The sequence below is a fragment of the Channa argus genome, chromosome 1, assembly GCF_033026475.1.
Source record: "Channa argus isolate prfri chromosome 1, Channa argus male v1.0, whole genome shotgun sequence".
In the NCBI taxonomy this organism is placed as follows: Eukaryota; Metazoa; Chordata; class Actinopteri; order Anabantiformes; family Channidae; genus Channa; species Channa argus.
This window is the reverse complement of record NC_090197.1, coordinates 39,431,155-39,673,123: the sequence shown is the minus strand read 5'-3', so window position 1 is coordinate 39,673,123 and position 241,969 is coordinate 39,431,155. Positions and strand designations below refer to the sequence as shown.

General features: G+C 39.1%; 15 protein-coding genes across 29 annotated transcripts; 7 read left to right on the top strand and 8 right to left on the bottom strand.

Annotated features, from left to right (window-relative positions):
* The first annotated feature begins 13,233 nt into the window (after nt 1-13,233).
* Nucleotides 13,234-32,178, top strand: efemp1 (EGF containing fibulin extracellular matrix protein 1). Of its 4 annotated transcripts, none has more exons than XM_067519676.1 (11): nt 13,234-13,410; nt 13,995-14,098; nt 14,245-14,290; nt 14,419-14,700; nt 25,926-26,048; nt 26,189-26,308; nt 28,074-28,193; nt 28,355-28,474; nt 29,235-29,361; nt 29,447-29,639; nt 30,319-32,178. In XM_067519676.1, the coding sequence occupies exons 2-11, from the start codon at nt 14,018-14,020 to the stop codon at nt 30,478-30,480; spliced, it is 1,374 nt and encodes a 457-aa protein (XP_067375777.1). In that variant the 5' UTR covers nt 13,234-13,410; nt 13,995-14,017; the 3' UTR covers nt 30,481-32,178. The 4 variants fall into 4 exon arrangements, with proteins under 4 accessions (XP_067375777.1, XP_067375778.1, XP_067375779.1 ...); XM_067519677.1 differs by having other exon boundaries at nt 13,234-13,420; XM_067519678.1 differs by lacking the exon at nt 26,189-26,308.
* Nucleotides 32,179-38,946: 6,768 nt separating this feature from the next.
* On the top strand, nt 38,947-64,176 carry mark1 (MAP/microtubule affinity-regulating kinase 1). 2 transcript variants are annotated; one of them, XM_067519673.1, is made up of 18 exons: nt 38,947-39,305; nt 41,795-41,995; nt 46,518-46,571; nt 54,687-54,735; nt 54,970-55,035; nt 55,281-55,351; nt 56,391-56,447; nt 56,598-56,834; nt 57,409-57,528; nt 58,268-58,367; nt 58,514-58,626; nt 58,716-58,923; nt 59,631-59,812; nt 59,951-60,042; nt 60,177-60,317; nt 60,445-60,696; nt 62,279-62,323; nt 62,451-64,176. In XM_067519673.1, the coding sequence occupies exons 1-18, from the start codon at nt 39,255-39,257 to the stop codon at nt 62,794-62,796; spliced, it is 2,385 nt and encodes a 794-aa protein (XP_067375774.1). In that variant the 5' UTR covers nt 38,947-39,254; the 3' UTR covers nt 62,797-64,176. The 2 variants fall into 2 exon arrangements, with proteins under 2 accessions (XP_067375774.1, XP_067375775.1); XM_067519674.1 differs by having other exon boundaries at nt 38,948-39,305; nt 58,716-58,869.
* A 165-nt stretch (nt 64,177-64,341) lies between these two features.
* Nucleotides 64,342-69,863, bottom strand: LOC137135039 (leucine-rich glioma-inactivated protein 1-like). Its single transcript, XM_067519675.1, has 8 exons — nt 69,284-69,863; nt 68,983-69,054; nt 68,400-68,471; nt 68,222-68,293; nt 67,083-67,154; nt 66,540-66,709; nt 66,254-66,418; nt 64,342-66,107 (listed from the first exon to the last, which is right to left on the bottom strand). The coding sequence occupies exons 1-8, from the start codon at nt 69,478-69,480 to the stop codon at nt 65,290-65,292; spliced, it is 1,638 nt and encodes a 545-aa protein (XP_067375776.1). The 5' UTR covers nt 69,481-69,863; the 3' UTR covers nt 64,342-65,289.
* Nucleotides 69,864-72,879: 3,016 nt separating this feature from the next.
* Nucleotides 72,880-75,129, bottom strand: LOC137130248 (free fatty acid receptor 4-like). The gene is given in 5 exon segments (XM_067510555.1): nt 72,880-73,070; nt 73,073-73,211; nt 74,267-74,349; nt 74,352-74,705; nt 75,084-75,129. Coding segments are annotated over 5 exon segments (813 nt in total).
* Nucleotides 75,005-82,222, bottom strand: LOC137134966 (centrosomal protein of 55 kDa-like). Of its 4 annotated transcripts, none has more exons than XM_067519670.1 (9): nt 82,095-82,222; nt 80,569-80,730; nt 80,120-80,359; nt 77,372-77,522; nt 76,980-77,100; nt 76,712-76,889; nt 76,538-76,612; nt 76,173-76,295; nt 75,005-75,613 (listed from the first exon to the last, which is right to left on the bottom strand). In XM_067519670.1, exons 2-9 carry the CDS (start codon nt 80,719-80,721, stop codon nt 75,422-75,424), a joined length of 1,233 nt encoding a protein of 410 aa, XP_067375771.1. In that variant the 5' UTR covers nt 80,722-80,730; nt 82,095-82,222; the 3' UTR covers nt 75,005-75,421. The 4 variants fall into 4 exon arrangements, with proteins under 4 accessions (XP_067375771.1, XP_067375770.1, XP_067375772.1 ...); XM_067519669.1 differs by lacking the exon at nt 82,095-82,222 and adding an exon at nt 81,980-82,076; XM_067519671.1 differs by lacking the exons at nt 76,173-76,295; nt 82,095-82,222 and adding an exon at nt 81,980-82,076.
* myofl (myoferlin like) lies at nt 82,208-103,171 on the top strand. The gene is made up of 53 exons (XM_067519661.1): nt 82,208-82,448; nt 82,961-83,016; nt 83,206-83,297; nt 86,456-86,564; nt 86,730-86,826; nt 86,975-87,144; nt 87,376-87,504; nt 87,910-87,972; nt 88,083-88,133; nt 88,226-88,256; nt 88,365-88,480; nt 88,692-88,818; nt 88,919-89,022; nt 89,098-89,166; nt 89,286-89,329; nt 89,416-89,498; nt 90,643-90,767; nt 90,871-90,984; nt 91,269-91,446; nt 91,921-92,045; nt 92,142-92,251; nt 92,670-92,862; nt 92,962-93,117; nt 93,203-93,334; nt 93,439-93,602; nt 94,030-94,144; nt 94,656-94,758; nt 94,857-94,996; nt 95,081-95,245; nt 95,497-95,581; nt 95,791-95,868; nt 96,025-96,206; nt 96,337-96,495; nt 96,583-96,684; nt 96,902-97,063; nt 97,165-97,330; nt 97,421-97,491; nt 97,584-97,598; nt 97,680-97,778; nt 98,027-98,155; nt 98,633-98,788; nt 98,891-98,982; nt 99,120-99,290; nt 99,490-99,638; nt 99,858-99,997; nt 100,135-100,223; nt 100,298-100,393; nt 100,520-100,661; nt 100,794-100,893; nt 101,029-101,222; nt 101,319-101,428; nt 101,516-101,663; nt 101,795-103,171. Exons 1-53 carry the CDS (start codon nt 82,361-82,363, stop codon nt 101,831-101,833), a joined length of 6,123 nt encoding a protein of 2,040 aa, XP_067375762.1. The 5' UTR covers nt 82,208-82,360; the 3' UTR covers nt 101,834-103,171.
* A 270-nt stretch (nt 103,172-103,441) lies between these two features.
* On the top strand, nt 103,442-127,881 carry parga (poly (ADP-ribose) glycohydrolase a). 6 transcript variants are annotated; one of them, XM_067519668.1, is made up of 18 exons: nt 103,442-103,595; nt 104,081-104,140; nt 104,300-104,971; nt 105,084-105,192; nt 106,376-106,498; nt 106,630-106,710; nt 107,373-107,447; nt 110,640-110,732; nt 111,785-111,939; nt 115,300-115,379; nt 115,486-115,546; nt 116,886-116,961; nt 119,021-119,168; nt 122,782-122,860; nt 122,959-123,067; nt 123,631-123,736; nt 125,025-125,153; nt 125,800-127,881. In XM_067519668.1, the coding sequence occupies exons 2-18, from the start codon at nt 104,124-104,126 to the stop codon at nt 125,979-125,981; spliced, it is 2,295 nt and encodes a 764-aa protein (XP_067375769.1). In that variant the 5' UTR covers nt 103,442-103,595; nt 104,081-104,123; the 3' UTR covers nt 125,982-127,881. The 6 variants fall into 6 exon arrangements, with proteins under 6 accessions (XP_067375769.1, XP_067375768.1, XP_067375763.1 ...); XM_067519667.1 differs by having other exon boundaries at nt 105,081-105,192; XM_067519662.1 differs by having other exon boundaries at nt 105,066-105,192.
* A 14,200-nt stretch (nt 127,882-142,081) lies between these two features.
* On the bottom strand, nt 142,082-143,148 carry c1h10orf53 (chromosome 1 C10orf53 homolog). The gene is made up of 3 exons (XM_067482521.1): nt 142,823-143,148; nt 142,616-142,735; nt 142,082-142,376 (listed from the first exon to the last, which is right to left on the bottom strand). Exons 1-3 carry the CDS (start codon nt 142,914-142,916, stop codon nt 142,312-142,314), a joined length of 279 nt encoding a protein of 92 aa, XP_067338622.1. The 5' UTR covers nt 142,917-143,148; the 3' UTR covers nt 142,082-142,311.
* Nucleotides 143,149-143,588: 440 nt separating this feature from the next.
* On the bottom strand, nt 143,589-150,386 carry chata (choline O-acetyltransferase a). Its single transcript, XM_067519659.1, has 15 exons — nt 150,154-150,386; nt 149,734-149,830; nt 149,162-149,353; nt 148,933-149,051; nt 148,418-148,471; nt 148,160-148,340; nt 147,653-147,830; nt 147,399-147,568; nt 147,132-147,232; nt 146,893-147,021; nt 146,656-146,778; nt 146,431-146,572; nt 146,165-146,227; nt 145,932-146,069; nt 143,589-144,888 (listed from the first exon to the last, which is right to left on the bottom strand). The coding sequence occupies exons 2-15, from the start codon at nt 149,779-149,781 to the stop codon at nt 144,457-144,459; spliced, it is 2,070 nt and encodes a 689-aa protein (XP_067375760.1). The 5' UTR covers nt 149,782-149,830; nt 150,154-150,386; the 3' UTR covers nt 143,589-144,456.
* A 604-nt stretch (nt 150,387-150,990) lies between these two features.
* Nucleotides 150,991-153,674, bottom strand: slc18a3a (solute carrier family 18 member 3a). The gene has a single exon (XM_067519660.1). It carries the CDS (start codon nt 153,152-153,154, stop codon nt 151,595-151,597), a length of 1,560 nt encoding a protein of 519 aa, XP_067375761.1. The 5' UTR covers nt 153,155-153,674; the 3' UTR covers nt 150,991-151,594.
* Nucleotides 153,675-162,025: 8,351 nt separating this feature from the next.
* On the bottom strand, nt 162,026-166,777 carry rgra (retinal G protein coupled receptor a). The gene is made up of 7 exons (XM_067519658.1): nt 166,397-166,777; nt 165,928-166,084; nt 164,737-164,858; nt 163,764-163,917; nt 163,484-163,601; nt 162,294-162,407; nt 162,026-162,190 (listed from the first exon to the last, which is right to left on the bottom strand). The coding sequence occupies exons 1-7, from the start codon at nt 166,494-166,496 to the stop codon at nt 162,047-162,049; spliced, it is 909 nt and encodes a 302-aa protein (XP_067375759.1). The 5' UTR covers nt 166,497-166,777; the 3' UTR covers nt 162,026-162,046.
* Nucleotides 166,778-169,003: 2,226 nt separating this feature from the next.
* Nucleotides 169,004-173,763, top strand: lrit1a (leucine-rich repeat, immunoglobulin-like and transmembrane domains 1a). The gene is made up of 4 exons (XM_067519657.1): nt 169,004-169,466; nt 169,953-170,413; nt 171,119-171,424; nt 171,749-173,763. Exons 1-4 carry the CDS (start codon nt 169,345-169,347, stop codon nt 172,807-172,809), a joined length of 1,950 nt encoding a protein of 649 aa, XP_067375758.1. The 5' UTR covers nt 169,004-169,344; the 3' UTR covers nt 172,810-173,763.
* Nucleotides 173,764-174,227: 464 nt separating this feature from the next.
* lrit2 (leucine-rich repeat, immunoglobulin-like and transmembrane domains 2) lies at nt 174,228-177,939 on the top strand. The gene is made up of 3 exons (XM_067482508.1): nt 174,228-174,350; nt 174,598-175,388; nt 176,333-177,939. The coding sequence occupies exons 1-3, from the start codon at nt 174,241-174,243 to the stop codon at nt 177,148-177,150; spliced, it is 1,719 nt and encodes a 572-aa protein (XP_067338609.1). The 5' UTR covers nt 174,228-174,240; the 3' UTR covers nt 177,151-177,939.
* Nucleotides 177,940-180,931: 2,992 nt separating this feature from the next.
* On the bottom strand, nt 180,932-192,637 carry cdhr1a (cadherin-related family member 1a). Its single transcript, XM_067482495.1, has 17 exons — nt 192,559-192,637; nt 191,799-191,894; nt 191,208-191,353; nt 191,012-191,062; nt 190,809-190,898; nt 190,587-190,673; nt 189,869-189,985; nt 189,202-189,345; nt 188,394-188,472; nt 188,207-188,307; nt 187,783-187,986; nt 186,988-187,140; nt 186,689-186,853; nt 185,623-185,690; nt 183,750-183,978; nt 183,395-183,652; nt 180,932-181,927 (listed from the first exon to the last, which is right to left on the bottom strand). Exons 1-17 carry the CDS (start codon nt 192,635-192,637, stop codon nt 181,373-181,375), a joined length of 2,622 nt encoding a protein of 873 aa, XP_067338596.1. The 3' UTR covers nt 180,932-181,372.
* Nucleotides 192,638-197,599: 4,962 nt separating this feature from the next.
* chst3a (carbohydrate (chondroitin 6) sulfotransferase 3a) lies at nt 197,600-209,412 on the top strand. 3 transcript variants are annotated; one of them, XM_067519654.1, is made up of 4 exons: nt 197,600-198,223; nt 203,641-203,788; nt 204,399-204,905; nt 205,265-209,412. In XM_067519654.1, the coding sequence occupies exons 2-4, from the start codon at nt 203,688-203,690 to the stop codon at nt 205,959-205,961; spliced, it is 1,305 nt and encodes a 434-aa protein (XP_067375755.1). In that variant the 5' UTR covers nt 197,600-198,223; nt 203,641-203,687; the 3' UTR covers nt 205,962-209,412. The 3 variants fall into 3 exon arrangements, with proteins under 3 accessions (XP_067375755.1, XP_067375754.1, XP_067375756.1); XM_067519653.1 differs by lacking the exon at nt 197,600-198,223 and adding an exon at nt 201,875-201,972 and having other exon boundaries at nt 205,265-209,410; XM_067519655.1 differs by lacking the exon at nt 197,600-198,223 and adding an exon at nt 201,876-201,975.
* The last annotated feature ends 32,557 nt before the right edge of the window (nt 209,413-241,969 follow it).

Below are 241,969 nucleotides of genomic sequence, written 5' to 3'. Positions count from 1 at the left end.
TCAAAAGGTATAGTACATGGAATGATGTAGGCCAATTGATGTATCACATTTTCTTCCATTGGAATACTTAGTTGATTAATTGTAAATGCGCACACCAGACGTCACTGCACTTGAAGTATACAATACAATAAAATTCACAATTTTTAATGCCTTATCTTGGATTGGTTTAGGACTTTTTACCTCGTTTTTTTTATACTAATCCAAACTTTGTTTAATGTTTATTATCACACAGACCTTCACCTTTATATTAATGCAGAGGGCAGCACCACTTTGTACTCACAGAAGGTATAGTGCTCTGATCAGGATGGATGATGCTTTAGTGTCACTTTGGGGAGGTTGATACGATGTGGTTGCATAACCAGAGAGGGGTCATTACTATTTGACCCCTGCTGACCTTCATTTTGATTGACCCTTGGCTTTGGTCACTGCTTCAGAGCACAGGCAGGAGTGTAAGGTCAGAGTTCAAAGTATCCTCAGCTGTGCTGTCATGGAAACAGCAGTGTTTGCCTCTTTTATGGTCACTTTTAAGCTAAGGACAGTGGTTTACTGGATACTGTAGAATTTGATATATGTTTTTTTGCTCACCTTTTGAAAAGTTTGGTGTTTACATTTTTAAAACTCAGACTGACACATGCATTCTTTATGCAGGTGTAGACAGATTCACCTTTGAGGACTGCTTTCACATTGGAAATACTAAAATGCAAACTGTGCATGTGACCACTCCTGCAGGATGTCGCTTCAAATGTACCCTGTTGAAGCATCATGTTGAACCGCTTATTATATTTTCATGACTAGCTTTTTTTGTTTTACATAAGGTCTTGGGATATCCATTTCATGTACTATTTGGAGTAAATAATTTTTTCCCTTTGTCAGTGCTGTGACCAAGGCGCTTTGGTGTACGCCATTGTGGTCAACTGAAACACACCCACGATTTGTTTTTCCACTTCCTGTTTGTGGCTGTTGTGAAGGGTTTCCTTGCAATCAGTGCTGTGGCGGGATAGTGGGGAGAAAAATCAATAATTTCAATGCAACGTGTGGCCTGTGAAATAAGGGAATGATTTATGTAGGGATAGCTTCTCCCCAAATCAGCTGGGATTTGTTTGGTGGCCGGATAAGTGCAGGTTAGGAGGCACAGCAGCCCAGAGTAAGAAGTAGTATAAAAAGGTTTTAAAAAGTGTGCTTTACTGCTGTGGATCATGGCGGCATCCTTCTCTTCCTGTTGTTTCTCTTCTCTGTTTTCATCTCTCAAACACACCATGCTTTCTGAGTGTCCCGCTTAATCTTAGCACTGTAGTGTTATCAGACCAGTGGGGACACACACCAGGAGTTTAGCAGGTTGTGGAGCACCAGCCAGAAACAGCATATGTCCCTCTTCTCGTCAGATTAATGAGAGCATGTTGATATTACTATACAGTCAGAGATAACGGGATAGGGGCAAGAGGTAGGGACGGGTGGTAGATGAAATGTAGAGGGGGAGTGTAAGGACCTTGCTGAGATACAGGGGGAAGCACGAGGCAAGAAGAATGACTGCAAGTCTGTTAGTGAAGGAGGGAACGAACAAGTCTTGGAAAGAGAAAGATGGAAGTGTGGAGGCGGGAAAGAAAAGCGAGGACATAACAACCATAGAAAAATGTGTATGTGTGTGTCCGTGTGTGTATGTGCATGTGTTTGCTTTATTGCAGTGGCCCCACCTACCCCTCCATCCTGTTAAGGAGGCACAGCACTAAGGAGGAGGGGTAGGATCCCCTCCCTCGGCCACTGACACACACATATTCCCTCTCAGTCTCACACACACACTTCTCCATGAGGGATCAGGCGCTGAGGAGCTCTGGATAGACCATGTAAGGTTCTGCAGGTGTCCCACCCTTCTCTCATCACATGGATGTTTAAAAGGTACTATTTTAATTTGTTACATCCTTCTTTCTGCTATTTGTCTTAATTAATCCAAGATTTGCTTTGGTTTGCACTCTCTTCTCTTTTGCTCGAAGATTTCCTCTCTATGTGTTGGAGTAATCCGTGAGTCTCTGCTGCTAATGTGTTTGTGTGAGACTGCATGTGCGTAAGTGTGACACTGAGTGCATGTATGGCTGTTTACAAGCTCTACTGTAGCCGAAGGACTGACAACTTTAGTATAGTGAATTTTATTAGCCAAATGTGTGTCAGTTTCATTGTTTTTTATTACCCTGTGATGCCTTTCTAAAAACTAATTTTATAGGGGGTCACGGCTTTGGCTGCTTGTTGCATTATTTTGTCTTACATTTTAATATTTTTATTGGTGTTCAACTCATAAGGGTGGAGGAAGACAAAGCACATTATGTATGCCCCGTGTACACCCTGTATGTGTGTATTCATGATGTTTGGGTAGAGGCTTTCAGTCAAATCAAGTCTAGTGGAAATGCATGGTAGCATTTTTGTAGTTTTAGTACTGTGGGGTTTTTCTGTGTGTGTGTATGATAATGGAAAAGAGTTAGCGATGAGCAGAAGAAATTTCAAGAGTTTTGTTTTTAGTCAATTGTTTTTGATTCGAACAATATTCTTTGAATATTAACACATTTAAACAAGCTATTGATTAGTTGTGTTGTGTGCGTGCTGCATATATTTTTGTCTTTTAATCTCAAAATATTGCTTTGTTTCACAGTACAACTTTAGTTGGTCAAAGGCCAAGCCCCAATTTTTTATTAATTTTTTTAAAGAAAAGTAGGGGAAATGGCAGCAAATTTATAATGCATGTGTGGTGTGTGTGTGCGTGTGTGTGTGTGTGTGTGTGTGTGTGTGTGTGTGTCTGTGTGTGTAAGAGCAAGACAGAGCACATGTCATGTATGTAATGTGCCATATTGGCAAATACCCACTACACCCCTTTTCTCATTCTAAAGATGGAGGTACAGTATAAATGAACACTCTTTTTAAAAATAATGCTAAAATTCTAAAAAGAATATCAGTGGACATTATTCCGATGAGCTGCAGGATTTAAAGAACAAAGGTTGTTATAATTCTACATTTTACAGTACTTCAGTGTAATTTGACACATGGAGTTTTAGCATAATTTAACTGGGATGACTAAGCTGAAAGGGGACTTTCTTTAGTCTTTTTACATTTTCTATTATCTAATGGAATAAGAAATTTGAGTCACTTTTGTTTGCTCATGATTCTGGGCTGTCAGTGGACAAATTGTTCACAATACTGAAGTGATCAGGACGGACCTACTCATTTTGTGAGTTGTATTTACAATTGTCGAGGTAATTATGTTCCTGTTTGGAAATCAAATTGGTGGCCATTTGCACAAACAGACTTGACAAATACCCACCCAAATCTGTTCTTCCACAATATCTCCCTCTCATCTCTTTCTTCTGCACATCCACCAGGTTAAAGCACTGTCCCCCCACCCACCTCCACCCACCCAACCGCTTTTTTTTTTATTTGGCTTGCATTGACCTGGTAATAGTATTATCCATAGAGCGTGTGGCAGGGCCAGGGTCACATCCCTCTAGGGTTTGGATGGTCAGCCCTCTGGCCACCATTTGGTCAGAGAGTGACCAATGGGACCAAAGCTGTGGTCATCCTTCAATCTAGCTCCTTTCACAGCATAGGTCACACAAGTCAAAGGGTAATAAGTTTAACCCCTTGGGGGACGAAGAGTCAAAGGTCACAAATTAGAGTATAGGAAGAAGGTTTGCATCATCAATCAGTAGCACTCCTGTTTATATCTGTACATATTAATGACACACACTTATTTCTGTAAGTCTCATTTGCATTCCTTGCTAGGCACAGAAGTCAAGTATGTAAATGAAAATAAAATCTATATTAAGGAAGGGTGGAGTCAGTTACTATCTCAACTAATTATATGAGTGAATTAGATATGTCATAGTTTTTGTGTAATTTTAAACCACTTCATTTAAATAAGATCACAATTAATTTCTGCAAATCTGCTATTTATGGAAATACATTTGTGATAACCATTACAAATAGTTGCTGTTTAAGTTGTTTGCTAAAATTTGTCTTAGGTACTAATTTTAGGTGTTTCCTCTTATTGCTGCCTCACATGTGTATTAACATCACAGTGAGACAAAAATGCATGTTTTAATAAAATTTATTGTCATATCGTTATCTTTATGTGTTTTTGTCTTTTTTTCTTAACCTATTAGTGCTTTACATTTTTTTTTAATACTATGATGCACTTAAGGTAATAATATTATTGTTGGACATTTTCTTTAATTCTGCTGCACATAAGCAACTGTATCCCTCCTTGTAAACCTGAAATGGTGCTGTGCTGATGTTTCAGCATCTCGGGGAGGTCTCCTCTCCCCAGCTGATGTGTCAGCATTAAGCTAGGCCTGCTTGCTAGGGTGCTTGGGCCGTGGTGGCGACCAGCCCAGTCTGGCCAAAAGCCAGACCAGACATGTCTTGGCTGCAGACAACAGATGTGACAGGATCAGGGATTGGGGAAATATGCTCATACAGTATGCAATATTGCTGATCAGTGCTATCAACAAAGTTTATCAATCTCTGTGTTATGCACATTTTTAAGGATGGAAAGATTAAATGTTAATTAAAAGTAATAGGAGAACGAAATAATAGGAGAGAGATGATGAAAGCGACATATGACAAACATCCCAGGTCGCTTCCCAAACCAAGAGGTCACAGTAAACATGGTATGTTCCTTCAACAAATCAGCCACCATGACCACCCTGATGTGTGTTACAGTATTTTGAGGGATGCTCCACATGAATATTACATGTAGGGGCTGTGTTGCCTATATTTTACATTGAGCACACTGTAGGACGTGTGCATGCCATTAAGTATGTGAATAAGAGAGATATACATGTTGCTCACTCAGCTATTGCACAGACAGAGACCATCAATCACAAATGCACGGTGCGCCGCATTGCTCTTTTGCTAGTCCCTCAACTCCTTTCGCTGGAGTGGAATTACACAGCATTTTACCTGCAACACTGCATTTTTCTGGACCTTGTCTTCACCCTGCACCATAACTGATGCAACACATTTGTGCAGTGCCATGTCTTTTTTTTTTAACTATGGTGAGGTAAAATTTTATGGCCTAACTGAGCCTCATATATGGAATGAATTTCCCTTGTCCAATCAAGTTTTGAATTCTTATATGCAGTAATATCTGCACAAACTTATGTCTGTAACCTATATTGTTTCACTTACTAAAAAGGAGACTGATGTTTTATATCTACTGTAAGAACTATTAGCACAAAATGTATTATTGAAGCTTCTTCCCTCAACAACTCAACATATTTATTAGTTTCCCGAAGATGCTTCTCTATACCTGATTGGCTTATTGTTATTGTTACTTATTTTCCTTCATGTGCTCTGCATGTACCCTTCCGCCATGTCAACTCCCCCTTTTTTTGTCCCTATGTTTGACCACTACCATTAATATGTATATACTTCCTATGTCATGTGTGTGTCTGTGTGTTTAATATCTTTTAACAAAAGTTTTTTATTACATGTTCTGAAAATGTTACATTTTATTAAACTGAGCAATGAAGTCATCAAGTTATCAACGGCTCTATGGTATGGGCAAAAGCCAGGTGTATTTGATAGATGAGTGTAAAGACCTTGGGTTTTGGATAAGAGATGAAGTGGAGTATGCTGAAGGCTCTATGCATTTTGCAATACTGGTGAGGGCTTTGCAGAGCCTGTGTGATAAGCAGCAGGTGGACTGGTTGTTGTTGTGATAAGAGCAGGTAATCGATCATGTGGTCAAGGTCTTGTCTTTCAGACATAGTTTGATCAGCTGAGAGGTTCACTTCACATTTATCTTTTGAACTACACCAGGAGTTACTTTACCACTTCAATACTTTCCTTATTAAAACATGTCATTGTCTGTTAAGTTGATAAGTTTGGAAACTGTTTTTGATTTGAATTTGGACACCTAAAATGTTCACAATAAGAGAGCAGAAATAGAAGTTTATCAAATTAACCATCTTTTTTTCTCAGGTATATGTAGAAAGAAACATACCCTCTTATAGGGTCTTAAATTCTGCTGTGTTCACGTTGTCAAGAAATGCTCTTTGTAAAGGTCACATTACTACTGGTCATGTTGTGATATGGCCAATAAAGCAGCCAATAACTGATCCTGTGAAACATGCACTAATTAGAATGTTTGCCAGGAGATTTATCCTCAGGATTGAAAATATCTTATTTAAAGAAATGTAAAATAATCAGCGAAACTGTGCAGCTATTAACTTAAAAAATGCTTCACAACCCACATTGCTGTACAGTGTGCATTACCAAGCTATTAAAACAATGACTATTTAGATTCATCTCAGAAAGGAGCAGAAACAATTGTTTGATAGAGAAACATCCTTAGTTTTTTTGTCTTCAGCTGTACATTCTTAAATATGACTCAGCAGTTTGAGAAGCAGTACCCTTTAACATTCAAATATGAGCAATTTGAGCAAAAGTGCTCCAATTTATGAGGCAAGTTGTTTACAAAAATACCTGAAAATTTATTCCTATACGAATCACAAATTATATCACAAGAAGCGATTACATTTAAGTGTAATTTAAGGAACCTCTCATTTAATTGGGCCTATCAAGGTGCAGGTATTTTGAGAAGATGCTTTGAGGTGCAGGAGTTTCCCCGCTGCAATTTTTGTAAGAATAGCAAAAAATGTCATGTTACTTTAAATAAGATTGTGTGATGCTTTATCTAGTGTTTATCTGGGCAAGGAGAGATGTTGGTAAGATAACAAGCCTCATTCAATGACGGTCCCCTCTGTTAAATCAAGGTGATAAACTGGGACCTTGAAATGACCAGAGGCCTATAACAAAATGCTCCCTGGGAAAAGGCCAGTCCTTCAGTGGGCCTAAATTGAGTCGCCACTCATTTACATGAGACATAAATCCACATGTAAATGGATGGTAAATGGACACTGAGGCCTGTGAAATTATAATTGTAGTTCACCATGTGTACATGAGCATGTCTGGGTGATGGGAGAAGATATGTGTGAATTATAAATCTAATAACTAAGATTGGTTGTAAATATGGTTGGGACAGTCTGATGTGCCACCAGTTCAGTTAATCTGAGACTGCAGTGCAGGGGCTAAATGGCAGCCAGTCTTATACTGGTCGATTGGCAAATTAAAATCAGTTCCTACAGAACTATTTCCTTTTTTTTTTTTTTTATATGAAATGATCCTGTCAAAATCACCGTTTACCTGCCACTAGATCGTTTTTGTTTAGGTACAAGGCTGCAATTATTATACTGATCAATCTGCTAATTATTGTTTAAGAAAAATATTGACGATGTGATTGGGTTTTCCAAGAGTCCATGGTGATGTCTTCAAATATCTTGTCATATAACAATGGCCAGTGGCATAAGTGGCTGTACTCAAGATGAAACCATCCCCAGTTCAGCTTGTACCGTTTTACTCTGCCAAATACCAGGGTAAACCCACTCCTCATCCCAATATCATTCTTTTCTATTCTTTTCTTTATGCATTTTTATTCACCTCTCCAGTAGGGCTCCTCTAACGGAATTGCTGTGACACATACACATGTCACATCAGTTCACAGCGATCCCAATTGTTTTTAGCCAGTGTGCTCCTCTAAGAGGTCTTGGGGTTGACTGTGTTTCTCAGCATGGCCTCATAAACACAAATGCAATCACACATCGTTTCACACAGCTCTGGCACACCATGCTGCACACGCAGTCACATTTACACACATTATACGAGTATGCCTGCATTTCTCTGTATGCACACACCACACTGTTTTCTATCTGAATGTCACCACATGTCATTCAGTCCACACTGGACTATCAACAAACACTACAATATGTCTCACCAGGAGGCCCCTTACAGACCTGTTCCATAATTTGGCCTGCTTTATCCATTGTATTGGCCTCCTTTGATAAATTTACCTCCAGCTGATACAATGCGTCAGTCTTTTTGTCAGAGGAAGACAATTGCTTGTACAGTGAAGGTCCAGGGCCCTAATGAAGAGCTGAAGCACACACATTGGCTAAGGGGCACAAAGGTCATTTTTTACTCTTTAACATTAGATGACAGCTAACGGAGCAGACAACCCTGTGAAAATAGGAATATTTAAGTTCATATGATGATATAATTATTTTAATGTTCATCCTATATGTCTAGGTCAGTAAACCATAAAACTAGTTGGTTAAAAACTGAATTCAAAATAGCCATTTCCAAGTCACAGTTACTAACTGAAGAAAACAATCCATGGTTTGAATAGGTCAAGTGTAAACCAGTGCAGCAGGACAGTCAACTTTGCAACATAAGGCTGAAACCTTAATATAAACTACAAAATATTTCTATTACTATAATTTTATAGTGAATCAATTCAGTGGTCTCAAGTATCAGCTTACATTGACCATTTCTTCTTCTCAATCTTTACTTGCTCCCCTCCCAGTGCTCTTTTTATTTTTAAGTTAAGTTATAAAGCAGGGCTAGTAGACACAGAGGTCCCAAAGATGAATGCTGAAATGGAGATAAATCAAACGATTTAAGTTTACAAAGTTATAAAGTACATACACTAAAGTACACCACTGTACAACACTGCCCTTTTTGCTGATCTTCCAGATTTTGTTTTGAATAACAATAGATGTGGATTACAAGCTTAGCTATTGTTTACAAAGCATTTGTAAAATTGATTTACCTGACAAGTCAGCCTGTACAGGAGATGAGATTTTTTTGTTTGTTTGTTTTTTTAGAAACTTGAAATCATGTGTCAAATTACTGTGTTTCGTTCTTTAATAGCAGTATTGAATAATTTTTATTCTAAATTGTTGGGGAACGGGCTGGAGGGGGGGCTGATGATGTTGGGACAGATGGCATTTAGCTCTAGCTGTGCCGAGCTCAGTGGGACCCGAAGCTTAAGAGGTTAGGCCTGTCAAAACCACTCTGTTCATTCACTGCCTAACAAAGTGTGGACTGTCAGCCTGTTCCGTTTAATAAACTTAAGATTTTTCTTTTGTCAATGCCCGAGCAACACTTTGCAACTTGATGACCTGAATATCCCAACATGCATCCAGGCTGAATGGAAAAGATGGCATCTCTGGCTTCCATCTTCTAGCTTCCCAAAATATGTGAACTTATGTCTGATTTGAGCGATAATATACAGCTGTTAGTATTGTTAAATACACTTGAGGGTCACTGTGCTTTTTCAGCAAAATGCGTGAATGTGTAAAGATTTAAAATTTTGTTAGATAATAGAATAACCTCAGTGATAAATGACCTTTCATTGCCACGTTTACATTTTTTGATATACTAGTTAAATGTATTTGAATGTTTAAAGTGCAGCATTATAAGAAACTCTGGGGAAAAAAGGGGAATAACATGGCGTAAAAATATTGAAAGTAAATCAAACTGGGGTCATTTAGCATATGGTATGAGTCTTAGCCATTAGGCCACAAGAACACCCCATACTCTGCATTTTTGGGCCACATTTTCAAATCCACTAAAAAAAAACCCTGACGTTTTTCAAGGAGTCATACTTGACCACAAGAGGGAGACATATTGTAACATGCAGAGTGGTTCTCCGCCACGCGGTACTGTACAATGCCCGCACAGAACCACTCTGCTAATCTGCAATTAAAACGTATGAAGCACAAAATATGTATATGTTTGTCAGTTTATCCCAAACTGTCATGTGACCATTCAGCATCGTTGAGTAAATGTCTTCTCGTTTTCTCTCCTCTATCTCTCAATTTGTTTCAGTGTTTGCTTAGGTCAAAGGGTGTTGAGTGACGACCTGAGTGAGAGGGCTGGGTGACATCTGACCTCTAACTGGGTGTGCAGCTGACCCTGGAGGATGCAGTTCAACAATAGGAGGCACGTGCCGTGGCCTTGTCACCATGGCGACGCAAGACCTTTTGGAATGGGCAGGGGGTGGGGTCAAAGCTGGTCTTTATCCCGATCGGTGTTAACCGTCTGCTGCCAATTGGCTCTGATAGATATAACCAGAGCCCACCACAAACAGAACGTGTGTGTGTGCAGGTAAGTGAGACAGGGCACAAGTGAGGAATCTTTGGGCTGACTGGGTAATCTCTGCAGGCAACTGTGATGGTGCTTTATATTCTCACAATCACCTGGAGAGATTCTGCAGTTAGTCTGATATGCTTGTCTTTATTCACAAACCATACAAACTGTCATTATTATCTGCATTTTCTGCACCCTGTTAGTTGGAGACTAAATTGTTTACCAAAGGGTTGCTCAAAAGCATCAGAGAGGATTTCACAGTCTAGCTTAAGGTAATGATCATTGCACAATAGAAGTAAAATGTGCCACGTGACAGTTTTGTTCTTTATGTGCCTGGCTGTTACATGTCAAAGCAGTTAGTGATTGGTCAAAAGAAGAAAAATGGAGGATTATCAAATTACAGACCTGAATAAGGACCAACAGGTGCAGTCCACCTGCAAGCAAACACGTTCCACACTTCACACTTTGCCTCTTTGATGCTACAAACTCACCACTGATAACCACAATCACCACCATGACCCTGCAAGCATCCTCCCACACCTCAGCCAAAGACATGCACACAAAATATTACTCTTTTCATGTAATATTTGGTGTGTATACTTTTTTTTTCATGAGCACTACCAAATCTGCTGCCCTTTGGTAGAGTCTTTACCCTACTCTTACCCTCCTCCACCTCAGATTTTTCCTGTCTCATCCCTTTCTCCTTGTGTTCTGCTGTGTTTTGGTGAAATCTCAGCTGGCAACTGTGAGTCGTTCACTAGCTGCTCTCACAATGGCCTCTGGGATTATGCTAAACATAGCGCCTTGGCTGCTCTCCCCATCGACCGGCGTCAGCGACGCCCTTTGGAGCACACGGGAAAGAGATGGAGGTCTCTCAATGAAGATGTCACTGCAATTACACAAGTGCGTTTCACAGACACCCTCTCTGTCTGCTCTTCCTCCTTTCGCATCCCCCTTCCCCAATTTTAAAAAATTTCTTTTCGACAGTCTTTTGAAGTGCAGCCTCATCTCTTGCAGCTCTTTCATAATGCATGCCCTTTTTGAATTTGCATGAATTCACTTTCCAGATGCTTCTGCTGCCACCTTGACTTACAGTGATGTGTGTTGTACAGTTTTGGCTATTGTACTATATTGGGGTGAAAAGAATAGTAATTGCTTGTTTTTATGAGTTTGGGTTATGTTCATTTCACCTTTCTCACCATAAGGAAGAATTGCAGAAGGACCGAAATATGTTGTATTTATGTTGTAAACTTCTCAGCCGTTGGTACTCCCGCACAAAGGGTGAAGGAAGAGCTTTCTGATGTGGATGATACTGCATCAGGAACTGATTGGCTGATGCTCAATAGCCAGCAGTACCTGATGCATTGCCTTCAGCATTGAAAGAAACGTCACACAGCACAAGCTCCTTTTTATAAAAACTGCCCTGCGCTATTAGTCTTCAGTTTGTCAGATCTATATTAGGACTATCAAACAATAAAAATAAACAATTCCCAGCTTGCAATTCGCTCTCTCTCTTTCTGTGTGTGTGTGTGTGTATGTGTGTGTGTTTGGGTGTGAGACTTACTATTGAGGGCTAAGGGATTAGGTATAATGATCATAGAGCTGTTGGGAAACTCAAAGTGGTACTTATGTTAAGCTAAGACCCAATCTATCACTCTGACATTTAAATGTATGCTTGCCCTATCGCTAGTGTTTTATGCTTCCGTCTTGTCGAAACGGACGCCTTGGTTATTTGAGGACACGTGTCAGAATGTTTTTTTTTTTGTAGGCTACAAATATTCAATTTGAATGTATTTTGCACAGATGGTAAATTGTACTGTATCTGTTATACTAATGCATTTGTAACATCAGTATAAGAAGGATTATTTGCTTTGATTTGAGACTTCCTCACACCGAGATTTGCACTGAGGGGATGCGCTCACTTCAGCCTTGCCTTGATTTGCAACCATGACTGTGTCATTTGGTTCCAGTGCAGAAGAGTACTAAGAGGAATGTTCTCTCACCCTCCTTCATCATTCCTCGATAAAAACTTCTATTAATCTCTTTATGAACTGTTTCAAAATGGCTTTGATTAATCAAGCTATTTATCTCAGTTTCCCTGCCTTTTTGTGCCTCTGTTGAACAGCTTGCCAAGTAAAATAAACATTTAGTAAAGGGTCAAACGTTTTGCTCAGTTGTTTGGTGTGTAATCCCTGTTTTACATTCATGCTGGTACTTCTTTTTTTTAAGCTTTGATTATTCTTAAAATTCTGTAATTATGAGAAGAAGTGAAAAAGTGCAGACAAAAATCAGCTCTTATATTCCCCGTTTTAATGTGTTTAACCTGGTAAGCTATTACTGATTACATGTTAAATGCTCATATTAAAGATTAAACTCGGGATTTATGTATTACAAGAGAAACCTTTTGCCAAGAGAAGTTTTACAGCACCCACAGGATATCGCACCATTCAGAATCTGTCTGCGCTCTTGTCATCCACACCCTCTGAGGAAAGGTTAGAAGGTCAGCATTAAAGGAGTTTGTGCCAAGTCCATCTCTATCCACTCATATCAGCAAGCTGTTGGCACATGTACACGAGTACACACACAATCACTTACTGTCTCTTCACCCATGGGAAATCTAGGAAGACATGCCAATTCCAACAGATGTTCCTGAAGCGCAGGCATCTTGTAAACACCATGAAATGTATTAGAGGCTAATGTAGTGGTTGCTGACAGAGGTCCTCAACACATGATTTCATTTTACCACCTGCTGCACACATACTGTACATATAGATACACAGGCACTGAGGTCTCTCAGGATTTGCATGTTAGAAATCCAGAAGCTTGAGGTGCGTTTTTAAAATACCAAAAAATATTGTGGGTCATATCAAAACTAAAGTGGCTGTTCACGCAGATTTATCAGAAATGCAACTGCATTCAAACAAAAAGAACAATGTCATTTCAAACAAAATACAAGCTCGTAGATTTTAGAGCTTAGTAAGATCAAAGCAGGGATGCAGCCAGCCCTTTTTCCCCTTGCTTATAATAATAATGTTTAAAATGAAAAGTGTGCAGCTGTAGAATCAGTTGTAGAGTGATAGCTAATATAATAATTTTATTACCAGATACATTGATGTATTTTGTCTTTGGTGATTGCCTTTTTAATCAGCAGTCATTGGTCTATAGAGGGAGCCACTCTGCAATCTGCTGATCGCTTACTGATCTACGGTGAGAGAAAATCCCGGAGTTCAACCTGCCCGGTACACCGCCCCCAGCATGTCATACTGTACCAACCGCATGTTCATCACAAGCGCAGCTTGCACTCGTACAACCATCTAACATCCACTGCGCCGTTTGCAGGAGAAGTGCCAGTCAGCTTTGCTCACACACTCGGATTGGCAACCAAACACTAAGTGGGGACGTTTTCATCAGCGCACTAGGAGAGTTGGAGATCCGCAGGTAAGTGCAGGTACGTCGTCAAAGCGCCACGGGATGATAAAGCTGCTGCACACGGCGCTGCTGACCATACAATGAAAACAAACACAGAGTTGTGTGGGGAGTGTGGCTGCTGAAACAAGTAGGAATAAATCTGCAGTAGCACTTGTTTCTGATGTAGTTCGCTTGTTTCAGTGAATCGTCCAACAACAAGTGCCAGTATCTTGAAACAATGTTGTGATGAATAAAGTAGAATCGAGAGAAGCTCCTTAGGTTGGACGTGTAAATGCGGAATCAACACGAGCTCTGCACGGCTAATTAACGCGTTAATTTCCCTGACACTTGAGGGCATGTTTACGCATGATTTTCTTTTTTTTTTTCTTTACGCACGTTACGCACTAATCCGTATGGAGAAAAACATCAGAAAAACACTTCACTCAGTTGAAGTCGCAGATTTACCTGGAGCGACGCCAACATAAACATCACGCCAGCCCCGGGAGGTGTTGAGACTCGTTTAGCAATGCCATCAGTGATGTAATAACGGCTTTTATAACTTGTAGTCTTGTCAAGCGAAAATTATCTCGCACGCTCTGTCCATTTGGTTACAGTATTGCTGCGACGTTTGATCAACATGCTGGGGATCTGCGTGTTTCTTTGTGCGGTTTTCACGCACGTCCTCTCTCAGGAGGCTGAGGAGCCCGTCTCCTACACAGTAAGCGAGGAATTTCTACCTATTAGTGTTTGACCTGTGTATGCTTAACATACCCTGTGATTTTTGACAATTGTGCGCACATTATTTTGCTGATGACGATTTCAGGGAAAAAGATTTGTATCGTGTGATGCTTCTGTCTTTCACAGTGTACAGAAGGATACGAGTATGACAGAGTCAGAGAGCAGTGCAGAGGTGAGATTTTATAAATGACCTCAAATGTTAAGAATGGCTTGTTTCAAATTTGTAAAGCATCCAAATAAAATTATTGTCATATCTAATGTATTATATATTTTTTTGTCATTCTCCTTTCCCTGTGTCAGACATCGATGAGTGTACTTTGCTGGATGATGCCTGCAAAGGTGGGATGCAGTGTATCAATCACTTTGGTGGATATCTCTGTCTCCCCAAAAGTGCTGTCATCTATATCAGTAAAGAGGGAGAGCAGGTGGCACAGCCGGACCCTGGCCATGCTCCCCTTCCTGTCCCACCTAGTCAGCCTCAGCTCCCACGGGTGTCTTCAGGGACCCAAAGGGTTCCTCAGCCAGGCCGGACAGTCCGCTGCACCCCTGGATTCACTGCAGATGATCAGAACCTGTGCAGAGGTAAGATCAACTGCCCAGGCAGTGTTAATTTTCAGTATAACATGATATGGTACCATCAAAGCACCTTTGGAGATGGTTCCTCTTATCTCAGCAAGCACTGTTCTGAGAGAAATTGGACTCTGTGAGCAGGAGCAGAGGTGTGATCACAGAATATGCTGTAAGGGATGGCTACCACAATGTCATCCTTAGTGCTTTATAAATCTTTCACAATATTTATGGTTTGATTTTTGGACTTCATGAAATTGATAACATCCTATTTGTGATTGTAAAATTGGAATCCCATTGTACTGCAAAGTTGATATTGAGTTTGTCAAAGATCAACGGCTTTCGGCTTGTCCCTTCACAGGTAACCACAGCGGAACATGTTCTGCACGTTGCTTTAGCATGTGATTTTACCCCGGATGCTTTTCCTGCTGCAACCCCCCCCTCCGCCCAATTTTACAGGGCTTAAGGTGGCCCTTGGTGGCTGGGTGGGGGCCACACGTGGTTTGGTAGGATTTGAACCTGCAGCCTTCTGTATCCCAACCCAATGCTATACCACTGAGCAATGCTATACCCCAGTTACAGTTTGTAATCTCCTATAAATCAGGTTCAGTGCCTTTACTTGGTTAATTAATTAATAATGAAATTAGAGCCTCGTTAAGGTGAGTTATAAAGGTGAACTGTTCATCCATCTATCTGACACCCATTAAAATCTAAACCATCTGCAGCTGCCAGATGTGCTGCATGCTTTGTGTTTTTTCTCACTGTGATGTCATGTTGTCAAAACTCTGTACGGTACTGTACTGTACTGTAGTTCGGAGCATGATGTTCTTGGCTAGAGTTCAGTTTCTCCTTTTGGGTGTTGAGATCCTCTGCTTCAGGGGAAAATCAAGAAGATTTTATAATATTGTGGCAAGACTGATGCTCACAGCCTTTCTTCACAGAAGTGATTCCCTGGGCTGTGACTAGCTTGTAATTTTGGTAGCTGTGCAAGACTGTGTGGGTTTGATCCCGTGTTTGAGCTAGACTCTTTGATCTTCTCAAATGGGGAGTGGTTTAAAGATTCATTCTTTTGTCTTACCAACACCCAGGCGTGCGCACACACACATATTGGTTCCCCTCACAGCTGCTTTGTGCCAGATGTTCATAGCTGTGCTGCACCTGAGAGAGAGAAAGATGATTAGTCGTACCCTCTTGAAGCTTTTAAGTTGTCATCTGTCTTGGTTTGTGAGACAGTAGTGGTTGTTTTTGATTTGTAGTTGTGCAAATATATTTTACGGTATTCATTAGCATACAGTACATATGTGCAGTGGTTAGAAACTCCTCTTCCCAGTAGGCAGAGACATGTGGTGAGTGGTTGTGTGGTGAGGCTTGCGGTCACAGAGCTGCAATGAAAGTAACAAATTTGATTTTACACCCGGGGCAACGATATGTGTGAGGTGCTTTATGTGTTTCTTCGAATTGGAACCCAATTACGTTTTATTAGAGTGTAAAACATGGCAGCATATCAGGTAAAGTAGCCACATAAGTGTCCTGGCATAGGTGTTATACTTATTCATTCACTGGCTAAACAAAGATAGGCTGTTGTTGTCAGTGGTAATGCTAAGAACTGACTGGAGCTTTAACTGGAAGGCGTCTCATGCTGTTATATGGGTGTATATTTCTGCTGGTAGAGTGATATAATCTTTGTTTACATCAGTCTCTGGTTTCTCTGTTATTACCTTTAACTTGCTACAATGAGCCAGTTGTTCTTGGACACAGAATTGTCGTTTTTTTTTTTTTTTTTTTTTTGTTCCACAGTGGCTGTTTTGCGCAGCTACATGTACAGTGTTGCTAGAGAAGGAACTCCCATTAATTTGAATGGGGGAAAACCTCAATGTATCGAATAGCGCTTACATCAGCCTCCTTTCCTGCTAACTCACCACTCTGTGGAGGAAACCTTGAGTGCCCAGTCCGGTAGGGCAAAGGGGAAGATAAAAGGCTGACACTGGCTAAATAACCGCAGAAATGCTGCAGCACTGACTAAGTCAGGTAGTACCAACGCCATGGGCCGTGCTGCTGCTGAGCTGTTTTGGAGATTTACTGCTGAGTGTGTGGCAAATGGCAAAGGCAGCAGGTGAAAGCTCTGCTCAAAATCAAACCACATTTCCAAAACACAAGTTAAGTTACTAAAAAGTGTTTATAAAATTGTTATTATTATTATATCATATACATCACACTGATGTTTCATTTTAAATGTAGCTTTAATATTTGTTGGATGTGGATAATTATTAGAAAATGTGAATAAAGCCCTTTAGCCCTGAGTGTGAACCCAAAGTGTTGTTGTAGTGACACATAGGGGAACTTCGACTTCCTTGTGCCCTATTCAATCCTAGCCACACAGAGAAACTATGAAGCTCTACTGTATGTGTGACAGCTTAATGATGGCTGAAATTTCCATGACTTCCCTAATTTCCCAAACATACACACACATACTGCTGGGAAATGTCTGTAAGCAGCATGTTGTATGTCTTGTCTTTGCACACAAACGTCTATTTTCTTTAGAGTTGAGATCACTTTATCCTATACAAATGGAGGCTGACCACCAAAAGTACTCATGAAAGGTGGAAAATTTTCGATAATTTCCCGTTCAATTGAACTAAAGGGGACATCTTGTTTATGTTTTACACTTTGTAGTTTCCATTATGCTGAGTTTACATACTTCAGCTGCGGCTCATTTATTTTTACCTCTAAATTAGTTACTCATGCTGCAACATGGGGCATGAAAGGACACGCCGCTCCTGTTTACCTGTCTGGTTTTTGAGGTCATATAGGCCACCACATGCCTTTCAACTGCATCTGGACACTCCTCACCTGCAATGGTTTGAAATATTTCCTAAATATGTTCTATTAAGTCTGTTAAGCCGTGTGTGACAAGGCTGAGTGCATGCAATAACATTTTTCCACACAGATGCAATGCACTTGGGAGGAATATCTCTGGAATGTCAGTGTTGGTTGTTTTTTTCCATTTGCTCCCATCTTTTGTGATGGTTGGAATTACTCAGCACCTTGACAGATAAGCATCAGATCAATCTGCGAAAAGCAGGAATGCAGCAAGCAGAACAAGCACAGAGAGAGAGCCAAGTGGCTGCAAAGCACATGATGCCACCAGTGGGCTTCATGATTTGACATTTACAGTTTAAACATGCATCTCCACTTTTTGTCATCTCAACCTGAGGTTGTATTTGAAGAAACTAGCCCAAGCGATCAGTCTTTACCACTTCACAGACAATGAAATGTGCGGATACACCGAGAGCAATAACAGTTTTTCAGGAAATTCCTTCAGATGTTATCGTCGATGATGTTTGTTGCTCTCACACATCCAGCAAATCTTCATCGCTGAAGTGAACTTGATACAGGATATGCAGGATGTTATATTCAAACATTCTGCATTAATTTTATTGCTCAATGGCAGCATGTAAGATCAAATATGGGTGGGTTGGATCATGAAAATGTATTTACTTTGTTTAGGGTAACCAAGAAAAAGACACCAGGTACAGCTTTGTGCCTGTTGAAACCCTCCTATTACAAGCTAAGCTCTTGTCTTCCACCTGTTCTCTGATGATTTGCACTGTCCTGCAACTGTGGGTCTTCACTATGAGACTTTCCCAGTGCCCTGTGATTTGACTGTCCGGCTTATGGCACCTGTTACAGCACAGCTTCCGTTGTAACAACTGCTCTTGCATCTTTGAGCCTTTGAGTTGTACAGGCTTTCCTGGGTTGGCAGTGTTGGGCCTGTTAACGTACCACTTTGGTTCAGATTAAAGTATCTCTGACTTTCCAACAACAATCTTTACTATTCCGCTCAAAATATGTTGTAATAACGTTGGCACTTCTCTAATTAAGCCTTTGTCGCCTTTGTATATACTTCAGAACTATATTAACATTTCCAACAGCTTCAGATATTCTCTGTGTTCAGTGTATATTAACAAATGCTAGTGTTCACATGATGAACGGAGATGGTGAACATGTTAAACACTACCTGCTTTACACCAGCAATGTCATTGTGAGCATGTTACCATGTTGTTAGCATGGCTGTAAATCATGTTATTAAATGCCATATTATTTTGTTATTTTTACATATTTAATACCTTTCTTGGTTCATATTATTACAGAAATGCCAAAAAAGTATTGTCATTACTTACTTTTTCCACCAGAGAGCACTGACAATTGCAATTTCTTAACTGTAAAATAGCCCACCTAGTATCATGGTCAAAATTCTTTAAACTAAATAATAATTGAATTGTTTAATTTACTGATTCAATTATTTAAGCTAATGATTTGAAAATTGAATAATATCGGGCGATATATTATTACCATTACAGGTTTTTAAACTAATTACTAATATAGGAAATCTGCCTCAAATGTCCGGTATTGGTCATGTTATAAAGTCAGTGTTTCAGACATTTGTAGCTTTCAAATATCAATTATCACTTATAAAACAGTGCCAGAAATCTGTTCTTCTGTGCTTTTAATTAGGCTTCTGGATGTAGTGTTGACTTCAAGTGCCTTGAATCTGTTGATCTTTGGAACCAATAAATCAACTACAGTCGAAGTAAATCGCCGTATTACACAACCACTCATAAATATAAATACATTTCAGACAAGGTCTTCCAGCCTTTCTGACTTTTAATAGGCATACTATGGTGAGAGTATTTCATCAGCTCCCTAACGCTGCTAGAGAGTGCTAGAGTGTCTTTCAAAGTCCGTGACAATATCCAACCATGCTGCAGGCAGCCTCTCTTTTTGGGCTGTGCAGTGTTGCTGTTGTTGCTTGTTTGCTGCTGGCTCCTCCCTGCCATCACATCCATGATGGCAAAGAGAAGCAAAGGGGAAGCAGCTTTGCCGTGCCTCCTCAGTGTAAGTGCTTAATGTTGTTGTTATTATTCTCCCTGAGGTCGGTGCCTGTGCAACGGCCAGCTGCTTCCTTCTCTGATGTGCTTACATGTGTTGATCTTTCCGTTTACCTCATGATGGAAAGGGACACAGGGCTGCTATAAATCACCAATGCACTCAGCTGGTTGATACTCACATGCGATTGCATGCGAGTCCTTGTTTCTCACACTGTTTCTCCTTTCCTAGATTCTTTTTATCTCAGTCACATTTTGACCATATTTTCATTGCCTGTGTTTACAGGTTTTATTCCTTCCCGTGCCACAAATTTTCTTTGAAGGCCATAAATGGCCACAGCCTGAATATTGACACATCAGCTGGGCAGATTGATTGATCTTTTCCACATTTAAAAGCTGGAGAGTTGCTCTGCATTTCTTTTTTGTAGACATTTTCAGAGTGACAGGAAGGATCATTATCAGTTGGGAATGTAGCTGACACACTGGATGGATTTTCAAGAACGTCAAGACTCTGCCCGACCTTTAGAGGAGTGTGGAACAAACTCACAAATCAGTTAGTAAGTGTCAGCATGACTAAAACACTTGTTCCTCCTAAACAATGAGAGCGATGAGAGGGGAATCTTGGGAGTGGTATGAATAGCCGGAGCATGGAAATATTTCATGCCCTAATACGGATGGAAACACAGGGACTATAAGGTGCGAGTGTCTTAAATTCTTTAATTTCTTATCTGCTTTGTGTTTGGACTTGCTTTGAAAGGGAATCACTACCACTCCCATTTGTCCCGAGGTTGTGTTTAAGCCAGTGATAGCTGTGTTTCACACTGCAATGCAGAGAGAAATTACACACAAACAACATGCTGTGTAGCGTTTGCCTGGATGGGTGATATTAAGGTGTTTGAGGTTAAGCAAAAGCAAACGCTCGGGGGCTAGTGTACGACATGCTGATAAATTTGACGTTGTGAAATTTTATGGGCCATTAACATTGCACATCTTGCCCCCTGCTTTCCCAAAGATTGAATTATCCAATAATCAGAGGCAAACATTGATGCTGTCCAACAGCAGGATGGCTCCAACTTTTCTTTGGAACAGCTCCTGCTTTCCATTGCGGGGGTTCTGTGAAAACCAGACTAAATGTTCTCAAATGATAATTACAGCAAGCCCTATCATGTCAGTAAAATCTGGAGCAAATAACACATTGTTCTGAATTCAGGCCAAACAATTTTAAGTCCCTATTTTGGACACATATGCTTTTTCTTTCACACATATGCATGTACTAACACATATGGTGAGTGGTCTGTTGGATAGCAGTGTTATTCAAAGTGCTTTACATAGTTACTTAACATTCATACACACCAATGACATTGGGTGCTATATGTACCGGGAGCAACTCAGGGTTCAGTGTGTTGCCCAAGGACACTTTGACATGTGTCCAGGAGGGCCCAGGAAAGGACCCACTGACCCCGTGGTTTGTTGATGACTGCTCTTACCAACTGAGCTATAGCCACATTATTTCTTCATAATGTAAAAAAAAAAGTAAGTTCTGGAATAAAGACTTCTTAATGTTTTGTTTGAACACCTTAAACAGGACCGCTGGTGCACACACACCCCCATTCATCCATACACACACACATAATCACATTCTTTGAGCTCCCGCCATCCCATTACTCCCACAAGTCCCGCAAGGCATTTCATCTCCCTGAAAAGCAAGGAGTTTTTAACTCTGACATCACATACACACACACTACCATAAATCTAACTTCAAATCTTAAAAAGCCCTTTTTTGTTTAAAAGAAAACCTCCACCCTTTCTCCTCATTCTTTCCTTTCACATCTTCCACTCTTCTGCTGGACAGCCGTATCTTTCCTTGTGATGTTACAGCAGGCGCACTCTCAGAGCAAACTTCTAAGCTGTGTCAAATAAATTTTGAAACCTCTGACCTCAGAAAGCAGAGTCACTTATCCCCACACGCAACACATCATCACATCTGATGACTTGTTGCAGTAAAATCTGTTTTCTTGTGTAAACTCTATGCACTGGCATGCATGTGGTAAGCTGTGGAGACATTATGGGACTTAAAAGCCAGCCAGCATGGGATGCCCTCCCATCCCACCCACACACAAACACACCAGCACACACACACACACACACACACACACGCAAACACACACATACTGGCACACATGCACACACTATTTCTGTGGATCTTTGTACTGGCAGATTCTTAAAGGTTTAGTGACAAAGTAGCAGTTACCACAAGATATTCCCGTGAATGAACATTTGGATTACATTCAGCACATATGCTTTTCTTTAAAGCTCTCCAAGCTTTCTTTCAGAGAATGACGATGACTCAGACCTTTCTGCACACACAACTTCTTAAGAGGCATCACTGCATTGTTTACATTTAAACAATTTAGTTTACTTAATGAGCTGTTGCTTCATTCTCTAACAGTTCGTGGTTTATACACCTTATACTGTAAGAAAGTGTTGGAACATGAGTCAGCCACAGTCGGCCCCTTCACCAACAGCACCTTGTTTAATGGTGCACGTACTTTCCCAGGTAGCCAATAGCACTCTGCCCAAAAGTGCTATAAATTTTGCAGAACTCATTCCAGAACTCATGCCAAGCTCATTCCAAGTGCACCTGATTTAATTCTGTTTGGCAACTATGGCACAAATCTAGAGCAAATGCTGCTGTTGGGACCTGATTTGTAGCCTCAATCTTTAAGCCATTTGGCTCAGAATCTGTCCTGAATTCAATCAAATGTGCCAACTGCAGTCAGTCAAACTGCTGCCTATCCAAGGTGGCACTAATCCTGCCCAAGAACATAGCAGGTTATACTAATTAAACGTCCATTTCGATGTTCTTTGTTGATCCCCAGATTTCTTTTCACAAGGAATTTGTTGTATCATCAAATACCTGCAAAAACAATGACTTCCCTGATGATAAACTAGTGATTGGGGCAAATTAGTAACCATTGGTACCAGTGCACTTAAACATGTTGTGTGTATCAATTTGTCACTTTTAACATTTAAGAATTACAAATAGGTTTCTTACCAGGTAGATTTTCACATGCATTTATGTTGGTGAGCTGGTGCAAAAGGGAGTTATACAAAGAGAAACATGGGCCTTGCTGAGGAGGAAGATGTTGTTTTGGCATGAGGTTTTGGTCCTGATGGATTTTTTTCTTTGGGTGGGAGGGGTCAACCATAATCACATGTCAGTCTCCTCAGGTCCTGAAGGTCCTGGAGTGATGGCAGGTTGTGGCTAATCACCCTCTTAGTAGAGGTAATAAAATAGTGCAGTCTGCTCTTATCCTTAGCAGTAGAGGCAGCGTACCAAACGGTGATGGAGCAGGTCAGGATCCTGGACTCTGCAATGCCAGTGCAGAAGCGGACAATTATTGACTTTGGCAGGTTGAAGTTCTTCGGTTGCCCCAGGAAGGATGACCTCTAATTCTGTTATTAGCTGACAACTCTTGATGGTTTATCAGATTGGAGTTGTTTAAACTCTCAGACTGCCATGCTATGCCTGTATGTCAGTCAGTTAAGCTTACTTGAGCTAAGCTTTGAGCCAGGTTTTGTTATAGTTGTTGCTCTGGTTAGTGTTGGAATACAGTTGGAATATTCAAATAAGCAGGTCATAGTGACCCAGTGTGCCATTGGGGGAAAGTATGATGTACATTGCTGGCTGTAGTGCAGCCGTGGTCTAACTGTCTCGCTGCTGAACTTTTTATAAAAATCTATTTAAAAAAAGCTATATTCAGCTATGACAACACATTTATAGATTGGTCTGCTCCCCACTCTGTGGTCACCAGATTTGTGCTACTTGAACGTTGCCCGTGGTGGAATGTAAACACTGACCAGAATAAGGGATGCAAACTCATAGGTTAAACGTAAATGTTCAAGATGAGTGCAGTTCATGAACAAAGATTCCAGATCAGCTTGCCAACATGAACATTTAGCTGTACAGTAGTACAGTCTCATGTTGTACACGCTTGGTTCTTGTTGTGCAGTGACATATCTGAGGAACTTGCATTGTTGCCAAATTAAACCATAATATTTCACTGGAACCTTAATTTGTTGTTTGCTTTGTGGCATTATGACAGTATATAATATTTCTACTGCCAGGAGGCAGGTTACTTCCAGTCTGAATGAATCACCAAATACCTCCAGTAAGTATGGTTTTGATTTACAGGGACTTTATCCCAGCTTCTGGCTGTTCCTGTCACACCATTCATTGACAACATTTGTTGGTACATGATTTTTACATCCAGTTTTCTCTGACAAGCACACTTCATGTTGTTGAGCTAATGACTTTCCTTGTTACGGCTAGACAGTAGTATAGCACTGTTTTTATGCCATGAGTGCAACTTTTGACTTTGTTCAGACTACTGTGAAACAGATGTTATTTTTGTAAACTTAAGTATAGAAATGTCATTACCCTGAATATACTGGTGGGTGTTACCTGACACATCTTCTAAAATCTCTGCAAGTAATGCAAAAATAAACAGTGTGGATGCAATTCAGTATATCTGTGCCCAGGAAAATATATCGACTAGAGGCGTTAATCTGGAGCTTGCAGGTCTACTCTCAACAGTGGCACAGATCCTCTAATGTACCAGGGCTTTTCAAACAGCATTGTGATGAAGCCTTTAGGCTGGCGCACACGGGTTAGTATCGTATCAAGTGATACTGCAGGAATCCAGGCATTTGGTTTCTCACTGACTCGTGGTTCTGGTTAAGGATGCCCTTTCCCAGATGCCTTTCAAGCCACTTCAGAGTGTAGATTTTCAAGACTGCTTTTATCTTTGTCTTTTATAAAGCGGGTCAGTGAGCAACAAGCATTGCCTGTGCATTCCTCCCATTATGCAGTTGGCACCTGTTGTCTCTTAGGTGCACTTTGGATAACCCCAGTTTGGTCTCTAATGTACTGAGTTCATCTTATCACTGTGCCCCCAAAGAGTTGAGCCCATTGTAACCCTCTCCCATTTCGTTTCTTTAAGGAGTAAAGACAACTTAGCTTCTGTTTGCTTTTTTGTTTCATGGGCTCTTCTGCAGAAAATCAAGCCAATTTCTCACCAGCACCAGTCCCACTGGATGGTGGAGGCTCTTTAAGACACTCATGAAAGGACACGGTCCTTTCCAGCTTAGGCACGCCAAGTTTTATCCACTCATTTAAGGGGTGTGATCTATCAGTTTTACATGCTTCATCTTAGTGTGAACTAAGTAGTAGCTCCATATGTATGAAATGTTTGTCTCTGGTGCATGTTTAATCAAATCTGTGAAGGTAACACAGTCAGCAAAGAAGGGCAGAGTGCGACCTTTTGGCTTTTCAGTCACCATCCCGTCTGGATGTTCTCACTGTTGGTAGGCTGCTCATGTGTCAAATCTGCTTCCCTCTGTGTGTGTGTGTGTGTGTGTGTGTGTGTGTGTGGTATTGAGGATAACTGTCTGTCATGCTTTCAAACTGATGCCCACTGGCTGTCTGTGTTCAGTTTGATGAGTTGTATCAGACCACCCAGGAGTACTGCTGGTGGACCCCTAGGGATAAGCGTACACTGTACGGGCGTGTTTGTAGAAGTGAGAGATAAAGATAGACATCTGGAAAAAAGAGGGTGAGGAGGTTATAGTGAGAGAAGCCTTTTTAAGACAGTCCAAATAAACCAAAATTAAGAACTTTTTTGTAGGCTCAACATAATAAGAGAGTCTTTCCACTGCTGTTCTTAGCTAGAAAACTTGAATTACTGCTTAATTCTTACTGTAACTAATATCTTAAGAAAAACTACTTCATACAGGTTTAATCCATAAGTAAAACATTTAAGACTGCTTATACAGTGTTCAGTGTTTGCAGTATTATTGGTTTGAGATATTTTGGTCATAACTTTAAAATCCGTAAATCAATGATAAATTAGCAGATTTGTTGACAGTATAGAAGTGGACTACAAATTATTTATAATTATTTTGGAAGGACTTGGCAAAGATTTTCAACAAGCTGCTGCTTCTCATATTATATACTATACAATAAATGATGGGACACCGGCACACACACAAACTTCACCCTTTAAAAAGCTGGCCTGTTAATAAAAGATATGATCTGTGTTTTCCCCCCTTCACAAGGATCTGCTGAATAAGAGCCCTCTTAATTTAATGCTGTGTGAACGTGTGTGTTTATGTACGCGTCTGTGATGTGATGCATCAGCGATCACAGATTTTACTGTCATATAGATCACAGATCAGAGACTACATTGAATCCAGACACGTTGCTTTGCTTTGTCTGTTGTATAGTCCATAGACAGTTTGCATGAACATTGTGCAGCTTTCCTTTCAGTGACTGTTTCTTTGTGTTTCTTGCAGACATAGATGAATGTGCAACAGGTAGACACACATGTGGCCCTGAACAGATGTGCTATAACACCAGAGGCTCTTACACCTGCCAGTGTCCTCCAGGCTACCAGAAGAATGGAGAGCACTGTGTGGGTCAGTCATTGCCATTTACTGATGCAAAACATACTCTCAGTTTTTCATCTGATTAAAACTGTCTTTTATCAATTAATGCAAAGAAGTGCCCACATCTTCATGCTTGCTCTGTATGTGTGTATGTGTGTGTGTTCCTGCAGACAGGGACGAATGTGTCCCGACGCACTACTGCACGCAGAGATGTGTGAATACCCAGGGCTCGTACTACTGTGAATGCAATGCAGGTCACAAACTAGCCAGTAACAACCACAGTTGTGTTGGTAGGTCATTCAGAAGTCATGTGTGAGTGTGTGATTGTGTGCACATTTTGACAACTTTTGTAACTGGCATACTCAATGCAAATAACAAGAGTTCGGAATGATAATAATATTTATTTAGATTTATATTTAGCCCCACTTATGCACTAGGGGCAACCCTGGTGCCGGCCCTGAGCCCGGATTAAATGGGAGGGTTGGGGAATACATTCTGCTGTGGCGACCAATGTAGGCTAAAGCCGTTGATCTATTTCACCTCCCCCCACCTGGTAGGGTGGGATTTGAAACCACGGCCTTCTGCATGCCAACCCATTGCTCTACCACTGAGACAGCAAGTGAAATTAATAAAAACCCATTAAAAAAGTTTCTTATCAAAGAAGATACAAAAGGGACTGTTGAAATACACAACAGAGGATTTGCTTTTAACTTACCAGTCTAGTCTTAACATTGCCTGTGCTTCTTTCATCCCACTGTTTTCAGGGAACAGATATCTTAAGGTTTAACCAGTAGAAATGTTGCACATGCTGTTGCTTTAACTGCCTGGAGGATCAGATCCATTATGGGATTGGCCATGTAAACTTGAACCCACACAGAAAAGTCGAAAGAAAGTTATCGAAAATGTTGTGCTGTGACAGATGTTTATTTTTTAAAACATCTAGAAAGGAGCTATGCTGTGAACGCATGTGTGTGCGTGTGTGTGTTTCTGACTCCTTTTGAGTTTTGAGAAGCCAAAGTCCATTGCTCTATGGGAAACACATAAAACAATTGCATAGTGTTTATAGTTAATATTTTTCTTCCATCTATTATCTGTAACCACTTATCCTGTTCAGGGACACTGACACACTTGAGCCTATCCCAGCTGTCATCGGGTACACCCTGGACAGATCACCAGTCTATCTCAGGGCCAAAACAGAGACAACTATTTACAGTCACACCTACAGTACAGGGAATTTACTGTACCTAAAATGCATATCTTGGGACTGTGGGAGGAAACCCATGTAAACTCCACACAGAAAAGCCACAGCTTGCAGGTGGATTTATGTACATAGGTAACAAAATGTTGGGGACCTTCTTGCTGTGAAGTAGCACCAATGTGCTGCCATTATTATTTTTCAAAGGATATGTTAGTTTTTTAATTTTTCTTTGAAACTATGAAAAAAAAAACTGTTAAGCACATAATTACTACTAAATATGATTTGTCTGACAAGTATTCACAAGTAAATCTATGTATATCAAATAAAATTTATTAAAAATGTAAAAACAATTTAACAAGAAAGTTTTAAAAGTTTAACATGGCTTCATGGGAGAGAATGAGAACACGTTGCTCTTGCCCAAAATGGGTTCAACAGGGATCAATCCTCATAGCATCACAAAAGGATAAGTTAATCAATTCAAAGGACAGAACGACAAGATTTGAAACGGAAATGTCACATTTGCCGACCAGGACAGACGTCAAAAAATATATTACGATTCCTCCAATAACCGGTGTCAAATATGATGGTTATTTACAATAGATCATGGATTCAAATGTTCTCCTTTGGTTTCTCTCCCAAACACTGTGAAGAAGTAGGAGATTGGTGTTTTTTTTTTAAACTTGCACAATCATCTCACAACGTGTGATTTTGATCACTTGTTTTTTTGTCTCAAAATTCCCAGGTCTTTGCTGTTGATGTGACGATAGCAGTGTCACTGTAACAGACTGACTGTCACAACAGACGTGTTTCATAGGCCAGAATTATTTTTCTTATTATATCACCTGCTTTTGTTCCAGATGTAAATGAATGTGAGGGGCAGAGTCCTTGTCAACACCACTGCTATAACCTGATTGGCTCCTTCCTCTGCCAGTGTGACCAGGGCTACGAGCTGGCACAGGACATGGTCTCCTGCCAAGGTGAACGCTGATGCCCACACACAAACACACACACACACACACACACACACACACACACACACACACACACACACACACACACACACACAAAGAACAGTAGCAGACAAATCAAAGATCTGCCTCCCCCCCTAGTTACCTGTATGTTTGTATTTTGTGTACAGATATTGATGAATGCAGCTTTTCCAACTACATGTGTCAGTATCAGTGTATTAACAGCCCAGGAAGCTACTCCTGTGAGTGTCCAGAAGGATATCAGCTCCAGGGAAACAGGTTGTGTCAAGGTACAAAAGCTCTACTTTTTACTCTCCTTTTAACTCTGCTTTTCATCAGTCTATTTTTATCCCTTCTTAGTTCATTTTTTTCATCTATCTACCCCCAAGGCCTGAACTAATAGAAATGTCTGCCATCATGTACCGTGTGCTCCCAAGCTGGAATGAAAGCTAATCTCAAACATTCCTGTCATGGAAAGAAATAAAGAGGGCAGGGAACCCATACACAGCAACCTTGTGCTGCCCTGCTGAGCCACCTCTGTGAATTTATATGCATGATGTTGGTTTCTTGAAGTGGATTTATTTGAAGCTTTAGCACGCTTTCAAGAGGTTAGCTGTTATTTTTTCCTCTCCCGCTCAGTCAGGTGCAGGGTTTATAGGGGGAGCATTGAATTCAGCCTGTTGTGTCAGAGGGTGATGAATGCAGGTTGCTGTGCCAGAAATGGCCTTGTGGTTTGGGGTGCATTTGATTGAGCTATTTTCATGGAGGGAAAGAGCTGCAGCTAGGCCTGTGTGAGGTTGCATCTGGGGGCTTCCCTCTTGTGATTCCTTGTATCTCCACAGCTGCTTGAAACACAGCTACAACCCTAAAACATCATTCCCAAATTGTACATGTGCTGAACTTTGACTGTGCTTTCACAGTTCAGTTTCATGAAGCGTGTAGAGTTTGTGTGTATGTTGGAAAGGGGGAATAGTTCTGTCATCCAGCTATTTTTGACTATTCAATATTTTTTTCCTCTCTCTCTCTGTTTGTCACTCTGCCAATCACCAGACATAAATGAGTGTGAGACCGGGACCCATACTTGCAGAGATGATGAAATGTGTTGGAACTATTATGGAGGCTTCCGCTGCTATCCCAGAGACCCCTGCGAGGCGCCATACACCAAAACCTCGGAAAAGTAAGTAAACATCTTGTAGTCCTTTTGTTTCCCTATCATGAGTGCAGCCAGTTTCACAGAGATTGTCATAATTGCTTGTTTGCAGTCGCTGTATTTGCCGATCTCAGGCTGAGTGCCAGGGTCTCCCATCATCGATTGTCTACAAATACATGAGCATTCAGTCAGACCGGACTGTGCCTGCAGACATCTTCCAGATTCAGGCCACTAACATCTATGCCAACACACACAACACCTTCAGGATCAAAGCTGGGAATGAGGCGGGAGAATTTTTCCTGCGGGTAAGACTCAATGGCAAAAATTTCTTTGGCGCGTATGAAAAGCTAGGGGAGGTGATAATGGACCAAGATTACCACGAAGCTCTCATAATCTGCAGTTTCAAGTTAAATGCATATAGTTAACAAGATATGTGACATTTATACAATTAAACTGTGTCCCTTCATTTTTCCAAATATTATATGGGGCTCTGCTGGTGGCATACAGGTAGTGATCAAAATGAGAATACTGTCATGCAGATGTTAAGCAGCTATAATGTTTACCGTGTTCACAGTCTTAGTGGACAAATTATTATTTTGACCCAATGATGGTGCTAGTTGAGATTATGTGAAAACCCACATTAATGGCAATCAAACTAATAGTTGTTCAGACACTATACTAAAAGCCAAAATAAAGTCAATCTGCACATGGCACTAGATGCAAAGTAAAAGGGTGGCCAAAGTCAGTAGGCTTCTTCCTCTGGGCACCATAAATGTCTACAGAACTTGTGGTAATCCATGTCATAGTTAAAGAGGTGTTGTAGTTTGGACAAAAGGAATGGACTGCAGCAGAATAGCATTGCCATCCATAGAGTATCGCTGCACATATGGACACAAACAACAAAAACAATAAATTCCAGTGTACTATATCCTGCCAATGTTGAACAATGGCATGCTTACATAAGGACTTATCATGTCTCTGCAGCGTTTCAGCAATGTGAGTGCCATGCTGGTGCTGACCAAACCTCTGTCCGGCCCCAGGGAGCATGTTGTGGACCTGGAGATGATCACTCACCATCTGACCATGAACTACCGCTCCAGCTCACTGCTGCGGCTCACAATCATAGCTGGGCCCTATGCTTTCTGAGCACCGGAGTTCACATCAGCTCACATTTGGTTCAGCAGTGTAGCATAGCAGATGCCTGTATCAGCATGACATACTGTACACTTTCATACAATACATGAATATGACATATAACTCAATGTACGCTGTCCCAGACTCAAACAGCAGCACTTTCAATAAACCTGCTCAAGATAGACCAGCCCATGCTGTACTGTGACCACTGGGCATCTTTTTCTATCAAGGTGCTGTTAAGCATAGTGATGTGCTGTTAAAATGAAACTTTACAGCTTTAACATTCACATTAAGTACCAGTAAAAAAGTGCTTACCTAGGTTAAAAAGCTGCTGAATGCAGTTTGCCACTTCCAAACTAAAAACAACTGACAACAGAGCAGTGGCACTCAGGAAAAGAGGCCTAGTGGACACACACACATTGCAATTGTGATGATTTTATGATGCAGCTAAATCTACATTTATGACATTATTTAGACCAGAACCAATTACTATGTACGTGCATCGGTGACGCACTGTAGTATGAAAGTGAGAAAAAAATCTTCTTCTTTTTATAAATATACATGACAGATAAAAAATCATTTGCAGATGTTGTAAATTGCAGCTTTTAGTTGTTAAGTGTTGTGGATGTTACTGTAATATTGCTGCACCATGCCATCCCTGCAAGTTTCTCTAGTTAGTTTTACTCATGAGCAATAATTTCCAGTCCAGATTAGTTCAGAAGTGTAAAGGGAGGGAGTTTGCCTGTGAGTTGAGCGAGTACTAAACTTAGTATGACAGCAGCCTTCATACAGTAGTTGGAGACTTTGCTCACAGGAGTTAGGTCATGTACATAGGTAACAAATCTGTGTGTATATGTATTTTTGTGTGTGAGACAGAGAGAGAGAGAGAGAGAGAGAGTGCCAGGCTTTGTGCATGCAAGCTAGTAAACGTGTGAAACACAGAGGGAGAGGTAGGAAAAGAGGGAGAAAGATCTTGTTCTCTACTCCCCGTTCAGTGGATGTTGTTGAGCTGTTTATGTTTCTGTGATGCGATCCTAACAGCCCTCGATCACAGAGGCAGTAACAGAGACGTTTGAACTCGAGTTGCGCACGGGAAAAGGCGGCTTTCATAACACACCTTGGCCAAGTGACCACTCACTGGTGCCACGGTGATTCTCCAGGGGAACAGCTGGGTTTTCTAATGTCGGTCCCAGTCAAGAAGTCACAATGGCACCAATCTGGCTTGCGTGATAAAGATAATTACAGTGCTTTGCCCTGTAGCTGGTTCATGTGTGACACAGGGGATTATTAAAGTGTTAATACAATGCCACCACACTTTTGGCTGAATAAGAAATGTTTCACTACCTGCTTTGCCTTTATGACTCTGCGTGTCTGCTCTGGCTTATTGCTGAAACACTTTACACACACTGTGCAGAAAACCACATTAAAAAGCAACTTGTAACTGTAGAAAGTAATCCATCTTTGCTTTAAAGTGTTTAATGTGGTTGCAGCACTGATCATGTATAGTGCCTTACAGTTATAAACACAAAACGTATAACACCAATCATACATGCTGTCAAAGACTGTTAACTTTCTTCATTGAAATGCCTTAAAGTTTTGTCTCTTCTATTTAAAATATATTTTGTCATATGTATCTTGATTGTATTCCCAAGAGCAAAAGTTATATTGTTGAATAATAAATGATGGATAATTAAAGTGTGTGAAAATTGATCATAAGAAATGCACTGTGCTTGTCTCAGAATTAACAAGATCTGCCTTCACAGCACAATGGAAAGTACAGCAGTTCTGCGAAATGCTCCACTGCTCTTCCAATGCTGTTGGGAAAACGTGAGGATGATTTCATCTGAATGTAACAGTGAACATAATGCCCTTGCCATTATATCTATCTCATTTAAAGGGATCCAGAGGGGATACAGTTGTGTAGTATGTTGTGTCAATGTGCACTGAGGGACAAATGTGACGCCTGCATACACACACAGACACACTCACACAAAACATGTTTATAAATTGGTTGGGAGTGGTTTTATGGTAAGTTGTTACTCAATCATTCTGCTTTAGTCAGAGCAGCACTGGGACATGTAACATGATACATGATGTGTCATTGTTCCCCTAACCCCATCTTCAGCTCACTGCTCACTGGAACGGTGCTTTTGCTGTCAATGCGTGATTCAACCCCCAGGAGAAAACATTGCTCACCCATTTTTTCTGTGACTCACCCATGCTACAAACATATTAAGAAGACCAATGTTTTCAGGTTCTCATTCTTGATTAATATTCCACTCAGGGTAACGGTGAACATAATTAACTTAATCTCTCTGCAAATAGCTGGACATTTCATTAATCACAGTAAGATTTATTGGGTAGATCAAAGCCCAAGTCATTGGCTGAAGATCAGAGCAAAGAAATATGGTCATGAAAGTTCAAAATGTTGGATAGTGTGTTACCCTCTGTCATCTCCTTACTACAATATACCAGTGATGCAATAACGTTCTTACTGTTTTTATACTCTGAACTCATCTGGGGTCATGTTTTCAAGTACTAGTTCCTTAAACACTCTGACTGTCATATATTCCTAAAAGTGGATGTATCGTTACCAAGGGATGTATTGCTACATCATCAGTCAGTGGAAATTAAAGTCTGGTGAAGATAAGCCGATCTTGAAATGCCATTCATCCTCACAGGACATGTACAGTTTTTTACAAAACAAAACTTGGAAGGCATGTAGTGATCAATGTGCAGAAACGTAAACAGAATTGTAATTACTAAAATGCACACTATGTTTATAAAGGTGGAGCTTCCTTGTAAAGAACATTTGTTGTTGATCATCAGAAAAACTTGAGACTGGGAGTAGGAATGTGTAAAACATCACACACATCTTACACATGAATGCGTGTCAATGATGCAAACAAAACTGGGTCCCACTAGTGAAAACATTGCTCCACAGCACCGTCAGCAGTGAAATTCCTGGGAGAAGCATTAATAGTGTACTAAAAGTAAAGCTGGGAGATTTAAAAGTGACTGAAGAGAATGACCAAAAACCAAAGCAACAGAGGCTGAGACAAACTCAGTTTACTATCTAATGCCTGACATAATGAGGGTAAATTAATCCTTCAAACAACAAACAGTAAATAATGGTTTGTTAATTAATTTTAATATCACTAACCACTGTAAGTTCCATACAGGGAACCTGAAATCCTGTTGGACTCTGAGGGCTTTATCCAGCTACCCATTTATCCTGATAGGTATTTCGGTGCTTATCCCAAGAAAAGTTTTGCCGTATTTGGGAGGCTTATCATTTGTTTCAAACAGAAACAAACTCACAAAAAAATGTTGAAACTCCAATGAGTAACTACTTGTCAATGATAAATAACTTGCAACCATTACACTTATTTTATGTTCTCCCTTGGCTTTTTGAGGTCTGTAGAGTGGCCATGAGGTACTGTAATAGGTGTTTTAATGGTGAGAGAGAGTGCACAAAGAGGTGAGAAATGAGTACTTTATTGGATGGCATTTGAGATCTGAATGAGCTCACTTATTAGCTCTGGCAAAAAGGGACACCTTAGGGTGGCGAAATCACACAGGGACATTCACAGGGAGACTCAAACATGCATGCCATTCAAGAAATAACTAAGCTAACAAGAACATACATACATCAAACAAATTAGATGAACCACCCATCCATGTGTGTGTGTTTGTGTATGTAAATTGTGAACTCTGCTGGTATGGTATGCTGTCTGCTGCCAGTGCATGTGGCTGCTGAACATGTGCCAGGTCGTAAACACTCCCTGCCTGGTGCTCAACCACAGATGTCGTTTCAGTCAGCTTTCTGTCAGGCTGAAAAATAAATCCTGGAGGTCCATACCTGTGCGATTACCTTCTCTAATTATAGTTTGGTGCAGTAAGTCTAACGAGACAGGCCCTCAGGGTGTTGTGAATGTAATTATATCCTAACAATTAATAGGCCCATACCTCAGAGAAGAGTTTGTTGTATGATGATGTACCTGACCATTTTTAGCTCGCTGGGGAAGCCTTTGAATTATGAGATAATTACAAGGGAACACATGATATACAAGGATGATAATTATCCCCAAGTACACCAACAGTAAAAGGCATTGCCTTTTATGATATCTGGGAAAAAGTTTACATTTCTACTCAGCGGGTCACCTACACAGCGTGGTGTTTATCTGTAGCTGCTAGGTCCAAAGAGGAAACATCTTGGACATGGAGTGTATACCATTGAGTATGCACACTTGCAAATGTACACAAAACAATCGTGTGTCTAGGCCCTTTCTTTTTGTAGCTCTCTCACGGTTACGGTTAACTTGCAGTTTTTGGTGGGTTCCAGTTTGGTAACTGGTTTCCGTTAGACGTAAAAGTGAGTGTGAATAGTTGTCTGTTTCTATGTTTGAACCTGTGGTAGATTGGTGAACTGTATAGTGTGTACTCTGCAGTGACAGCTGGGACCCTGTACTGGATAACCAATAAAGATAATGGATGGATGGAAACCTCAGCAACATGGAATAAATGAGTCATATTTCTGTGACATTATGACTATATCCAATTTAGACAATACAGTCAAAATTTGAAATCTGCTGATTTACAGCTGCCCCAGCATATGTTGTCATCATTTTCAGGTAAAAGCAAAGCAGACATTCCTGCTTCAGAACCCTGTTAACTCCACACTTTAAAAGGCAGAGCATCAGTGTCAGAAAACAATCCAAAACAAATTTGCAGTTAAATCTTGTGATTCTCACACACACACCAACGCTCGCAGTCCACTTTCATCTCTCCCACCCTGTCAACTCACATCTGCCCTGCATTTTCAAGCCTTTTCATATTTTCCATTTCCCTGCCATCCCTCCCAATGCAACATGGGGGAAATCAGGACAGAATGAGTACATGATGTGTGTGTGTGTGTGTGTGCTGTATGTAGAGTGTGTTTGGGTGTGAAGGCATGCATGTGGGACAGCAAAAAAGACGAGCAGGTGAGCAGAGGCCAGTGTGGACGCAGGCTCTTGACATGCCAGTCAGTAATAGTTTTCCTCAGGTTGAGGTGTGCTCACCAAGAAGGTGTGTTGTTGCTGGAAAGCTCTGTAATGAACAGGAGGCTGGCTCTCTGCCTGATCAAATTCCAGCGCAGCCTCATATCTATCTTGCCTTCCAAAAATGTTCAGCATACCAGTGGGTTTTATTGACTTGTCAGAGCAGACAGCAGAGTGCAAGCTCTACCTTGTAAGGTGTGTAGTTAACAGGTTCCTGAAGCAGGAATGTCTACTTTGTGTTTTTACCTGAAATTGATGACAACATAAGCTGGGGCAGTGGTAATTCAGCAGACCCCAGATTTTAACTGTATTATGTTCTTTCAAAGTCAATTTGACCCAATCACTGTTCACTTGATTCACACAGCTATGCACCTGCTTCTCTCAAAAATATATAGCCAACAACATTTAAACTTCCAAAATTTAAAGTTCCAGAAGGTCATATTTAAAAGTACTTTCTGCAGTCCTAAAGGTATTTCCAGAATCCACAGACTTCAGACTATGTAGATGAGAGAAATCAATCTGTTGCACACAAATTAGTTTTTAATTAAACTGTTTTATGTAAATTTGACAATGTTATAGAACTGTTAAATGCACCAGTACATCGATAGAGTGAACTTAAATTTGACATTAACCAATTTGAAAAATATATACATAATTGTAACTTAGGGTGTATTTTTCTATACTGATGTACTACCATGCTATTTTCTCTTCATTTTTATCTTCTGTTCTTCTGAAAACTGTAACAGATCTCATGAAAATCATGCATGGTATATTGTTTCATTCAGATATTTTGAAGAATCATTGAATTATTTGAGGCAAACAGCCTGCTACGTTTCCCAAATTTCATGAAGCATTTATATTTAGAGAAATTATTGATATTCTGTGAATTCACTTGCAGTATATGAGAGGCTTAATGGGGCTAAATGTAGTCATGCAAAAGGTTACAAAACATCTTCCTTCCTCAAGAGGCTGCGCATGGTATTTTCCACACTTCTGCAGGATGTGTGCAGACACTGACTGGGAAGTGTGGTTTGACTTTCACTGGTGAAACTGAGTCAGGCAAAAACAGCTATGGTAAAGTGCCAATGCTGACAGATGCTACTCCCCTATTTGTGTCATAATAAGTTTACCCCCCCCCCCCCCCAGCCACATACACATACTCTCTGTTTCTGTACTCTTTTCTCTGACCCTCTTTCCTGCAAATACTGTTAACTGCATGACCATCCGTAATGATTGGCTGTTAACAGCTGCCTGTTTTTTGATGGGTGCTTGTGAGAGCATGTAATTGCATTTGGCCCTGGGTGTACATGCACTCATTAAACTAATGTCAGTGCCTATTACATTCCACAGCAGTGCAACTCAGGTACAGAATGCAAATCCCAGACACGAACAAAATGTGTCCTATGGATGTTCAGGCACTGAAACGGAAAATACGGAAAGGCCTCAGCTCAGCTCCTTACAAGAGCACTGTTGCATTGATTATTTTCAGGGTATATACAAGTGAGCAAGTCAGTGATTCACTTTGCTGTGGAGCAATGTTTTCTCTCACCCTAACGCTAACCCTAACGTAAATGCAACCTCACCTCCAAAACCAAGTTTTAACCCTGAAACAACCTTTTGAAGGGCTGTGACAAAAGCTTCATTTACCTGTAAAAGTGATTTTATTGTCAGTTCTCTCAGTCAGACCTTGATCGTTTTTACATCAATGTTCCTCACATTGCATGTTAAATGTTCTCACTCACTCAACGGTATAGAATTCAATCCAGTCGTCACTGGTGGCTATACAACAACACACCTGCCCACACATACAAAATGTAAATGTTATCAAATCTACAAATCTAAAATAGATATTGGCAGAGCAATAGTAGTAGTAGTAGTGAGAGGATGTGCCTTGCCGGAATAATGTAGCTAGTCCCAGTTGTTAAGGCTCAGAGAGGATAAGATCTGCTATGTTGGGACCTGATCCATGCTGGGATCAGATGCAGAATTCCAAAAATGCCCATCCACATGCCAAGATTCAGTGCTGCACCCCTTTTATTTTGTTGAGCCATCTTATCTCTGTGCGTATTGTTCTGACATCTCTCCCTAAAAACATTAGCAAGACAAAACATTTTTCAATGAATTTTATCTGCGTACCCTGACCTGACTCTGCTCACGGGGAAGGGGGAGGTCCTCTTTAAACCAATGTTATGGAACCAAGTTTGAAAGTTGGTGAAATAAGCTGCAGATTCCTCACAAACACACAAAAGAAACAGACCTAATGTTGCCAATGGCTTGCAGGTTCCATATCCATCACTCATTGCGATACATTATGTCTCACTGCATCCATTGTTCTGGTTTGCACCTCTGCTATTAAGAGACATACCATCAGTCATACAATACCCAGGAAGGTGCACTGTCTGCCAGAATTTCACCAGAATTCTGCATAAACAAAGAACCCATGACATCTCAAAGAAAAGGCTAGTTAATGAACATTAACTCCTGTCTCACCGTTTGCTCCTGATCAAAATGTGACATGTCAGTGCATTTATGCCTCTTGTGACAGAGCATAAAAGCTCGTGGTAATTAATGCATCACAATGGCATTTTTTGTGGGCCCTTACACGTCAAACGTTGCAGGTGTGCAAGATACTGCAGGTGCAGCCTGACACCTAGTGGACAATCTGTGCATGCACACCAGCGTGTCCACGAGGTTGTCTTCGCCACACACATTGAAACTTAGGTGATCCTATATCAGTGAGAGACAACGGTTTTTGTCTCTTGCGAGCGGGGAAGTTGCTCGTAGTTTATTTCCCGCAAAGTCAAAAGTATATAGCTGAGACACCAGTAATAATCGAAAGTGTGAAAAGTGAGAGTTGTGATGCTGTAATGGTCCAACAGATGGCAAAGTGTGTCCAGTTTACAGAGACAGGCTTTACCCTTGAACTAGGCCTCTCTCTGGACAGCGTTTACCACATTGTCGTATTCAAAAACCACATGAGGTGGTAAATCACTCACTCACTCAACATATTTTGACTCAAATAATTATACTAACAAAATCATATAAATAAAAGGAACAATGTGATTTTTTTTAGATTAATCCAACCTGTGCTGCTTGTGTAGACATACCGCGAATGTCGTTGGTAAAACGACAAACGTGGTTAAACGTGTCTGTATGTTGAGGCTCTCTACAAGCAGTATTACTGAGCAGATGGCAGGCTGTACACTCCCTGTGTTTAAGAGGAAATCTGGTTTATTTCTGACCGGCACTGTGTGTTTAACTCTGGTGACTTTAATAATGAGCTATAAGAGACAAAGAGAGAGTGTATGAAATAAAGGGACACAGAAAGAAAGAAAGAAAAAAAAGAGAGAGATCTATCGATCCATCCATCCATCCATCCATCCTTCGTTCGTTCTTTCCTTCCTTCCTGGTGGGAGGTTTAAGATACGCTACGCAGATCCATCCGCTACCGACGCATCTTCCTGGCCTGCCCCCCTCTCTCTTCCTCTCCCTCTCTTTCAGTCTCTCTGTCCTCCGTTTCTGGCCGCTACTAGCCTACGACAAGGGAAGTGCACAAAGCCGAGAAAATCTGGCGTTGTCGGCTGGGCCCTGTGTGCGATATGCTGCGGTAAAAGGCCGCCGTTTGCGGTGTTTACAGGGGATGTAGAGAGGGACGGAGGCACCGCTCTGCCCGAAGGACCGCGCCGTGTCTGCTCTGCTCTGCCGAGCCCGCTGCATCGCGGAGCGGCCTGCGAAGCTCACAAGATGTCGACCAGAACGCCATTGCCCACGGTGAACGAACGTGACACCGAGAATGTAAGTGCTGTTACCCAGAGACACCGGTGCGATACCGGACGTGGGAGCGGGATAATTAGGACCGGGGATGTGGATATTTTGCGCACTGGTCTGTGCAGGGTTATGACAGCGCTTAATGTGGGGGGGGGGGCGGTAAAATGTTGCATTGTGATTTGACAAATGAGCGCCCTGGCTTTTTCTCTTCTTTTACTCTGGACGAGAGGAAAAGCATGGGTAACCTAGAACGAAGATGCAGTTTGTCTGTCCCAGTTTCAGCACACAATACGGCCAGACCCGAACAACGCACTGCGTCAGTGGGATGGTTCGAATGGTTCATCCAAAGCTTGAATGATGCCGCTGAGAATGAAAACGCTACTTATGGGGCCTGTAGGAAATAGTGTTGCTCCACCGGTGCAACTGAGGGCATTTGTCAGCCCACAGCGTCAATGTTTAGGGGGTGGGTGTGGGTGTGGGTAGGGGTGGGGGGGTGGGGTGATGTTGCCCTACTTTTCAGCGGCAACGCTCGGTAGCATCGCAATGTGACACCCATCACCTATTGGGCCTTGTTGTAGGAGCACGCTCCGTGCTGATGGAGGGAGGAGGGAGTGTTGTTATTCACCATTCTACTGCCACGACTCTGATGAGCTGAAGCGGCATGCAGACGTATTTATTAACAAGGCAACATCAATGGTTTAAACCGCCGGAGGATTCTCATCCGCCGTGTGAAGGAATGCTTCCCACCACCCGCTACTCGCGCGTGCGCGCTCACACAATACAGCCGAATAATACAAATATTTCTTTTGAGATCAGTCCAAATGAGCACTGCCGTATGTTTGCTGACAAGCTCTGACACATCTAGGTTCATCTGATTTTCCTGGAAACAAGACGAGGAACGGACTAATATTGTATAACAATGTGTTGTAAGCAGTGGAAAAATGCTTGGAGCAGTATTTATTAATTTTCTTTTTTATATTGTTCCTAGATTTAAAAATAGTCCTTTAAGTGTTGCGGTACATGTATCTGGACTTTTCATCTTCGGGTAAAATAAAATACAAGACAGGAAATGTCTTTCCTTTCCAGCCAAATTGTTTAACTTAACAGACCTTAATGTGAACTTCATGATCTAAACTCTCAGATCATTGCTGAGTAATGCCCCAGCTTAGGGGACAGCGAATATAACTGTCTAACAGTCTAATGCTGCTTTAGGTCTCACAGACATACTAGACAACTATTAAAGCACTGTCTCAGCAGCATTAGCAGAAGCCATCCAGCCCAGCCTGCCTCTGTTTGACTACAGCACACAGCCCCAGGGTCCACTAGGAGCTGAACTGCATTGCATAACAGCTTATTACTCAGTGAGACAAGTGGCTTTTAGTGCAGCAAAATAGGAAAACCTCTCCTGGCTTTCTTGTTTTCACACGTGTGTGTCTGTGCAGGTGTTTTATTATTATTTTTTTTAATGTCTGGTCTCCCTGAGGAATGACATCAGTGCTTGCAAGTTAAAGGATGGATGAGTGCAAGAAAACACTGTGCAGTAATAATCGAGCACTGGTCCAAAATCACCTGCCTGTCCAGTTGCTGCTCAGTTAAATTAGAGAAGTTGGAGCCAAGCCATTCAGTACTGGCGAAGCTGATCTCTCTCGCTCACAAACAAACATAGTGAATCCTGCAGTATAGCTGTCTCTCTGTCAGGATGTAGGCTAGCTGAGGTGATGCGCACCCTGCAGGGTGTAATGTTTCCCTTGTGAAATGGGAGCAGGGGAGCCCGGGTAACCAGACCAAGGCTTTATTCTCTAAATGGGTGTGGCACTCAGGAGCAGAGGATCATGAGCTTTCTGACCTGGACTGACATCAACAGCTGTTGCAGAGAAGACAAAACAGACCAGCAGAGACTGTACATAGCCTGTGCCAGTGTTGTGCTTATACCAAGTTGTTCTTAATTCACCTTTATATGCCATATCAGAGGGACGCGTCTCTGTGGACTTGTATAATTCCTGACATTGCCCTGCACATTTTGTAGGCGTTTTTAAAGATACAAGGTGAATGGCGTTCACATTCTTTTATTATTAAATCTGATCTTGAGGCAAATGAATAGGTTAAGGTGTCACAGAGGGAGCGGAAGGCACTTTATCATACGTTTGCTTGTAGGGTACTCCTGTGTGTACCTGCAGGTATATGTAGTTATATTTGGTCAGACTCACACAAGCACATTTACAACATTGTGGATCTTGATCTTGGATGTGAAGCTTAGTTAATTGGCACATCTCTGTTTGCACAGTCAATAGCTTTGACCCCCCCCCCACCCCCACTGCAGCACTCTGCTGCATTGCTCTTATGTGGGCAACTGGTGTGGTAAGGGGAAGGGTCCTAATGAAATTACACAGTGTGCCAAAAAGCTAGAGAGGATCAAGGACTTGATGTTTAGGAGTCTAAATTTAAATTTTAGGTATATAACTTCCAGGCAGGTAAAGAGGATGTTGCTGATCTCTACTCATGTGGCATTCCTGCAGCACTCGTCAGTGGATGGCTTTGCTGAACCCCCACTTCCTCCGACTAAGTCTGCAAGTCGCCACAGCCTGCCGCGATGTCGCAACTCTTTCACGTCCACGGAGGAGCATCCCCATATTGGCAATTACCGCCTCCTCAAGACCATTGGGAAGGGGAATTTTGCCAAGGTGAAGTTGGCACGACATGTCCTTACTGGACGAGAGGTGAGACAAGTTATTCATGCTTTTTAAATCATTTAGTTACTAATGTTTTGTCTCGATTCAGTCCTTCATCCTTCATCCTAATCCTTTCCTGCGCCACCCTTATATTTTACTGTATTTACTGTAAACAATCAGGGTTGCAATTTTCCTAATTATCCGTGAGTCTGAAAAGTCAAAAATCCCATGAATTAACTGGTTTTTGGCCTGTTTTTACTGTCAGAAGAATGAACGATCTCCTGTCATGGCAGTATAGTACTGGACTATTTTAGCTCCCTCAGATAGGTGAGGTCAGGCTCTCTCTTTATATCTCTACAACACACACACTCATATACTGCTGACCTGTCAGAGTGATAGACGTCCTGCTTTGGTGTGTTGGTAATTAAAGCTCCTGTTTCCCTTAGTAGAAAACAATAACCTGGGATCTGCTCACTGTCTTTCACTCAGCAGGACCCACAACACTTACTGTCAGCCCTGATGCACTGCAGACGGCCTCTCATGACTGTGTCTTAGCCTTTGCATCCTTTAATCCTCTGAGATTCATTTTGTACCTGCTCATATCAAAGTATTGGGGGCATAAATATTCTCCAAGGTAACAGTTTGATCTGTTCGGTGTCCTTTAATGCAAATGTTAAACAGACATCCTGGGGTATGCTACCCACTGTTTGCTGAGAAGGTCAGGCGTGCTTTGTGTGCCTGAGTGCCTTTGCTGGCTCATCACAATGCAGAGACATAGATCAGCGTAAGAGAGAGAGAGAAACAGAACAGGTGGAAAGAGCATAACCCCATAAAACTAATGCTATCCTAGCTTGAGATATAGTAAGTGAGCAACCAGCAAAGATTTGTGCAAAAACAAATAAAAGTTGTGTTTTAGTGCGAAAGCATCAAAAGGAGCTCTTTGGAGTGACAGGGAACTGAGAGAGCACACTAGTCCCCCGTAGGCACCAGTGTGTCCTCTGTCAGCTGAAGAGGGTCACTACAGGATACACACACACATACTTAGCTGCACTCTCAAAGAAACAATAGCTTCTACCATATGCCCCAGTGACCTGCAGGGAGGGGCACTGATACAGTAAAATTGTACAACCCCAATTTAAAATGAGTTGGGAAGATGTGTAAAATGGAAATAAAAACAGAATGCAATGATTTGCGAATCCCATCAGCCCATATTTGATTCACAATAGAAAATGAACAACATATCAGATGTTGAAACTAAGACATTTTACCATTTCATGGTAAAATATGAGCTCATTTTAAATGTGATGGCAGCAACACCTCTTAAAGTTGGAACAGTGTGATGTTTCTCATTGTGTAGCATCCCCTCATCTTTTAAGAACTGTCTGTAAACGTCTGGGAAGTGAAGAGACCAGTTGCTGGAGTTTGGAAGAGGAATGTTGGCCCATTCTTGTCTGATGCAGGATTCTAGCTGCCCAACAGTTCTGTGCTTTTGTTGCCAGATTTTTCATTTTACGATGTGCCAAATGTTTTCTATTGGTGGAAGGTCTGGACTGCAGGCAGGTTAGTTCAGGACCCGGACTCTTCTCCACGGTTTTCCATTTTGCCTCAGACCTTTTTCAATTATCTTTGACCCAGAGAACACGGGGGTGTTTCTGGATCTGGTTTCTGGGTGTTCACGTGTGGCTTCTTCTTTGCATGATGCAGCTTCAACTCACATTTGTGGATTGCACAGTGAACTGTGTTCACAGACAGTGATTTCTGAAAGTGTTAATCAGGCCATGCAGTGATGTCCAGTAGAGACTCATGCCTGATTTTAATGCAGTGCTTCCTGAGGACCTGAAGGTCACGTGCATCCAGTTTTGACCTTCTGTCTTTTCCCTTGCACACAGATATTCCTCCCGATTCTGGCCCTGCCTCTCTGAAATGCTCCTCTTATACACAGTTGTTACCGACCTGTTGCCAATTAACCTAATTAGTTGTTAACAGCTCCTCTATTTGTTTTTGATTTGTGGCAATTAATTTTCCAGCCTTTTGAGGCTCAACTTTTTTTGAGATGTGTTGCTTCCATCAAATTTAAAATGAGCTAATATTTTCCATCAAATGTCTTAGTTTCAACTAAGTAAGTAATATGTTAACGTTCTATTGTAAATAGAAATTTGGTTGATGAGATTTGCATTCTGTTTTTATTTGTGTTTTACATATCGTCCTAACTTTTTTTGAATTTGGGTTGTTCGTCTTATATTTTGTTAACTTATAAATTAATATATAAGATTTTTCAGTGGCACTGCATTATGAAATGACCATGTCATTATTTTAAAATATTGTGTTATTCCACATATGTGCTGTTTGTCATAATATGACTGTAAAAGAATTAGAAACTATTATTACTATACTATTACTATAGAGATAATTCTACCAATTAAATAAATTGTTTGCTCTGTAAAATGTCAGTTTCACTGTGAGCAATGCAAGAATTTTCTCAGACTTAGAATGACTGAATTGCCTAATTTGTTTACGCACACCTCAAAAACAAATTATTGTCATTAGACTGTCACAGTTGAAGTGAATGTTGGGTATTTTGCTTGAAAAAATTACTTTAAAAGATGAATCAATTATTACCCCCTGATATGTGTACTGTAATGTATGTATGTAGAGGTAGTTTATGTGCATCAGTTGATTTGTTATATACAGTCTGCTGTGACGTAATTTTGATAGTAAAAGGATTTTTTTATTTGTGTACATTTTATTTTTACTCATTAATATTTTTATTTTGAAGAGGGAAATAAATGTAGCTCAGATCATGTAAAGCACTTTAGCATATAGATGACACTATGACTGCCTATGCCTCCATGTCTGAATATTCACATGTAGGTGTTTTATATTCATGTATGACTGCAACACCTGCATACGATGAGGAGCATATGGCCTGTGTGTTACAAATGCACTGAATAATTAAGTGATCCATGTTGCCGTTCACTATAGAACTAAATTATTCACCTTCAGATCCATTAGAGACAGAACACAAACACACACTCACATATGGCGATGCCATCCACACATTCATCCAATCTCTCAATATGAGAACAAAAATGGAAATGCTGGTACAGTAGCATAATGAACATGTTTGACTCATGCATGGGGAATTGCAGAAGTTGGAACAATAGAGTTACACATGTGGCCCAACACACACGGCATACTGTACATGCTTATGAGTTATGTCCATGACAGGAGGACAGAAGAAAGGTCGCGGTCTGTACACCTGCCCACCTAGGACGGGCTACAAATAGACACCACCTGCCTACAGTGTGTGTCTGCACACAGTGAGCCTCTCTGCAGTCTTTCACTCTGTTCTCGTCTCCCTACTTGACGCTGCCTCTTTTACAGCCACGACATTGGTGTCGTCATGTAGTACAACTTCTGAGGTGGATGAAATTAAATGTCCCAGCAACTTGTAGTTTATCAGGGAAACCCTGCTTGATATGAATAACCTACATTCTCCCTCTGCCATGATTCTGTTTGCTTTGTGGTTTTCCCCTTAACAGGCTGTTTGGGTTGCAGCCAGAGTCTGCATCCACTGAAGCATGATTATTAAGCTCTCATAAGGCCAGACTCAGCAATGCTCCGATTATACATTTAATTGATTTTACTGGAGACCTTCTCTCATTTCTACCTGTTAAAAGGAGGTCAGGGGTCAGGATTTCAGTCTGTGTGGAACATTTAAACTGTTTACAGTCAAGATGACGTATACAAAACAAGCTAAATATATAAGAGTCTGTACTCTGCAGTACCCCAGCATGGGTGTTTGTTTCTTCTTTTGAGGCATCTGTCTATGACAGGCTCAAATTAAATGAGTAGCTCTTCACTCATACTATTCTGTATGCTTGCAGTATTCTGTACACTACAATGCTTAAAACACAGTGAAATTTTATTACTAAAAAACAAACTTTTAATCTGTCTTGTTTTTTTTTGCATTTGACGATCACAAATCAAATGAAGTGCTATACTGTTAGCACAGTAGAGAATAATAATATTTATAAACACATAAAAAATGTGAATTACTGTGAAATGGTTTGGAGAGTCTAAAATCCCATTTGAACCATACAACTCCAGAACTCATCCATTTTTTAGCTTGCATAATAAAACTGTGTATTTATTCTTATCATTTTGTGCAGCAACAGTGCAGCAACAATTATTATTATATTGTAAAACTGCTCTGTCAATCACTTTCAGCATATTGTTTTGGCTTAATGGTGAGGCTGCAATATGGCTCAGCCGGTGTCTTTGTGAAGCTGCTGAGCTTTGAGAAAGTGAGGATTGCAGGTCTGTTTCAGCGGGCACTTTGGGGTGATTAGTAAGCTAGATTGATCAGACTGCTGCCCAACAAGATCTGCCGAGCCAACAGTAGATTACCGTCTTGCAGAGTTGTATATGCGGATTGTTCATTCCAAGACATCCTCTTTTTGTACAACCTAAAGACTTTGCTCATCTTTTATTTATCTACATTTCTTTTATTTGTTTACATTTCATTCTCTCAACTTTCTCTGTCTCCTTGTCTTTTTTCTGTATCTAGGTGGCGGTGAAGATTATTGACAAAACCCAGCTGAATCCGACCAGTCTACAGAAGGTCAGTGTGGTTTGTTTTTTATGACCACATAGTAACATGTCTTAGTTATAATGCTGATGGCTTTTCCATGAGTCATTCTTGAGTTCTTGCCGGTCTTTTTCTTTGCTCTTTGAACTCAGGATGTGCTATTTTACATAATGTAATCAGATGTAGTCAGGAGAGACCACAAACACACACACACACACACACACACACACACACACACACACACACAATACAAACTCTTGGGTCTGTGTTGGCTTGTGGTTGGAAGCAGCTAAAAATACTCCTGCCTGTCTGTTGGTCACTTACCCCGTCTACCAGTCGTAACCAATTAGAACAGAGGAGTTTGGGGTCGTTTCCTGATTACTGAGTCCAAATCCAGCTCTTTCTGTCAATTAAACACACATCCATACACATACAGTCTACAAATACAGATTAAAAAACCTGGAAGGAAAACAACATATTCTACTATGAATGTAAAAATAATGGCTGGCAGAAATAGTTTTCATGGTCATGACATTATTGTAGTATGTCTCACCACTGCTGCTCTTTTAATGTTATTGTTTTGTAAAGGATGAACACGACACTAAGCAACTGCTGTGGTGATTCATTATAATAATGGACCATTACAAGAACACCTACGTAAATGGCAGTTGATGCCTTGATGGCATCTGTCTCACTGTAACCCATCAGGGTGAGAATATATTGTTGCTGCAAGCATCTTAATGACAAAATAATAACAACAATTAGCTTCCCAAAATGTCTGCCACACATTGACCTGAATGAGGATGAGAGGAGGGAACTCAGTGAGGGGAGGAAATGAATGCTGTGCTAATCGGAGTTTAATTGTAAACACCTGATGTGAGACAAATTTAGTTTTTGACTGAAATCCAACTCTTGACACTGTAAAACGAGCATTTTTTTTAAGGCATTTCTAAAATGATTGTGTTCCCAGCATTATTCTCCACGAGCAAAGCACATCTGTAATTGACTTGGGCCTTAATGGGATCTGACTGCAGTTTTTCAGCTAATCAGTGCAAAGACGATGTGTGAATTTGAAGCTCTCAGTTCCATACTCATCTAATCTGACTGAGATAAATTTCATTGTGCAAGCTCTTTTGTGAAAGAGCTTATTGTGTGGTTTCTAATCGCCACACACATAGTGGAGTAATGAACGTTTAGAGGCCTGTGTGTGGCACTTGATTTGGTTCTTGTCTAGGTCATGAGTGGTTACACACCCCATGGGCTTGGGTTGTCCGCTGCCTGGTGATGAACGTACCTTTGCAGACGTATCATCTGAGACTACAGACCAATCAGGATCTCTCTGATCAATTATTAAAGGGGCTTTTCAGATGTCAGCTGCAGTAGACCTGAGGGTCAGTATGTAGCTGTCTTACAGCTTTTATTGGGACAAGCTGTTATTGGTGTAAAAGCATTGTGTGCACATGCATTTGTCTGTGTATCTATTGTGTTTGTGTACTGTATCTGCATTCAACCTTAAAGGTGCTTCGGTGCATGGAGCCTGTATGTATATTTTAACGTCCTCTGCTCTGTACTATAGATTGCTGTAATAGTATACACAACGGCCATCTGCAATGCAGAAGCTTGTCTTGTAATGCAGCAGTCGTCTCCAGATTGAATCGATTGTCTCATTGAGTCAGTGTCCTATTCTAGCTTTGTGAAAGCTCTGCTATCGATGCATTAACCAGAACATCTAACAAAAAAATACAGTTTTTGCTTGGTTACCCTTGTGACAATGGACTGGCCAAATAATATCTGGGGAACAATTAAATTCTATACCACACCACAATCAATCCATCAGTCGTTCTCATTGCTGATGTTTGAGTGCTGCTGGTTAAACAGTTAGAGGAATTATTTTTCAGATTGAATAGCTAGAAGAAAAAAAACACTTGTTGTGGGTGCACAGGATAATTTTACCACCCAACAATTCTCACTTAAGCAAACTTAAAGTTATGAACAAATGCTACTTCCTTCTATCTACAACTTTCGTCTAGAGTGCTTCAAACATCAGTTGTTCAGGCATCAGTCATTTCAGCCTTTTTGCTTTGGATGCTTGTTTTGTTGGAGGCATTTTTCATATTTAAGTTATCTACACTGAATTTCACTACAGTCCCTAAGGGTGTCTGGGCTGCTTTGCTCTTTCTGTTGCTATTGTGATCCTCATGCTTGGAAACGGCTAGAAAATTTAACTGTAAATGGGTGGAAAATGTAAAAAGAGCCACAAACAAATTCAGTTCTGGAAATTCAGAATTTTCTTTCTTTTCTTTCTTTTTCCTGTCTAACATCCGTGACAAAGTAGTAATGGTATCTCATCAACACAGCTTCTTGAACAGAATATACAGTAGTTTATAGTTTACATTTTATGGTTAAAAATTGCATACACATTGCTGAGCTGGCTGTTTCTAGAAGCAGCTATAAACAACAGATGGGTATAATTATTGATTCAGTGACTCTGGCCTTTTACATGCATGAAGAGCAGAGGTTGAAGGATTCTCTGGTGTATCTGAAATCGAACTTTCATGTTCTGCTTTAGAGGCGATTGATCATTTCTTTGTGAGGGTAAACCTTTGGAGGGATTTAACCATGTGTTGTCACAACTGTGACCCTATTTGTTGTCAGGGTGGGTGAGCAATGTTTGGGGGATCTGGTCTGGCCACATCACTCCTCCACTCACTGTTAACGGTGGCTCTTTCATGTTAGTCCGTCAAAATGCCACTGATCTCTCTTTCTATGCTCTCAGAGGAGCCAGGCTGTGGGCACACCATCTGGCACTGTAGGCGCAGCCAGAGCACTGGCAGATCCTATACAAAGACAAACACACACACATCCTGCATGACACACAGAGCCATACACAGGAGAGCCTTTGGTTTGGCTGTAGCTGTCAGGGCGTTTTGAGCGCTTCAGTCACAGTTGTGGCAACATTTCTCACACATGCATTCTTGTGTGCAGCCATTAATTTAGTCATACAGTATATACACGTAAACACGCTCTTAGTAGGATTAATGGGGTTTGCATTGCATGGTACAACGATCACTCTATAGTAAATCATAAGGTTAGAAATGAAGTTCTGCTCTTTGCCTTTTACTGTATGGAGTATTGCCTGGTGTGACTTTCTGGTGGTTTCATTGTAACAGGAAATGAGGTCATCCTAGCTTCTAAAGCACCCCATTAGATCCACCACAGGAAATGCATCACATGTCATCTGTGGTCAGGGATGTTGACGTTGTCATGGTTTTTAGGCATTTTAGGCCTAAAATAGGCCTTACCATTAATCCCTGCTTTCACTGAGCAAACAGCTTTCATCCGACCATCCCGTTGCTCTGTCTCTTTCTAATCTGTAATTAAGAGCCGTTTCATTTCAGTGCTTCAAAAAATGTCCAAAATCAATGGGATAATAAAGGTTATGTGAATGCACATGCTGTTAAAATGCAAGACACATTCACATTTGAAAAAGGTGGAACCATTTGGTTTGTCACGCAAAGCAGGCTGCAGAGATGGGAGAGAGAGTAAATGAAGCGACAGAAACATTGGCGGCATCTCCAAAATCTAAAATCTCTTTTCTCACTGTGGCTGAGCCACAACGCTGAACTTCAGTCTTGCTATCTTATATCTAAGTTTGAAAGGGCAGTGTTTTCTGTTTTTTGGCGGCCAGGAAGCATTTAAAAAACATGCCCTGGCTCTGTTTGTGTATTTTCTGCCAGTTGCAAAAGTGGAAAAAACACTAAGGGTTCATACTCCCTAAATGGTTGTTGTTTGTGTCTGTCTTGCGCCTGCCACTCTTCATTAGCCAATGAAATACTGTCACACCCGTGAGCTAGAGGAGCTTTAGTCTTGTTCAGATGAGTGGAATGTGATTAGACAGACAGCACGACGTGAATCACAATACAACTCAAATACTGCGGCTGCTAAGATATTTGTGGTTTTCATGTTCATGGATTAAATCATTTGTTTTCAGTACTGCCATGGCTTTGATTGTGAGTTAAACTGGGTTTTTAGTTAAAGTGAAGTCTGATGGTAATTTGTGTGTTGGTGTGGGTAATGAATAACAAGTGCCCATCTTTGCAGAAGCAGGAATAGTCTTTCTCATAGGGGTTATTTTGGGCCCCTCAGGAGTCAAAGACGGGCCCAGGCTGTGTGTCTGAATGTCAATGACACTTTTGATCCTTTTGTCCGCCTGTCTGCCTGTTTTTTTTGTCTCGTCTTTCCTTGTCAAGCAGCAAGCATAAGTTATTTACTGATACCGTATGTGGCTTTGAAGCACTATTTGTGTATATGAAACCACACATACACACTTGTTAAAGGGATGTGAGCTTCAGGCCTCCATTCTACTCATCCTATCAATAATCTCCATGTTGAATGAGCAGCTGTGCTGCTGTGACTAAAATAGTCCGGCCAGTTCCTATAAGTGTTCCCAGTGTGATATCTGCAGTCCTGTTCTTTCTGCATGGGGACTCTGTTGTAATTAAGGCTACTTTGGGAGTCTGGGTGCCCCTAGGTGGCTGGAAGTAGGTCACTGGCACAAACTACACAAATTCGGGCGCATTGGAAACGTGTGTGTGTGTGTGTGTCTGTGTTTTTATGTGTGTTGCACTTTATTTTATTTTTTTTGATGCTATCTTGTAGTAATTTTATTTAAACACGCTTTCAACTGTTTTGATTAATTAAAAAGGTCATGTCATCCCAAAGGAATATTTGCTAAAATATTCAGTACTTTCTCACCTTTTTTCCAAAACCACCTGTAAATGTGCTTTATGCTGCCATACCTTTCCCTTTGTGCCTATAGATATTATTGATATTAAAACTATTGTGGATCTGACATTACAAGCTCATTATTTCCTGTCAGCTTCCATAGTGGCTACATCTCTATTGAGCTTGTATTGACAGGCACTGTGTTGTTTGTTGTTGTTGTTTTCCACTGACTGTCTCAGATTTGATCTAATTTTTTGTTTCCAAGTGGCTGCACGGGTGCTTCCCATGTGAGGGGCTTTAGGGCAATGACGCAAACGAGAGACAAAGAATGAGATAAGATACTAAGATAAAACACTGACTCTTCAGTCCATCACTCATTCAAAATGATAAAGAAATTCTGTCGTGGCCGATGCATCACATGCTAAAGCATTGTGTGTATAGATGTGCATGCAAAGCTGTGCCCTATGTGTATATTTTTGCATACTGCAGGGCATCTTCTGGTTATTGTGTCAGACTGTTTCCACTCTAATTGACTTTGTTACCATGGGGGAACCTCTCAGGCCAGCATCAGAGCTGATGAATATGGAGCAGCTTTGCCACACAGGAGAAGCTCACTATTCTGAGCCACTGAGAAACTGAAGCTTTTTGTACACTAAAACACGGCCTTTTAACAAACTCTTAAATGTGCATGCATACGTCATCATCATCCCAACTTTTTGGGGGTTGGGGTTGTACAGTACATAGAATATTGGATTTAATTTACATATATAGATGTTTTTTGTTTGTTTTTTCGACTGATTTTAAATACAAAGAAATAGAACAATGTCTCGTACTCTCTCTTAAACCGTTTACTTCGTCATCTGTGGCTCTCAGTGGCAAGTGTATTAGTTCAGACATTTTTAAAGCAATAGTAAATAGCCATGTGTAAGGGCAACGCTGTGGTTTACTGGAGATGTGGTGCTCTGAGTGTTTCAGCAGCAAGATTGTTAAAACAACACTGAACGAAGATGTCACTTGTTGCAACAATTTTTTTTTTTTTTTTACAATAATTAAGCTGTATGGCATAGTTGTATAATCTATGTAGCAGATACTTAGTGGGTAAAATCATCATTGCTTTTCTTATGTGTCATTTTATGAGGGTTTTTTGGAAATAAATCTATAACTCTTTGCACCAACTCTGTATGCTGCATGTGTGCTGGGTCTATTGAGTTTAGAGGCGTCACAAAGAAAGCAAAAAGAGAGGCAGACAAGCAAGTAGACACAAAGAAAAGAAGAAAGTTTGAGAGTGACAGAGAGTACATTCATGTTGATAAACTAGACTGTAGCTGAGAGGTCGCAAAGAGTTGGGCCCGTTCGCAATGGCATTGTGTGGTATAATGATTTAAAAACAGACTATCCCAGCACTTCTTGTCCTGTATCTGTCCATAGTTTGGGCATGCCTTCACATTTCATTTTGGTACTTTTTACATCCCAAACATAGAAAAACCATTAGGTAATTGGGAAAAAGTTGTTCCAAAGCAAAGCACGGAGTGTCTTTGACGTAGCCACCTTTTGATTTGCACACTCTTGGTGTTCTCTCAGCCAACATCATGAAGTCATCTGAAATCCTTTTCCAAAAGGCTCAAAGGAGTTCCTGCATTTGCTGAGAACTCGCACTACCTCAGTTGGGTTTAGGTCAGGTGAATTTAGAGGCCAGCTCATCTGATCCAGCACTTCATCACTCTCCTTCTTGATCAGATAAGCCTCGCAAAGCCTGGAGGTATTTTTGGGTCACTGTGCTGTTAAAAACAAAAGATGGTCCTACTGAGCTCAAACCAGATGGGATGATGTGTCACTGCAGAATGTCATGGTAGCTACACTGGTTAAGTGTGTATTGAATTCTGTATAATTTGACAACAATGTCTCAAGCAGAGTACGGACACGCCTCCTCCTCCATGCTTCACAGAGGGAACCACACATTTAGATACCATGTGTTCACTTCCTTTGCACCGGGGTAGTTGAAACCAGAAATTTGGATCCATTAGAACAAAGTTTTCAGTGGTTTGTGTGTCTTGTATAAAGCTGGTCCCTTACTCGTTGCCCTCGCTGGTGGTTTCATTGGAGCAGCTCGACCCTTAAGGTCAGGTAATGATCAAATGTGTCTACTAGTTGATGTCTGGTAAGCGGTGATGTGGGCCTTAATCTGAGGTGCTGTTATTTGTTGCTTTCAATTGGAAACCCTTGCAGGTGACTAAGCATCTCATATTACCAACGGCACACTAAACTTTAATTTAGATAAATGTGGCTACTTCTAAAATACAAAACATAACATTTTTCTTTGTTTGACACTTTTTGTGTACTATGTTATTCCATGTTTTTTTTTTTTTTGTATTTTATTGGGTTTGTAATAGAAATAATGATGTTTTTAAAAATCAGTTTTCTTGTTTTAGAATAGACAGGAGCACAACTCATTACCTTTTTTGCTTCATCAAATTGGACTGCAAATGGAAAAATCTGTGTGCAATAGAAGCTAAATCCCAGTCAAGTGAGTGTTGAAATGTAATACTCAAACACAGCCTCAGCCGTGCACGACTGGGAATTGGCAGAATGTAAATGAATCAACAGCACCTCTAAGCGGCTGGTGGAGCTCATGTGACATATACAGTCATCCTTAGACTGAGGAAACAGTTCCAAATGATTAGAACTCTGAATGCTCTTTTTGACTCACTCTGCTCTCAGCTGTTATACAGTACTAGGGTGCTCATAGAAAATACACTGTTTTTTTTTTTTTGTTTTATTATATTTTTAACTTTCTAATGTTTTCTTCCAAAACTAGATAAAAGCAGAGGGATTCTTAAAATGTACATCTTGTAGCTCGAATTCCGCTGTTTTTGTTTTCTAGAACTGCAGGAATAAGGCATTTAATATGATTTTTTGCTGATCTTTTTGCAATTTTTATGCCAAGATGATTATATTAGATGGCAGATGCCTAACTGGCTGTAAGCCTGTGTCCTGCTACTCTGCAGTGGCTGGTTATGTGCGATGCTGCTGACTGGCTGACTCGATGTTTGGATGGCCAACTGTCCAGCTGACTAGTCTGGAGCGTGTCAGTGAAGTTGAAATTCTTCTCTTTATCGGTGTGGGGCAGGGTTTAGTGCAACATTGTCACTGCACGGGTCATATTGTTTTACACAGTACAATAGTCCAAAGATCATTAGGTCTTCTCATGCTCCTGCAGAGTGTAATCCAGTTACAGATGTATACACACTTTGGAGTTTACTGAGGCTCAGTTTCCTTCATTTAGCTCTCTAATCAGTGCTTAATAACATTTTCTAACTTTGCTTTCCTAGCAGAGACATAGTGGACACTTAGGGGTCACTACTTGCGATGTCATTCAGCATGTTTGTGGATGCGTCTCACTGTGTCTGCTCTGTGTCTCGACAGCTCTTCAGGGAAGTCCGAATAATGAAGATACTGAATCATCCCAACATAGGCAAGTTTAAATTAATTGGAACGCATTACAACTAATTTTGTGGGATTAGTATTAGGGATTAAACCAACTAGAACCAAGCTACCTTTCCATAACTTTTTAAACAATCATAGATAACTTTGAACTAAATTCTTGAGTTTCTGTTGCTTCATTTTGGCTAATTCTTATCTACTTTTCTACTGTAATTAGCTAATTTATTCCATGCTTGCCTCCCTTTCTTCCCAATCTCTATCTCAGTGAAATTATTTGAGGTGATTGAGACAGAAAAGACACTTTATTTGGTGATGGAGTACGCCAGTGGAGGTGAGTAAAGCATTAATCCATGCACAGTTAATGTGTGTTGTTTCAGACATCCATACAAAAACACTGTCAGTAATGTGTGTGCATGAGGTCATGTCAGTTTACTCTACCTCCAGCTATTCATTGTCTCAAATTGTAAAATGTCAAATGCCTTTTAGTGGATCCTTACCTCATAGTCAGTACATAATACTTAATGGAGATAAAGATAATATAAAAGGATGAAAATTATTGTACAATTTACCTTGCAGGAGAGGTATTTGACTATTTAGTGGCTCATGGCAGAATGAAGGAGAAGGAAGCCAGGGCCAAATTCAGACAGGTAAGTCACTGCTATCACAGCACTCACACCTCTGTCGCTGTTCATTTTTTTTTGTTTTCAGAGGGAAGACTGCATGCACCATGATTAAGCTTCGTCACTGACTGCAGAGGAGAGATGGAGCACAGATAGCTTGGTCTGAGAGAATGGGGGTTGAGAGCAACTTCCTTTTATAGATGCTGCTCTGACACCTAGTGGTGCTCCAGGTGCAATACAACATCCTCAGTACAGTGAATTTATTAGCCTCTTTTATGTTTAAATGTCCCCAAAAATGAGCAAACTTTGTCTTTTTCCATTTTATTTAATCAAGTGTAAGCATAATCCCTGCAAAATGCGTCTAAGTCTTAGACAGCTCAGAGGACTTGGATGTGACAAATTGTGGTTAGTGTGTGATTTGTCACAGTAGAGAAAACTCAACAGTCAGGAGTTTAAAAGTGTCCATTTGTTTGCCTGCTACAGGCAGGTGGGTGGCACGTGTTTTCTTTTGGACTGATACTGGAGCTATTTTGGCATGTTTTTGTATAATATCTCAACTGCCATAGCAACTGCTGACTATTCATTTGCATGAGATGCAGCGCCATTCAAAAACTCAGATGTTACATTTTCTTTTACGTTCTTCTTGTGGAAACAGAAAACTGTCTACTTTAACGATCAATCATTAACGATAGTGAGGACATCACTCACATTAAAGGTGTTTTAATGATGCAAAACAAATTTTTAGAAGTAGTTTTTAGACATAATTCAAATGTGATGCCTCGCTAATATGAAAGCTAACTAGTTAACTACTTTAGTTTTTACATGAATTCTAGTAGTGTTATAACCCCAACACCGTGACTGTGGATCCTTATTAAATTAAAAAGAAGATTTGCATTTCTTTACTTATTTATAACATTATATAAATGTTATACATCCAGTCTCTTTATTTCCTGTCACAATGTAAAGAACTTGTTCTTGCTTTTAAAGGTGCTATGTTAATAGTTTTTACCTTTTAATATTTTTTGTGTCTGTCATGTCCTTATAACATGATGTGTTTATATTTTAGATTGTGTCTGCAGTGCAGTATTGTCACCAGAGGAGGATAGTGCACAGGGACCTTAAGGTGCAGATCGAACCTCTTATTGCTCCAGAATAGTATCCATAATAAAGTCTATCTTCAGAAAATCTCTATACTTTATAATTAATTGAGTTCTGTCAGTGCAGATAACTTGACAGTCTACATGGTGATCTGCCCTGTCTCTTACCACCTCAGGCGGAGAACCTGTTGTTGGATGCAGACATGAACATCAAGATAGCAGACTTTGGCTTCAGCAACGAGTTCACTTTGGGCAGCAAGCTAGACACTTTCTGTGGCTCCCCACCATACGCTGCCCCAGAACTCTTCCAGGGAAAGAAGTACGATGGGCCAGAAGTGGATGTGTGGAGCCTCGGGGTCATCCTCTACACACTGGTCAGCGGATCACTGCCCTTCGATGGACAGAACTTAAAGGTGGGCACTCGTTCTCATTCTCATCTGGCACTGGCAGATACACACCTTTTTTAATCAGCTTTATTCACGTGTGCTTTGTATGACCATCTTCAGTAAAACACAGCTTTGCACAGCAAATGGACATATGTGCAGTGGTAGAAACTGACTTTACACAAATCTCTTTGGGGCATTTTCCCACCAGATGTGGGCCCACCCAGCCACCAAGGGTCACCTTGGTGCCAGGCCCAAGCCCAGACAAAAAGTGGAAGGTTGTGGCACAAAGGGCATCCGGTGTCAAATCAATGTCAAATCAATGTGCTCATCTTGTTCCACTGATCTTATGACTGCCAAGGCGAAAGCCATTGATCTTTTGATTCGACAGCTCGCCTGCAACATGACTATCATTGAATGCTAACATTGCAAGATAAATGAATAGGCAACAGTTTTCTAATATGTTCTTTATACAGTCATAATATTATGTTTACAGCTTGGTACATGTCCTTCAAATGGCCACGTAAACATAAAAATGCAAAAGTAATCTTGTTTTGCTGATTTCCTTGTTTTGGTTCATCTCTGTTGGTGGCTTGGTGTGTAGGAACTGAGGGAGAGGGTCCTGCGGGGAAAGTACCGTATTCCTTTCTACATGTCCACAGACTGTGAAAACCTGCTTAAGAAACTACTCGTGCTCAATCCTGTCAAACGAGGCAGTCTGGAGGTATTACTAGTGTTTACTTAGCATTTCATCTGTGCTTTTATTTGCTCTTTATTTTAAAAAGGCAAGCAGGACGCATTCAGAAAGACAGTCTTAATAATTCATTGCTCAATTTTGTGCGTCATCTTAAAGCACATAATTGCTGCTGTTGTTAATTATAAACCAGCAGAACACTTCAATTTATAGCCTGTCACATAGAGTTTTGGAAACATTCATCTTAAATGAAAAAGTGGTCTTAATTCTCAGTTAATGATTTTTTGATGAAAGCTTAAGAACTAAATAGAATTTTTTGAATTGTTCTAATAAATAAAATATCATTATTTTTACAAACTCCTTACACACACTTCACCCACATAAATGTTTTTGGGGGTGGTTTGAGTTCATTTCTAATTTGCAAACAATACATTTGTAGCTGTCAGTTCACTTTATGCTCACACTGTCCCGAGTCAATACCGCCCCTGCAGTCCGACCCAAGCTGAAGCTCCACCGATAATAACTGATCACGCTGTTGTACGGCCTCAGCTGAACTTATTATTCAAAAGATTGTACTGGACAAAGTCGTTAATTTCTCTTCTCTTTTCTCAGTTGTGTCAATTTCCTTTCACTTAACTGTAGTGTTGTGTAGTTAACAGTCTTGTGTTATGATGAAATTCCATTTAAAGATTAATCCTTGAAATAGTGGTTGCACCGATTGTACTGGATATTTAATCTTTTTTTTTCTTCTTTTTTTTAACTTTATTAGCAAATCATGAAAGACCACTGGATGAATGTGGGTCACGACGAGGAGGAGCTAAAACCTTACATAGAACCTGAGGCAGACTTCAGTGATTCAGTCAGAATAGGTGTGTATTACTCTCTTTGTCTCTCGCACACATTGTGTGTATGTAGACTGTCTCCTCTCTACGGTATAAAAACTGTATAACTGTATAAGACTGCTATAAAAACTACAGTTAAACTGTGGTTTATGTTAACATCTACCCACCATCAGACCTCATGGTGACGATGGGTTTCCCTAAAGATGAGATCACAGAGTCTCTACATGGGCAAAAGTACGATGATGTCATGGCCACCTACCTGCTGCTGGGCAGAAAAGCTCCAGAGGTCGGTTTGTTTGATTTACATAATCTCAACATTATCAACAGCAGCTACTGCACCAACTAGATTTCTCATCCTGTGTCTTTATGTTTTAGTTTGAGGGTAGTGAGCCCCTCACTAACAGCATCCTGAGTCAGCGACAGCGACCCACCAGTGACATCAACAACAGCTCGAGCATTTCTCCTGCCCATCCCAAGGTCACACGCAGCATCTCGGCCAATCAGAAGCAACGTCGCTACAGTGATCATGGTGGGGATGATGATGGTGGTGGTGGTGGTGGTGGTGGTGTCGTAGAGAAGCCAAGTAAAGTAACCTCGTCCTTCCCAGCCCTTAGCGTGCTGCTGGCTGTGTGTTGAGTAGGGGGACGTTGCTTTTGGTCACTGAGGATTAGCAGGTTATCATATATCCCTATCCAGTGTCAATCCTGCTGATGTGCCTGTCAGTAAGGCACTAACAGCTTTATCGGGGATTTCATACAACCGAGTAAATCTAAATAGGCTTCAAATGTTTTCCTCCTGGTACAGATAAACAAAGCACCTTTTCTTACTTGTGCTTGTAGATTTAATCAGAGTGTTTACCGTTGCTGGGGTTTCAATGGGGCTTTATTTTAATGTTAAAATCAGTGACCAAGGCCACTGTACTGGTTTAGCAGCTTCCTCCTATGTTGTGTGGGGCCTTTGTGTCTGGCGCCATCTTCTGGCTTGCTGCTTTCCTGCAGCTCCCTCAGGAAATTCACCTCAAAGCATGAGGAGGGAATAACTTTGCCTTGTACATGCTCACCTTGGCTTCTGTAGCTATCACACATTTGAATCACAATGCTGTTGCAGAGTACAGTATTTGACAGACTTGATGATGTGTCAATCCTGGCTTTGCTTGATGCTATTGTAACAAAAACATTGTCCTTGTCTGAACTTCTTCACCTAAAAATGCCTGACAGTAGAGCTATAGAAAGAATGATTGTGCTTGGTGGAAAGTATGTAAATATTTTCCCATATGTGTGTCTCTGCTAGTGGGTCCATCTGTGCCCCCGGCGGTATCGTATACGAAGCGTGGCCAAGCCCTGAGCGTGGAAAGTGACCACAGGGAAGAGTGGGATGGAGCGCGCCGACTGGAGCTCAGCACTTCAAAAGGAGATGTTCCTGCTTCACCTCTAGGGGCACAGGACAGGAAGAAAACTACAAGTGTTGTGGGGGTGAGGAGCGGAAGTAGAGGACACGTGTGTTTAGATGTATCGCTCTTCTCTTCTAAACTTCTCAACCGTTTAAATGACCATCTGCCTCTTATGCTCAGTTTGAAATCTAAAAACATGTTTCGGTTTCCACAAAAACAGACCAACGGATCAATGACTCGCAGGAACACATACGTGTGTGAACGATCCTCTACTGACCGCTACTCAGCTATTCCCAACGGCAAAGACAGCAGGTAAATACAAATGCATATACTGTACAGTCATATATCATTTTATAGCACAAACAAACTTTATTTTACAGACAAGCAGCTTTTTGTAAAATATCATAAGCCTTCCTTTGCTAATATTCTCTGCCCTTGACCTGCAGTTTAACTGAAGTGTCAGGCAGCACCCCATCAACTGCAATTAGTTCTACACGACCTCGTCACACCAAGTCCATGTCATCATCAGGGCATCCTTCGAAGAGCACACTGCCTCCCATTGACGACAACACAGAGCTTAAAGCCAGGTGAGCTTGACCCTGCCATTGTTGTCTGCAGTAGTATTATAGTATGTATATGTAGTATTTATACATATACATACATTTGTGGTGAAAATCTCTGCATGCTAATATGTGCATTCACTCTCTGTTGCAGCTCCTCTCCCCGAGGTCCCTCCACTTCTCCATCTGCACACAGTATTAGCACCCCAGAGAAAAACAGGTTCCCTCGCGGTACCACCAGCCGCAGCACCTTCCACGGAGCTCAGCTCAGAGAACGACGCAGTGCTACCTACAACGGACCCCCGGCCTCACCTACACTGTCCCATGATACAGGGGCTCTCACTCAACAACGCAGGGGCACCTCCACTGGGATCATCAGCAAGATCACCTCCAAGTTTGTCCGCAGGTCAGTGAAGACAGTGACTTCACAAATGACACTAGGTCTTAGTTAACACTTCCTGCACATTGTTAAAAAAAAAAAAAAACACAGGAATAAAAAGACAAAGTTAGTACTATATCTGCTTGTGGGACTAAGGACTAGTAGCATATTTTTTAGATTTAAAAAGGGACAGAAGGAAGAAGGATTCTTTTTCTACGTAGGCAAACTAACAAATGCCATTTTATGTCACTGAAAGATTTGTCTGAAGGCACCATTTGATAGATGGTGATATTAATTACTAATCAAAGTGAATGTCAGTTGAATCAAGTACTAGTTCAGTTGAATCAAGTACTGCAAATGCCAATTTATACCTTTTCAAAAATAAATTACCAGTCCAAATAAATTACATTTTATTGTTAGAAGAAATTATTTTATGGTGACCATCATATCCACATTGTCTTAACATGCCCCCACTTCTTAATGAGTCTATATATCTTTACCATCGAAGGATTTTTAATATATTACATACACATTAACACTTTTTACAGAACATGAAGTACAGCTGATGGTTATAGTTTTGCAGGTATTCATTCAAATTAAAATATTGGCATAAATTTGGCTCTTGCTTTGAGTATTATGCTCTCCGTTCAGCAGCTGTCATTCTCATCCACATCCAGCAACTGAGATAAGCTCATATTGTTTACTGTCATGTGAGTGTTCAGACGAACTCTGTGTAAAGTTTTCCAGTGGTGAACACAGAGAATGACACAGTCTTGCTGCCCCTTTAAAACAGACATGCTTTCATCTATTCCCGGTCCCTAGAGCTTATTATAAGTCCACACTGTTGCCCTGTCATGTCACAATGACAAGCAAATGACCGAGGCTCATCATCCATTCAGCAGTCAGCTCCTTAGGTCACTTTCACTTTCGCCAAGCTCATAGAAGCTCACAGCTTTCTCTCCTTTTCTCCCTGCATAGAGCTCTGTCTTTCAGGTCGACCAGGAGGTAGGAGAACACAACGCTTGCTGCACCTGTCTTTCCGTCCAAAAAACAAACCTCTCTGTGCCCACGACCTTGGCCCATGTTTTCCTAATTTTTTATGTACTTGCCCAATACACCACATCCTTGCCTACTGACACCCTTGTTATGCCGTGTTTTCCTTCCCAATGCCCACTTCCTCAACTACAAACGGCTCACCAGCATTATCTAAGCTACGATATCTGCTTAAGTTCCTGGCTTTCCTCTCCTTACTCTCCCCCGTTTTCACGCTAAGCATAAGCCAAATACTAGGCGAACTATGGCTGCTTCAAGATTAGGAAACATGTGTCTACTCCTTACAGATCAGTGGGGATTAAGGAAAGGTAGCGGACAGTAGCCGTAGGATGCATTTGGCCATTGTGAAAGAGCAACAGCAGTGTTTGCCTCAAAAAAATCAGTCACCTCATTGTGTGCTGAACCCTGATACCCAAGAGTGTGGATTCTTTCCTGGCATGATGCCTGACACCCCTCTCTGTGTCCAGTGATGATGGGGGTCGTTTTTGTAATTGGTGGGGGACCACATGTTAACAACAGCTTGTGGGAGTAATATTGTATTTCTGGTTTATTTCAGGGTGCCTAGTGAGGGGGAGGCCAGTGGCAGGACAGAAACACCAAGGTGAGAGTTTGACTACATCGCAGAGCATAGAGCCTGTAATCCACCTTTGCCTCCTTCAACTTTTCTTTATCTCTCCCTCTCTCTGCTCCTGCTCTTTTCCGGTCTTCCTCTTGATCTGTTTTTGTAGGAATGTGACCGGTGATACTAAGGAGGATGGTGCTAGGGACTCTAAGCCCCGCTCGCTGCGCTTCACCTGGAGCATGAAAACCACCTCCTCCATGGAGCCTGCTGAGATGATGAGGGAGATCCGAAAGGTTCTCGATGCCAACAGCTGTGATTATGAGCAGCGTGAACGCTTCCTGCTGTTCTGTGTGCATGGCGACGCTCGCCAGGACAACCTGGTCCAGTGGGAAATGGAGGTGTGCAAGCTGCCCCGCCTTTCACTCAACGGAGTACGCTTCAAGAGGATATCGGGCACGTCCATCGCCTTTAAGAATATCGCCTGCAAAATTGCCAATGAGCTCAAACTGTGACAGCAGATGGAATCTCAGTTAGTCTTTGGTGAGCTCTGGTTACAGTCTCATCTCATCACTGGATAAGTGTTGACTTACAGGACAAAATTCAGCACTGATAGTCCTCACCACGCAGAATCAGAGTGGAATCGGCTGGTAACATGCACTACTGGCCACGAATGTACTGTACAGGGTAGTGGATCATAAAGATTTCACAAAGTTTACCCTCTGTGACGGAGAGATAGCAAAAACAGCTAACCCCCTCCCCCCCCTTTTTTTTCTTCCATCCGTCCCTCTGTCTGTCTCGCTCATCAGTCCGCTGCTCCTTGTCAAAAGACATGTTCATGTAACATATGCAGTATGCAACTGAAGATGACCATCCTGCAATAATGTTTTCAATCTCTTTTTTCTAAACACCTACTACAAGATTTACTCTTCTTGCTAAAAAACCATTCAAATTACTGAAGCTAAAATGGCTGCTTTTCCACCTGTGTTAAGTCAGTATATAGATCAGGCTGGAGCCCATACTAAAACTATGTAAAAAGAGAATTGTACTGTATGCATAACATCTGCAGGTACTGTATTGTATATTGATTTTGAGTTCTGTACAGAATTTAATTGTCAATATTGTCTTTTTTTTTTTTTTTTTTTTTGAATTTGAGTTATTTCCTAATATAATTGATGTTTATTAGAGCATTATCCTTTTGGTCTGTGAGGTTTTTCTTTAAGAGCCACCATAAGAAAATAGTGTTTTTAATTTTATTTAACGAGCACTAAATTATTTTGTGGAATACTAAGGGATGTGTTCCCTGGCCTTTTATGTAACATTTTATTTGCCTACATTAAAAAAACAAACAAAAAAAAAACACCAAGTTGCACCACATAGACTTGAGTAGTGACTTCAGTTAAAACTGAAAATGTGTTCACTTTATTTTCTCAGCAGTAAGGTAGGTGATTTGGAGATCCTGCTGCAATTGCACAAGTTTTCTGGGGTGATGTGTATGAACATGAGAGTATGCAGCTGTATTTCTTTCATGTTAGTTTGGTAGTCTTTAATTACAAATACAACAGGGTTTAAATTGGTTTACTTCAGAAAGGATGGATTTCTTTGTTTGAAAGACTGCAGATCCATGGAAAGTCTGTCACCATGAAATAAGTTTTTTTTTTTATCTTTTTTTTTTTTTTGTATTTTGACTCATGGAGCCTATCTGAAGAGTCTGATTTATTCCTGCCACCAGTGTGATTGTGCAGGTACTTGTGTATCTCCTTGCTTGTGTTTTTTATTTTTTTTTAATTCAGCAGATTTTATTGTATTTATTCCATTACATTGTAATGTGCTGCTTTGTAGAATTGAGGCGTGCACTTTGTTGGAGAAAATAAAAAGGATTTTATTTGTTTGTATTTATTTCATTTAATTTCTCATGGCTTTATTGTTATTACACAGCTACTGTACCTTTTTTTAAGATGACCTCAAACAATGAAAGGATGAAGTGCAAATAGTGTTGTTTCATGGCATTTTTCGACTCAAGCTACATCATATGACACAGTGCCAGCATAATCCTCAGATGAGAAGAGTTATTGATGTAAACTTTTATTGACCCTAAATTGCATGATATTAGTCGGTAACTTGACCCTATCAATGACACAATTAACGTATTTTGCATACATGTTATTCAAAGGTAAAGCTTTATGAACAGTATCTTCATTTTAGTTTCTGCATGTGTGAAAATATTTCCACGTTTGCCCAAAATTTTTCACATACTGATTATGAAAAGTTGTATTTTCAATACTTTAAATGTTATCCAAATCGTTAACAATAGAAAATGTTAGTTCCAACGGTATACAGGTGGGTTCTCACAACATTTCTGTTGATATTCCCAAATCATAAACAAGTTTCAGTCATCCTTAACAAATATGTATCTAAATGACATGGTCCCTCTTAAACATACAAAAGCTTAATTTACAATTTTTTTAGAATCCAAGTGAAAAGAGAAAAAATGTAAACATTTCATTTTGGCAGATTTGTTCAGTTAAATATGTTAATAGATTAAAAAGTACAATTTCCTTAGTATTTTCTGTAGATAAATATATGAGACTACAAATGTATAAACATTGTTAAGCCACGTGAATGGTTAAACACAAAAAACCTACTGGCCAATGGTAGATTTAATGAGTAATGAGCTGTGTCAGCCTGTGTGAGGCCCTGGTCATGCATTATTGTCTTGACAACGTTTTGGGTCTAATCCTAACTTGAGATGCATGCCCTTAACTCTGCATGTATCTCAGTCACTTATGGTTGATTGAGGTACATGCATTTATCTCTAGATTTATCATGCACTGATTTAATGGATGACTTTAAAAATAAACAAGCAATGCCTGCCTTTCTCAAGTTAGGATCAAATAATGATTGCGTCCAGTATTGCTCAGCACTGTATGTGCAGCAACAGCCTTCTTATAACACAAGAAACACTAAATAACCACACAACTAATTAATCAGTCAAACAAAGCTGTGGCTCAATTGCTCAGATCAATGACCAGGTGCTCATAGATCTGAGTTTTCCCTTTGAAACTGGATGCCAGCAGGAACTGGCGGTTGTCTATGGAAACTGGAGAGAAGGCCCTCGGCGCCTGGATGTTCAGCTCTTGGAAATGGACAAACTCGCCTTTCTTGGCATCCCAGCGATACACCTGGGTGAAAGAGTAATCGCTGCCCAGGATGGCATACTGCCAGCTGCCCACAGTGAAGGGCTGAAACACCATGGAGCCACGAGAGGGCATGGTCTGCATTTCTCTAAAGAGGGCTCCATCCCAACGCATGACTTTGGAGTCACCAATGAAGCGTGTCAGGCAGATGAAGAGGTCGGATTTGACCTGGAAGTGCTTCACAGAGTAGACGTCTTCCATCTCTGGGATGTCAGTGCGTCTTTCGAATAGCTTGGTGCTTTTGTTCCACTGATATATGACTGGCCTCTGGGAGCTGCTGGACAGGATCAGGTGGGGTTTGGAGGAGATCTCCATATATTCCACATCGGTGTCTCGATACCAAGGGTGGAGTGACTGGTGAGAGTAGAAACCGTTACCGTTCCACTTGTAGATGGTGGTTGAACCAGCTTTGGAGCTGTCTGCTATTACAAAGAAGGACTCTCCATCTATGCGGAAAGTCTCAACATCGTTTGGTTTGCGGATTTTGAGGATGTCAATGCCTTGAAGCTTGATGAACTTGTTGGCTGACGTGTCACGCTTGTAGATGTGTGAGCCACCAAAGAGCTGAGCCACAATGATAAAGAGCTGGTTATCAATGACCAGGGGTTTGCAAATCACTGTGGATGTGCCTGGAGTAGAGAAAGACAGGATGAAAACAATACAGCTTTGCTTTGCCTTAAGATTCTTGCCTCTATCAAGTGGCTCCATTTCTAAAGAGACAACTTATACTCTTCACAGTCACAACCACATTACATCTGAAGTGACTTTCACTTACTGTCAATGTCATCAAAGTTTCTGAAGACCATCTCCACATGATCCCAATCTAGAAAGCTGCATTTGCCAATGAAGGGCTGAGCAAACACCACATACTGGTCATTCCCAAAGGAAAATGCCTCCACCGATATGGATTCAAACTTCAGGGACTGGTAGGAGGCAAACTCTTTGAGTAAAAAAAAAAAAAAGACAAAACACCATGTAAAAAAACATAAGATTAAAAAGTCAAGGGAAGCTAAGTGAAGAAATAACATTAAACGAAAACACAAAAATGTTGTATGCTTTACCTGTGGTGATACAGTCAAAGGACTGTGGCACCAGATTGTTGATCTTCTTGTCCAGTTGTGCAGCTGGGCCCTTACAATAAATCTGATCCACTGTAGCATTAGTGCTGTATATCCACTCCACCAGCCACTTCAGTTTACAATCACAGGTGAACTGGTTCCCCCGCAAGTCCCTAAAGCGAGAAAACCACCAAATTATCTTCAAACAGAAAAGCTTTTGGTTCAATCAATGGATCCGGTTTTTAAGCTGCAGTAACTGAATGGTGACTGGTGGTTTGCATCTTATTTCTGTGCTCTCATTTTTATCAAGACGGACTTCAAAGATGAACAGTAGGTGATAGATTGAAAACTATCTCTCTTCTTTGCTGGCACATGTAATTTTAATGGCGTTAAAAGCACCAGCTGCCCACCCATTTTTCAATCCTTGGCTGAAGTAGAATAATGATTCTGTGTTCTATTTATAGGACATTGTACAGAAAGCTCATTGTCCATGATTGCATTTGCTATGCTTTATGTAACTATGCAGTTTTCATCAGTTGTACTTACACTTTTGTTAAGGCTTCAAGGCCGTTGAATAAATCTTTCGGCAGAGTCTCCAGATTATTGTAGGCCAGACTCCTGTAAAAAAGAGGAAAACATGGCAGCTGTTCTGGGACAATTTCTCAGATATTTACTTCTTCCCTCTGCATACTATTACTAGATGATGGCAGCAAACTTATTCTGCTGTTTGTATGTTTATTTATAGGAGGAACTTAACAAAATCCAAATGTGGATGAGGTTTCTGCAGTTTTTCCTTGCAGTGGAATATATTGGCATTTGTTAAGACCTTGGGCACATATTGCCACCCTAGAGACACTGCTTATTGTGAGTTTGGTTATTTTTAGTTAGGCGCCCTCAGACATTTTATGGCTTTCTTAGCTACAGAAGGAGGGAAAAGCAAAGATTCTGCTGTTAAAAGGGTGTTAGTAGCTGTTTTTTCAGAGTTTTTAGGGGGCTTTTTTAGGTACAGAAACATGACATTGTGTACATACCAATCACGTTGTTTCTCATATTTTGGGGCTAGCTATACTTATTGTGTCTGTCTAAAAGGGAAACTGGGTTAATGTGTTGCTGAAATAAGAAAAAGATTTAATAAATCTTAATTACTGTAGTCTGTACTAAAGCTTATGTATGTAAGTTTTACTAAGATAGGCACTGACTATGACAGGATTTGCTTTGCAATCACAATAAGAGCTGCACAGTTTTGGAGAATTTTCTACAGTATGAGGTAATGAATATTGTGTAATACATGTGGACCTGTGCTTGCCTGCTCCTGCACACAGATTACAAAATACAAAGACACACACACAGAGTTTTATTAATGTCTCTTGTACAAGGCGATTCAAAGATCATCGCCTTTCGTCTTGTCGGATGCCGCTTCCTGCTGCAACCCTCCCATTTTATCCAGGCTTGGGACCAGCACCAGGGTGGCCCTTGGTGGCTGGGCAGGGCCACGCCCGGTGGGTGGTGATTTGAACCCGCAGCCTTCTGCATGCCAACCCAATGCTCTACCACTGAGCCACCAGGCATTTTAAAATTAAAATACTTCGTAATCAATCAAAGTACATGTTTTGTGCTATATATTTGATATTTATATATATATGGCTTTTTTTGTTTTGCATAGTAAGTTATAAATGCATACTTACAGATGCACTAAGGTTTTCAGTCCACGGAAAGCATATGGTGATATCGACTTTATTTGGTTGTTTTCAATAAATCTGAAAAAAAAAAAAAAAAAAAACTGAACTGAGTAAATGCATGAGGAAGAAAACAAATGTATCTTTTAGGAAAAGCTTCCAAGATAAATTTGTGGCTTATACTTACAGATATTCCAAGTGAGGAAGACCAAGGAAAGCATCCTCATTTATTGAGTCCAAATTATTGGCTGTGAAGAGGCTATAAAAAGAGATAATTAGTAAATATTTTTTAATATGTGGCCACAAATTAGACTTTAATGGGATTCCTGTGTTAGTGGCTTTATAATCTTAAAAATAGACCTACAACATCTGACAGAAACCCACTGCTGTTCTTAATCCAAAGAGAAGGATCAATACTCTGTTACGGTTCCTGGAGTCTTACATGTTTGTTTTGAAGGACACGGTGACTCCACCCCATGAGACAAGAGTGGAGGGGATTCCCTCCAAAAGGAGGGATTCCCTGAAACCAGACCTGATTCACAATACAGATAAATTTAAGGCAATACTTGGATGGTTTCCCACAGAGAGAATAGTCTATAAAAGGAATGTTGGAAAATATCCATTCTTTCCTAATTCATTTAACATTCAGCATGCATTCTGTTATAATGTGTGGCATCAGTGTGGGGGAGATGCCTTGAACATTAAACATGGCGTTCAACAAAACGTGCAACAAAGACTGAAGAAGAAAAAGCTCCAGGGAGATTTCTCACAGGAGATGCAGAGCAGGCGTGTGGATGAAGCTCTCTTTCGGGATTTCGGTGAAATCAGATTTGACGAATGATCTGAGGGGGGAAAACACGAGAAACACACGGTGTACCCTTCAAGCACAGACTGTCATACAAACAGTTGATCCAGCCTGTTCCTTGGATATGCATTGCTGTGCTGCAAAGGCAGTAGGCTACAGAAATCCACGTCTTAAGCAGTAGATTGAGCAGAGCATGCTTTGTAAATCGTCTTCATGGAAAACACTGGTTTGGCATTTAGAATAAAACAATGATAAATATGACTTACAGAGATATGACATCGTAGGGAAAGCTGCGAGGGATCAGTCCTGCGCCTTCGCACAACGCGTTATCTTTGGTACATGTACACAATGAGGGACAGCGGGGCTGCTTGGCTTTCTTACCGTCCACTACAAGTAAAACAGACGCCACCACAAACATGCCAAGCCATTGCAATCTTTTAGGCATCTTGCGTGTAGTTTCCATTCTTGCGAACCACTGCGGGCACGTCCTGCGCTTCGAACAGCCCTGCACATGAACCAGGGTCCGCGATATGCTCCTGTTCCCACTGCTGCTCCTGGCGGAGGCCAAGCGACGCGCTGTCCGCTTACGTTTGTCGCTACCAAGAGCAGCGCGCCGTCCCGGTGGAGGTGACAAAACCAGACGCCCCGTAAACGTCCGCAGCACTGTAATTACGCTGCAATCCCCTGGCGAAAATGTGCACTGTTCGAGTCCAAATGAAATCTGGGAAAAGCTGCGGCAATGGCTTAAGTTCAGGAAAATATCAGCTGGCGCGATGACAAACGCGGTGTGAGGACAGGTGGGGATCCCAGCGTGAGCGGAGGGAGCATCTCCATACAAAAACCACGCCTATGATTTCAGATAACGCCACACTCTCTGTGTCAAACTCCCGAAGGATTCATCCCAGTAGGCAACGAAATCTAGTAATTGTTCGTGAATCAGCTGGAGAAAATGAAACCCTGACATGAGCCAGCGGATTGCTGACTGTGGCGCAGACGCACACGGACTCTCAATGCGGGAAGCGGGTGGGAAACCCAGTGAAAAATAATTGACATGATGGAAATATACCTGCAATTATGACTCAGTATGCCGCACTAGATTGTCTATGTCCGGATAATACAAAGCCTATGTGGACGATAATTATTATAAATTAAACCTTCAAGTTTTTCCCAGAATTTCCCACATTCGGGTTTTTTTTTTCCCTGGTTTCCACGCGGTCTCCATGGTCACTGCTGGATGCAAAATTTGGCTGCCCTGTGATTGAGGGGTGTGGGGAAACCCTCCTGTCATTTTGACATCTGCTCTGCCTCCGTCAAATGAATCCCCCTTATGACAAAGGACAGGTTACCAGGGACTCTTTCCTCCCATTCTGTTTTCCTCCCACATCAGAGAAGGCCTAACTCTTTATTGCTCTAAAGCAATAAACTGGCACTTTTACTGCAGTGTTTTCTTACACGGTGCCAGATTTGACTGTCCATCAGGACACTCAGCCCTATAAGGTCTGGTTCTTCAATCTAATTTCTCAGAGCTCTCCAGAGTTGTAAGATTAATATGTTTACTCACTGGGCCTGGCAGACCGCATGCGTCAGTCCCTTCTGGGAAGAAACATGTGTAGAGGTTTTAAAAGGTCTCTAAATAAATACAAACTGCTTTGAAACTCCAGCCTCTGTCCCTGAAGTAATTACAAAATTTTATATCCAGTCTATGTATTACTATGATAATACAATTTTACTCGCTAAAATATGAGATATGAAATTAAGCTAGATGAATATAAAGATTGAACACTTAAAGAATGTTAAGTAGTGTACTATGAAGACACTTGAAGGGGCAAGTGCTTTTCTTTTTTCCAAAGAAGTTTTTTGGACTCAGTTGAGGACACTGGATAGTATTGTTGTGCTGCAAGATGATGAGTAATGTCTTTGCTTCATAAATACCATCATTCATCGCCTGAATAGAGCACACACTGTCCAGCAACTATCTGACCACAGCTGAATCGGCTGTTTCTGACTTTTAATAGACATGTAAGATCTGTGGTATTTGTTAATCACTGACTTCACTAATATTATAAGTATTGCCCTGACAATGGCAATGGGCCCCACGGTAAGAACCATAAAACAAACCTTCTTTGGTTTATTTGTCTTTTGTGAAAAAAACGTTTAATATTAACCTGTTATGACAAAATGCACTAATGATAGACAATTATGTCTGACTCTGAAGAACACGGTTTGTGCAACACAAAGCTGTACCTCCTGCCAACAGTTCATATCTGTGTCAGGATCAATGTGACCAAATTGATAAGACTAGGAAAACGATAGTGATTTTTAATAAATCTCTGCACTGTCTGTGAACCCAGCACACAAGTGACATTATTTGACATTTAGGGGTACCATGTCTTGTCACTCTAGAAGGCCGCATTTGTACCTTGACATGGGTACTTATTTGTATCCTTGGGGTAAAAACTGTACTCATTAGTCAGCATCTTGCCACTTGAGTGCATATATGTTGCCGGCTGTCGCCCATGGACCACAGCGTCAGTGGCTCGATTCCTGGTCCCTCCTGGCTAAGTGTCGAAGTGTCTTTAGGCAAACCAGTGAATCTCAAGTTGCTCCTGGTGGGTCCGGCGAGCGCCTTGCATGGCAGCCACCGCCATTAGTGTGTGGGTGAATGAGAAGCAACATTGTAAAGCGCTTTGGATAAAAGCGCAATATAAGAAGCCACTTACGTCATCGCTTTTTATTTAACTTAGTCAATTATAGTTGCATTATATACTTCATAATTGTAATAGCAAATTTTTATATGCACAAATCTACTTAAAAACAGACCCTCGCCTGATTGTTGCTTAAATGAATAAATAGCACATATGTGTACTGCACCTTTTACTGCTTGGGAACATACAGTATCAAAAGCTACACAGTTACTCTGAGGGGAAAAATTGACTCATACCCCTATTGCACCCCTATTTCTGAGAATGTAAATACCAATGACGTTAGACTTCCAGTAAAGAACATAATCTCTCCCTACTTTCACAATCACAAAACAATTCCGTGTGTGTGTGTGTGTGTGTGTGTGTGTGTGTGTGTAACACAGTCTCACAGTTCTTTGTGAACTTTTCTGCTGTTGTCAAAAGAATTTTCTGCAGTTTGTTCAAATTTGGATGAATGATCCTTTTTGTAGCCGCACAAAGATGCTCCTGTCAGATGGGTGCGACTGGATGGAGGAGAAGCAAATCAAAGCAGTACGAATAATCCTGACATTTTAGTAATTTCCCAAACTCAGGACAAAGCTGTGGCCCCAACTTCCAGAACATAGTGAGTGGCCCACTGGGTAACCATCTTACAGCCCCTGCACCTTCTTTAGTTGTAAACTCCAACCACTTGTCAGTACAGCTATCCCCATCACAGATAATGATAGCTAAGTTATAACCTGCAGGGAGAAAGAAGTCAAGACTGGAATGCTTCCTGAATGTATCTGATAACGCACTTGAACTCACAGGGTCAACACTTCTGTAAATATGCTGTGTATAGTGCTTTTGCAAAGTAGTATTTAGAATACTGCTAATTTGTTTAAAAAAATATAAAGATATGCTCTATATTTTAAAGGACATGACAATAATAACATAAGAATAAGACGATACAAACAAGATTAGAGGCCAGTGCCTTTAACAAAATCTGTGCTTATGCTATGTCTACTGTAATTATAGAATTTATATCCAGACTCTCCTTCACAGTGTGCTTATTTCACAAATTTTAATATGAAAGATTTTATTGGCAGGTAATAATTCTTGGAAAAATCTTGAAAGAAGTTGCGGTTTGAATCCATTAATTGACGAAAACCATCATGGCGGTCGTGGATGAATCCTCAGTTTCACGTTTCAGAAGCACTACAGCAGATCTTATGTAAACCGTGCTTAGACTGTGAGACAGAGTAAAGGATGGGGTTGAGAGCTGAGTTGGCCAGAGTGAAAGTAACCACCCAGAAAAACACGAAAAAGGAGACATACAGGTAACCCAGAGGGTTTCTGGCCAATATAAGGAAGACGATGATCAATATAGGCACATTATTAAGAAAGAGAGTAGCAGGACCAGGAGAGTGCGGAAGAGCTTCGAATGCTCTCGAATGTTACTGTACTCAACAGAGTCTCCAAATGTGAGCTGACTGGCTCGTTGGCGGAGGCTTCGCCTACAGCTTTTAGCAATCTGTCATACAAATAAAACATAACTACATTATATTGGCATTGTCTACTTACATTATACAACGTGGACACGATAAGGGCATCTACTATGTAACCTTTTTTCAAAATTTATTAAATTCATTATTTTCTTTAAAGTTCCCCCAAATACCCCATACTGACATGAAAAATGTTTGTTTGAAAAAAACAGATAAACTCACATGTAAATAAGTATTCACCGCTTTTGCTTAATACTTTGTTGAAGCACCTTTAGCATCAAATCTTTTTGAGTATAAGGCTACAAGGTTGTCACACCTATTTCTGGGCAGTTTCTCCTATTTTATCGTATTCTTCTGTGCAGTTCCTCTCATCAGGTTGGATGAAGCAAGACTGGGCTCTGGCTGTGCCTCTCAAGGACATTAACAGAATTTTCTTGGCTGTGTGCTTAGGGTCCTTGTCCTGTTGAAAGATGAACCCTTGCCAGAGTCTGAGGTCCAGAGCGCTCTGGAACAGGTCTTCATCAAGGAGGACTCTGTACATTGCTGCATTCATCTTCCCCTCAATCCTTACCAATCTCCCAGTTCCTGCCACTGAAAAACATCCCCACAGCACGGTGTTGCCAGCACCGTGCTTTACTGAAGGGATGGTTTCCTCCAGACATGACACTTAGCATTCAGGCCAAAGAATTCAATCTTTTTTTCATCAGACCAGAGATTTTTGTTTCTCATCTTCTGAGAGTCCTTCAGGTGGGCTGTCATGGCCTTTTACTGAGGAGTGGTTTCCATCTGGCCACTCTACCATATAGTCCATATTGGTGGATTGCTTCAGAGATGGTTGTTCTCCTGGAAGGTTCTCCTCTCTCCAAAGAGAAATGCTGAAGCTCTTTCAGAGTGACCATCAGGTTCTTTGGGTGTATGTGTTTGTGTGTGTGTGTGTATAGATTATAATGCACTCCACACATTCTCTCCAGGTGTGTCAGGCCACATGATTGTAAAAACAAAAAAGCATAGAAAAACAATTCTCAGGACAGAGCAATGGGCTTTTCATTGGTTCGTTAATTATTCCATACCTTCCCAGGATAACTTTGATAACTGTGAAAAACAGAACAAGGCATACAGAGGCAAGTCCAGAGGCCCAGATAAAGAGAATAGCAGTCACCATTTTGGGTTCAGAGTGGGCACATTTTGCAGGCGGGGGATAGCCTGGACCCTCTCCAGTGCCAGAGTAGTGATGGTACCACAACTTCTCATGCAGATGACATACAGCACAGTGTGACAGGCTGTATACCTCAGGGGCCAAGACGCAGTCCAGGACACGGCTACAATCATGCTGACAAACAGCAGGTCAGCCACAAACAAGTAGAGGGTCAAACTGTTCTTGTTGGCCAGCAGTTTCCGTTCTCAGGTTACCAGGGCTGCGGCTCCTGGATTTGTCACCACGGAAATGAGAAAGACAGTGGAGATAGCCAGGGTCTCGACAACAGTGGTGGTAACATGACCGAGTGAATAAAGTTTGTGTGTGGCTAAATATCCATATAGAATGAAAAGGTATTTAAATTTAAAGTACTACCGGATTTCACTGCGGTGACTCCCAGTAGATAAACGGAGAACAGAAGCTGACAAGGAAATGAGTAATAATGAAAGAATGGGATGAGGAATGAAGGTGGTTACCTGAACTGAAGTCTAATGCAAGATGGTCTTTCTACTTACACTATGCAAAAACAAATGTATTCTGTAATACAGCCTCAAAATGTGGATGACCTTTTATAGAATACAGTAGTTTTACATTTAATAACTACACATTCATATATAGTCATTTGGCAGCACATTTTATTGTTGACTAGCATACCTGTGTCGATCCTGAGATGAAATAATTTCAGTATTGGTGTCAGATCTTGTACTGTACGTAATGAACACAAACATGGGAGAGCCCACAGCCTCTTGCATCAAAGTCTGCCACTCAGACAGGCTCAAACTACGTTGAGTTCAATTATAACCCATACACAGTGCAGTAATCACCACCAACCTTGGAGATACAACACTACTGTGGCTAAAGATTTGCTATCTTTAGATAGAGTGAGGAAAGATTTAAAGTTAAACAAAGTTGTATGGGTCTATTTGAAACAACCAAGAATCACAACTAAACACAGTAGTTTATTATGTTAACTTGTACCTCTGACAAACAGTATGGATCAAAACCAATCCATCAAACAGAACATAACAGAACTTGAAGCTTTGCTCAGTTGAGACAAATTTCTAGGTGGTTCATCAGTTCTCTGTAGTGACTGGCAGGATACTCAGCCTGGCAACCAGGGCACTCCAGAAAACTTTTGTCCAGCAAGCTGCTGTGAGTAGAGAATGTGGGGCTCTGTCTGGACAGCTGGGAGGGTGGGTGTGTCAAGGCACAGGAGACGCGATCCTGCTGTTCTTTCTGAATAAAGTATAAATGGAGTTTTCCATCAGTCATAGTTAATAAAGCTCTGGTTTATTAAATTGAAATTTCATGATTACTTTCATCAACAAGACTTAAAGCTACACTAAAGAACTTTTTAGAAGAAGAGAGGATCAAAGGACACAAATGCAATAAGCCACAGGGCTCAGAAAATTACAGTCTGATTCTACACTCTTCTCTTGCATATGGAGGTGCTATTTACTCTCTTTACCTACTGGAACCAAAGAGCAGACAGAGAAAGCTGGCAAGTGAGCAATCTGCGTTCATTGCATCTATCGGGGTCGCAGCTCTTGTATTTGTGTCACAGAGATGAGAAACAGTATAGACAGCCAGGGTCTAAAGAATAGTAACGAAGTGTAAACTTGCACCAATCAGCAGGAAAAGTTAGCAAGTACACACAGTGAGCCATTTATTGCTTGAGAGACAGATAATTAGACAAATAACCAAAAATTGCAAACAACAAAATCTATTAATGCAGCTTAAAGTTCTATCACTGGTACTAATCATGAATCTAGCCTTTTGCTTTATTAATGCAAACCTCAGACTCTTTTGTCACTTGGTCTTTAGGTTTTCGCAGCATCTTCAGGATTTTGATGGTTTGCTTGGTTAAATATGAGCAATTCTGCTTCTCATCCTCAAGATCTTGTAAAGAAATCTTGATCTACAATTTAAAAAAAAAAATGCAGTGAAAAAAAAACAAAAAGATTGGCCTCATTTGCTCATGTGAGAACTGATTTCTTTCTTTTACAAAAAAAGCCCAGAGTTAAGAAGTGTTTATTCCTCCTCCACCCTATTCCCTCAATAAGACTTGCCCTACGTTCCTAGTTAGGACTAAAGATTTATTCAACTAGCTTACAGACCTATACTGGGATGAATGATATATTGTGTGTTTTCAAATCACACCTGTCGTTCGAGTTCTGCGATTTTGTCCTGGTCTGCAAGGTGAAGATTTACCAAAAACTCCTGTACAAGATGTGTCTGAGAAGGGAGATTTTTTTTTTATTTTTAATTTTGGTCCTCCTTTCCCCTTGCAGTATATGACATTATGGCATGTTAATCTGCTGATTAAGGGCATACCTGCAGCTCAAAGCTAGCTGACCTGAGTTTCTCTTCATCCAGCCTGCACTGGAGGTCCTTTGGCTGCTGCTCTTCATTCTCAGAGTAATGATGACCTTTTGTTCCACTTTGTTTACAAGCTTTTTCAATATTCAGCTGAAGTTTGAGTTCTTCCACCTCCCTCTCCCTTTCTTTGCACCTACACATACATTGTTCCGTCATGTAGCTGTCTGCCAAGTTTATGCAACTTTATGAACAGTTCCACATATTTCTTAAACAGCAGACATACCAGTTTTGGGATTTTAGCAGGTTCTGGTGGCTCATGTCAACTTTTTCTCTTAGTAGCTCTAGTTCATCTTTGGCTTTCTGCAAAAGTCTTTCATAGTGCTCCTGCATCTGACGCATCTTCTCTGTAATGAGAGAAATGGACATTGAGGTTAACTACAATTTTAAAAAGGGGACGAGAAACACATTCACATAAATCAATGTTAAATGTGGCCTTACACGTGCACAATGTAGTAATAAAATACAGATTTGAAGTTGAAAATGTAAGGCCAAATATTTTGTCATACTGGGCTGGACCAGAGCAATCTCAACATCTTAAAAACCATGTTGTGACAGTCGGTTGCCCCTTACTGCCCCAGTGTTGAGTGCCCACTGCCCACTGTCCCTCTGGCTCACCATCTGAATGGTCTTCATTGTGTTGTTGTGAACTGGCCTGATTGGCTTCATTCAGTCGCTTCTCCAGCCATAACAATCTGGACAGAATTTCCCTCACATAGGCCTCTCGTTGCTGGTCATATTCCAGCCACTGCTTGGTCTTCTCCAAGGCCTCAGAGCATTGAATAGCAGAATGAATAGCACATAACAGAAAAAGAAAAACAGAGAATTGTGCCAGAGGAACAACTTCAAAACAAAGACACTCAGCAAGACATGTATAGTGTATACAGACACATGCCCTCGCAGAAAAGTAGTAAAACGTAAGTAGGAGTAAAAAGTAACTGAAAAAACAGAAAAGTACATTCTGCATTAATAATAACTTCTTTCATTATCTAAATTAGTCGTACTGTTCACAATCCCAATGCACTAAAGTAAACACTGAATCTTCTCTACTCACATTTGCGTAGCCTGGATGTGCTTGTTCATTAATGCCATATGGATCCGTTGTCCAAAAACTATTAAAAACACATCATCCAGACAGACTGCTCCAGTGGATGACATATTTCTTCATTCATCTCTGATTTTAACAAACACCACACCATATACTGAACTGGGCATGTGTGACAGCTAAGGTGGAATTACAGAGATTCATTATTTACAGGGGTAATGGTTTTTGGAATGAAGAAATATGTCATTGGAATGTTGAGTCTGGCTGATTTGCTTTTGGACAACAACAGCAACAAGAGAAGCATATACTATAGCATTGATCATACTTTGTTTATATGAATGAACTTAATGATTTCCCCCAAATGCTGTATTGAGACTCTACTGACTGGTTGAGTGGTAGAATAGGATATGGAACCTATAATACTATAATATACAACCCCAAATCCAAAAGTTGGGAAGATGTGTAAAACGTAAATAAGAACAGAATGCAACCATTTGCAAATCTCATCAACCCATATTTTATAACAGAATAAAACAACATATCAGACGTTGAACGTGAGACATTTTTACATTTCATGGAAATGTTAGCTCATTTTGAATTTGATGGCAGCAACACATCCCAAAAAAGTTGGAACAGGGCAACGTCTGCCGTTGTGTAGCATCCCCTCTTCTTTAATAAACTGTCTGTAAACACCTGGGAAGTGAGGAGTTGCTTTGGAGAGCAGTTTTAGGAGAGGAATGTTCTTGTCTGATGCAGGATTCTAGCTGCTCAACAGTCCTGGGCTGTTGTTGCTGGAGTTTTTGTTTTACGATGTGCCAAATGTTTTCTGTTGTTGAAAGGTCTGGACTGCAGGCAGGTCAGTTGAGCACTCGGACTCTTCTCCTGTGAAGCCATGCTGTTGTGATGGATGCAGTATGTAGTTTAACAATGTCTTGGTGAAACATGCAAGGCCTTCGCTGAAAGAGACGTTTTCTGGATCGAGCATATGTTGCTCTAAAACCTCTATGTACTTTTAAGCATTGATGGAGCCTTTCCAGATTTGTAAGCTGCCCACACCATAGGCACTGATGCAGCCCCATACCATCAGAGATGCAGGCTTTTGAACTTTCTGCTGATAACAAGCTAGGTGGTCCCTCTACTCTTTAGTCTGCAGGACACAGCATCCATGGTTTCAAAGAAGAATTTCAAATTTTGATTCATCTAACCACAGAACAGTTTTCCATTTTGCCTGAGACTATTTAAAATGAGCTTTGACCCAGAGAACACAACGGTGTTTCTGAATTGTCTTCACATATGGCTTCCTCTTTGCATGATACAGCTTTAACTTACATTTGTTGATTGAACGGCAAACTGTGTCAACAGACAGTGATTTCTGGAAGTGTTCCTGAGCCATGCAGTGATGTGTAGTAGAGAATAATGCCTGATTTTAATGCAGTGCTGCCCGAGGGTCCCAAAGATCATGATCATCTAGTTTTGACCTTTGGCCTTGTCCCTTGGGCACAGAGATTTTTTTAAACAGCATTTTTTCTGAAATTGTCAACAATTTTCTGGTGCAGTTTGTGGCAGATTGATGAACCTTTGCCCACCTTTACATTTGAGAGGCTCTGCCTCTCTGAAATGCTCCTTTTATTCCCAAACATGTTACTGACCTGCTGCAGCCTAATTAGTTGTCAAATGCTCCTCCATTGGTTTTTGATTTGCACCAATTCCTCTCCAGCCTTTTGTTGCCCCTCCTCCAACTTTCTTTGAGATGCCATTAAATTCAAAATTAGCTAAAATTTTCCATGAAATGTAAACATTTCTCAGTTTCAACATCAGATATGTTGTTTATGTTCTATTGTGAATAAAATATGGGTGGCTTTGCAAATTATTGTATTTTGTTTTTATTTACGTTTTTACATCTTACCAACTTTTTAATAATTGGGTTTTTATATATATAAATAAAGTAGCAAAATGTGCACTTATATTATGGCTTTGACATGCTCTGTTTAAGAAAGGGCATGTTTCTGGAGACAAAATTCTTCTTCTTAACAGGTGGGTGTGTTCATGTTCAAATTACCATGCAACTAAAAAAAGCAACTGCTGCTATCTAGTGGTGCACAACTTGTAAGGCGTGATGGCCTTGGTATAGCCTATTATGTGCAATATTTTTATCACTGTATATTATCGTTAAGACTCTGACATGTGCCAACACTTTTAAAATTAATCTGTTGTGATTCCTATAACTAAACCCATATTGTGTATTTTCCTTCCTCCTTATAAAGAAACATAGATTCACGCAGTCTAGAAGTCCTGTACATAAAAAAAAAAAGCTGCCATACCTTCTTCCGTGCAACTTTCTTCTTAATGTGCTGACATTTAGTTGATACATTCACAAGCTTGTTTTTGATTTCTTCAATTTCTTTGGCACAAGTGGATATGATTCTCTGTCTCTGCATATTCACTACATCTGTTAGGCTGCTGGCTCCCTCGCTGAGCTGTTCTGATGGCAAAGCCATCTTGTCTTTACTTGTCTTAAGTTTAAAATTCTCCAGCCTTACAGTTTCAATGCAGAGAAACATCTGCAAAAAAAAGGAAAAAGGATTTCACAAAATCTCAATGAAAACAAATATTGCACATAGCTCTTATCCACATGAGCATTAACCTAGGTGCCATTTACGCTAGAGTCTAATTGACAAATCGACTTTATTAGTAATTGCGTCATGATGAGTTAATACAAAAAAACACCAGAATGATTACTTGAATAAGTAGCTAGTTTGTCTCTGTTTACCTCTACCAGCTTGTAATGTTCTGAATGCTGACGAGACAAGTCAACCAAGGTCTTCTTCAGATAGGCATTCTCCTTCCTCAGATTGCTGACAACCATACCAAGCTCAGTGTTGAGCTTTTTCCTGAGGAAGCCCTTATATTTGGAGGATGCCATCTATATCACCTGTTTAAAGATTTTAAGTGAGTGACACAAAAATAATTAGTTTTGTGGACATGTCAGAATAAGCAGTTATAAAATAAAATAAACATTTTGCTCAGTCCAAGTTTATTGCTTTTATATTGCTGACATTATTAACAACAGGAAAAACTGAACGAAACAGAAACTAAAATCTGAGGAGGAGGAAAAAGATAAACAAATGTGCAATCTAATAAAGTCGACCATTAAAAGTGAAACAAATTGCATCTATGATGTAAAAAAATGTGAAATGTAAAAATAAATAGCACATGAACATAAGTATTAAGTATTCGCCTTTCCGTAATACTTTGTTAAAGCACCAGTAGCATCGGTGCACAGCCATTTTCATATCTCTCCAGAGATGTTAAATAGGCTTCAAGTCAGGGCTCTGGCTGCAAAGCTCAAGGACATTAACAGAATTGTCCCATAGCCACTCCTTTGTTATCTGGTTGGTTTTTATTTGGTTTGTGCTCTTGACATGCACTGTTAACTGACCTTATGTACAGGTGTATGCTTTTCCAAATCATGTTCAATCATATGACAGTCACAATAATTTCCCACAGATGAACTCTCAGTCCTACAATTCAAAATTGTAGAAACATCTCAAGGACGACCATTGGAAACGATGCACCAGAGCTTAATTCTGTGTCATGGCAAAGGCCATGAGTACTTGATATACATTTATTTTTTCGTTTTTTGCTAACGATGCTAACATCGTTTCTAGATGTATTGGTACTGGTGGCTGTTGGGTTTGTAGTTTTTTGGAGGTGAACTAAACTAAACACAATAACTGATAATAAAAATCAATCTGATCAAGCTGGACTTTGCTCATTTGCAAAAACGAAAATTCAGTAACTAACGTTAGCTCAACCTTGAACCCAACATGCTCGTTCACTGATAGAGACCATGCATATGATCACACTATAGAGCAGCTAATAAAATGATTTACACTTGCTCAATGATGATTTATACTAAGCTATTCATACACTGCAATTTAGTAAACAGCTGAGTAAAATTACACTAACGCAACCCGCATAACCCTAACTTAAAGCTAACATTAGCGTTAATCGGCTAACGCTAGTCTGACTTTATCCTATAAGTGTTTCAACATCTTAAAAAATCTTTAAAAATAACGAATTCATGTCCGTTGAGCAACTGTTTATGACTAACAAATCTGCATGCTTTAGTTATATTTATAACAGTCTGTATATACAATACATGTAAAAAAATAACGTACCCTGCATTTCCGAGTGCTATATAAATTAAGTTGGAATTCGGTGTTATAATTAAGACCACTGGGGGGCGCTGTTGTACAGTGGGAGAGTGAACCTACTGTCTCCACTTCTATTTACCTTCTCTTGGTTGATTGAGCGAGGTCAAGCACATTTTCGTTTATAGCATGAAGCAGTGTGACAAAGGGAGGATAAAGACAGGTAGCCCTGCATACTCATTGTGGTACTTTGTTTCTCCGCCCGGTAAGCCACCTCAGCCAGTTGGATGTTCTATCTCTGACTCATGACGCTGCCCACAGCTGCGCGTCTCACTTCCCTCTGAGACGATTCTGCCTCTCTCAGCGGAGTATGATTAGTTTCACTGCAAACTTTTGGACTCTATCAAAATGCTGCGGGTTGTTGTTGAATCAGCTAGTGGGATCCCCAAGAAGAAAATTGGAAACCCTGATCCAATAACTACGATTGTCTTTAGAGGTGAGGGAGACCATTGACTGCTTAATGTTTTTTTTTTTTTTTCGAGCGCGCTGCTAGGGCATTGTTAAGTTGTTAATCTGTAAAATTGATCATGCATACAGTAGACAATCTGCTTCCCCTCCCCAGACTACATTTTCTATGACATTTGTAAGGTTTTGGACATAACATTTAAAATGTGGCAGCAGTTTCTACATCTGTTCCCAAAAGATGAATTTTAAAAACTGGCAGCTAGCCATATAAGGCCAGAATAACCCTCTAGGAAGAACAATGTCTTTGGTCTCAAGTTTTATTCATTATTATTGTGTTTTAATTAGGTATCTGATTGCATTAGTGAGTGAGTGAGTGAGTGTCCCTTTGTTTCTAGCAGATGTTGATGAAGTATTGATTGATTCCTTTCTTACTCCTTTTCATTTCTTTTTCTTCTTTTTTTGGAAGAAGCTTAAAGTGCATGTGCATGCGAAAGGTTCCTCTTTTTTAATGTGAAATAATAGCTAATAAATATATGGTTACAGGTGAAAAGAAGAAAACCAAAACCATTGACAATGAATTGAATCCTGTTTGGAACGAAGTAAGTGGGGATTTAAAGTTAACTGTATTGTGTGAGAGTTACAATATATAGATTTGTTTTGTGGGAAATCATTAGGCACATGCAGGCTGCTATTATCAGAGTTAAAAGTAATGTACAGTGACTTTTACACTTCATAGTACCAGTTATATGTTACTGATTGACTAAAGCTTCCCTTCCTTGTAATTACAGGTGATTGAATTTGATCTGAAAGGCTCTTCCTTGGATGCATCCTCATTCATTGACGTGATTGTAAAAGATTATGAAACAATCGGCAAACACAAGTATGTTAAAGCAAAGCATCACACAGAGAAAATAGAACACGGGTCATATTGTAATCGTCATCCTTATTAAAATGCGTTGTGCTGAAAAGCAATACAAACCTTTGTAAGGCACGTACCAACAATGAATACATGGCAGCCTTCATTTCAGTGTGACCATACAGGATACATACAAGTTCTTAATCATTTAAATGCACTCCTATTGACATAAGGTGCAAAACCCATACCTCAAAGGAAGTGTTATCATGACCTTTTAAAATGCTTGTTTTTTGCTTCTGTACTTAAATTAGGAGGGGCAGAGTATCAGCTTATACAGCGTGTAAAATTAGTATTTAACACGTCATCATTTTTCCTCAAAAAATATATTTCTAAAGGTGCTATTGACATTAAATGTTCACCAGATATTTGTAACAGCCCATGCAATCCATACATGCAAAGGAATCAAACCATAGATGTCTATTAATTAAGTTATGTGTAATAACGTGAAATGACACAGGGAAAAAGTATTGAACACATGTAGAAAGGTAGGTGCTAAAAGGCATGGAAAGCCTGGACACCTGCTGAAATCATTGTCATTACAAATTAATATCAGCTTTTTCAGTCCCAACTGATACAAAAAGGTGCCTCATTACAAAGGTGTCAATGAAGAAACTCATGATGGGTAAAACGAAAAAAAGAACTTTGCAACTTTATTGTTGCAAAACATACTGCTGGCATTGGTTAAAGAAGTATTTCCAAACTTCTGAAAGTTCCAGTGAGCACTGTTGGAGCTATAATTGGGAAGTGGAAAGAACATCATTTCATCATAAACTGTGCACAACCATGTGCTCCTTGCAAGATTTCTGACAGACGAGTGAAATAATTATCACAAGAGCTGTGCAAGAGCCAAAGACCATTTGTGGACAGCTTCAGAAAGACCTGTAATTAGCAAGTACTATTGTTTCAAAGAAAACAATAAGTAATGCACTCAACTGTCATGGACCCCACAAGACTCCATTGTTTAAGGAAAAAGCATGTTGAAGGTTGTTTAAAGTTTGCTGCATTACTTTTGGACAAGCCTTTGAAAGAATGGCCCAGTGACTTGAATCCTTATCATAAATCTATGGAAAGAACTGAAGGTCAGAGTTCACAGAAGAGGTCCACAAAACCTTCAAGATTTTTTTGTGCAGAAGAATGGGCCAAAATTGCACCTGAGTAATGAATGCGAGTAGTTTCTCCATACAGGAGTCCTCTTGAAGCGGTCATTACCAACAAATGCTTTTATACGAAGTATTTAATCATTTCACATTATTACACATAAATAAACGTATGGACGTCAATAGTTTAATTTCCTTGCATGTGTGGATTGCATGGGCTGTTACAAATAAATGGTGAACATTTAATGTCAATAGCACCTTTAGAAATATATTTACTGAGGAACATTTTTTTTTATTCCTGTACTTTGAATGTGCTGTGCTAAACCAGTGCTCACTGGGTTCATGTTAAGACTTGAAATGTCAGTAAAGAAGGTTGTTTGTCTCTTTTACAATAACCCTGCAGCTCTTAAGAGAGGAATGTTGCCTTAAAAGGAAAAAAGGCTCTTCTTTTTAGCTGTCCATACAGTGTATACCAGTCTCTTCGTTACCAGTATGTTGATACATGCATTGTGTAACATGGTGAGTCTTGTGCTGTGCAGCTCAAGTACTAGTCACTATGATCATGACTAATGTAAACAGCAGCTTCTTTTCCATGATCAAATGTGGGAGGGAGGGGGTAATGAGGGCTTGTGCTGGCTTGTCATGTGCATATCTATGATGACTGGTTGTAGTCCACCCTGTAATGGATATCTTCATACAATTTCAAGGCAGCTCAGAAGGGAATATGTTAGGATGCAAATGACAAGCTTTCACAAGTGTACATTTGATAGGAATGATTTTAAAGACGAACATGATTCACACAGCAGAGTTCTTTAAAAAAAAAAAAAAATTCTATTAGCTGGACTAGTAGTAATAGCTACTTTTTTTAGCAAGCTTTTTTGTACTCCTGGAGTATATGCTCTTTTGCTGTGGCCAGAAAATGTAATTTCTTTTTCTTTATAAAGCTGTTGAAACTACTTGAAATTTAGTTAAAACGTTGTGTTTTGCAGTTGCATAGGAGAGTTATGAACACAAAAGCTAATTTGTTTAAACTAGTCCTTGCATGTGGCCTTTGCAGTCGTAGGAACAAATATTTCCCATACCAGGATTACGCTCCTCTTATCCTCCACAGTTTATCCTTTTTCCAAGGACAAAGTCAAGGTTTTTTAAACTTGTGTTTATTAATAATATCACAAGAAGGGAGATAGAAGAGAACCTGAGAATAATCATGAAAGACAGTCTCATGTTGCTTACTACAACTGTCTTTCCCCCGCTTCCTGGATATTTTGGGCACAGTGCACCAGGCACATTCCAGTGGTACATGTTAATTGCTTCCATCTTCCTAGTTTTTCTAGAGCACTTTTTAATGCCTGTGTAATGGCGACTGTGGGGCAGGAAGGTAGAGCAGTTGTCCACCAATCTCACAGTTGTTGGTTCAATCCCCGGCTCCTCTGGTCACATGTCGAAGTGTCCTTGAGCAAGACACTGAACCCCAACTTAGTTGCTCCTGGTGAGTGTTGGCCAGCTGCATAGCAGCTCCCCCACCTGTGTATGAGTGTGTGTGATTGTGAGTGTGAATGGGTTAATGAGAAGCAGTGTAAAGCGCGTTGAGTGCCAATACGTAGAAAAGCGCTATATAAGTGCAGACCATTTACCATTTAACCTGCTGATCCTTGTCATAGAGCAAAGTATACCATTTGTTCTGTTACTGCAACAAAAAAAGGCTGTACGAATATCTGAGGTGGATTATATCATCAGGAAATTACTAAAAAAACAAAAAAAAGTTACTAAAAAAAGTCGTTGAAATTGTGTTTATTAATGACTGTTGTCACATGCTTCTATTTGGTAGTAACAAGTGGGTGTTGTTGCCTTCCCATGTAAAGAAGTAAAACTGGGAAGTGAAAACTGCCAACAGTTGGCAGCAATCACAGTGTTTATAATTCATTGACCAATTGGTTGTCATAGATTGTAGAGGCAAAGCTTCCTCCTATTTTTTCTTATAGCCATTCATCAAATTTCTGATATATTTGTGTAATTGTGTTTCAGGTTCATTGGCTCAGCAAAAGTCTTTCTGAGGGACTTAGCCAGCGGTCAAGTAAAGTCCCTCCCATCCAAGAATCTGCCTTTGGTCAATGAAAAACAACAAGCTATCGGGGTAAAAGCATTTCATTATCACAATGATTAATGATTGTAATGACATGGTGTCAGTTGATGATGATGGTATCTGTATAAGCCTGCAATATGGATTTATTGAATTCTATAAAATGGAATTTATATAGTCGAAGTGGTGATAGTAATTAAGAGAACATACTTTTTCCAGGCAACCATTAATTTACTTATTGGGTATGAACCACCTGTCGGCACTACTCCAAACCTAAATGAGCAACCTGGTGGAGATATGTCTCATGTGGATGCTGGTACGTAGACACCATTAAAAATTACATTAATAGTGCCTCTTTAATTTGTAGGAGCATGTTTGCTGGTAGTTCACAATGCATACACATCACACTAAAACAAAGCATTTAAAATATTGTTTTTAAAGAAAGTTTGGGATTATTCTGACAGAAGCCAGTGAGGTGGGTGACGAGGAGGAGAGAGACACGGAGGCAGGAGTTCAAGGTGAAAGTCCAGCAGCTCTCACCTCAGCAAACCAGCCAGGGAAACCCAGCCACAAGCCAGTCCGCCTCAACCGTAAGAGGCACAGAGCTTTGGCCAATAAACTTCAGGATTTCCAGGTATTGTCTGAGTTTTGAATACTGTTGTTCTGGATAACAGCAAATGTCAATTGAAGTAGGAATTCTCGTTCTTAATCATGACATGACAGCATGCCTCACCAGTGTAAATATACATTAACAGCTGAGCCATAAATTGTATAATTAATCAAATAGAATATATTTTTCAAGTCCAATAGACCAGAGGTACCTTTTTCAAAAATGATTGTCTCACTGTTGCTTGCTTTTGTCCAGATTCGTGTTAGAGTTATTGAGGGTCGACAGCTGCCTGGCAACAACATCAAGCCAGTGGTTAAAGTGAATGTATGTGGACAGACTCATAGGACAAGAATAAGAAGAGGAAATAACCCATTCTTTAATGAGGTAAAGAGTCCATCACCAAGCAAAAATACTTGTTGAATACTCACTTTTCTCTCTAGAAGTGCATTAATCATGTCTAGCATTTACTTTTTACTTTGCTTTTCTGTTTTGAATGTCCTCTTGTCTGCTCGTTTGCCACCTATTTCCCACCATATTGCCTGAGGTCTCTCTCTGTTTTTCTGCAGTGATGAACTCATGGAGCTTCATCTCAGTGTGCTCAGCTTTCTTCTGTATCCAAATCCTCTCATATTCTTTTTTTTTCTTCTCTCAGTTTTTTCCAAAGTATACAAATCTCAGCTTAATAACTTGTAAGTCCTGTCACATTCACTGACAGCAAAATGTGCCTGACATTAACATGTATTGTTAATACAGTAACAAGAGAAACTCATACACATTTCTGCTCCTCAGATGTTTTTCTACAATGTTAACATGCTCCCCTCACAACTGTTTGACGAGAGTGTTTGTTTTCGGGTAAGAAGTTATCTATTCTTTTAACAGTTTCCTTTTTGGAAACTGCCATTTATTATGAGCAGGAAATGTCTGCATGTTTTAAAATTGTAATGTTGTCTTTTTCTTGACAGGTTTATGACTCATTCTCCCTCAGAGCTGACAGTCTAATGGGAGAGTTTAAGGTATGTTATTTTATATGCTTTTAGTTACTTAGCCCTGCCTTATTTATCTCCAGCAGGTTGATGGATTTCAAGTTTTCCCCATATTTTTTCAGGTGGATGTTGGCTACATCTACGATGAACCGGGTCAGTCTTTCCACATGAAATGCAAACTATGTGACAAATCAAGATTTACTTTAGTATACTGTATTATATGTACGTATTTGAATGTTTTAAATATGATACAATGCTCAGGTCATGCCGTAATGAGGAAATGGCTCCTTCTGAGTGACCCTGATGACTCCAGCTCAGTGGCCAGAGGTTACCTGAAAATAAGCATAATTATTGTGGGCACAGGAGATGAGCCACCGGTGAGAACACATTACTCGACCATCATTGACCTCATCACTAGAGGCATAGAACAAAACAGTATTGAAAAAAAAAACACTCTCTTCTCTTCTCTTCTCCTCTCCTCTCCTCTCCTCTCCTCTCCTCTCCTCTCCTCTCCTCTCCTCTCCTCTCCTCTCCTCTCCTCTCCTCTTCTCTATTTTCCTTTGCTCTTCTCTCATCTCCTGGTTCTAGACAGAAAAAAAAGAGAGAAATGAGGAGCTGGATGACATAGAAAGCAATCTCTTGGTGCCAGCAGGTGTCACAATGCGTTGGGCTACACTTAGCCTTAAAGTCTACCGTGCTGAGGACATGCCACAGAGTATGTGACCCACAAATCATTAAATATGTACACCTCTTGCACTCTAATGCTGTTAAATCCTTTCAAGAAACATCTGTTTAGAAACCATTTTGTGTTACAGTGGATGACGCCTTTGTTCAGACAGTGAAACAAGTGTTTGGAGGAGATGGAGACAGGAAAAACTTAGTGGATCCATATTTGGAAGTCAGCTTTGCTGGGAAGAAGGTATTATATGTGAAAGTAAAAATGTTTTTGTTGTGTTAGTATTGTTAGTTTTAATCACATTTTTCTTTGTTTTAGCTGCGCACCAAAATCATTGAGAAAAATGCAAACCCAGAGTGGAATCAGATCATCAACCTCCAAGTCAAGGTATAAAAGACTCATATTTACAAGTATCTTAGCTTGATGCAAGAAAAATAAAAACATTTTAACCTTTAACACAAATAAACATAATAATATCTATAAATAATCTGTCTCTCTCTCTGTAGTTCCCATCCATGTGTGAATGCATAAAGCTGACCATGTTTGACTGGTAAGAGCTGATATTGATCAAGAAAATCTGCACAATTGCCTGTAATGTAACAATAAATATTTAATATACCATTGCACATTTTATAGGGATCGTCTAAGCAAGGATGATGCCATAGGGACAACATATTTGAATCTGAGCAAAATGTCCTCCTCTGGTGGAGAGATTGAAGGTACTAACGGAATCTACAAAGTCGCCTTCAGTTGATATTTAACTTGGTTCTTCTGCTACTAGTTTTTGTAGAACATATAAATAAATGTAATTAAAAGTAACTCTGACTTCTCTATATTAATATATCCCTACTTCTAGCTAAAAAACAAAAATGCCTCCAGATGACATCACTTGGAGGAACATTCAGTTCAGATTATGTCATCTTGTTGCTCACGCTATGGAATTTGCAATCATGGTCAACGTGCTTTTCCAGAGCTCCTCTATTTGACATAATCAGAACACCTAATGATAATGTGGGCAAATAGAGTAAATTGAGTCATATGGTTAGATAATTAACAGTCCACCAGATGGGCTTATTGAAGAGGTCACAAAGAGGACAAGAGATCACATGGGTCGCGTTTGAAGGAATGCTTAAGATCACAGCAGGCACTTTGTTGTTACAAGGCCCAAAGCAATGTAGCAGATAGTGAGTCCTGGGGTCACGAAATCTCAAAGAGGGTGCAAGGATTTTATTTACTTCACTACTGATATCTTCAGATAACCTATAAAGGGACAAGAGTGATGTAAACTGCGTGCACCTGGTTTCGTAATTCATGTTTTGTTAGGGTGGTTCCTTTCTTGGGTTTAAGTATAAATAGAAGGGGTTTGAGAGATACAAATCAGAAACGACACCCAACATCCATGTGTTCTTCTCTATGCCGGCATGCATTAAACTGAGATGGTTCATCACGCTGAGTTCTGTCTACAATTCTTCCAAGAGGGAAAATTTCTATTACAATAAACTCCTCCAAGTGATGTCATCTGGAGGAGTTTTTCACCTAGATGCAGAGAAATATTTAAATATAGGGAAGTCAGAGGAAAGCATTAATGTACATTTATGCCCTAAAACAAAGCCAAAGAACTGAAAACTGATGAAGTTGCCCTTTAATACATACATACGGACATATATTCTTTCATTGGAAACAGACAGTCAAACAGTCTGAATATTGCAAATCAGTGTCTGGACATATGCAAGACATAATCTATAAAATTGAGCATAATATTCATTAAAGACAAGCTACATAGTAAATTCTTGTCTTTATTTTATTGTTTATAATATAATTGGGTTTAATCTTATTGAGTGGCAAAATAACTCTGTGTTACAGTGAGCACCAAAGCATCAGAGGTTGGTTTTCTCCCAGCTTTTGGCCCTTGCTATGTCAACCTGTATGGTAGCCCACGAGAATTCACTGGTCTGCCAGACCCATATGAGGAACTCAATTTTGGCAAGGTAAAATTCCCATTTCTGCCATATAGACAAATGATATTTGACCTTCATAAGTATGTATACATGAGCATTATGAAAATGATAAAAATTGACTTCATTTTTGTAGGGTGAAGGAGTTGCATACAGGGGTAGAGTCCTTGTTGAGCTGTCTACTCAGCTGGATGGAAAAATTGATAAAAATGTTGACAGTATCTCCAGTGATGACATCCTGGTGGCACAGGTATTCTATGCTACATACTGTAATACCTGTCATTAGGTATTTATTCCTGTCTCTTTCATTTTTTATGATGTCCCACAAGTTTTAATCTAATTATTGGTTACTTTTTTCCTGACATTGTTTTTATTGTGGCAACTATTGTATAGAGTCAGAAAATATTGTTACAGAAAATATCTGTAGTTCAGTTTCTAACAAAAAATCTATCTGGTCAAATCATAGTCATGAAAAAGAAAAAGAAAATAGATTTTTGCCCTAACCTCTGCTTCATCAAATTCAAACGAATGCAGAAATACCAACGGAGAAGAAATTACTCTCTGTGCGCCGTGTTCCACAGTGCGTGCATGCTCCAAGAGCCTGGTGAGCCCATTCAGTTCGAGGTCAGCATTGGTAACTATGGTAACAAGCTGGATTCTACCTGCAAGCCCCTAGCATCCACCACCCAGTACAGCTTCGCAGTATTTGATGGTATGAAAAGACCTTTGCTACAATTCAAGGAAAATTACTTTAAAGTTTAACTTTATTGTGTAATCTAGGGTTTTGTTTTGTTGTTGACCCTTTTTTTAAGATTTAAATATTTTCATGACACAAGCGATTTGTAATGTTACAGTTGGGTTTACTTTTATTATTATTTGCCAATTTATTATGCTATTTGAGGATTTGAGGAAACTAGAAAACTCCAAAAGGATAATAAGTGAATCCGACCAATTACACATTTGTCTAATTTCTGTCTAATTGTGTAAATGTAATGTTTTTCCTGGAGCATGAAGGAGCTCCAAATACTAGTATTTAACTTGTTCAATGTATTTTAAATATTTTAAATTAAACAATTTACTATCTGCTTTAGTGTTTAATGGGTTATGGAGCCAAAGACTTTACTATGAGATAAACTCCACAACTCGTGTTTGAAATAACTGGGTATATTTATTTTGTATCTTGCAGGTAACCACTACTATTACCTGCCTTGGGCCAACACTAAGCCTGTAGTTATTGTCACGTCATACTGGGAAGACATCAGCCACCGTCTGGACGCTGTTAATGTTCTCCTCTTTGTAGCTGAGAGACTGGTGAGCAAGGTTTAAAACTGTGTCAGTATAGCACATCTTGACACAGGCAACACTGCTCAATTCACTTTTATTTGTCTTTGTGAATGTCTGCTTTAGGAGTCCCACCTCACCTCTTTAAAAACGGCCATATTAGCCAAGGTGTCTGAGCCACGTCTGGTTGAGATGTGGCTCAAACTCATTGAGAACTTGATTGAAAACCTGAATAGGTGAGAGAGGACAAGACACAATCTTTCACTAACTCTGTGTGTTGTATAAAGTAGTAAGGCTAACTACTTTCTGGTTATTCATATTTGGTCAAATGTAGAATATTTGTAGAATGAACACCAGCTGTTTGTGTTGAATATTACTTAAGATTCAAGACACTCTATTTCACAAAAATATAAGCACATACATTTACAAACACACACTAAAGATTACTTAATCTTAAAAGATAATAAGATAGAGTGCAACTAATTTAGGCTAATGGTAAAATGTAATATGAATGTTCAAAATAGAAGTACAGTGCAGACATTTGGAAGTAATTGGAAGTCTGAGTGAAAAAAGAGAAAAAATAGAAGTGAATGCTACAGATTACGCTGTGACAATTTTGCAAGTGAAATTTGAAAAATTGTTTCCGTTTGACAGTTTAACGCTTCCAGCGCTGGAAGGCCATTCCAATGTGACTGCCCTGGATCTCCAACTGAAAAACCTGCGTGATGCTGCCATTGACAGCATCAAGCAGATGGCTGTTCACTTGAGAGAGGAGGCCACAGATGTTAAGGCTACTGTCAGTGATCTTGAAGACTGGTTGGATAGAATCAAGCAACTGGCAGAAGAGGTCAGAAAAAAATTTTATGCTTTCATGTAGCTATATAATGTTACATAGCTCAACAAGAAACTTTCACATTATAGCTGAAATTCTGTGTGCTTCCATCAGCCTCAAAACGGTATACCTGATGTAATCATCTGGATGTTGAGAGGAGAGAAACGGGTAGCTTTTGCCCGAGTTCCAGCCAACCAGATCCTGTTCTCTAGCTTTAGTGAACAGGCCTGCGGCAAACACTGTGGACAGACACAGACCATCTTCATGCAGGTACAAGGATAATCAATATACAGTATTTGTTTTAATTGTAATCTTCATTGTTACATTTTTTTCTCATAAACTTTTAATTTGTTAGTATCCTATGGACAAAAACAAAGGTGTGAAAATCCCAGTTCAGCTGCGAGTCAACATGTGGCTCAGTCTCTCTGCTGATGAGAAGAAGTTCAACAGCTTTTCAGAGGGAAACTTCAGTGTATATGCTGAAATGGTATAATAGCTATGCAGAGCATTAGCTGTCTCAAAACACATACACTTTTCTTATTTCAGTTGTGTTTCTGCAGAGTTTCCTCTGACTTTTATCTCTCTTGGCAGTATGAGAACCAAGCACAGGTGTTTGGGAAGTGGGGCACAACTGGTCTGGTTGGTCGCCACAAGTTCTCAGATGTGACTGGAAAAGTGAAACTCAAACAAGAACGCTTTCTGCCACCACGTGGATGGGAATGGGATGGAGACTGGTTTGTTGACCCTGAACGATGGTATGTTTGAGAAACTCACTTTATCATACAAAAGCTCACACTGACACGGTCCTTCGTGATTTAGGGCTAGTACGAGCGTCCTGTTATCACTGTGCATTTTAACACAAAACCGATTCCTGTTGATATTCAAGCTCTATCTTCCCCCAAATTATAGTAATCATAACATACCAGTCTTAGCACAGAACCATTAACACAATTACAAGAAATGAAAAGGAATTCGACATCAGCCAGTGTTTTGGTTTAAGGAGGTCTCCTTCCCTCCATTAGTGCCCCCTGCTTCTGACATCCTAACATTATCCCACCGAGGTTCATGTAAACAATTTTCTGACCACTGCCTTCCTGAGTTGTTTATCGTGATCCTGCATAACTACTCCCTGAGTCACCGAACTTGTCATCAACTTATGTGCCCTGGTGGTATTTTCTGCAGCTTGTTGACAGAAGCAGATGCAGGCCACACTGAGTTCACGGATGAAGTGTTTCAGAATGAAACGCGTTTCCCTGGTGGGGAGTGGAAGCCTGCTGCAGAGCCCTACACCGATGTGGTATACACACACAGAGACACACACGCACATACATATATACATACATACATACATACGATATACGCACATACACACGTTTAATGTTCAGGACACTCTGGACAATGAGGGAGGAAATACAGGACAAAAGCCTGTCTCTTCATGGTTTCTGTCAATATTATCACACTGTCTCCTTCAGCACATTGTTTTGACTTTATGGCCTGCACCATTAATGTCAATTAGCACACCACTAAATGTTAAACACACAAGTTAAGAGAATAGCTAGCAAATATAGTGCAATACTGTGCACTAGCTAAATAGCCAAGTATTTCCCTCAGGAGTTTAGTGTGGGGTAGCAAAACAACGCTTTAAAAGATAGTGAATATTGGACTTCATTTGGTTTGAAGTAGCCCAAAATGCAGCTACTGCTGGTTTAAGGATTGTAATGATTTATAGTACAGTTATATGGAAAGGCTATAAATAAACAGAGACACATCACATACTGTAAATGAATAACAGTGTCTGTGTTGTGTAGAATGGGGAAAAGGCTCAGAGCCCAGGAGAGTTTGAGTGTCCACCTGGTTGGACTTGGGAAGATGAGTGGAGCTTTGACAGCAACAGAGCTGTAGATGAGAAAGGTAAATCTTTACATTTTTCCCATTGTGCTCTTGTGTTTAAAACACTGAACCTACTGTAACTATGCCTGTGTGTATGTCTGTGTGTCTTTTGCATTTAGGCTGGGAATACGGAGTTACCATTCCTCCTGATGATAAACCCAAATCCTGGGTTGCGGCAGAGAAGATGTACCATGTTCATCGTAGGAAGAGACTCATAAGACCGAGGAGGAAGATATCTGAAAAAATGGTTGCAGCTGAGGTGCATACAGAGTAGATGAGAAAAAGAAGAGCTTAGACACAGGTGCATTTTCTTATTATTTTCTTGTCCTTGTTTCCTCTACAGAGACGAGATCCGGGGGAAGGTTGGGAATACTCCTCCTTGATTGGCTGGAAGTTCCATAGGAAGGAGCGTTCCTCTGACACTTTTCGCCGCCGCCGCTGGAGGAGAAAGATGGTCCCATCAGATAGCATTGGGGCTTCTGCCATCTTCAGATTGGAAGGAGCTTTAGTGAGTCTAGTTTAACTCCTCTGATTAATATTGCTGAATACTTGTTCTCAAATGTTACCTAATGAGGGTGTTTATTTTATGCAATCTAAGTAACTTCCTGCCATTATTCTCCTGCATGGGCCTGTTCCTGTTACATGTTGGCAAATAACTCAGGAAGAGTGTTTTTGTTCTGCATTCTTCTCTTCATTTTTTATTTTCATGTTTATTGTGAAATGTTCCCTCAGGCACCTCACACAGCATTTTGTTAACAGGGTGTCGATGTGGATGAGACCAGTAAAACGGATGCAGCAAAACTCTTTGGTGCCAACACACCCACCGTTTCCTGTCACTTTAGCCGTAAGTATTTTGGTTGGTTAGTTGCTGGTCAATGATGGTGATTAAAGTCTTCGTGTTTCTTTAAACTTCCTAGCTGCTCCTAATGCAAGATAAGACGTGATGTGAAGTCTGTAAAATTTGTTCAATTCTGTCTACATACATTCAGTGAGATTTTGCAGTTTTCAGTGGCGATACTGCTTGTCATGTTAATAAAAATAATCTTCCTCCAGGGTCTTACATTTACCATCTGAGGGTGTATGTGTATCAAGCGAGGAATCTTTGTGCCATGGACAAAGACAGCTTCTCAGGTGAAAACACAGCAATGAATTTATGATTCCGTATTATTACTGATTAGGAAAATTAAATAAAATCTACTCCTGATGTTCAAAGTAAACTTTGCATTCCAAATCTCACATTTCCTGCTTCCCCTTTCAATCACTACAATATATCCTGGTCTTCCTCAGATCCCTATGCCCATGTGTCATTCCTACATTTGAGTAAGACAACAGAAGTCATAAGGGCCACTTTGAATCCCACATGGGATCAGACCCTTATTTTTGAGGACGTTGAAATCTATGGAGACCCACAAACCATTGCCCGCAACCCTCCTAATGTGGTTTTGGAGCTGTTTGACAGTGATCAAGTGGTACGTGATGTGTTTAATCGACCAAAACTCTGATCAAATCACAAAATCATTGTCATAGAAATCAAACTGGGGTTCAGTTATAATTCAGGCTTTGCCAAGTGTTTGGGTGCTGATGTAATGTATTTACTAGGGTAAAGATGAGCCGATGGGTTGCTGCAGATGTCCCCCACTGGTAAAACTCAACCCCACCGTGGATGTCAGCCCTAAGCTAGTGTGGTTTCCAGTCACTAAAAAGGGCTGCAGTGCTGGAGAGATACTGGTGGCTGCAGAACTCCTACTTAAGGACAAGGTACAGCAACAGGCAACTGCTGAAAATAAACATACTGTAAATTTATGAAATTATACTGTCTTTTACCTGAAGTGCTTTGCCCTTCAGGTGAAGGACGGAGATCTGCCTCTGATCCCTCCTCGCCGGGGGGAGAAGCTCTACATGGTTCCCCAGGGAATCAGGCCTGTAGTACAGCTCACTGCAATTGAGGTAAACCATCCAGCTATCCAGTTCCCTCAGTAACCGCTGTAAAATCTGTTGACACCCATTACAGAATCAGACAAGACCAGCCCAACCCCGAGATATCTGTTTTCATTACATGTCCCACCTGTAACTATCTTCCTTCCTTTCACTCATCTCCTACCACCATGATAGTCTTTTAATCTGCCTATACAGGAATATGTAAGTGTGTTTTATTTGAAACCAGGTATTGACTTGGGGCCTGAGGAACATGAAGACCTACCAGCTGGCCACAGTTTCTTCCCCCAGTTTGATAGTGGAATGTGGTGGTGAGACTGTTCAAACTGCCGTCATCAAGAACTTCAAAAAAAACCCATACTTCCCTGGATCTGTGCTGCTTCTCAAAGTGGTACTAACTCTCAAACACATACTGTTTAATATGTAGTTAGTGTTATATATGTAGTTTTTAAATATATTATTACATGGCCTGTTGTCCATCTGCTCATATAGCTTCTTCCCAAAGAGGATATGTACACCCCTCCCATAGTTGTGAAGGTAATAGACCACCGACCCTTTGGTAGAAAACCCGTAGTAGGTCAGTGCACCATCGACTGTCTGGAGCAGTTTCGCTGTGATCCGTATCAGGTTAACAGTGAAATCTGCATGTCTGCAAGAGGTATATACATACACACATTGATGATCATATTGACATGCATACATGCTTGGGGACATATAGTAATGCTTAACTTGTGTGTTAACTTTCCAGTGGCAACGATAGCTGCTAACCTGGGAGATGTTATTATAGACATTGAGGAGAGACCTATTGTGAAAACTGAGGTAAACAAGAAGAAGCCAAATAAGTAGCCTTGACAAGTGCATTACATTAGCATTGTTTGATTGATGAGTATTTTTTGTTTGCTTTCCTGCAGCTTCAAGCCGAAAAGGTGAGGTTTTCTCTTTTCACAGATAGACAGAAAAACCGTGTTGATATAAATAAAAAGTTCATCGTTATTTTCCTTTTGTAGGAGGAGGAGGCAGTAGACTGGTGGAGTAAGTTTTATGCCTCTATTGGAAAGCTGGAGAAGTGTGGACCTTACCTAAAAAAGGGATATGACACATTGCAAGTAAGAATATGTTATTACATTCTGCAAAACACAAGGACTGTTTGAATTATTACTTGATATTCTGCTGTTTCCCATGGTACTGCTACTTGTAGAGAGAACAGTTTGCAGCAGCATATACTCAAAAGATTATTTACCTGTAGGTAGTCAGACATAAAAAAACAAAGAACATTAGGACCATGGTGGGATATTCCTGATCTGGGATGTATAGGGAACAGAACATGTGACTTATTGCATTATGTGGTCTTTAGGTATATGACTGTGACCTAGAAGAGGTTTCTCAGTTCCATGGGCTCACTGATTTCTGCACCACTTTCAAACTGAAGCGAGGAAAGACTGAGGATGAGGAAGAGGATGCCTCTGTGGTGGGAGAATTCAAGGTAAAAAGGAGTTTCTTTGTCTGCCATTCTGTCTGAGGCACTTTTTTTAATCACTGCTATAACATGTGTACAACTCTTTTTCCCAGCGTTTGTTTGATGGATAATTTGAGAATTTCAAGTTAATGAAGTTAATGAAATTATTTAACTCATTTATCAGCTACAAAATACTACAGAATTAATCCCTTTAAACAAAGGACTTGTCCTTAACCCTGTTGTTGTTGTGGCATATGCACAGTATAATTTACAGTATATAACCTGCAAATCTGTGAGTGGATTGTTTACCATAACTTTATATATATATATATATATATATATATATATATATATATATATATATATATATATATATATATATATATATTTTTTTTTTTTTTTTTTTTTTTTTGTTAATTCTGCAACCCATTCCATACCCTGCCCTTGTTTTGGGAAAAAAAATTACATAATACTAATGGTGCTGTCATATTTGCTGATCTACAGGGCTCATTCAAGATTTACCCCCTGCCTGATGACCCAGGGGTGCCAGCTCCACCTCGTCAGTTCAGAGAGCTTCCTGAGAGCGGTCCTCAGGAGTGTGTGGTCAGAATATACATAGTCCGTGGTATTGACCTACAGCCTAAAGATACAAATGGCTTGGTGAGTTTTTTATCATGTTACAACTGAACAACCATCCTAGCTTAGTTATTAATTTGATTCAGATTTTAGTCACAGTCCTTTTACCTTGTGTTGTAATTTCAGTGTGATCCATACATTAAGATTAGACTTGGGAGGAAAACAGTGGATGACAGAGACCACTACAAACCAAACACCGTCAATCCAGAATTTGGCAGGTGTGACAGTAATGTGGCCTGCTCACAGAACTTGTTTTTTAAATTTATTTCAATATCCATTTTTATTAGTTTAAATTACAATTTTAAGTTTGTATAGTTTAGGAACAAATCATATCACAGCTTTCATTTTTATCTAGGATGTTTGAGCTGTCCTGCTTCCTGCCTCAAGACAAGGACCTTAAGATTTCTGTATATGACTATGACTTGCTGAGCAGAGATGAAAAAGTGGGTGAGACAGTCATCGATTTGGAAAACAGACTCCTGTCCCGGTTCAGACCGTGTTGTGGCTTGCCACAGACCTACTGTGTGTAAGTGTGTATCATTTGTGTATTTCTGGGAACTTGAAGTTTGGCTACGAATACCACAAACTAGGTAGGCCAAGAACTTGTCTTTTAGTTGGTTTGTTTTAGTTTTTAAAACCCAAAATTAGCATAACATTACCTGTATACAGTAGTGAGATGGTTACAATGATGTGTGCAAGAATCAGTTGGCACAATGTTTTTGCAGATCAGGGATCAATCAGTGGAGAGACCAGCTAAAGCCATCTCAGATCCTCCAAAACTTGGCCAGAGTGAGGGGTGTTCCTCCTCCGCATATAGAGGGAGATGGCAGTTCACTATCTTTCTCAGGAAAACAATACAACCTGCAAGATTTTGGTACTGCTTATACTGCTTTTTTTTTTTTGTTTGTTAAAGAATTACTTTTGTTAAATAATTACTTCTCATTATTACTTATCTCATCATAATTACTTATCTCACTGGTTTATTGACTTTATATTGTAGCATTTTACAAAATCGTTTGGATTTTCGATTTTGGCATTTGTATACTTTATGTGGATCAAGGTCTGTCTTTTGTCATTTGTCACACCCTTTTAGAGGTAAACACTGTGACCCACCCACATTTGGGCCCAGCCAGAGAGAGACTGGCCCTGCATGTCCTCAGAAATGAGGGCTTGGTACCAGAGCATGTAGAGACCAGAACCCTGTACAGCTCCCACCAACCCAACCTGTCCCAGGTTAAAACAACAGCAGTAACACTGCACTTATTTCTTTAGTAGTAATGCTATCATATTCATGTTCTGTGAAATAAAAATTTTGACATGTTGTGTAATAGCTTTGTTTGAAAAAGGGAACCCTTTTTACACAAATACAGGGACGAGTTCAAATGTGGGTAGACATTTTCCCCAAGAGCCTTGGTTTGCCAGGTCCTCCATGTGATATCACTCCACGCAAAGCCAAAAAGTGAGAACATTAAAAAAGTTCATATTTTAGCACAAAGTATTGAACAACGGGTAATAATGGTATATTTGAAACAGGTACTCCTTACGCGCTGTCATTTGGAACACAACTGATGTAATTCTGGATGAAACGAGCATCACTGGAGAACACATGAGTGACATTTACGTTAAAGGGTACAGTACATTCCACACTTGTTTCTCTCTTTATGTGTTTTATTTAAACATGTAGTTTTCTACATGAATCTATTGGACTTCACACATTTTACATATTCTGGATGAAAATGTGCCATGTTTTCCCAGATGGATGCCAGGAATGGAGGAGGACAAGCAAAAGACTGATGTCCACTACAGATCCCTGGATGGTGATGGGAATTTTAACTGGAGGTTCATCTTCGGGTTTGACTACCTGCCTGCAGAACAGCTGTGTGTTGTCTCAAAGAAAGTAAGTAAAATCATAGAAGAGGAGCAAAGCGTCAATTGATGTTGTTGTTGTTTAAATGGCCTATCATTTTTGTTATGATAGTATGATTTCAAGTACTGTAACTATTTAATCTAAGGGTGTGTCTTTTACCAGGAACACTTTTGGAATCTGGACAAAACTGAGTTTAGGACTCCTCCTAAACTGATCATCCAGATTTGGGACAATGACAAATTCTCTCTAGATGACCACTTAGGTGAAACAGCATTGCTATTAACCTTGATATAACCACATCAAGGAAACGCCTTAAAAGACAGAGATGTTCTATTATGCATTGTACCAGTGCACCAGAATGATGCATACTAAATTTAAATCCCTATCCTTGTCACAGGTTCTGTTGAGTTGGACCTACTCAATCTGATTGCCCCAGCTAAGACTCCAGAAAAGTGCAGCCTAAAAATGCTGCCAGGAATGGGAAACTCAGGTTCTTCCAAAAAACCACTACCCAACTCACTCTTCTCTCAGAAATCTGTACGAGGCTGGTGGCCATGTGCAATCGAGCAGGATGGGAAACATGTCATTGGTGTATGTTTATGTTTATGTTTATGTAGCATTGTCCCAAACTAAGTTTTTTTTTTTTCACCTGCTTCCTGGGTAAGACTGTGTTTCAATATTTCACAGGGGAAAGTAGAGATGACCTTGGAAATAGTGGAGGAGAAGGAGATGGAGGAGAGACCTGCTGGGAAAGGCAGAGATGAACCCAACATGAATCCCAAATTGGACACACCAAAGTTAGAAATATGGCTAAAACACAACTATAGATTGTTTTACATAGATTTTACATAATGTGAACATTACTGTTTTTCTCCATTCAACAGCCGCCCTGACACATCATTCTTCTGGTTTACAAACCCTTGCAAGACCATGAAGTTCATTGTTTGGCGCAGATTCAAGTGGATTTTCATTGGAGTGATTCTTCTTCTTTTGGTTATCTTGTTCCTCGGGATCCTGTTCTACTCTCTGCCCGTAAGATCAATTTGTCTGCTGTGATTATTTCTGAAATTACCATAAGTTACCTTTATCTACCATAATACTGGTGTCACTTTGTTTAAATTTATTCAAATGTTTACATTAAGTCTTTTAAATTCTATCCACAGAATTACATTTCAATGAAGATTGTGAAGCCTTTTTCCTAAGATGATTTCTGGAGAAATTGTCTGCTTCCTTGCAGAAGACTCTTACATGCCTAAACATCTGTGAGGATTCTAGGTCACCCAGGTCATGGTTATGCCAGAAGTGCGTTTTGGTCAATCTCAACTGGACGTGCTTGTAGTGGGTGTTTAGTTTCTCCAATGTACAACTCTGCACAGTCCAGTGCAGCAGGGAATGTACAGTACAGATTTGTGCATTAGAAACTAAACAAACACTTCATAAACAAATGACACAACACAAGAGAACCAGCTCCTAAGTAAAAGACTCAGCAGTCTATGTGCATTTTAAAGATATCACTTCTTTCAAGACAGCAATGTCCACAGTCTGGACAGGAAAGATGGCTATTTCAAATAAAGTGTAAAATTATGTCAGATTAAAACATCTCTTAAAAGCGGAGGTGGACAAGACCAACACCACTTATCAATCACTCCCAATGTGATTCCTGTCCTTTACATGACAGCATGAAAGTGGGGCAAGGCAACAACACCCTGGCCACCATCAGAGTGATCCCACAGAGTTTATATGCTTGCCTCTCTGAGCCAGTTGGTAGGAAGTGAAGAAGCCTTTAGGATGAGAGGTGAAACTTCAAGAACTACAATCAAGTCCAGTTGTTACTGAACTGCACTTCTGGGATACTCTTACATGCGCTTTCTGTTAGCATCCCTCAAAAATATGCAGTAACTTCTTCTAGTGCTCCCATAGTGCACTGACATTCATCATTTTCCTCTTACATAATCAGTATTTTATTAATTTTTTTGCACTCAAAGTATTACTTAAACTGTACTGTATATCTTGCATTGCAAATAATAATCTTAACAAACTTAGAATTACAGAATGTCAAGAATAAAAAATATATAAATATTACTATAAAAATGTTTATGTTTTGTTATATTTTGCTAATGTTTGGTAGGTTTTTTATGAAGTATGACCATAAACAGCCATGTCACCATCTTTAAATTAGCAATATCAAAAGTAAATGCACACATGTACATTGAAACTGCATCAAATGTTAGAAGGTCGCTGTTTTAGATTTTACCTGATTCATGAAAATTTTAAGTTTCAGTTTATATTAACCTCACAGTTGGATTTTAATAAATTGCTTAAACTGTTATTATGTGGGAAAGGCAGTATTATTCTCAATAGAGCTGTAAGTTGTAAAACAACTTTCATTATCATTATTTTTGTTATTAATTGAATGATTTCTCTGTTTTTGAAATATTAAAATATACTAAAAAATCACTATACTAATAAATGTTTTAGTAGCAGTCAAAATCCCAAGATACTGTATTTGGTTTTTAATCACATTAAATTTGCAGTTTAGATTTGTGAAGTACCAGTGTTTTTATTAGTTTTTTGTTTTCTTACGTTTACGTTCACAAATTACAATTTATCTTCTATTAAAGTTGTTACCAATGATTTCAATCTGTTAGGGCAATAATTGAAGGGGGCTGAGTAGTAAGACTTTGTTCGGGTTGATCTTCAGTGCACACTCCGAAGCAGCAGGTGGCGCTGATGCATTTAAAGCGCAAACTGCGGTAAAAAAAACAAAACAAAAACAAGCCCCCCCCCCCCCCCCCCCCCCCCAAAAAAAAAAAAAAAAAAAACACCCAAGGAATAACAGAAGCTGCAACAACGAAGTGAAAGTAAACCGGACGTGTATATTTAAAGTGATGAGTTATCGAAAGACATAGAAATAACTATGTAATGCATCCAAATCAGTCGTCTTACTTAAAGACGGGCATAAATGTGAGTGGTACGTCATCTCTTAGTGTTATTGGATACAGCACTGCTAACGTTAGCTTGATCAAATGGAACAACGTTTGTGCTGTGTAGTGTTACCATAATCGATGCTAGCGAATAATGGCTAGCTAACGTCTAGGGTTGTATAGCCAATGAACTAGCTCAATATGACTTGTTTCGTGCTTCAAGACATATCAACATCAAGCTGAGTGGGGACAAGTATTGAAGAATAATGTGCCATTAAGCGCAGTGTCCGTTTTAAGGCGACGGAAACGTTAATATCTCCCTCCTATAACTTTTAACGTTGGCTCCTGACGTTGTAATTTTGCGTTAAGGGTTGTTAATTACTTGTGGAACACACCAGCTTCAGCTTTTCGTCACGATATCCTGCTTGATGAGCAGTGTTTGTTTGTTTTGCATATTAGGTATGTACAAACTGATCAGAAATGTTATAGATATTTAACAGCTGAATGTTTTTCTTTCACAAGCAGCTGTTGTTTCATCCTGTCTGAATTGTTAAAAACGGACTAAACGATGGATTCTGAAATGAGGTAAGGCATATGATCATTAGAATTTAGTGTGCTTGGACTATTAATTTAGATATCTAAGTATTTTTTTACCAGAGAAAATACGAATTCTGGAATACAGATTAATCTAATGCAATCTAATACAATACAATTGTCTCTCTTTTGTTTTGTGCTCTGTGGCAGTGGCACTGCTGAAGTCAAGACAGAGGGTGTAAAAAGCGATGTTGCAAAAACAAGCCTGACCGATGGAAAAGATGAACTTTTTTGTGGTCCACAAAACTATGACACTACAAAAGATTGTATAGTTGAAGAAAATGTGCAATGTGACCTACCATCTCAGAATTATGTGGACTGTGGAGCTGTGTGTGGGATGGATGAATGTGATATTGCTGGCAGAGTTAATACTGCTCAGACACACTGTTCCAATGGGCAGAAATCTAAGAGGCCTAGTTCACCTGGTCTGCAAACTGCTAAAACAACCTGTGTTGACACACATACTCCAAATTCAAAACTCACCCTTTGTCTTAGGATTAGTCCAAAGAAGGGTGTAAGTACACCCAGTGTACAATGTGATGTGGAGATGTTGAGTCCTGACTGTCCAAATGGTAAAACGTCACTCTTCAACAACTCTTCTGACCAGAATCTTGATGACAGTGCTTGTGCAGAGGACTCTGGCTTTGCAAAGATTAAGGTGGTGGAATCTCAGGAGTTTCTCAATGACTCTGATTCTGGAGGTTTGTTGAAGGAGAGAGCCCATCTGGTTGTCATGGGAAAGCCGGATGTTGAGGAGGCAGACGACAGTGTCTCCTCCGATGTGAGCCAGGACCTAATTGGAAGCCAGTCAGGTGCAATAAGGTACTTTGAACACTTTCCCTTAACTTTCACTTCACATGACTATTTTTTGTCTGGAAGGATTAGTAAATCAACTTTTTGGTTTTGTTCTGAGCAGTGTTTCATTGCATAGCAGAAACAAAAGTTGGCTTGGGACACCAATCGATGAGCTGAACAGAATGCCCCAGTGTGCCCCACCTCTTTCTCACCTGAAAGCAGTGCCTAACCACACTGTCACAGTCAGGGTAAGTCAACAACCATTTGTGTGGTCTGACTGGGAATTGTGTGGTGCTACTACACTTGGTGTTTAATAATAGACAATAATAAGTGACAAATGGCAGAGGGAATTTAAGAAGTCTGCTTAGATACAGAAAGTGGAAATGGGGAAATAAGAGATACTATTGGGAAAAGCAAAGTCATACTCCATGATCCTCTCAGGGCCTTGTCAGTAAAGCTTCTATCAACCAGTGTCCTCCATTGCTCTAGTCCCACAGGAACACTGTGAGTGTTGTTGTGCAGCCACTACTTGTTCTAATCAACTGCCACTGCCACTCAAGCTACACTGTTATCTGCCCATCACCCCTTAAATGACAATAATGATATTACATTTTTAATTACGGATTTAAGAAAATCGCATCTCTGCATTAGAAGGGGGTAAGCTTTCAGCTCTTAATTAAGCCAACAGAAGAGCATATGATATAAGCTGAGCTCATTTGCTTATTCTCTCTCTCTCTGTCGTGTGTGTGTGTGTGTGTGTATGTATATATATATATATATACATACACACACACACACACACACACACACACACTACTCACAGAAAGTTAGCAATATTCAACTTTTTCAGATTTCACCTAAAAGGCACTATAACCTTACTTAAGGAACTTAATTTAACCTTCTCTAAACTTTTGAGTGCAATAACTGTTCAGTGTTTCAGTACTTATTGCATAACGTGTTTCTCTAACAAGGTGATTAACCACAGAAATCACCACTAAATGTTCTGGTTCAATGACAATTTTAAACAGTCTAAACAGTCTCTTTCATCATGCTGTTCACATTTTGACATCATTAGACCAAGACCACACCTAACAATTGTCCACTTATTGAGCCATGGACATTTTTCGTTGTGGTATACCCACCACTGTTGTTACCTTTTGTTTCAATAAATTGTTTGAGATGAAGAAATTACCATTGCATTCTTCTACTTTCATGATATAATATCAGTGTAGCATGAACTTTTTACATTTTCCCTAAATTTCACCTAAGATTTGAATATCCCTAACTTTTTGTGAGTAGTGTATTTTTTTACTTTAAAAAGAAGCATTTGGGATTCATTGCGAGTTATTTGGGATTTTTTTAGGAGTAATGTGTGTTCTCTAAAACAGTAATATTTAAATGCATTTTTATTTTTCCACGTGCTTTTTGCAGACAGATCTCCTCAGAGAGGGAGTGGTCCCTGTCCCATACCCCACCAAGTTCAAAGATGCATGGGATGATGTGTCAGTGAAGATGCCCTGTTCTGAGAAGAATTTGTTTCCTATGGAGACTGAGGTATACCAGTTATTGTTCTGCTTTTCAATTGCATCACAGCCTTCCCTTGAATCATGTCAGTGTAATGAAAAAGATGAGTTGGTGTAGGAACACTGTAGTCAAATCAGCATGTCATTTGTTGTGATGTGTAGGATGGAGGTGGTGTCCAAAGTCGATGGGAACTGATTCAAACTTCCTTGAAGGGAGGATTCAAAAGTTCTCTTGATGTGAGGGTAAGACAACTGGACTAGGCCAAATCAGCCCAAACATATTCTGATTTAACACTAAAACACATTTGAAAAGGAGATTTACATTAAACAATTAACTGCATGCACACTTTTGAAATGTTCTGGCCCCCACATAACACAATCTAGAAAGGCAGCTAGCCTTCTCCTTCACCTTTAATCCAGCAAATGACCAGCTCCTAATAAACTGTTAAATATTACTGCAACAGCACACGTAACTTACCTGAACAAGTATACGTTATAATGTAAAAAAGCTTTGTTTCATTTGTCCACACTAAACATGAGTCATGTTTGTATAGGTATGTATCCTGTATGTAATGTTTTAGTGTAAATAGATGGTGATAACGGAAACTAAATAACTTTTCAAATGCATTTGTTGTAATGAAGCTGGTATAATTCTCTTAACCAATATCTTATAATTATTTGGCTAGCATGAAAAACGTCTGCTCCTGGTGTTAATGTACAAGACTAATTCCATAAACAGCCACATGGTGGCAGAGTGTGCATAATTTATAGCTGATGTGCTGCATTGAAAGAACAGTTAATTCTACAAATTGTTGTGAATTACAGTTGATGGTAATCTGTGACAACACTGTTTTATATATTTGACATCAGTTTTCTATAAATTATTAACTCCACGTTCTTTACAGGATGCAATATTGAGGTACAACACAGCCCATGCAAAGAGATGGGACTTCACTGCCCTAAACCTTCTTTGCACAGAGGTAAGCTCTCAAAAACATGACTATTGGGTTTTAAGGCTAACATAGATGAAACAGTTCTTAGTTCCTGTGAACTTTGCTTTGTAGAGACTGGCAGTTTGCTTTACTCACCATGATTAGTCAAGTCTTAAAACTTTACCGTAATGAATTATGAAATTAGAGTTGTTATAGAAAAAGGATTCTTTTCTTCTCTGTTTGGCTGCAAACCCATCAGTGTGCATCATCCCATCCCAGTAGCTGGGAGTCTCACAGGAGAAAATATGCATCATACAGTTAGGACAGATGATTACAGAGCATGGCAGCAGCAGCTGTTGCAGGTGAACCAAGGGAATGTCTTCTCTATCGTTCTTCCTTTCTTTTAATACTCTTTATCTTCTGTTTAGACAACTGGGGACTGGAATTACAGAGCTGTTATTAAAGAAAGTACTTCCCATGTGGCATTATTACCTGTACTTCACTGTTATCGAATGACATATAAAAACTAATCTTGAATTTTTGAAAGTATTGCTTTTACAAATTCCTTCCTTTAATCTTATAAATACAGTATAAGTAGTGCTGTCACAAATTTCCTTGGGAATTAGTAAATATAGACTAAAATACCACCATAATTGGCCATTAAAACAAAACACTCTCTGAATAGACTGTCAAATTCCACTTAAAGCCTAATTCTGTTACTTACATTTAGTAAAGTATGCAATTCTATGTCCGATTCTATGTAAGTAATTGTATGTCTTGGTCTGAGCCATTAGAAACAAGATAATTATTGCACTAGTCCACTAAGAATTACTGTAAGTTTATATATTTTATACTTAATACACTCCATTTAGGTTGGTATTTCAAGCTGGTGTTCATTCTTCCTCCTCAGTGATTGCTCAGCTAAATTCAAACAATTCCGAAGACCCTTTTCCCCTCCTCTTTAAAATACATTCTCAGAGTAATGCAGAGACCTCAGAAAATCAATAGCTGCCCAAGCCTTTATAGCTTAATCCAATTTAATTAAAAGTAACTATTAAATCTCTAAAGATGCTAAGTAAGGCCAACAAGAAAGTCTGCCTTCCAGGAGTCTGTCGTGTCAGGGATCTCAACTGTCTACTCACTGCCCTGAGTGCTCTAATTTATTTTATTTTTTTAACTATTTTGGTGCTGATGCATTTATCTAGGTGAGTGTGGTATTCGCATGGTATGAACAAGTTAAGACTTAATAATAAAGTTTGCTAATGCTTTCTGAATATGAAAGCCTACTGTACTGGTTGTGATTGGTTCAGTTTGATTTGATGGCTATAGTATTAAGACGTCAACATTTAAGATAATGGCTGCTTCCCTTTGCACTTTCCAAAGTGACTTATCTTTTACTTGCAGTCCACTGTTGAATTTTGATGATTGAGTGAGTAATGGTGGAGAACCTATTCCATTGATTATTAAGAGACAGGGTACATTGTACAGCTTCTGCTACTGTACTCGTCTTAGCTTTTTGACTCCTCTTTTGTTGCAGTTTGTGGTGAGTTTGAATACTAACTCTTCTCAGTTGCAAAATTAAATTTGGAGCAATATTTGTGCATTGCTGGTGTAATTATCAACAGGTACATTGCTCCTGGGCCAGTGGTTGACACTCCATTTAATGTATAATAGCCATAGGAGGGAGGAAAAAAAGAGTTACCCAAAGTAAGACTTGGGTCTGCAAATTGTCTTAGTTTTTCTCCCCTGCCAAATGAAACTGTCCCTGTGTCCCTTACTGATGAATATCTGAGTGCTGAACAGAAAAAGAGTCAATGTATAATTATAGCTGATGTTCCAATAGTATATAAGCATTAAGCATCTAACAGATTCTATGTTTTATGCACTGCACTGTTAATTGATTTGTTTGTGTTTCTCTCACATAGTGATCTTAAAATGTATTGACATTTTAGAGTTTGACACAAAATTTACTGGAAAATATTGCTTAGAAGTTTTTTGAATATAAATTTGAATTCAAGACATGCTTAGTTTGAGCTGCCAGGAAATGACAATAAATATTAAGCACCAGAACTGATGGAAGGTCAGAGTGTAATTTATCATTAGCCTAAACAGCAGCAAATCTGGGCTCTCCTGCTGGAGCCGTGACGTGTTGATGTAAAAGGTGTTGTTTGTGCTGTGTGTTATCGTTGTGACCAGCTGCTGGAGCTGTGAGAAAGCTGGAGGAATCATTTTTCTGCCCTGATCTTGCTGCATCACCAACTACCATCTATTAGTCCCGCAGGAGTGCTTTATGATGTCTGCCAGCTCATTACTTCTGACAGCATTTAGTTAGATCTGCTCTGCAGCCATATAAATGACCCTGGTCCGATCACCCACCAAAGACTTCCTGTTAAAAAGCAAGCAACCCTGCCACTCTCTCCACAATTGGTCATTTGCATTTGCTCCAGAAGGTCCATTTAATCAGCAAAGGCTCTCCTGCTTACCTTGATAGAATAAGGCAAGTGATTGATGACCGTGACATTCGAAGCCAATACACTCATAACTGATTGCGTTGTAAATCTGGGTCTATGATGGAATAACTGGATGTTTATTTTAGAGGGAAGTGCAGATGTATGCTGAGCTAAGCTATAGGCTGAAGTATGGCTGCATTGGTGGGCTGGCTCCCAGATTGATGGTAGTTTCTTCTGAACAGGTTCTACCCAGGGAGTGGCTCTGCAACTGTTCTGTTTCTTCGTTCATCACTGAAGTGTTAAAATTATTGATATGTGAGGAGCAGGAGTTTATCCGATAACAACAATAAACCTATATTGCGTTCACTGACAATGAGTTTTCTTGCTGGATATGAGAGAAGCTTCCTTAGATATTGGTTACTGGTGTCGGGGTATGACCCCAGACTGTGTTAAACTTAATACACAATTTAAACTTTGTTGCTCCTTATATTATTTCAACTATTGCTAAACCCATGGAAAATGAGCAAGCCTAGTAAAGTTTTCATGGAAAAACAAAACAATGTTTGATATCTAAAGGGTGGACTTTGTGGTAAACATTAAAATATTTTATCATTATAAAATTAATAAAATAAATGTTCATGTCCTCATAAATTGTGATTGATGAGAAAAAGAGGGGTATAACAAACACTTCTGGCTTTGAGTAACTGTCTAACTATGCAGTCGGCTCCACCTAGGTATCCAATTTAACAATAGCTCTTGCTGTATATCTGTTTTTTTCTCTACTCTTCAGTATCTTGAGCATTGCAAGGTACAAAACTTGTTTGAAGTCATCCTACCAGCAATGGTCGACCTGGCACTCAGTGCTCCTCGCCTCTGCACCATGGTAGGTCCTCTGTACTTCTTTGTCCATGTACACAATGTATATTTAAGGGGTTTGCGGGACTTGTGTAAAGAATTGGATTTTTGAGATACAGTTGAAAGTGTGTTTGAAGAGTGTTAAGGTACATAGGAGGATCTTTTTTTAATGTGTGCATTCAGAAGAAAGCAGAGGGTTGGCTCATAAGTTACACTTAGTAGATCATAAATGTTCTTTTTTGGTCCACAACAAGAACTAGACAGGTTATTAAATTGTAAAATGCAGTCTGTTTGAACTTCCATGCCAGGCATTTATCCTGTTTCATATATTTTAGAAAACAAGGTTTGATATGACCCCCTTCAAAATCAGAGGCCCTCTCTTCTATTCACATTAGATGGGGATGACCCATCTCAGATCTTTTATAATATCATCTTATTTGTCTTCATTTTTGTTCTTCGGCAATACAATAATTCCAAGAATGGTATTTATGTAATTCAGTTATCTATTTTGCAGTTTAAGTCAATATGACTTCCACTCAAGGCAGGGTAAAAAAATAAATAAAAAAATAAAAAAGGCTCAGATTTATCCAAAGTACGGAATTTCAGGTACAGATTTCACCTCTGATCTATTTGTAGAATGGGGGTGATGAATCATTTGTTTGAAGTATTAGACCTCAAGGTACTGTTTATGTGTGTTTTATTATAGCTGGTATTGATCTGCTCACTTGGCAGCCTTGGGAGGCTCTTTAGCTCTAATCAGTGAAGATAGATGGGCTGTGTGTATCTGACTGAACAAACCTGGGGGAGAGCAAGAAAACCAAGACCTTAATTACTACCAGCCATTTACCTAATGGAACACGCCTTGCTCTTCGGCTTGTTTGATTGCCAAACTAATTATCTTCCCCCATTAGCCCGTAGACGTTCAGTATCTCACCTATGTAACCTTGTCTGTTTCCTCAGCATCCGTCCTTGTCTCTACATTTGCCATTCTGATCTACTCTCCCTCAGTTTTGTCTTTTTATTTGACTCCACGTTACTCTTTGTTTTGATTGCTCTATTTTTGTTCTTTTTTTTTTCAAGCCAATTCTCTTATTGAAGTCAAGGATGAATCATTCCCTGACTCTGTCTCAGGAGCAAATAGCCTGTCTACTGGCCAACGCCTTCTTCTGCACATTCCCCAGACGCAACTCACGCAAGTCAGAGTACTGCAATTATCCGGAGATCAACTTCTATAGGTAAAATGCACACAGTCCTTGGCATAGACCTGAAGAGGCACAAAACAATGATCAGTGGGTTCACTAGAGTATTTGATTGTGCTGCAGTTGTTAGTATTTTATTCACAAAACATGATTTGCCCATTCAATACTTTGCTGAGAATCTTGTAAGATATTACTTTTAGCATTAGACTAAGTAAATCTTATATAGTGATCCTGAGTTACCGTCATGGTCAGTTTGTTTCAAGAAGGAACTTACTGAACTGTCAGAAGGGAACTTGATTTCATTAATTGGAATCATTATACTTTTTTCCAATCCTCAATGACAATGCAAACTGTTACGCCAGTTTCATTGGCATCGGGACATGGTCAAGTTTTCTTACATTGACTTGTATTGTTGTAGTAGTGTTTTATTTAGTAACTGGGCATCAAATACATAGAAAGATGTGTATTATTTTCTTGCATAAAGATGACTATTGATTACCTTGTGGAAAAATCTTGATTGAGAGTCTCACTAAAACAGAGCAAATCATTCAGAGAAAAGTAAAGTCTTTTCCATAAGGGGGCACTGCTGGCTCGAAAACCCCTAAAATTATAATTATTATTTCTTGGCTTCTACTGATTTAGTAAGTTTCCAGTGCATTCTAGGCATTTCTTTTTTAGCGTGCAAGCTGTGGGTGATAACAAGTGGTTGGATCTGGTGATTAAACACACAATTTATGGTGTCTCATTTATTTATTGTTCAGAACATGTTTGCTTTTATCTATGTGGTCATACATCTAATATCCAGCCTGCACGGGGTATGACACTGATCAGATAAATAAGATAAAAGACAAAACACAAAATGTCACTCATCAAAATAATTTAAACATACAACAATCTCATACATTTATTATAAACATTTAACAAAAATTGAGCTAGGTCCAATTTGTGAACATGTCACTAATCTACATCCCTTTTGTTTTATCAAGCATACTATGGTGCCCATTTACCAATTTGTTTTGGGAACATTTAACTTTAGGTCCAAATGTCAACAATGTAGCCTTGATAATCTCTGTGCTATTCATGTTTTTTTTTTTTCCAAGTGGTGTTCAGGTGGTATCCTGTGTTTCGTTTTTCTCAGAAACACTTGTCTGTTAAGAAAGCTTTGGATGGCAAATTGAGACAAATTCTCTTAATAGACTGTTTTGTAGTATACCTGAAATGAAGAGAGATGATGCATGAATGTGGGCAGGCCCATACTTGTTAGAACAATGGCTGTTGCACTGTTTTATCTAAAGCACACAAGCTTCCTCTCCTGGTATTACATGTGTAAAGTGTGAGTGGTCTGCACATAGTTTGTCCGTAAACACTGTTAACTGATCAGCTCTGCTCAAGACCTTTGAAAAGATATTTTCATTCAGACATATAAACTAATCTGGTGGAAATTTCTGGACAATGACATCTTGTGTCAGTGTGTCTTTGCCACAGTTGATAATGGATAATAAATGTGTGCATCGGTGAGGTACAGTTGGTAACAGAGTTATGAGATTATGTTTCTACTTCTATTATTGTATTTCTGGACTGTAAGCATATCTATATACACTGGACATAGTCCAGAATTCATGCCAACTCGATTTTCCTGTATTTCACTGATGCACAGTCTCCTTATTAGTAATATGTGTAATGAATTCTGGTGTTGTTACCTGGTATACTGAAGATGTTGGGTTTGTAATACCTTATAAAAATAAAAAGTAGATGTAGTACTATAGAAATTTGATATTACCTGCAATCTGCATGGGACCTAACTGGTATCCAGAGTATAATTGGCCGTGTGCTCGTCCCTAGGGGTTTGGGTGTATTAGTTTATGAATCTCATTGTTCGTCACATTGATTATCTGTGATTTGGTCCACATTCCACCCTTCATCTTCCTTATTTTATCTGAACCTTAATCATATACTCACAATCAGTCATCTGTATGAGTGTATGGTATCTGCCTTCACATCAAATGTTTGTGGCAGGCTAAATGACGAGGCCTTTTTAATGATGTAAGCATTGATTTCAGTTGCAATGCCGGCTGTTTCAGTCCCTCGCCAGCACTCGATTGCGGACACTTAAACTTGCATCCACTATCAGCATTTCTGCCTAAACCGGAATACAGGAAGAAAAGCTCTTGGTGTGTCTGAGAAGATGGGACATGACAAGACAACCAGTGCAGTCTTAAATGGACCTTGGGTTTTTCCCAGCCCTCCCTTTCCCTCCGTAATTGAGGCAATGTCCGTCACTTTGCTTATTGGCCACTGTAGCACTCTGTCTTCGACAAGCACAGCACCAAGCAATCTGCTGATTGCTGTTTTGGCAGAACTGTCAAGGATTGTCCTCTGTTAAGTGATGGATAGATTTGAGTGGGAGGAAAGAAGGAGGGAGACTTATCTTTTTAGTTAGTTTTTTTTATTAGAGAAGAAAATGACATACAGGAGGATCCCTGTTTAATAGTTTAGTTAAAAATGTAAGCTCATTCCTAAAAAATAAATCTACCTCATTTGAAAGAAAATATGTATTGGTAAACTATCAGAAATCTTGTTTCCAGGTGTACTTTAGATAATCAGTTAGGGTACAATATTTCTCAGATATATTGTGTAAAGTATGAAGTAAATTTTGCCTAGTAAGGTTTGATTTGTGGCAATATTAAAAATAACTTTCTCACCCACCTGTGTTTCACTTAGACTATGTTAAAGGCCTCCAGGGTATTTCAAGCCAAATTGACACTGACTAAGGGAGTTTGGGTGGAGGTCTAAGATTTATAAAATGTGGGATACGTACTATAAAATTAATTTACATTGTGAAAGAAAATGCTTAAGGTATGCAGAAATTGTCTTAAAATTATTTTTTTTAACAGAGGGGCTTGTAATTTTATGACTTTTTGTCCAGTTATTCCTATTTTATTTTATTTTATTTTTTTTTTTTTTACTGATCTGGGCAGAAAGCATTGGAGGAAATATGAATGGCTACCTGCGATTAGTTATCAGCATGGGTTTCCTTTGCTGAAGGGAGAGTACCAGTATGGGGTCTCTTACATACTTTTTTCCACCCTATTTTTCATAGTAACTGAAGAACTTTAACAGGACCTCAGGCAGTGTCATAGTTTGAAGGATGTATTGCGGAAAGAGGAGACATGAAGCCAAGCAATGAAATCTTGACCTCACTCATGACACGCAGTAGCATTGTTGTGCAGGAAGCTAGATATATAGAATCTGAATGAAACATTTATACCTGTCTTCTGCTAAAATGTAACATCATTGTATTTTGTACTAAACTGTTACTATGTTATTTTGTCAGAGACTGAAAATAATGTATTTCTTTACAATATATTAATGAATCTCTTTTGCTTTCTGTTTCAGGTTATTTGAAGGTTCTTCACCAAGAAAAATTGAGAAACTGAAAACTCTGCTGTGTTACTTCAGGAGAGTTACACAAACCAGTAAGGACAAAAAACATCTCCTGTGATGATAAAGAATTTGTATCTTTTATACCTTTACTGTGTTCAGTTGGTGATTTTTTAATTATGATGTTGTCTTATTTTCAAGAGCCTAAGGGGCTTGTTACATTTACAAGACAAACACTGAAAGATCCTCCAAACTGGGAAAGGTAAATACTCTCTATTCTGCTACATCATGAATTTAATTACATCAATTAATATAAACAAGGATTTCTGTCATAAATATTTGTTTCATATATGCGAACAGTCCAATTTTGTGTGAAAATGGCGAAGTCTTACATTTAGACATAAGGCAGCACTCTTCGAGTATATGAAGAAACCAAATAAGTTTTGGAACAAAATTATTTTGTCGGCTGAAACCGAAGTTAAATTATGTGGCATAACGTGGTGTAGGCTCACTGATATTTTATGAACTCAACTCAGAAATGGTTTAACAAGAATAACAAATTTAACAAGGCCTTTCCAGTCTCCAGGCTTAAATATTATTAAAAACCTGGATAGAGTTGAAGAAGGCCACACATGACAGACACCAAAACAATCTGGTAGACTTGGATCTATGATGATAACATGAAAAATGGGTGAAAATTACACATAAAAGCAAACGCTGATCAGACGGTACCCAAAGAGGCTACAGGAGGTTAGAAAAGCAAAGGGAGGACATAAACCTCATTAAAGAACACTTCATAAAGGGGGGTGCAAATTTTGCAATGGTATAATTTTTATTATTCTCTATAACCTTCTTTCTATATACTCCTCGACTATTTTTGTGAATGAAAAACCATTTGTCCTAGAATTGTTGAGAAAATTTTTTTTTTTATTCTTTTTGTCATTTCAACATAAGGGAATGCAAAGATTCACAATAAACTGCAGGAAACAGAATAGCAGCAGCTCTGTACTGTGCTTTAAAGCAGGCAAGGCTGTTTGATTGAATAGTGTTAAATACATATTAATTCTTGTGGAAAGACTGGACTCTGAGATGACAGTTTACATTCCATCATGACTCTAAAATCTTTCCACCAAGTGGATGTAGGATTGTCATCACAGCATGGATTGGACGTCTTTCACTGGCCCAGATAAAACTATTTTGAATCATGAACTGTTCACTGATGTGTCACAAATAGTCCCCATCTAATTTTACAAAGCTTCCACAAACCTACAGAAGTAATCCAAGGGAATTCCAAAATTTTGATCTGATGGACATATCTATCAGTGTTGACAATGTGCTGTTGCTCCAAAGTGGTGGCTAGAAATGTTTCAAGATGTATTTATTGATTTTGCTAAACTCCAGAGCATGGAGTCAGTTTCCAGGCATTTTAGGCCATTGCCATTCTAGTCTACTAGTTCAAGGATAAATAATCCATCAACAACCACATTGTTTTTTTATATAATATAAATGTCTTGTTTTAGAAACTATGTTTCTATATCAGCACCTACTGCTTTGTTGCAATGAATAGACTTACTTAAAGTTTGACATCTTTTTTGTCAAAGCTCCCAGACTCAGCTGACGTGTCTACATATCACATGTGAGGGGACGATTGAGAATCATGGGTACGGAATGCTGCAGGTAGGATTTCCTCTCTAGTTTTACATCTAATTCCACGCAGAAGCACTCAGCCTGGCAAAATAAAAGTCAGTATACCTGTCAGCATTCTCCAGTTACAGTAATAATCATATTTCTGTTTGTAACAATGGCTACACAAACATTGTCAACATTTTTGGCTTAGAGTCTCAGATTTGATCTACCATGTCTGTCTGTTGATGGTGGGTTCAAACCTGACAAAATTGACTGCCCCCTCTCACCACTTCCTTCTACCTTTCAAAAGACTTCCTGTCTGAATAGTTGTCCAGTACCTTCACTTTAATTTGGTTGTATAATTTTTGTACGTATCCATGAAGGTTGTTGGATCTCTATCTTTGTCTGCATTGATTCCTCCCATCTCCTTGCTCCCCCTCAGTTTTTCAGGTTAGCTGGTGCATATTTTACTATTGTTGACAGCTGATGTATACACCTGACTAGCTCAGAGTGGCAAGGGTGGCAGAGAGCATCTTGGGGTGGGGAATGACTGAGCAGGGGAGACACACAGAGAAAACTGTGGTGAGCAAGTGGGCCAGAAGACTTGCAGGTGGATTGATGGCTACCTTAGCCGGCTCTGCACTGGCTGTTTGTTGAGTTTTCATAGGGCAGATAGGGCAGAGTGGGCTGTCATTCTGTCAGGAGGTGGGATTGAAAGGTGAAGAGTGTGAGGTTAGTGGTGAGCCCATGAAGGAGGTGAGAAGATGAGTGACTGGTTTGAAAATATACACATATATACAAACACTTTCACTGTCACACCGATTGACATAGCTGTGGACCAGTGAGCAGAACCCTCACCCCTGACAGACTGTTTAAATATTAACATTGTGATTGAATAGACTGTCCTTTTATCCATGCCACAAAAAGGAGAGGGCTTACATGACATGAAGTAGCACTTTCAAATCCAAATTTTTTATCAGAATCGCAAAAAAACTATATGTTTAATACATTCATATATGTCCATTTAATAGTATGACATTAAATTTAATATCCCTTAAAAAAATTTAAGTCTCCAGTAATTGTAGCAGCTAGCAAGCACAAAGATTCTTTAAGCTACATGCTAATGTAGGCATGATACCAGTCTCTCAATGATTATGCTAAGAGGTTGATGTGGAGAAAGTATAGTCTTCTTATTTTATCAATTTAGCACCTAACATTTATTAATTATCAGAAAGCTCAAGTACACTAAGGCTGATTGGATTTTCATATATTTGATTCTAACCAAATAATTCAAGGAATTAAATTTTGGTCCTGGTGATGTCACTAGGTAATGAGTCAGGGGATCAGAAAAACAGTTTATATTGATGGAACATGAATGTTTGTACCAAATTTCACAGTAGTCTTTCCATTAGTTATGACACATTCACTCCACCTAAATCTGAAGCTTTTACTATAGTTTTATTAGGGAAACAATAATGCTTTTTAAATTCCTTGGGTTTTGATAAATAATGTTATAATTAGTGGAAAGGGTTGTTATTAATTTTTAATGATCTCGACAAAGGTTGTACTCAGCTATGTTGTATGCTGTATAAAATGGAGGGGGTCTGCACACATTCTGGTATATTGTGCTTTAATGTTATGCTCATCATTTTACTTGATCTGTCTCTTTAGATTTCATGTGTATTGTTTTGCTACACTTTTCTGATTTGATTATTTCCCAGCAGGAAGCTGTTTTATGATCTTTGGACATTTATCTGTGTTAAATGACCACAGTGGGTGACAGATAATAAGGATGCACTAATAGGGTCATTTGTTCAAATAATGGGTTGACACCAACAAAAACTTAGTTATTGTAGAATGCATTAAATGAGAAGTACAAAGCCAATATTTTAACATCATCTAATTGATATTTGCTTTTGTTGTATATAAATGGCCTGGCTTATTAAACTGTAACTGGCAATCATGTTAAATGGGTCTCAAAATTCAGGGATTTTTCAGAATGATTATGGAAACTGATAAGAAGAAAACTGAAGACTTATGCCTTTTTTTTTTTTTTTTTTTTTTTTTTTTTACCTTTTAATGTTTTTATGTATTTATTTATTTTCACTAGGTGGATTTCGCTAATATGTTTGTAGGTGGAGGCGTAACCGGGCATGGACTGGTCCAGGAAGAAATCAGGTTCCTTATTAACCCTGAACTCATTGTCTCTCGCCTCTTTACTGAAGCTTTGGAGTACAATGAATGCCTCATCATCACAGGTATAAACTCTCATGTAGATCTTTTAGCCTTCAGGTTATCCTGAGCTCATTATTTCAAGTGTCTTGTCCTCGTTGGACTCCATCTATTTTTTCCTCCCTTGTGGTTTCCCTGTTTTTGCTTGATTTAAAGCTTAAAAGTTGGATAAAACATAAATGCCTTGTCCCTAATCATAAAACTGATTATAAAACATTGCTTATTACTAATTTGCTGATCCAGTAAAACATTTTTGAGGTACTTCTATGCAGTACGGGGTATTGGTGGAAGTGATCTTAAGATTCCCTCACTTTCTTTTGGCAAAGGATGTAGTTTCTTTAATTTGTTTCTTTGGTTCAGATGTAATCATCAGCACTTTGGTACTCTTTTCAACTGCACATCTAATGGATGTTTTCAAAGTCTTTGGTGCCATATCAAACTTTCCCCACTGAGTAGGGAGCAAGTTGCTGTCGAAGTCATGGGCTGTCAGTGTCTTGGAGAGTGAGGGCATTTGATAAACATTCAAATTCTGTTAAGTTGTAGGCAATGTCCAAATAATTATTTTGCAAGTCCAAATTTTTCTTGTGTAATCAGGGAACAGCCTTTACATCCACTTAAAAAAAACTGGAAATCCACATATACATGCACTGTGAGAGTAGTCCAATTTCTCCTCCACCTCTGACCTATTTTGCAAAGAATGATATTAATGTATACTGCCAGAAAACACTGCTTTCTGAGTTATTTTTTCTTCTTTGGCTGTGTTCTTGTCGCAGCAGATTGACTTGTGGAGAGAAGGAAAAGAGAGAGGGCTGATCCATAGGACAAACTGTGTTTCGAAAAGCTGCAGGGAAAATGAGTTATTTAGACTTCTATGAGGCACTTTGTGTTACATTTTCTGTTGGATGGGTGATGTGGCATCAAACTCTCCCTTAGTCAGCTGCTTCTTCCTGTAGCCTTTTGTTGCGCACATACCTTGTTGGAGAAAGCCACTTAGAAACCTAGTTATGCATATAAATGGAAAAGAAAACAACGTTCTCCTACCCTGCTTTTGGAAAGCAGCTCTTCTGTTTACATGAAGGTTAATAAATCAGCTTTCCAGAAAAACTAACTGTAACCTGGTTACTTAAGTCCATGTACAGTAAATACTCTGTCACGTTTCCCAAACATTTATAATACAATCACACAAGCACAGTAATGTCCTTGTACTGAATCTGGAAATTAGGATGGGTAATTCATAGGTTTTTACAGAGTTAAGACCCAGTAAGTATTCTAAACGCGGTCACTTTTAGGTCACATTGTGTATTGGTCTTTTTTGCTTGTATTATTATTACTTATTGCTATAATTTTTTTTCCTTTAGAAACACTACCCAACTATATACCCTAATCTTATAACAGGTGTTTTTTCTGTTTGTTTGAGATATTGTCGCTCAGTCTGTCTGATGTTTATAGGGCTCCATTCATTTTTTCCCCCCTTCCCTTACATTTGGGTTGAAGGTAAATCCATTGCATTGATTTACTTAGGACTGCCCAGTTATCCTTCATTTCTCCCCAACAGAATTGCACTATTTTTCAAGCTCCAACTCCTTCTGCTTTGGTTAGCCTGAGTGTTCTAGTCTCTTACTCCCCGATCCTCCTCCACTGACCGTCCTGCCATTTTCTTTCTCAGCTGTACATCAGCCACTTATTATTATCACGCTCACATGTCTTTAATACTGGCATATACACATATGTGCAATTACTAATATATAACATGGGAAGGATGCAAAATAAATTTCCATATAAAACATTTAGTTGAGTAGATACATAAATGTCGATTCAACTGTAGCTTAATTCTACCTTACACTATTATTAATTAATGTATAATACCTATTTTATTGCTACTTTATCTAGGTAATGTAGCAAAACAAAGATTTAGCTATTGCTTGTCCTGTTTTGATGTTTCTTTTTAATGGGACATAAAATCAGCCTCCGGATTTACCTTTGATGACTCAAGAGGCTTTATTATGTGGTTTAATAATACCACCCACCTTGGCACAGTCTGTATCTACAGCTATACATTGCTTGTTGCTTACAATATAGGCTGGTTGTAAGAGCCCCTGATCCCCACTGGTAATGGCACCAAACACAGTCATTGTAAAAATCAGCTTCTGTCCCCTCAGTTAGCTAAGCATCATCTGCTTCGTGTGGTGCCATGTTGTCTACGTATCTCTTCGAAGTCACCTTGAGTGGTTAGTCACCTCCCATCATGCCTCCTATCATTCTATCTCCCTCCCTCTTTCCCTCCTCCTGCTCTCCACTTAACTTTATTACATTTGGACAGAAAGGAATTTATAGCCCAACTAAAGTAATTCCTCCGTTAATGGAATGGGCCACTTTGCCATAGATGCATTAAAACCCTCCGAATATTTCTTGCACACATAGTTTTTCCTCTTTAAGTTTAGGCTCCCACCTTTCTTTTTTTTTTATTATTTTTATAAGTTAATCCGATTTGGTTCTCTTTAGAGTTTTTCTAACATAGGCACTCTTTCAGTACATGTGGAACTTTAATATATCGGTTTTTGTCTATAGTAGTTTTCAAAATGAGGGGTATAGGTCTACAATATCATGTAGTGAGACAAGCCTTTATGCAAGTAGGGGTGTGATGGGTGGTAACTGGGATAAATAAGATCAAGATAGAAGAGGGAGACAGCTCTTTTTATGGAGAAACTGATATAGGTACTCTGTGGTTTGACATCAAGAGTCACTAGTGTTCAAAGTACCTAATTTTACTGACTGGACTTGGGAGGGCACACAATTTTAAAAATAAGTGTTCTCTTTGTTCAATTAGCCAAGGCTTAATAATAATTTATTTTACTAGTTTTACTGTCATTGTTTATTTATGTCCTTGCTGCAGTAGAGGCCTGTAGCTTGAGTCACACTTTGACTCACAAAAGAAAAGCACAAAAAATAACACAATTCATTTTTAGAACTTATTTTCATCTTACACTTGTGATAATGGTAGACAGTACCTTCTTGGAATTAAATACAATTAGTTATACACCAGAAATAATAGTGTTATACCTAAAAAAAAATAACTAAGCTACTACTTTTGACTCTGCCAGTACATGCAGCATGTTGATTACATGCTTGACTTCTGGTTTTCAATAAAGTGCTGTGTAACAGCCTCATGCCTAATGCTATAGGGTCTTTAAGAGGCATCATTTTCTGTATTGTGCGCAACTGCATTTGCAACAAATGAGAAAATCTTCTCAACCTTAACCCTGAGCACATACCGGTACAGTATAAGCTAGATAAGTATAAGTATCAGTATAAGATTGATTGATACATTGATATTTCATGTTTTATAAGCATTTAGTGAATATGGCCAAGGTTAGCTTGATCTGTTCTAACCATTTCTTCTTATTATGGCTGAAAGCTTTTCATTTCAATCCCCAAAGTGGATTACTTATTAAATCATTGGCTTTTATTTATGACAATCCAATACAAGCTGATACTGTGTACTCACATGGGGAGGACAGAAAGCACTCAATTTGATTTAAGAAATAAGGCACTAAAACAGATTTAGGCCCAGCATGTGCTTTGACTGCTGAAAACGGAGTAATGTTGATTTTTTTCTGGACTTTCTTTCTCATTCTTCAGGCACAGAACAATACAGTAAATATTCAGGTTATGCTGAAAGTTACAAATGGGAGGACAGCTACAAGGATGAGACTCCCAGGTATTTCTTCACATGTATTACACATATTCTGACTACTAATATTTATGGATAAGTCTTTATCAGTCACATAACACTGATTGTCTCTCTTTGATTTCCAGGGATGACTGGCAGAGGCGCTGTACAGAGATTGTGGCCATTGATGCTCTTAAGTACAGGAACTTCCTAGAACAGTTTCTCCCTGAGAAGATGACCAGAGAACTAAACAAGGTGGTATCTGTTTGCACAGTGATGGAGAAAGTGTGGTTTCCTCACACTTTCTTGGCAAATCTACAAAAACTTGCTTCAGTTATGTGTGTCTTTTAGTGAATCAGTTATCCCAATAGATGGGATGATGCTGGACATGATGATTTTTACTAAAAGTTCATGGTGGTAACGGTGGTTTGTCAAACACCACCTGCAGCGATCTCACTTAAAAACCCGGTGAAACGCAGTGCCACTAAAATTTCAGGTCTACTGACAGCTTATCTAATGATACCACACAACACTTAATTGGGGTGGTAGCACTGTCACTGACCACCAGTTTTTTTTGTTGAGGAATTAGGCAAAGTTTGTTATACCTTACACAGGCTCTATAAGTGCGTTGTAAATATAGTAATGTATGCTTTTTTGATGTTTAGCCCACATAACACCCACTGAGTTGAAAACACCACCACTGCGTAAATCCCCATTTATAAGTTGTACATTGTGCAAAGGGATCATAGGAAATATGTGTTGTTGTTTTGTTTTTTTCTCACCTTCCCTTTCTCCTACTCCCTGTGCATTTATTGCAGGCATACTGTGGTTTCTTCCGAAATAACGGCAACAGCAAACATCTCTCTGCAGTAGCCACAGGCAACTGGGGCTGTGGAGCTTTTGGTGGAGACACGAGACTTAAAGGTATAATTGGCTGAATTACAAACTTGCATCCAAATAGGTGGGGGAAAAAAAGACTGGATACTAAAAAAAGTATAAAGAAGTCAACAGTTTTCATACCATAGTGTTAAAGTAATAAAACTGCAGAAGGTACAGTAAGTCAGTAGCTTGTCTAGACTAATTGTCCTAGCCATTGAAGGCCCCACTGAAGGACATCCGCTCTTCATGCTGTATGGGCTGACACAAATGCCAGTGTCTCTGGTCAATTAGTAGCTCTCCCAGGGTGTCACTCATCCATTTCTTACCTCCCTTTATTGATCAGCTGACACACATTTATGTTTTCCATTAAAAGGCCGATTGATTACAAGGAAGGGACACCATAAATCCGGACTGCAGGTCTCTGTGGGCTTTTACCACATCGCTCTTCATAAGCAGCCCCCCACTCTAGTACGCAACACTGAAATTTTTGCCAGTTGTGTTTGTGTCAGTATCTGACACATTTTCATTAACAGATAATTTTGATGCCTGGCTTTATGGAGGCTGTGCTTTACTAAAAATCATCTCCACAGGATACAAATGTTTTCAGATGAGCAGCACTAGCATGTGTATGTACAGTTTGATGTAAAACTAACTGTTTAAATTTCCTTAGCAGCATACAATGAATAGACTCTGTGGATTTCCCAGTGTTCTCAAGCTTCTAGGGACCCCCTCCTATTAGCATTGGAACCAGCATTACTGGTATTTTTAGACAGCATTAACTGTATTTCACATTGAAGTCCTGGAGCTGACTTGAGATGTAGTAGTTACATAAGAATAAGCTGTTATGTTGTAAAGACTAAATGATGGTTTGTTTTGTGTGTTCATTAATCTAGAATCAATATCCATTATATTAAATATTTAAAAGGCTTAAGACATAATTTCCAACGCCTCAAAGATTGAATGCAGTTGATGGGGTTATGCTACCAGTAGTGGATTATTTACCTTCTGATACAAATTGCCTGTCTGGTTTCTGCCAGAAGCCATACCATATCTGGCTTAGTGACCAATTACTTAGTTTCTGCAGCTTATTTTCAGTGGCCAGTAACACATTCCTGATTTTGCTCTAAAACTCAAGGATACTAATGACGCTAATATAAGAATCGGAATCAGAAGTACTTAATGGATTGAATGAATGATTGATTGATTGATTGATTGATTGATTAATTCATCAATCAGTCAATCCCAGAGAGGAAATTGTTTTTGCTTATTGGAAATTGCTAATATAAGATATTGTTGACTGAATATCCATTTAGCAATCTCCTTTCTTTTTCAGCACTGATTCAGTTGATGGCTGCAGCGGAGGCTGGCAGAGACGTGGCATACTTCACGTTTGGAGATGCTCAACTTATGAGAGATGTTCATGAAATGCACACTTTCCTCACAGAGAGCCAAGTTACTGTTGGTAAGATGACAACCAGTTTTTTTAGTGATTTTGTTGATGTAGTCAGTATTTTCTTAGATAGCTCCAGTTACGTTTATGCTGTCAACAATGCCTCTTTTGAGCACTTGTATTACATAATGAATAGGATTGATGAGGATGTCAGCCATTATTGAGATTGTGAGGCTCTTGAAGTATATACCGGCACATGGAGCTTGTCCTTGTTGGTGTCATTACAGGGAGAGTCTGCATAAATAACAGAATGTACTCCATCTGTATCTTAAATTATTCCACTTTGTGGGCCATCTCTATTCCTCTGCCCATCTATTCAGCCTCAGTCACAGAGTGGATTACTGCCTGTACTGACCCCAGCTTCCCTCCCCCTCTTTTCATTTTTCTTACACTGACATTTATTGAAGCCTTTCAGAGAATTTCCCCTCTAGCCATCCATTTCCTAAAGTGAAGCTACAAAGGGAAAGCTTGTGTGTGTGTGTTTGTGTGTTTGATTTATAAATGAAATATGCTTTTATTTTATTTATTTATTTTTGTTAAGGTTCTGGTGTAACTGTGCTTGTTCTTTAATTCTCACCACTTATGTCCTTTTTGTCTATTTCTCTCAAATACTATTTTATCTCCTTCTATATTTCTTTCTTTTCTTCTCGATCACCAGGGCAGCTGTACAGCCTTTTGAACCAGTACTCCAGTGTGGTGTGTAAGAATTGCCACACCCCTCAACCTGATGTCAGTCTCTACAGTTTCATCTATGAGAGGGTTTCTTCCCCTGCACCAACCGATGTCCCAGACGCTGCAAATGACTCTGGGATGTCACCTGTAATGTCAGACTCTCATTAACACAGAGAGAGCTGCAAAGTAACCTCCCTTCTCCTGTCTCTAGTAGTTAAAGAGACTCAAGGTTGTGAAACCAGGTTATGCTCTCGGTTTTGTGCTTACAATCACATATTCTCTTACACACAATCCCTTTAAATTTGTGATCCCAACACACAGACTACCAAAACACTCTTTTGCCTTTTTCACTTATGGCATTTTAGGAGCCTTGTAGTATGGTAACACACTAAAATGTGCTGAAATGTTTCAGAGACTTATAGCAATAGTAAATCCTGGTTGCTGTTAGGCCTTTCTTTAGTCCAAATGCGATGTGGAAATTTGTTTTTCATAATATTTACAAACATTGCCAAATATTCTTAATATGCATGGTTGTGTACACTTTTCACTACTGGTAATCCAGGACATGATAATCCTTCTTGGTTGTCTTATATTGTGTTTACTACTTTTTATGAAATGAATTGTCTTCTCTATTTACCATAACCAGGCTCTGGTGAGGTTCCTGAATGCAGAGATGATGAAATGCCATACTGTAGTCTATGCATGGGTAACATTTATTTATCACATATTCTACAAATATATGCTGCTCTTTTATATTCTGTAGGATATCTAAGTTCAACACATGCATTTTCAGACTTATTTTAATACAAGTTAAGAAATCAAAAAAAAGATGCTACGGATGCTAGATATTTATGGTCATTGTCATCTTAGACCATACAGTTTTGTATATTCTGTGTTAAGCACATTGTTGCTGTATTTAAAGAAATCGTGGGTGCAGATATAGAAAGAATTGCAAGAAAAGTATTATTTTTGTTAATGTTTCAATCAGCATTTACTTTAGGGTTGTAGTTGAGTTTTCTATTATTGTCTGTATTTTCTGGTTGACAGTTTGGGATTTATTTAAAGCCTGAATCATCGGTTGAACGCTGTAGATGTTTTGAGTAGTATTGTACTTCAGGTTTGTAGGCTGTACTGTAATTATGAAATTATAATAAAAAAGTATATAGTGTTTAAAATGATTTAACATTACTATTATTTAGCAAACAATGGCCAGTGTTTGAACACAATGTGAGCAAAGATATTAGGAGATCAAGTATTTAAAGTTTGCATAGCCTTATTTTAGTTATCTGAAACATTTTGATATTAACAAAAAGTTGTTTCCAAAAAACATTTTGTGTTATTCTCAATATGTTGTTTATTTACATCAAGGTTATGTAAAGGTAATTATTCACAGATCATCTAGAAATAATAGATTATATTGCAGACTCATTCCTTCACCACAGAGAATTAATTTCTGTCTAAAATGTCTACTATATTTTAACTGTGTCTTGGCACCACAGATTTGCCTCTTAATTCTTTGGAATCATGCATTATTTAATAATACGAAATGTGATTGATTTATGTGATAGCACATGTACCAAGGGCTTTCAGACAAATTGAATTCTGCCTCCAAACATGCTTTATTGGATAAATTAGGGTTCCTGAATAACCCATGACGTGAATTTCCATAAATTGTGTGTAGGCTTGGCTCGGCTAAGTGGATTACATATTATCTGCTTCTCCCACTCTTTGTACTGAGGCTGGCACTGACCAAATGAGCTGTGGACTCTCGTACAAAGTCAATTGGGTTTTGCAGACCTTACTCTTAATGGCTGCTAGTGAGCCTGGGTTACCTGAACTTGAACTTTATTAGGGTTACTGATGTCTTCTGGATTAAATCAAACATTGTTTTGGACACTGAACATTGACTTAAGGCCTAGCCAAATCCTTCAAATGAATAATGATAGCCAACAACAATGATGACATATTTTGACGGTTTTTAGCTTTTTCGTGTGTCAGAAACAATTATGTCACCAGAAATGAGACATATTTAAGTTTGTCATACACAAGAAATATATCAAACCCCAAATGGCTGGTCCAGTTTGGTCCCTTATAGTGATCTAATTATTCTGAACAGGATGTAATTTAACATCAAGCCTGTAATGTTACCCAGCAGCACAGGTCTTTTCATTGATGAACACTATTAATAAAATGCCAAAAAACAACTGGTCCTTACTCCATCTCTGTCAGGCAGAAAGTCACTACAACAAAATGGCATTTCACTTCATAATTGCCTGACCCTGCGTTCTCCAGGTCAGACAGAGAACAGCCACAAACAAAAATGCAAATAATGAAAAAGGGAGAACTCTCTTTTAGAAAATATTGAGCATTATTGTGGGTTGCTTTAGAGTGAAAATATAGTGAATATAATGTTGGTTGAAATTTAGGCATTTTAATCCAAAGAAGAACTCAAAAATAGCTCTCAATGCACTGCATACTGGTGTGAAAATATGAGAAAATGATGCTGTCATAAAGGTGATATCTAGACCTACACTGTTCTGTCGGCTGGATCCTCCTACAACTTGGGGCCACTCCGTTTTCCCATTTTCAGTATTTGTCATGATTGATAATGCTGTTCGTTCAGTCCCGAAATGATGAAAATCTAGATGAGGATGACAGCCAGGTTGGAAACGGGGAAGAAAAAAGAGGCTGGAGTGAGTTAGGGAGGGAGGGCTTTTATCTTATTGTTTAACCCACTCAAGGCAGGAGCCCATCAATCTGAAACTACTTGCTGAAATGACTCATGTTCAGCCTTTATGAAAGTTTAATTGGCTAATATAATTAACATTGTGGGGAAAGACAAATGTGATGTAATTTGAAGGAAAATAATGGTTGCGGAGGCTCATAGATTTGAACTGATAATATTAAAGTAAAAAAAAAAAGGCCACAGACAAAACAATAATTTAATAATTACTGAAGCGTCACTTAAGGATTAAAAACTACTGTAAATATAACATAAATCAATAATTGTTTATCTTTTCTCTTGTTTCCCTGATCTGGTTTGCTTGGCCATCACCAGAGACCAATGGCACCTTTGGGTGTAGCCAACTGCTGGCTGTGTAGAGAAGGCACCCACTGACGTGCGAGGGACTTGTCAAGCCGTGACTTCCTTTGTCATGTCTGTGACTCTTGCTAATACTTGCCACCCTTAGACCTATGACAAAAGAGTAATAAAGCAGGTGACATTTTTAAACCACTGTCCTTATTCCCATTATGCTGATTTTGCATTGTCACAGAATTTAGAGTTTACGATTAATGTTGATGTTGAGGGATTCATGGTCTCGCAGTGCGTTTACAATCAATACTAGTTGCTTTCCGTTGAAATACTATTAAAATGTGAACACAAACAGGTCATTTTAATTATAACTTTGGGCGCAGTTGAAGTCCCATGATGGGCTTTAAGTCCCATGATTGTGAGTTACTAACGGTAACTTAAGGCAACTTCGGCTAAATGGCGATGTGTGACGTCACTTAAAGATGATGTCAAATGACTGGCTTAACATCAATTCCAATAATGCAGACTTTTCTGTGCCGTGATACATAAGGGGAAAAAACCTCTCCCAGCCACACACTTTCCCTTTTAAGTCTCTAACCATGAGCCAGTTTCAGCTGTTATCAGGTGTGTTTGGAGCCAGTGGATGTGGAGTGGGCCTGGCCAGAAGCTGGGTTGATCCAAACAGAGGCTGCTCCTCTGGGACTGCACCTGCTCTCTCAGCTGTGACCAGTGGCTCCAAGTGTGCGGACAAGATGCACTTTACCTGCCTGGCAGGAGTTACAGTCTAGTAACGCTGTGTACCTGTTCCATTTCCTTCCACATTCCTTTGACTCTCTTCACTACCAGGCAAGAAAACATCAAACACAGTCTTGTTCAGTATGTTCCTCGGTCATTAGCAGTAGTGATAGTTTTGTGGTCAGTGTTTGACATCATTTGTGAAAGACACGCCTTCACCCTTCTGCGGGGCTGATTGCTGTCCCACTCTCCAGTCATGGCACAGAAAGTGGTGGAGGACCATCTAGCTGTACACACTCTCATTAGAGCCTCGCAGATACTGAACACTCACCCAGCCCAGCTGTGAGGAACCAACATACAGACACACAAACATGTATCTGCTTCTAGTGTAATGTAGATTTGTCATTTCTAAATCAAAGATTGATCGCAAAACTCATGTAATCCGTATAAATCTTAAAGAAGTGTCTTTGTAGGGAATCTACATCAAACCACAGCTCAGTGACTATTTGTATCTATGCCGTGTGTGTGAAAAGTGCATCAAGCAAAATCCACTTGCCAAAACAAATTCAACTGGCGATGGAAACTCTTTATGCAGTGTGTCCTTGTATTAAAAGGAATATTCAATTAGTTTGTCACTGCACAAGGTTATGCAAATTGCAAGATTAACTCTAACCTACTTACCCTGGCTGCTTTTTTAAAAAGGAAATATCAAAGAGACTACTTAAACGAAACAGGTGGTAACATTTCCTCTAACCCTCAAATTAATTTGAGGAAGTATCCAAGGGATTTATTAAATTCTGTCTTTTGGCAAAGCCATCACTTTTATTCCCAGCTTGTTGTAAGCCTATTGGGACTGTGTGTCTGAATGTACATAGACATAATAAACACTTCCAAGGGGCCTTTTTTTAGACAAGCTGACCTATAACGGAGTGTTAGCTTTTGTTTTCCAGCTGTTTATACTTGTCTGTATGATGAAAACCTCATTCCGAATTTCTTTTTATTCTGTCCTGCTTATCACCATCTTGTTTTTTGTTTTGTTTTTTTAGCTGATTCTCCTCTCCTGCTCCTTTTTCCCCAATTTGCCAGATCTTCATCTCTGAGTAGTTTCATGGTCAACATGTGGCCCAGTTAGATGCTCTGGGAAACCTGGAGGCTGACCTGGACACTTGTGTTCTCTCCAACCTGATAACCACCATCTATAAATTAGGTGAACACTGAAGTCATCACAGGCAGATCACAAACACCTATCAAAACACACATTTTGAAGAAAGGAACATTTTTAACATGCAGTTGTTTTCTTCAGTCAGTTATCACCTACTGACAAAGTTTCATAACCTTAAGCTTAACGAAAAGTTGTATGTAAAGATTGAATGATGCATTTTCTGAATAGGACTTTGTACACAAGTTCAATTTTTTTCATATATTTCCCTTTTCTAACTAAAGACACATAGTTAAATCCCAGCCAGAAAATATGCTGGTGAGATTTACACTTAAGATTGTTGTTGTAATTAATTCTTGCTTGTCATGCTATGAACTTATATATATTACTCATAAATATGCCAGGCCTATTTTTAAAAGCCTCATTGTCTCTATATTAAATATATTAGACTTTACATTACACTTTCTTTCAGTAATATTTTTTGTCTATGCATATTTATGCTTACACACATCTCAGATTCCAGGTTGCATAACTCATTAGACCAAAACGTGTAAATACTATTTCAGTATAAAAAAAAGCCCCATCATATTCTCCACCAAGTCCAAGTACGGGTCGGTCAGCCTTATGCTGTCATTAATCTCTGGTGTAGCTCTTGTCATTCTCCATTTCATTTAGTAGACTGAGAGTTGCAGGATGCGGAATGGCCACAGTAAGCGATCGAAGTCTACGGTAATAGCTAGTAAAGGAGAGGGAGAGGGGGACAGATTGTTTCTGTTGTTATCAGTATATGTTTGGACATAGCGTTGCATTATGTATTGTCAAAAGGGCTATAGCTTCTTAATGAAAGCTAATGACAGCCTCCGTGCACTCTTATCTGGTCAGCTGAGCATACATAAGTCTATTCTTGGCCTCTTTGTATTTGCTGTATTCCTAATCTGATTTGCACCTGTCTCCTCTTATGTTGCTTGTGATCTTGAGCTTGACCAGTTCCGTCAGGTGGGCTTTGTCAGAACAGAAATGCATGTGGGGCTACAGAATTAATGTTGGACAGCATATCCATAACTTCATAAGTTCATAATTTACTCAAATTGTATTCTTTTGCCATCTAATTAATTAACTCTGAATAAAAGGTTTCCAGTTAAATGCTTTAAGCCTATAATTTGCTATGATTTTTGGAGAAAGCACTACCGTCTCGCCTAGGGCTTTGGCTAATGATTATTTTCATTATTAATTAAGCTTTTGGTTTTTATATTTTAAAAGACTGAAAAATGGCCATCACAAATTTCCAGAGCCCAAACTGACATCTTACAAATATTCATAGTTTATTCATGTTTATGTATAATTTCACTATGTTCACATTAGATTTGTGGAAAACCTTCTTGACAATCAAAGTCTTAAAGGTGTTTGGATGTGGTGTGGACGTTATTTTGTAATTTTTTATTTTTTTTCTTTTGTATTACAATTTTGCTTCATGTAAACTAATAGTCCTATACACAAGTAATGAGTATGATTAAAAAAAACATATTAAATCATAATTTACATTCAGAGGATATAAAAGGGAGAATGCTTTTAAAACAGTATTTGGAATGTGGCATATACAATATGTAGGTTTGCCTGCACAAACTCAGGTTTCATATTGTATTAGGTTTCCATAATCTTGAAGAGTCCAACTTGGATAGGAGTCTTTCCACTGCATCCCACCACCTTCATTGGACATCACTTTCCCTCAGAGACAAACTAGAGGTATTTTTGTTTGGGTCTACCATAATACAGTTTTGCAATGCTATTTGATTTTTAGCTTTTTTTCCCCCCAAACATTCTATTTTGGTCACAGGTTTCCAATTCATGTTCATTAATAATGTGGCCCAGTGTCCAGGGATTTGTTAGGAATCAGGAACTTCACTAATGCAGAGAAGAGGACTTTGCTAGGCTGGATGATTAGATCCACACATTCAGCAACAAATTAACATTTTCTAGCTTAGACTTTGCTGACATCACCGTGCTTGACTTTTAGTTATAGCTCATGTCAGGATTCATATAACACAAACAAAACTCTTGTCGTCTGTGTATTTGGAAAGATAAACACCCTATTCTTCTTGTGAGCTCATTTTCTTCTTTGATAAATGATCTCAGAAATCACTGGAGGTCTTTAGTAGTGATCTGGCTAATGCCACTGTCCATATTATTCTTAATGAATTCCTGCTTAATAAACTTTGTTGCTGCTTTATCGGTGAATATGTTTTTGTGATATTATAACCATTGAATAAATTACCATGTGTTAATTTACTGTTCAGCATAGGGGTGGCAGTGGCTCAGTTGATAGAGTGGCTGCCTACCAACCTACCAACCATAGGATCGGAGGTTTGCGCCCTTTACTTCTTCACCACATGTCGAAATGTCCCATGGCAAGACACTGAACGCCCAACAGCCCCCAGTCTTGCAGTGCCGGTTCTGAGCCCGGTAGAAATGGGGGAGGGTTGGGTCGGGTCAGGTCAATTGTGCCAAACCAACATGCAGACAAATGATCTGCTGTGGTGACCCTCAACTTACAGGATAAGCAGAAAGGAAAAAGAAAAAAATTCTACTTCAGCCGTACTAACAAGAGTGTACACCTACATACATCGTTCCAAAATGATGATAGTTTACGGCCCTATTTCTGATATGCTAAATTTAGTATGTTTAGGCTATGTTTAAGATTTCATGGAAAGGAAGTGGTCATCAGAGAAACATTTTGGTCTGGAGGCCAGTAAATTGTTAAACACGGCTCTGAAAACCATTATTGACAGATCGAGTGCTGCAGGCATTGACGGTGTGATTATGGGGTTGACTACAGTAATGTGCATTGTGTCTTCATGCATGCTCTATGTATGCAGTTTTTTCTCTTCAATATTTTATGTGGATACTGAAAACTCTGCTTGGGGGGGTTTACTGAATGTTTTGGCTAATGTGATCTAGACCTAGATTAGATCTTCTGCCATTTTGACACTAAGTTAACTAAGGTAACTGTTTGTGTTTGACAATGTTAAAAACAAACACTGTGATGCTTCATTTAATCTCCATATCTTTCTATATTTGTAGGATGCAGGTAATGTAGAATACAAACTTGTCTTATACCATGATTCATGACAATAGCAAAAGTGAGCAGGACTATAAAGACACTATGTTTAGCATGGGATTGCAGATGGGACTCTCCACAGACCCTCAAGTGGCCCGCTCCTCTCCTAATACCCACTCATGTGGCTCGGGTAGTCAACGCTCCCTTCTTCCATGTGAATTGTCATCGACCCGATCAGCCCAAGCCAAGTTTTAATGGATTAGCAACTACTAACATACATATAAATAATGTCTTATGTTTTTAGGGTATCTGTGTTTTTATAGGTTTGTTACAGACAGTTTGGCCATAATGATATGGAAGAGTTCATGTTTACCTAGCTGCTAATGTACAAACATATTCACCGGCAGGAGCATGTGTTGAAAAGGCACTCTGACAGGCTCATCACTGAGGGAATGGTGACACTGCGGAAATTTCTTATTTGTGATCGAATGCTGTTTGCTCTTGTTAAATATACTGTATATTGGTTTTTGCTACTGTATTCTGTTTTATTTGGTACCACCATCCGCTGAACTATGAGCACTAAATCACATTTAGATATTACCTTAGCCTTCGAGGAAATATGTTGTGCCAGCACTGTTGTATTTGAGATTCAATTTACTGCCTCAGTTGAATCACCTAACCTCACAACTGCTCTCAGAGTATATATTGCTCAATGAAGTTGAAGTATACCTCAGATTCTGGTGCTGTTCAATAAACCAAACAGTTTTTCATGACACATGTCAGAGAAATACTGCAAAAATTACTGCTCTGTGGTATTCTAGTTCATAGCTTTACGTGGACATTTTTCTGTTGTTTGTCATGTTGTTGTATCTATTACAGTATTACAAAGTAGTCAAAAAGAGCCATGCAGAAGCATTAGGTCAGATGCATTACTGCTGGTGAAGTGTTTCGTCATCATTTAACATCTCTCTCTTTCTCTTCATAGCCACATAGTTTTGGTTAGTCAGCTGTTGTCCCTTAAAGAAAACAAACTATGCACCGGTTTATATGTGGCGTTGTTCATCGTCCCAACAATACATAGCCAAATACGGTCACAGGAAGAAGCTGACAAATATCACGAGATATGTTTGGAGGCCCACTCTAGCTCCAAAGATGAAAAGATTTTACACACTTCATATTGGCTCCAATTCCTTTGGCCAGGTAATTTGTCCCATTACTTTTAACCTAAGTTATATATTTTAAATGGGCAAACAGCGAGCTCAGTGCCTGCTGAAATTAGCATCCACACTGGTGAGTCTAGTTCATTTGTGCAGGAGAATAGAGCACCGAAACAGGCTTGCAGTCATAGTAGCAATCATAGAAGTAATACTGATACACTGCTGGAAATCGATTTCAACTTTTATGGAAGGCAGCTAAAATTACAGTGCTGTGAGATGTCCAAATGCACAGAACACATTGGTTTCTGAAGGTAATTTATCTGGTTTTGGTAAAACCCATGGCATTTTACTGTTCTAAACACCCTAAATAGTCATTTGGTTACTAAATGGCTATTTTGGAGGCTTCATATAAATATCTTAGTGAATGCCTGGACTAAATATCAGATAAACAAAGCAGAATGCTCAGTTGTTGTTGTTTTTTTGTTTGTTTGTTTGTTTGTTTTTTTGCTTTTTTCACCACTTTTTGTCCCATATTTGTCCCACAGAATTCCTTTGGAAAGATACCAAATTCTTAGGGTTCAAGAACAGAAACCATTTTAATTTGGCTCTATAGCACTCTTTGCCCTTCTAAGACATTGTTGGGTTTCTTCTTTTTTCTGCTGTCTATGTGTGTGCCAGAGTATCTCATATCCTGCAGGGTCATGCTGATTTGGTGAAGAACCAACAGGTGAACTTGGCTCTAGCAGAGTACACTCCCAACACAAAGATTTATATGATTTAAATATTTGTGTTTGAGCTCCTACTACCACCACAGTTGCGTTCTGTGGACCAGTGTGCGTCTCTAAAGGAACCTCAAGTTTAGTGAAAAAAGAAAGAGCTTTAATTAAATAGATTTTTTTTTACATCTATATTTTTACTATTTCGGTTTCTGCTGATGTTGCAATGTTGTAATATATACATCCTGGCCAATTTGCTGCACTTTTTACAATTAGATTGGCAGTTTTGATTGGCACTGTCTGAGCAGTGCTAAGTCATAAGACAACTTCTTTGTCATTTATATGAAATCAAAGAAGTTTTGTTGTTTTAAATGTGTGTTAGAATTCCCCCATCTCAATATTCAAAATGGGGTAGGCAAAACAATAACAATACATCTAAATATAATGGATGCATGTTATGAATTATAACCTTAGTAGTAAACACAACGGTCTCAGTGCTAAGCCTCAGTAATAAACATATAATTAAATCAACATGTCTTTGACAGTGTCAGTTAAATCTGAACATTAATGTTGTAAACTTGTTACTATTGTTATTGCAGAGCTGTTTTGTTGGGTTGCCCTTTTTATATTTTAAGGCGAAACTAATAAATGACAACTTTGTTTATGTTGATTGTAGAAAATATGCAGTGAAAATTATTTCAACTATCTCACCCAGCTGTGCAAGGACTGTTAAGCCGATATTGCTCCAAATGTTTGTTGATGGTGTCAGGGTCAGTATGGCTGACAGAGATAAAGAGAAAAGAATATTCAATTAAACATAGTGAATTAAGTAATTGGGGTGCAGTGGCACAGGGAGTCAGACAGAGAGAAGACGTCAACAGTCTCCTGGGAAATGTGAAGCCCACATGCTGTTGTCATGGTGTGGCATGGAACGAGTGACACATGAACAAAACCAGCTACCCCTTTCACTGCGCCTGTCTCATCTGTCCCCTATCATTTCTCCACCAGTCCATATCACTGACATTGCCCCTCCTCCCCCAGCTCACAGTGACATACATCATACTAACAACGTGGGCTTTTTCTTTTGGCTTGCATTTACCACTGACATCTACTTTTCCTCATCCGCTGTCCCTTGCAGCAGAGCATTTTGCCTGGCTGAAGGAAAATGAAAGCAGTTAAACATTACATCCACCCTCATCCCTGTCTCAACTCTTGTTTACTTAAGTCCTCCTTAGTGTCTTTTTTATATTTTTTCTGTTCCATTTCTTTGTCCAACCACGCCACCTTCCCCCATTATGTATTCCAGCTGCACATATCCCCCATTACTACGTTTCCCATCTTAAGAGCTGACCATACTGGCATGTTACAGTTGAGTGGGCCTGCTTGCGTTTTCATGATGTACGCAACTGTGGAGGAAAAGATTCAATCGTCATGTTTGGGTGGGCTGTGTGCATTGCTTTGTGCAACACTTTCCCTGACAAATTTGTGTCTTCTTTGTGTGTGAGTGGATTTAGAAAATATAACTTGAAATCTAACCCCCAATTTTCTTCTCAGAGCAAAGGATTTTTGAAGAGTCTAAATTCTGCATGTGGAGCAGACCATGGATCAAACCACTGAGATACGTTGACTCATCAGTCGATATTTATAGATAATATTATTCGAAAGACTCAGATCATGAGTTGCTAGGTGAGATCATCTAGTCTCCTAGGAAGTAATACATCACATAAAAGATAATAATCAATAGATTTTATTTCCTGCAGTTCTTCCGCTTGACCATTATATAACCTCTAGTGCTGTGTGTATGTATGTGTCTATGTGTGTAGATGTCATTAAAGTGATGCTAAAGGGGTTTAAGTGATTGTCTGATCGAGCTGCTTTTGAAGGCTGATTCTTAGGCTGGGAGCGAGTGGACTGGCAGAACTTGTTAACACTTGGCTCTTTGCTCCCATCAACTCTTGTTGGGCCTTATAGTGCCTAAAGAACTTGAGAGGCGAGAGTCCTGTTCTTAGAGTGCCTTCAGAGGACTAAGACACTCGTGTGTGTGTGTGTGTGTGTGTGTGTGTGTGTGTGTGTGTGTGTTCACCGTGCATTTAAATGTAGTCACAATTGAGTTTTTTCTTTAATTACTAGTAGTAAATGTTTACTTTGTTTGTTTGTTTGTTTTTTTCTTTACTGTAGTAAAAAAGATTGTTACTTACTTTGTGGTCTTCTGGTGACTAACCAGTGTATTTGTTTTTGTTATATTAATAATAATAGAATTATTTATAAAGCAGTTATCAAACAATGTACCAAGTGCTATACAGTTAAATTGGGGGGGATCACAGTAAAACTAAATTCAAAGAAAAGCAAAGGTTAAAATACATAAAATAAAACACATAAAATGGCATAAATAGAATATAGTATATATACTAAAACAAGAGTCTCACATATCAGGAAAGGCAATTTGAGAGAAATGCGAGAAGGGACGAGGTTTGAAGGATTACACTGAGTCATACAGCCTGATTTCCTCAGGCAGGTCATTCCAGAGTTTTGGAGCCATGATGGAAAATGCTCTATCCTCCTTGGTTTTAAACCGGTTGAAACAGACAACAATACACTGTGTCATGAACTTACGTTTTGTAATGGCACATATGGAATTAAAAGATATAGGACGGAGCAAAACCATGAGGTATCAGTAATCAATAAAATCTTAAAATGTGTCCTAAATGAACAGGGAACCAGTATAGAGATGCAAGACAAGGAGTAATGTGGCTGAACTTCCCAGTTCTAGTCAGGAGCTGAACAATTTTTAGGCGTTTCAAGTTATAAACAGTTTATTCAATAATAAAAAATAATTATTAATTGCAGCACCACTGCTGTGGTGGCTTATTGGTTGCTTTTTGTTTATATCCTTCCAATTAATTTCACCTGAATGGGATACAGTTCATACTGTAGTATCCTTTCTTATTAACGGATGATATCATCACACAGATATTTACCAAGTACCATAAACCATTTGATAAGTAACTACAGACATTATGGGTCAGATGGTTACCAATTTGAAACTCCTGATTAAACAGTATAATGACAAATGCCAAACGACTGTAAGCCTTACTGTATCCCTGACATTGCATACACATTAGGCTCCACAGTGTTCTGCAGTTAATATCCAATAGATGTGTGTTTCCTTGGCTCTGCTGAGGTCATGACCCCTTCAGTGATGGCTTAAGTGATGATTACTATTCATCTGTACTTAAAAAGCTACTTCATTATTTCCTACAAAGTGTTGGTATTCAGCAGTAACTCGGGCCCCAATAGTCAGCAGGTATGGAACATTTGAGGAGGGAACTACAGTGGGCTGTATCAGCAGAAGCTTACCAGTTGCATCTTCAAATGGGATATTGATCAAACTATTAGCGGGAGCATACTAAGGGTTTAACATTCTCCTTGTGTGTGTGTGTGTGTGTGTGTGTGTGTAAAAGAGAGAGAAAAGGAGAGTTTATACGGCACAGTTTTTTTCTACATAGTCATATTTCTGAATACCCTTTATATTCACAAAATATATAATGATACATCTCATTGTAATTTGTGTTTTCAGTTCAGTGGAGATTTTGAAGTCCAGCAGCTGTACTACTGTTAACTGGATCATAGTCGACTGCTGTCATGTGCTCAGACGGCAGATTCTCCTGCCATTCAGAAAACCAGTAAACTGTAACATTGTCTTTATTATAATTTATGTGTATCTTGTTTAGGTCCAATTAGTATTTGTCATGTAATGATACATGATACATTTGATGTTTAGTATAGAGTACATTTTAACTACATGTACTGTACATGTAAACAAGTCGTGTCATGTTTTTTTAAAGCCCATTTGGTCATTTAACATCACAAGACACAAGATATTTTCAGAGATCAAAAAATGTATTTTCTGATGAAAATACAGATATGTCATGCTTCGAAAACAATCTGTTTTCAGAAACATGCATAGCATTTACTTAACTCTAAACAAATAGTTGTGAATGTTTCCCTAAAGTAGCCAAAAGTAATTTGAGCATAAAGTTTTGAAAAGATTTCTTTTTTTTTTTTTGAGTATGCACAGCTCTTGTTTTCACTCTCTCACAGTTTTCAGCCACAGTGAATGTCTTAACTGATCCCCTGTCGCACATAAATGCAATGCTTTGTGAAGCATGAGAAAATTACTTCCTGAGCAAATTAGTGAGCGGGCCAATAGGGGATAATAGTGTTTGTTTTTGTTTTTTTTGTAAAAACGCTGAAATTCTTGACTTGGTTGGCTAAGCCCAAAGGGTTTTATTTATTTCATTGTTAAAAAAATGTTTTGTTTTCCCAGTGCTAACGTTGTGTGCTATATGATGGCAACAAATTAGCGTGAAAATAGATAAAAACTTTTATCTCTGGAGTTTTTTAATGTGCACAGTGAAGATATGGATCAAAACGTCAATCTGTTGTTTGCCACTGACAGAAACCTTTTCCTTTTTTTTTCCACAGCCGATTATTTTCACTCCAAACTCTGTACTTAGGCCCCTGAATTTAGCAGACACTTGTATCCAAAGTGACTTATAAGGAAGTAAGCAGACAATAGGGACAACTTTGGGGTTTAGTGTTTAGAGACACTTTGACATGCAGACTGGAGGGCTGGGTGTCGAACCGCTAACCCTGTGGTTCATGTAATACTGCAATACCAACTGAGCTGGGGGTTTTTTTTTTTTGATTCTGTGAAATGTAACATAAGAAGTGTCCCTATTGGTGTACAGCTATATAACAAAGCTAGACTTTGTTCTATGTTCTCCTACTTCTGTGATGACAAAGTTTAAAGTGTTTTCTTTGGGTTATGTGGGACTTGGACCTTGCAGCAACTCCTCTGACAGGAAACGTTCACCTACCTGAGCTAAAGAGGTCCATTGCTTTGAACCTGTGTGATTTTCAGGGGAGGGAGTTGTAATGGCGATTTGGAATGCGAACCAGGGTGTAGGTGGTTTAATTTTAAACACCATGATCTATTTATTTATCTTCAAAAACCATACAACTTTTTAATTAGTGAGAGCACAGCAGACGGTTTTCATTTTTTCTGTGCCTACCATAACTTTGTGTACGCAACAAGAAAACAACAGTAACTGACATGTATCTGGATCAGACTACATCACATTTAAGTCTTTTAAATTTAACTGATCATGGTTCTGCTGTGACTTGGATGACACACATGTCAGATCGTGTGTGAATCATACTACAGCTTGCAGAATTTCGTGACTTGCTACAACGATGGTATTACAGAAGACATTGTAGGGCATCCCAAGAGCTGTCCCTAATGCACAACACACTCCATAGGACAGAACAACATATTATTGTGACCTACTATGCTCATTGTTGTTCCCTGACAATGTGCACTGTGAAAACTGATATTTTTCATTTATATGCACTTATATCCTTAAACCCTGAATCTGAATAATGGGGGGCTGATAACATGTAGTCTAATCTCAGCTCTCCTAAAAGACCTCCCCTAAAGCAACATACATGAGGGTTTTGTAAAGTTCACTTTATGCATAAATCACAACAACTTGTGAGACCTAGAGGCTGATTTCCAGGCTGTAAACAGTGTTACACTTCCATCACCTTTATTTAGAAATGTCCAATATGTTAATTACAAAAGTATTACATAGAAATTAAATCACTTAGTACCTGCTATAGTTGGCAATTTAAGTAGCAACAATAAACTCTGTGTAAACCTAACACTCACCCACCAAAATTCTGACATATGACAGTGTTATTGCATTAGCTTTACTGTAGTGTAGCTTTCTTTATTACATACATGAAGAATATTTGCATATATAAATAGCAATGATTTGTTTTGTTTACAGTAGATGAATAGCAGAAGTTAAGAGCTGCACACAAAACACTGCTGTATTTAAATTATGTGTTTGACTCACAGGTCAGCTGTGGACCTGTTCTGAAATTAAACACAACTGTAGATGTGGTGCCTTTACTTCATTTGGCTACTGTAGCTGTTAGGAAAGGAGTGAGTATTTGCTGTCACACCTCACTTCACCAGGAGACTGAAGCCAGCTGGCACAGAGACTTGCAGCCATATTTTCTACTTAGGACATAAGGCTCAAATTCCTCTTTGGAGGCTGAGGGATACACACACACACACACAGTAAAGCTTTAGATGTTTGGCAAACAATATTGACACTTTGTTGTCACATGGAAATCTCCAGGTATTTAACAGAGCTGATACAGTATTAGTTACGAGTGTGATTAGAAATGGTCTGTAATAAAATACTTAATGTTGTTAATTACTTACAGCTGGTAAATGTAATCATGAACCACGGAGAACACTGAACTAAGCATTCAATATCTATTATTTGCCAAAAAATCAACTAGTAAACTTACAGTTTTATTAACAGTTAATTTATGTGTACATGAAAACTCATCAAAACTGGGTCAGTATGTAAAAGTAAATAAGGAATATACAGCAAAATCATATCATACATATCATACTCCTACATAGTAAATACCCGGTCTTATACTATACTGTCAATGCAGTTACCGCAAATCACTTCCCAACAGCACACTTGCAAATTACACCAGTAAAAGTTCTAGTGGGCCATGGATGACTTTCTGTCTTTATTCAAATGTTTGCACATCTCTTCAGTAAGCATTCTCCACAGCAGTTACAGCTTCTTTGCAAACGGGATCCAGTTTCCCGTCTCCACCTTCGAACAAAACAAACAAAAAAGAAAAAACAAACAAACAGAATTTAGCAGACTGACGTCACCACAGTCTAACATCTAATCTGTTCCATCAGACGATGGAAAGGTCAAAGCATTGTTTTATGTTTGCTTAATGCACGATCTTTGTCATATGTACTGATCCCTGTAGTTTTCCCGCCAAACGCTTCCTCCCTCGGTAGATGCCACAATTACGACCTTAAGTTAAAGCGCACCAAACTCACCAAACTCCAGCTGCTTTATAAGACAACTGAAGACAAGTTCGCCATTGACCACGAGCTCCACCATGTTCCACACGGGAGATTCTTCCAACATGCACTTGTGTCCGCGCGCTCTCAGGGCGGCTGTAAACAAATGGGCCGGACAGTGATTGACCGGAGGAATCAAGCAAAAATCACAATGTGACCGTGAAAGGAAAAGACAGACAATACCCTGGAGACCCTGCAGACGGAAGGTCCTGTGTTGTACGAGGCCGTTGGATTCATAAGGTCCGTAACGAAGCGTCACCCGCGCGTTTGCCGGCATTGTTTGTTGTGGTCACCTGGGTAACACACAATGCGCCTTTCTATATGATGTGCTGGAGCCTCAGTGCGTCAATTTGTTAAAAAGCCAACAAACAAAAGCCATTCCACACGAACTATTAAACATTACATTTTCATAATTGCCCTAAAGAGCCTAAATATGATAGGTCAACGGGCTAAACTGAAAAGGCCTAACTGATAAACCTGGTATCTGAGATGTTTACAAAAGAATATGAGAACCGTGTTATTCTCACAATCCCAAAACACCACATTTTAATGCTTAAAGTGATTATCAATCTACTGTTTCTGTACCAGCTGAATTCACATCCAAACCATCATCAGGTTTTGTTGTAAATAGATAATCTTCTTAAGTAAATATTTAAAAATAATAACATACAATCTGCAAAAAAAGTGGTAATGTGAAGTCACACATTTAATAAACATTATGGATTTCTTTAATAATGAAGTGGATCCTGATTCCACAATGCGACTTAATTATAAAATTAAAGCAGCTCCTGAAAAGCTACTCAGTTTTGTCAGTGCCTGTGTTATGTAGTAAGTGAATGTGTGTGTGTTATAAAACATAATCAGAGTAGATTTTTCTACAAAAACACAAATAGTGTTGATCTATACAGTTTAGACAGCAAAGATAAGCAGACAATTACAGTTTTTGTCTTTTTGTTTGCTTTATTGTTCAACTATACATGAATGCAATATATTGATAAACACAGTGATCACCTCTGGTTAGTAAGTTACTTCTCAAACTTACATTTAAACCCTGCAACATTAGGTTATGTCATACAAAAATAGTTAACTTAATTGCTATAATCTGCTCATAAATGTTAACAATTTTGATCATGCTTAATATTCTCAAACTACAACATATCCTTTTAAAATACCTATAATGTCTATTGATTTTACAAAATAAAACATTTTTAAGTAGGTAATTTTGTAAGACTGCATGTAGTGCTGGTACAATAGACAACAATCCATGAACACGGCACAGCTGGATTTGCATAGAAGACTGTAGCTTCACCATCTATTATAATCTTCAGACATTAAATAGCAGCATGCACTTTGCAGATTGACATATACTGATACATGTGATAAACCACTGTAATACTATATTCGCTCTGTCTGACTGACTGACAGGCTTCATGGACGAAATGAAGCAGACATGTAAAACAGAATGAATCCTGAGTTTTTCTTCCCTTTTAATGTCTGCTCAATTCAATGGCACCCAATAATAAATGTACTCCTTGTTTTCATCCACCTCAGTTTAGTGCAAAATAATAATCAAAAGCACAAATTTGTCTCAAATGTTTATCTGCAAACAGCAGTCTTTAAATTTAAACCTCGTCATAGCTTGAACTAGTGTCCTGTATATTAACCAAAAACCTCTAATATTCTCTAACAGTAGATTATCCCGATACAGTATTCAACGAAAGAGCTTTACATAACACTTTGTGTCACAGTTACAGAGTATAATTTAAACACGCACTTAATAATACACCACCACTATTTCCACTGACACTGACTGTGTCCTATGATTTACTTCCGTTCTGCAAAGTGTGTGCCTCTCCCTGTGATGAAGTTTGAGTTTGAGCTTCCACTTTAGTCTGATCCAGTGTGTTCACCAAAACCTGTGGCACTGTTTGCTGATTCTTAGATAATTCAGAGTGTTTCTGTGGTGTTTTGTTTTGCCAGTTTGTTTCTGTTTGTGTTTGAGAATCCAGTGCCTGACCTTTTCTTTGCTCATTTGGATTTGAGGCAGAGTTGCATCTTTTGCACAAATCCCTCATGTACAAGAGCGTCTGCACCAGACAGTCAACAAATTCTGCTGAACATGTTTGTGGGCTCTCATGGAAACTGGAAACAGAGAAGATAATGTGGTTGGTCTGAGGGTTGTAGCATGTCCCGTATCCATTTGGAACAACAGGCCCATAGCAGCAGAACATCTCAACAGTAGTCGGGACCTGAGGAAAGACGGGATGCTTCAGCACCATACTTGCTAAGTTTTAATGTTTAGTAATTATATAAGCCAAATCTATTGTAGAGTATACAAAACTACAGAGGTTTGTTGCCATTTGTCTGTACAGATGTTTTTCTTTTCAATGAAAATGTATATTTTGTGTAAGACAACTTTTTGTCTTATGTTTTTAAATATTGCAATAATGTCTTTTCTATTTTAAAAAGGGTTTAAGGTTCAGTTGACCCGAATCTTCTGGGTTCTCCCTAAATGTGATAACACAAGCTTGACTCTGGGGGCATGTTGCTGTCATTAGGGAAGCTAATGGCACATTTTTGATAGCAAGTTGATTAAAAAACGTCTGCAGTGACCATGTTAAACTAGAAAAAGCATTTCCAAAGAGAGAATGCACTGTGAATGCTTCAGTGCTGAAAGAATTTTCCAAGCAAAGCTGAAAAAAGCTGAACTGGAAAAAACTATCAAAAAGGTTTTTAGTTTAAAAGTGTGTTACCTGTCTGTGTGTGAATGTGTCCAACTCATTATACCATTTTATTGCAAAACATTTTTGCTTTTATTATTTTAGGCTTTTATTTTAAAGCGTCTAACTGACTGTGACCTCTGTAATGTCATAAGCGTCATGGCCCCTTAAGCTGACGAGTGTCAACATTCATTTGAATGAGAGAAAATGAATGGTGAATCTTTTAAAAATTATCAAATATATCACAAAGCTGAATACAAGCTGATTGTTGTAAAATTTGAACAGTATTTCTAGCTGAAAGTATGCCGAATTAGCTAGGCGCCAAATAAGGCACTGAAGTCGGAATAATAATAATAATAACTACAAAAAGCATTTCGAATAAGAAAATGCACTGTGAATGCTTCGGCGCTGAAAGGATTTTCCAAGCAAAGCTGAAAAAAGCTGAATAACGTCTTGATAGCTTCTCCTGAGCCACCGAGGACTCTCTACATTTGTTTTCACAGGCTGAGCAATTCTCCTTGTGATGCATAAAGTGTTTACTTTGTGTGAAATTGAAAATCTGATGATTTTACCTGACTTGTAGAGAGAATGAACTGATTGCTGATGAGATATCCTTCATCTTTGAATAGTTCTGGCTTTTCTAGCTTCAGTTCATGTGCAATTTCACGGAGTCCCAGTAGGTGATTGTCTATTGCCATCCCTGTAATGGCCTGAACAAGAAAATATTTAGTAATGTTTTTGCTTTAAATAAAAAGGTCAGCATTGTAATACTCATGACCAATGGATAGGATTATGGAATAGTTACCAGAATAGTATACTTTGTCTGGGCAGTTATCGCACTTTGTAACAGCTCCATCTTCTCTTTATCCTGGGGAAAGAAGAAACTGAAAATCAGTATTAAATGACAATTAAATCTCAGTAAGCATTGTCTATCATTGTGAAGAACATCGCCACTGGACTAAAGTTAAAAATGTAACCATGTAATTAAATCCAAAGAAAACGATACCTAAACTGAGTTTTTGCTCTGCAGCTACATGAATTATTGTACAGTTACACGCTGAGAAGTCTTACACTTGTGCTAAGTTTCCCATCAGTCATTGCTTTTACAAATGCCAGGGCTTCAGGTGTGGCAGAGCGGATGTTGTCCACCCTTCCTTGCTGAAAACGCCGTATGGATGCGCTCTCGTAGGTTGACACTGGTCTCCCGTGACATCTAGAGTTAAATGCAAAAATGAAAGCCCTGTAGCCTGGAGACCTGGATTAATGGGACATGTGCAAATCCCTGCTTTTTCTTACCGGTAGTAGGCTAACTGAAGAGCAACTTGGATGTAAGCATCTGGACTCATTTTCTGCTTCTTGATGAACTCTTTCCCATAAGCACAGAATTTGTGGACATTTATGTCCAGATTTCTCACCAGCCTGAGAAGGAAATGAGAATAAATACAGGATTTGAGCTGAAAGTGTCCAACAAAGGCTGAAACTGACAAATGTATTCCTTTGTAGGACTGTGGAAAACCCAGGGTAAACCCAGACCTCTGCAGTTTGTCAGCAGAAGAGGCAAGTAATTTGTGAATCTCTGGAGTACATTTCCAGCGAAGTCTGCGTGGAGCAGGCAACTCGCTCACACTTGCAGCTCTGACCAGCTTTGATGGGCTGCCAATCCTGAGGTCACATGGGAATATAATACAGCTCATATTTGGAGCTTTTGAGCATATCTCAACAAACATAATATTTTTTATATTTTTAAGGTTCACATAGGTTTTAATTCTTACATGTATTTGAGAAGATATTCTGTGCACTGGACAAGGACAATTCCTTCAAAGGCCGAGTGTTCACACACGACTCCGCAACAGCCGTCAGCTCCTACAACAAACTGATGATGTGGTGCTAAGTTCAGTTGATTTGCAGGAACCTTACTCCACTTTCTTTTCTGTTTCTCAACAATTATTATTTAACAAGTTCTCAAACTCACTTAGTTTTATGCCACATTCAAAAGTGATGACATTAATTAGACTAACTTGATATCTGTGCTCACTGACCTGCATGGGCTTGTCATACCAGCGGTTACCACCATTCTTGGCCACTCCTCCTCCGTGCAGCATCAACATGGCGCGTGAGCTGTCACTTAGCTGAGGACCACTGGCGTCATCCAGACAGACCAGACACAGACAACGTTCAATCATGTCTAGAGAGTCCCTGTTAGTAGATTCTAGAACAAAATAATTAAAAAAAGTAAGTTTGTGGGACAGAAACACTGAGATCCACTCGACTTTGGAAGCTCTTCAAAGTGTACCTCTCATGAGCACACTGCGTGACTCTGCCCACTCTGTCCGTCCATCTGAAGTGAGAAGACCAATAGGTGGGAGCTCCTCTTCTTCACTGTCGGCCATCTTGACAATCTTGTCCAGTTGGGTCAACAAATCTCTTTCATTCAGTCGACGGAAGTTGATCACCACATCCAGCACAAAGAACTGGACAGAGGTTCAGATTGTACACAGTGATTCAGTGCGCTAAGCTCTTTTTGAATGTTAGCTGTCAATTGGCTGAAGATGTAGAGAAGCTGAACGTGTGGAGTAACTGAAGGTGAATGTCTCTTTATTACATCTTTGCTGTTCTTTGTCATAGTTTTGGGCATTTGAATCAGTTATAACATTGTGATCTCCAAAGTCACTGCAGAGAGCTGGGAACAAATGCCAACTTGGCAAACTATACGTGCACCGATGATGACTGTGTGATGTGATTGACAGTCCCAAGATAATCTATTATCTATACAGAAGAACTGTTTTACACTTTGCCTTACCTGATTTCTACAAGCCACAATAATGTGGTCAGGTTCTGGCATCACTGTACTCTCCTGGGCCACTAGTGTGTCTCTGTCCAGTCCCGGTAGGCGGTAGGAAGTGAAGAGACGGTAGTACTGCTCCATGCACAGAGGGGTTCCAGCCAGCTGGCCCCGGGCATAGTCTACAGGCAGTGCATGTCTACACACACACAGGTATTACACATATTCTTCAACTCACCGTGCAACAGTTTGTGCTGTCACTGCATATTAACTTACGCATCCAGTAGAGTTTTGTACTCCAAAACTCCAGAAATTAAGTGTGCAGCAAATCTAGGAAAAAAAAAAAAATTTGCTTTGATAAATTCAAAACACGCATACTGCATTTGGCCTTGTGTTTGATTTATTTTGAAAATTGACTCCACTTAACAGTATAAATGACTCATGTAAATCATGTGATTAAGGAGACAGTTTCAGATCAATACCGTGTTAACCAAACCAAAGCTTACATCGACTATTAACCTTGCCACCAGCAGCCTGTCCCGGCTTCTAATCAGTCAAATCTGGCCTCTGAGCAGGCTTAACTCTACACACTGTAATTATTAAAAACTGCCTGTCAGTTAATACCTTCTGATTTTTACAACATGTGGTCATTACAGCTTATTTGTAAAATTTTAACCAGAAATAATGCTGAGGAAAAGATCACTCACACTACTCAATGACTGTCTGTCCGGTGGCATTATGGAACACTTTGAGGTTTCTCGCATGTCTCTTAATTGTGTATGGTCTCATACCTTAAAGAGTCGATGGGCGCCCTGAAGGTCTGCTGTGGGAAGACCATGGCAGGACTGGAATTGACAGGCAGAGCCAGTCTGTTGTTCAGGTACATGTCATTCAGCCAGTAGTCATATACCTACAGAAAGGAATTAAAAGGATTTGCTTAAAGAAACAGTGTAGTAATGGATAGTAATACTGGTTAAATGGTGTATATTTTACTGTATATTGTAACATCGTTTGATTTACCCAGTTTGCCTTGTTCTCCCTCCTCTCCATCAGTTTGCTCTGTAGTAGCTCCCCCACTCCTCCAGGGGCTCCAAACTCTTTCACAAGATTTTGGGTCTTGTTAAATTGTTCCTCTGTGAGCAGGTGCTTCATACACCTCAGGTACATGTCCAGAGTATCTTTCAGGGCCGGGAGCGGCAGCTTTGGCAGACCCTGTGGAATGTGAGGGATTAAAAAAAAACTCATCACCATTTGTTTATACTATATTTCTGACTACACATGTGGCTCTGTGTGTTTGGAGTCACCTCTTACACCTGTCAATTTGTCAAGAAAATACTTTAAACAATATTATGTTTTAAATGTACTGACTAACTGAGAAAAATTACAAGTCTACTTGGGAAAATGTAAATGATTAATTTACTTGACTCAAAGTGATAAAATATTTAGGCCCATTAAATGGTCATGGTGCATTGCTTATTCTTAAAGAAATCTAATCTCTTAAATCTCATTCTTATTAAAATTATTACATTTAATTAAAATACTTTATTTAATCCCAGTTCAATTATTTATCCAAATAAATTAGATATATTTACTTCTAGGTCCCCTAAATCCTTAGAGGGGTCTCGGTCCAGAACCGGCATGTTGATGGCGGACAGGGGCAGTCAAGCAGGTTGATTCATGAGGCAGACACTGTTTCCACAAATAGAAAAATATCAGTATAAACCTGAGGCAAACGGAGGCGTATTTATAACTAACAAATGACTGACAGCCTTAGAGCAGCTTTCTTTAAACGTCACGTTGTTTTATATTTAAGATAAATGAAGAACTAATAAAAGAAAATGTAATTGATATAAATCCCTGTTCAGACAAAATAAGAATGCGCACTTTGAGAGATTTTCACATGCAGACTTGCGTCCAACAGTCCTGTGCATTTGATGGTGACAGGTTGTCTTACTCTAATAAATTTACCAAAATAAAATAATCATAAATTTAAATGTAAACGTTTTACTCACCAGAAAGAAAAAAACATTCCCACACGTCTTGGGGACTCAAGCAAGAAGTTTAGGTTTGTCCATCTTGAGTCCATTTCCTGGCAACATTCCTTTAAAAAATCACTGTTTGGAGCCTTTGAGCATCTTTCAATCCCAGCATGGCAAGAGCACAACTCCCTCGCTGGCTCAGGAGAGATGTTGAGAAGGTACCTCACCCTCCTGGCCGCCAAGCTCCTCCCAGAAGTCCTGCTATTCGCCAAGAAGTTTATTTGGCACTTTACATCTTCAGCCGATCTTATTTATACACCAGCCGAGCTCCTCGGATGCTCACATGTTGTGCTGAAAAACAGTTGTGATGTATTTTCCACAATCGCCTTCCTCTGGATTTCTGAATTTTCAACACTCTTCAACGAGCATTGCTTCCATCTCACTGCATCTGTATGTTTTAATTGGCATTATGTATTTAACGTTGTATGCAAATATCTGCATTTTGCACAAGTGCAAAGGATTTGAAAAACTGTTCCTGCATAAAATAATTAGTATCATTTAGTCAGGTGAAATTCTGTACAATTGACTTATTTACTATCGGCTTTAGTGTTTTAATACAGTGATACGCGTGACAAAAATACCTCAGTTTAAGACTTCATATTCGCTAAATTAAGTGTTTAAAGACAAAAAGTCCAGGAACCCTTCGAAGTAAAAATTAGAACCTTATGACTATAACCATATGTTTAAAATATCACATTATCTGGCCAAATTTGTTTATGTGGATTTCTTTAAGAGTAGAACAAAACAAATTTGTCACTTACTCAAACAAATCACTTAATTATCGCCTAAATAAACACGTTCCACACTTAGTATTGTTCATATAATGCTCGTTTAATTATATACACGAATATACATGTATGTACAGTCGTAGATCACACATTAAGGCTACGCATTCCAGAAGTACATCATCCAAACAAAAACAAAACAAACAAACAAACAAAAAAACCAAGACGCAGATTCCACTTTAGTTCCATGTGTTGTATCTTTTTATCTTAACTGCTGCGTGACACAAACTGGTGCATAATTTGTTTAGCAGCACAACCCTGGCGAAACAAGTACAGATTACAGTGAAAGACATTATACATTACAATTGTTCTTTTGTTAAAATACATGTACACATAATCCCTGAAAACAGCATGAGTCAGTTCCCGATACAGTGATACATATTGTTAATGAACAGACATTTATCTCAACAAATCTTTCACAATACTCTCACACACGCCAGCTAGCACCTTTTCTACCGCAAAGGCTTGAAGCTACTTAATTTGACAAAAACCCGAGGGAATTGTCACAAGAAGCAGTAAATAATTGCTGTTACACAATCCTAATCGTGGTATGCAACTGATTAGATATGAAGCGATGCACACAATTCTACATTGGCACTTTGATAGTTTCACACACTGTTAAAGGTCTTTTACGCGTACTCTCCTCCAGATGATTCCTCCTCTGAAAATGACCTTTTTGCAAAGGTTTCAATGCCGTTGTCGTCAATTGTTGTACACAAGCCCTTTTTCTTCTTCTGTCGTTGCTCCATCTTAATTGTATCATACAGCCCTGTCGGGCCATCTTCCAGGAGCATGTTTCTTTCGGAGAAAGAAGGTTTCATCTTTGTCACGTTCTTCAGCAGAAGGAGCGCCGGTGCGTAAAGTACATTGGCGAGGCCCATGCCCAAATTAAGCTGAACAAAGCCCAGGTCGTGCACTATCTGTCCAGCCACGACAGGCCCCAGGGCATAGGCCACACAGTAAGAGATGTCAGCTATGGCGTACACACTGCCGTACACTGACACGTGGCGCACATCCACCAGGAACCCAAGCGTTGGAAGGAGCGCCGTGTCCACGAAGGCGATGCCAAAACAGATTCCGCACAGCGGGATCATGAGTTGTCCAAAGTTTTTACAGGCTGGCACTGTGCAGGAACTCGCACCTATGAACACCATACCTATAGCTCCGTAAAACCATTGGAGGTGAGGGTACTTTGCAGCTAATTTGACCGTGAGATATACACCTAAAACATGAGGGAAGAAGGCGGGGAACCATGTCATGCCAATCTCCCACTGACTGGCATGCATGGTTTCCTCCATCCAGTTGGCAATAGTGGGCTCAAGAAAAGCTAGAGGAATGTTGCAAATTGTCAGAGCACCACCCACTACCGCTATGTAAGGATCAATCATCAGTTTATATATGGGTGTGCCTACTGGCATGTTTTCTCTCTCCCGGTTAGAGAAGGGTTTTAGGACAATCAGACACAAAACACCATCAATAAGACAGATACAGGCCAGGATCAGGAAAGGCACCCGCTTCCCTGCGAACTCATACAGGACCCCCCCAAAGGGGGGCGCCACAAGGCTTCCAAAGGAAATGAAAGCCAAGGCAATGCCCAGCGCTTTGCTTCTTTCCGCCTCTTCGGTGTACTTGTCTGCGATCATCGCGATGCCTGAAGTGTCCGCGAAAGCGGAGCCGAGGCCTTGCATGCTGCGCGCAACGAACAGAGTCGCGTAGTTGTCAGCGAAGGCAAAAATAAGTGTGGACAGAAACATGACATTGAGTCCAATGAAAAGTGGGATATCATAGCCGACCCTGTCTATAAACGTGCCACTTAACGGGTTCACCAGCAGCTGCAGGATGGCCTTAGAGGCAAAAAGAACCCCTATCTGTAGGTCGAAGTTCCCCTTGGTGACTTTGTGGATGGTACTGTTAGTGGAGTTTGTGCGCGGTGCAGCATCTTGGGCAAGATCCGCTGCGGTTTGCAGCTCTTCAAGGTAATCTGGTACAATTGGCACAATTACCATATACAGCATATTGTCCAAGAAGAGTGCTATACAAACTATTACTAGAATAATCCGTTTCTGCCGCACTGGGTCTTGGATTACATTGCCCAGTTGTTTAGTTCTTTCGCCCATCTGGGACAGTTTGGAGGCGGCAGATTGTGCCAAATTAGGGGCTCGTTCCTCCGTGGTTCCCTCCGGCTCCATGTTTTCACCCGTTCTGGCTTAAGTCTCGTCTTTTGAAAAATCAAATCGGTTTCCCCCACTTGATTTGTTTACAGAATAACACGCGCTTGGCACATCTGTTCCGTATTTTATGTTCTATTCTTATCCAGCACCGGGAGCCCCACTAATGAGCTAAAGAACTTCCCTCTGCTTTACCTCCTCTCTGTCCCTCGCGCTGTCCGTCATCGCACGCGCTTTTCCGCTCTCGTGACTTGGACTCGTTTTATCCCCGTCATCCCCAGTTGCTTCCTTGTCTCATACCCCGTCATTAGGGTGACGCGCTGGTGCCGCTCAGCACTCGCAGGTCGGGGATTCACCTACAGCTCACTGTGCCCCGGTTCCATCTGCGCACTGGCTGCGTTGGGTCTGTCTCTTGCGCCCCTCCGGCTCCCAGACGACTTCAGCTGTCTCCAGTCACCTGTAACGCTGTGAGCTAAGTCATCATTTCACTTCAGCCTGACTAGCTTTTGTCGGCCGTGGAAGGAATACACACTGCAGTTTGTTGGCTCCCATAGGTGTTCCCCTCCCATCTTGATGGCTGTGACGCACAGTCCTGCTGCTCTCCAGCATCTTCAGATCTTTTATGCTAATTAAACACAAAATCCCGGGTGCGCACTGCTGTCCAGTTAGTTGTTGCAAAGCAGAGCCAGTGGTGCTTTCTTCTGTTTTTGTTACAGTCCTTCTGTCTTTTCATGGCAAAAACGCTTTTCTAAGCGTAAAAACGGAATAAGTCGCTGAAATCTCTGATTTAATGTTGACCCAAAAATAAACTGAAATCTGTAGGAAAACTTGAACCCCGCACAAACATTGAACTCTCTACATTTCACCTTTCTTTGATAAGAACAAAACGGAAACCGCTTTCAGCACCACACTCCAGCGGACAGCTCCACGGTGACACGAGATATGTTCTCTTTTCATTTCTGCAACATTTTCTTCTATTTAAAGCCCTCACTGCTATTTGTGTTGGTGACTTTCAGACATCAGGAAGACACGACACGACGTAAATTTAGGCTCAAGCCTTCGCATCCAAACCGTTCAAGATAACTGAGCAAAGATTCAAGGCTGTGATAATTAGATAAAAATAAAAAAGTGGTACGAAGAGCTTCAAAGTTTTTATATTATGTGGGAGACAAGTTGTCAAAATTTGTGTTAAAAGAGAAAAAGAAAAACACATTTATCCACCTTTAATTTAATCTAAGCTAACTTGTGATATAGTGTTGGTCTTTAGTACTGTTATCCTGGTAATTTATAATGTATTTATCTTTCCCTCTTTTGAACATATTTAATGTTTAAATGAATCCCACAAGTCCCAAACTCAACAGTCCAGGTTTCACGTTGAGGTCATAGAGTTTGATCCCATGAGAAAAGTTGGGTTTAAATAGACCTTGACACTGACATCTACTGGAGCAGGAAAGATTCAGCAGCTGTCACCGTGTGTTTTAAATCTCAGTCATCTTTTTATGGGGTTATTTTATTTTTTTATTCAATAGTAACTGTCTTCACACGTGTTATAATTACATTTTTAAAACACGACCAATTGCCTGGAGTAAGTAGTGCAGTAAGTAAGCAATTTCTCTCCATATTAAGTATTTTCTGTTTTTTGTTTTTAAACATTTTTATCTTAACCCTATTTATTCTCAAAATAAATCGATCTTAGATCATTTCACCGAATGGCTTGTCAGTTTTTGCAAGAAGCTGCGGAATGAGTGAATATGAAACAAAGGACAGAACAGTATTGACATCTAGTGGATGAAAAATAAATTGAAGCCTATAAAAGTGGACACCACTAGATTCCCTCTACTTCAGGGCTGTCGTGGGCCGCATTCCTGCTTGTTTTCCAATTACTCCCGCACAACCCTAATCTTCCAGTTTCTGATTGATTGAACACGCCTGATCCAGGTAATCAGCAGTGGGTAGACGTGTTGCCTCACAGAACAGTCTTAAGTATTTCCTTGTTGGTTTGCTCCTTGAGCGTCACATCCTTGTTCAGCCAATAGATGTCCTCATATCCCTACACATTTACAATAAAAAATTAGGAGCGTTTTACTAATTTCCAGTTTCATGTTTGTCACAGCATAACAATGTCACAATTAATCTTATTTCAGCCCAAATTATACACGATGATACAGTAATTTTAGTCTCATACAAGTAAAAACAGGAAAATATTAGTGGTCAAAGTAGATACTGGGTGTGCACTATCAAACTAGTCAATATGTGAGCAGCTTTTTATTTAATTAAAATCACTGTTAGACCAGTGTCCATCCTTAAAGCATAAGTAGTTTTTAGGTAAGTTTATTCATACGAGACCAAAGAACAAAAAACAGAGCTGTAGTTAGCCACAAAGGAAAAGTACACAGACAGAGAACAGCCCCAGACATATGAAGTCTGACAATGAACACAAAGTACTACAAAGTACAACCACAAAGTTTAAGCAACTACATTTTCTTATCCTTAAAATTATAGGAAGTGCAGTTCCTCTATTTTTATCGACAAATGCTGAAAATTTTGAGAATAGATACCTTTTAAAATTACACAAAAACAAACAAACTGTTCACAACTTCTAAACAATATACTGTAAAAACAGATTTAGATGAAAATACATTAAAGTTCCCGGTTTCCTCCTCATGGTTGTGCATTTGTTTCCTCGGGGAACAAAATCTCAGTTATGTCACCCATCAAGATCCGAACAAAATGTAATAGTATGTATGTTTTAAATCCTCACACCACATTTATTTCCAGTGAGTCGCTTCCCACCAGAGCTTTGTTTGACGTAGATGAGTTAAATCCAGGCAATAAATGTGAGGAATCAAACCAAAAAAGGGGCTCAGATTTTTTCTGTTTTTATTTTTAGATAAAATGTTACGTCACATAAGTGATAGAACAGCTATGATAATCGCATTTATTTTCCTCACTGAACATACTGACAAGCTTAACCAGAGTCATGACGACTGGAACTCTTGCTCTATCTCTCTTTCTCTTTCTCTCTCACACACACAAATACACTGATGCAGCATAGTTATACATGTAGTTGGACTAAACACATTTCAGACCTGGTTAACTTTATTCAGCTGTCAAGGAGAATGACCTGTTTTTAGTTCAGTGCTCTCTCAGCTATTGCAGAGGGTGGATACTGCGCTGCCCTCCTAACTGGATTGGCTGTATTAGGGGATCAACAGTTTTTGCTGTTTTCCCAGTGATTCTACTCTGCTCTGATTTGAAACTAGCTCAAGAGATTCAAGATCACCATATAATTTTAAGTGGTTGCCAAAATATGAATTTTCATACAAAATTCCAATCTACTGCAGCCAAATGCACAAAGCCTAAACACAAAAATAACCCTGCAGGACCTGGATGACTGGAATTTGGGAATGTTTTTTCTAAATTGAAGTGTACATTTAAGAATAACAAACAAGTTGCCTGCTGCACCTTGAGAGAAATGCTTTTAAAGGCAACATTCCTTGAATATCTGACTGTGAAAGTTCACATGGTTTGCATTCCAGCTGTAGTTCACAGTGGTAGGAGACATAGTGAAATACTTTCCTTAAATAAATACAGCAATACTTAACTACAAATGAAAAGGCAGCGTTTAAATTTTACATCAGTCAAAGTAAAGAAACATGATAAACCTCACGTTTCTTTACTTTGACTGATATAAAAGTCAGCAGTTTTGGATAAAGTAAAAGGAAGAAGCGTAGAGGGACATGAAAAAACAGTTGTTGTGCTATCTCAGTCATGTCCACAACATGACTGAGACAGCTCAACAATTATCTTAACATTTTATTCAGTTGCTCACAAGCAACAATACTGAGGCCTGTCATACAGTGAACATTACCTGCATTTGTCTTAGTTAACCTCACATCCAAGAAAAATAAGCTTTTTTTGTACCATAATCATGGCAACAATTCTCATTTAGAAAGCATACAATGCTCATTTATAAAAGTGACCTAAAAACACTAGCAATAGGAGTGTACAATATAAAGAACAATACATTTTCACTACATTGACTGTACTAATGAATATGTATTGTAAAACAATCGATCAGGAATGTCCCCAATGTCCTTTATTTTAAACAAGTAGAATTTAAGAGCTGCAATAACAACAATAAAACAGTAGTAGTATGAAGGTTCTCGTCATCACACAAAAAGCATTACACGGTGGAGAACAAATGATAAAAGATGATGATTCACAGTTTGGTCCATGTTAGGCTCCTGTTTCTCTGATTGTGTCAAGAGGTTTGACAGAGTGACTTCGCATGTTAGCAACTGAAAAAACTGTCAATTTGCACATTCAGGTTTTTAGTGAAATGTCTTGGCAAATACCGGATACCGTTAAATTTAGTGCATATATTTAGGAAAATTGTTACATTTTATTCTTTTAAGGTAAAACACTTCAAATCAAAAGGAGAGAAGTGAGTAACTTACTATATGTGTTCAGGTAGACTCAAAACACCACCAACAGAAGCAAGTGAGATGATATTGACATCATTGCAACAGTGCAGAAGGGGAACATGATGGGTTCTGTTTTTGTGTGGGTGTAAATCAGGATGTGAATATTGTGAAGTGGTCACAGTATTGCTCATAATTTAGTGGTCAAAGTGAGCGGTTTGATGAATTAAAACAGCAATTTCTAAAGAGCAGTGACGCATAGCTCCACTCTAATCCAGATTACACAGAAACACTAATCCCATAAAAATACAGTTCCTTCAAAAACAAAAATGGTTTTTAGTCAAATATGTGATCTGTTAGTTTTTTATTTGGACGGTGTTTATAATTATTAATTTGTTTTATGTAAATCTCCCTGTGAAGAAATGTTGTGATTTATCATGCTCAGTGAATTGGAAGAGCCGCTGTGTTCAGCATTTACCATCGATTGTCCAGTGAGTGCTCAAAAAGAATGTGTGTTGCTGTGCCTATGTATGTGCAGTGTTACAGGGTTATATAATCTGCTTCACATCTGACGAGGGAGTAAGCGAAAGTGTTATTGACCTGATGCAGCAGACTGACATTTCTCCATGTTTTTGCATCTGGATTGGCTGGAAGTCGATCGAGGGGGATAAACACAGTGGTGGAAGAATTGGCACTGATTTTGCCAGTTAGAAACTCAGGATGTAGAAAAAGGCCATGTTGGGTACAATCAGGGGATGGCAGCAACATTTGTTTCTATTTGCACGTCTTTGCTTCATTAGCATGACTGTTTATGTCATCTACAGTATCTGACTGTTGTTTGACCTCTACAACTAATAGAAAGTCAGAATACACAGATGATCAATAGCAGCCAGAAATTTAATCGTGACCAAAAAGCTGCAAAAATAATGTTTCCCATACTGTACTTAATTTCTTGAAGCTTTGCAGATGCTGGCATGTTAAAGTCCTAAACAAAACACACACCTGATAGCCTTCATAAGATTCAGCTTCAGTTACTTTAAATTATGTGTTTTCTTGAGTTATATATTAGCCTTTATCCCAAAGTATTAATAACTAATTTTATTTTGCCACAAATGTTTTATTATATACATATGCTCTGATCCTGACAAATATACTCATCTTGTTTTGTACAGCTACCTCCATCTCCATTTTTTCCCCCAGTTGTTAGGTAATATAACAAAATTACATTAGCCTGGGTTAACTGCATGTTATTTCTGTCCTATTTAAGCTGATTCTCTTCTTCTAAGATGGACATTTTGATGATGTTTTAGTGAGTATCTATAACAGAAAATGACACAACGTGTGAAATAGCATGTAGCATATTGCTGTTCAGGTAGTTTGACACAGTCACCGCTGGCCTCCTTGTGACTCACTAGTATTAGTTTAGAGCAAAGCTGATTCATTTAGCGTCTTTCCTCTTTTTGGAACAGTCGTCACTCACTTCAGTTCTGTTCCTCCTGCACTCATGGTCATGTTACTGTGTAATCCTCTCAAAAAGCCCATATGAAAACTTGATTGGTTGACCAGACATAATCCTCACCAAACTCTAAGTACCTGAATATGTTAGAGTATAACAGAGGGAAAGCCGATGAAAAAAAAAAGCTATGGTCTCCTGCCAGGCAAAATAATCCAGCAGTTATTTGTCAGATTTAGAAATCAAAATTTGTTGTATTATACCACTAAAACTATTACTACAAATAGAGCAGAAACCTGCTTTTTGTGTTTGTGTAATTAACCCATTAATCCTAGTTGTAGTTGCTCAATCAACATTGCTCTGTTATTTTTGTCCCATAAGAAATTAGTGATTATACTGTGTCATAACTTTATTTACCGTTTTAAAAAAGGTATTTTAAAACTCTGAAGAAAAAGAGATGCATGGACATACAACTATTTCCCTTTAATTGTTTATAATTATTATTTTGTTTTGCATATTTTTTAAAAAAATGGAAAATCCATTAGGTGGCAGTTTAACGTGGCCGCAGCGGTTTAGGAAGTGGGTTCAAAGTAATTCTTCTGAACCGGATGACAGCTCCATATATCCATGAACGTCAAAGGACTTGGATGTTCATGCCATGAAGGTTTGGTGGAAGTTTTATGTCAGTTATGAAAAATATATTTATTAGTCATGCAAGGAATCCCTATTCAAAGTACGTGTCAATAGGTCAATAATTCAGATGATTCAAGTACTGTAGCTGAAATAAATGAGAATGATGCTGATGACACAGAGGCTGCGTTTGGCTGCTTCACATGTGTCATTACCACATAGTTATGCAACAAGGCGCTCCACTTACAGGCTGTTGTCAATAAATCTGCTTAGAAACACCAACTGGGGGCTTCTACTGTATGTTGCAACCTCCTGGGTGCTAACTTCATCATGATGGTTGGAATTCTTCACTTCTCTTTAATTGCACAGACACACAGCCTGTGGTGAAAAACATTCCAGGTTCTGCACAATGTAAGTAAAGTAGCAATAACACAGTGTCAGTATATTCTATTACAAGCACAAGAAATTGTATTTAAGCAAAGTATTTGTGTCAAATACACTATACTTACACTGCTACATGTAAAAGTACTCTTTATGCAGATGGGCCAACTTTAGAACAATTTAACATACTATAATTTTGGTTTATCTAGTACAAAGTGTTGTCAGTCACAAATCTTTTGACTTAATCTATGTACTTACTGGTGACCTAGATGACGGAATTTAATTACTTTTATTTATTTGTTGATTATCATTTGTATAAATAATCTGGATCTGTAGAGTAATTGGCTACTGCTGTCAAGCAAAGGTAGAGGAGAAAAATGGATAATACTTTGGAATGAAATGTATTGGAGGTGTAATATGAATTACCATCAATAAAAATACTGCATAAAGTGCAAGGACTTTAATAGAGATTTGGAAGCATTATCTTAGCTCAGCTGTTAAGGCAAATCTTACGTGAACAAGTGTAAGACCCCCTCCCATTATGAAAAACAGAAAAGGTTTTAGCCAGTGTTAATCCTATCCTGCACCTATACTATCCAAACTAATGCATAACATTTTAAAGAATTTCACATTTAAAACTAAGATTTATGTGGGGGAGTGTGATCATGTGCAACACATTCTAGTACAGAAAATTAAAATGTTAAAATAACCCACGTTCACACAGTGTTCACCTTCCTTATTAGATTTTCTCTCTCAATTTTGTTATGCAACTTACAGTCTGATGACTTATTAACCTGCTATAATAAATCATATACTACATTACAACAATACTGTAATGGGAGACTATTAAAAATACTGCATGTGATGTCAAGAAGCAGCCTTAGCTAATCACATTTTAAAGTCTATTATTTGTTAAACAGGCGACCGATTAATTCTATTAAATAGTAATTATTAATTCTGACGTGTCTTATTTGGACACTATTTAAAAACAGCTGACTCTCTATTTCATAGGCAAATCGGGAGGCGATAAGCATATCTCTTAATCTATAGCCAGCAACTAATCTTGTGCTGTGAGGGCTGTGTTTTTTGATAGTCAGTGGATTAGCAGCAGCAGTTCTGCTCTGAATACAGAGGTCACTGACAACCTGATGCAGCATAACACCATATCAGTGACTTGCTCATTTCACAGTTCACCGACAGGCTCGTAGACAGAGAATGAGGCAGTATTGACTCCATGACTTAGTTAAAATCCTAGCAGCAGCACTGTGAACTGTTTGCAGAACTTTGTGGCAGCCTGTGGCAGGTCTGAAACAAAATGTTACAGGATTGTGTGGATGACACAAAATCTTAAGTTTGTCTTTGTATCTGCATGGAATTTATATTATCATATTTTAGATACGTTGTGTACAGGTAGAGTAGGCGAAACAAAAAGTCATCTTGGGGATTTACTGTAACAGAGTAATAAAGAGAGGGTAGGATCAAATGTACACCCAGAGTTTTGGTTGTCAGACTTGTCTATGCTGGGCTGTCAATGACCAGCTTCTCTATCTTTGGCCAGATATGCGTTGCATGCCAGATAGGGAAGAATCAATGTTTTTCTTAATTTCTTTGGAAGTTGCATAGATTTCCATTTTTAATTTTCTGAAGTTATGCTGCTGAGTGTGCAGAGAGGATCAGGTATCCTAGACAAACAACTCTTCATAATCACACTGAAACTGACAGACAACTTGGAGTCGTTCTTGAAGTTCCCAGAGTAAAACCACACAGGCTTAGGCAGAACATGCCAGCTCCACACAGCAAAGCACAGCCAGATGACAGATTTGAACCTACAACCTACAACTGAATACTATTCCTAACTAATTTATAGAATGCAACTGCAGAGACAAAGAACTCAAAATTAAAGACAGTTAACAAAGACACAAGGAAAGGAAACGACACGTGCACATACACTCACAAACTCTGACATCTAGGTACCTCGAAGAAACCACCAGGACAGTAAACGGGTGTAATTATTGCATGCTTTGTTTATTTGGACTTGTTCTCAATTTGAGGCACATTAATCTTTTCTCCAGTGAGAAACTGCCAGATGCCTCCTCTGTAGTTTTCATTTCCCAAAGCGTACAGGAAGACATTAAAGGTGGGAGAGGTTTTAGCCAGAATAGGAGCAATCTGCAGAGTGGTACAAGGATAACAAGGTGGTCATAATAATGTACAGTAGCAGTGTAGCTAGGTGCAGGGTATTTGTGTGTAATTCTATAATAAATGTTCTTACCATCCTTAATTTAGGGGAGACCAGGTTGGCATCTTTCACAGCAGCATAAAAAGCCAGGATGCCATAGGGGCCCCAGCAAAACAGCATTATCTTCAACGGGATGCTTGTGTTGAACTTCAGTGAATAAAAGGTAAAAAACAAGGAGAGCAGTAGGGATAAATATATAAGGAATTAAACATTAAAAAAATAGGGGGGGGGGGGAATAGAACAAGAATGATCAGTTACCAGTCAGCCAGAAGGAGTTAAGGATACAAAAATGCTTTGTCCTTAAGTCACACGCCTGGGATAAAGTCTGGGAGGGTAGATGCTATGTGCTAAGAATATTCATTCATGCTCAGTTAGGAAACCAAAACAGCTAGTATGTTTCATATTTTGATTGATTGATATTTTCTGACAATATGATAACTGTCTGATGGTCAGATTAGAATTGACGTGTGTTTTTCTAATGTTTGTCCTCCATGTGCATGTGCAAATTACCTGTCAGCGTTTTTCAGCCTGTTACAAATAAACACGGAGGAAAACAACAACAGGGACTACTATGAATGAAGATGTTGCGGACTTGTTGTCACGACCATGAATGTAAACCATTAATATAAAAACATCAGATCTGACATAAAATCTCTGAACTGAGCAGTAGGGCCTGTAACGTGTACACAGCATTTAACCATTGCATAACTGTATTGTTTTGATAGAGAGCTTGGCGTCTACACTCTGCAGCCTTTGTGTTTAGCCAATTCACGTGTTTGTCAGTAATGGGCTTATGCAACATAAAGTGAGGTCACGTAATTCACTTCCTGAGGAACTCCGCTAATGAACTTGCTATTCACATTGATACATTGTTCTTTCCAAACTAGACGAGCTGCTTTCAACATTCCCACATAAAGCTGCAAGTAGCAATGGCCTGTATAGAGACTTCAGAGTTTGTTTTGTTGCTTCACAGTTTGTTTTGTCGCACTGAATAAGGGCTGAGTGAGGAGGTTGTGTTAATGTTAATACTAAATGTGTTCGTTAGAGCTGCCAGTTCCTTATATTTAAGAAAAACTGTGTTAATATGAAAACATGCAATGGTTATGAATCTGAAATCTCACTGTACCTACTGCATGTAATTCAATGTGCATATACAGTAGAGTGTATTGTATTCATGCTGATGGCACTTGGAGTTGGAGGCTACAGTATATACAAACACTTACCTTAGGATTTCCAGTCTTTTTGAATTTCTCAGCAATAGCTTGGTAAGAGGACATGACAACAAAGACCTGGATAGCCATGTTAAAGGTGGACATGGGGATCAAGTAGGACACGTAGTTTCTGTAGAGAGAATAAAGCAAAATAGGCTATAAAAATCAGAAACTACTAGACAAATGCAAAAACATCTAAAGTTTGTTTATCATGAACAAACTGGGAAGAGTTTGTGTGTGTGTGTCTGTGTGTTTCTGTGTGTGTCTGTGTGTTTCTGTGTGTGTGCAGTACCTGTCCCCCTTGCTGTAGTCCAGAGTGCAGCAGGTCCTGAGGGGTTCGTAGTCGTACTCTCCCCAGCCAAGGAGGGGCATGGCCGACCAAAACGCAGAGAAGAGCCAAATAAAAGCAGCCAGAGTGATGGCGCTGTTCCACTGCAGCTTTGTTCCTGCAAAGAACAGGGTTCAGACGTTAATCATTACTATTTTCACTACGTCCAACAATGTGAACTCAGCCTTGCACTTCTGCTACATCTCTCACCTTTATTGGTGACAAGACTTTTACATGTTTATAGTGATCATCTTATAACCACTGCACGACACAAGATCTGCAGGTGACATGTTGAGCGCCCTTCCTCCACCTTCGTATCCTAATAAGAACGCGTTATTATAATATAATAATAATATAATATTAACGCGTTATTATCATGTATAATTATGCATTCTATTTGTCCAAGTGCAGGGATATGCTTATTTTAATGCAGACATTTGACTGTTTTGTGAAAACCAATAAATCAAAAAAGTCTGCCATTGCTATTTTTTCTTTAAGTTAATTTTAAATCATGTCTTTGTTCAAGTTACCTATTGTTTACTTCAAATAGATCGAGTTTGAGGTGCCAAATTACACCAGTACACAAACAAGTTGTTTTTGCAAAGTATTAGTTATTTATTATATAGTAAACACAACCAGAGTACTGACTACTTAGTTTTAGTTGAATTTTAGACCCCTGCTATGGTGAACAGAGTGGTCTCTGGCACTTTTAGACAACAGGTCACTTGTTAACCATCTGGCCTCTTCATAATAGTCAGGAGTCTTAAGATCAGCTGGGGACAAAGAACTAAATCCTTCTCGGGCTATGCATGGATGTTGTGTGAGTGTGCTTGGAGGGGGGAGCGGGCTGTGCTCCTCAGGAGAAGCAAAGTACAATGCATTTGATTGTAATTATGCGTTAGGTCCTTTGCAGGGAAAGAAGCAGGTGCTAACTTACTTGTGCAGTACTGGTGGTATCTGTCCCAGGCGATGGCAGCAATAAAGTGGATGCTTGAAAGAGCCGTCACAAAGCCATGGAAACCGTGAGTCTGGCATCCTTCAGATCCATAGGGCCAGTACCTTAACACAGACAGGGTGTAAGAGTTAAGCCCGTCTATTAATCCGCACAGATTTAGTAAAAACAGTCCCTATCTGACGCTTTATAACAACAATTAATATGATTGAACGTTCAAGCTACAATTCACACATTTTCTGGTTAGCATCTCGGCTCCAGCTGATTCTCTGTGTTTGGCTGCATTCATTCTCAACTCATTCGTCATTCCTTTCCATCCTTGCTCTGAGCTCTTTAAACGCAGTTAGGAAAACTCCAGGTGAGTTGTCAAATGCCTTTTAGGTAAATTAGCCTCTGTCTTGCTCCTCCTTATTGATGGAGTCACACTGAGACGGTCATCTTTCCATTAGTTTCTCCCATCACTGCAGAGGACTTCTGAAGTTGCTGGGCTCTAGGAAGAGTCCTGGTGGGTCCAAACTTTTTCCATTTCACAACTAAAGCCATGTAGACCTGAGAACACATGGTACTTTAGAAAGTTTTATACCTGTGCCTTGTTATGGTTTTATTGTAGTGGTCTACAGAGTTTCTTGGACTTGCAGGGTGAATTGTGGCCCCTTCTATACATAACTGTTTTCCTTTCTTTACATTGTTCAAAAAAATTTGGTTTGCCACAGTTGGACTCTGAACAAGTTGTAGAAAGGATACACCTGACATCAATTTGAAATGCAACAGGTTTAGTAAATAATATTATATTTAGGGTTTTTAAGCAATTTGCAAAAAAAATAAAAAATCTCAAACATAAACTAACAACTGTCCTTATAGATTTTGGGCTTGTGAACACTGAGCAGCATCTCTCATTTCCTGATTACAGCTTAAAAATCCTCCACTTCTGCACTTCATCATAACCCAGAGCAGAGTATTTACCCCCGCCCCCATCAATCCACCTCACAGCCTGATTGCTGCTTCCTGTATCAATTATACAACTATATTACACATGTATTATAGGAATACATTGCAGAAATGTATATGTACAGTAAATAACTCATCTGTAGCACATTGGGCCTGCACTGTCAATGATAGCATTGATTAATAGCATTTCCCAGAAGGTTAGTCCTTCATACTCACTGCATCACTCACCTCAGAAAACTGGAGAAAGCGGCGACGGTGGCGTTCATGCAGATGCCCATATCAGCCAACGCTAAGCTAAACACAAGGAAATTGCTGGGGGTCCTCACTTCTCTCACTTTCAGGAAAGAAACGACTGTCACAGCATTAAGAAGGAACCCCAGCAGACCTTTGGCGGAACAAAATGAACAAATTATGAATGGAGACTGTTGTGCGGCGATGCATGGAAATCAAAGCGCTGCACACGATACCACACGGAGCACGGTGCCATTTCGTGATGAGACAAAACATCGCAGTCATTTCTTAGTTGACAGATTATAAGTGAAGTGTAATTTCCCAGTTTAAAAATAGAGCTAAACCTCCGCCCTGCTATTAGTGACCGGTGGGGACGGGTCCTGTCACAGGCTAATGTTACGCACGGCGGTTGCAACCCTCGTGAAGGATCGTGAGCTTTGGCTGAAGTCCAGAACAAAACACTCACCCTCCACCAGCAGACAAGATCCCAGGGAGAACACATCAAACTCGGAGAAGCCCTCCGGCAAAGGGTACGAAGAGACCATCCTGGACCCTACTTGACACATCAAAGCGCAGCTGCCACAGAGTTTTCCCTCCTTTCCCTCCGCTTGTTTACGCTGTGCCTCGGCGCGGAGGCAGCTTTTAAAGGGGCGTTTCACGTGAAAAGCCTGCACTTTATTATGCAAAGCCGCCCTGGCCCTGTAGCCCCAATCCGTGCAGGAATGTTTTAATGAACGTAACCACACACAGACCGCGACTCCTAATGCGTATTTGCCCACAACAGCGGTAAAACCCTCAATTAGGTACACAGCAAGCCTTTGTGTCTCTGCGTCCCGGTGCGGTTGCAGTCGCTGCTTATGTAAAACGACGAGATGACACATCTGATTGCGTCTGCAGCACAACAGGTGTCTTTCGGTCTGCAGAGCTTCAGTCTCCTGCCTTTCAGATCTATGCTCACGTTTCATCAACAGGCAAAACCGTACACACACGCACACACACGCGACTGTAGTAACTCTAGTGACTTATAACTGATGTTTAAAGTTACACCCTGATACTACTGGGTTAACAAAATGTGACTAAGCATGACTGATACCTGCAGGCAAAAGGTCCATGATTACTTCCAATATAAGCATCCCATTTACACATCATTGCACTGTAGCTTATGCACTTTAAAAAATGTATGCGATGTTACCACCACCCTTGTTGTTATACAGTATAGTATTCATGTGAGTAGTTGATCTATGTCTTAATTGTTTATTTGTCCCATTTTGACAAGAAACTGTTCTTGTGTGAGTGTGTGATTAACCCAGCTTTGACATCTGCCTGAAATGAAAGGAGAAAAAACAGAATTGCACTTTTGAACTACAGAGACAGCACATGTCAACGTGAGCAAAATGTAGGTTTAAATTCAGCAATCAACAAAGTGTGTGAATAGCATGAAATTCAGTTGTGACCTGTGTGCAGACTTTCATGCTATGGGCTGAAGTAACACTTTGTAGCTCAACTATGTGTCCATCTCATTATTATGAGCTCAGGATTCTCAGGTGAAACTGCGTGTAAGTGCTTCTTATGTTGAAATATCACATAATCCTTAATTTTTTTTCACTTTTTTGAAACCAAATAGCTACATCTTATTTAATGGCTAATTTTGAATAATTATTTAAAGCTTAATATCAGATCATTTATGTGGCCACATGAAGACAAAAAACATTCCGATTTAAGTATGCAGACAAAGTGACTAGAAACACTTTATTTTGTCTTTCATTTGTCTTTATTATTTTAAGACTTTGATGTTTTATACTGAAGCAAACTCAAAACTCTAATTGGGCGTTAATGCTTTATTTTAGCCCAATAATGCTATAGTATGAGTGCGAACCTTCTGTAAGATTTCAAAAAACCTTCACTTTACCCACAGCTATAAGATTTTGTGCACTGGAACAGTGACATTACCCACTTTGTAAAAGAACAGCTTTCTTTGGCTTCAGTAAATGGGATTAACTTGGTGCAGTCTTATATGTAATGGTAATATTTGTTTAAAATGAGGAAAGACAATTGCCCAACATGTTTATGTTTATGGCCTCAGTATAGACCTGACCTGTTCTTAAACCAGATACACTGAGAGACCTGTGACTCAGTGGGGTTGTAGTACAAAGGTTAGAGAGACTAAAATAAATTACAAATACTCCAGATGGATTAAAGGAGACTCTTATAAGGATCATGTGAGGCACATATGGGAAACAAAGAGAAAGAGCACATTGCACTCGTAATGTCTACATTATAATAACTCTATCAATCTGTTACAATTAGTCTATAATATCTTTTTTATCTTAGCATTATTTAAGTATTTATGATTAAATATTTTTGTTGTATGCTAAAATCTGGCTCTGTACTTTAATGTGGGTCAAGTTTAAAGTGTATTCTTGTTCAAACAATTTAAACTCCTGTGTTTCACTGTCCCATTGGGTCAGACCCAGCACACTGCAGTGCCAGGCAAGTGTAACAGTAAACGTCTGGTGTGACGAAATGTAAGGGGGAACACACGGGTTCATGTAGTATTTACCTATTGCAAAACAAACGTTTTACACTTGGAGGTATTTCCTCTAATGCAAGATTCTGCCCAAAGGCCACTGAGAGTCTTTTTCATTCAATGGGATCTAACACACAAACCGTAGAGTTTCTTTCTCCTATTTTGATAAATCGCGTGGGTTAAGCAGGTCCTTGGTATCTCTTTGATCAGTAGTCAGCATGTGAAGTACATGAAATTGGATAGGAGGGAGAGGCACTCAAACAAGCAGTGCGTAAATCTGATAAACTGCTGAATATCAAGTCCAAAATACTTAAAATAAATATGTGTGATGGTGCTGTTATGTCTAAATAAAAACATCTTTTTGCAAGTACTTTTAGAAATATAGCGGATGTTGGGTGAACATCTATTTGGAGCTCCATACACATCTGTTGAATACTCGGACCCCGGGGCAGGATATAGGGGACCACAAGGTGGCCTTGTGGTAAAACACAGTGTTGTCCACTTACAGATTAACAGTCACGTCAGGGCTCAAAGGAACAAGCTACATTTGAGGGGAAAATCCAAACATCACAGTGGATTATGACCATTTCGGAAGTGTTTTTTTCTGTGATAATAAATAGGGACGTCTCTCCGCAGCCTATCGGATTCCGCAATGCAATACGCATCCAAATGAAAAGAACGCCAGTCCTTTCACTAATCCTTGTCTATCCTTTTTATCTCGGGACTCATAGCAGTCTGATCACTATGGGACAGCGAAGCGGCGGGACAAAGCCATGCGGATAATATTCATGTAAATGAGAGAAGAAAAAAAACAAGTCTGTCTGTCTTTTGTGGACGCAGACGGGGCCGCATGTAGACAAGCTGCGTATGCGTAATAGGGGGCCAAAATGATCTTCGTCCTGCTCCTGGGGCTCTACGTGGCCACAGGTGAACTTTTCTCCCCAGTGAGCTCCTGCCCATCACAGTGCAGCTGTTTTTACCACAATCTGAGTGATGGATCAAAAGCCAGGTAAGGATGGATCGCTAAGGACAAATGGATTTATAGCAAAAACCCTCTAATGTGTTTGTGCGCACATACGCATCGTCTTAAACGGACGCGTCGCGTTCTCATCTGGGGACACATGTTTGCATAAAGGTGAACACGTGTAAAAAAGATAATTCATGGGATGCATGTCGGTGCAATTTTAATAAATGCAGAATTATCTGTTAAAGTCACACAAACCTTCCTATCTGTGTGTTTTATGTGTTTGTATAAATTGAGGAATTTATTTTCCAGAATCATTAGCTATAGGATTCTTTGAATTTACCACACATTTTGGAGTCCTATAAAATAGGATTAAAATAGGATTATTTCAGACTTTAATGACGCTGTTTGAACTGTTTTATGTTTCTTTCACGTTGTCACGCATGCCAAAAACGTTAATTCTTGATGCATGGTTTAAAGTAGTAAAGAAGTAAACACGAGTAATCGTCTCCTCTGCGTCTCCTCTTGTAGGAGTGTGATTTGCAACGACCCCGAGATATCTCTCGTGCCTGTTGGGTTTCCTGTTGACACGTCCAAGTTGCGGATTGAGAAGACGGCCATCAAGCGGATACCAAGCGAAGCGTTGAACTACCTCTCCAATCTGGAATTCCTTTGGATGTCTTTCAACACACTGTCCACCTTGAACCCGGACAGTTTCCGTGGGCTGTTCAATCTGGAAGAGCTTCGTCTAGACGGGAACGCCCTCACCGCCTTTCCCTGGGAATCTCTCATGGATATGCCCAGCCTCAGACTTCTCGATTTGCACAACAACCAGCTCACCTCGATGCCCGCGGAGGCCACCACTTACATTAAGAACCTCACCTACCTGGATCTGTCCAGCAACAATCTACTGACCCTTCCGGCAGACGTGCTGTCCACTTGGTTGGCGGCAAAACCTGCACAAGGGCCAGAGAGTTCGAAAATGATCCTCGGTAAGCCGCAGTGTGCATCCTGACATCCAACTTTCATTCATTTAAACTTTAGGGTTACCAAAGTGCGCTGTTGAACACTGTGTCTAAAATGAAAGAGTGTGTGAAATATCTTGAAAAGCAGCTGTACAAAATAGTTATCAGGCAACACTTAAAATGAGATGTTTGTAGGTATTACTGGTGAATCTCTATGGGATAAGGTGCTACCGAGACAAATAGTTTTGAAGTTGTTGTTTATTGTTCAAATTATTAGCGCTCAAACTGGTTAGATTAATTTATTTTTCTTTAAGCATTTTTACTGTATATACCTTGTATAATTTTTCATAAACTTACCCATTAGAAGCAGAGACAAATCTATAATAATATAGTTTATTTTAGACTTGCTCATCTTTGCTAAGTGCTGTGCTCAGTTTAGGTTGAGCTGTAGAGGCTGCTGCTTTTGACAAGGACATAAGTTTGAAATGACAGCAAAACCTGACCTTGATCAATAGACCATCATCACCGCCACCACCACCACCATCATCATCATCATCATCATCAGTACCGCTGTATCCTTGGTCATGTTGTAGTTTATGAATTAAATGTTAATCCTCTTACAGGATTAAGGTCCTAACATCCATACCAGCCATCTGCAGGATGGTCTACCACTTTGCACACAGCTGGATGCTTGTCTTTCTCCTGTATCTTCACTTATACCCTCACCTTCAGGTCTCCATGACAACCCCTGGGTGTGTGACTGTCGCCTCTATGACCTGGTGCAGTTCCAGAAGTCTCCAACTCTTTCAGTGGCGTTCATTGACACTAGGCTCCGTTGTTCAGCCCCGGAGAGCATATCAGGGGTTTTATTCAGTGATGCAGAGCTGCGGCGCTGTCAGCTGCCACGTATCCATACAGCTGTGGCTCGAGTCCGAAGCGCTGTTGGAAACAACGTGCTGCTTCGCTGCGGTACCATTGGAGTCCCCATCCCAGACTTGACCTGGCGCAGGGCAGATGGACGAGCCATCAATGGAACAGGTGAGTCAGCAGCTCTTGCAGTGTCACAGGGGCTTTTACTGTGCTGCGCCGCAGATAAGATGCTTTTGCATGCATTGCTGTTAATTAAACAAAGAGCCACCAGTGGGGAGAGTCTGGTTGTAAGTCTGACTGACAGCTGTATCCACAACTGTGACTTACGCAACTATGATGATGATCAGTGCAACATTGCGTAATCACCTGTTGGGCATCTCTTTGTTTGTTTATGAAAGAGGATATTTCTGATATGTCACATCATAGTTTAATTTTCCTTTTCGTGGGTTGTCCTTGTGTAATGACTTAATTCTCCCATGTCTGCTACCACAGTTCAGCAGGAAACGTCAAAGGATGGAATCACCTGGTCTGTCCTCAGCGTCCCAGCTGTGTCCTATCGTGATTCAGGGAAATACATCTGCAAGGCTACTAACTATGCAGGAAATGCTGAGGCTGTCATTTCTCTCATCGTCTCCAACTCTCCCAAACCAGAGGGGAACCAAACGAGCACTGACAAAAAATCCAAAGTCAAGAAACCCAACCAGATGGGTAAAGCTGCCTACCAGGAGAAACTGGTGGCCAGATATGTGGTTCCAACCTCCACATCTTCATCCCTGCCTGTCTTGGATCCTGGCCTTTCACGAGGCCCCGATCCTGGCATAGAAAGTTTCAGCCTGGCTGACAGAGCCACCCCAGGTCCTGCCACCTCCTCCAACCCAGATGTGCTGCTTGATCTGGAAAAGACAAACCTAAGTAACTTGGCGGCCAACACCTCATCGCTACAGCAGGACCCCGACAGGGTGGTCCGATCAGTAAAGGTGGTGGGGGACACAGACAATACAATTTCTCTGAACTGGAGAGCCCCTAAAGCCAAGAACACAACGGCATTCAGTGTGCTGTATGCTGTGTTCGGAGAGAGAGACATGAGGAAGATCAATGTTGGGGCAGGACAGACTCGTGTGACTATTGAAGGTCTGGTGCCCAGGACAAAGTATATAGCCTGTGTTTGTGTAAGGGGCTTAATACCCAAGAAGGAGCAGTGCGTCATATTTTCCACTGATGAAGCAGCCAGTGCAACTGGCACCCAGAAGCTGATTAATGTGATCGTGATCACAGTGGCCTGTGTCATTGCGGTTCCACTCACTGTCATTGTGTGTTGTGGGGCGCTGAAGAGACGCATCAAGAAGTACTGGGGAAAGAAGTCCAAGGACATACAAGATTCATACGTGACGTTTGAAACACTGTCACCAGGCACTAAGGCCAAAGGGCTTGAGGGCGAGTACTTGAACAGACTGAACCCAGAAGAGTCCAACAGGCTGCTGTCCGCCCGCTCCAGCCTGGACTCTGAGGCCACAGCTAAGATCGAGGGACAGCCTAACGAGTACTTTTGCTGACGTCATGCTCCAGCTCCGGCTCCTGCTCCACGTCATCTTCCTCGCACTCACCCCTATCCACATCCAAGTCCCAAGCCCGATACCCATTCGCATCCCCATCAGCACCCCCATCCACAACTCCATCCACGTCCATATCAACATCACCAGCCATACTCTCGTCCCCAGCATCATCTCGACGTCAGTCCACCTTCCACTCGCTCCCGTACGCCCACGCCATGGGATTCCCCCCCGCCAGTCCCTCCTCGTTGGATCACACCACCAACTCCGCCACCACAGAGAGCCAACTTCTATCAAAGGACTTTTGCACGCTGCACAATTATGGAAATAGCAGTTTAGAAAATGTGAAACATTTTAATTAATACATTTTCAAAACGTTTTTTTAAAATGTTTCCTACAAACATGCATTAATAGTACGATGACATTCAAACCCACTCATGCTGTTACAGTATGTCTAAAAGAATGTTTTCATCACTAAGCCTGTAACAAAAACACACCAAAACCTGTAAGAGAAACAGTCATTGAAATTTGTATTTCATGTCATTAACACCACGCAGCAAAGAAACCTGTGCTACCTGGTCTGATTTAAAGGGAACTCGAAAGTAGATACTCCTTTGTTTATATCATATATGTATGTGTATGATTTGTAAATACTTTACTGAATGATGTACAATTACACATACAGTTATGTCTGTGCCTCTGCATATATCTGTCACATGTTCTCACAGAAGATATACACATAGGCATGGTTTAATACTGGTGAATGGAGAAAGAGCTGGAGCTGGAGACAACTACAGAAAGGACTCAACTATGACACAATGTAAATAGGGTGGAAATGATGCAAAATGAAATGTTAAACAATTTTAATTCCCACCAATGAGACACATACTGAAATATCTTTATGTACCTGTTGTGTGCCACGTAGAGGCATCATTACCCTGTTAAATGTGGATCTCGTCATTCCAATGATATTATTTGAATATTGTTAAATAAACTTTTATATATAGACAACGAGTAAGTGATAATTCGTGTTGTTATATATATATATTTCCCTTCACCACATTGTTTTTTTTAGCGAACAAGGATTTTAAAACAAGGTGCCAAGATTTATCCTCTTTAATTTCTTTTTGCAAAAGGGTTGACGACAAATGACGCGTTTAGGACCCGACAACTCTGAAAAAGACTCATAGTACGTTGTCCCTATTTATAAAGGATTTGTAATTTTTCATTATTTTTAAAAAGTCAAAATTACAAAAAAACCAAAAAACCAAAACGGACCTATCAGCCCTACTAACCCTGTCATGTGTTAATTAAATGTCTCTCGTTCAGTGCGTCCTACGTCAGGGATTAAGCTTAATAAGCTTCTCTCTGGTGCCGCACTCCACATGTCCTGAGCATTAATGTAGTCCTCAACCCAATGAATTTGCGCAGACTATGGACATCGTTTGTTACCTGCTGGTTATAGTTTTCTTTTACGATCAAGTACGTGAAACGTATTCTCAATGTTTACGCGGGTGCAGCTGTATAGAGGAGCGCCATGGAAGGTAAGACGTGATCGTGGCCCAGGCAGAAGTGTTCCTCTGTGTCGGTGGGTGACGGTGCTTACGCCAGTCACGTAGTTTGCTTAGGCATAGCTTACATTTTCTTTTTTAAGTGGAGTTGATGTACCTTTGGGGTTAACCTGACGCCAGAAGCTCTAGTTAGTGGTCCTGCCACTTCAGGTGATAAACTGTGCCCATGACGCATTAGCCTACGTGGTAAACAGAAGCTTATTCATGCTGTTTCCTGTAGGTCGCTCTTATGCATGGAGGAGAGCGCATTTGGTGACCTACCGGAGAACCTTCCAGATGACATGACCAAAATACGGATAGAAAAGTCTCATTTTACTGAAATACCCAGAGGGGCTTTCTCAAAAACGCCCACTTTGGAAAATCTGTGGTTGAACTTCAATGACATCACAGTAATAAACTCAAAGGGTCTGGAGGGTTTGGGGAACTTAACTGAGCTCCGTCTGCAGGGGAACAAGCTGCGTTCAGTACCATGGACAGCGTTCGAGGACACGCCGGCCCTCAAGATCCTGGACCTGAAGCACAACCAGCTGGACGTCCTGCCGGAGCATGCGTTAAGATTTTTGCCAGGTCTGACGTACTTAGACTTATCCTTCAATCGGCTTACGGTCATATCGAAGGAGGTCTTTCAAAACTGGCCTCTGTACCAAAAACTACAGAGAATAGAGGAGCGAGTCGCGACCGCTTTCGGCCCAAACGTCGTCCTGGCACTTCACGACAACGCCTGGGTCTGCGACTGCCGCCTGAAGGGCTTCGTGGAGTTCATCCGGTCTCTAAGTCCCCCGATTATACTGATGAACTCCTACTTGACCTGCTCAGGGCCGGACTTTAGAGCGGGCAAGTTCTTCCATGAAGTAGAGCTCCAGGCCTGCATGAAACCCGTGGTGAGCACCCCGTCCTCCAACATCAGCCTGCCTCAGGGCGCTAACATCACACTGCGCTGCCTCGCCAAGGCCAGGCCAGACCCCACGGTGTGGTGGACATATGGTCTGAAGATAATCAGAGGCTTTCATGGTATGAGTGTGATACACACAGCTCAAGTGATATCTTGTTGTAAATTAGATACTTAAGCACACAGTTTAATCGCAGACCCCAATAACCCCTCCTTAAGATGAGGAGGACTAAATGTGGATATTGGCCGACCGCGTTATAATCACCGCTGATTCTCTCAAGCTGCTTTACACTTGCAGTGTTGATCAAGAGTATAGGAGATTATAATGCAGGCATTCTGTATACTCTACCAAAGCTCTAAGTCATAAGACTCAACTTTTAGAGCAGGGTGCTTGTAAACTAACAGCAGCCAGAGTACTGCTACCAGTACTTCTGCCACTGTCAACATTACCAGCTTCAGGAGAAACCAGAGGCACTAACACAAGCAAAGGTACCTACTGTATGTAAGGCTGCACACAGCTGGAAGCAGTCATCACTACTACAAACCGGACACAGTAATTAGGCACCGCTTTTAAAGCTGTAGCTGTTGGCTTTCTATTGATTTGATTAAACCTTTTATTTTTGGTCGTACGTTGCCAATGAATAATATTCTTGCTTGGTGAATGAATATTTAAATTCATAAATCATTAATAAAATCTATTAAGTGTGGATAGAAGCTTGTCCTATTAGAAAGTCTTATTAGAAAGATTTATATAATTAGTACATCAGTAAACATTGACTTGTTACAAGCATAATTTGTAGCATATTTATATGTAAGGACCACAAACCATAGTTCATAACTGATGGCAAACAGTGACATGTCCTCCATTGTTGTGCTTATTAGAGCCTAATCATTTGTTGAATAAATTATTGGCCACTATTTTAAGAGTCATTTTCAACCCGTTACTTTGTGTTTTGTAGATTAAACGTTCAGATGATTCCACAAATCATTTTTCTGTGCTCATTTTTATTGTCTATGATTGCATGTCTTCTGAAATACCATTGCATATCCTTCTTTGTCCTCCAAGAGTCTCAGGAAAGAGTGGACGAAGACACTATTAAATCCTTCCTATCAATCCCGTCCCTGCATGCCGCTGACCGTGGTGTCTACACGTGCACTGCCATCAACTTCATTGGAAACTCCTCTGTCCCCATCCTCCTGGATGTTCTCTCTCCTGATGGTTTCCAGTCCTCACTCCACACTGGCCTCTCAGATGCACCCGCTGGCGATGAAAATGTCTACATTGACATCCGCATCACCAAACAGACAGTACGGGGAATCTCCATTGAGTGGTATGCCGCCTTGGATCACCCCGCTGAAACCTGGTTCACCATCCACTTTGGCCGTGCAGACGCTGATAAAAAAGAAATGATCTACATCGGCCCTGGGATTCAAACTTACTCTGTGTCAGATTTGATGCCTGCTACCAAATATGAAATCTGTGTAACCCTTAAGAACCAGGCACCACATATGGGCCAGTGCATTTTGTTTGTAACAGGCAGTGACATCACTGAGATGGAACAAAGGGAGAAACTGATTCATATAGTGGTGATAGTTTTAGCCATGGTGCTGGCAGTGCCCATAGGTATGTACGCCTGCACCACTGACACTAGGTTTGCCTGCCTGGAGGGTATCATTCAATCCTGGAAGAACCGACGGAGAGACAGCAGCCAATTAGGGATGACGCGAGAGAGGCAAGGCACTTTTGACAGCCTGCAGGCCGCCAGCGATGAGGGCCTGGTTAATAAAGATTCCACTGAAGACAGGAAGGTGAGAAGAAGATCAGATGACAGACTGTATAAGGGCAAACATGACACAGGCAGACTCACAGCCGAACTGTATTAAATTACTGTTTTTAACAAACAATGGAAAATATGAAAATGACCTTGTAATAGATATCTCACCATGTGTTGGGCCTTTTGTAAAATTGAATAGAATCAATGGATGTGCTGTTTGTTGCTGTCTTTTGCATAACTACAGTGTTTGGAAGATTGACAACAGTGTCTGCCTTGGTTTTAATTTTATCTCTTCCTCTGTTCTAGGCCGTGGAGTTTGTTGCAAAGATGTGAATGATGACCATTATGTCAAGCGTGTAATTCAAGGATTTGCACCAATGTAGAGAGTGTGCGGCAGTTTGTTTGTGTCTGAAATACAACATGTGTGTCTTGTCATCAAAACCTTTTCAATTCACATTGTAAATGTCTGCTTTAAAAGAAGCCATTGTGATTGATTTAAATGGTTTGTTTTTTTCTCAGGTCATTAGATCTTTTAGTGGTAGGTGTACACTTATTGATTCTTTGGTAGTACTTTCATTTCGTTTTCTGCATTTTACACTGTATATATTTATTATTCATTCATTGATCAGACTGATTTTATTTATTTATCTTATTTTGGCGCAGGCTACCATTGACAATTAAGATGGCATTTATATGCTGTAACATAAAACTGGATCTGGAAAAAGAAAATCTTTAAAACCATATGATGATTATATGAAAAAATAAGCTAACTGTGCTCTAACAGCAGTAGAAGGTAGTAGAAACAGTGAATATGCTGAATGAATAATTATTTTTGTGTATGTGTGGATTCTGTGTTTGGTGACAGCATTATCATTTATATGTCAAAAAACTAACAAAACCATAGCTTCTTAACTTCTTGTGTTTTTTGTTTTGTTTTGTTTGTTTTTACATACGATAGCTTGAGTTTACAAGGTAACTAATGCTAAAAGTGTATTTAAAATAAATGGATTTGGTAATTAAGCTGTGTGTTGTATATTAATCATTTATTAGTTGGTGTTGGAGCTGATTAGTAAGTTGCAAAGGTTCAAGTATAGGTTCACAAATTCCCAAGTTTGTCATAAATCAACAGTTTGTTGTCCAGATGAACACTGAAACAGCTTTTGCTTGCATCATCAAAGGATGCAGTCCTGCCTTTTGCAGTGTCATGTGACTAAATCAATATTACCAGTTCTCACAATCAATTGGCTGATGTATTTGAATTGTAAAGTTTCATTAACACGTTTAAACCTCCGCGTGCGTCACCGCGCATTTACGTCACAGTTTTCATCTCCCACAACACAGCACACAGTGGCCATGCGTCACACATGATCTGAGCTGACCAAACTAGACAGATGGCACATCGGATATGCCTCAACCAATGGCATTGTTCATTTGACATAATATCCAAACACTGGCAGTGACCCCCTTGTGCCTTCACTTTATGATCAGATCACATGAGCTCTGTCCTCCATCTCCCTGTGTCGTCTCCTGTAAGGAGATCAGTTCAGCTCTGCCAGGGCTAACATCTCATTTGTGAGTGGGAGATTAATGCTCCTTTTTGTTGTATCCGTGTTCGCTGTGTATGAGAATATACAAACTCTATAAAGAGTCAAATTTTTCTTATTACAGGAACTAATGTTGCATAAAGTAGTGTATTTATAAACTAAGATACAGTGTTTAAGCTGTAAAATCAGGAGTTAATGTTTTATTCATTATGCTTCTTTTAGAGTTTTTTTATCTTCCAGAAACTCCTCAGATTTGAACATTTACTGGTGTTTGTGTGCCCTGTGCATAGCTTTCTTTCATTCTAAACCATCAATGCTCTTTGCAACTTTCAACTCTGTAATCCTCTATCAAATAGCCCAGTAATCCTGGCTGCCTCTTACTTGGCATAATGCTGATCATTTGGGCTGCTCCTCATATCTCCTCATTTTACTTCAGAGAATTAACAGCTTGCAACATTTACAAATGCGTGTGTTAATGTGTGCAGCACTTTTGACCTAACAAATAGGTTTGGTTCCTTGAGAATATCTGAAGCTGTACTGACCTGAAAAGGCATCACACATTTGCAAGAATGCTTGTATAATCTGTCTAATCTGGCTCAGTTTAGGAGGCGCTTAATATTTTGTCAAAAAAAAAAAAAAGAGTCCATTCTGCGTCATAACCATGTGAAAGTTCAGTGCCAGTCACACACATCTTGTCAGTCCAAAATAGATAAGGGCAGATGGACTTTTGGTTTTTAGCCAACAACGCAATATTGTACAAAAATGAACAAGTTGGTCCTCGGATTAGAGAGAGTAATCTGCAAATTTCATGTTTTATGTAACTTTGAAATAGTGTGCATGTTTGGCTGATGTCTACACAAATACCCAGTGAGTGGTTCAGTGTAACTTCATAATTGGTAGTGCTCACATTTAAACTTGAGCTGAGGACAGCAAAAGGGCTTGTGTCCGGATAATATTTTACATATTTGCAAAACATCTGGTGAGGTTTTACTAAAAACAGCAACGGCAATGTAACAGCGTAAGGCTTTCTTATTACATATCATTCCAAGCACTATAATATGAATATTCCTATAGTTATATACAACAATTTCTCAGTGTTTGGATAAGCTGCTTTGTTCACATTGCTCTAATTGTTATTATTACCACCATTATCAGTTTTGAATATTTAGTTCAAATCTTTTACACACCTTCTTTGTGTTTTTCCTGAGTTCTGTTGTCCATGCAGCTTCACCTCTGTCTCCAGAAGAGGGCCGTCGAATAGATTTGCAGGCTCATTAAGGAGGCGCTGGTCTTGGCTGCGACACAGCAACTTTAAGGCTGAGATCTAATGATCTGAGTGTACTGCACTTTTCTTAATCCTAGATGGCTGTTTCTGGTTGTGACAAAATCTGCAATGTAGCCCGAATGTGAGGACAATCAACTGAGCAAGTTGGAAGCTTAAAAAAGTTTGAAATATTTTCATTCCGCTGTCCACCATCCGACTGCTTCTGCACTGCAATGAATAAAAATTGGCTATTACATTTACCTAAATACTGCTGCTTGACAACAAGTTTAAAATGCATGTGTTATCCTTTAATACCTGAAGTCCACTATTTTGCCATAACACTGCCATTTTGCTGCCATACGTTACTTTAAGATCTGTCATTTTAAGGTTAACAGTACACACATATGCAGTAGATACAATAGTTTAACATGTGTTGAGTTTATAAAATATCATACTAAGAATAAAACTAACTTAAAGTATGTGCTTTAACTCAACCATCTACAAAATTAAAATACTGCTTGTTAATCAAACAACTATGTATTTTAATTATAAATAATTTAACACTTTGACTTTTATGGAGTATTTATAGCAGCGGCAAGCGTAGTAGTAGTTGTAATTAAAATACTTTTACGTGAAAAATATTATCTAAATACTGCTTCCGGCCCTGATTAAGTTACAAATAATATTGTTTTAGTGTTAGTAAAATCCACAGATATATTGTGGTATATTTTGACCAAAGGACATTTTCTGACCAACTGGAATTGATATACAGTGCCACCACTTACATTGTACAGCAGTAAACACAGGAGACACAGTGCTTTAAATTAGAAAGTACGCATACCGTGACTGCTGGTAAACAGGGCTCTAAACGATCCATTACACCTGCGCAGAAGGATTAAAAGTCTTCCTAACATGATCACTTTGGTTCCCTTTCCTCAGGCTGATCTCTTTAGTCAGTTCAAGTGTCATGAAATCTCTCTTAAGGAGCTTGGTGTGGATCCCAAACAAACAGTCTTGCTTGTTGCAATCTTAAGGACTTCATTTCTGGGTTGAAAAACTTTAAGCCACTAGTGCCAAAAAAGTGGAATTTATCTGATACAAAATGAAACAGAAAGTTGAACCAGATACAAATGATGATGGATGAAAATGGAAAACATTATCAATATTGAATTAAAAACAACAAAAATGTTAACTGTTTCAGGGTGTTTAAACTTTCTGAAACACACATGCATGCACGCACACAAACACACACACAAACACACACATGCACACACAAAGCACTGTTAATGAGTTCATCATGACAAAACCTCAGCTCAAGGTTAAATCAGTTCTGGAGCTTTTGATAAAATCACATAATGTTCATAAGCTTCAAATTTCCATTTTAAAATTTCAATTTGTCTGTTTGCTTACATAGATGAGAAGAAACTCAACAAAACATTAGCATAGATACATTTCCATAACAATTGCCCAGACTCTGGGATAGCTCCTGAATGGACACTGTGGTGAGATTGTTTTGTCAAGCACTACTGATGTGTCAGCAGCTTCTTCTGCTCCAGTCTCATCTTGAGCTCTGACACCAGCGCTTTGTTTATTGTGTCCTGTCTGGAGATCGCTGGCTTCTTTTTGGGTTTGGGTGCAACTGTTGCTGATATTGTTGGCACAGTCCACTGCCTCTCCCCCGGTATGTATGGAGGTGCTGGAGGAGGCAGAGATGGGGCGCAGGGGGGTGGGGGCCAGTGTCTCACAACATTGTTGACATTGTTGTTGTAGTTCACATTTTCCACGATGACGTCTGGCTCCTGCACTTCTTCTTCAACTTTGAATTTCTCCCCGGAAGTTTCCTGTGCCTTGAAGGGGTGTTTGACGCTCCAGCCCATTTGTTTCCGTTGCCTTCTCCTTACACGGCGGTTAGGCAGGATCCGGTTGGACTTTTTGTTGCGCATGAAGGTTGCAGTGGAGATGATGACTGTGACTATGACCATGAGACTAATGACACCAGCAAGCATGCCTAGAATTTGCAACGGCTTGTTTCTACTCTGCATTAAAAATGATCCCAAAGGCCCCCCCTTGAGTTGGGTCTGTAAAAGAGCACAGGGAGAATTCACATCTATAGTACTGAACACACAAAGACCTGTAACCTGTACATATTATCTCATATATATATATATATATATATATATATATATATATATATATATATATATATATATATATATATATATATATATATATATATATATATATATATATATATATATATATGTATATGTATACGTATGTGTGTGTGTGTGTGTGTGTATATATATATATATACACACACACACACACACACACACATATATATATATATATATATATATATATATATATATATATATATATATATATATATAGTCCAAAATCCAAAACTGGACATAAAAAACACTGCATATCTCCTGTAATAATAATGTCTATATAGATAATACTTTCCCATTGCTTAGTATACGAATTGTAAGTTAAATATAATTTTTATTTTTTATAATTTTGTTGGGCTGTTTTTATGTTTTGTCAAGACAAGATCAGAGACGTTATACCTGAGACGTGTACCTGAAAATGAAAATATGAATTAATGTAAAAAAGAAAAAACAGAACTAAAGCATTTTGGTCAAAATGTTAAGAGGATAGTTCATGTTGTGCTCCTGTACTCTTTTACAGACACAGCCTTGTTCTACTACAAAATCCTCTGGAACAAATTGCTGAAAACGCTTGGTGCTGTGCTGATGATCTCAAGGCAAACGTCATTCACGGCACAGGCCTCCTTATAATCTTTCTGATCTTTCTCTGAGATTGTACACGGGACTTTTTCACAGAGTTCCAGTATATAACAGTTGAAATGAAGATTGTCAGTGAAATGGCGAAGGTGACAACAGTCAAACAAATCCCAAACACAGTGCCTTGACGCTTCCTTAGGCCCAAGAAATATGAGAAAAATCTGGACTTGATCTGAAAACATGACAATTGCATTTCTGTGAGATTCAGATTGGTAATTATTACATTTTTTTATAATGCTACCTACGGAAATCACAGTTAAAGTATTTTGGGCTGTGATCAAATTGGTAATTCTAGACAAAAACTAAAATGGTCAGGTGTTTCAACACTTATCTATTTTACATCCAACTAAAATGCAGCCCTATAACTGCAATAACATCACTGAGAGAAAAAGATAAAAGTGAACTACATGGCATTGGTTTGTTAGACACTTAGATACTGAGAGTAGTTACTGTAGACTATTTGTTTATTGCTTTTGCTAAAGTAATTGCTTTTATTATTTTGCCTCTATCTACGACTAGAATAAAACATAAACAGCACAAAATATGATAAAAGTGACAGCATAAAAGTGATTTTTTGCAAGTTTACACACTTTTTATTCTTTTGAATAAAAAGTGTATATGGTCTTTGTATATGGTCTTTGTGTATGGTGTACATGGTCTTTTATTCTTTTGAATAAAAAGTGCGTATCATTTAAAATCATATAAAATGCCACTTATCTACTTGCTGCAACTTACAGCTTCAGTGATGTCTATCTTGACGACGGCAGTGGTGCTGAAGGATGGCTGGCCTCGGTCTCGTGCCTGCACCACCAGTGACCAGGTGAAGTCTCTTTGCTTGGTGATATTTTGAATGATGGCCATTGACTTAATGTAGGACTTGAGCATGATTTCTCCCGTGTCAGCATTAATGTCAAAGATGTTGTTGTCTGGTTCAGCTTTCATGATAGCATACTCGATGACATTGTTGGGCACCTCTGCATCATCATCTACAGCCTGTGTGCACATAATTGCAATAATTTAAAAACATAATGGTTTTTATATTATTATTTTAAGTAAATGGGATTCTAACAAATCACAAGAAAGGGCATACCTCTATTTTTACCGGCGCTCCAATCACCATGGTCTTCTCGAGGAAGTTGTCATTGAAAGCAGGTGGGTGGTCATTCAGGTCCAGCACCGTCACAAATACCTCAGCCAGGCTGTACCTCCCTTCTGCATCCTCTGCCTTCACATAAAAGTTGTACTTGGACCTCACTTCTGCATCTAGGCTGGCCCACGGCTGGGTGTAGATGATCCCCGATGTAGGCTGAATCAGGAATCTGTAAACAGTGATGTGATTTAGAAAATGTCATGAACATTTAATTTATTCGCTGTGCATGCAGTAAAAAGCTATTTGATACTGAATGAGATTATTGTGTATAAACCTTTATTTTGTCTTAGACTCACTGAGATTATATGGGGGGTGACATATTGTCTGTATTGTTTTGAGGACATTTTATGATTAGACATATAAAAATGTCAATTTTTGATGTACTGAGGAGTCTTCATAGAGAGGCTGCTAACACCTTGTGGATAGATGTAGCATACTATACTGGTTGAAAAAGGAATTGTGTTGCAGCACCTAACTGAGCTCTGTTTCGCCACACTCTAGTCTAAGCTAGGCTAATCACTGTTTCTTTAACAGTATTCAAAGATGATATCTCCTACACAGTCTGTCTAGTTTCACTTTTACTGCCCCATTTCAAGACACATCAATAAAAAGATTGAATTGTTAACATCCAGATCATGAGACTGTTTCCCCTCTGACTTAGTTCCTCCAGGGTGACTTTGTGCCAGTGGAATTTAGTCAGTATAAGAGCAGTCTATTTACTCCTCCAATCCCATTAGAGGATTAAAAAAGACACAGGACAAGCAGGCAAAGACCAGGAACACAAGGTTCTCTCTCTAAGATACAAAATGCAGTATATTTCCAGATGCACAATTTCAAAATGCTTTTAACCAAACAAATAATAAGTAAAAAAAATAAAAGTATTTTATTTGCAAGTCTGCCAATGCTTATTTTTGGAAATCTGTCTCCCGGATGCTGTTTTAAAATCTTTTGTTTCTCCAAGGCATCCACACTTGTTTAACAACAACAGAAATGACTATCACAGTGCTTAAGTGTGTTAGACACTACATTTTTACATACACCTTGTTAATTAGAACACCGTGTGAAGGAAAAGGCAAACTGCAGGTATGATGTGTGGTATAACTTGGAAAGAGCAGTGACCTGCTGAACCTTTTTTTTCTCAGAGCGTTGACTTCTACTGGAATTCTAATAAAAACCGACTTGAGAGAAAATGTCAGGAAATCCTCTGAGAGACTACAGTGCTTAGGTGCAATATATGGAATCAAACTTTAATACGAAAAAAACAACTCTGCTGTTACAGTATATTTCTGTACAACTTTCAGGTAGATGCTCTTTTTGCCACAGATGGCCTTCATATAATACCCAAGTGATCTGCAGGCAACATGCCACATTTAATTTAACTATTAACTAATAATCTAAGGCACTAAGTGTGCCTTAGATTATTTTAATTAAGGATGTACTGTAGATAGTTTTTCCACTGCTGACAAACATTCAGGGTATTAACTGCTAACATCGTTGTATAAGCCTTTCACATGCTGGAGCACTGGCATCTGATAAACTGACATCATCACTATACAAGACACCTTAAAAACATATTTTAGTTGGAATATGTATAATTGAGATAAAACAAATGTCTTTTTATTACAGAAATAATACTCCTATTTTACTCCCAGATTGCTATGGTATTACTGAGCTGTAGTGTTGCCACTTTACTCTCACTAGGCAGTGCATGTATATATAAAATATATGCGTGAGAAATATAACAAAACTTAAAAAAATTAAAATATTTTCTTTAATTTAAAAACAAAAATGTAAGACACATTCTCATACTTACAACTCAGCCCCTGATCCATAGATAGAGTACATAACTTCACCCCAAGGTCCGGAGTCTGGATCTGTTGCCTGTAAAACAACACAAAAACAACAAATAGAAAGGACACATTATACAGAGAAATGAATGAGTTTAGTTGGATAAATCAGATCAGTTCCAAAGCCCCACATCAGTTGGTGCAACATTCTCTTTATGGGTTTAAATATGATTGTATGTGTGGTTCAGTGAGTTAAGTGGGCACATGCTATAACACTCTGACATTAATGTGAGATCATGTCAGACCACCTTCTTTTTTTTCTTCTTTCTTTGACAAAGTACTTTTTGTTTGTATGTCTTTACTAATCTCTGTGAGTAGCAATACAAACCGTCTGGCACAATGGTTTCAGTAAACTGAATGAATCTGTGCTCAACTGGAACATGATGTTACAGAGGGCAGCTATAAAAAGACTGGTTTTTGATGTCATAGGAACATCATCAAAGGCATCGGCTAATCTGTCTGTCTGTCGCTGCAGGAATGGCTGTTGGCTGTCTCCATGTGTCCAAGGTCACTTGTTGGCCAGTTCTTTTATCTGATTGAAATTGCCCCGGATCAAGGCAAAGAGCCTCTGTGGTGTTCACGCAAGGGCAGGATTTATTAGTTAGCCCCCTGTTGCTTTGAGCCTCTGCAGGGGTGGAATGAACTGATAAAGGTGTTGACTGAGAACAATCTATTTCTCTATTTGCCACTCTCTCTATGCCTGTATACATACACTTAAATTGTCCTTCATCTTCATGTTACCTCTGAATATATTTTTGTGCTGCAGCTGCATGTGCTACTAAGCATTAGAAAAATCTGGGAATTTGGTGTTACACAACAAAATGAAAGTGATAGCCATCTGGCAGCTTACCTCGCCTAGCTTTTATGTACATGTTTTCACATATTATCCCAACCCCCAGCATCCAAAAAGTCTACATTTAGGGAATTAATGGGCCTTTTGGGCACTTTGTTAAAATCAGCATTCCTCTTTAGCTCAGAATGACGTACACTGATGATCGCTTGTATTTTTAGACAGGATGAAAACTTGCTCACCGTGACTGACACCACATTAGAGCCACCGGGTGAATTTTCTGGAATTCTGGCAATGTAGTAATCTGAAGAGAATTTGGGTGCGTTGTCATTGGTGTCCAGAAGATGAATGACAATGTCTGCTGTGGCACTGAATCTCTCTGGTGTATCAATCTCCACTGCAAGTAGCTAAAGTAGAAAAAGCATATATGAATATATAACATATATGCATAACATATATGAATGGAAAAGAGCAGTGGGCTATACAGCAGATACAGTTATTTGGGGCTTACTGTGGTGCCCACTTAGTGTAATAGGTAAACCTTGTATGTGAGGAAATGGTGTTTCTCATAGTCCATGGCAGCAGAGTCTTCTACTAAGATTGTTACTTGGGCCTCGTTGAGTATAGTCTGAGGGACGACTCGCAGCATTCTTCCTGGTCCAATCAGTCTCAAATTAAATTTAGCATTTGCACCCTGCATGAACACACATCATTAAAAAGTCTCATTAGTCAAGACATCTGAGTTATGATATGTATAAAGGAACATATTTATAGTAACATGCATTTGTTACTAGGCTAGTGAAAATATGCAGAAATACAATATAATCCATGTAGTATATATGTAGCTCTCGTTCAATCAATGTAAAAGCTTTTTTTCTTTTCATTATTACAGTGATGTCAGAGACATCGGGGGGGTTCCAGTAGCAGATAATATCAATGAACAGAAAATGCTCAACCTGGTGCTGTTTACTTGATTCATTTTGTGATTATTAGCCATTTGGACCATGGAAAACTGACAACTTGCATGGTTACAGAGCACCTTCTTTTGTAATTTGCATTTATGCCATTTAAAAAGGATTGTCTGATAATGGAAGGCTTAAACCCATTTCATAAATAGCAAGGCAGACACCACCCTGTGCGTGATGATGTAATATGATTCTTGTGTCTCACTAGATAACAATGTAATTTGTAATTACATAATAGCATGTGCTGTCCCCCACTGTTTACTGTCTGCTACAGCATGGCTGAAAATAGCAATTTACAGTAACTTTGATACATTTTAAAACTACAAACACTGGTATATTAGAAATTATGAAATACAATAAGTCTCTCCCACCTGATCTGAGTCATTGACTGTTATTTTTAGACCCCGGAGCATCTCCCCCTCTGGTGGATGTTCATACATGGTCAATTCAAACATGTTTTGTGGTCCATTCTCCCCATAGAATGTAGGTGGGTTATTATTAAGGTCCACCACACGGATCACCACCGTGGTTAGCCCGTAGTCCATGAGTCTGCCTTCAGGATTGACTTCTGAGGCCTGGACAGAAAAAGTTAGTGACATAAGCCTGAGTGACATTTTATCTTCTAGTTTCAATAAAATAATTATGCTTTGTGAATTCTAGGTTAAATGCATTAACATCATGAGAATGTAATAAGAAATGTCCCCGTTCTGACTAATACTTTTAACTTCTAAGCATTTTTTCTCTTTCCATTGGTTTTCAGTAAAAATCACTTTGGTCATACCTAAGTGAACTTACCCTGACTTTAATGCTAAAGATCTCTCTCTTCAGATAGATGGGGTAAGTCAGCAGGGTAATATGACCGCTTGTCTTATTAATTCTAAAAACACCATCATCACCTGCACAGACAAGAAAACACAAACACTTTATTTTCTTGGACACATTTTAGTTAGTTCATTTTAGTCTTTATGCTTGAAATGCTTACCATCATCAAAAGAATAATGAATTGGATTTGGATTCGCCACATCACCATCTTTAGCGACAACAGTGAATATTTCAGATCCCTATAAGAAAAAAAATAGAGCTTTGCTGTTAAATCACGAGTGAAACAAGATACTTTCCTTAGGAACTCAAAGTTAAACAAGATGACCTAAACGTAATCTATTCCTGCTTCAGATCTTTAATGAATATTTAAAGGTGAATGAAAATGTCATGGTTCCAATTAATCTCTTTTAGATGAAAGAATCTGTAATCTCGTTACTGTGATGAGCCACTGCAGTGACATTTTCGGACTGAGGTGATGATACAGCTTTCACATTCTGTGAGACAAACTAAGAAGACGTCATGTAAAATGTCATCAATTAAAACTGTATAATTACATTCACTACACTTCTGTTTTTGTATTTTCTTCTTGGTTCTCTCTGCCTTCTGATTAGGTTTACACACACACACACGCACACACACACGCATACACACACACACGCACACACAGATTTTACTGAAAATGTATTTCCTGATGTACCAGTGTTTGCTTGTTGATATTTATGAAGGCTTAGTCTTTAGAGACCTTATTTTATAGTGCTTCCTGTTTTTTTTTTTTTTCTAACTATTTTGGCTATCATGACACCCTTTAACTTACCTTTTAAATCCTCTGCCTCCATTTGAGCCCACTTACCAGAATGTAAAAATACTGGGTTACCACATTGTTGTTAATTTAATATTGCAGGGTAAATCATTTGTAGTACAGGCAAAATGTCGGTTAAAATATCACTAAAAGACATATTTATACTCACTGGCACTGACACTTCATAAACGTAGCCAAAATATGGCGTCCCAATAAAAGATGGTGGAGTGTCTTGTGCATCGATCACATTGATCGTCAGCGTAGCAGAGGATGATAAAAACTGCTCCTTACCATTAAAATTACCACCACCATCCTGTAAAGAAGAAAACGAACTCTGAGTCCATGTAGCAGTACTGTACGTTATCTATATATTTGGTTATTTTATAATGGTTAACTAACTCATGTTAGAATATTGCTACAATTTGAAGTGACAAAAATGAAAACTGATTTTAAAAGCCAAATATTATTTATGTTTTTTGATGAGAATACTATACAATATCAAAGTATTTACAATGTCATTGCGTTTGTTTTGATAAAGCAATACAGGTGCCCTTTGAAAGCTTTTGGCCAACAAGCGTGTTTTTTTTTAATACTGTTTACTGTTTAAAGAATTCAAATTAAAATCTGTATTATTTCTATCCATTAATACTAAAGTAGCTAACTGTAGTCCTTTTTACTTTTGTGTTGTTATTACTATCATAGTGTGTACTGTATCTGGACATGCATCAGAAAACCACAAATATTGCTATATGAGTGGCCAGAACTTAAATCTCTTATTTGAAAATTTAACTATACAATATCATGAAGGAAACATTCAGTGAGTTTTTATACATTACCTTTGCTATAACCGTGACAAAGTGTGTCTTTGTTTTCTCATAGTCCAACATTTCTCCAGGTTTGATACGAACAACACCACTATGTCTGTCAATAACAAACAAAGTGGACTGATGATTCTGTAGACAAACAGAACATTTACATTAACGGAGCTACTAATATTAAAAGCACATACAGAGACACAAATAAAGACCTGTGTGCGTGTTGCTAAAGCATTTATGTAAGACATCATAAAACATGGTCAAAATGCTGCATAACAAACACTCAGCAGCCTCTTGAATTAGGCTCAGTATCCCATATAAGATCTGTCCCTTTATCCAGCTGGATGTAAAAGACAGATATGCTTAGGGACAGTGAAAGCAGGTAAAAGCTGCTGTGTCCAGATGTGCACCCTCACTCTTAACTGTCACTCCAGGCCAGCTGTTCTTTGGTTTTAGTAGTCCAAAGTACAAACTGAAATTCCCTACCAACCCCAGCCAAAGCAGACTTCTAAGCCTCCAACACCCGACTCAAATGTAATTGTAATTTAATCTCCGCCATCATAACTGCACCAGTATATTACTCTACAAACACACACAACATTGGAAAATCTAAGCAGTATACTATTATATACACACACATTAGAACTGGTCAGTTTCTTGTTTATGAATTCATATACTTTATTATTTCAAGAATGGATGTAATGTGAGCAGGCAACTTTATTATTCTCTTAAATGATACCTGCAGGTAGTAGATGACTGAGCCCCCAGATCCCGTGTCTCTGTCCACTGCTTCAACTTTGTAGATACTGCTGCCCGACTCAGTTGTCTGAAGAATGTAGGAAGGAAAATAAATCAGGTCACAACTTTCATGTTTTACAGACATATTGTATAAATGTACTTAATGTGGAGAGAATTATATTTTATTCAAAATTGGCACACACACAAGTTTGGCTTCACTTACTTCCACTACATCAATAATTTCAGGCATGTTTTGGAATTCAGGCTTTTCATCATTTGCGTCCATTACAAATACTGTAACTCTTTCTACAACCTGTAAAGTTGAAGCAAAGCACCACATGACATACATTTCATTTGATTCATTACGGTATACAGGGTGCCAATAAATTACATTATCTCATGATAAACTAGATGCTGATACTGTACCTTGCTTTGCCCATCTGTAATGCTGACATACACATCAAAAGAATCTTGTTTCTAAACAAAGATTAGAAACAAACACAAGATTTTTGTTAGATTTGGTTTTGGTTAATTAATATGGGAAAATGTCATGTTGTTTTAAAGAATTATATCTTAAAGTATACACATTGATACTTGTCTGACCTAGTACGGTGAAATTTACCTCCCTGTCCAGCTTTTCCACCAGTGTAATGTTTCCAGATTCTGGGTCAACTTTGAAGTATTCTTTGGACCCTGGATCAAAGGAAAGCCCATACTTCACCTCCTGACCCTCTGGATCGGTGCCATTAAGACAATAGATTTGTGTACCTAAAGGAAGACATTTTATTTTAGTTGAATCTGGGTAAATAAGCTTAAGCAGCCAAAACAAGTTCTGTATTTTTGTATGAAAAGGAAGTATAATTCTAATCAATTTCACTGTAAAGTAGCACTGCTTTGTAAAAACTGCTGTGGAACAAACTCAGAGACATAGGCTGCTTTAATAATAACTAGTAAGTTCTGATGTATGGTGTAGAAGGATAGCTGAACCACATTCAAAGTCAGCTGAATGCCCCCCACATCAACAGGTGGCACCAGCAGCTGAACATGTTATTGTGAGTACTTATATGCCACACAACATCTGTTCATCTATCAAAGACTATTTAATGTCCTGGACTCAGACAATTTGTCAGACAAAGCCATTTTGTTGATTGGTTTGTCCACCAGTGTATCAGCTGTTTGCCTTAATGTCCTGTATGTCGGGATTTGATCTCACCGATAGGCGTGTCCTCTGACAAGCTGAAGAGTGCCAGGTTCCCATTCTGGCTGTATGGCCCGTTGTCATAGAAATAGGGAGCATAGTCTGCTTTTGCTGTGGACGAACACATCAAACTGAAATTAATTGTTTGAAAGTTCCATGTAATTCACTTTAAAAGAACAAATAACACAATCTCCCTCCTATCAATTAAAAGTTGTATCCACATTTCATATAACACATACTTAACCTGATTTGCTGTAACCGGTACCTTTTATGTCTTACTCGCCCTATACTGCGTACGTTTACTGACTCAGTAAATCTTTAAAACTTATTAAATTACGAAGCATTCAGCATGGTTTTGTAGTTGTCACTGATGGCCACATTAGTTGCTGTTCATCAAAGTTACATAGTATATTAAATACTTTCGACACTTAAACCAAGCTGTCTATTGTGTGCTTGACTGGGATTACAGGTGACTTATGTTAACCTACCAAGTAACCTTTTCCATACATAGACCTGAAATCTGTGGTGGAAGATGTTTATAATAGCAAGGTCATCTGAATTTGTTTTTTGTACACTAAGTTCATATTATATATCAAAATCCAAAATGAGCTGAATGCCAGTAAGTACATGCTCAAAAGCGCAACATGAATGAATTGAAAATGAATACAAACTAAGTCACATTTCATCAAATGGTAAATGTATCTGAACTGCATCTATTGCCTGATCACCTCAACATGAGGCTACTGTAAGCAAACAATTAAGAAGTGAAACTCACCCACACAGGCATGTACAAAAACAAAAAGCAATGACAAATGGCAAATCTTCACATTCTTCATCCTAAAGAATGAAGTCATGAAATTAAACCACAAAGACCGCTCCGTTCGGGAGTCCTGCACATGAGTTGCAGATCTCCAGGCGTTTATGGGGCGACTGGAAAAGGCTAAAGGCAGCATCTCACGTGCTAATCCAATGACACACCTTAAGAGTTACTCCTGGGTGCATGCTCTGGAAGCAAACCTGAGCTGTTTTAACCACCAATACACAAGAGATGGCAATGTCTATAAGGCAGACAAAACAAAGGATGTACTGAAACTTTGTTGATGACATACATGTATATTTTTATGTTTAATGTAGATAAACAGCTTTTGTTTACTACCACTAAAAAACTATATGATACTTCAATTATTTGATTCATGAAAATTATGCTTGTATTTAAAAATAAGAAAGTTAAAATGGCTATATTATTGTGACAGATTCAAATTTGTATTTGTCAGTTAATGTTTTGATACTTTAACAATTGCTTGTTTATGATAAATATCTAAAACATTGATGGATTGATAATCAGAGCATCTGCTATTGTAATGTTTTGCTTGTGTTAACATGTAGACTGTGTTTTCCATTACACATAGAAGGTGTGTTGCTCATTCAAGAATTATCTGTGACCTGCCTTTAAATTATATTGTATGGTTTTACATAAAGCACTGTGACAAAGCCTGTCATGAACAAAGTAGAGGGATTAAAATGATGCAGAATTTATGCAACTACACTGTTGTGTATACAGGACATACCATCTGCTCTGCACCCCAAAGATATTTGTTTCGTCCATGATTTACTTAAAAAAAAAAAAAAAAAAGCATATATATAGAGGATGTTGTAAATAAATGCAGTGACTGAAATATTTTTGTCACATTAAAATATATTAGTTCTGTTTTGCATGCAAGTTTTTTGTGTTGCTTTGTTCCATCTTTCTATTATTTTCTTTCTTTTGGTCCATGTCAACTGTATTGAGCTTTTTTGATTAAAAACCTCAACAAAAAAATAATATGTCTTTCTGGGACTTTTTGAATAGTTAGTTTCGACACTAAAAAGGGGCTAAGCTTCGTGTTTGGTAATCTTATTTTTCACCTATATATAAACTCTTATAAGCAAACATTATGTAATGGTAATCTAGTGGCCCCCTATTCGCCTAAATCTTAATCTTAACGACCCAGGAAAAGGTTTCTACATGGCTGAAATTTAAATAGTTGAATTTATTTATTTTTTATTAATCCTGGCAAAAAGTGGGTAAATTTAACTCAAAGTCCCTCCAATGACCAATTGTACCCTTTTTTTTAAATTAAATCCAAACTTTCCTATACACAATAATGAATATCACAGGCAAAAAAGTTACATATCCCTTTAAGAAATGTGTAAGGTAAAATACCAACACTCCACAGCACAATGGATGTGACATTTTGCCATTTCCATTAATAAACATGTCACTGTACAGACAAAACAACTGTACAGTGACTGTGCGCGCGCACACACACACACACACACACACACACACACACGCACACACACCCTTTTAAAAAACTCTTTAAAGCCCATTTTCAACTTTATTGGTTAAAGTGAAATTGCAAAGCATCAAGAGTACAGTGACTTATGAAAACGGGAAGTTAGCCAAAACGTTTAGCTAAAAATCAGTGTATGATTTCCAAATCGTGATTTTGGTTAGCAGTCTACTTCTACTTTTTTATTTTATTTTTTTTTATGCCAGCCACACAATATATTTCATATAAAAGATCACCTGTCGTTAGGTGGCTATTTCTGGTTGATGGTAAAGACCATGGCCTGAGGTTTAATTCTCATAGTACTGGCAGATGGCAGCCCTAAAGATTAACCCACTGTGCTCTAATTCCTCCTCATCTTGTAATGCATGGGTGTGTCTTTTTTCACACAGGTCCATTACACATAAATGTAAGACACAATTAGCAGAAACAATATTGCTACAACTAGCCTGGGAATTGACTTGTGGACATGCAAAAGGAAGTATTATGTGAGTTCACAAATGGATGATCTTCATGTTTTATATTCTCTTTCAGAGTGATTGTGACCTTTTTTGACACAAATGTGTTTCATTGCATATATTCAATGAAGCTTATATATGCAGAGGTTTGTATAAAAATGAAAAGGATAAAAGCTCACTGCTCATCTATAGTCATCTTCTTAGTTTCTAATCCTGTGCCTTCAATCAAAGCAACACATGCTGACCTTTTTGTTCCTGATGGGCCAGAGACATTAGGCTGCCACCGGGGAAGATTCAGGGAAATAGTTATTACTTCTGTCTGCTGCTGCATGTGCATTATTTGATTTGGATTATTGTCATCAATAGGCAATGTACGACCTGCGTCTAAATAGGGCCAGCCTATGGACAAATGTCAGCTGCTGACATCACAGCACACTGTCACAAATTATGTTGAGCTTTCACCAGATGCACCACTTCAGATGAGGTCCTCCTTTTAAAAGGACAGTGCTCTTAAGGCTTTAGGATCAACATGAATAAACAAAATGCAAGGAATCCAGAGCAACAGAAAAAGAAACATGGATCATAATAGCATGTTTGCTCCTCTTTTTATAAGACAAGCACAGGGTATCCTCCACTGAGACCAAAACATTACGAACATCTGATACAGTAACAGGATGATCTCTTTGTTCAGTCAACACTACTCTGTCAATTGTTTATTGCAATATATCCAGACACTGATGAGATTGCTAATGGAAATGTCTGGATCAGGGAACTACTTTAGAAATAAAGCAAAAAGAAATGTGTTTTTCATGCTTTTAGTGACACTTTGGGCTCTGCACTACAGTTTTTATTCTTTTACCTCTCAGACAATTTTATCCTTGCATTATTTTATTTTATATTGATTTGTTTTCTGTCATTTATGTCTTTGGTTCATGTTAAATGTGTCGAATTTCCCTAAAATGTGCTGTAAAAATACACCTGAATGTCTTTGGCTTTTGTGCAAGTGATAGAATTATTCAATGTTAAAACAAGCCCCCCCATGAGTCGGGTGTGTGAAAAACAATTACAGCCACAAGTGCCTGGCTAAAACTGTCAAATGCGAGCAAGTACATTATAAAAAGAAAAATCTAGTGGTATTCAATCTATTAAAAAAACAACCTGCAAATTCTGTGTTACATGGTGATTATATGAGAAAATGTTCTCCTCAGCAACACTGGGAGGAAGCTGAAGCTTGTAGCACGTTTTTGGATGTTTATCAGGAAGTGATGTTAACAGGGATCGCTGCATGTAGAATTAGTTTGGCTCTCATCCTCTGCGTGTCTCTGAAACATGAGCATCCATAAAAATGTCAAATAAACATGTAGCAGCTTATCATTATGACACGAAGAACATTTTGGATCAAGGAGAAGTCTCTCAAACATGCCCAAAATTAAAAATTACAAAGGGAAACTTTGTATCAATACATGATCAATCTGTCTGCTAGAGCACCTGTTGTCAAGATCCCCGGCTCAGCTTTACCATTTTGCATTATCATTGATAATCTCTAGTATGGTTTGCCAAGGGCAGAGGTTTGCTTTTAGTCCTGGCCCACTGTAAAACTAGGTCACTCTTTTAATCTCTCCATGGAAAATATACTGTAGGTTAACAGCCTTTCATTTTCATAAACCTTAGAGCACTAGTAGAGCAAATGCACAGCATCATGAACCTCATCATGAATCCTAAAAGATGTGACAGCTTTTTTCTGCACGACTCTTTGTGGATTGAAGTGACCACTACCAGTAATCCATAAAGGTGTGTAATAGTTATGGAACATAGTAGTTTTGGATTATGAAATTCAGGAGAATTTCTAGTGACTTAAATAAACTAAAATATTAATATTAATAACACATATTTATGACTGCAACAAATTACATGTAAACTACTTAAAAACACATTAAAACAACCAACATCATGAAAGTAAATTAATGTCAAAATGTGCTTACAAAAGCTGATCTCATCGTCCATATAAATTTACAAAATGAATCCTGTCAATCCAAAAAATATGTTTAGCATGCTGTTCTGTACCACCTCTAGCTAAAAACTATTGAAATTCAAGCACTTGAAAACATGTATTTATATATCTATCTATACGTATGTATAGATATATATATATATATATATATATATATATATATATATTAAAATGAGTGGGTTAAAATTACAAATGTGACAATATTGGAATTTGGAAAGATATAAAAAATATTTGCAAATATATTTGCAAGTGAATTTACTGTATCAAGATACTGATCATCATCACAGCAATTTGTTGGGCTTTGGTGATCAAACTAAATCTTTGCTGGGACCTATCTGTACCTGGGCTCCACATCTAAAGCACTGCTCCACAACATTCTTTTACAATGCTGCCTCCAAGTGGTGAAAACCTGGTTGTGGGTACTAAATGTAAAAAAGTAAACATTCACATTCATATTCATATTGTTTTCTACTATCTCTATAAGAGTGTGTTTGAAAATATTTAGTAATGTGTGTAGTGTATACGATTATTAATACTCGAGCTGTTCAACATTACTGGCTGAACACATATCAAGTAAAAGTGCAGAAACAAACATCTGAACTCTTACTATAAAAAGCTGAATACAGACCAACCATTTATAATGTTAAATGTTAAAAGTAAAACGATGAAATATATTGTGCCACTTCTTCAACCTCTACATGAGTGAAGGTAGAAATAGCTTATGAGAACCCAGCAACACGGTTACAGTAAACTTGCTCTATCCTCACTTTTTTTCAATATAAATCACATTAGGTTGCCTGCATTGCTGCTTTTAGCTGTAGCTTTTGCTTTTTCTATGGACAATTCCAGTGGATTTTAACATAACATGTCCTGTAAACGTAATAGGTTTGTAATGCACGACAAGAGTCACGAGAAGTTACCAATAGGATTATTATTTATTATTTGAGGTTATGTTAATTCCCTGATCATGTAACAACAAACAAATATGTTTGTTTTGTTGCTGGTAACCTGCAGTCATTTCAATTAAATGCTCCTTGTTTAATTAGGATGATGTGGCGGTAACAAGTGGCATGGACCCTAGAGACCCCTTTACCAACAGTGGTGGTCCCAATACTATATTGCAGGGTCTTTTCGCATCACGTGACCTCGCCGACACAGGGTGTCCCACGCAGGGAGTGCGGTGACGTGACGCGTGGCCAGAGTCTGCTCGCCCGTGCCGTTGAATACAGCACGTGTGAAAAGTTAGAGGAAAGATTTCTGAGGTCATAATATTTTCACAGAGAACTCTTTTTTAGTGAAATCCCCACGTCTGTCTGCCAGATGTTGGTATTCTCTGTCTGTACCTCACAGAGGGGCACGACGGGTTTTTTTTTTTGTTTTTCTACTAAACATTTAATGTAAATAAATAAAAAAACAACAACATTAGGTCTCGCTTGCGCTGTCTTAATCCTAATGTCCGTTTTTCTGCAATAAGTCAGTGCCTTCACGTCGCCTCTCGTTCATCAGGAGAAAAGAAACCCGCGTCTGAGGATACAATGAAGCGGCGAGTCCGTGTTTGAGACAAAGCGGCAAGATGCTACGACGGGACGGTGCTGTTCCTCACAAGATCTTTGCTCGATAACACAGAGAGACCAGCTAAAGGTTTGTGACACCCGCTACCAGAACATCTCCACTTCTCATGTGTTCACCCGAAGCTGAAAATAAAACATGTAGAGCCACCGACGAACGGCAGAGCGCACGAACACCCAGCTGCCTTTGCGCGTAAAACGATGAGAATGATGAAGGCTGTAACATTTGAGTGTAGCCAAGCTTCAACTACCGTGAAACCATACAATTGGCATGTATGCGTTTCCTTATGTGATGTAGCTGTAAGTGGCGATTGGGAAAATATGGAGGCTGTGTAATGTAGTCTGGATGTGGATGTGAGATGCACACATCATCTAACACATTTCTTGGTTTAATTTAGTATATGTGAATGTAACATCATTTCACCTCAAGCCACAGGAGATTAATAATATGTAGAAACATCCATTAGACTTTATTTATACTGGTTCAGTGGTGAGAATGTTGGAAATACTCTTGAATTGAATGCCCCCTCCCCCTAAATGACTGCTATAGAATTAAATGACATGCACACACACATACGCACACACACATACGGGTATACATGGTATATAAGGTCGATTTCTGAACTAATTTTGAGGGTTGAGAGTTTAGATCCAACCAACAGAACCTCATGCACACCAATGCGACAATAGTGGTGTCTTAAAACAGCTCATGGTTCAATGTGGTTTCAGTTGTCCAATAAAATCATTCTTGAATCTTTAAAGGGAAAATGATGGACAGTTCAAATCAAACAGTGCAAACACAGTCATTTCATTGGCAGCAAAAAATCTGGAGACCACATGTTCTACCCTCCAAAACACTAATAAAAAAAATTATGTTTTAAATGAAAAAGCACATATGCCTTAACAAAACCATAAATATACATACTTATAAAACTAAAACAAACCCAAAAACAACACCCCGGCAGCAGCCTGTCAATAGACACAGGAGCTATGAGTTTAAAAAATGGACCACACTATATATATCTATATATACTACAGTGATATTTAGAGTGATTTTGTGAGGAGTTGTAGGAACTCCACAAAAAAGACAAGAGAGAGCAGCAAAACAAATTGTGTTTTGGCAACAGGAAATAAAGATCACGATAGTTGTTTTTTTTTAAAATTAAAATCTATATTTGTATGCATATGGACAACAATGGCTTTACTGTTATGAACTTGCTATTCATAAAAGAGACCAGGACCAGTTTAGCGACTCATGGAATGAGGAAAAGCAACCAAGGGAGTCTGAGTGACCAGCGTTAGCCACCATTAATCCCAGCTGACTCAAAACTTCACTTACATTAGTATTGCAAAATTTGCTTTCACCTACCAGGGCATAACAAAGTAGTGAGAGTTTTCTAAAACTGGTAGGAATTACACCACAAGCCCATAACAAAAACTAACACACATCTGTTGTTTCTTGCATTATTGAATTTTAGTCCACACTAACTACGTTTTGCTATCTACCATAAGGAAAGAGGGAGAAATGCAAGAGCAGTGGGAGAGACACATATTTAGAGAGAGGGGAATAATTGATACATTTTGCACAAGATTAACCTATTACAATGTTGACTGATAAAAGCATGGGTAAGAATAATATTTTGTTTTCGGCAGGTGTCTAAACACAGTTTATGTTAAAATGGATCTGTAACCAGGTTGTGGGATGAAATCCTTGTGTACACTGTAGGAACTGCAGCAGCTGTGAATCACACAGCTTCAGTATCTCACTGTAAACTCATAAATTAATTGGTTGGTTATGTAATCCTCTTGTCTTAAATGAGGAGTGATGTTCTGTTTTTTCACCTGCTGTACAAAGCTCCTGCAGATATGAAAGCCTCTTCAGTTTGCGAAGCCTGCCCAACTTGTTCTGTTACTGAATGGGGCTGAGTTCCATATGTTTGGCATATAGGACTTTGAATTTGGCATATTGGGGAAAAATGCTTTGCTCAAAATCATATTTTCTTTCTTAGAGCTTCTGCCCCTATGTCTTGTAAAACATAAAAATTATACATTTACAAATGGACATATCCACGTAATGTTATGTATTCATTATGAAAACAAATCGCAATATGATCTTTAAGCACAAGCTTTCAGGATTTAAAAAGGCTTAAGATTTATATTAGAACCAAGATATTTAAAATAGAAATACTGAGAACAATATAAAATAAATATATATTAAAAAACAATATAAAAAAACCCAAAACAACACCTAAAGATGCTACGACGTTGTCCATTTCGCTTTGAAAAAGTTTTAAAAATGTCCCCTCAGCGTCCTTGCAAATCACATCACATGTTAAACTTCCATACATTCTCTCTCACACACACAGAGAAAACCAGTTTAACAGGTTGATAGATTTGATAGATTAGACATCTGTGTCAGCCTGGTTGCTCCTTGTCATAATCTGCATTAGAGGAAAAATAGAAGAGAACAAGGATAAATGGATGCTGGGTGATCATTTCTAGTGTCATTTTTACACAGGACTCCAGTATTAGCTGTGTGAAATATGGCATCTAATTTATTTCTAATTATATGATATATAATATTGATTTAGTATGTATTGATTAAATTCAAATTCAAACACATTCAGGTTGTTAAGACCGTTATGCTCAATTGCAGGCGACTAATTTTATGATCAGTTTAACATACAATTAACATAATACAATAATAATTATTTTTTTGGCTTACGACATATCCCGTACGTTTAGGGTAGCAGCTGTACCTGTCAGCAGTGAGTACCTAACAGCAAAAGAGGAAGACAAAGATCAGTGTGTGATAGTTCAGTCTTTTTAAACTTTACACATAGGACACAGTGTTGGGACTTATTTTTTTAAGTTTAACATTCAATTCAAAGGCGATACTATTGAATCTATACCGTAGATTTGAATGCATTTACATTCAGTTGTCAGTTGTACACCTCACTAAAACTAAGTCTAACCCAACCTGCTGCAAATCCTCCATCATGAAGGTGATAATGTGTAATTTAGATTTAAACTTAGAAAGGAGTTGATTCATTTTTGAAAGCAGTATTTATTTCTGTTGTTAAACTGTACTGATTTTTACAGGCAGAAGACTCTGCCTTGATTTTATTATAAATATCCAACATCATCATAATTAAGTTACAACAAAAATATTCACCTTCTTTCCTTTACTACACATTGTAAATTGTTCACCAGCACATTCAATACATAGTTCAGTCACTTGAGGGAAGAAGCAGGCCCTACACAGTGAACACAAACTCAGCTGAAAGCGTTAGCCTACTATAAGCTTTGATAAAAAGAAAGAAAGTACAAGCTATAGTGTACCAGATGATGAGAGAACTATGATGTAAGGTTTTTACTTGTGAATTAAAAGAGCTATTTAAATGTAAGTGAGGTAGATGTGGCCTTACGCAAACTCAAACATAAAGATGCTAAAACGTTTTCATTTTCATTTTGAAAACATTTTTTAAGAATGTTCCTTCAGGCGTTCTTACAAATCATAACACGTGTTAAACTTCTATACTCTCTCTCTCTCTCTCACACAAACACACATACAGACACACACACACACACACACACACACACACACACACACACACACACACACACACACACACACACACACACACACACACACACAGGAACCCCGTTTAACAGGTTGGTAGATATATAAGCAACAGCAGATTAGGTTTGAGGCATCTGTGTCAGCCTGGTTGCTACTTGTCATATCTGCATTAGAGGAAAAATAGAAGAGAACAAGGATAAATGAATGCTGACTGATCATTCGACACCCAAAAATACGAGGTGGTAAGCCGCACCCTCTTTAAGACACCCTCTGCCTATTTACAGTGTCATTTTTACACATGTAGCAGGACACCAGTATCAGCTGTGTGAAATTTGGCATCTAATTTATTTCTAATTATATGATATATAATATTTATTTAGCATGTATTGATTAAATTCAAATTCAAACACATTCAGGTTGTTAAGACCATTATGCTCAATTGGAGGTGACTAATTTTATGATCAGTCTAACATACAATTAACATAATACAATAATTATTATTTTTTTTGCTTACAGCTTATTCCATACGTTTAGGGTCACCACAGCGGATCATTGGTCTGCTTGTTGATTTGGCTCATATTTTTTACTTGGGATGCCCTTCCTGACGCAACTTTCCCCAATTTTGCTGGGCAAATTATAATGGTTTTCAACATTTGCCTATAACAGTTAATTGTTTTCACTAACACCCCTGAATGAACAGCACAGTTTTCAGTGGGAATTCAGCTTCTTAGCATCTTCATGAGATGCCGCTTCAAGGCGCTGAACGCAGCCATTAATGTAATTTGTAGAGAGATGATAAACAGAGTGATGTGTGTTTCTGCTTGAGCAGATAGTCAGATTTGCCAAACGCTCCAGTGACTCTTGAATATGTAAAAGTGCTCAGCCCAAGTGCTTCAGCCTGACAGTTTGACGACTCTGGTGTATTAAGCTCAGATAATTGGGCGATATTTACTTACAGAGCACACAGTCACTCTGCAAAGCCTTAAAAACATTTTTTTTTCCTTAATGATATGATTTGTAGGAATTATTCACTGTCTTGACAGCCCAAATGGTGTGTGTTTCAGTAATATGAAAATAGAGTCCATAGACAGAATTAATAATTCCAAATGAAATTCATAGTCAATTGCTCATTTGTTCAAAAGTCTTTCAGAGGAGCAATGTGACACCAGCGTGGAATTCTGTGCTCCAGTTGGCTCAGCGCAGCTGATTAGCCCTTATACAATGCTCCCAGAATGGGAAGGACACCATTAAAGCTCATGATGCAACATTTAGTTTGGATACTACTGAGCTCTGATCTGTGCTGTGCTCTGTGCCAATAAACAATTATGTGCTTGTCTAGAATTGGGATTAAAGGACTACACTGTCAGCACGTTAAAGTCTGTGCTTTAGTACTGACTCATAATTGCTGATTCCCAGAAATGACAGTTATGAATCTAATTATTATTTTGAAACCTGCATCATTGAGAAACTCATAAAATATTCATTTATTTACTTTTGGCAGCTGGTTTAATTCAAAGATGGGAGTGCTGAAATCACACAGAGCTGCAATGAAAAGTTGCTTTGCGCACTGACTTGTTGCCCTGTTGAAGTGTTTCACTGTCAGCCAACACTGAAAACTATGTTTGTTTCCCTCTTTATGTCAGTTGTCTTCTTTCTTTCTTTGTGTACATTGCTCTGGTTTTGAAGGTGTGTGCAGGCATGTCTTAATCTTCTATAAAGAGTTTCTCTTCACCCTAATTCATTAGGAAACACATCTGTTGCATGACTAAATGCAGCTGTTTTCTCAATACTTGAGCCAACCACAGTGTGCCCAAGGATTATTATATTTCACAGTGAATGTTTAGCGTTGGTGTTGAACGTTGAGTACGCCTACTCTGGTGTGTGCTGATGTATCTGTTTTATTTCAGGATGACAAGCTATGATCAACACCCATACAAGACTCTAAAGCGTTAAAATGCAAAGCCAGGACTCAAGAATGAAGCCCAAATATGCCATTGTCTTCATCTGTATTGTTGCCCTGGTCATAATTGAAAAGGAAAGCAGCATCATATCAAGGTAAGGAGTGGACAGTATAGATTGAGTCATAATATCTGGGAAAATAACCACTGTGGTCGAGACCTCTTACATTTATTCTTGGACTAGGGTTAACTACAGTGCTCCCTTTTGTGTCACACATCTTCACTTTCTGTGAAAGCTTTTGTTCTTTCTTTTCTTATTCGTAAATTAAAAATATGTTAATGTTAGAAAATTGTGGTGGAAGCTTAGTGTAGCAGCTACTCTTGTTTTAATGCTAAAACTTGTTTGCTTTTTTGCTGGGAGTTGGCTAAAATGATTGTTGCTTTCACTCACCTGTACCTTAATTTTGAAGCTTCTGCCAGCAACGTCCACATAAAACCTGGAAACATGTAGAAAACCCATCTTACTTGTTTAACCCATACAATAACCAAAAAGTTAACACGGGTTTAGTGGCTGCTGGCTTTAGCTTTATATCTAATGAACAGACATGACAGTGATATTGATCTTCTTATCTCACTCCTAAGAGTTTGTAACTTAAACATGTAGTAGCTTCATGTAAATAGCAAATGTGCAATATAAGCCGTGTGATTGGTGTTTGTGCTGCTTTATCACCTCTGTTGATAATTTGTAATCATCTGCGTCCCGTCAGGGTCTCTGATAAGCTGATTCAGAGGCAGACTCCACAGACTCCACTGGATTACAACAACACAGCATCAAATGGCTCCATGTCCATGTTCAAAATGCTGCTCTCTAAACTCATTGGTGCAAAAGGAAATTTTTCCGATTTGTCTTATTTCGGCAGAAACGGCTACAGAGTTGGCCATAAGCACATATTGCTCTTGGCCACCACACGAACAGGGTCCTCATTTGTGGGGGAATTTTTCAACCACCACGGGGACAACATGTTCTATCTGTTTGAGCCTTTGTGGCATATTGAGAGCATGCTGGCCAAAAACGCAAACAGCGGGACAGTGTTGGCAGGAATATATCGGGATGTACTCCAGGGGCTCTTTCTCTGTGATTTCTCCTTTCTTGAGAAGTTCATCTCCCCCCCACCTCAGGACCACATCACCACGGATCTTTTCCGCAGGGAGTCCAGTTTATCGCTCTGTGAAGAACCTGTCTGCAGTCCTGTAATCAAAGGTGTCTTTGAGAGGTATTGTGAACTTCCTGTAAACTCATTATTATTGATTAATCCTACAGTGTACGGCGAAGCTGAAAAGAAACTAAACTTTAACACACAAAGACTTAAAGGAGGAAGTTCTGTTGGCTCTGCTAACATTTTTTTTTACCAGTGTAAGATCAGTGAAAACATCTATTTAACTGTGACAACTAATGGTTAATAATACTTTTATGTTATGGCCATTTCAAATGACCTAGAAGTGAATTTTAGTGCTTAGATTTAAATATGTTAAAGGTAGAATTTACGGAATTGTAAGGTGCCCCTGAGGTAACTACTCCCATTTTGTATCGACTGAGTTTTATTGAATAAACACTATCCCAATCTTGTCTTAGGTATCACTGTAAGACTCGTCGCTGTGGACCACTGAACTTGACCCTCGCAACTGAATCCTGCCTTTCCAAACAACATCACGCCATTAAGACTGTCCGGGTTCACCAGCTGGACACATTGCAGCCTTTGGTGGAAGACCCTCGCATGGATGTGAGAGTGATCCAGCTGGTTCGAGATCCACGGGCTGTCTTAGCATCCCGAATGGTGGCCTTCTCTTCAAAGTACCAGACGTGGAAGACCTGGGCGCAGGACGGCCGGGTCCCTGAAGATAATGAGGAGGTGAAAAGGCTCAAAGGAAACTGTGACAACATTAGGATGTCTGCAGAGGTGGGCCTCAGCCAACCTGGCTGGCTGAGGAACCGATATATGTTAGTGCGCTATGAGGACATTGCCCGCTACCCTATTCAGAAAGCAGAGGAGATGTACCGATTTACAGGGATACCATTTAGTCCCCAAGCTAGGGAGTGGATTCTGAGGAACACGCAGGCTACACAGGAAGCTAGCGGAGTTTACTCCACCCAAAAAAAGTCATCAGAGCAGGCGCACAAGTGGCGATTTAAAATTCCCTTTACACTGGCTCAGGTAGTGCAGAGAGTCTGTGGACCCACCATGAAACTGTTTGGTTACAGGTTTGTAGATGATAAAAAGACACTGATCAATAAATCAATCAGTTTACTTGAGGACAAACTGTTTCACTAGTCTTGGCAGATACAGCTTTGAATCTGCAAACACAACACACGATGGGTTGGAACCAGGAGAAGCCATTATTGCACAGACCAAATCTAGTTTTACCTTAATATTCTTACTCACCAATGATGTGCCTCATTGTAAAAATTAAGAGCCTTTTGCCTCAGAGAAGTACTATTTATTTGCATACTATGTCCACTGAGGACTGATACTTAAGCTTAATGACAATGTTTCTATTTTATTTTAATGAAATAAGCATAGTTGTTAAGCTTGACTTAGGAGGGACTTATGGAATTCTTTAATGATACTGTTGTTTATTGTGTTTAGATTTTCAGGGATAAACAATGAAAGAGAAAATTATGTGAAAGTGTTTCGTTTGTGCATTTGTCTTAAAGAGATGCTGTTTCTGTCTGTATGGTTTATGATGTGAGGGGTTAATACTGCCTAGAACAACCTGTTTTGTATTGTCATATACCTGCACTACCCTAGGCAGCTGATGGAATCACTTTGGTTTAGGTCTGATGTGCTTTCATAAAGGTTTTACATACTGTAACAGACTCAGGTAAAGTGAATGTTGAATTGCATTTTGTGGTGTCTTCATGACGAGTACCTTTATCTTTCCTGCTGTATGCAGTGTGCTCTTATGCTATCAACTTTGATTTATTTAACCAAATTTAATTTGAAGGAAATTATCCTGTAATTCAATTTATGTGTCACCAGATTATTCCCTGCAACAAGGCCAATTAAGTTAGATACAGTATAAAATATTCCGAAGGTTTTAGGTAATGAGGTAACACTATTGAGGAAATGTAAGGCTAAATGTAAACACATGTCGTACACGTGTCTTAGACATACAAGTGTTGTTTTTCTTAGCCAGTAGTCATAGTTGGAGGCATGTTTTTCCCAGTGTTGCTTCACTACCCTTACGTAAACAGGAAAAGCGGGTTAGGTGTCATGCTTTTGTCAGCGGAGCACTCAGAATCATATGTTCCATTTATATCAGACATATTAAGAAGAAATGTTAAAATTAATCAAGCAAATCACTTTAAATATTTATATTTGCAATAATTTGTATCTATCCTCTGAAAGTCCCATAATTTAGTGTTGAGAATCTTTGGTTACAAGTAATATATCCAATGTACATATTCAGACTAATAATAGATCTTTTGGACTTTAAGGAAAACTCATGTGCTCAAGCACTAACTGTCATGGTTGATGGTATATAAAGGTATCCACTGTGACTCCAGTTCAATGGCAGCATTGTGTTAAGCCAGGCTGAGGCGCTGCTGAACCTGCCCTGCCTCTAATGGAAAGAGATATGCATTAGCGGTACATATAGTAGTGGGCTTATACTACCTTAGTGTTTAAAACATAAATATGAATACATTACAACTGGCAGATCTTAAGGTGTGTGGACTAAAAGCAATACTGTGCAATAGCAAGTGCAACTAAACCAATGTACTAATCTAGAGTATGCATTCAACTAATTCAAGAACCAAGCAGCTTTTAGGTGTTAGTGAAACTTTTGCATATTTGGAGTTAGGCGAACTCTCTAATAGTGATTTGACTGTACTTACATAGATAAAACTTTTAAAAATACTGTAACATTTTCCAAGCAGCTTTTAGGTGTTGGTGGAACTTATTCTAACAAATTTTGAGTGGGATGAACTCTCTAATATTGATTTGACCACAAATCTTATTTTATAGCTGGGTTCATGTTAGTGTTTTGCAGATTTAAATTGTTTCTGTAAGTAAAAAAATCACCTGACCTTTTTTCCTGTCTCCTCTCTTTACACACGCTGAAATGTGAAACTTATCTATTTTAAATAACGTTACATGTGGACATGTGCAGTGTGGACACAGGTCAGGAGCTATGATGTTACCGTTTAACACTGCAACAACAACAAAAAAAGTCATGAACTGGGAGCTAACGGCGACTTCATCTTCTACTATTTAATTCATATTCAAGGAGTTTTATAAACTGAACTTCTTGGGAAGTTCAATAAACACAGTTTCAACAAAGAAGACTAATGGGCCCAATAACGACATGAACAATTGCCGAACTGAAACTTCCATTCTCATCATTCTGTAATATTCCATAACTTACAGTAAATCTGTGGTTAGAAGAAACTCTTTTTATCTTGTTTATTTTTAATTTGTTAAATAAAATGCATTGTTCTTAAAACCATCCACCTTTTTAAGTTCTGCTAACAGTACTGTAATAAGACACAATTAGTTCCTGGAACAAGTTCAGCATACTGTCAGGAAGCAATTAGATTGGTTATGTTGCAGGAGTCGCTATCTGACAGTTGTAAAAACTGAACTCAAACTAAACATGGGTGCTGTCTATGAAGAAGCCTACTATTTTTACACCTTTTAATACTTAGATTTTGAGGAGCAACTCTTTCTGAAAAAGAATATTATGGTTTCATACAGTAGGTGGCTCTGAGATAAATTGTTTTGTGTTTTTGTAGTCTTGCCGGCTAATCTTGCAAACAAATCTAAAAACCTGCACGCAAAAATATGCTTATGCAACTACAAATATGCTTGTTTGTTTCTCTATTGAAATGATAATGACGTATGTTGTAAAGCTATTTTTTAAGCTATGAAACCATAAGTATTGTCTTTTAAATGTAATTTCTGCCTCTGTTTAACAAACATAACTTTAGCATTTACAGGACACAATAATACTGTTGTCTGTTGATTGCAATTTTACTTGGATTCTGTTAGTTTTATACACTGGTAGTGTGTAAGTATTTACAGCATGCAGCATGAAAGTCCAACCCACTGCACACAACAAACTGTACAGCAGGAAAAGAAGGTTTAAAAAAAAAAAAGAAATGCAGGAAATGCTTTAATGCAATATTTATTTAATTATGTATTTTAACCCGTATTGAATTTGATACTATTGGTTACATTAAGGTAGAAGTCTGTGTAGAACAGCAGCTGTTAAAGACAGCGATGACTTGAACCTCTTTACTGAAGGTAAAAACTGTAATCAAGTACACTAAAGAAGTAAATGCTATGGTATATGACCTGTGTGTTTGTATTTCGTCTTAAGTATTTACAGTTGTGCAACCTTATTTAGTTTTACTGTAAATGCATTGCATTTTGTAAACTTGAAACTAACCATACTGGCACATTGTGGCTGGGTGTCCTCTACTAAGACAGAGGAGGAGGAGTAAAGTCTTTGTGCTTCTTGATTATCTGCAGTTTATTGGTAAATCTTCAGTAGAAACAAAAAACATTATTCAGGCATTTCTCCATTCCACAAACAAAAGCGTCCCTTATAAGCCAGTCTTTTTTTAAGCATTGACTGCAGCGCTTGAAGACAGCGTGTTAAATGTGTGGTACTTGTTGTGTTGTTAGATACTCAAATTCGTACAGATTCAAATTTTCTATACCCACAGTCTAATTTAAACTGGAGCCTTTTTTTCCCAAAATTGTCAGTGTAGCTCCACTTTACATTCAAATGCATGCTGTTGCCAGGCATCCCCAAAAGGCTAGGTGGGAAAAGGCTGAGAAAAGGCAGAAACAGGGAGTCCATTCAAGTCTGAATTTTTTCTTATTCATGACTCAACTGAAACAAAGCACTTTTTTATAGTTCACAACTGTTGGTTGTTGGCTGATTTCCTCGCAGATAATTTTCCAGATGCAGAATATTCCTACAGCTGCAAAGAGGACCAGTCATTGTGGCTTAGCAACTGAATTACCAAGTTGGACCCATTGTAAAGTTTTCTGAGCTGTTGTTGACCACCAGTTGTGTAAAGTATTTGTGGGTCACTGAGTTTTTAAAGTGTTCTACCCACCCGAGGATGCACCTAAACACTATGGTGTTGGTCTAGTGTGATACACACTTCCGGTGAATATCAATATACAGAGATTTTAATGTTGACTTGCAAAATGACTGCATTGCAATCCAGTTTCTTTCATGATTTCTAGCAATAAATCAAACATACATTGAAAACTAAACTACAGTAGCGCCATGCAACACCAGATGACAGATGACATTGCTTACAAATGTACAAATCTTAAGCTTGCATTTACTGTCAATGAGAATTTTCACGTGTATACATTTTCCTCTCCATGAAGTCTTCTGCTCATAGAGAGTTTCATAGTTTCTGTGATCATTGCGATTGCCCTGTAATCTCAATATTTTCACTCACCTTCGCTATACTCCATATATAACATACTGATGGTTGGCTTGTTTTGGACCATCATACCATTAGGCTACTACCAAAAGAAAAGACAGAATACTGGTGCACACTTACAGATTGAATGACTCTACTTGTGCTGCATGAGTGAAGAGAGAGGGCTAACGAAAAGGGAAACCCACCCCCGTTGACCTTTGCTGGGTCTCATCCATGTTCCTCCTGTCTTAAACCTTCCCTGTACTGCTTTAGTGTTCCTTCAAAGATAAACATACATGTTTCATAATTGGTGTACACCTGAAATGGAATGTTTTGTGTATTTTTGGGGTTTGTGTCTGCTTTATGACTGTGTGTGTGTGTGTATGTGTGTGTGTTTGTGTGTGTGTGTGTGTGTGTGTGTGTGTGTGTGTGTGTAAAGGGGGTGTCATGGTATCCACTTTCTATCGTGAGTTATCCTGTGTAACACAACTACTATGCTAGTCCAGTTATGATCCCCGCCCCTCAAGCAAACACACACATGCAAACAGACACTCTGCACCCCTACCTTTCTCTAAGCACACTCCATCGCCTCTTACTGGCTGCCCCTCTCTGGAAAGTAAATAAATCCTGTGTTTGCAGTGGAACACAGAGTGCCCTCATATGCCTCTGGAGTTGCTCCCCCTGAAAGAGGCCTTGTGTTCGATCCTTCAAGGGGCTCCGCTCAGTCATATGTTGGCCATATACAGATAGGCTGCTCTGAGGAACATACAGATAGTAAAGCAAAGCAAATTAAAGTAAAACCTGTCTTATGCATTATATAAAATATAACTGTTAAGTGATTTCAGGATGGTAAATGTTAAATAACTAGCTTTCAATATGCTTTATTTCATCCTCAAAAAGCAGGTTGTCTTTGTGTGTGAAAGAGGGGAATGAGTATTTACTGTGTATGCCTATACAGTAGTCATGCATGCATGTGTGTACTATATGTATGTTTGTGTTTGTGTGCTTAGCAGTAACTGTTGTGATTTCTGCTCATGCTAGTTATTCTTTGTTGGGTTCTTTGTTTGCCTACTTGGAGCTTAATAGGAAAAAAAAATTAAAATATATCCTCAACCAAGTGAATGCAGGCCAGAACCAATCTGCAAATAATGACAGAGACACAGGGATGAACTTAACACACATGTTCTCTTACTTACTAATCATGGATGGCTTAAACACACGCCCTCATGAGTGACTGTAGATTACTATAGATGATAGTTATACAAGATAAACAAGATTTTCATGTTTTATGAAGGACGTATTTGAAGGGCGACTGTTTAGGGCACAAGTATGTGTTATTTATTACCCCAGGATTAGTTTTCCTTTGTTCACATGCCATAGGCTGATTCTGGGACGTGGACACCCTCTACTGGTGAAACTAACATTTTACAGAACATCACACACAAACACACACACCTCTTTAACTGTGAGGTAGGCCGTCCTTTAGCAACATCTTTTACTTCACTTGTACCATTGTTAGGAGCCACTGCCTCTGTACAGTGATAGTTTTCCAGATTTGTGTAAATAATATTATTATTATTATTTTTTGTCGATGTGCTTAAAAACAAAAATTGTAATTGTAAATCAAACCGGTCTCAGAATCAGGACATTCATGCATTAAGTGACTAAAATATTATTGATTAAAATGTAGTAAAGCTTTGTTTTTAGAAGGTTTAATATTTTTGACATTTTTACATACACTAATCTCTTTTTCATCCACTTGGGGGCAGCACCAAGTTTTGAACACGATGATGAACTTGTTAGCAAACAGTTGCCATTTACACATCCAACTAGGCAAAGCTCCACTTTCATCACCTGTTTGTCTCTACATTTGTGCATCTGCTGTTTGTTGTGGACTAGGTATAATACGGCGGCCTTCTATAGCTGACAGTGATGCTGTGAGAGCGAGAAGAATGAACCAAAACAGCAGACTGGCTTTAAGTTCTGTCTAAAGCCGATTCCTCTCAGTTTGTCACATTGTTCAAACTTATTTGCTTGATAGTTTTAAAAGTAACTACAATTGCCCCCTTTTGTCATTCTAAATATGGTAAATATGAAATAAAGAGGTTGTTTCAACAAGACAAGGTCCTTAAAATGCAGTGTTAGCAGTCAAAGCACACGAAAAACCACAAGATATAAAAACAAATAATGAAAACATTAAAATGAAATTAATATAGTCGAGTAAAAAGATACAGCTATTTAAATATCCATATTAGCATTTATTAAATAAAGATGTAAGGTTGCCTGACTTTGTTTGAAATCACATTTAATGTTAGAACAGAATAGCATCAAAATAATATTGTAGGATGTAGGAAAGTATGCAGGAAAAGTACATTCTGAGCTGATTTCAGACATGTTGCTGTTTAGTGAATATGTTTAAATCTAATGTAAGTTCAGATTTGTTTCCTGTGCCCTATGTAGAATGAAATATTCATATTATATTTTGATGAATATGCAAAGAAACGTAACAGATGTTGCAAAATTAATAGCAGGAACAATCTCAATAGAAACTGATATTATAAGATATTGTACCATCGACTAAGTAACACTAAGCCCTCCTATTCACTCCTAAGCTCTCAGTGAACTTCACAGAGGCAGCCAAATTATGTAAGACTGAGATAAAACAAAAGGTAGCAGTGTGCAGCTGAATGTCTTTCAGACGCAGAGCCCCATAGGAAAGGTCTGAGGTGCCAGGGTTGGGGATTAAAACTCACTCTAGGAATGTCAGCTTTGTCAGACAACACAATCCCATCAATGCTGTCACTGCCATCTTCATTAAAACTTTATCACATTGCCACCCAAATGTTGGCTTATATCCAACTATCACAGCTTTATTCTTACACAGTTTAAGAAATAATGATTATGCTTTGTGATTAACAATTACATTTCATTAATTTAAGTTCTTCCATTTTTCCCAATGCCAAGTGACACTGGAGTGGAATACAACCTAATAACAATAGCATGACATCACTTTTTCCTCTTATATTGCCCGTGCTGCTCAGTACACCTCTGATCTGAGCGATGGGTGTACCCCATCAAGGTTAGCCCACATTGCACCTAAGAATCTATAGGGATCGATGTTACCTTATCCTGCCTTGTCTTCTCTGCACCCCCCTGTCAATCACCGTCTCAAGTTGCATGAGCTATGATTAGCAATTTCTGCCATTATGTATCCTCGATGCATAATTCATGCCCTTCGTTCTTTTTGACTGTCCCCTGGAGAGAACACGAGAGGGGAATCCCATCCTGCCAAAACAAAACCAAGAGAGCTTGTCTTGTGGGAGGAATGAAAAATAATGCTGCATTTTAAATTATACGAGTCTTGGATGATTCATAATTAATGATGGGATGATCATAGTTGAAGGTTTGCCCCTCCTCAGTCAAGAAAATGAAATGGGGTGGAAACTATTCGGTCATTAGGACATTAGAGATTGGGATCAGGTCCTCTCTTGATCCAGAGAACAACTATGACAATGCCACAGAGAGGAGATCCCATACACTGACCAGAGTTGAGCAGGTATTCTCCCTTTAGTCTGCTTTTGTCTGGTTGTGTTATTCATCCAAGAGACAGTGCGGTTCGTCATTTGAGAAGCCTGCTCTGGTTCACAGTAGGACAGGTTAACTTGACAATTTATTTTGATAAAATAAGAAAGTGGCTTGAAGGAAACTGGAACTCAATCTCAGTACCTCGTTGGCTTTATAATTAAAAACATTATTTATCAAATGCCGCCTTTCTTCTAAGACTGTTATTTGACTGACAAATTGCAAATAAAAAGTGACAAAGGGGAGACCATTTTCCCCCTGTTTTGCAGGGCACAGGGTAATGGGGAGGCAGTTTAGAAATGGTCATGTTTTCCTTCAAGTAATTCTTAATCGCTGTGTTTTCATCTCAAGGCAGGATGTTAATGACCAGTCTCTGAGTGACTGACCATGGGAATGGGCACAGTCTAAATCCCCTTCATCCCTGTCCTGGTGTGTGCTTGAGTCTGATTCTCAAGGTCTACACACACACACACGCTTGCGTACACACACTCAGGGTTACAGAGTTGAGTCTGCTTTATGGTGTAGCCACCCTTTGATTCACCGCTCAATGAAACTTGTGACTGTTTTAATTAAGGGGAAACTACACTGACAGTGTAGCACACAAAAATCTGCCGCCATGCACATAAAGGGCGCTAATGCTTCTCTTCCTGTCGACGCAAGGCTGGCCCCCTATTGTCAGATTGAGCATTCACTTTTCATTCATTTTCTTTTCCTCTTTCTTCTGTTCTTAAGTATAGCATCCCATGAGGTCTGTAACTAATGACAGGAGAAGCATATTCAGAGCCCAGCCAGGTGAGAAAGCTTCATGTGACCAGCTGCAAGTGACATTTTAGAAAAACACACACATTTCTTTTGTTGATTTCTGTTTCTGAAAGTATTACCACAGGGGATGTTATATGGCTGCCAAAGTAACAACAGGGAACATTTAACCCTCTTCTGTTGTTTGGTGTGCCTCAGGGCACAAGGAGTTCATCTCCGCTATCTTACAGGTAATACAACAGTCTATTAATTTTCTACCTTATAAAGTTTTTGTACCTTCTTATACTGATCAGTATGCATATTCCATGGATCACTTATGGATTTGTGTACTAATAAACCTTTTCCCTATTAGGATAGTATGTGAGTGTTATATAATTATACACTCTTGTCATCAACCAGCAGCACCCAAAACAGCTGTCAGCTGCTGTCTGTGGGTTCCCATGTTAGTCACAAAGATACAGTTCTGTCTTTGTGGTATTTTGACAGATGTTTCACAGAGATTTGTGTATGCTGGTGTGTGACAAGTCCTCTCTTCCTCTGGGGATCAATGTCTGTCCTGTCCTCTTACCGATCTGATGTTTATCTGCTGGTGATCAATCACACTGTTGACAGCATGAGGGTTAGTGTTACCACTGCCTCTGATGGTGTCTGTAGAGTTAATATAAAGGACAGGTAACCACTATGCATGGCTGAAATACATATATCATTTAAATGTTTATCAACATTTAGTACTTCATGTGCTTAAAATATTGCACTGTATGTTGATGAATGTTGTAAAAAAAATGCACACAATCTTATTATCACATTCAACTCAGATGTATTTCTTTTAGTTTGCCTTTAGAAATATTTATGGATTTATCTCCTGTGAAAGAATGCATACAGGTTTAATATTTAAACTATTGCAATTAAATATTTCATTTAATACTGAATAATATAATCTGCAGCACCTATTCCCATTAAGATTTAAGGCTATTGAAAAAGACAGTTGATTTGATACTGTACAGGCCACATTTCTAGTATCCCCAAACCAAAATAAAGCCCTACAGTTCAAATGACCTGCCCACACTTAAAATAAATGATCGATGACGACTCCTTACTCACAGCAAATAAGCCCAAGTCAGGATTTTTGTTCTTAATGCAGGTGTCAGTAATCCTCCTTTGCCTCTTCAAGTGATGTTTTAGCCTGGGGAAATGCTTGACCAGATTCCTCACTTACTGCGTAGAAACAGTGTAATCTCTCAATCCTTGACACAGCAAATAAACACTGCACAGAAAGAGGGCCCAGCAACTTTATCTCTTACTTCCTTTCACATTGTCTAGTTGACAAGTTTCAGGGGAACCTCACAGAAGTGAAACGTGAAAAGAGGAGACATATTTCTTAGGTAACAAGCCCAAAGGGGCTGTAGCTGGGGACTTAAGGTTAAGTGCATGTATTAATACTCACAAAAAGGAACTTAACACCTTAGGATACAATGACCTTGCATACACTTCCTCTTGGCCTTTTATTTTGCCAATGTCTTTTCCTTAAAAGAGGAAATTGGCTGTGTTATCCTGTTACACATGATAGAAAGATAAATGAGAACATTAAGAAATTATAAAAAAACGAAAAAAAAAACCCCCATATATAAATTAAATGTTTCATGGTCATTCATTTGCAATGTAACACATTTACTTCAATAATTATAACCATTAAATTAAATTAAATTTCACCTCTTCAAAATTATTACTTAAAATGCCCGAGCTCCCAATCCTCCAGTTACTCACTGCTTATCTCAGTTAGACAGGACACGTTTTTCCCTAAAAAGTAACCACTGTCATCTCAAACGATGAGCTGTACTGGAGAACTTTTTCTGTGGGATTGTGGCACTATTTCAGTACACATATAGTATGTGAGATCCCACATCAAACATAAGGAAAAAATACAGCACACATGTACTGTAGTCTTGACAGCCTCTCTTCAGACATACATATCCATTTTGTTGTCCTCAAGATCTGAGCTTCAATCCTCATTATGAATCAAGATTTTTTGTCCTTGAAATTTAAAATTAAAAAGTGCTGACTTCATTTTGAATTGCATTTAGGTGTAATACATTCACAGAGGTTTAGTAATTAAATTAATGGATAAAACTGTAAGTGTAAGATTTTTAAGGATTAGTACAAATTAGAAAAATTGGCCATTTTAATATCTGTTTTATCTTCTGTATAGACAGTGCAAACATGTTGTTACAACATACAGCTTCGATCATTATCAAGTGACCGCCCATGCCCTCCTAAGTGAGCTGTTACCAAAATCAGTCATTAGAAAAGTTGCTTTTTATATTTAATGTGGATACAATGTTCTACTTGTTTACTAATGCACAGGTACAAAAGGCCCCTGTGTTATTTACAAATATAGAAATACTTTGAACCAGCTGCCCTCATGTTAGACAAGCAGAAAGACCATTGCTTTCAAAACTATTGCTACCTGTTATGAAAATGTGTGTATCCACTTAGTCTCCTATGCACCCACAAGACTGCCCTTCCTCCTATCAAGTCAGTCATCTCCTCCTGCTCTTTCTTTTTTGCATGAAACCCAGACATTTTCCTGTGTACACTACTACAGTATATCATGATCACCTTTTTATAAATAGACTATACAGTACATCTCAAAGGAGACACTTGTTTTTTTTTATAAGTGATGTGTATTATATGTGTACTCCTAAACATTAATGCAAATCATAAATGATGACATTCTGACATGTGAAATGTTTTCACATGTTAGAATCTCATGTTAGAATTACAGAATAGTTTGTGTTAATTTGAATTTCATTATGTTATAATGGAATGATTATAGTTTAAATTTTTTTTCCATAAATGCCTTATTTATTTGTAACTGCAATATACATTTCATTTCAAATTATATTATATTAAAGGGCAAATATAACCTATTCCCAATGCCCAGGGGAGTGAGTCGATATTATTCAATTAAACAACCTGTCCTCCAACCTTGACGTCCATACTAACATACTATCCGTGTTGTTGAAAATAGTTGTTCAACTTGGTGTTGACTAAAACACAATCTGAACTGTGAAAAGGTGGGCGTAACAAGCCTGAGGAGACTTCGCTTTGGTCTTTCTACAACCTGAAAACAAGATTGTTTACTGCTGCTGCTGAGCAAACTGATTGGAGTTCAACAGAGAAAGCATAAAGCAGGTTTGATAGAGACACAAAAGATCCTGAGGCCCAGGATCAGCAGCACTAATGGGATTAGACCTGCCACGCACACACAGGCTGTGAGCTGACACAAAACCTCTGAAAACTTTCACTCAAATATATAAAAATTATCTTAGGGAGAAATTAAACTTTTTGTTTTTTTACATTTCACTATAAATAATAATAAGAAATATGTGTTATTTATCACATTAAGTATGCCTTTTTTTGTTAGCAGGACTTTTTAAATTGTCCTTTCTTCTTCCACCCCTAAGGGGCAGCAGAGTCCTGCATTAACCAGAAGAAGCTCACCTTTGAGCAATGACTGTCAACTGGGACCCTCCTTCGTCTGTGATCAAGAATACAGCAGAAAAGAACAAAAGACCAAAGTTCAACTGACACACAAACTAAAAATCCTTAAATGTCTGTATTACATGTTGTTTTTCATCATTATCTATATATTATTAGTTATTTTTTATTAGCTGCTTAATTCTAATAGGAAGAAGAGAAAAGGTAAAAAAAAAAACAACAATACTCTTTTTGTTTGTCATGCACATTTACGCAGTTCATTCACTGATCTAATTTCCTTCTTTCAGCAAACAGGCTTATATGGTGGGACAGAGCTGTTGGGTGGGCTCCTCGGCAGGAGTGCAGGGCCCTCGATTCAATGCTATCAAATGAAGTGTTCTTTCATATAAAAAAAAAGAGTGAAATGAAATGAGCCAAAAGTGTGGTGATAAGTGAAAATGTCGCTGGGGCAGTTCTCTGGGTTGGGCTGTGGGATGCGACAAAGATTAATAAAGAGAGCAGGTCTGTGAAGGGAGAGGGTGATGGTGAGGTTAGCTGAAGGGCCAGACATCGCTAGATGAAAGTGGGAACTCTCTCCCACAGCTGTCAGCGGTTTTTAATGTAAACTTTGCTATTGATTGACAGAACAGGCCAGGTTCTACCACCAAACTTTTCTGGTTTGGCAGCTTCTACAATAGTTTCTCGAATGCTGGATGGATTGTGTTATATGAAGAGTCCAGTATCAGGTTTGTCTTCTTGGGAATTATATTTTAAACTAGAGATACTATCATCAACTATTCATCATGCTTTTATTTTGTTGATTGAGCCATGTTGCATTTATTTGCCCATGAAAAAATTTGTTTTATTCTCACAGCCATGAAATGAAAATTTAATGTAATGTAACATTCTTTTGCCTCCAAAGAGCAAGACTGTGAGTTCGCCGAGCCTATTTCAATCCATTTAAAGTGTGTGAAATTGGCATCTATATTTATCTCAGATGTGTACAAGTGAGGTTCCATGTAGAATACAGTAATCTTTAGCCTTTACACAGCACTGTAATTGAATCAAGCCATGATCTTTCATCCCTGTAGTTATTTTAAGACATGAATGACACAACAAAAAATGAAATATACCCCTCCTCTTTCCCATTTCAACAAAAGGTCAGAAATTCAATCACCACTGCTGCTATTGCTTTAATAATATATGTATGGGAAACAGCCACAGTTACTGACCGCCAAATTCTTTGGCTGCCTGTGGTCATTTTGTCTTTCCTAAGAACGGAGGCATCTCTCACTGGAGTTATCAATTAATCTGAGGCGAGAGTATCACCATACACCATAACACCAACACATTCTTTACTCTATCTTTAATTGTATTTGGTTTATTTAAATTCCCTTTTCATCTTGTTTGCTATTATTGTATAATTATTATAAAATTAAGAAAAAAATGGCATTTGACACAATTATCCATTCTAGAGTTTATTCTAACTTTACTCCGACTGAACTACTTGGCCTTAATTCAACTGTCTGTAGGAGTTCCAGTATTTTTGTTGTTGGTTGTACAAAGCATTCCAAATATAGATATGGAAGAACTTTTGTTTCCTGACAAGTGCAGATATGAATTCAGAGACATAAATTGAAATTCTCCCTTTGTCTCAGGCAGGAATAAATTGTTATTGCACCGACTGAACATCTGATACATTGTAAGAACTTTTGCAAGACCAAAGAGTTGAACAAAGGTCTAATTTTGTGTTTATCAGGGGTGATAAAATTTTTTCATCACTTTTTGATGTGAGGAACCATAGGAGCAACATTGTTTCTCACTAAATATTTTTAAGATGCATTACAAAATATTTTTAAAGTTGTATAAAAAAATATGAAGGAGTGGGCATAGTCTTAACAGCATTACAAAGAGTAAACGAGTGTGGGAGAGGAAATGTAGATTGTGAGAACAAAGTGAGTGAGGTAAATGGAGAATGGGGAGTTCAGTTGAAATAAGCAGCCTCATTAATGCACTGTCACAGCTTTCATTAGCCTCCACGAACACGCCGCACTAATATAAATGACAAAAAGAGATGTAAAAGAAATTCTTTTTCTTCACAATCTACAGATTAGAAACACTAAAAACTGAAGCCCTTGAGCATGTGGGTGTGTTTTTTACTATACAAGTAGTAGTGAATTAGCCTGTATCTTAAACACAGTAAAAGGGAATTAACTTCAGAGACACAGATAAGAGTGATACCAAACAGAATCCTCCCCAGTTCCCCATATGCAGAATTTCTCATTCATTGGATACAATATTATTAGGAAAAAAAGACAACATTGTCCATTTCTATTTTGGAAGCTACCCCCTCATGAAGAGCAAAACCTTGTAAGACAAAATTCTTCTAAAATGTCTCAAATCAGATCCTTGGAAACTGGGTACATATTTTATTTGCCAGTGTGCTTGCTGTTTCTTGCAGCAAGGCATTTTTAAAACCTTGCATCTATTACCTTTCAACGGGTAAATACCTAATGCTGGAAACATTTGTCAATGTATGCAGCTGGCTGAACAGAATAGATTATTAGGAAGTGAGGGGAAAAACACACTGCTTCTCCAAACAGCACAAGACTCACCTTACAAAGTGTTTCTCTACCTCAGACATAAAGAAGCTATGGAAACACAGAGGCTGTTATAGGCATTGGCAGACATAAATTGTACACAAACAATAATTTTAAACAATTATCTAATAGTATAGTATAGTAATAATCAAGTTAAATTAATATTGTATTTTTAACGAGCATCCAAAATACACAAATTAATTAGTGAACACAGAGAAACAATAAAGAGTAACACATCTTGAATTATTGCAATTGGAAGAGAGATGTGCGTGTGTGTGCAAAAGGTGCAAAGTTGTTGTGTAAGGAATTTATGTGGTTTGTATTGTGACGTTTACATTAGGCATCATTAGAGATTTATAGCTGATGCAGTGCAGCTCATTCACTCAACACAGGTCAACAGAGTGGAAAAGCATAAGTGTGGAAAGATTTTGAATGAGAATTAAAAAAATACAAAATAGCAAATACCAAATAGGCAAGTCAAAGGAAATCTTCGTGATTTCATATGCAATGGCCATGGCAATTGGGCTGCGAGTAAAAATAATATCAAGAAATTAGTTTATCTTAGTATCTGAAAGCAAAGTACTTGTTAAGAAGAATATTTCAATAAGTTAGTTATATATATACAGCACAGTCGCAGTTAAATACAGAGTAAACCAGGTTTAAATTAAAAGTAAATGAGACTTGTAGCTGAACAACAAAAGCAGAAAACCACAGTTTTAAAGTTCTGTATCTAGAATAGCCATTGTTACCATTGCCACTGGCAATAGTCGTCTATAGTAGGCTACTTACAGCAAAAATGAGCTTGGCAGTAGTAAAGAAAAACTAAAAACATCAATAGTATACTGGCCTCATGTTGGGTCCTGTGGCCAGTGTTGTGCAAACAGCAGAAAGTTGCAGCGTGTGAAGGGTAATGGGACATCCAACGCCAGGGGACAGCAGGCGGCAGAGTCACACACCGCTGCCGAAAGAAAGATGAAGTAATCTCAGGAAACAAGTAGACACACTCCACTTCGAATTTTGCCCCAAACAAGATTAAAGTGACATTATTCTATGAGAGTGTGGCAACAGTATTAATCTTACACATAGAGGCAGAGGCTAGACAAACACAAGCTGGCTGCAACAGTATGGGAGCACATTCTTTATTTTGTCAGTGTATGGTGGAGTTCAGAAGTGGCCGAGAGAACACCATTATCTCAAATGGTAATGCACTGATAGGGCCATTGCACCATTCTCTTAACTATTTTGATAGCATCTCTCGGGTATAAATGTTGCAAAGTGGAATAATTGCGTGTTTCTATGTGGATCTGACTAATTTTACATATTAAATGTAATGTTCCAGTTGACAGAGGACAGTTTATTCATTTTTACAGCAAGAAGAGTCACACAAAGCAAGAAAGATAAAATAGGAAAAATAGCACAACAAACATTTACACATGTCTATGCCCTGTGTTGTAGAAGACAGCGTTTGCACTGACATATAGTAAAGGTGCTTTGACTGTGTATAAGAGTATAAACACTATGTACATGCTCCAAGTGTTTTTCCACATAGTGCCTGTACATAGTGTTTTGAATAAAATACGTTTAATCCTTACGTCTTTGTTGTAGCCACAGTTTTTCCTCATGCATTCGCAACTTTAAACATGACTGTGTTTGCACCCATATCAGTGCACGTTGAGCTCCCATAGCTACTGCATGTGCACAACAAAGTTTGGCCAGAGAACCAGAGAATCCCCACCCACGCCGTTTAGGAATTCTTTAGTTTCAAATCTACTAAATGAGTGTTGCATTGAGGTTTTGTTTAGAACCTGTTGCATAAATAAGCCAGTCCCAAAAACCCCTCTGAGAAAGACAGGGCTTTAATGAGTGGGGTTTAGGCCCCTCCACCCATCTACTCCTGCATCCTCAGCTTGGTCTCCTAATGAGCCATCATCATGCAAAACTGCCAGCTTGATACACATTAATTGGATTTTCACTTTTTCACCAATTAATTGACCAGCATTGTCATGTTGGCCAGCCTCCGAGGGTTTCTAAGAAAATAGGGAAGCTTCCCCTTTTTACTCTCACTGACTCTAATAGCCACTGACTGGAGAGAGGAAGCATTTTTCTTTTCTTTTCTTCTTTACTACTGAGATCAGCTATCTCATTATAGGCTTATGACATTTGTTGGAGCCAATCCCTTTGTGGAGAGAAAACAGTTTGTGTGCTGCTCAGTTGAAGCCTTTACAGTTTGTTAACCTGCCTCTGCCAGTGCCAGGGCCCCCGAGGGGAAAGCCTGATGTGCAGTGAGTGACTCAGATTCCTTGCACCCTAGAGGACAGACCACAGGGTGAGGGAGAGCAATCCCACGCCGTCTTGTTCAACAAGCACCAAAACAAGGAATGAATGCAGCCATGGCATTTCACAATGGTTATTTGATATGTTGACACATCAGTAGTGTTTCGAATTCTGCCAGGGGGATTTTTGTTCACATGAATCCTTGCAGTTCAAATCCACTTGGGAAAGGTGCAGTAAAACTAATGTTTTAGTCACCCATTGGATTTAATCCAAAAAAACCCCAAAACCAACAAAAAAACAAAGACAAATGTGACCTTTAGTTAATCATCTACTCAAAACTTGCAGGGCAGATAGTACGTGTTTCACAGTTTTGAGTTTCTGTCATGACTTTGGTTGTTTAAACATTAACAGCGTAACTTAATTCTGTTTACAGTTGGACTCTGTGCTGATGACAAGGATAGTGGCAGGAAAAGTAACACACTGCCATTCGCTGTTTATCTTAATGAAAAGAAATATTTTGCATAGGAGAGTCACTTTGTGTCTGCATAGAATCATTTCTGATTTATTGTGATTAATCCAACACCGGTGACTAACAGGAAAAGGTTTGTTAACCTTCTTCTGCCCTTGGGGATTAAACTCCCTGAAATGAACAGTAAGGACGAGGACAGGACTGGTTATTAATTGCAGCAAAGTGCTGTGATGAAGAGGACATCTTGGGGCTGACCATAGTTTGACCACACCATAGCTCATTATGCTGGCCTTACTGTGCTCCACTGACTGGTGATCAGCTTCAGGTCACCATAACATGAACCATTGATTTGTGCACTTTGTTGATTCGTTGCTTACTTATATAAAGATCTGTTAAACTGTAATTGCATTACATGGTTAATTTGTTGCCAAAAGAGAAAGCTCCTCCATCATAAGAAAAATGTGAAATGCACACAATTTTTATAGATTGCGTTTACCATAAACCAGTGCAACGAACATTTCTTTTAAACGAATCAAAGCACGTGCACCTGAATGTAGAATAATAAAAGCAAATCATTTGTGATACTGAAAGTGAAAACCTGTGTATTATTGTGTCTGAAATACAGAATGGATAACTTTTTGCATCAGTGGCTTTCGGAGAACAGTGAGTGTTATTGATCCTTCACTTCAGTTTGACAATTATTTAATGTAATAGCTGTCTAAATGGGTACAATTTGATGTTTGAGCTGCTCATTCTAAATGAAGGGTACAAAAACAAGAGCTACAACAGCTCTCTGGGGTCAATAGAAAGACACTCTGTCAGCTACTATTTTAAAGGTAATGTTGTTTCCAGTGGCTGAAAAGCCATTCCCTCTAATCAATATCATTCCAGTCAGGCAAGGTTGAAGGTTAGAGGTCATACCTGGATGAAACCTGTGATTGTATAATTAAGGGCAATAACCGTAATTAATCAATTGAGAGTTGGAGGAGGAGGAGTAGTTTCTAACATATAATGTGTTGGTTTCTGTAAGCATGAAGCATTCCATTATCCATGTAAGAGTGTCCATAATGTCACGAGGAGGAGAAGAAATAGGCGTTGTAGCACCACCAACATTTAATCAAGCAGAACTTCATTAATCCACATAATTAATTGAGCAGGTTTTGCTATGTTCCTTTTGCTACCTTTACTTTCTGGTCGGACGGACATGTTTCACCATTATTGTTGTCCCATCCCTCCAAGGGTTGTGAGTTAATCTGCATGACCTAGCACCTGTCACATACTAATAAACACAGAACTAATTGACTTTGTTGCCCCACTTATCAACTGCCTCACCAGTCAAAGCAGCCTCAGATATTTTTGTTTGTTTACAGCAGAACTAACAGGTGTGTCATATCAACCAAGAAAAATATGGCTTATTACCTTGGTGTTATGGGGTCATTTCAGTGAAGAACAATGTTTCAAATATGCCCTTCAATAAAGCAGCCTTTTTAGGACAGTAGGACAAGGAAATTACAAATCGATTTAAAAGAAGTAGGCTCAAATATTGATTCCTATAATCTAGATAAGTTTAGATAAGTACATGTGTTTTTAGTTGGTTTTAAGCCTTGTGCTTTGTAGCCAGGTTAGGTATGTAGGTATGTTATATCATTTGTGCAAGCATCCACATGGACCTATGAGACACTAAAATTACTGTTGCAGTAATGAAAACTTGTCTGACATGAACATAACATCTTATTTCCTCAATATTTGGTTGTACAAGGTTACTGAAAACACTGGTGATAAAGTCAAGTGCTGCTTATGTAAAACTATGGTAGAAGTGCCCTACTTAGCCAGCAACACTACAGAGAGGACACTTGCACTTGCACTACACTACACTTGCACACACACACACACACACACACACACACACACACACACACACACACACACACACACACACACACACACACACACACACACACACACACGGACACGCACGCACATGCACACATGCACAGCACACAATGACAAAACAAAGTTTTTCCAGGGTATTTCTCGCTTAATTAACAGATTAGTGGTGTGGGGCAGCTCTGAAGTTCAGAGGTCAAGATTAAACCCTCTAACTGGGAGGATAATCAGTGGCAGGTGGGTCCACACTTCTCCTATTGCTTCTCACAAACCCCTCCCCTCCTGACTTGACTTGTGGCAAAATAGGCTCCCTCCCCTCTATAGGTTACCGTTGCTCTTGACTCTAGCCACCTGACAGTGAGAGAGGAAGATAGTGTGAGGGAGAGAGCAAGGGGATGAGGAGGGGATAAAATAATATTTGAAAGAGCAGGAGGATAGGCTCTGGAAATGTGCCATCCTTTCATTCGCACTGGCAGGACCCATATTTACAAAACTGACCAGGGGGATTCTCTGAACACAGTTTTACTGAATGGAAAGTGGACTAAAGGACCACAGGCCTCGGGCTGATGCTGTAAAATAGAAATACAATAAAAGAGACGGGTACAAAGTCTGTCTGTTTCTCTCCCTCTCTTTTTTTACCCTGTTTCCATTCACTCCTCCCATATTCCATTCCAGGTTCTGCTTGGTGGAGAACGCCATTGTGAGCTTGTGAATGGGAGACTTTGGGAGTGTCTCTCCTTCTATTAATTAGGACTGGCCAGCGTTTCCGCTCCCCTGTGAGGCCCTTCATTATTATTTCTCCACATTCTTTGCAAAACTTCACCCCATTCCTTCATTCACACTTCAAAGACTTCTGGCAAAGAGACAGTCCAGCAAATAAGAGAGAAAATGTTATCTTTAATTTCAGCGAATTCAAAACCTCTTTCCATAAACAAGTAGGCAATTACATCAACAGCCCTCAGTAAGGAAAAATTACCTGACAAAGCTTTTATTTTAAAGCTTAATTTTATTAGGTTTAGGAATAAATCACAATAATGACAATGGACCGTCACAAATATGTGTTATTGAAGTACAATAGTTTATGGAGTACACACATGTTATGGAAATACCAACCTAAAATACACCTCCCCTACATCTGTGGTGAACACCAGTGAGCAAAGATGTCCTGGGGTGCATTCTACCACTGCCCAGCAGGCATCCATTTGTTGGAAAAAAAATCACTTTGCCTCATTAGCTACACACACTCTTAGTTTGTCACAATGCCTTTGCTTAAGTCCTGCTAACAGAGCCCCCCCCTCTTCTTTCTCTAGGTGGAGACTTCAGGGGCCAGGGGCACAGTTTGGGTGAGTGAGGCCTTTTCTTTCTACCCCTCTCCTAGCTGGTTTAAGGGTTGTAATTATCTTTTGCTGGGGGAGGCTGTAAATTGGATTAAAGTGGAGAGTCTCGGCTGAGTGGATTATGACCCCCTCTCCACCCTCAGCCCTCCTAGCCTCCCGCCATCTCACCACTTGCTGGGCCACACGCTGATAAAGTGCGGAAAACCGGATTTGGATTCAACCTCAGCATTCATGGCTTCCTCCCGGAAAAAATGAAAATTTTCCAACAGAAGGGGCCAGTATGCCTGTGGTATCTGTCCATGTGGTGTATTTCATCTGGCCTCACTCTTCCAGAAACACCATTACCTACGTTATCTTTGTGAACCAACTCAGCCTGACTGGACTTGGAAGCTTGGCCAACTACTATCCATACAGTCTCTGACCATCTCTGTGTTGGAGCTCTTTGCTGATGTACACCTGAATCATAGTTTATTTAATTGAAGAGTTATTTATTCAATATTTGCTGTAAGATATATTGTATTTTTATTGCCAAGATATATTGTATTTTAATAATATCCCCCAAAACATATCCAGTTAACATCAAAATCTGGGGCACCAAGTAAGAAAAACAGATAGGGAAAGGATGACTTTTTGGCTCTGAAGTCTTTTCCTGGTGATTGTAAAATTGTAATCCTGTCGAGGAATGTCTCCAGGTCTTTACGGATTGCTGGGATACTGGTGCGTGAAATGGCAAGTCTACCTTTCCAAATGATGTGAACCCTGTTTTCACTGAAATCGCAAAAGCTTTTACAACTCATGGCAGGTGCAGCATTTGCATTGAATTGACTCGTCTATGGAGACTGGTGCTCGTGACTATATCTGAACCTTGCTTGATCAGAAAAACTTTGACTCAACTTTTTGTTAACCTTCTGCAAAGTGCATGTACATAGGTGTACATAACAATACCAGCATAATATATTGTAATGTACCTTGCAGTGAAGACATCAACATGGAACCAAAACTATAAACCCTTTCACGACTTACCTGTACAGTTGCAACACTGTTGTAAAAGACTTTTATAATACCTAAAATATATGTGAGCCCACCCACATACACAAATTAGGCTAAATCCGAAGTTTGTTTTCAAGTAGGAACCACTTATTCAAACTGAGGGCTCGCCAATCTGAACATTTATGTAATTTCCAAAAATCTGTGTGCAGAACTGAAACTGACATGACACGATTTATAGACTCAAGCAATAAAAAAAAATAAACAGTGATGCTCACATCTGACAAACACCTGTCTATGTTCAAACTCTCACTTCAGGTCAAAGGTTTATATCTCTCACTTTCAAACCAAATTTGTGAATGGAGCAAGTGAAGTAGCATAAGAGTTTTCTCAGAGGTAATACCAAACTAGGTTGAGTGGTCCCCTATTGCGGGTATAATGACCTGAAACCTGAAGAGCAATGAAAGAGACTCTATTGAAGAGGGTTTTTCCATTCACGTAAAATGTCAATGCATTTTCCAACAGACACTTACAAGGGATCAGTGGACCCTCAAGTGTTCATGAAGAAAATAACCTTTCAGTACAACACAGGGATGCTGTGCGCCCGAGTCCTTCTACGACCATAACACCTCTAATGATTTAACCAAATAGCTTTGGCATTTTAGGAAGATAGCAACAAAAGTGAAAAGCAGTAACAGAGGTACAGAAAAAAAATAATAAATACACAAGAAAACATCAGTGGTTCTCAGCTTACTTACTCTATGCCTTGAAGCGTTCTGCATTAAACGAACGAGCGAAAGGCCACACAGAGTGCAATCGAGTAAGCTATCTTGTCTCTTGGGTTTTATTTACCAGCATGGAGGTGTTTTTCACAAAGTGCTAGAAAAACAGGGGTACAGTTATCTGGAATGTTCTCCTTTTGATGTTTCCGTGCTCTTCTTCCTGCTTTAAGCTACTGAGATAAATGGGAGGGAGTGCTGTTGGTAAGAGATTCCTCAACACAGTGGGAGCCCAGGGCCGTCACTACGAGTGTTTTTCTAAGATATGGACTGTTTGTAGTACTCCCTACTAGTAATTCATGTATTATTACACACAAGAAATATGGCCTGAAAAAAAGAAAAAATCAGTGTTGCTGTTTTTTGTCAATATACATCAGGACACCACCTCCCTGTTGTGTAAAGTATTGGCATTAGTAGGATAAATTACAACTTAAGTCTTTTTCATTATTACATACTGTATCTCATAAGTTTGCTCATGAATTATATTCAGTGATGAGTTAAACATAGCCACCCATCAAATGATTATGAAAAAGATAATTTTTATCAATGAATTAGAAATAATAAGGTTCAGGAAAGCTGTATTTTCTTTCAACTCTTTAATGCCTTCAAAAACAAATAAACTTGTATTATTTAGAAAGGATCGTTCAGGCTGAAACAGTTTTAGCGTGCTCTGTGCACAAAAGGGTCAATGCGCGTATCACCCACAGCTCCTATATATTTAACATGGATATGTTCCTGAAATGAGGGCATTCTGTCTCTGTGTTTATTAAAAAGTAGTCACAATCTCCTTTCATCTTTAATTTCCTGCCATGTCATCTGAAGACAAAGATCAAACAGGGGACAAAGTGACCCTCCATGCTCCAGACTCCTCTGAGGAGAGTGAAGAACCCCCACTGTTCACATGCCCTGACCCTATCTCCCTCAACTTCCTCTTTGCAAAACCCTCCTCCACAGAACAGCCCTTAAAAGGTAAAAGTGATCAAAGCTATTTGTCTGCTCATCCTGCGTTGCTGATTAGTGATTGACTCTAGAACCATTTGTATACCATTTGTAAATTTGATTCTGTCATTGATGAATACCGTATCACTCCCAGAGATTTAATGTTCCGTACAAGCAACCGTGAATTTGTCACATTGACTTAATCTGCTTTTGATTTGTATTTTGACTTCTGCTGTATCTCCTTGGTGTTCGTCCTTCGAAATGGCCATTCAGTGAGCTGCTGTTTTCCACTCAAAAAACCTTGATTGCCAAACTGTGTGATCCATGTCAATCAAACATCTGTCCTTTTTTTTTTGTTTTTTTTTGTCCACTGCTGCACCTTTTGACCTCTAAGTGACCTGCAAACTAATCAGTGAGACAGGAAATCACAGGAAGCAATTTACTCTTCCAAAACTACCATTGGAAGAGGGAGCCAATCAGGACTCTGCATTATAGTGTCCATTTTTTGATTAAATGTACTCTAGCTCTGGCTTCTTATGTTTGATTTTCTTTCTTTTTAACTGCACCCACACTGTTACATAGGCAAAGGGGAGGTGAAATTTCTCCCTTCCAAATGGATTGCAATTTCCCCCCATTTAGCACCTGAAGGTAATTAGCTTGAAGAGATTGCAGAGTGAGAAACACGTTCATGGAACATTAACTCTCGCACATTCTCCAGTTGCAGGGAATTAATAGCAAAGATTAAAGTTTAAAGAGAGCAAATGCCATTAGCTCACAAACCCCTTCTCAGGGGCTGCAACCAAACCATGCTAAACCAATGCTGCTTTTAAAATGGCATTTTTTTCCACCGTAGTTTTCATCACATTACATGCAAAGTTTTGTAGGTGTATTAGTATGTACACTTTGATGCATGTTTATGTGCTGCATGTTGCCGAGGCACAGCCGCCTGCAGCTTTATGTTGTCCTCTTTAATGAGTTTTTGTGTGTCCTCTCAGCTGCCCCTGTATTATGCTAATGACTAGTTTGGCATGTACTGAATTTAGTGGCAAGCTAGAGAAAACACACACAAAATAAGAGCGTCAGTGTAGATTTTTACACACTTTTTTTGAAGGCACTTCTTGGTTACTTATCTTCTATGCTGTGCCTGCTGGGATTTTTTAAAGTATCTATATGTGTATCTAATCATTTATTTCCATCATACATTGAGTTTTCGTTCAGTTATACTTTTCTCCACTTATTTGCCCATTTAGCCATTCATCCATCAATCCATCTACCTTAAGGGGATAGAGGAGGAGACGGCAATTGGCAATGAATTTTTAGAGGCCATCCCACTCACAGATTCCATCATAGCCTGAAAAATTCTGTGAGGTAAAAAAAAAAAAAAAAAAATGAAATTGAGACATGGTAGAATTTATTGCCCAGAAAATTCCATTCTACTATCTGATTCGAAAAGTCCAGTCCTCCTAGCTTCAGAAAATCTATTTCCCCACATTTTAATACCCCCGAGTAGCAATCCTCATAATTCATTCGAGTGTGTTAAGCTCAGTTTTATTAGATCTGAAACAAATTTTGGTGGGGATCCTATAGGTCATTAACCATGGAGTAATTTTATCCTTGTTTCCCTAATGATGCCATAATGGTGAGTGAATTTCTTAACTAAAGACCAAAGAACATTGTGAAGGTCAGCTTCATCTGCAGGCTCCTTCAAGCGCTTCTCAGAGAGATTGGAAAAGTCGCACATTTTTGAGGAGTCATTAATAACCTTAAAGCTGAGAGCCTATTTGCGTTCTCGCTCTCTACCTTTTAATTTCCCTGCTTTTTCACTCCCTCTCTCTCCTCCTCTGTCTTTTTTTGTTCTTTGATTGCCCTCACACAAAAAAGAAGGGAATGCTGTGTGTGCATGTATGTATGTATGTACGCATGGATGTATGTGTGTGTGAGAGTGGGTTAGAGAGTGCCAGAGAAAAAGACAGAGAGAGCAGAAATGGTAGTGCAGTGACATACAGATCCCAGATGTGATGCCGCTATAATTTGAATTTTATGCCTTTGTTATCGCTTTAATCATTTTCTTTATTCGTTTTGTTTCAGTGGTCTGGGAGAGACACCTGATAGGGTAAACCATCTAGGGACCCATTTTTATTTGGAATGTGGTGCAAGGTCTAATTAGAATTTGAATTTTGCTGAGCCTTGAAATGGTTGGTACTTTATCCTGATCGCCTTAGATATTGTTCCAAGTCAATCATTTGTCATCGCAAAGCATGCTGGGAAGGTTCTGCTAATAAAGCCCTGGGTTTGTTCACCACTTTTTGCTGCCCTAGCATTTTTGTCCATTTAGTCAGCCTGATGTAAGGACGACAGTGGTTATATATCCATGTTATGACACCAGCACACAGTGGCTGGACTGCTGGTGTCACATCTGTCTGAGGTCTGTCACCATTTACCATCAGCACATAGGAGGGTGAGACAGATTTGAAGCGGTTGTAGTCTGCATTGTCTTTCAGCAGAGAAAGCAGTTAGAGTTAACTCCTAATTTTTTCCAGCATGCATGGGTGGAATGTAACTAATCAGATTTACTCAGTTACTGTAATTAGGTATAGTTGGTACTTTGCTTGAGTATTTTTCATCTGCTACATCTACTGCTACATACATCTTATAGCTTCAAACAACTTTTTCAATTCAAGCCACAATGAACAAAATGCACCAATGCGCATTAAAGTAACTGGATATATTTACTTAAGTGCTGCACTTAGAGTGAAAAAAATAAATAAAAAATTATCACCTGAGTATTTCAATTTTATGGAACTTTTATACTTTAACTCCACAACACTTCAAGGTAAATAATACTTTTTTACCAAACCATGTTTATTTGATAGCTGCATTTTAAGATTTTAACAATCGTTTTGAGAAATATGATAAACTATTGCAGAATAAACACTCCAGCAGTATTTGACGTATCTGAAGTTAACTCTACTTCAATTACTTCAAAAAAGTACTACTTATATCCTAATGCATCAATGATAACGATGCAGTAAAATAAGAAAAAAACAGGTACAAAGCACATTTAGTTTCTAACACACTGTTGCCCATAAACCTGGAATAAAATATTTTTTACCTCTTCTCATGAAATTATTGTAACAGTGATTGATTCTTGTGATTTATTCTTGCTGGATAAAGTGTTTACCTTCTCAAAACTTTATCAAACTCAAAAATATCACTGTAAAAATTAAACTGCAATTAACCTTTCCAAAAAAGATGAAAGTTTTTAAGCAAAATTATTAAACTTTATGGGCAGCAGTGTACATCCATACAGTTAAATTCCATTCAATCAAGTAGATTATTTACACAATTTTCCTATAGATAAAAAATTCTCAAAAAGAAATTAGCTCCAACTTAACCAAATACATCATTAAAATGCTGCTTACATTAATATATATTAATAAGTTGCAGTCATATAAACTACAAAATTATTGCCCATTTTATAAATGTTATAATATTAATAATAATACATTTTATTTAAAAGCACCTTTTAGGTCATTCAAGGTGACTGTACAGAAGAAGCAACAAACAATAACAAACAATAAATAGACAGTATGAACAGAGCATGACGATGAGTAGAACAAAACACCTAAAGAATACAAATTGCCTAATAATCCTTATAATGACACTTATGTTCTCATGTTCTTAACAAGAAGAGTCTTTACTTATATGCATAAGAGTGTGAAATTAAAAAATGCAAAATTCAAAAGCTCATAAATGCACTTATACTTAACCAAAAGTGTGTTTTCTTTGAACATTTAAAGTCAATAATTATTACACAAAGTGAAAACTTTTAAGTTGTTGAAAGAATGTTCTCCCATAATATAAAAAAACATTTATGTGAGTGTGTGTGTGTGTGTGTGTGTGTGTGTGTGTGTGTGTGTGTGTGTGTGTGTCTCATTTAGATGGATTCCTCCCAGGGACAGAGAACTACTAGCTGTCCTGTATGTCACTGTGTGAACAGGAGAAGGTAATGGTGTTTTGTCACAGCCTATCTGGGTTAACGTGTGTCCTCCTCTCAGGTCCCCTCCGATGCATTTTATTTCCCGTGCGCCTCTTTTTGAGAGATTGGAGTTGACAGGCGTTAACATTTAGAAATGTAGCAATAAATGGCATTCATTGGTGCTGATATGCAGTTTGCTGGTGGTTCATGAAGAGCAGCTCAGAGGCTATGTGTGTTTAAACTTGAAGGATAATAACAACATATTAATTATATGTATAGTTATATGGATAACCTTTATAATGAGTTTAGTTTCTTTCTTAGTTGTGCAGAATGTTTGTATTGAGTTGTATTATAAATAGATTCCCCTCAGATCAGCTTGAGTGAGCAGGTATCTCTTCACCATGCACATGGGCCTAGGCTTTTGTGTTAATTGTGTTAAAATCTAATTGGAACTAGAGTAAAAAGTCTGCAAAGCCTGCGTTGAACTACTTTGAAAATAAAATAAAATTCTTCTGACAAGATGATGGATCACCTGTAAGTCTACCTGACACTGAAATTAGGGTTTTTAATGACATGCTGCCTCCTCCTAGATGTGAAATTTAAATTCCCTCCCTGGTCTCCCTCTCTGTCGTCACCTGTCCCTTTGACTTGTGTACGCCAAACACAGGCACTTTGTCTTTGTCACTGGGAGCAGGACAATGTTTTTCACCAGCAAGCTTTTGTATTAACCAATCTCATATGGAACTGAGGACATAGCTCATTGAGCACCGTGTTGTTGTTACGTGAGCGTATTTTTCCTTTCATAGGGAGCAGGCACAGATTTCTTGTACCACTCATTTTATTCCCACTGTAGAGGCCTGCTTATTGTTCTGTACATAACTGGAACTGAATTCAAATTTCAGGCAACTTTTAGCCCAGATGAAGAAAATATGTGACTGTACATTTTTTACAAAACATGCACATAAATACTTGCTTAAGGGAAGTAATATATAGGAATGCTTTAAAATCCCACAGAGTAAACTAAAACTACACTCAAGAACTTGATCTTGATATCTGACGTAGCTTGGCACAGTGGATGACAGCCGAATGGTGTCTCCTGTAATCAGGTGTGGCACCTCTCATGAACACCCACATTGGATCTCTTGTCACCCCACGATGCTCTGTTTCAACTGGGGCCACAGTAATTCATCCTGAAGCATGAAGGAAATGCCCAGGCTGGCTTTGGGACTGGGGGCAGCGAGAAGCAAATAAAAAATCAATGCTACTGTGACACATTAACTTATCCCCAATTTCATAACTGGCATTAGGTGTCAGGAGTATGGAGGTGGCTGGCTGGACGTTATTGGCTATCATGGCCACTGTGTGCTCTGAGCTGGTGGAGGAAGTCGGCAAAAAAGCTACAGAGTTACAGGGAAAAAAACTAGAAACCCAACTAATAGAAACCCAAGGACCTCATCAGATGTTCCTGCTGGACAGGTAGTGAGCAACATGCACGGAAGAATATTTGATTTAAGTATGACCTTATGTGTGAGCTCTGAGAAAATTAATAAAACAATTATACCTATTTAAAAGTATTAATGATTTCATTTGAATATGCCACACTCTTGAAAAAGTTCTAAATAGTTTTATATAAACAGATTTAAACAGAAATCACTGAAATTCTCTGATTGGTCAGAAAGGTGAGCCTTGCTCAAAAACTGTTAGAGGCAGATAACTGCACTGGTGTCTTTGAGACGGATCCTCTGGGATGCTTTGACAGCACACCTCTACATTAGGATAAGCTTTGGAAACATTTCTACTGAAAATACATTTGAATAAAGCTACAAAATGTAGCTTTACAATTTATTTAAGTAAAAATATTATATTGGTTTTCAAAACCCTTTTTTTTAGCACTAAACACCGCCATAATAATGTTAATCATATGTTTGTTGCCATGAATAGATATCAAATATGACTCACATTCAGACTCACATACATTCATCCACAATTTTGTCAGGTAAATTATTTATGTAAAAAAAAAAGAACTTGACTGAATCCTTTCATTTTTAGCAGAACTCAGTAAATACAGCGTTTAAAAGAAAAATAAAGGGCACATTTAATCGGTTTGCCTTTAAAGTTCCTGTTAATTCAAAAAGCTTGCCGTTCATCTGTCATCTCATAGCAATGATAACCTACAGTGAGTCCGGGGAAATAGTGGAGAGAAAAATAGCCTTCACTTGCGGAGCCGGCCTAATCAGTACTCTCTCTCAACTGTTAAATGTATTTAAACACTAAATTAACAACCCATAAAGGGCCTCTGGTACACTACATTCAAATTAGAGCCAGTTCTTATTTACTGCCACAGAACTGCAAAAGTGACACTTTCCCTGATCACATTAAGAAAAGCAACGGAGTGACCTTGACGTAATGGAGGTAGATGACATACGAGCGCCACCACCCTCATCCTCAAAAACATACAGATTCCCTGTATCCTCAGCCAGCAGGCAGATAAGAAAAAATGAGAGAATTATAGAAAGAGGATGTCCTCATCTACACTGTCATTAAATCATCAGCTAATGGTGTTAGCATCAGTTCAGCTACTGATGCTGAGGGGAATCAGTGAGATTTATGGGAATGACATCCGAGAGTTTGAAAACAGAAGAAAGAAACACTGCGGGAGCCTGGCTTTTAGTTTAAGAAAAAGCCCAGTCAAGCCTGAGGTTCACCTCTAAGTTCTGTGCCGGGGGTGTTGGTGTCATCTTGTTTAGTGGGAGTTCATCGTTCACATATTTAATGCTTTAATTACACCTCAACAGCTGTGCATAGTGATTTAAGTTTATGGATGTGAAAGCTCTTAATTATGAAGCAAAACGCATAAAGTGATTTCTGATGGTGGATGCAGACAATTAAATTTATTTAAGAATTTCTGCAGAGGCAGAGAAAACAGCTCTCTGAAAATGACCCCTACTAAAATCCACAATATGCTTGTGTGTTTTTCATAATCTATGATGAGAAAACAGGAGACATCAATCTGAGGAGAGTCGTGAGAAGAAATTCTAATTTTTACATTTACACCATACAAGAATTTTTCAGCAGTGAAGGACAACAGAGGCACAAGTATGTGACCACAGGGATGTGATGAGCTCTGATCTGGATGTACAATGGAGATGTAGTACAGTTAAAGCTTTTTTTGTGTCTTCTGGTGAAATGTTTAAGTAATTTAAGATGTTTGTGTGTATTTGGGCCCTGTGAAAAACTATATATACATATATACATATGTATATATGTTGTATATATGTTGTGGATACTCACAATTGAATTTGCAACAATTATGTTCATTTGTCTTTGTGCCATACACTATAAAATTAACTAAGTTCTGTGGTTTTTGTGCACAAAGAGAAGAAAAGTGATATTTTCATTTTAATGGCCTGCTGTCATCAAGATGACTACTTGCACTGAGCAGCCCAGCTAAAAATTACGGACCACCACTGAGTGTAAACCCCTTCATGGTATTTTCTGTTATTCATCAGATGAAATGTATTTGTTGCCTGCTGGCCACTGACAACCTTACATGTTTACAGTGCTGATGTGCCTTCTCAGTCAATTTCTGCTCGCATTATTTGGCAAATTGACTCATGAGTGCCATTTGGTAACAGAAACATAATGTGGCACATTTCTCTCTCTCTCTCTCTCTTTCTCTTTTCTGTCCTTCTTACAATCCTTACAACTTTATAACACTCTGTCCTTTTTTCAGTTGAGTGGTTAAAGCCTGAATACAGACTGATGATGTAAAATAAAGTAATTCCCTTAAATGTTATGTGAAAGCTACTACAGTCATGATATCATGGCCATTATTGATGACATCATCATTATGTATGGGATCTCAGAGTGAATAATAACCCATGATCTGTCATTTTTCCTGTTATCAGCACTGCAAGTTGTAAAGGTTAGGTAATTTATTTTAATGTTTAATGTGTCAGCTGGTATGGCCATGCACGACTGTCTCAATATACTCCACACTTAAAGGCATTATTGTTCCATTTTACTCCAGATCACAATCCTGGAAAAGTACTTGTCATGAATAATCTACAAAGCCTCATTTAATTGTCTTCCTGCAGTTGATACTGTTTTCTGAGAACATTACAATAAATTGTAACATTATAATTTCTTTATTAGAAAATATCTGAAAGAGAAACACATACTCTTTCTTTTGCCTTTATTTGATCATTCATACATATCTTGATGAAATAAACCTACAAATGCATTTTACACACACACATAAAAATGCAATTTTGTTGGATATATTTTTATTTATCTAAGAATAGGTGAACAGATTTTGCCATACGAAACATGGATTGGAGCAGCAGACAAATTCCCCACATACAAAGACATTTCTGTACAGCATATTCCCCAAAGATGAATAGCTGTTTGGTGGTATGGTCGTGCAGAACAATGAGAAGGATTTCAGGAAAATGGGCTTTGGTGTGGCATTGTACGCATGCATTGTGGAGGGGGAGAATCAGCACGCTTGAGCGCATTTAAATTTACACAAACTCTCTAGGAATGACAGTGATAAATGTTACACTCTATTCTACAATATGTTTAATGCATAGGTCTGAGGAGTTAAGTTTTCCCCTCTGGTACGAGGCTGCTGTTGTAGTTACCACTATATGTTACATCAGATTCCTTTCCATTAAAATGCCAAGTGGCACAGTGAAGACAGCAGGAGAATATGACACTGAATTTGTTTACCTGTCACCTTCCAACATCCTTCTTTTTTTTTTCTTCTTTTCCGTGCATGTGTCTGTGTGTGCATGACTCTGTGAGTGCATGTGTAAGAGGTCAGTCTTACACATTCACATGCTGTCTGTTAAATCAGACCAATAGAAGCCAATAAACATTTACATAAAAAATAGTAACACTCACTCAAACATTCACACATACATATTTAGATTTATGTTGTTTTTTTGCTTTGCTGACACAAAGTCAGCAAATGCATTATGGTACTGTAAGGATCGAGCGTCAGAGAGAAAAATCCTTATCACAGAAGAGTTTCAGCTGTGACTTGCCACATCGTGGTGCATTTCCTGCGCTCTGCCCATGACTGTCACAAAACAAGCAGACCACTGCTGGTCGACACACAAAAAAATGCTCCGTCTCACTTTTTCCTTTTACCTGTCTCTACATGTATGTCTCACACACACATTCATGCACATACTGTACATACAATGAAGCACATGCATGTATTATAAGAAGGTGAATGTTGCAATCTCTGACCTGCATTTGATCTGCTGTAAGCAGGGTCTGCATGAGCAGCTGAGTGTGCTTCTACTGTATGTGTAACTCTGTAAGCGCTGATAAGATAGCTTGCAACCTCGATTTTTCTCAGAGATAAGTGTAATGGCTGACAGTAGACCTGGAAAGACACGGTAACACCTGAGTGGTTGTTTTTTTTTTTAAATATGCTGTGTACTAGAGTGCCACAGTATGTAACAGTGAACCAACTGGGGATTACACACACATCAACACACACGCAGAGTTCTTATATTCACCATCACTCTGTGTTGGAGAGAGATGTTTTGAAAGTTACCTCATTAAAAATGCAGTTCAGATTTCATTAATTTATTCGGCACCATTTCTTGACAATCAAATTTTTATAAGTCATAAATTAAAAATCAATGTTCAGCATCCTAGTTGTAATGACATTACAATTTTATCAGACAAATTACTTTGTTTACTCAGTGCTTTTCATCTTTTATGCATCGAGTTTCCATATGATTGTCTTCTGTGAAGTGGTGGTGCTGTTTATTCCCCTTAATAAAAGTCTACAGATAATTTGGAGCTGTCATATTTTGTGAGTCTGGACAATGTTTTGGGCTTTTGTGACAAATGGTTTGCTAGATACTTAACTCGAGATTTTTTGGTTTTCTCCTGCAATATGCAGCTGAAAGAATTCCTTGTTGTTCTCCTGCAACACACATTTTCCCTTGTCTGAACAAAACATTATTACCAGTGAGCAAGTGCAGGAGTGGGTGGTTCAAGCAACACAAAGCCATTATATTCTTTAGCTTTATGATCCATACAATAGCTAGGACCAAGCACAGCTCCTTGTGTACTGTAGTAGGCTCTCTGTAAAGCCTGAAATATGTAAACAAACAAGCCCAAACTTTCTCTGATTTACAACATTAGCGGGTCTTGGCCGGGGATCCTTCACCACCTCCAACAGGCATGAGCCAGCCAGCAATTCCATTCGCAGACAGCTTGAGCACTTTCGATTTTATACCTCAGCAATTTTTATAGCGTCTTTAGCTCTGCACGCACAGTCCTCAGTATATCCTCTGGAAAGAGAGAGCCTGCGAGAGGCACGGAGGAAGAGGCAAATAACAATATCGGATGTGGAAAAAAGAAAACAGGTGTTGATGAAGGATGCTAAGTATCTGGGTCATGTGACCTGAACTGTTTTGTGCTCCGATTGAACCCTGATGCAGGATGTGGTGCCGTCCTGGCTTCTGATTGAATTGGCTGATGGTATAGCACTGTCTCAGTGCCTCCCGCTCAGATTAAGTAAGGTAGAGTAGCCAAGCCTCTGAGGGTTTTAGCATCTGTTTGAGGTTGCTGTAACTGATACTGTGAAGTTATAATTAAAGGTTCCAACTGAGAGAGCCCCACTCGATGCAGTTTGCACCTTTCGTGTCTCCTGCAGAATAACTACAGGAGTACCGTGGGAGGCAGGATAGCAGCCGGAGCTGCTTTTTAACTACTGTCTCAGAGCTTCTTTGTTCCCATGCCTATGCAGGTACAGTAATGGAAGGATAAAAAGCTACAGAACACAAGGGCAACATATTTACAGTGTACTATTTTATTCTTTGTATTTCTGGACTAAAGTCAAACAACTGAGAAGTGCCAATTACAAGACTATTTGAAAACATAATTGTTTTAACTAAGTACTGATATCTAGCTCGCAGTCCATATTTTTTTCACCTTGTGAACAAGGTTAGAGATTTGATTGCCACATACTGTACTGTCTCCAATTTTTCATTTACCTGGCAGAAAATCAGACGTGACACTTAGATTGTGACAGTAGAGAAAATCTACTCTTTGCCATTAGAGCTAATGTCATGTTTCTGTGCTAATCCCTCATCATTTTTGGGCCTCATTGCCTATTTTTCTCTATGATATTAAGTATTCAAAGCTCATTTACATTCTTATTTTTCAATTTGCTGCTGCAGTAGTTTAATTTATTCCATATAATTTCTTTTTCTGAGAGGGACATTAATCATTGACTGTACGTTTTAGTGCCTCTGGGATTTTTTTAATCAATAAAATAAAGGGATAAAAGCTTCAGCACTGGGTTAGGTTACAAAGGCTGTGTGGAGGATTTGTTTAAATCCATTCTGTTTTACTGGATCTTTTTTTGTTCGAATTTATTTATCAGTTGTAGTTCATTTTATTATTTTTCTTGTTGAATGTGTCCAACTTCAATAAATTATATATATATATTATTTCAGATATCAGGGTCCCATGGTGAAGTTTAAAAAAAAAAAAGTTATTTTTGAGTGTTTCTGTGTTTTGTTTGTAAAGCAGTTACAAAAGCATGCCTCAGAAATAACACTCATATCAATGCGGGTCTCCCTGTAATGCTTCTGGTAGTTCTATATTTCTGGTCTGTTAAGCTGGAGGCCTAACCACTTTCATCCTCTTTCTTCCTCCCTTTTCTTGTTGTTTCTTCATCCTTTCACATTCATTTTATGCTTGGCTATTCCGTAGGCTATCAGTGTATTAATGCCATGGCTTAAGCCAAACAGCCTCAGTGAGATAAGCCTCCGGGTCGTCATGTGGCTGTTCACAGTTCATACTCTGCTTTTCCCCCTTAGTTGGAAACTCAAATCATTTAATAATATTAATCTGTTTGTGTGAGTGTGTGTGTGTCCCAGCTTTTGCACTTCCAAATTTTCTCCCAAAATCTCATTTGTTTTTTCATTTCCTTCTGTCAAGTGGAGACATTGCACATCTTCATTAGTTATTGACTTGTTTGATAGGCTTGACCTTCCAAAGGTGTGAGCGAAGGTAGGGCTTTGATCGTGTGTTGATGAAGGGGTCTGCAGAGATGGAGGGAGTCTGTAAACTGTGATACATAATGCTGTGGGCTATAATACTTTGTGCATGGCTGGTCGCAGGCCTGCTAATCACAAGGAAAAGACCCCACTGTCTCACTCCATAAACCTGGCCCAGTAAGAAGACAGCCATGGGGGCGCAATGTCACTTGTAAATCCCAAATTAAACTCAACTGCCCAAAGCTTCCCAGCGTAAAAACGCCCTCACCTCAATCTCGTCTCCCCATGTCTTCCTCTCAGCTGCACAGGGTGTAAAAAACAGACAGAGCGCTGATAGGTGACCAGGTGTCAACAGTGTCAAGGTTGTGGAGTGGTCAATTTGTTGGCCATGTTTGGCTTTATGCATGTATTTCATGCCACAATGCTTTTGCTGTAACTGGGCTTTAACTCAGTCCCTAGCTCAACCACACTGAACCCTTCATGTCTGTCTTTTGACACAGTACTTTGTTAATCTTTATGTTTGCACAAATAAATTATGCTTCGACAATGCTTTCTTTAAGTACCTCCTCAATGTCATTTCATAGACTGCAAATGAAATTTCTTTATATGCATAGTGGCTAGTTTGAGCTTGCTATAGGGGAGGGGAAAATGGTCTCCTTGAAGGCAATCTGTTCATTAAGATAATGTGTTAGTTCCAATTAAACTAACATTAAAATGGTCCCCATAAAGAGTTCGAGTCAGCGTTTTTCCTAACTTGCTCTTTTAATTACATCGTTCCTCTCCTGTCA

Bases quoted from the DNA above. Each gene is read 5' to 3' on its own strand.
- efemp1 (XM_067519676.1), top strand. From the start codon at position 14,018: ATGCTGGGGATCTGCGTGTTTCTTTGTGCGGTTTTCACGCACGTCCTC. The intron at 26,049-26,188 runs GTCAGTCATTGC...GTGTTCCTGCAG, and splicing joins GAATGGAGAGCACTGTGTGG to ACAGGGACGAATGTGTCCCG. The intron at 29,362-29,446 runs GTAAGTAAACAT...GCTTGTTTGCAG, and splicing joins TACACCAAAACCTCGGAAAA to TCGCTGTATTTGCCGATCTC.
- mark1 (XM_067519673.1), top strand. From the start codon at position 39,255: ATGTCGACCAGAACGCCATTGCCCACGGTGAACGAACGTGACACCGAG. The intron at 41,996-46,517 runs GTGAGACAAGTT...TTCTGTATCTAG, and splicing joins ATGTCCTTACTGGACGAGAG to GTGGCGGTGAAGATTATTGA. The intron at 59,813-59,950 runs GTGAGGAGCGGA...CCACAAAAACAG, and splicing joins AAACTACAAGTGTTGTGGGG to ACCAACGGATCAATGACTCG.
- LOC137135039 (XM_067519675.1), bottom strand. From the start codon at position 69,480: ATGGAAACTACACGCAAGATGCCTAAAAGATTGCAATGGCTTGGCATG. The intron at 66,710-67,082 runs GTAAGTACAACT...TTCTCGCTTTAG, and splicing joins CTTGAAGCCTTAACAAAAGT to GGACTTGCGGGGGAACCAGT. The intron at 66,419-66,539 runs GTAAAGCATACA...TTTTACTCAAAG, and splicing joins CTTTGACTGTATCACCACAG to AGTTTGCCTCCTACCAGTCC.
- LOC137134966 (XM_067519670.1), bottom strand. From the start codon at position 80,721: ATGGCATCCTCCAAATATAAGGGCTTCCTCAGGAAAAAGCTCAACACT. The intron at 80,360-80,568 runs GTAAACAGAGAC...TTTTTTTTGCAG, and splicing joins AACATTACAAGCTGGTAGAG to ATGTTTCTCTGCATTGAAAC. The intron at 76,613-76,711 runs GTATGCCCTTAA...CTCCCTTCTCAG, and splicing joins CAGCTAGCTTTGAGCTGCAG to ACACATCTTGTACAGGAGTT.
- myofl (XM_067519661.1), top strand. From the start codon at position 82,361: ATGCTGCGGGTTGTTGTTGAATCAGCTAGTGGGATCCCCAAGAAGAAA. The intron at 88,134-88,225 runs GTATGTTATTTT...ATATTTTTTCAG, and splicing joins GTCTAATGGGAGAGTTTAAG to GTGGATGTTGGCTACATCTA. The intron at 97,331-97,420 runs GTATATACATAC...TTAACTTTCCAG, and splicing joins AATCTGCATGTCTGCAAGAG to TGGCAACGATAGCTGCTAAC.
- parga (XM_067519662.1), top strand. The intron at 110,733-111,784 runs GTAGGTCCTCTG...TTTTTTTTCAAG, and splicing joins CTCCTCGCCTCTGCACCATG to CCAATTCTCTTATTGAAGTC. The intron at 115,380-115,485 runs GTAAGGACAAAA...CTTATTTTCAAG, and splicing joins CAGGAGAGTTACACAAACCA to AGCCTAAGGGGCTTGTTACA.
- c1h10orf53 (XM_067482521.1), bottom strand. From the start codon at position 142,916: ATGCCGGCAAACGCGCGGGTGACGCTTCGTTACGGACCTTATGAATCC. The intron at 142,736-142,822 runs GTATTGTCTGTC...ATTTGTTTACAG, and splicing joins CCGTCTGCAGGGTCTCCAGG to CCGCCCTGAGAGCGCGCGGA. The intron at 142,377-142,615 runs GTGAGTTTGGTG...TTTTGTTCGAAG, and splicing joins TATAAAGCAGCTGGAGTTTG to GTGGAGACGGGAAACTGGAT.
- chata (XM_067519659.1), bottom strand. From the start codon at position 149,781: ATGCCGGTTCTGGACCGAGACCCCTCTAAGGATTTAGGGGACCTAGAA. The intron at 149,354-149,733 runs GTAAATATATCT...CACATTCCACAG, and splicing joins AGGATTTAGGGGACCTAGAA to GGTCTGCCAAAGCTGCCGCT. The intron at 146,573-146,655 runs GTAAGAAAAAGC...ATTTAACTCTAG, and splicing joins CTTCAGTTAGCCTACTACCG to ATGTCACGGGAGACCAGTGT.
- slc18a3a (XM_067519660.1), bottom strand. From the start codon at position 153,154: ATGGAGCCGGAGGGAACCACGGAGGAACGAGCCCCTAATTTGGCACAA.
- rgra (XM_067519658.1), bottom strand. From the start codon at position 166,496: ATGTGTCAAGTAGGGTCCAGGATGGTCTCTTCGTACCCTTTGCCGGAG. The intron at 164,859-165,927 runs GTGAGTGATGCA...GTCTGTGTTAAG, and splicing joins GCTTTCTCCAGTTTTCTGAG to GTACTGGCCCTATGGATCTG. The intron at 163,602-163,763 runs GTACTGCACACA...TTCTCTCTACAG, and splicing joins GACTACAGCAAGGGGGACAG to AAACTACGTGTCCTACTTGA.
- lrit1a (XM_067519657.1), top strand. From the start codon at position 169,345: ATGATCTTCGTCCTGCTCCTGGGGCTCTACGTGGCCACAGGTGAACTT. The intron at 169,467-169,952 runs GTAAGGATGGAT...CTCCTCTTGTAG, and splicing joins AGTGATGGATCAAAAGCCAG to GAGTGTGATTTGCAACGACC. The intron at 170,414-171,118 runs GTAAGCCGCAGT...CCTCACCTTCAG, and splicing joins GAGTTCGAAAATGATCCTCG to GTCTCCATGACAACCCCTGG.
- lrit2 (XM_067482508.1), top strand. From the start codon at position 174,241: ATGGACATCGTTTGTTACCTGCTGGTTATAGTTTTCTTTTACGATCAA. The intron at 174,351-174,597 runs GTAAGACGTGAT...TGTTTCCTGTAG, and splicing joins ATAGAGGAGCGCCATGGAAG to GTCGCTCTTATGCATGGAGG. The intron at 175,389-176,332 runs GTATGAGTGTGA...TTGTCCTCCAAG, and splicing joins GATAATCAGAGGCTTTCATG to AGTCTCAGGAAAGAGTGGAC.
- cdhr1a (XM_067482495.1), bottom strand. From the start codon at position 192,637: ATGACTTCATTCTTTAGGATGAAGAATGTGAAGATTTGCCATTTGTCA. The intron at 189,986-190,586 runs GTATCATTTAAG...GTTTGTCTACAG, and splicing joins CAGTCATCTACTACCTGCAG to AATCATCAGTCCACTTTGTT. The intron at 187,987-188,206 runs GTAAGTTCACTT...TTTTCTGTCCAG, and splicing joins TCTTTAGCATTAAAGTCAGG to GCCTCAGAAGTCAATCCTGA.
- chst3a (XM_067519654.1), top strand. From the start codon at position 203,688: ATGCAAAGCCAGGACTCAAGAATGAAGCCCAAATATGCCATTGTCTTC. The intron at 203,789-204,398 runs GTAAGGAGTGGA...GCGTCCCGTCAG, and splicing joins GAAAGCAGCATCATATCAAG to GGTCTCTGATAAGCTGATTC. The intron at 204,906-205,264 runs GTATTGTGAACT...ATCTTGTCTTAG, and splicing joins ATCAAAGGTGTCTTTGAGAG to GTATCACTGTAAGACTCGTC.